We start from the raw sequence: 288,358 nt of genomic DNA, 5'->3' as shown, positions 1-288,358 counted from the left end.
GTTGACTTTTACGTTTTCTTTTACTGCTGCTGTGTTGCGGAGTTGTCATAATAAACATCATTGACTTTTATCCAAGTTGTCGTGGTCACGCCTTCGGGCAGTTAATATTCATGTTACTTACATGTCCAGGGGTCTGATACAACCTCCCAGGTTCCGGTACATCTCAGCCCCTACAACTGAGGCTGCCTCCCGTCAGCTCAGGCCCTCAGTTGTGACACAGTCAGAGTGGGTTTCTGGCTTTCGGGGAAAGGGGGCCCATGTGCAAACATGGGTCCCCTTTCAGTGCGTGGCTCGGCTTGATTGAAGGGGTCCCCACTCCCCCAGGGTACCCCGGCCAGGGGTGACTAGTTGGATTTTTGATGCCACGGCCGCAGGGCACTATATAAAAGTGACCCCCGGCTGTGGCATTATCTGTCCAGCTAGTGGAGCCCGGTGCTGGTTTTAAAAATACGAGGGACCCCTACTCTTTTTGTCCCCCGTATTTTTGGAACCAGGACCAGGCGCAGAGCCCGATGCTGGTTGCTTAAATATGGGGGAACCCATGTCATTTTTTTCCCCATATTTCTGCAACCAGGATCGGCTCAAAGAGCCCGAGGCTGGTTATGCTTAGGAGGGGGGACCCCACGCAATTTTTTTTTAAGTTTTACAGTGTTTATTTAAAAAAAATGAACCCCAGCACGGATCACACAGATCCGGCCGAGATTCATTGTGATAAAGTCGGCAGTGTTTTGCTAATCACTGCCGTAAAAAACGGGAAAAAAACACGAATGACATCGCCATCGGAACAAATGAAAAATCCGAATACGACAGCTTAGTAAATTAGGCGTAATAAATTCAAAAAGTTGCAGTTTTACACTTTCGATGTCATTCGTGATTGAACTTTGACCTGAAACGGGAAAATACGAATCTTAGTAAATTTACCCCAGTGTCTTTCATATATTATTACAGCCTCTCATTATATTCAGGAGGCGGCATCTGATGCAGGTGTCCTGGCGGCCAAGTCATCTACTACGTCCATTCTGGCTCGCCGGATTCTCTGGTTGCGGCCCTGGTCTGCAGATCTGGAGTCTAAAAAGACCTTGGAGGTGATCCCTTTTAAGGGAAACATTCTTTTTGGGGAAGATCTCAACAAGATTGTTGCTGACTTGGCATCAGCTAAGACTGCATGTCTTCCTAGTACTTCTCCTTCGGCTCCGAAGGCTAAGAGTACTTCCTTTCGTTCCTTTTGACCTCCAGGTAAAGAAGAGGGTCAGGCGTACCTGAAACAGGCTTGCACTTCCAAAACCTCTAAGCCCAAACCTAAACGTGCCTGGGCTGCCCATCAGCCTGCTTCCAAAACAGCCAAGCCTGCTGCATGACGGGGCGGGCCTCCCCCTGAAGGATCCCAGGGTGGGAGGCTGACTTCTACGGTTTGCTCAGGCTTGGTTACAGACCACTTTGGATGCCTGGGGAAGGGAAGTCGTCACTCACGGATACGCCATCTCTTTCAAGAAACGTCCCCCTCGCCAGTTTTGCTCAACAAACATCCCTTCGGATTAGGTAAAAGCAAAAACTCTCCATTTGGTGGTACAATCTCTCCTGGATACAGGAGTGATAGTGCCGGTGCCTCTGGCTCAGAGAGGCAGGGGGCTACTATTCCACGTTGTTCCAAGTCCCGAAACCGAATGGGTCCTCTCGGCTCATTCTCAACTTCAAGTCTTTGAACAAATTTGTGAAAGTTTCCAAATTCCGTATGGAAACACTTCGCTCTATTGTTCTGGCTTTGGAGCCCAAGGACTATATGGTATCCCTGGACATACAGGATGCTTACCTGCATATACCTATTGCAGTGTCGCATCGGCAATACCTGCGGTTTGCTTTTGGCAACCTACATTTTCAATTCCAGGCCTTACCTTTCGGTCTGATCATAGCTCCAAGAATTTTCACCAAAGTCATGGCGGTCATGACGGCTCTGCTCCGCCGTCAGGGCATCAGGATCCTGCTGTATCTGGACAACTTGTTGATCCTGGCGAACTCTCCAGAGGTTGTCCTCTGTCATCTGGAACTGACGGTCCAATTCCTGCAAGCCCACGGGTGGCTCATCAACTGGAAGAAATCATCCTTGGTCCCTGCTCAGAGCATGGTGCACCTGGGAGCGGTATTGGACACCCACAACCAACGGTTGTTTTTGACTCCGGAGAATGTCCTGAAACTTCAGTACAAGATAAGATGCTTCCTCTCTCGCCCACGTGTGTCGGTACACTCAGCGATGCAAGTACTAGGCCTCATGGTGTTGGCTTTTGACATGGTAGAGCACGTTCAATTTCATTCCCGCCCTCTGCAGCGGTTGATATTCTCCAAGTGGGACGGCCTGCCTCACCGGATCAGGACTCGCATGATCTCCTTGAATCCGGAGGTCCGCTTGTGACTGAGGTGGTGGCTACAGGACCAGCAACTGAGCAGGGGTTTCCCCTTCTGGATCTCCAACTGGGTCCTTCTGACAACAGATGCCAGTCTGCAGGGCTGGGGAGCGGTGTTGGAGCAACAATCTCTTTAGGGTGAATATCTCCTCCCGATAAACATTCTGGAATTGAGGGCAGTGTTCAATGCATTGACACTAGCCCTGCCCCTAGTACAGAACAGGCCTGTTCAAGTACAGTTGGACAACGCCACGACAGTGGCGTACATAAATCATCAAGGCAGCACTCGAAGCCGCATGGCAGTGATGGAAGTGTCAAAAATCCTTTGTTGGGCGGAATGCCATCTGCCAGCCATATCGGCAGTGTTCATTCCGGGAGTCCTCAACTGGGAAGTGGACTTCCTCAGTCGCCAGGTCGTACACACTGGAGAGTGGAGCCTTCATCCAGAAGTCTTTCAACTCCTAGTGGACAAGTGGGACCTACCAGACGTAGACCTGATGGCGTCTTGACACAATCACAAGGTTCTGGTCTTCAGAGCAAGGACAAGGGATCCTCAAGCAGCGTTCGTGGACGCACTGGCAATTCCATGGAACTTTCAGCTGCCGTACGTGTTTCCTCCGGTGTCACTTCTGCCCAGGGTGATAAGGAAGTTCAAGCAAGAAGGAGGAATACTACTTCTAATCGCTCCAGCGTGGCCCAGACGGCATTGGTTCTCAGACCTGCAGGGTCTCTCGATAGAGTGTCCTCTTCCACTTCCACAGTGCCCAGACCTCCTAGTTCAGGGCCCTTGTGTCTACCAGGATTTGGCCCAGCTGGCTTTGACGGCGTGGCTTTTGAAGCTTCCGTACTGAGGGCCAAAGGATTTTCTGAGGCAGTTGTTCAAACTATGTTGAAGGCCCGTAAACAGGCGTCTGCTCAGATTATAGGGTCTGGAATTCTTACTTCGCCAGGTGTGCGACTAACCATTATGACGCATATAAGTTCAGTACTGCCAAGCTTTTGGATTTCCTGCAACAGGGCCTGGACTAAGACCTTCGTTTAGCCTCCTTCAAGGTTCATATTTGTGCCTTGTCGATATGGTTTCAGAGAAAAATTGTGACTCTGCCTGATGTTCATACATTCACTCAGGGTGGTTTACGGATTCAGCCTCCCTCTGTAGCTCCTTGGGATTTGTCGGTTGTTCTGGATGCCTTACAAGAGTCTCCGTTTGAACCTCTTGAGTCTGTGGACCTTAAGTGGCTTACTCTTAAGGTCTTGTTCTTGCTGGCTATTGCCTCTGCTAGACAGGTTTCAGACTTGGGTGCCTTGTCCTGTAGGTCTCCCTTTCTGATTTTTCACCGTGACCAGGCGGTTCTTAGAACTCGTCTTGGTTATTTGCCTAAGGTGGTGTCGTCTTTCCACCTTAACCAGGAAATTGTGGTTCCAGCATTTACCTCTCCAGGTTTTTCCTCCAAAGAGCGGTCTTTGGATGTGGTACGGGCTCTCCATATTTGTGTGAAGAGAATAGCTTCTCTTAGGAGATCTGATTCCCTCTTTGTCCTTTTTGGTTTTCACAAACATGGCTGGCCTGCTAATAAGCAGACCTTTGCCAGATGGATTCGAATGGTGATTGCACATGCTTATGTACAGGCTGGTCTTCCAGCTCCTGCTACCATCAAAGCCCAGTCTACTCGGTCTGTTGGACCTTCTTGGGCAGCCCGACGTGGTGCGACCCTTGAACAATTGTGCAAGGTGGCTACATGGTCCTCAGTGAACATGTTCATAAGGTTCTATGCCTTCGATACTTCCGCCTCCGAGGATGCCTCCTTTGGACGCCGGCTTCTTGTGCCCGCTACAGTGCATCCCCTCCCATGAGGAACTGCTTTAGGACATCCCTGATGTTATTCCCTGTGGAACCCCAGTGTACCCCACTGCAGAAAAGGAGATTTATGGTAAGAACTTACCTTTGTTAAATCTCTTTCTGCGAGGTACACTGGGTTCCATAGGGCGCCCACCCTGACGCACTTAGCTTCTTTGGGTTTGAATGGTATTAGCCGCTGGTACCTTCTCTTGTCGCGAGAATGTGGTTTATGTGGCTACTAACGATTGTCGTCTCTTTTACCTACTACTGCATTGGATTGGTTAACAAAACTGAGCTCCTGTGCATGGAGGCGGGGTTATAGAGGAGGCAGCGCTGTGCATCTTGGGAACAGTCAAAGCTTTTAGCCTGTTGGTGCCTCGGATCAAGATCCAACTCTACACCCCAATGTTATTCCCTGTGGAACCCAGTGTTCTTCACAGAAAGAGATTTAACAAAGGTAAGTTTTTACCATAAATCTCCTTTTTTGCCTTCTGAGAAGGGTTAGTAGTGGGGAGAAAAGCTGTCTTAGCAGCTGCCAGTTCAGACACAATTTTATTCAGGTCTTCCCCAAACAAAATGTCCCCAGTGAAGGGGAGGACTTCCAGAATGTGGCATGCCAGGACAGATGTAGCAGACGCCTTGGCCGCCAATACTCCTGCCTCAGAAGACACTTCTTGAATGTAATAAGAAGCAGTGGCAATATGAGACAGGTATTGTCTGGCATTGTCGGAAATATCCTCAGGTAGCTCCTCCTCTAGCCCCTGAACCCACGCCTCAATACCTTTTGCGGCCCAAGAGGCAGATATAGTGGGTCTATGAACAGTGGGAGTAAATAGATTTCAGGCATCCCTAAATGCGCTTATCTGTCTGTTCCTTCGGTGAGGTGACATTGGTGACAGGAAGAGTGGCTTACACCACAAGTCGGATGACATGAGAGTCCACTGGAGGTGGAGTCTCCCATTTGGTACATAAGGGAGAGGATAGCGAGCTAAACCCCTGGGTTAGACCAGGGTTCCCGTCTGATGTCCACTAAATGATCAGAATGGGGTGAAACTGTTTTAACCACTTTCAGTTTTCTTAGCCACTGTAGTGGAATCCTCATCCGTGGATGAGGAGAATATGCTTGAGAGCCATTATCAAGGCAGGGACATCTACCATTAATGGAGCTTCCTCATCTGCAACACAGGAGTCAGTGTCAAGTAGAACTGTATGCTCCCCCTCCTCATCAGAAGAAATGTCAGAGAGGTTAGTAGATTGAGAAGGAGGAAGCAGCCCGCTTAGAGGAAACGGGGACACGTGAGTGACCCGAGGTTGATTTCTGTCTAACCAGAGACTGATTTAGCGGCTGCAGTTGGTTAGACAAATTTTCCGCCCAAGGCGGGTTTACCATAGGGACAATTTGTCGAGGTAATGCCACAGGCGGCCCCATAGGGGGTGCAAGGCGCTCCACCAGAGTACCCAGCAGGGTAGTAAATGCTGCCCATGGTGGCTCCTGACTAAGTGCAGGGGCTGTGGTCTGACTAGGAGGTGCATGACAAGCAGTACAGAGACTATCATGTAATGCTTTCTCCTCTGATAAATCCGCGGAGCATGCTCTGCATGTTGCAGGAGCTTCCGCAGATTTGCTGCCCTTTTTGTTAGACATTGCACAATGTAAACAAGTGGTCTTACACAGTACGATATATAGCCAGACAATAACAATAATCTGTGGAGTGAAACAGATAAGGTATAGCGTGACTGTGACACAGATGTACAGTAATATGCTTATATATGAATAAACACTGTTGTTTTTGTTTCAAAAACTGTACAGGAAATGGGAAAACTGAATACACCGGTAAGGTATGGGTGAGGTGGGCTATCTTTTAGGGTATGTACCGAACATCGGCGCTATCTTGAAATCGGACATCTTGAATCTGTCAGTTTTTTCAAATGGAAAGGGGGTTGTGTAACACATCAAACAACATCAGAATTTGCTGAAAAGTGTATTGCTTTAAACCAATTTGAAATAGCAGTTATGGTTCAAAAGTTACAACACTTTTTTTGTTGCAAGTAACTGAAGATGGTTTTGACAAAAGAGGAGAGAATTGAGGTCATTTTGATGTCTGGAGAACGAAGTTTCCATGTCATAGCTGCAGATTTTAACAACTGGCACCCAGAAAGACCTCTAATTTCACATAACACGGTCAGGTGCCCAATTTCCAAATTCCGAGAAACTGGGACTGTGGCTGACAAGTTCTACTGACGAGACAATCTCAACAATGGTTTTGGCATCTTTTGTGCAGCACATGACGTGTGTCAGCAGAATCACATGAATTCTCTTCTCTTTCTTCAAAGCCATCTTCAGTTACCACTATGGGGGGTATCCAATTAGCAGAGAACAAACATCGGGTGCAAAAAAATTTTATGTCACGCCCCCCCCCCCCCCCTTTTGGCTGATGTTTTGTCCATATTTTCTTTACAAGCTATCCAATTTGGTCACCTGTGGAAAAAAAAAAATCTCCCGAAAACACACAGGTTCACACTTGTGTGTTTTTGTAAAAACAGACCAGTTTTGGGATGTAAACAGGCTGTTTCCGGGGATTTGGTTTCGCCTGCCTGTGGGAGGTGAAAAAAATCCCCTATAAGCCGATGAGACAAGTATTGCTGAGGCAAATTATCACTTGTGAAGGATGAAAAAACTGACATAATAAGAATTATACAGTGCTAACAATTCTGATCTTATCACTAGAAATGTAAGCCTGTTTTATTGAGCTTGATGTATTAGCTATTGGCACACCTTTGTTTGAAAGTCAGAGAGTTTTCAATCAATGGGGACATTTTCATTTTGTGTATTGTAGCTCCCATCTATAGCCCAGGAGCTATTCAATTGTTTTGCAGGTACGGGTGCACTGTAAAGTAGTGCATCTGGCACTTAGGACCTAATTCATATTTGTATGCTAACCCGATGGTTTGCATACAAATACGGTTTGTGGTTTTTGCCCAGGCACAAGATTCATTCTGCGCATGTGCAAAACCTGTCTTGCAATATCGCTTGCAGCCCCTGTCAGCTGCAGCATGATTGACATTTGAGACATTTGAGAAGCAGAGCGAGGGCAGCACCTTTCTTCAAAACGGTGCATGTCACAGCGTTTTGAAGGTGTGATGGGTCCAGGATCTGCGTTGTTAGATCATGACTTCCCAGACCCCAGTGTTCGGGGGGGTTGGTTCGTGTGACCACCGGTCACCATACCGACACAGCGGGCTCGCTGTGCTCACTACGCTGCGGACTTGGATTCTATTCCCACGCAATGGGTGTTGTGGACACCCACGAGTGGGAATAGTCCCTGTTAGTCAGCATGTCGACTGTCGGGATTGTGAGGGGGTGGGATCCCGTTGTCACCGGTATTGTAATTCTACGGCCAGCCAGAGTAAGCTTCAGCTTATGCAGGCCTTCCAGTAATAATAATAATAATAATAATTTTATTTATATAGCGCTCTTTCTCCAACAGGACTCAAGGCGCTTTACAGACATCAAAAACAATGCACATGATACAGAGGAGTAATACAACAATTGACAAGCAACAGACATAAAAGAAAACCTTAAGCCCACAGAAAGCATAACGCAGGATTGGTGCAGGCATTTTGGGTAATAACTTCCAAGGGTTGTGTATTCCACCCTCACAAGGTACCAGGTGCAGCAGCCATCTTAGGCGCTCGGCGTAGGATTACCCAGGGTGGGATAGTCCACCCCTAGAAGTGATGACACAAAATGGGGGTGATTTCAGAGTCCTACAGTTCAGAGTAGGGTTCCATCAAAACCATCAGGCCTATGTATTTTTCATCCCATCCACAAGTGTACCATATGGGGCAGCCATGTTGGGCGCACTTTGGAGGTTACACTGTGGGAGGTGAGCCATACAAGGGCCAAGGTCATATATGGGAAAACTGATGCTTATGTAGTAGTATGATGTACCCTGCATGTAGGGCACAATGGAAAGGTGTGCAATCAGTGGAGGTAAACATTACAGGAAAAACACATGGTGGGGTGGAAGCGAGCAATGGAGGAAAAAAATAATAATAGCAGGTAACTAGTGGCAGAGTAGGATTGGGCTAACATTTTGATCAGATCTTACTAGTACGGGTGGGTAGGAGAATGTGGGGGGCATACTCAATACTCAGAAGCAATGGGGATGTCCCTGCTGAACCTGGTCCTGTGCCCCACAGTTCCCTGTTCATCTTGGGGGTTAGGCCCGGGGGCAGGCTTGATGTTCTCAGCCAGAGAGGTGCTAAGCCTGGTCTTGGTGTTCTCATGTTTGATGCGAGGAGAGGCCACAAAGTTCCAGCGTTTTGTGGTTGTGATGCAGTCCTTCTGTTATCTTGTTAGTTTGTTTGCCTTCTGTTTTCCTTCGGTTAAACACAGGTATAACACTGCTGTTTTGAGCTGCCACTTTATAACTAGCCACTTCATAAAATAGCCACTGCAGCGTCCTAATAGGCCTGGCGTCCTATGCTTTACTGACTAAATAGGTCTACAAACATATGTCCTGATTACAACCCCCTCCCCCACACAGCAACCCTCCCACCAAAAGGTGTTAATCAGCTAACAAATGTGAGGTTTGAAAACCCCAGTCAATCACTATAAGTTTTTGCACACTACAGATATTAAACCACTTAAAACAATTTTATAAACATACAATGTAATGTGCAATGTTCTGCAAATAATTACCAGCAAGATTTTTACTAAGAGAGTAGCAATGTTCTGCAAATAATTACCAGCAAGATTTTTACTAAGAGAGTAGCAATGTTCTGCAAATAATTACCTGTTGACAAGAAGGAGAGACAGGAGTCAATTTTGAATATCAGTTGAAGATGTAACTAATGAAACACAGGTATAACACTGCTGTTTTGAGCTGCCACTTTATAACTAGCCACTTCATAAAATAGCCACTGCAGCGTCCTAATAGGCCTGGCGTCCTATGCTTTACTGACTAAATAGGTCTACAAACATATGTCCTGATTACAACCCCCTCCCCCACACAGCAACCCTCCCACCAAAAGGTGTTAATCAGCTAACAAATGTGAGGTTTGAAAACCCCAGTCAATCACTATAAGTTTTTGCACACTACAGATATTAAACCACTTAAAACAATTTTATAAACATACAATGTAATGTGCAATGTTCTGCAAATAATTACCAGCAAGATTTTTACTAAGAGAGTAGCAATGTTCTGCAAATAATTACCAGCAAGATTTTTACTAAGAGAGTAGCAATGTTCTGCAAATAATTACCTGTTGACAAGAAGGAGAGACAGGAGTCAATTTTGAATATCAGTTGAAGATGTAACTAATGAAACACAGGTATAACACTGCTGTTTTGAGCTGCCACTTTATAACTAGCCACTTCATAAAATAGCCACTGCAGCGTCCTAATAGGCCTGGCGTCCTATGCTTTACTGACTAAATAGGTCTACAAACATATGTCCTGATTACAACCCCCTCCCCCACACAGCAACCCTCCCACCAAAAGGTGTTAATCAGCTAACAAATGTGAGGTTTGAAAACCCCAGTCAATCACTATAAGTTTTTGCACACTACAGATATTAAACCACTTAAAACAATTTTATAAACATACAATGTAATGTGCAATGTTCTGCAAATAATTACCAGCAAGATTTTTACTAAGAGAGTAGCAATGTTCTGCAAATAATTACCAGCAAGATTTTTACTAAGAGAGTAGCAATGTTCTGCAAATAATTACCTGTTGACAAGAAGGAGAGACAGGAGTCAATTTTGAATATCAGTTGAAGATGTAACTAATGAAACACAGGTATAACACTGCTGTTTTGAGCTGCCACTTTATAACTAGCCACTTCATAAAATAGCCACTGCAGCGTCCTAATAGGCCTGGCGTCCTATGCTTTACTGACTAAATAGGTCTACAAACATATGTCCTGATTACAACCCCCTCCCCCACACAGCAACCCTCCCACCAAAAGGTGTTAATCAGCTAACAAATGTGAGGTTTGAAAACCCCAGTCAATCACTATAAGTTTTTGCACACTACAGATATTAAACCACTTAAAACAATTTTATAAACATACAATGTAATGTGCAATGTTCTGCAAATAATTACCAGCAAGATTTTTACTAAGAGAGTAGCAATGTTCTGCAAATAATTACCAGCAAGATTTTTACTAAGAGAGTAGCAATGTTCTGCAAATAATTACCTGTTGACAAGAAGGAGAGACAGGAGTCAATTTTGAATATCAGTTGAAGATGTAACTAATGAAACACAGGTATAACACTGCTGTTTTGAGCTGCCACTTTATAACTAGCCACTTCATAAAATAGCCACTGCAGCGTCCTAATAGGCCTGGCGTCCTATGCTTTACTGACTAAATAGGTCTACAAACATATGTCCTGATTACAACCCCCTCCCCCACACAGCAACCCTCCCACCAAAAGGTGTTAATCAGCTAACAAATGTGAGGTTTGAAAACCCCAGTCAATCACTATAAGTTTTTGCACACTACAGATATTAAACCACTTAAAACAATTTTATAAACATACAATGTAATGTGCAATGTTCTGCAAATAATTACCAGCAAGATTTTTACTAAGAGAGTAGCAATGTTCTGCAAATAATTACCAGCAAGATTTTTACTAAGAGAGTAGCAATGTTCTGCAAATAATTACCTGTTGACAAGAAGGAGAGACAGGAGTCAATTTTGAATATCAGTTGAAGATGTAACTAATGAAACACAGGTATAACACTGCTGTTTTGAGCTGCCACTTTATAACTAGCCACTTCATAAAATAGCCACTGCAGCGTCCTAATAGGCCTGGCGTCCTATGCTTTACTGACTAAATAGGTCTACAAACATATGTCCTGATTACAACCCCCTCCCCCACACAGCAACCCTCCCACCAAAAGGTGTTAATCAGCTAACAAATGTGAGGTTTGAAAACCCCAGTCAATCACTATAAGTTTTTGCACACTACAGATATTAAACCACTTAAAACAATTTTATAAACATACAATGTAATGTGCAATGTTCTGCAAATAATTACCAGCAAGATTTTTACTAAGAGAGTAGCAATGTTCTGCAAATAATTACCAGCAAGATTTTTACTAAGAGAGTAGCAATGTTCTGCAAATAATTACCTGTTGACAAGAAGGAGAGACAGGAGTCAATTTTGAATATCAGTTGAAGATGTAACTAATGAAACACAGGTATAACACTGCTGTTTTGAGCTGCCACTTTATAACTAGCCACTTCATAAAATAGCCACTGCAGCGTCCTAATAGGCCTGGCGTCCTATGCTTTACTGACTAAATAGGTCTACAAACATATGTCCTGATTACAACCCCCTCCCCCACACAGCAACCCTCCCACCAAAAGGTGTTAATCAGCTAACAAATGTGAGGTTTGAAAACCCCAGTCAATCACTATAAGTTTTTGCACACTACAGATATTAAACCACTTAAAACAATTTTATAAACATACAATGTAATGTGCAATGTTCTGCAAATAATTACCAGCAAGATTTTTACTAAGAGAGTAGCAATGTTCTGCAAATAATTACCAGCAAGATTTTTACTAAGAGAGTAGCAATGTTCTGCAAATAATTACCTGTTGACAAGAAGGAGAGACAGGAGTCAATTTTGAATATCAGTTGAAGATGTAACTAATGAAACACAGGTATAACACTGCTGTTTTGAGCTGCCACTTTATAACTAGCCACTTCATAAAATAGCCACTGCAGCGTCCTAATAGGCCTGGCGTCCTATGCTTTACTGACTAAATAGGTCTACAAACATATGTCCTGATTACAACCCCCTCCCCCACACAGCAACCCTCCCACCAAAAGGTGTTAATCAGCTAACAAATGTGAGGTTTGAAAACCCCAGTCAATCACTATAAGTTTTTGCACACTACAGATATTAAACCACTTAAAACAATTTTATAAACATACAATGTAATGTGCAATGTTCTGCAAATAATTACCAGCAAGATTTTTACTAAGAGAGTAGCAATGTTCTGCAAATAATTACCAGCAAGATTTTTACTAAGAGAGTAGCAATGTTCTGCAAATAATTACCTGTTGACAAGAAGGAGAGACAGGAGTCAATTTTGAATATCAGTTGAAGATGTAACTAATGAAACACAGGTATAACACTGCTGTTTTGAGCTGCCACTTTATAACTAGCCACTTCATAAAATAGCCACTGCAGCGTCCTAATAGGCCTGGCGTCCTATGCTTTACTGACTAAATAGGTCTACAAACATATGTCCTGATTACAACCCCCTCCCCCACACAGCAACCCTCCCACCAAAAGGTGTTAATCAGCTAACAAATGTGAGGTTTGAAAACCCCAGTCAATCACTATAAGTTTTTGCACACTACAGATATTAAACCACTTAAAACAATTTTATAAACATACAATGTAATGTGCAATGTTCTGCCAATAATTACCAGCAAGATTTTTACTAAGAGAGTAGCAATGTTCTGCAAATAATTACCAGCAAGATTTTTACTAAGAGAGTAGCAATGTTCTGCAAATAATTACCTGTTGACAAGAAGGAGAGACAGGAGTCAATTTTGAATATCAGTTGAAGATGTAACTAATGAAACACAGGTATAACACTGCTGTTTTGAGCTGCCACTTTATAACTAGCCACTTCATAAAATAGCCACTGCAGCGTCCTAATAGGCCTGGCGTCCTATGCTTTACTGACTAAATAGGTCTACAAACATATGTCCTGATTACAACCCCCTCCCCCACACAGCAACCCTCCCACCAAAAGGTGTTAATCAGCTAACAAATGTGAGGTTTGAAAACCCCAGTCAATCACTATAAGTTTTTGCACACTACAGATATTAAACCACTTAAAACAATTTTATAAACATACAATGTAATGTGCAATGTTCTGCAAATAATTACCAGCAAGATTTTTACTAAGAGAGTAGCAATGTTCTGCAAATAATTACCAGCAAGATTTTTACTAAGAGAGTAGCAATGTTCTGCAAATAATTACCTGTTGACAAGAAGGAGAGACAGGAGTCAATTTTGAATATCAGTTGAAGATGTAACTAATGAAACACAGGTATAACACTGCTGTTTTGAGCTGCCACTTTATAACTAGCCACTTCATAAAATAGCCACTGCAGCGTCCTAATAGGCCTGGCGTCCTATGCTTTACTGACTAAATAGGTCTACAAACATATGTCCTGATTACAACCCCCTCCCCCACACAGCAACCCTCCCACCAAAAGGTGTTAATCAGCTAACAAATGTGAGGTTTGAAAACCCCAGTCAATCACTATAAGTTTTTGCACACTACAGATATTAAACCACTTAAAACAATTTTATAAACATACAATGTAATGTGCAATGTTCTGCAAATAATTACCAGCAAGATTTTTACTAAGAGAGTAGCAATGTTCTGCAAATAATTACCAGCAAGATTTTTACTAAGAGAGTAGCAATGTTCTGCAAATAATTACCTGTTGACAAGAAGGAGAGACAGGAGTCAATTTTGAATATCAGTTGAAGATGTAACTAATGAAACACAGGTATAACACTGCTGTTTTGAGCTGCCACTTTATAACTAGCCACTTCATAAAATAGCCACTGCAGCGTCCTAATAGGCCTGGCGTCCTATGCTTTACTGACTAAATAGGTCTACAAACATATGTCCTGATTACAACCCCCTCCCCCACACAGCAACCCTCCCACCAAAAGGTGTTAATCAGCTAACAAATGTGAGGTTTGAAAACCCCAGTCAATCACTATAAGTTTTTGCACACTACAGATATTAAACCACTTAAAACAATTTTATAAACATACAATGTAATGTGCAATGTTCTGCAAATAATTACCAGCAAGATTTTTACTAAGAGAGTAGCAATGTTCTGCAAATAATTACCAGCAAGATTTTTACTAAGAGAGTAGCAATGTTCTGCAAATAATTACCTGTTGACAAGAAGGAGAGACAGGAGTCAATTTTGAATATCAGTTGAAGATGTAACTAATGAAACACAGGTATAACACTGCTGTTTTGAGCTGCCACTTTATAACTAGCCACTTCATAAAATAGCCACTGCAGCGTCCTAATAGGCCTGGCGTCCTATGCTTTACTGACTAAATAGGTCTACAAACATATGTCCTGATTACAACCCCCTCCCCCACACAGCAACCCTCCCACCAAAAGGTGTTAATCAGCTAACAAATGTGAGGTTTGAAAACCCCAGTCAATCACTATAAGTTTTTGCACACTACAGATATTAAACCACTTAAAACAATTTTATAAACATACAATGTAATGTGCAATGTTCTGCAAATAATTACCAGCAAGATTTTTACTAAGAGAGTAGCAATGTTCTGCAAATAATTACCAGCAAGATTTTTACTAAGAGAGTAGCAATGTTCTGCAAATAATTACCTGTTGACAAGAAGGAGAGACAGGAGTCAATTTTGAATATCAGTTGAAGATGTAACTAATGAAACACAGGTATAACACTGCTGTTTTGAGCTGCCACTTTATAACTAGCCACTTCATAAAATAGCCACTGCAGCGTCCTAATAGGCCTGGCGTCCTATGCTTTACTGACTAAATAGGTCTACAAACATATGTCCTGATTACAACCCCCTCCCCCACACAGCAACCCTCCCACCAAAAGGTGTTAATCAGCTAACAAATGTGAGGTTTGAAAACCCCAGTCAATCACTATAAGTTTTTGCACACTACAGATATTAAACCACTTAAAACAATTTTATAAACATACAATGTAATGTGCAATGTTCTGCAAATAATTACCAGCAAGATTTTTACTAAGAGAGTAGCAATGTTCTGCAAATAATTACCAGCAAGATTTTTACTAAGAGAGTAGCAATGTTCTGCAAATAATTACCTGTTGACAAGAAGGAGAGACAGGAGTCAATTTTGAATATCAGTTGAAGATGTAACTAATGAAACACAGGTATAACACTGCTGTTTTGAGCTGCCACTTTATAACTAGCCACTTCATAAAATAGCCACTGCAGCGTCCTAATAGGCCTGGCGTCCTATGCTTTACTGACTAAATAGGTCTACAAACATATGTCCTGATTACAACCCCCTCCCCCACACAGCAACCCTCCCACCAAAAGGTGTTAATCAGCTAACAAATGTGAGGTTTGAAAACCCCAGTCAATCACTATAAGTTTTTGCACACTACAGATATTAAACCACTTAAAACAATTTTATAAACATACAATGTAATGTGCAATGTTCTGCAAATAATTACCAGCAAGATTTTTACTAAGAGAGTAGCAATGTTCTGCAAATAATTACCAGCAAGATTTTTACTAAGAGAGTAGCAATGTTCTGCAAATAATTACCTGTTGACAAGAAGGAGAGACAGGAGTCAATTTTGAATATCAGTTGAAGATGTAACTAATGAAACACAGGTATAACACTGCTGTTTTGAGCTGCCACTTTATAACTAGCCACTTCATAAAATAGCCACTGCAGCGTCCTAATAGGCCTGGCGTCCTATGCTTTACTGACTAAATAGGTCTACAAACATATGTCCTGATTACAACCCCCTCCCCCACACAGCAACCCTCCCACCAAAAGGTGTTAATCAGCTAACAAATGTGAGGTTTGAAAACCCCAGTCAATCACTATAAGTTTTTGCACACTACAGATATTAAACCACTTAAAACAATTTTATAAACATACAATGTAATGTGCAATGTTCTGCAAATAATTACCAGCAAGATTTTTACTAAGAGAGTAGCAATGTTCTGCAAATAATTACCAGCAAGATTTTTACTAAGAGAGTAGCAATGTTCTGCAAATAATTACCTGTTGACAAGAAGGAGAGACAGGAGTCAATTTTGAATATCAGTTGAAGATGTAACTAATGAAACACAGGTATAACACTGCTGTTTTGAGCTGCCACTTTATAACTAGCCACTTCATAAAATAGCCACTGCAGCGTCCTAATAGGCCTGGCGTCCTATGCTTTACTGACTAAATAGGTCTACAAACATATGTCCTGATTACAACCCCCTCCCCCACACAGCAACCCTCCCACCAAAAGGTGTTAATCAGCTAACAAATGTGAGGTTTGAAAACCCCAGTCAATCACTATAAGTTTTTGCACACTACAGATATTAAACCACTTAAAACAATTTTATAAACATACAATGTAATGTGCAATGTTCTGCAAATAATTACCAGCAAGATTTTTACTAAGAGAGTAGCAATGTTCTGCAAATAATTACCAGCAAGATTTTTACTAAGAGAGTAGCAATGTTCTGCAAATAATTACCTGTTGACAAGAAGGAGAGACAGGAGTCAATTTTGAATATCAGTTGAAGATGTAACTAATGAAACACAGGTATAACACTGCTGTTTTGAGCTGCCACTTTATAACTAGCCACTTCATAAAATAGCCACTGCAGCGTCCTAATAGGCCTGGCGTCCTATGCTTTACTGACTAAATAGGTCTACAAACATATGTCCTGATTACAACCCCCTCCCCCACACAGCAACCCTCCCACCAAAAGGTGTTAATCAGCTAACAAATGTGAGGTTTGAAAACCCCAGTCAATCACTATAAGTTTTTGCACACTACAGATATTAAACCACTTAAAACAATTTTATAAACATACAATGTAATGTGCAATGTTCTGCAAATAATTACCAGCAAGATTTTTACTAAGAGAGTAGCAATGTTCTGCAAATAATTACCAGCAAGATTTTTACTAAGAGAGTAGCAATGTTCTGCAAATAATTACCTGTTGACAAGAAGGAGAGACAGGAGTCAATTTTGAATATCAGTTGAAGATGTAACTAATGAAACACAGGTATAACACTGCTGTTTTGAGCTGCCACTTTATAACTAGCCACTTCATAAAATAGCCACTGCAGCGTCCTAATAGGCCTGGCGTCCTATGCTTTACTGACTAAATAGGTCTACAAACATATGTCCTGATTACAACCCCCTCCCCCACACAGCAACCCTCCCACCAAAAGGTGTTAATCAGCTAACAAATGTGAGGTTTGAAAACCCCAGTCAATCACTATAAGTTTTTGCACACTACAGATATTAAACCACTTAAAACAATTTTATAAACATACAATGTAATGTGCAATGTTCTGCAAATAATTACCAGCAAGATTTTTACTAAGAGAGTAGCAATGTTCTGCAAATAATTACCAGCAAGATTTTTACTAAGAGAGTAGCAATGTTCTGCAAATAATTACCTGTTGACAAGAAGGAGAGACAGGAGTCAATTTTGAATATCAGTTGAAGATGTAACTAATGAAACACAGGTATAACACTGCTGTTTTGAGCTGCCACTTTATAACTAGCCACTTCATAAAATAGCCACTGCAGCGTCCTAATAGGCCTGGCGTCCTATGCTTTACTGACTAAATAGGTCTACAAACATATGTCCTGATTACAACCCCCTCCCCCACACAGCAACCCTCCCACCAAAAGGTGTTAATCAGCTAACAAATGTGAGGTTTGAAAACCCCAGTCAATCACTATAAGTTTTTGCACACTACAGATATTAAACCACTTAAAACAATTTTATAAACATACAATGTAATGTGCAATGTTCTGCAAATAATTACCAGCAAGATTTTTACTAAGAGAGTAGCAATGTTCTGCAAATAATTACCAGCAAGATTTTTACTAAGAGAGTAGCAATGTTCTGCAAATAATTACCTGTTGACAAGAAGGAGAGACAGGAGTCAATTTTGAATATCAGTTGAAGATGTAACTAATGAAACACAGGTATAACACTGCTGTTTTGAGCTGCCACTTTATAACTAGCCACTTCATAAAATAGCCACTGCAGCGTCCTAATAGGCCTGGCGTCCTATGCTTTACTGACTAAATAGGTCTACAAACATATGTCCTGATTACAACCCCCTCCCCCACACAGCAACCCTCCCACCAAAAGGTGTTAATCAGCTAACAAATGTGAGGTTTGAAAACCCCAGTCAATCACTATAAGTTTTTGCACACTACAGATATTAAACCACTTAAAACAATTTTATAAACATACAATGTAATGTGCAATGTTCTGCAAATAATTACCAGCAAGATTTTTACTAAGAGAGTAGCAATGTTCTGCAAATAATTACCAGCAAGATTTTTACTAAGAGAGTAGCAATGTTCTGCAAATAATTACCTGTTGACAAGAAGGAGAGACAGGAGTCAATTTTGAATATCAGTTGAAGATGTAACTAATGAAACACAGGTATAACACTGCTGTTTTGAGCTGCCACTTTATAACTAGCCACTTCATAAAATAGCCACTGCAGCGTCCTAATAGGCCTGGCGTCCTATGCTTTACTGACTAAATAGGTCTACAAACATATGTCCTGATTACAACCCCCTCCCCCACACAGCAACCCTCCCACCAAAAGGTGTTAATCAGCTAACAAATGTGAGGTTTGAAAACCCCAGTCAATCACTATAAGTTTTTGCACACTACAGATATTAAACCACTTAAAACAATTTTATAAACATACAATGTAATGTGCAATGTTCTGCAAATAATTACCAGCAAGATTTTTACTAAGAGAGTAGCAATGTTCTGCAAATAATTACCAGCAAGATTTTTACTAAGAGAGTAGCAATGTTCTGCAAATAATTACCTGTTGACAAGAAGGAGAGACAGGAGTCAATTTTGAATATCAGTTGAAGATGTAACTAATGAAACACAGGTATAACACTGCTGTTTTGAGCTGCCACTTTATAACTAGCCACTTCATAAAATAGCCACTGCAGCGTCCTAATAGGCCTGGCGTCCTATGCTTTACTGACTAAATAGGTCTACAAACATATGTCCTGATTACAACCCCCTCCCCCACACAGCAACCCTCCCACCAAAAGGTGTTAATCAGCTAACAAATGTGAGGTTTGAAAACCCCAGTCAATCACTATAAGTTTTTGCACACTACAGATATTAAACCACTTAAAACAATTTTATAAACATACAATGTAATGTGCAATGTTCTGCAAATAATTACCAGCAAGATTTTTACTAAGAGAGTAGCAATGTTCTGCAAATAATTACCAGCAAGATTTTTACTAAGAGAGTAGCAATGTTCTGCAAATAATTACCTGTTGACAAGAAGGAGACACAGGAGTCAATTTTGAATATCAGTTGAAGATGTAACTAATGAAACACAGGTATAACACTGCTGTTTTGAGCTGCCACTTTATAACTAGCCACTTCATAAAATAGCCACTGCAGCGTCCTAATAGGCCTGGCGTCCTATGCTTTACTGACTAAATAGGTCTACAAACATATGTCCTGATTACAACCCCCTCCCCCACACAGCAACCCTCCCACCAAAAGGTGTTAATCAGCTAACAAATGTGAGGTTTGAAAACCCCAGTCAATCACTATAAGTTTTTGCACACTACAGATATTAAACCACTTAAAACAATTTTATAAACATACAATGTAATGTGCAATGCTCTGCAAATAATTACCAGCAAGATTTTTACTAAGAGAGTAGCAATGTTCTGCAAATAATTACCAGCAAGATTTTTACTAAGAGAGTAGCAATGTTCTGCAAATAATTACCTGTTGACAAGAAGGAGAGACAGGAGTCAATTTTGAATATCAGTTGAAGATGTAACTAATGAAACACAGGTATAACACTGCTGTTTTGAGCTGCCACTTTATAACTAGCCACTTCATAAAATAGCCACTGCAGCGTCCTAATAGGCCTGGCGTCCTATGCTTTACTGACTAAATAGGTCTACAAACATATGTCCTGATTACAACCCCCTCCCCCACACAGCAACCCTCCCACCAAAAGGTGTTAATCAGCTAACAAATGTGAGGTTTGAAAACCCCAGTCAATCACTATAAGTTTTTGCACACTACAGATATTAAACCACTTAAAACAATTTTATAAACATACAATGTAATGTGCAATGTTCTGCAAATAATTACCAGCAAGATTTTTACTAAGAGAGTAGCAATGTTCTGCAAATAATTACCAGCAAGATTTTTACTAAGAGAGTAGCAATGATCTGCAAATAATTACCTGTTGACAAGAAGGAGAGACAGGAGTCAATTTTGAATATCAGTTGAAGATGTAACTAATGAAACACAGGTATAACACTGCTGTTTTGAGCTGCCACTTTATAACTAGCCACTTCATAAAATAGCCACTGCAGCGTCCTAATAGGCCTGGCGTCCTATGCTTTACTGACTAAATAGGTCTACAAACATATGTCCTGATTACAACCCCCTCCCCCACACAGCAACCCTCCCACCAAAAGGTGTTAATCAGCTAACAAATGTGAGGTTTGAAAACCCCAGTCAATCACTATAAGTTTTTGCACACTACAGATATTAAACCACTTAAAACAATTTTATAAACATACAATGTAATGTGCAATGTTCTGCAAATAATTACCAGCAAGATTTTTACTAAGAGAGTAGCAATGTTCTGCAAATAATTACCAGCAAGATTTTTACTAAGAGAGTAGCAATGTTCTGCAAATAATTACCTGTTGACAAGAAGGAGAGACAGGAGTCAATTTTGAATATCAGTTGAAGATGTAACTAATGAAACACAGGTATAACACTGCTGTTTTGAGCTGCCACTTTATAACTAGCCACTTCATAAAATAGCCACTGCAGCGTCCTAATAGGCCTGGCGTCCTATGCTTTACTGACTAAATAGGTCTACAAACATATGTCCTGATTACAACCCCCTCCCCCACACAGCAACCCTCCCACCAAAAGGTGTTAATCAGCTAACAAATGTGAGGTTTGAAAACCCCAGTCAATCACTATAAGTTTTTGCACACTACAGATATTAAACCACTTAAAACAATTTTATAAACATACAATGTAATGTGCAATGTTCTGCAAATAATTACCAGCAAGATTTTTACTAAGAGAGTAGCAATGTTCTGCAAATAATTACCAGCAAGATTTTTACTAAGAGAGTAGCAATGTTCTGCAAATAATTACCTGTTGACAAGAAGGAGAGACAGGAGTCAATTTTGAATATCAGTTGAAGATGTAACTAATGAAACACAGGTATAACACTGCTGTTTTGAGCTGCCACTTTATAACTAGCCACTTCATAAAATAGCCACTGCAGCGTCCTAATAGGCCTGGCGTCCTATGCTTTACTGACTAAATAGGTCTACAAACATATGTCCTGATTACAACCCCCTCCCCCACACAGCAACCCTCCCACCAAAAGGTGTTAATCAGCTAACAAATGTGAGGTTTGAAAACCCCAGTCAATCACTATAAGTTTTTGCACACTACAGATATTAAACCACTTAAAACAATTTTATAAACATACAATGTAATGTGCAATGTTCTGCAAATAATTACCAGCAAGATTTTTACTAAGAGAGTAGCAATGTTCTGCAAATAATTACCAGCAAGATTTTTACTAAGAGAGTAGCAATGTTCTGCAAATAATTACCTGTTGACAAGAAGGAGAGACAGGAGTCAATTTTGAATATCAGTTGAAGATGTAACTAATGAAACACAGGTATAACACTGCTGTTTTGAGCTGCCACTTTATAACTAGCCACTTCATAAAATAGCCACTGCAGCGTCCTAATAGGCCTGGCGTCCTATGCTTTACTGACTAAATAGGTCTACAAACATATGTCCTGATTACAACCCCCTCCCCCACACAGCAACCCTCCCACCAAAAGGTGTTAATCAGCTAACAAATGTGAGGTTTGAAAACCCCAGTCAATCACTATAAGTTTTTGCACACTACAGATATTAAACCACTTAAAACAATTTTATAAACATACAATGTAATGTGCAATGTTCTGCAAATAATTACCAGCAAGATTTTTACTAAGAGAGTAGCAATGTTCTGCAAATAATTACCAGCAAGATTTTTACTAAGAGAGTAGCAATGTTCTGCAAATAATTACCTGTTGACAAGAAGGAGAGACAGCAGTCAATTTTGAATATCAGTTGAAGATGTAACTAATGAAACACAGGTATAACACTGCTGTTTTGAGCTGCCACTTTATAACTAGCCACTTCATAAAATAGCCACTGCAGCGTCCTAATAGGCCTGGCGTCCTATGCTTTACTGACTAAATAGGTCTACAAACATATGTCCTGATTACAACCCCCTCCCCCACACAGCAACCCTCCCACCAAAAGGTGTTAATCAGCTAACAAATGTGAGGTTTGAAAACCCCAGTCAATCACTATAAGTTTTTGCACACTACAGATATTAAACCACTTAAAACAATTTTATAAACATACAATGTAATGTGCAATGTTCTGCAAATAATTACCAGCAAGATTTTTACTAAGAGAGTAGCAATGTTCTGCAAATAATTACCAGCAAGATTTTTACTAAGAGAGTAGCAATGTTCTGCAAATAATTACCTGTTGACAAGAAGGAGAGACAGGAGTCAATTTTGAATATCAGTTGAAGATGTAACTAATGAAACACAGGTATAACACTGCTGTTTTGAGCTGCCACTTTATAACTAGCCACTTCATAAAATAGCCACTGCAGCGTCCTAATAGGCCTGGCGTCCTATGCTTTACTGACTAAATAGGTCTACAAACATATGTCCTGATTACAACCCCCTCCCCCACACAGCAACCTCCCACCAAAAGGTGTTAATCAGCTAACAAATGTGAGGTTTGAAAACCCCAGTCAATCACTATAAGTTTTTGCACACTACAGATATTAAACCACTTAAAACAATTTTATAAACATACAATGTAATGTGCAATGTTCTGCAAATAATTACCAGCAAGATTTTTACTAAGAGAGTAGCAATGTTCTGCAAATAATTACCAGCAAGATTTTTACTAAGAGAGTAGCAATGTTCTGCAAATAATTACCTGTTGACAAGAAGGAGAGACAGGAGTCAATTTTGAATATCAGTTGAAGATGTAACTAATGAAACACAGGTATAACACTGCTGTTTTGAGCTGCCACTTTATAACTAGCCACTTCATAAAATAGCCACTGCAGCGTCCTAATAGGCCTGGCGTCCTATGCTTTACTGACTAAATAGGTCTACAAACATATGTCCTGATTACAACCCCCTCCCCCACACAGCAACCCTCCCACCAAAAGGTGTTAATCAGCTAACAAATGTGAGGTTTGAAAACCCCAGTCAATCACTATAAGTTTTTGCACACTACAGATATTAAACCACTTAAAACAATTTTATAAACATACAATGTAATGTGCAATGTTCTGCAAATAATTACCAGCAAGATTTTTACTAAGAGAGTAGCAATGTTCTGCAAATAATTACCAGCAAGATTTTTACTAAGAGAGTAGCAATGTTCTGCAAATAATTACCTGTTGACAAGAAGGAGAGACAGGAGTCAATTTTGAATATCAGTTGAAGATGTAACTAATGAAACACAGGTATAACACTGCTGTTTTGAGCTGCCACTTTATAACTAGCCACTTCATAAAATAGCCACTGCAGCGTCCTAATAGGCCTGGCGTCCTATGCTTTACTGACTAAATAGGTCTACAAACATATGTCCTGATTACAACCCCCTCCCCCACACAGCAACCCTCCCACCAAAAGGTGTTAATCAGCTAACAAATGTGAGGTTTGAAAACCCCAGTCAATCACTATAAGTTTTTGCACACTACAGATATTAAACCACTTAAAACAATTTTATAAACATACAATGTAATGTGCAATGTTCTGCAAATAATTACCAGCAAGATTTTTACTAAGAGAGTAGCAATGTTCTGCAAATAATTACCAGCAAGATTTTTACTAAGAGAGTAGCAATGTTCTGCAAATAATTACCTGTTGACAAGAAGGAGAGACAGGAGTCAATTTTGAATATCAGTTGAAGATGTAACTAATGAAACACAGGTATAACACTGCTGTTTTGAGCTGCCACTTTATAACTAGCCACTTCATAAAATAGCCACTGCAGCGTCCTAATAGGCCTGGCGTCCTATGCTTTACTGACTAAATAGGTCTACAAACATATGTCCTGATTACAACCCCCTCCCCCACACAGCAACCCTCCCACCAAAAGGTGTTAATCAGCTAACAAATGTGAGGTTTGAAAACCCCAGTCAATCACTATAAGTTTTTGCACACTACAGATATTAAACCACTTAAAACAATTTTATAAACATACAATGTAATGTGCAATGTTCTGCAAATAATTACCAGCAAGATTTTTACTAAGAGAGTAGCAATGTTCTGCAAATAATTACCAGCAAGATTTTTACTAAGAGAGTAGCAATGTTCTGCAAATAATTACCTGTTGACAAGAAGGAGAGACAGGAGTCAATTTTGAATATCAGTTGAAGATGTAACTAATGAAACACAGGTATAACACTGCTGTTTTGAGCTGCCACTTTATAACTAGCCACTTCATAAAATAGCCACTGCAGCGTCCTAATAGGCCTGGCGTCCTATGCTTTACTGACTAAATAGGTCTACAAACATATGTCCTGATTACAACCCCCGCCCCCACACAGCAACCCTCCCACCAAAAGGTGTTAATCAGCTAACAAATGTGAGGTTTGAAAACCCCAGTCAATCACTATAAGTTTTTGCACACTACAGATATTAAACCACTTAAAACAATTTTATAAACATACAATGTAATGTGCAATGTTCTGCAAATAATTACCAGCAAGATTTTTACTAAGAGAGTAGCAATGTTCTGCAAATAATTACCAGCAAGATTTTTACTAAGAGAGTAGCAATGTTCTGCAAATAATTACCTGTTGACAAGAAGGAGAGACCGGAGTCAATTTTGAATATCAGTTGAAGATGTAACTAATGAAACACAGGTATAACACTGCTGTTTTGAGCTGCCACTTTATAACTAGCCACTTCATAAAATAGCCACTGCAGCGTCCTAATAGGCCTGGCGTCCTATGCTTTACTGACTAAATAGGTCTACAAACATATGTCCTGATTACAACCCCCTCCCCCACACAGCAACCCTCCCACCAAAAGGTGTTAATCAGCTAACAAATGTGAGGTTTGAAAACCCCAGTCAATCACTATAAGTTTTTGCACACTACAGATATTAAACCACTTAAAACAATTTTATAAACATACAATGTAATGTGCAATGTTCTGCAAATAATTACCAGCAAGATTTTTACTAAGAGAGTAGCAATGTTCTGCAAATAATTACCAGCAAGATTTTTACTAAGAGAGTAGCAATGTTCTGCAAATAATTACCTGTTGACAAGAAGGAGAGACAGGAGTCAATTTTGAATATCAGTTGAAGATGTAACTAATGAAACACAGGTATAACACTGCTGTTTTGAGCTGCCACTTTATAACTAGCCACTTCATAAAATAGCCACTGCAGCGTCCTAATAGGCCTGGCGTCCTATGCTTTACTGACTAAATAGGTCTACAAACATATGTCCTGATTACAACCCCCTCCCCCACACAGCAACCCTCCCACCAAAAGGTGTTAATCAGCTAACAAATGTGAGGTTTGAAAACCCCAGTCAATCACTATAAGTTTTTGCACACTACAGATATTAAACCACTTAAAACAATTTTATAAACATACAATGTAATGTGCAATGTTCTGCAAATAATTACCAGCAAGATTTTTACTAAGAGAGTAGCAATGTTCTGCAAATAATTACCAGCAAGATTTTTACTAAGAGAGTAGCAATGTTCTGCAAATAATTACCTGTTGACAAGAAGGAGAGACCGGAGTCAATTTTGAATATCAGTTGAAGATGTAACTAATGAAACACAGGTATAACACTGCTGTTTTGAGCTGCCACTTTATAACTAGCCACTTCATAAAATAGCCACTGCAGCGTCCTAATAGGCCTGGCGTCCTATGCTTTACTGACTAAATAGGTCTACAAACATATGTCCTGATTACAACCCCCTCCCCCACACAGCAACCCTCCCACCAAAAGGTGTTAATCAGCTAACAAATGTGAGGTTTGAAAACCCCAGTCAATCACTATAAGTTTTTGCACACTACAGATATTAAACCACTTAAAACAATTTTATAAACATACAATGTAATGTGCAATGTTCTGCAAATAATTACCAGCAAGATTTTTACTAAGAGAGTAGCAATGTTCTGCAAATAATTACCAGCAAGATTTTTACTAAGAGAGTAGCAATGTTCTGCAAATAATTACCTGTTGACAAGAAGGAGAGACAGGAGTCAATTTTGAATATCAGTTGAAGATGTAACTAATGAAACACAGGTATAACACTGCTGTTTTGAGCTGCCACTTTATAACTAGCCACTTCATAAAATAGCCACTGCAGCGTCCTAATAGGCCTGGCGTCCTATGCTTTACTGACTAAATAGGTCTACAAACATATGTCCTGATTACAACCCCCTCCCCCACACAGCAACCCTCCCACCAAAAGGTGTTAATCAGCTAACAAATGTGAGGTTTGAAAACCCCAGTCAATCACTATAAGTTTTTGCACACTACAGATATTAAACCACTTAAAACAATTTTATAAACATACAATGTAATGTGCAATGTTCTGCAAATAATTACCAGCAAGATTTTTACTAAGAGAGTAGCAATGTTCTGCAAATAATTACCAGCAAGATTTTTACTAAGAGAGTAGCAATGTTCTGCAAATAATTACCTGTTGACAAGAAGGAGAGACAGGAGTCAATTTTGAATATCAGTTGAAGATGTAACTAATGAAACACAGGTATAACACTGCTGTTTTGAGCTGCCACTTTATAACTAGCCACTTCATAAAATAGCCACTGCAGCGTCCTAATAGGCCTGGCGTCCTATGCTTTACTGACTAAATAGGTCTACAAACATATGTCCTGATTACAACCCCCTCCCCCACACAGCAACCCTCCCACCAAAAGGTGTTAATCAGCTAACAAATGTGAGGTTTGAAAACCCCAGTCAATCACTATAAGTTTTTGCACACTACAGATATTAAACCACTTAAAACAATTTTATAAACATACAATGTAATGTGCAATGTTCTGCAAATAATTACCAGCAAGATTTTTACTAAGAGAGTAGCAATGTTCTGCAAATAATTACCAGCAAGATTTTTACTAAGAGAGTAGCAATGTTCTGCAAATAATTACCTGTTGACAAGAAGGAGAGACAGGAGTCAATTTTGAATATCAGTTGAAGATGTAACTAATGAAACACAGGTATAACACTGCTGTTTTGAGCTGCCACTTTATAACTAGCCACTTCATAAAATAGCCACTGCAGCGTCCTAATAGGCCTGGCGTCCTATGCTTTACTGACTAAATAGGTCTACAAACATATGTCCTGATTACAACCCCCTCCCCCACACAGCAACCCTCCCACCAAAAGGTGTTAATCAGCTAACAAATGTGAGGTTTGAAAACCCCAGTCAATCACTATAAGTTTTTGCACACTACAGATATTAAACCACTTAAAACAATTTTATAAACATACAATGTAATGTGCAATGTTCTGCAAATAATTACCAGCAAGATTTTTACTAAGAGAGTAGCAATGTTCTGCAAATAATTACCAGCAAGATTTTTACTAAGAGAGTAGCAATGTTCTGCAAATAATTACCTGTTGACAAGAAGGAGAGACCGGAGTCAATTTTGAATATCAGTTGAAGATGTAACTAATGAAACACAGGTATAACACTGCTGTTTTGAGCTGCCACTTTATAACTAGCCACTTCATAAAATAGCCACTGCAGCGTCCTAATAGGCCTGGCGTCCTATGCTTTACTGACTAAATAGGTCTACAAACATATGTCCTGATTACAACCCCCTCCCCCACACAGCAACCCTCCCACCAAAAGGTGTTAATCAGCTAACAAATGTGAGGTTTGAAAACCCCAGTCAATCACTATAAGTTTTTGCACACTACAGATATTAAACCACTTAAAACAATTTTATAAACATACAATGTAATGTGCAATGTTCTGCAAATAATTACCAGCAAGATTTTTACTAAGAGAGTAGCAATGTTCTGCAAATAATTACCAGCAAGATTTTTACTAAGAGAGTAGCAATGTTCTGCAAATAATTACCTGTTGACAAGAAGGAGAGACAGGAGTCAATTTTGAATATCAGTTGAAGATGTAACTAATGAAACACAGGTATAACACTGCTGTTTTGAGCTGCCACTTTATAACTAGCCACTTCATAAAATAGCCACTGCAGCGTCCTAATAGGCCTGGCGTCCTATGCTTTACTGACTAAATAGGTCTACAAACATATGTCCTGATTACAACCCCCTCCCCCACACAGCAACCCTCCCACCAAAAGGTGTTAATCAGCTAACAAATGTGAGGTTTGAAAACCCCAGTCAATCACTATAAGTTTTTGCACACTACAGATATTAAACCACTTAAAACAATTTTATAAACATACAATGTAATGTGCAATGTTCTGCAAATAATTACCAGCAAGATTTTTACTAAGAGAGTAGCAATGTTCTGCAAATAATTACCAGCAAGATTTTTACTAAGAGAGTAGCAATGTTCTGCAAATAATTACCTGTTGACAAGAAGGAGAGACAGGAGTCAATTTTGAATATCAGTTGAAGATGTAACTAATGAAACACAGGTATAACACTGCTGTTTTGAGCTGCCACTTTATAACTAGCCACTTCATAAAATAGCCACTGCAGCGTCCTAATAGGCCTGGCGTCCTATGCTTTACTGACTAAATAGGTCTACAAACATATGTCCTGATTACAACCCCCTCCCCCACACAGCAACCCTCCCACCAAAAGGTGTTAATCAGCTAACAAATGTGAGGTTTGAAAACCCCAGTCAATCACTATAAGTTTTTGCACACTACAGATATTAAACCACTTAAAACAATTTTATAAACATACAATGTAATGTGCAATGTTCTGCAAATAATTACCAGCAAGATTTTTACTAAGAGAGTAGCAATGTTCTGCAAATAATTACCAGCAAGATTTTTACTAAGAGAGTAGCAATGTTCTGCAAATAATTACCTGTTGACAAGAAGGAGAGACAGGAGTCAATTTTGAATATCAGTTGAAGATGTAACTAATGAAACACAGGTATAACACTGCTGTTTTGAGCTGCCACTTTATAACTAGCCACTTCATAAAATAGCCACTGCAGCGTCCTAATAGGCCTGGCGTCCTATGCTTTACTGACTAAATAGGTCTACAAACATATGTCCTGATTACAACCCCCTCCCCCACACAGCAACCCTCCCACCAAAAGGTGTTAATCAGCTAACAAATGTGAGGTTTGAAAACCCCAGTCAATCACTATAAGTTTTTGCACACTACAGATATTAAACCACTTAAAACAATTTTATAAACATACAATGTAATGTGCAATGTTCTGCAAATAATTACCAGCAAGATTTTTACTAAGAGAGTAGCAATGTTCTGCAAATAATTACCAGCAAGATTTTTACTAAGAGAGTAGCAATGTTCTGCAAATAATTACCTGTTGACAAGAAGGAGAGACAGGAGTCAATTTTGAATATCAGTTGAAGATGTAACTAATGAAACACAGGTATAACACTGCTGTTTTGAGCTGCCACTTTATAACTAGCCACTTCATAAAATAGCCACTGCAGCGTCCTAATAGGCCTGGCGTCCTATGCTTTACTGACTAAATAGGTCTACAAACATATGTCCTGATTACAACCCCCGCCCCCACACAGCAACCCTCCCACCAAAAGGTGTTAATCAGCTAACAAATGTGAGGTTTGAAAACCCCAGTCAATCACTATAAGTTTTTGCACACTACAGATATTAAACCACTTAAAACAATTTTATAAACATACAATGTAATGTGCAATGTTCTGCAAATAATTACCAGCAAGATTTTTACTAAGAGAGTAGCAATGTTCTGCAAATAATTACCAGCAAGATTTTTACTAAGAGAGTAGCAATGTTCTGCAAATAATTACCTGTTGACAAGAAGGAGAGACCGGAGTCAATTTTGAATATCAGTTGAAGATGTAACTAATGAAACACAGGTATAACACTGCTGTTTTGAGCTGCCACTTTATAACTAGCCACTTCATAAAATAGCCACTGCAGCGTCCTAATAGGCCTGGCGTCCTATGCTTTACTGACTAAATAGGTCTACAAACATATGTCCTGATTACAACCCCCTCCCCCACACAGCAACCCTCCCACCAAAAGGTGTTAATCAGCTAACAAATGTGAGGTTTGAAAACCCCAGTCAATCACTATAAGTTTTTGCACACTACAGATATTAAACCACTTAAAACAATTTTATAAACATACAATGTAATGTGCAATGTTCTGCAAATAATTACCAGCAAGATTTTTACTAAGAGAGTAGCAATGTTCTGCAAATAATTACCAGCAAGATTTTTACTAAGAGAGTAGCAATGTTCTGCAAATAATTACCTGTTGACAAGAAGGAGAGACAGGAGTCAATTTTGAATATCAGTTGAAGATGTAACTAATGAAACACAGGTATAACACTGCTGTTTTGAGCTGCCACTTTATAACTAGCCACTTCATAAAATAGCCACTGCAGCGTCCTAATAGGCCTGGCGTCCTATGCTTTACTGACTAAATAGGTCTACAAACATATGTCCTGATTACAACCCCCTCCCCCACACAGCAACCCTCCCACCAAAAGGTGTTAATCAGCTAACAAATGTGAGGTTTGAAAACCCCAGTCAATCACTATAAGTTTTTGCACACTACAGATATTAAACCACTTAAAACAATTTTATAAACATACAATGTAATGTGCAATGTTCTGCAAATAATTACCAGCAAGATTTTTACTAAGAGAGTAGCAATGTTCTGCAAATAATTACCAGCAAGATTTTTACTAAGAGAGTAGCAATGTTCTGCAAATAATTACCTGTTGACAAGAAGGAGAGACCGGAGTCAATTTTGAATATCAGTTGAAGATGTAACTAATGAAACACAGGTATAACACTGCTGTTTTGAGCTGCCACTTTATAACTAGCCACTTCATAAAATAGCCACTGCAGCGTCCTAATAGGCCTGGCGTCCTATGCTTTACTGACTAAATAGGTCTACAAACATATGTCCTGATTACAACCCCCTCCCCCACACAGCAACCCTCCCACCAAAAGGTGTTAATCAGCTAACAAATGTGAGGTTTGAAAACCCCAGTCAATCACTATAAGTTTTTGCACACTACAGATATTAAACCACTTAAAACAATTTTATAAACATACAATGTAATGTGCAATGTTCTGCAAATAATTACCAGCAAGATTTTTACTAAGAGAGTAGCAATGTTCTGCAAATAATTACCAGCAAGATTTTTACTAAGAGAGTAGCAATGTTCTGCAAATAATTACCTGTTGACAAGAAGGAGAGACAGGAGTCAATTTTGAATATCAGTTGAAGATGTAACTAATGAAACACAGGTATAACACTGCTGTTTTGAGCTGCCACTTTATAACTAGCCACTTCATAAAATAGCCACTGCAGCGTCCTAATAGGCCTGGCGTCCTATGCTTTACTGACTAAATAGGTCTACAAACATATGTCCTGATTACAACCCCCTCCCCCACACAGCAACCCTCCCACCAAAAGGTGTTAATCAGCTAACAAATGTGAGGTTTGAAAACCCCAGTCAATCACTATAAGTTTTTGCACACTACAGATATTAAACCACTTAAAACAATTTTATAAACATACAATGTAATGTGCAATGTTCTGCAAATAATTACCAGCAAGATTTTTACTAAGAGAGTAGCAATGTTCTGCAAATAATTACCAGCAAGATTTTTACTAAGAGAGTAGCAATGTTCTGCAAATAATTACCTGTTGACAAGAAGGAGAGACAGGAGTCAATTTTGAATATCAGTTGAAGATGTAACTAATGAAACACAGGTATAACACTGCTGTTTTGAGCTGCCACTTTATAACTAGCCACTTCATAAAATAGCCACTGCAGCGTCCTAATAGGCCTGGCGTCCTATGCTTTACTGACTAAATAGGTCTACAAACATATGTCCTGATTACAACCCCCTCCCCCACACAGCAACCCTCCCACCAAAAGGTGTTAATCAGCTAACAAATGTGAGGTTTGAAAACCCCAGTCAATCACTATAAGTTTTTGCACACTACAGATATTAAACCACTTAAAACAATTTTATAAACATACAATGTAATGTGCAATGTTCTGCAAATAATTACCAGCAAGATTTTTACTAAGAGAGTAGCAATGTTCTGCAAATAATTACCAGCAAGATTTTTACTAAGAGAGTAGCAATGTTCTGCAAATAATTACCTGTTGACAAGAAGGAGAGACCGGAGTCAATTTTGAATATCAGTTGAAGATGTAACTAATGAAACACAGGTATAACACTGCTGTTTTGAGCTGCCACTTTATAACTAGCCACTTCATAAAATAGCCACTGCAGCGTCCTAATAGGCCTGGCGTCCTATGCTTTACTGACTAAATAGGTCTACAAACATATGTCCTGATTACAACCCCCTCCCCCACACAGCAACCCTCCCACCAAAAGGTGTTAATCAGCTAACAAATGTGAGGTTTGAAAACCCCAGTCAATCACTATAAGTTTTTGCACACTACAGATATTAAACCACTTAAAACAATTTTATAAACATACAATGTAATGTGCAATGTTCTGCAAATAATTACCAGCAAGATTTTTACTAAGAGAGTAGCAATGTTCTGCAAATAATTACCAGCAAGATTTTTACTAAGAGAGTAGCAATGTTCTGCAAATAATTACCTGTTGACAAGAAGGAGAGACAGGAGTCAATTTTGAATATCAGTTGAAGATGTAACTAATGAAACACAGGTATAACACTGCTGTTTTGAGCTGCCACTTTATAACTAGCCACTTCATAAAATAGCCACTGCAGCGTCCTAATAGGCCTGGCGTCCTATGCTTTACTGACTAAATAGGTCTACAAACATATGTCCTGATTACAACCCCCTCCCCCACACAGCAACCCTCCCACCAAAAGGTGTTAATCAGCTAACAAATGTGAGGTTTGAAAACCCCAGTCAATCACTATAAGTTTTTGCACACTACAGATATTAAACCACTTAAAACAATTTTATAAACATACAATGTAATGTGCAATGTTCTGCAAATAATTACCAGCAAGATTTTTACTAAGAGAGTAGCAATGTTCTGCAAATAATTACCAGCAAGATTTTTACTAAGAGAGTAGCAATGTTCTGCAAATAATTACCTGTTGACAAGAAGGAGAGACAGGAGTCAATTTTGAATATCAGTTGAAGATGTAACTAATGAAACACAGGTATAACACTGCTGTTTTGAGCTGCCACTTTATAACTAGCCACTTCATAAAATAGCCACTGCAGCGTCCTAATAGGCCTGGCGTCCTATGCTTTACTGACTAAATAGGTCTACAAACATATGTCCTGATTACAACCCCCTCCCCCACACAGCAACCCTCCCACCAAAAGGTGTTAATCAGCTAACAAATGTGAGGTTTGAAAACCCCAGTCAATCACTATAAGTTTTTGCACACTACAGATATTAAACCACTTAAAACAATTTTATAAACATACAATGTAATGTGCAATGTTCTGCAAATAATTACCAGCAAGATTTTTACTAAGAGAGTAGCAATGTTCTGCAAATAATTACCAGCAAGATTTTTACTAAGAGAGTAGCAATGTTCTGCAAATAATTACCTGTTGACAAGAAGGAGAGACAGGAGTCAATTTTGAATATCAGTTGAAGATGTAACTAATGAAACACAGGTATAACACTGCTGTTTTGAGCTGCCACTTTATAACTAGCCACTTCATAAAATAGCCACTGCAGCGTCCTAATAGGCCTGGCGTCCTATGCTTTACTGACTAAATAGGTCTACAAACATATGTCCTGATTACAACCCCCTCCCCCACACAGCAACCCTCCCACCAAAAGGTGTTAATCAGCTAACAAATGTGAGGTTTGAAAACCCCAGTCAATCACTATAAGTTTTTGCACACTACAGATATTAAACCACTTAAAACAATTTTATAAACATACAATGTAATGTGCAATGTTCTGCAAATAATTACCAGCAAGATTTTTACTAAGAGAGTAGCAATGTTCTGCAAATAATTACCAGCAAGATTTTTACTAAGAGAGTAGCAATGTTCTGCAAATAATTACCTGTTGACAAGAAGGAGAGACCGGAGTCAATTTTGAATATCAGTTGAAGATGTAACTAATGAAACACAGGTATAACACTGCTGTTTTGAGCTGCCACTTTATAACTAGCCACTTCATAAAATAGCCACTGCAGCGTCCTAATAGGCCTGGCGTCCTATGCTTTACTGACTAAATAGGTCTACAAACATATGTCCTGATTACAACCCCCTCCCCCACACAGCAACCCTCCCACCAAAAGGTGTTAATCAGCTAACAAATGTGAGGTTTGAAAACCCCAGTCAATCACTATAAGTTTTTGCACACTACAGATATTAAACCACTTAAAACAATTTTATAAACATACAATGTAATGTGCAATGTTCTGCAAATAATTACCAGCAAGATTTTTACTAAGAGAGTAGCAATGTTCTGCAAATAATTACCAGCAAGATTTTTACTAAGAGAGTAGCAATGTTCTGCAAATAATTACCTGTTGACAAGAAGGAGAGACAGGAGTCAATTTTGAATATCAGTTGAAGATGTAACTAATGAAACACAGGTATAACACTGCTGTTTTGAGCTGCCACTTTATAACTAGCCACTTCATAAAATAGCCACTGCAGCGTCCTAATAGGCCTGGCGTCCTATGCTTTACTGACTAAATAGGTCTACAAACATATGTCTTGATTACAACCCCCTCCCCCACACAGCAACCCTCCCACCAAAAGGTGTTAATCAGCTAACAAATGTGAGGTTTGAAAACCCCAGTCAATCACTATAAGTTTTTGCACACTACAGATATTAAACCACTTAAAACAATTTTATAAACATACAATGTAATGTGCAATGTTCTGCAAATAATTACCAGCAAGATTTTTACTAAGAGAGTAGCAATGTTCTGCAAATAATTACCAGCAAGATTTTTACTAAGAGAGTAGCAATGTTCTGCAAATAATTACCTGTTGACAAGAAGGAGAGACCGGAGTCAATTTTGAATATCAGTTGAAGATGTAACTAATGAAACACAGGTATAACACTGCTGTTTTGAGCTGCCACTTTATAACTAGCCACTTCATAAAATAGCCACTGCAGCGTCCTAATAGGCCTGGCGTCCTATGCTTTACTGACTAAATAGGTCTACAAACATATGTCCTGATTACAACCCCCTCCCCCACACAGCAACCCTCCCACCAAAAGGTGTTAATCAGCTAACAAATGTGAGGTTTGAAAACCCCAGTCAATCACTATAAGTTTTTGCACACTACAGATATTAAACCACTTAAAACAATTTTATAAACATACAATGTAATGTGCAATGTTCTGCAAATAATTACCAGCAAGATTTTTACTAAGAGAGTAGCAATGTTCTGCAAATAATTACCAGCAAGATTTTTACTAAGAGAGTAGCAATGTTCTGCAAATAATTACCTGTTGACAAGAAGGAGAGACAGGAGTCAATTTTGAATATCAGTTGAAGATGTAACTAATGAAACACAGGTATAACACTGCTGTTTTGAGCTGCCACTTTATAACTAGCCACTTCATAAAATAGCCACTGCAGCGTCCTAATAGGCCTGGCGTCCTATGCTTTACTGACTAAATAGGTCTACAAACATATGTCCTGATTACAACCCCCTCCCCCACACAGCAACCCTCCCACCAAAAGGTGTTAATCAGCTAACAAATGTGAGGTTTGAAAACCCCAGTCAATCACTATAAGTTTTTGCACACTACAGATATTAAACCACTTAAAACAATTTTATAAACATACAATGTAATGTGCAATGTTCTGCAAATAATTACCAGCAAGATTTTTACTAAGAGAGTAGCAATGTTCTGCAAATAATTACCAGCAAGATTTTTACTAAGAGAGTAGCAATGTTCTGCAAATAATTACCTGTTGACAAGAAGGAGAGACAGGAGTCAATTTTGAATATCAGTTGAAGATGTAACTAATGAAACACAGGTATAACACTGCTGTTTTGAGCTGCCACTTTATAACTAGCCACTTCATAAAATAGCCACTGCAGCGTCCTAATAGGCCTGGCGTCCTATGCTTTACTGACTAAATAGGTCTACAAACATATGTCCTGATTACAACCCCCTCCCCCACACAGCAACCCTCCCACCAAAAGGTGTTAATCAGCTAACAAATGTGAGGTTTGAAAACCCCAGTCAATCACTATAAGTTTTTGCACACTACAGATATTAAACCACTTAAAACAATTTTATAAACATACAATGTAATGTGCAATGTTCTGCAAATAATTACCAGCAAGATTTTTACTAAGAGAGTAGCAATGTTCTGCAAATAATTACCAGCAAGATTTTTACTAAGAGAGTAGCAATGTTCTGCAAATAATTACCTGTTGACAAGAAGGAGAGACAGGAGTCAATTTTGAATATCCGTTGAAGATGTAACTAATGAAACACAGGTATAACACTGCTGTTTTGAGCTGCCACTTTATAACTAGCCACTTCATAAAATAGCCACTGCAGCGTCCTAATAGGCCTGGCGTCCTATGCTTTACTGACTAAATAGGTCTACAAACATATGTCCTGATTACAACCCCCTCCCCCACACAGCAACCCTCCCACCAAAAGGTGTTAATCAGCTAACAAATGTGAGGTTTGAAAACCCCAGTCAATCACTATAAGTTTTTGCACACTACAGATATTAAACCACTTAAAACAATTTTATAAACATACAATGTAATGTGCAATGTTCTGCAAATAATTACCAGCAAGATTTTTACTAAGAGAGTAGCAATGTTCTGCAAATAATTACCAGCAAGATTTTTACTAAGAGAGTAGCAATGTTCTGCAAATAATTACCTGTTGACAAGAAGGAGAGACAGGAGTCAATTTTGAATATCAGTTGAAGATGTAACTAATGAAACACAGGTATAACACTGCTGTTTTGAGCTGCCACTTTATAACTAGCCACTTCATAAAATAGCCACTGCAGCGTCCTAATAGGCCTGGCGTCCTATGCTTTACTGACTAAATAGGTCTACAAACATATGTCCTGATTACAACCCCCTCCCCCACACAGCAACCCTCCCACCAAAAGGTGTTAATCAGCAAACAAATGTGAGGTTTGAAAACCCCAGTCAATCACTATAAGTTTTTGCACACTACAGATATTAAACCACTTAAAACAATTTTATAAACATACAATGTAATGTGCAATGTTCTGCAAATAATTACCAGCAAGATTTTTACTAAGAGAGTAGCAATGTTCTGCAAATAATTACCAGCAAGATTTTTACTAAGAGAGTAGCAATGTTCTGCAAATAATTACCTGTTGACAAGAAGGAGAGACCGGAGTCAATTTTGAATATCAGTTGAAGATGTAACTAATGAAACACAGGTATAACACTGCTGTTTTGAGCTGCCACTTTATAACTAGCCACTTCATAAAATAGCCACTGCAGCGTCCTAATAGGCCTGGCGTCCTATGCTTTACTGACTAAATAGGTCTACAAACATATGTCCTGATTACAACCCCCTCCCCCACACAGCAACCCTCCCACCAAAAGGTGTTAATCAGCTAACAAATGTGAGGTTTGAAAACCCCAGTCAATCACTATAAGTTTTTGCACACTACAGATATTAAACCACTTAAAACAATTTTATAAACATACAATGTAATGTGCAATGTTCTGCAAATAATTACCAGCAAGATTTTTACTAAGAGAGTAGCAATGTTCTGCAAATAATTACCAGCAAGATTTTTACTAAGAGAGTAGCAATGTTCTGCAAATAATTACCTGTTGACAAGAAGGAGAGACAGGAGTCAATTTTGAATATCAGTTGAAGATGTAACTAATGAAACACAGGTATAACACTGCTGTTTTGAGCTGCCACTTTATAACTAGCCACTTCATAAAATAGCCACTGCAGCGTCCTAATAGGCCTGGCGTCCTATGCTTTACTGACTAAATAGGTCTACAAACATATGTCCTGATTACAACCCCCTCCCCCACACAGCAACCCTCCCACCAAAAGGTGTTAATCAGCTAACAAATGTGAGGTTTGAAAACCCCAGTCAATCACTATAAGTTTTTGCACACTACAGATATTAAACCACTTAAAACAATTTTATAAACATACAATGTAATGTGCAATGTTCTGCAAATAATTACCAGCAAGATTTTTACTAAGAGAGTAGCAATGTTCTGCAAATAATTACCAGCAAGATTTTTACTAAGAGAGTAGCAATGTTCTGCAAATAATTACCTGTTGACAAGAAGGAGAGACAGGAGTCAATTTTGAATATCAGTTGAAGATGTAACTAATGAAACACAGGTATAACACTGCTGTTTTGAGCTGCCACTTTATAACTAGCCACTTCATAAAATAGCCACTGCAGCGTCCTAATAGGCCTGGCGTCCTATGCTTTACTGACTAAATAGGTCTACAAACATATGTCCTGATTACAACCCCCTCCCCCACACAGCAACCCTCCCACCAAAAGGTGTTAATCAGCTAACAAATGTGAGGTTTGAAAACCCCAGTCAATCACTATAAGTTTTTGCACACTACAGATATTAAACCACTTAAAACAATTTTATAAACATACAATGTAATGTGCAATGTTCTGCAAATAATTACCAGCAAGATTTTTACTAAGAGAGTAGCAATGTTCTGCAAATAATTACCAGCAAGATTTTTACTAAGAGAGTAGCAATGTTCTGCAAATAATTACCTGTTGACAAGAAGGAGAGACCGGAGTCAATTTTGAATATCAGTTGAAGATGTAACTAATGAAACACAGGTATAACACTGCTGTTTTGAGCTGCCACTTTATAACTAGCCACTTCATAAAATAGCCACTGCAGCGTCCTAATAGGCCTGGCGTCCTATGCTTTACTGACTAAATAGGTCTACAAACATATGTCCTGATTACAACCCCCTCCCCCACACAGCAACCCTCCCACCAAAAGGTGTTAATCAGCTAACAAATGTGAGGTTTGAAAACCCCAGTCAATCACTATAAGTTTTTGCACACTACAGATATTAAACCACTTAAAACAATTTTATAAACATACAATGTAATGTGCAATGTTCTGCAAATAATTACCAGCAAGATTTTTACTAAGAGAGTAGCAATGTTCTGCAAATAATTACCAGCAAGATTTTTACTAAGAGAGTAGCAATGTTCTGCAAATAATTACCTGTTGACAAGAAGGAGAGACAGGAGTCAATTTTGAATATCAGTTGAAGATGTAACTAATGAAACACAGGTATAACACTGCTGTTTTGAGCTGCCACTTTATAACTAGCCACTTCATAAAATAGCCACTGCAGCGTCCTAATAGGCCTGGCGTCCTATGCTTTACTGACTAAATAGGTCTACAAACATATGTCCTGATTACAACCCCCTCCCCCACACAGCAACCCTCCCACCAAAAGGTGTTAATCAGCTAACAAATGTGAGGTTTGAAAACCCCAGTCAATCACTATAAGTTTTTGCACACTACAGATATTAAACCACTTAAAACAATTTTATAAACATACAATGTAATGTGCAATGTTCTGCAAATAATTACCAGCAAGATTTTTACTAAGAGAGTAGCAATGTTCTGCAAATAATTACCAGCAAGATTTTTACTAAGAGAGTAGCAATGTTCTGCAAATAATTACCTGTTGACAAGAAGGAGAGACCGGAGTCAATTTTGAATATCAGTTGAAGATGTAACTAATGAAACACAGGTATAACACTGCTGTTTTGAGCTGCCACTTTATAACTAGCCACTTCATAAAATAGCCACTGCAGCGTCCTAATAGGCCTGGCGTCCTATGCTTTACTGACTAAATAGGTCTACAAACATATGTCCTGATTACAACCCCCTCCCCCACACAGCAACCCTCCCACCAAAAGGTGTTAATCAGCTAACAAATGTGAGGTTTGAAAACCCCAGTCAATCACTATAAGTTTTTGCACACTACAGATATTAAACCACTTAAAACAATTTTATAAACATACAATGTAATGTGCAATGTTCTGCAAATAATTACCAGCAAGATTTTTACTAAGAGAGTAGCAATGTTCTGCAAATAATTACCAGCAAGATTTTTACTAAGAGAGTAGCAATGTTCTGCAAATAATTACCTGTTGACAAGAAGGAGAGACAGGAGTCAATTTTGAATATCAGTTGAAGATGTAACTAATGAAACACAGGTATAACACTGCTGTTTTGAGCTGCCACTTTATAACTAGCCACTTCATAAAATAGCCACTGCAGCGTCCTAATAGGCCTGGCGTCCTATGCTTTACTGACTAAATAGGTCTACAAACATATGTCCTGATTACAACCCCCTCCCCCACACAGCAACCCTCCCACCAAAAGGTGTTAATCAGCTAACAAATGTGAGGTTTGAAAACCCCAGTCAATCACTATAAGTTTTTGCACACTACAGATATTAAACCACTTAAAACAATTTTATAAACATACAATGTAATGTGCAATGTTCTGCAAATAATTACCAGCAAGATTTTTACTAAGAGAGTAGCAATGTTCTGCAAATAATTACCAGCAAGATTTTTACTAAGAGAGTAGCAATGTTCTGCAAATAATTACCTGTTGACAAGAAGGAGAGACAGGAGTCAATTTTGAATATCAGTTGAAGATGTAACTAATGAAACACAGGTATAACACTGCTGTTTTGAGCTGCCACTTTATAACTAGCCACTTCATAAAATAGCCACTGCAGCGTCCTAATAGGCCTGGCGTCCTATGCTTTACTGACTAAATAGGTCTACAAACATATGTCCTGATTACAACCCCCTCCCCCACACAGCAACCCTCCCACCAAAAGGTGTTAATCAGCTAACAAATGTGAGGTTTGAAAACCCCAGTCAATCACTATAAGTTTTTGCACACTACAGATATTAAACCACTTAAAACAATTTTATAAACATACAATGTAATGTGCAATGTTCTGCAAATAATTACCAGCAAGATTTTTACTAAGAGAGTAGCAATGTTCTGCAAATAATTACCAGCAAGATTTTTACTAAGAGAGTAGCAATGTTCTGCAAATAATTACCTGTTGACAAGAAGGAGAGACAGGAGTCAATTTTGAATATCAGTTGAAGATGTAACTAATGAAACACAGGTATAACACTGCTGTTTTGAGCTGCCACTTTATAACTAGCCACTTCATAAAATAGCCACTGCAGCGTCCTAATAGGCCTGGCGTCCTATGCTTTGCTGACTAAATAGGTCTACAAACATATGTCCTGATTACAACCCCCTCCCCCACACAGCAACCCTCCCACCAAAAGGTGTTAATCAGCTAACAAATGTGAGGTTTGAAAACCCCAGTCAATCACTATAAGTTTTTGCACACTACAGATATTAAACCACTTAAAACAATTTTATAAACATACAATGTAATGTGCAATGTTCTGCAAATAATTACCAGCAAGATTTTTACTAAGAGAGTAGCAATGTTCTGCAAATAATTACCAGCAAGATTTTTACTAAGAGAGTAGCAATGTTCTGCAAATAATTACCTGTTGACAAGAAGGAGAGACAGGAGTCAATTTTGAATATCAGTTGAAGATGTAACTAATGAAACACAGGTATAACACTGCTGTTTTGAGCTGCCACTTTATAACTAGCCACTTCATAAAATAGCCACTGCAGCGTCCTAATAGGCCTGGCGTCCTATCAGTACCTGTAACCATTTCGAATCGTGACACCTCCTACTGCATTAGAATTTTAACGAGATGTAATTGCACAACCGCTTTCTTGCAGCTGTGCATTTCCGTACAAACATGAAGTGGGCCCTAGCACGGAAATAGCTGCTTAATGCAGCTAATCCTGAGCATCAGGGCGCAAGAAATTGGACATTGTGGGAATTAAGGAGGCTATTCCACTGGTTGTGCAAAATAACTGAATAGCTCCTGTGCACTTTGGACGGGAGCTACGATACACACAAACAATTGAATTACTCCCAATAAATAAAACTGCACATTGTTTCTTAAGGGTATTGCTCAACTTGCCAAAACATCTCATGATTCTTATTTTTTTCAGCCATTAGTTTTACCCATTACTCTATCCACTTGGCAAAGCAATATTTAATGCCGTTTTAATTACATTAGCAAAGTAAAAAAAAAAATAAAAAAATAAGATTTTAAACCTACCGGTAAATCTATTTCTCCTAGTCCGTAGAGGATGCTGGGGACTCCGTAAGGACCATGGGATATAGACAGGCTCCGCAGGAGACATGGGCACCTAAAAATAACTTTTCCTATGGGTGTGCACTGGCTCCTCCCTCTATGCCCCTCCTCCAGACCTCAGTTAGAGAACTGTGCCCAGAGGAGATGGACAATACAAGGCAGGATTTAGCAATCCAAGGGCAAGATTCATACCAGCCCACACCAATCATACCATGTAACCTGGAACATACATAACCAGTTAACCGTATGAACAACAACAGTGACGGTCCAAGACCGACTCCAACTGTAACATAACCCTTATGTAAGCAACAACTATATACAAGTCTTGCAGAGTTTCCGCACTGGGACGGGCGCCCAGCATCCTCTACGGACTAGGAGAAATAGATTTACCGGTAGGTTTAAAATCTTATTTTCTCTGATAATGTCAGTTATTATCTTAAACAGTAAAGCTATACCTTTAAACACACCTTTACCATGGAGCTGCTGCGGTCGCTAGCTCACGCTACGTACTTTGTACGCTATTTGCGCACAGAGTCCCGTACCGTGTACGCACTCAGCGTACAAACGCCGCACTGTGGGTACAAAGCACATACAGCGTGCGCACACACAATTTATAACCTTTAAACCTTGTTAATGATATAATGCAATGATATGATTACACTTTAAACCCTTAGCAGCAAAGTACTGCAACGATGTTATACCTTAAACCTTAAGTAGCGCTGACGGTATAAAGTACCCGCAGTGCGTACACCTTAACAATACTTATAAACCTTTTACAGTTAAAATACACTTTAAACCCTTGTAGGAAAGTGAGGACACGACACCAGTTTGTAGTTGAAACCACAGGGTTCTAAGGCCACCGTGGATTATTCAAAAAGGTTAAACAGTACAAATTATACACTACAGGCTAACAAGATAAATCTAAACAGAATAGTGGCTACAGTCAATGTACATACGTGTGAATATTCGCAAGCGCTTCCCGGATCCGGTCCTCCGCTCATCAGGTAGATAGCGTTCAGAGGCTTTGATAGTGACCTGGCCTGCAGCACGCTCTTTATTCAGTAGATCAAGGCATAATACAATAGACACTGTGTGCTCTTCTTGCATTGGTTAGGGGGTGGGACATGTCCTGTGCACCGGGGACCATTGGTCAGTTCAAGAAGTGGGCGATGGCTAGGACTTGAGATGTGGTTTCTGTTGTTTACATCTGAGTTCCCGCCCCATGATCAGTTAAACCCATCACATTAATCATAAATCTGGTATTATTAATAAGATTTAATAATGTTCTTATTCCCACCAGATTAATGTTTACGTGACTGAACAATATGATCCCACACATGATAGGATTATCAATTTAAATCTTCAAGATATACATATATCCACATATTCATATATATATATATATATATATATACATATATATATATATATACATACATATGCACACACATACTCCTGCTATAACAATTTGTTAGGAATTATATATTTATTCATTTATATATATATATATATATATAACATATATATAAATGAACACCTTTATCTCCATGGGTTTTAGACTAGGAATGTTAGTATCTTAAATTCCTATCTGTCTGGTTTTGTTGTGGTTAGCTATTGTTTCTGATCTTCCAAACAGCCTCGGCTCCTGGGCATTGTTCACCCTTGTTTGTCCCTTCCTTTCAGGTGAGACAATGACAACTCAGCACTCATTGTTCTAAATAGAAACCTGGCCATCTTAGTAAACAAAGGTGTTTGCCCTCTTCATAGAATCTCAAAGCTTAGTGTAAATAAGGCCATTGTATCTCAGTCTGTGGGAGATTTAATTTATGTGTGACTGGGTTTCATTCTCGTTCCCTCCCCATTCATAATATACAGTAAATACAATTTATATCTATATTCTACTTCTGCACATAACTATACGCAGGAACATGCAATCTTTCTCTAACCAACACCAGAATGTTTCCCTTAAAATACCCTACAGCTGGATACCAAACATCACCTTATAGCCTTAGTCTGTCCCCTCTTATCTTGCAAAGGTGAATCCCTTTGTTTTGGACTTGTTGATGTGGTACAAGGGAGCTATATCTAAAATGTACACTATTTGGGTTAAATATGTAATGTTCTAATAACCCTCTATGCGTTCACAAACTCTACCGTAAACGCGCATACCACGCGCTAAGGCGCATGGCCGTGGGGAGCTATTTTACGCAAATTGTGGATATGCGCTCTCACGGCGGAATAAGTGCACGCGCAGCGGGCATGTGTGTGGGGTTAGTACATGGGGTATGCATTACAATATTTTTCGACTTTGACAGTCCGCCCTTTGGCAGTCAACAATAACTGCCACTATCTAAACATTAAACAGAAAAATATACAATTCAATAGCTTACAGATGATTGGATAAAAATATACAACACATTATCCACAAATGATTAGATGGTAGGAGGAGAGGTGTAGGTGGGAAATGTATGACCTAGTGGGATAGTAAAAGCATGTATGTATGAAATCCATGTCTGAGGGGCAGGGCCGTAACTACGTGTGTGCCAAGTGGGCTTGGCACACAGCGCAGTTGCCCTTAGGGCGCAACGGCCAGCGGCATGTAATGAGTCAAATTGACTCATTACATGCCGCCTCTGGCTGCTGTGTGTGCCGTGCGCCGCGCTGGAGGGAGAAGAGACCAGCGCCGGGCAGCGTACAAGGAGGAGGAGGGAGGGGGAGCAGGGAGCCGCAGCAGCGCTATTTGATTGGTAGTAAGCGCCACTGCAGCATCCCCCTCTCCTTCTGTATTGGCTGCTCGGCGCTGCTATGGATGCTGGGATGCGGTTCCTTCATCCCAGCATCCACAGCAGCGCCAGGCAACCAATACGGAAGTAGAGGGGGATGTTGCAGCGGCGCTTACTACCAATCAAATAGCGCTGCTGCGGCTCCAATCCCCCTCCCTCCTCCTCCTTCTCACCTCACTGCCTGCACCGAGAGGGAGATGCCAGCACGAGGAGCCTGTCAGCGGGGAGAAGGTAAGTATATCCCTCCCTCTCTCTCTCTCTCTCTCTCTCTCTCTCTCTCTCTCTCTCTCTCTCTCTCAGGGGGACACCGTCTGCCACAATGTGTAAAAAGTGGGCTTGGCTGCCGCAATGTGTAAAAAGGGGTCCTGGCTGCCGCAATGTATAAAAAGGGGGCCTGGCTGCCGCAATGTGTAAAAAGGGGGCCTGGCTGCCGCAATGTGTAAAAAGGGGTCCTGGCTGCCGCAATGTGTAAAAAGGGGGACTGGCTGCCGCAATGTGTAAAGAGGGGGCCTGGCTGCCGCAATGTGTAAAAAGGGGTCCTGGCTGCTGCAATGTGTAAAGAGGGGGCCTGGCTGCCGCAATGTGTAAAAAGGGGGCCTGGCTGCCGTAATGTGTAAAAAGGGGGCCTGGCTGCCGCAATATGTAAAAAGGGGGACTGGCTGCCGCAATGTGTAAAAAGGGGGACTGGCTGCCGCAATGTGTAAAGAGGGGGCCTGACTGCCGCAATGTGTAAAAAGGGGGACTGGCTGCCGCAATGTGTAAAAAGGGGGACTGTCTGCTGTAATGTGTAAAGAGGGGGACGCTGTCTGCTGTAATGTATAAAAGGGGCTCTACCTGGTGTAGTGGCGCTACTGTGCAGCGTAATTTGAATAATGTAGACTACTGTGCACCGTAGTATGAATTGCTATTATTTTGTGGCCATGCCCCTTCCCCGTGAAGCCAAGCCCCTGTAATTTTTTCTTACTGCCCCTATCTTACATGGGGGCGTCACTATCGTTTCTTGCACACAGCGCTAAAATGCCTAGTTACGGCACTGCTGAGGGGCATGTATCATCGTGCCGTACATGTTCTAGATAAGCTTCAAGGTATTGCGAAGTATACATTAAATCCTTCTTATCCCGTATTAAGGGTCTGTAAGTGGGCCAACAAACACTACCGAGCTCTTTTCGGCTTTTTTGTTTCAACAAATGGGGTGCATATTTAGTTGATGATACATGAAGAATGCTAATATATATATGGATATTACCTATCGACTATGTGTGACACTACCTGAAGGTTGCAGAGATGAAGATAAGACACGTATCACAAATACATTCACATAACATTTGTGCAATCGTTCTTGGGTGTTGGTTGAGGTGTATCTTTGCTGAAAGTGTTAATCAAAGTATTTTCTGGATGGATGTATTGTTCATCAAAGTCTTTTCCGAATGGATGTATTGTTCATCAAAGTCTTTTCCGAATGGATGTATTTTTGCTTGGGGGAAACCAAAGGAGAAACGGGTGAAAGAAACGGATCGTGGAATCACGTCTTATCACAACATTGTCTCTATTGATGGGTCATAAATTAAATCAGTTGTTGTAACAATGCCCCCGCTCCTTAAACTCATCACTTTGGTACCGTGCTTGCGCCGCGTTAAAACTCGAACACACCTAAATATCAAGCCAATCATTATGACAACTCCCAGGATACAAAGGAGAAACTTTCCTACACTCACGATAACATTTTGAGCCCATTCTCCTAAACCTGAGAACCAATTGCGTGGGTTCAACCATGAGACCCAGCCGGTCAGTTCATTACTCACAGCAGTAAGGGTAAGGTTGTGTCTCCTTCGGAACTCCCACTTCAACTGTAAGATATCGTCCATCTTTTGATCTATGACCTCGGTTGGGTCATCAGTGCTGTTTGTAATATACGTGCAGCACTTCACACCATACTGTGTTGCTAAAGTGATGCAGTACCGGCCCGTCACCGCTGTGATATAATTGAGGACCATCCTGTGCTGGATCAGTTCCGTTTTGTAAGCTTGCAACTCCCTCCCTGTATACCTGAAGGTGTCATCATACATCTCGGTGATATTATCTATTAGATTTGCTAGCGCATGGATATACCTATAATTTATAATTCCTCTGGCGGTACGGGTGATGTCTAACGCGAGTAGGAATTGAATTCCGGTGGATTCGTGGATCAAATCAGAGGCTGCGTGCTCTGTCCTATCTATGAGGTGTCTCTTAACGATGTGTTCATAATGAGTATGAGTATAAGGAGCTTGAGCACTGCTGTGAACGTCTTTCATCTTATCATGGGTTATGGTCATAACCTCTGGCAACACTCTTCCAATGTAACACAATCCCTCTGAGTTTGGGGCAAGCCACTTATAAGCCTTCCTCCCACATATGAAATAAGCATCATCGGGGAGAACATATGGGACAGAATATGACATTATCATATTGCAAACTTTCCAAGTGAAAAATCCTATCCCTATCTCTCTCATCTGTTCAGTACACGTATCAGGCTGTATGATATGCGCACAGTACCCTGGTGATACTTCTCCAACCCGCATGGTCTTGCTTCCTAAAGTATACCTATACCGAAAATACCTTCCACTGTTGGCTATTTGGCGTATAAGTTCAGGGTCTACGGGCATTCTGTCAGCTCTGTGTGAAAATGCCATGGTTTGGTTATTCCATGTCACTTCCCAATTTCTCGGCTTTTGGGAATTGGAAATGTTGAAACATACTAAGGACCTATCCACATGATATTGGTGGAGCTTCAGACTAGGGGGCTTAGAAATATTAAATTTCTTGTCCACCGGTCTCCCACCCCGTAATTCAAGTACCTCATCTATTGCTAAAGGATACGGTACTAGTCCTGATTTGCTCTGACCTTGAGGTACTTGTGAGCACACCCAGCATTCTGTTTGGTTTAAAACCTTACCCATTAATGAGTGATAGTCACTCAATGGATGACGGTCCATGTTGATATTAAGGCTGGACTGACATCTCTGGATGCACCCGACCTCAACTATGTTTTCACAGTTTCTACAAATACAATTTTCTTCAGCTAATAACCCTTCACAGTGCCTCCTAGTTTCATGACTACCAGATCGTTTTCTGATACTCGCCTTTGCTCGATGGATGTGTTGCTCTTGGAATTCTACAAATCCGTCCTTGCCATCGGAACCCATTCCAGATCCTTTCTCGACCTCTCTGGTACTCTCACCGAAACAGACTGTTCTCGTCAACACCAGGATCAACAGGAAAACCCGGAATGCAGTCTCTTGGGGTAAGTCCATCTTGAAGGGGGAGGAAAAGAGTGGTAATGGGAGATGGAGAAAATAATAAAAAAGGGAAAAAAAAGAAAACTGGTGCGACAACCGCCTCTGGTCTTGTTGTTCTCAGTGCTCAGGTGCCGTCTCAACCTTCCCGGAACAGACACTCCAATGATACGATGTTCTTTCCGAGTCAGCGACCTTTCTGTGGGGAGCATAAATCTTGCATTACAATGTGTTTAACTGTTGTGTATTAAATCATCCGTGGAAAGTGAAAAAGAGAGAGGAAATAATAAAAAGAAAATTTGTCAGATTTGCGTTCACCATCAGGCTGTCACACCATCATGTCTATTGGTATCTCTGCACAGTCTCCCTTCACCAGTATTTCCACTCTCCACCCTTTGTGCATGGCCAGGCACAGCGATGCTGGTGAGATATACTGGTTTTGAGCAGACCTCTGAAAAGACAGAGTAGACATAAGACGTTTGAGCTGTAATTCTGTCGGTGAACGTCAGAGATGAAGAGGAAACTTTGAAGATAAATCACAGAGTTTACCTGGCTGCTCCTGTATCTACAAGGAATGATCTACCAACTACATCAACTGTGACCTCAGGTTCACTTCCAAGGCTAGCAATCAACTTCACTGGCTGCAGACTACAGGTGCGGCCCAAAATTTTTCCTATGTGATCCCTGATCCCAATTACGTGTATCATAACTTTGATCATTTTCTTGTCTAGGGGGTCGGTATATCTTATGTGTGCTTTTATAATTACAGTTCCGTGCGTAATGTCCTTCCTTGTGGCAGTTATAACATTTTACTACATACGACTTACCATCAGGGGTCTGGGGTTTCGGCTGATGTGGCTTCGTTGTCAGGGCTTTTATACTTACTGTCATCAGCTTATCCCCCTGTGACTCCCTGTGTTTAATGATGTTCCGATCGTGCTCGATAGCGGACTCTCTCAATGCAGCCACCGAGATACCTCTCCAGCCAGGTTGAGTGGTTTGTACCCTTGTTCTCAATGCTTCTTTTAATCCGTCCATTAATACGGACACAGCTACCTCCCTATGATGTACATTTTCCTTAATGTCTTCGACCCCAGTGTATCTAGCCATTGTTAGGCGCCGGGGTCTGCTTGATGGTCTGCGCGGCCCGGCGCCTAGCAACTAGAGACGCCGTGCACGTACAGCCGCCGGCTCCCTAGCAACGCTAGACGCCGGGCGCGCTGAGCCGCACGGACCCTAGCAACGGGGACGCCACTGGCGGACCGCGTTCCCCGTTGCTAGGCTTTAGGAAATTAAGATATTCACCTGCTCTCTGGCCGTGCAGCAAGGCAGCTGCACGGCATTTATTCTAATCAGCCTTTAGCAGCTGATTGGAGGACTCCTTGTTAAATACACTCCTAGGGCTTCTCACAGACGCCGGTAATAGCTTCCTGCATGCTGCCTTTGTTTGCTGAGAGTCTGTTTCCAGTCCTGCTGTATCCGGTCATTCCAGTCCTCAGAAGTCCGGTATTCGGGAGTTGTCATCTCATCCCAAGAGGTCGTTTGGTTCCCTGGAGTCCTGACTGATCACCGTTTTATATCCAGTGGTGTTCGTGAGTTGCGGCTCTGCCGTGTGTTGCGGATCAGCCGCTTTACCTTTTATATTTTGTGTTTGGAGCATTTGCGGAGGGTTCCGCTTCCACAAGTCCTCTCTGGTACTCGGCGGTGCCGGGTAGGAGAATTGGACAAGTGGATATTTTGGTTGTCCTTTTCCCTGGCGGTTTCTCCGCACATATTATAGTTTTGAGTTTGCTTAGCCCCTGGCCTGGTTGTTTAGTTAGAGGGCCTCTTGTTATCACCCTGTCTCGGGTTTCCCTTTGTCTCTCATTAAGACCGGGGGGCATCGAAGTTGGGCAGACATAATCCGCCCTTCAAACGCGGCTGCCAAGGGCTCAAGAAACCATAGTCTCGCAGGGGATTTCTGACAACACGGGTGAGACAACAGAGTTAGGGCGCCAGGGGCTATTTTCCTGTCCTGCTCCCTTCCCCAGCATTCCGTTCCAGTGCTCCGGTCCTTGCCATAAGATCTCCTCTGACCAGAGTGCTGGAATCATAACATTATTACCGGCCAGAAACTGCGGCTATGAATGATTATGTAAAGGAGAGCCTTGAGAAAGCATTTATTAGACCATCAAAATCTCCTTTAAGTGCAGGCTTCTTCTTTGTGGAGAAAAAGGATGGCTCGCTTAGACCTTGCATTGATTTTAGAGCCCTGAATAAGATCTCAGTTAAAAACACCTATCCTTTGCCGTTGATTTCTGTACTCTTTGATCAGTTACGTTCTGCTGTGATTTTTTCTAAAATTGACCTTAGAGGAGCGTACAACCTCATCCGAATTAAATCTGGAGATGAGTGGAAAACGGCCTTCAGTACTCAGTCAGGTCACTACGAATACCTGGTGATGCCGTTCGGCCTGTCCAATGCTCCGGCAGTTTTTCAAGACCTCATTAACGATGTGCTCCGTGACTTCCTAGGGAAATTCGTGGTCGTTTACTTAGACGACATCCTGATTTTTTCTGAATCAATGGAACAACATGTTACCCAGGTGCGTCTGGTTCTTCAAAAGTTACGTGAGAATCATTTATATGCCAAGCTGGAGAAGTGTGAGTTTCATGTCACGGAAGTATCTTTTTTAGGGTACATAATTTCCCCTCAGGGATTTTCCATGGAACCAAAGAAACTCCAGGCCATCCTTAGTTGGGCGCAACCCACCAATTTAAAAGCAATTCAGCGCTTTTTAGGGTTTGCGAATTATTATAGGAGGTTCATTCATTCTTTTTCTGACCTGGTTGCTCCCATTGTAGCTCTGACAAAGAAAGGAGCGGATCCTACCAACTGGTCGCGTGAAGCTGAGTTGTCCTTCCGGGCCTTGAAACAAGCCTTTGTCTCGGCTCCAGTCCTCAGACATCCTAATCCGGAATTGCCCTTTGTGGTGGAGGTTGATGCCTCGGAGGTTGGAGTGGGGGCTATCCTTTCTCAAAAGGATCCGGAGTCTCTGGAGTTACATCCTTGTGCCTTTATGTCCAGGAAATTCTCCTCCGCTGAATCCAACTATGACGTTGGTAATCGGGAGTTACTGGCGGTAAAGTGGGCTTTCGAGGAGTGGAGGCATTGGCTGGAGGGAGCAAAACATACTATTTCGGTATTAACTGACCATAAGAACCTGCAATACATTGAATCGGCTAAGCGGCTTAATGCCCGGCAGGCACGTTGGGCATTATTTTTTACGCGTTTCAAATTTATAATCACTTTCAGGCCTGGTTCCAAGAATACTAAGGCTGATGCCCTGTCACGTAGCTTTCTTCCGGTTCACAATAACAATCCTGTTACCCCCATACTTCCATCTTCGGTCATCTGGGCGGGCCTCACACAAGATTTATTTACCCAGTTAAAACAGCTTCAACACCAAGCTCCTAGAATTACTCCTGCTGGTCGTCTTTACGTCCCTGAGTTTTTGAGAGCTACTGTTTTAACGGAATTCCATGGATTTTGTGGTTGACCTTCCCCTTTCAGCTGGATTCCGAGTCATATGGGTGGTAGTGGACCGTTTTAGTAAAATGGCTCATTTTATTGCTCTTCCCCGATTGCCTTCTGCCCAAGGGTTGGCAGTTTTGTTTCTCCGCCATGTATTCAGGCTTCATGGGTTGCCTACTGATATTGTTTCTGATCGGGGTCCACATTTCATTGCACAATTCTGGAAATGTTTTTGTGCCTCATTGAAGATGAAATTGTCGTTAACATCCGGTTACCACCCACAATCCAACGGGCAAACCGAACGAGTTAACCAATCATTGAAACAATATTTGCGCTTGTATTCAGCCAAACTCCAGAATGATTGGTCCGAGTTTCTTCCGTTGGCTGAATTTGCTTACAATAATTCTTGTCATTCCTCCACTAAAGAGTCTCCATTCTTTTCAGTTTTTGGTTTTCACCCCAGAGCTAATTCTTTTTTTCATCATTCCTCAGTCTCCTCGCTTACCTTAACCTCCCATCTCAGAGCCATTTGGAAAAAGGTGCACCTTGCTCTCAGAAAAGCGGCCTTTCGAGAGAAGAAATTTTCTGACAGGCTCCGACGTCCTTGCACTTTTAAGGTGGGAGATATGGTGTGGTTGTCTACTCGCAACATCAGGCTTCGACAATCCTCGGCTAGACTGGGACCCAAATTTATTGGGCCATTTCTTATTATTAAAAGAGTCAACCCAGTTGCCTTTCGGTTACGTTTACCAAGATCTCTCAGGATTGGAAATACGTTTCATTGTTCCCTGTTGAAACAATACGTTTCTTCCAGTAGATTTCCTCGAAAGATCTCTCAGGGTAGATCTCCAGTGGATGTACACGGACAACAGGAGTTCTTAGTAGAGAAGGTTCTCGATTCCAAATTGTCCCGGGATCGGCTGTATTTTCTGGTTCACTGGAAAGGCTATGGTCCGGAGGAAAGGTCTTGGGTCCTGGATAAGGATCTTCATGCCCCGAGGCTCAAGAGGGCATTTTTTTGGGAATTTCCTCAGAAACCTGGCTTTAGGGGTTCCTTGACCCCTCCTCAAGGGGGGGGGGGTACTGTTAGGCGCCGGGGTCCGCTTGATGGTCTGCGCGGCCCGGCGCCTAGCAACTAGAGACGCCGTGCACGTACAGCCGCCGGCTCCCTAGCAACGCTAGACGCCGGGCGCGCTGAGCCGCACGGACCCTAGCAACAGGGACGCCACTGGCGGACCGCGTTCCCCGTTGCTAGGCTTTAGGAAATTAAGATATTCACCTGCTCTCTGGCCGTGCAGCAAGGCAGCTGCACGGCATTTATTCTAATCAGCCTTTAGCAGCTGATTGGAGGACTCCTTGTTAAATACACTCCCAGGGCTTCTCACAGACGCCGGTAATAGCTTCCTGCATGCTGCCTTTGTTTGCTGAGAGTCTGTTTCCAGTCCTGCTGTATCCGGTCATTCCAGTCCTCAGAAGTCCGGTATTCGGGAGTTGTCATCTCATCCCAAGAGGTCGTTTGGTTCCCTGGAGTCCTGACTGATCACCGTTTTATATCCAGTGGTGTTCGTGAGTTGCGGCTCTGCCGTGTGTTGCGGCTCAGCCGCTTTACCTTTTATATTTTGTGTTTGGAGCATTTGCGGAGGGTTCCGCTTCCACAAGTCCTCTCTGGTACTCGGCGGTGCCGGGTAGGAGAATTGGACAAGTGGATATTTTGGTTGTCCTTTTCCCTGGCGGTTTCTCCGCACATATTATAGTTTTGAGTTTGCTTAGCCCCTGGCCTGGTTGTTTAGTTAGAGGGCCTCTTGTTATCACCCTGTCTCGGGTTTCCCTTTGTCTCTCATTAAGACCGGGGGGCATCGAAGTTGGGCAGACATAATCCGCCCTTCAAACGCGGCTGCCAAGGGCTCAAGAAACCATAGTCTCGCAGGGGATTTCTGACAACACGGGTGAGACAACAGAGTGAGGGCGCCAGGGGCTATTTTCCTGTCCTGCTCCCTTCCCCAGCATTCCGTTCCAGTGCTCTGGTCCTTGCCATAAGATCTCCTCTGACCAGAGTGCTGGAATCATAACAGCCATTTCCTGCAGTGCTCGATGGAAATATTCAGATGCAGTTTCACCTTCTCTTTGTCTGATGGAAAAGATTTTATTCCACCTGACAACAGTAGGGAAATATACTCTTAATTGCAGGTTGATTTGTCGCACATTCTCCTGAGTGTACTCATCAGTGAGAGGTACTTCTTCGTCTAATTTACAATCAGAAATGAATTTCACAGGGTCAATATTGGAGGGCAAACATGCCCGTAGCACTGTCCGCCAATCTTTGTTTGTGGGTTCGGTGGCGTTACCTAATTCTCTGATAAACCTCTGACATGCGGCTAGATCCTTTCTGGGATCGGGAAATTCAGACATAATTGTCCTCAATTCTGGCGGGACCAAGGACAATGCATAGCAATGTTCCTGACGGGAGTGACTCCCTGAGCGTCAGTCTTCCCATTGGGGACTGCGATCACCCTGACAGGATTTAGTTCAATTATATCATTTTGTGTTGACTCTACAATGTGAGGTGCTATTGTCTCTGCATAATGTACAGTACCGTACTTACCTGTGGACACGACCTCACCTGTCACTCCGCTAGGGCCCTTTGCTACTGCTCTTACTGGTTGGGCCGTGCCCACTTGGGTGTCTTGTATGGTGGCTGCTAGAGAGAGTGCCGATATCGTGCTGGGCTCATCTTCTTGCTCGCAGTCCTGAGGGAAGTTTAAGATGGGATACAACTTGCACGGGTTAGCATTAATACATTTATCAAGTTCACTCTTATCATATATTAGTATGCCATTGTCTGTAGCCACTTTCTCTCCTGTAATATACGGTGGTGGTGGTCCCGTTGCTATCAGTTTCCTGCTAGGGTTGGAACCAGCTGTGTGAGCTAGTTCCCTCTGCATATCACTCTCTCGTTGCCATAAATGTAAACAGTTTAAGTGTCTGATCCTTTCTTTTCGGGATTTTAACAGACATATCCTAATCCTTAAATTCTGCAATACCTCTGGATTAAAACTGCCTACCTTAGGGAATGGTTCCCTATCTTCCGCAGTCATACGTTCCCATTCATTGCATAAAACCTCTGTGTGTGATCCATATTTCTCACACATTATGTACCTCGCCGACCCTTTGGGCAGCGGAACATCAACCTGAACGCTGGTTGAACGCCCCTTACTTGAGCAACTGGCCCCCATATTTTGCAAGTATTGCCTTCTCAGCTAACTCCTACAAAAATCCAAAATACTCACAATAAGGCAACGGTGAAAGTTTAACAAGTGCTTTCACACACTCACGCCCACGTTGGCCAATACACCTAAACACTGTCGTCAGCGCCGGTACGTACCCAACCTAGGGCCCCTGTGTAACCTTTATTCACTGGAAATATATGAGAGTGACTTACCCTAACCAGTAAATATTGGTCGTTGGAGATTTCCTGAGTGAACAGTGAAAACTCCCTTAAAATAAAAAAAAGTTACACAAATCACGCTTGCGTATGCTACACTTATTGTGAAAAACTATCACTTTGAGCTAAGTATTGCACACACGAACGCGCGGTCCAGTCACACAGCGTATAGGTAACTGTTACATATCCACTGTACGACCAATGGAATCGTTTTTCAGGCTGCGAAACCTCAGCCGGAGCGTTTCAAAACGGGCCTATATGGGTACCTCGCTAACCCCCGGGGCTGCGATATCTCTCCGCTGACCTTTTCAGGCCGCAGTATTCAGAGCTTCGCTTGACTTTGTCAGCAGTTTTCTGACTTCGCTGACCTACTGGTCTGCTGTATCTACTAACTTGCTCCTTTGTACTCTAATCAATGTTAACGTGAGCAAGCCACTCTCACACCACCAAGTGTCCACTCACCTGGTGTGGTCTCCTACGGGATCCCGAATTCCCTGGGTCCACAAAACCTTTATTGTTTGCACACTCACGCTCGTTCACTCATATACACTTTTGGTTTTTCTGTACAGAAAATTTAACTTTCATTCAGATAAAACAGCCTTAGTTCCAGAGGTAATACAGTAAAGAAGGTATTTAAACTAAATATTGGAAACTGATCAATTTGTGCTATTATCGCGTGGCTACCGTCTCGCGCCTAAACTAAAACAATGCTATTGTGTGATTTGTACTTAGTGGGCGTACTTTTACGCACGTTGCGTAAACACGCCACGTGTGTATGCCTTTACGTTGCGTACGCAGTCCCGTGTTTTGTCCGAGACACGTGTACAAAGGCCGTACGTCCGCAGTACTACAAATCCCACACTTGTATAAATGTAAGCGATATTTAACTATAATCGCTCACTTAACACTACACACAGTTTCCTCTGTATCAACCTTTACAACTAGGCCAGGCTGTGTGTGCGTCTTACACTTACTCCCTTAAATATTACTCTATATTTTAACTAAATAGCAACAAATTTTCTCAGTACAGGTCAAAATGAATCTAGTAATCAATGCTTATGGCAATAATGCGAGCAGATATGCAAAGTACAAAATACAGGTGTATGCGTGTGTTGTGTGCGCAATTGGCGCCAATCAGAAATTTCACAGATATTTAAAATAGCTTTGCGTTCTTACCTTACGGATCCCACCAGCATCCCAACAAACCCTGCAGAGCAGACGCTTATCTTATCAGCACTTGAGAAAGAGTTTACCAGAGTATCCACCAACCAAGAGAAGGCTTACATGGATACCTGTCCGCCCTTTGGTGATAGATAAAGTTGCTGTACCCTGCTAGGCTGTGGGTATGAGGAAAAACCGGACGATGCTCCCAATTGATAATGTCAGTTATTATCTTAAACAGTAAAGCTATACCTTTAAACACACCTTTACCATGGAGCTGCTGCGGTCGCTAGCTCACGCTACGTACTTCGTACGCTATTTGCACACACACAATTTATATATAACCTTTAAACCTTGTTAATGATATAATGCTGTCAAAGTCAGAAAAATATCCCCATACACGTTGCCATATTTGCACCGCACACTGGTCCGTGCTGCGCATGCGTACGCTCTCCCGTGAAGGCGCATACCCGCAATAGCGTGCACTCGCAGGCGCGGTATGCGTATTTACGGTAGAGTTTATGTAGTCGTAGCGTGCGACTCATTCGTTACATATTTTCACAATTAATGTAGTTTATAGATCATGATCCCTTTGATAGTTTCTGAAAGTTTGGTTAATATAGAAGGTCCCTGTTTAAAGTAATCCCTCTTTGTATTGTACGAAGGGTCTAACAGGAATCATACAGCAGTGTTTGGTACCCATCGGAAGAGTATTTAATTAGCAATATTCCGGTGTTGGTTTGGAGCGTATTAATCGCTCGTGCGAATAGTTATGGACATAAGAAGTTTATGTCCATTTCTATTATTTACTCATACTCAGGTATGCGGCGGGAAACTTAGTTCCCCACCCACCTGAGCTGTTTGAAATCGTCACAGCCCACCTGTATGAATCAACCTATGACCTTTTGTTGTGATACAGGGTCGAATTCCTTCATCCAATGGACAATGGGATTGTAGGGACTATGAGATTGCATTGTGTGTGGGGCATAAATAGGCAGGCCGACCACATCCAGCTCTCACTCTTCAACGGTTCTCATTGCTGAAAATCGGGTGCTGGATGTCCAGGCGCATGCGATCGTTTACCCTTGTGCGTAAGTTTCTCTCCGTAATCATTGTCTTACTGTGAGCCAATTTCTCTCATCTCTCTCCGTCTCTCTCTCTCTCTCTCTCTCTTTCCCTTCTCTTTCTCTCGTATCTCCCCTAGACTAGTATTGTATTGTATTAGATAGTATTGTATTTTGGTTAGGAAGTCTTTGTTATATTGTAGTGTATCATTTGTACTGTTATCCCCTTTTTACAAGTATACTAGATATAATACAGTTAATAGGCTTTGGACCCTAAACCAGTATCTGTGTATTTCCTATAGTGTTAAGTGTTCACTTGAGCGTCGGTGACGCTCAAGCAGCTTTGTAGTTAGTCAGGTTACACAAGGTTGCACTTACACCCTGTATTCACATTAAGGTATTCCGTGTATTTCATTGGTATAAGGTTTAGACATAAAGGTATAGCGTTGTGAGCGTCTGCGCCGCTGGTGATCTCCTCGTGGTCTCGAGCGTCCGCTACGCCATAGCGAATCATTACTCTAGTCATAGCCAATAACGTGTCCTGTGATCACTGGGCCGTGAGCGAACGTGACGCTTGAGCGTCTCGCCTACGGCTGAGCGATCGTTACGCAACTAGCGTACCATTACGGTACTTCTTAAGTAAACAGCGTACAGTGTTCTTAGACTTCATAAAGGGTTGTTTATACGACAAGGGAATTTAGCATTGTCAATTGGGGACTCGTCCTATCCTTCTCATATCTGCACTAGGTAGATCAGCAGACATTATCCCCCCAGCAAAGGGTGGGAGGTTGTCTCGCAGTGCTGACGGGATAAGCGTCTGCTTCGCTTAGATAAAGAGTGCTGAAGGAATCCGGGAACCGGAAGTAAGAACAAAACGCTTGTGTCTTTTAAAACTGTTTTATTTCTCTTCTGTCTTGCGTATACACGCACGCATACATTTATCTGCATTTCTTTTTCAAATTTCGTATATCACTATTCCTGTTTGCCAAGTTTTATAGTTGATAGAAAGTGCAAAAAGAGATTTGCTGTTATTTCATAGTAGAGGTAATAGTTAAAGTATAGACCAACACACGGCTTGTCTGGGAGATAAGACAGTCAGTGTGGTGTGCGGTAGATGATCAGGGATCACCTACATTGATAAAGGTAGAAATTGTGTTACGGTGGATCTTTGTTTTGCGTACACGTGTCCCTAACAAAAGACTTGCGTACGCAATCCAAACGGCAGACGCACGCAGCGTACATTACGCAACGTAGCGTCTGGTTACGCAACGTAGCTCAAGTCACGAAAAGTTGAATTAGCGCAAAGCGATAATTAGCGCAAAGGCGATAGGTAACGCACAGCGGTAAATAATGCGACGCGGTAAATAACGCAAATCTATTTTTGGAAAAATCTGAAATTTAGTTTAACAGATCCTGCTCCTAATTGGTAACACAGTTGGACTGAAGACAATTTCTGCGCAGAAATAGATATAGAAACAAAGTGTACATGTGTTGAGTGAGTGTGTTTTTATTACATAAGTTTATATAACTTAAGAGGTTGAACCAAAAGGAAAGTCGGGTACTCGTCAAGGGACACACGTGTAAGTGACATATACGGTGGCTAGGGAGGCATCCTTGGTTAAATAATATTTGAGCATTAGAGTATAGCGGACCATAAGGTAACAGACCAGGAGGTCATAAGGTAACAGACCAGGAGGTCATAAGGTAACAGACCAGGAGGTCATTAACAGACGGTAACAGACCAGGAGGTCATAAGGTAACAGGTAAAATAGACAAAGAGGTCCGCTATAAAAGTCCAGTGGCACAACCCCTGGGGGCGTTGGTGCAGAACCCATATAGGCCATAAGCTCTTGCTGAAGGAATCGCGGCCGGAAACATCGATTCCATTGATCTTTCAGTACATGACAAGTAGTGCTTATGTACTGAACGATTGGACCGCACGTAATTGTGTGCAGTAGTTAGTAATCTGACCTAATACCATTAGAGTAAAGTGGTCACAAACGCTATCTGTACATTCTGACGTGATTTGTGTAATTTTTTTTTTTTTTTAAAGGGAAGTTCCCTGGTCACTCAGGAACTATCTAACAACCCCACCTTTACTGGAAAGAGTAAGTGTCCTTCGGGTAACCCTCATATGTTCCAGTAAACAGGAGGTTCACAGGGGCCCTGGGTTGGGTACAGCAGCTCTGGTTACAGTTATTGCAGTACTGGCCAACGTGGGCGAGAAGTAAGTGGGGTACTTGGTAAACCGCCACCGCCGGCCTGCCCAGGACATCTTGGTTTGTTTGTAAGGGTTCGCTGAAAACCTTGAGATAAAGATCCAAGGAGGAATAAGCAACACCTGCAGAATTATGGGGGCCATTTGTTCAGGTAGGGGGCGATCAACCTCGGTTCGGGTTGATTCAGAGAACCGACCCGTTGGGTCGGCAAGGTACATCATGTGTGAAAAATACGGAAGTCACACAGAATCTTTATGTGATGAATGGGAGAGAATGACTGTACAAGACAGGGACAAATTCCCAAGAATAGGTAGCTTCAGTCCAGACGTGTTACAAAATTTAAGGAGGAGGATATGTCTCGTAAAATCAACAAAGAGACGAATTCAGCATCATGATTATTTACAGTTATGGCACCAGGAAGGTGAGATACAGAGAGGTTTGGCTCTGGCGGCAGGATCTGGGGCAGTCAGTAAGCTGATAGCCACAGCCCCTCCTCCACCATACATTGCAGGAGAGAGGTTGATTGCGGAGAGAAACGCACTGGGTTGTAAAACACAAACACTTAGTAACCCTGTAAATGTAAATGATGTTAACCAAGTAACTCATGCTATTATTAACCCGTGCAAGTTGTACCCTGTTTTGAACCTTCCTCAGGAGTGTGATCAAGAAGAAGATTCGGCAACAATTTCAGCTCTCTCTCTTGCGGCCACCATAGCAGAGACCACAGTAGGCACAGCAACACCCACGAGATTAGCGAAAGCCCCTAGCGGAGGGATAGGTGAGGTCGTGTCAACGGGTAAGTACGGCACCATGCACTACACTGAAACAATTGTACCACAAGTTGTAGAATCTACGCAGAATGAGGCTGTTAGAATTGCTCCTGTAAGGGTAATAGCAGTTCCCAATGGAAAAACAGATGTGTCTGGAGCCACTCCCATAAGGAACATTGCCATGTACACTCCATTTTCCCGAATGGAATTAAGAACAATAGTGTCCGAATTTCCTGACCCCAGGAAAGACTTAGTTGCTAGCCAAAAATACATCAGGGATCGAGGTAACACTGTAGAACCCAACAACAAGGATTGGCAGATACTGCTAAGAGCTTGTTTACCTTCCAATGTCGATGCAACTCAATTTTTAGTTGACTGCGCATTAGATAAAGATGTACCGCTTACAGACGTGTACAACAAGGATAATGTAAAAAGGATAAATTTACAGCTAAAAGAGTATTTCCCAGCCGTTGTTAAATGGAATAAAATATTTTCCATTAAGCAAAAGGAGTCCGAAACGGCAACAGAATATTTTCACCGGGCACTATTAGAAATGGCAAAGTACACTGGTATAGAAGACATTAAGACCAACCCAAACCATCGAGAAGTAGCAGTATCTGTACTGATGGATGGTTTGAAAGAAACATTAAAAGCTAGGGTACAGACCACACAACCATGTTGGCGAGGTCTGTCAGTGTCCACATTGAGAGAGGCTGCTATTGATCACGACAGAAACATCACTAGGCACAGGGAGTCGCAAAGTGATAAGTTGATGTCCGTAAGTATACAGGCGCTGACCACAAGGCAGCCTGCGTATGTACCACCGAATCCTGTGGGTAAGGCAAGTGTAATAACATGTTTTTCTTGTAACAGACCGGGACACTATGCACGAGACTGTAGAACAAAGAGTGTACAAAGATCTTTTCAACCCCCTAGACAACGACACGACACACGACATTGGGAGCAGGGTCCACAGAGGCGGAGTTTCGAGCCACATACAGGGGAAACAAAAAGATATCCCCCGAACAGAGATTGGCATGCCTCTGGTAGTTCCCAGCTAACCCCCTCACAAGTAGTCGCTGCCAGCGGGATTCAGGGAGGTCAGCATACCCACTAGGGGTGTGGCCATACCTGTAATCTGCAGCCAGTTAAGTTGATTGCCAGTCTTGGAAGTGAACCAGAGATTGCAATCAATGTAGCTGGTAAAACTTTAAACTTTCTTGTAGACACAGGGGCGGCCAAGTCAGTGATAAATTCGACAGTGGGCATGAGAACCACTGGTAGGACAGTTCCAGCCATGGGAGTAACAGGAGTAGTCCAGCACTACCCTGTTAGCAAACCAGCCGAGATTACAATAGGGCCTTTGCATACCAAGCATTCCTTTTTGCTGGCTGCATCGGCACCAACTAATCTCCTGGGTAGAGACTTACTATGTAAAATGGGTTGCGTCATTTATTGTACTCCTGAAGGTGTATTCTTGGACATACCTGAGAATCACGCTCAGGAGGTACGAGACATGTTAGACTCCCCATCAAAATTAATGTCACATTCCATTATGACAAATAGGAATCCATCCCAAGTAGAAGAGATGACATCTCAGATACCAGAGTCACTTTGGACAAAAGATGGACAGGACACTGGATTAATGGCAAACGTAGCTCCAGTAGTTGTACAAGTAAAAGATGGTAGGATAGCTCCAAAAATCCCACAGTATCCTCTGAAGCCAGAGGTGGAGTTAGGAGTTTTCCCAGTAATAGAACGCTTGCTGCAACAGGGCATTCTGGTAAGAACGTCCAGCACAGCCAATAGTCCCATCTTCCCTGTTAAAAAGAGTGGGGGGAGGGGTTACAGGCTAGTGCAGGATCTAAGGGGGATTAACAAAATAGTTGAGAGTCAGTTCCCCGTAGTGCCTAATCCAGCTGTCATCCTAATGCAAATTCCTCCCACTGCCAAATTTTTCACTGTTATTGACCTCTGCTCCGCTTTCTTCTCGGTACCTCTGCACCCTGACAGCCAATATTTGTTTGCATTCACATACAGAGGAGTCCAATACACGTGGACTCGGTTACCCCAAGGTTTCATAGATAGTCCAAGTATATTTTCTCAGGCTTTGCATGATTGTTTACAGTCTTTCCAACCAGAGAGTGGATCAGTATTGATACAGTATGTGGATGATTTATTACTGTGTTCAGATTCACTGGAAGCATCTCTGAAGGATACGAAGCAGCTCCTGTTTCATCTTTCAGACACAGGTCACAAGGTTTCCAAAGACAAGTTACAATTATGCCAAACTAAGGTAAAATATTTGGGACACTGTCTAACACAAGGACTGAGACACCTGACCGCTGATAGAATCCAAGCCATTAGAGACATGACACTGCCACAAACCCAGCAACAGATCAGGACGTTTTTAGGAATGTGTGGGTATTGCCGTAATTGGATCTCAGGGTTTTCCATATTGGCGTTACCTTTGCAGGAAATGGTCTCTTCAAACAAACCTGATCGGATTTCGCATACAGACGAATCCGAAACAGCATTTGAGAGACTCAAACAGTGCCTAACGCAGGCACCAGCACTAGGTATGCCAGACTATGGGAAACCCTTTGAACTATACGGAACAGAAAGTGCTGGGTGCGCAGCAGGTGTACTAACCCAAAAACACGGTGACGCCAGCAGGCCAGTCGCATACTACAGCGCCCAGCTAGACACGGTAGCGCGATCCCTCCCCACATGCTTGCGTAGCGTTGCGGCGATAGCATTGCTAGTGACAAAAAGCGAAGATGTCGTGCTAGGCCACAACCTCACAGTCCATACACCGCATGCGGTATCTGCCTTATTGAATTCTGCCCAAACCAGACACGTCTCATCAGCAAGGTTTACAAGATGGGAATTGGCATTAATGGCCCCAGTAAACATCACCATAAGGAGATGCAGTGCATTAAATCCTGCAACATTTCTCCCAGGTGTGCCTGGTCAGACACAAAGGGTGGAAGGTGAGAGTGATGGGGAAGGAGGATTTAATGCAAAGGGAGATACACATGATTGTATGGAATATTTGACCCAAAATTTTACCGCAAGGCCTGACATCAGTGACAACCCACTGGAAGATGCAGAACTCACGTTCTACACGGACGGTAGTTGTCATAGACAGTCAGACTCGGGAGACTTGTGTACTGGATACGCAGTCGTAGATGACCAAGACACCATAGAAGCGGAACCGCTAGGCCCACCTCACTCAGCCCAGGTTGCTGAACTGGTCGCCCTAACCAGAGCATGTGAATTGGCTAAGGGCAAGTCAGCCAATATCTACACCGATTCTAGATACGCCTTCGGGGTAGTACATGATTTCGGAGCGCTATGGCGTCTCAGAAATTTCATGACGGCAGCTGGTACACCAATAGCGCATGCAGCGTATATAAAAAGGCTTCTAACAGCGATACAGGAACCCGACAGAGTGGCTGTTATCAAATGTAAAGCACATACATATAGTCAAGACCCAGTGTCACTTGGTAACAGCCGAGCAGACGAAGCCGCAAAGCTTGCAGCTGCTACCCCCATACAGACAGACACCACACAACTGATGGTATTTAATACCATCAACACACAAAAGTTGTGTGAGATGCAGAATTTGTGTTCCACACAGGAAAGAGCAGTCTGGAGGGCAAAGGGATATGGCCAGGAGTCCTCAGGGCTCTGGACGGATGGACATGGTAAACCAGTGGCCCCCAGGGCATACCTTCCATGTCTGGCTGAAGCAGCTCACGGGCTGACTCATCTAGGCAAGGAGGGGATGTGCAAATTGGTAAGAGCATACTGGTGCGCCCCAGGATTCTCCTCTCATGCGAGTAAAAGAGCAATGTCATGCCTTACCTGTCTGAGAAAGAATATTGGAAAGGCAATACCTACAGAACCATCCCATATCCCACCTGCCGGCGGCCCTTTCCAGGTAATACAAATCGACTTCATTCAATTACCCCCATGTCGAAATTTGAAATATGTACTTGTTTGTATAGATGTTTTCTCGAATTGGGTCGAAGCTTTTCCAGCAGCTACAAATACCGCTATGTTTACAGCTAAGAAAATTGTGCAGGAATTTGTATGTAGATATGGTATCCCTAGAATCATTGAAAGTGATAGGGGTACCCATTTTACAGGTGATGTCTTTCAAGGAATGTGTAAGTTGATGGGAATTGATAGCAAGCTGCACACTCCGTACCGTCCACAGGCGAGTGCGAAGGTCGAAAGAGTGAACAGCACTATTAAAAATAAATTGAGTAAAGTAATGGCAGAGACAGGATTGACGTGGCCAGAAGCTTTACCCATTGTTTTGTATAGCATCAGAACCACTCCCAGGTCCCCTCTTAATCTGTCTCCTTTTGAAATCTTGTTTGGTCGACAACCGCATGTCATGATTAACCCCCAGGATGATTTGAAATGTAACAGTGAAGTAACTGTAAAGTACTTGATTAACATGAGTAAACAGTTGAGGAATCAAAATGATAATCTGAAGTTGGTGATTCCTGATTTACCAGATAGTAATTGTCATGACATTGAACCTGGGGATTATGTAATGATACGAAATTTTCTACGCTCAGGTTGTCTTATTGATAGATGGGAAGGACCATACCAGGTCTTATTGACTAGCACCACAGCATTGAAGGTGGCTGAGAGAGAGACTTGGGTCCATTCATCCCACTGCAAGAAGGTTGCTGATCCAGAGAAGTCCCGTGATAAGGAACAGACGGTAGAGGTTGTATCACTGGAGTGTCTGTTCCAGGAGGACTGAGGCGGCACCTGAGCATTGAAGACCGAAAGCAGTTGTCGACTCCCCTCTCCCTTTTATTGTTTTTCTCCACTTCCCATCCCCTCTTCCTTGAAATTTCTTTTTTCCCCCTTCTCATTCTTCTCTATTTCCTCCTCAAAGATGGACTTGCCCCAAGAGACTGTGATCCGGATTTTGATGTTAACCGTGATGTTGACCAGAGCAGTCTGTTCCGGCGAGAGTACCATAGAGGTCGAGAGAGGATCTGGAATGGGTTCCGATTATGATGATGGAGGCGTAGTTTTCCAAGATCAACCAAACCAACAAGCAAAGGCGAGTATCAGAAAACGATCCGATAGAAGAAATTGTGATGGATTGTTAGCTGAAGAAAATTGTATCTGTAGGCTCTGTGATAATCTGGTTGAAGATGGATGCATAAAGAAATGCCAATCCAGTTTTAATATCCATATGGACCGGCATCCATTGAGTGACTATCACTCTTTAGTGGGTAACGTGTTAAACCAAACAGATTGTTGGGTATGCTCTCAAGTACCTCAGGGTCATAGCAAATCAGGGCTAGTACCATTTCCTTTAACGTTAGGGGAGGTACTTGAGCTAAGTGGTGGGAGACCGGTGGACCGGAGATTTAACATCTCCAGCCCTCCTAGTTTGAAGCTCCACCAATACCATGTGGATAGGTCCCTCTTATGTTTTAATATCTCCAACCCCCGTAAGCCGGGAAATTGGGAAGTGTCATGGAGCAACCTTACCATGACCTTTTCACACAGAGCAGATAGAATGCCTACAGATACAGAGCTTGTACGCCACATAGCCAGTAGAGGAAAATCTTTCCGGTATCGATATACCTTAGGAAATAGGATTACTAGAGTTGGAGAGGTATCACCAGGATACTGTGCACATATCGTACAAACTGATACGTGCATTAAGCAGATGGAAGAATTAGGGTCAGGAGATTTCACCTGGAAGGTTTGTAACATGGTAATGTCCTTCTCCGTCCCATATGTTCTCCCCGATGACGCATATTTCATATGCGGGAGAAAGGCGTACAAGTGGCTTGCCCCAAACTCTGAAGGATTGTGTTATATTGGAAAAGTATTGCCTGAAGTGATGACTGTAACACATGACAAAATGAAAGACATACACCGTGGTGCCCAAGCTCCTTATACTCACACTCATTACGAGCACCGAGTTAAAAGACAACTGTCAGAAAGGTTAGAGCATCCGGCCTCTGATCTTATCCATGAATCCACCGGGATTCAGGTTCTGGTAGCGTTAGATTTCACTCGCACCGCTCTAGGAGTGATGAATTATAGATACATTTCCGCACTCGCCAATTTGTTAGATAATATCACTGAAATGTATGATGACACGTTTAGATACACTGGAAGAGAACTTCAAGCTTATAAAACAGAACTAGTTCAGCATAGGATGGTTCTTAATTATCTTACAGCAGTAACAGGCGGATATTGTGTTACATTGGCAACACAGTACGGCATAAAGTGTTGCACTTATATCACGAATAGCACCGAGGATCCGGTAGAGGTCATAGACCAAAAGATGGACGATATTCTGCAATTAAAGTGGGAATTTCGTCGAAAACACAATCTCACCCTTGCTGCTGTAGGTAATGAGCTGACTGGTTGGGTGTCATGGTTGAACCCGCGAAATTGGTTCTCCGGTTTAGGAGACTGGGCTCAAGGAGTCATAATGGATGTTGGAAAGTTTCTACTATGTATCTTGGGTGTCGTTATATCGATTGGATTGATATTTAGATGCGGGCAGGCTTTAATGAGGTGCAAACAAAGTACAAAAGTGATGAGCTTGAGGAGTGGGGAAGCCGTAATTAACCTGGATTTGATTTATGACCCAATAATAGAAACCAGAATGTGATGAAAATGCGATTATACGGTCCGTTTCTTTCACCTGTTTTTCTGCTTTTCTCCAAGATACAAAGACCCCCTTGGACGAGGAAGTTGACGAGACGCTATACAGACAACAGACAAGCACCAAAGATGAAGTTTTGACCACTTGAGAAATGGACACTTGATGAACTTTGCCATGGATCCCCAGTTTCCCTAGTACATTTAAACTCACGCTAGCCCAACATTTTTTTGTAAATCCGATGGCTCTGACAAAGCTATTTGCTCATGCCCAAGGAGCAATACAGCGCAAAGAAGACGACTCTCAACAGATACCGAACACAACTTCGACGACAGATGTACATTTCCCTGACATAGAATATCATTGCATTTTCCATAAGTGTTCTTTATCTTCATCTCTACAACCCTCAGGTAATGACACACATAGACGATAGGGAATACAGGCACAGATATCAGCAACCACATACCTCCCCCATTCATGTATCATCAACTAAAATGTGCTCCCCATTTTGTTCAAAATCCGAAAAGAGCTCGGTAAAGTTTGACAGCCCATCCACAGACCTGTACCACAGGATAAGAAGGAATTCAAATGTATACTTCGCAATACCTCGAAGCTTGATTTACAACACGTACGGCACGATGATACATGACCCTCCAAACATGGACTCATACACACATGCTTCTGCTATCACACTAGGTCATACCCTCTTCACACCTACTCCTCTCTCCTCCCTCACCCAACCATGGAAATGAATTAACCCCTGACATATATTTTTCTCCTTTTGAAATGTTTTAGAAGGTGGCAGTTATTATTGACTGCCAAAGGGTGGACTGTCAAAGTCAGAAAAATATCCCCATACACGTTGCCATATTTGCACCGCACACTGGTCCGTGCTGCGCATGCGTACGCTCTCCCGTGAAGGCGCATACCCGCAATAGCGTGCACTCGCAGGCGCGGTATGCGTATTTACGGTAGAGTTTATGTAGTCGTAGCGTGCGACTCATTCGTTACATATTTTCACAATTAATGTAGTTTATAGATCATGATCCCTTTGATAGTTTCTGAAAGTTTGGTTAATATAGAAGGTCCCTGTTTAAAGTAATCCCTCTTTGTATTGTACGAAGGGTCTAACAGGAATCATACAGCAGTGTTTGGTACCCATCGGAAGAGTATTTAATTAGCAATATTCCGGTGTTGGTTTGGAGCGTATTAATCGCTCGTGCGAATAGTTATGGACATAAGAAGTTTATGTCCATTTCTATTATTTACTCATACTCAGGTATGCGGCGGGAAACTTAGTTCCCCACCCACCTGAGCTGTTTGAAATCGTCACAGCCCACCTGTATGAATCAACCTATGACCTTTTGTTGTGATACAGGGTCGAATTCCTTCATCCAATGGACAATGGGATTGTAGGGACTATGAGATTGCATTGTGTGTGGGGCATAAATAGGCAGGCCGACCACATCCAGCTCTCACTCTTCAACGGTTCTCATTGCTGAAAATCGGGTGCTGGATGTCCAGGCGCATGCGATCGTTTACCCTTGTGCGTAAGTTTCTCTCCGTAATCATTGTCTTACTGTGAGCCAATTTCTCTCATCTCTCTCCGTCTCTCTCTCTCTCTCTCTCTCTCTTTCCCTTCTCTTTCTCTCGTATCTCCCCTAGACTAGTATTGTATTGTATTAGATAGTATTGTATTTTGGTTAGGAAGTCTTTGTTATATTGTAGTGTATCATTTGTACTGTTATCCCCTTTTTACAAGTATACTAGATATAATACAGTTAATAGGCTTTGGACCCTAAACCAGTATCTGTGTATTTCCTATAGTGTTAAGTGTTCACTTGAGCGTCGGTGACGCTCAAGCAGCTTTGTAGTTAGTCAGGTTACACAAGGTTGCACTTACACCCTGTATTCACATTAAGGTATTCCGTGTATTTCATTGGTATAAGGTTTAGACATAAAGGTATAGCGTTGTGAGCGTCTGCGCCGCTGGTGATCTCCTCGTGGTCTCGAGCGTCCGCTACGCCATAGCGAATCATTACTCTAGTCATAGCCAATAACGTGTCCTGTGATCACTGGGCCGTGAGCGAACGTGACGCTTGAGCGTCTCGCCTACGGCTGAGCGATCGTTACGCAACTAGCGTACCATTACGGTACTTCTTAAGTAAACAGCGTACAGTGTTCTTAGACTTCATAAAGGGTTGTTTATACGACAAGGGAATTTAGCATTGTCAATGCAATGATATGATTACACTTTAAACCCTTAGCAGCAAAGTACTGCAACGATGTTATACCTTAAACCTTAAGTAGCACTGACGGTATAAAGTACCCGCAGTGCGTACACCTTAACAATACTTATAAACCTTTTACAGTTAAAATACACTTTAAACCCTTGCAGGAAAGTGAGGACACGACACCAGTTTGTAGTTGAAACCACAGGGTTCTAAGGCCACCGTGGATTATTCAAAAAGGTTAAACAGTACAAATTATACACTACAGGCTAACAAGATAAATCTAAACAGAATAATGGCTACAGTCAATGTACATACGTGTGAATAATCGCAAGCGCTTCCCGGATCCGGTCCTCCACTCATCAGGTGGATAGCGTTCAGAGTCTTTGATAGTGACCTGGCCTGCAGCTCGCTCTTTATTCAGTAGATCAAGGCATAATACAATAGACACTGTGTGCTCTTCTTCCATTGGTTAGGGGGTGGGACATGTCCTGTGCACCGGGGACCATTGGTCAGTTCAAGAAGTGGGCGATGGCTAGGACTTGAGATGTGGTTTCTGTTGTTTACATCTGAGTTCCCGCCCCATGATCAGTTAAACCCATCATATTAATCATAAATCTGGTATTATTAATAACTTAATGAGGTAAGATTTAATAATGTTCTTATTCCCACCAGATTAATGTTTACATGACTCTGAACAATATGATCCCACACATGATAGGATTATCTATTTCAATCTTCAAGATATACATATATCCACATATTCATATATATATATATATATATATATACATACGCACACGCATACTCCTGCTATTACAATTTGTTAGGAATTATATATGTATTCATTTATATATATATATATATATATATATATAAACGAACACCTTTATCTCCATGGGTTTTAGACTAGGAATGTTAGTATCTTAAATTCCTATCTGTCTGGTTTTGTTGTGGTTAGCTATTGTTTCTGATCTTCCAAACAGCCTCGGCTCCTGGGCATTGTTCACCCTTGTTTGTCCCTTCCTTTCAGGTGAGACAATGACAACTCAGCACTCATTGTTCTAAATAGAAACCTGGCCATCTTAGTAAACAAAGGTGTTTGCCCTCTTCATAGAATCTCAAAGCTTAGTGTAAATAAGGCCATTGTATCTCAGTCTGTGGGAGATTTAATTTATGTGTGACTGGGTTTCATTCTCGTTCCCTCCCCATTCATAATATACAGTAAATACAATTTATATCTATATTCTACTTCTGCACATAACTATACGCAGGAACATGCGATCTTTCTCTAACCAACACCAGAATGTTTCCCTTAAAATACCCTACAGCTGGATACCAAACATCACCTTATAGCCTTAGTCTGTCCCCTCTTATCCTGCAAAGGTGAATCCCTTTGTTCTGGACTTGTTGATGTGGTACAAGGGAGCTATATCTAAAATGTACACTATTTGGGTTAAATATGTAATGTTCTAATAACCCTCTACGCGTTCACAAACTCTACCATAAACGCGCATATCACGCGCTAAGGCGCATGGCCGCGGGGAGCTACTTTACGCAAATTGCGGATATGCGCCCTCACGGCGGAATAAGTGCACACGCAGCGGGCATGTGTGTGGGGTTAGTACATGGGGTATGCATTACAATATTTTTCGACTTTGACATCTCTTACGTCCTAGAGGATGCTGGGGACTCCGTAAGGACCATGGGGTGTATACCAAAGCTCCCAATCGGGCGGGAGAGTGCGAATGATTCTGCAGCACCGACTAAGGAAAAGCTAGGTCCTCATCAGCCAGGGTATCAAACTTGTAGAATTTAGCAAAGGTGTTTGACCCCGACCAAGTCGCCGCACGACAAAGCTGTAATGCCGAGACGCCTCGGGCAGCCGCCCGAGAAGAGCCCACCTTCCTATTGGAATGGGCCTTAACCGAATTTGGAACCGGCAATCCAGCCGTAGAATGAGCCTGCTGAATCGTATTACAGATCCAGCGAGCAATAGTCTGCTTCGAAGCAGGTGCGCCAATCTTATTAGCAGCATACAGGACAAACAGTGCTTCTGCTTTCCTAAGTCTAGCCGTTCTGGCTACATAAATCTTCAAAGCCCTGACTACGTCCAGGGACCTGGAATCCTCCAAGTCACTCGGAGCCACAGGCACCACGATAGGTTGGTTCAGATGGAATGAAGAAACCACCTTAGGCAAAAATTGAGGGCGTGTCCTCAATTCCGCTCTATCCACATGAAAAATCAAGTAGGGGCTCTTGTGAGACAAGGCCGCCAATTCTGACACTCGCCTTGCCGATGCCAAGGCCAACAACATGACCACCTTCCAGGTAAGAAATTTCAACTCAACCTTGTTAAGTGGTTCAAACCAGCGTGATTTTAGGAACTGCAACACCACGTTCAGGTCCCACGGTGCCACTGGAAGCACATAAGGAGGCTGGATGTGCAGCACTCCCTTTACAAACGTCTGGACTTCTGGAAGAGAAGCCAATTCCTTCTGAAAGAAAATCGAAAGGGCCGAAATTTGTACCTTAACAGAACCTAATTTCAGTCCCATATTCACTCCTGTCTGCAGGAAGTGGATAAAACGCCCCAGATGAAAATCTTCCGTAGGCGCGTTCTTGCTTACACACCAAGACACATACTTTCGCCAGATACGGTGATAATGTTTCACCGTCACCTCCTTCCTAGCCTTTATTAAAGTAGGGATGACCTCCTCCGGAATCCCCTTCTCCGCGAGGATTCGGCGTTCAACCGCCATGCCGTCAAACGTAACCGCGGTAAGTCTTGGAATATACAGGGCCCCTGTTGCAACAGGTCCTCCCTCAGAGGGAGAGGCCAGGGATCTCCTGTGAGCATCTCTTGAAGATCTGAGTACCAGGCCCTTCGAGGCCACTCTGGAACAACGAGTATTGTCTGTACTCTTCTTCGCCTTATGATCCTCAACACTTTTGTGATGAGAGGAAGAGGAGGAAACACGTAGACCGAGTGGAACACCCACGGCGTTACCATGGCGTCTACTGCTACTGCCTGAGGGTCCCGAGACCTGGCACAATACCTCTGAAGCTTTTTGTTGAGGCGTGACGCCATCATGTCTTTTTGAGGAATTCCCCAAAGACGTGTTATGTCTGCAAAGACTTCTTGATGAAGTCCCCACTCTCCTGGATGGAGATCGTGTCTGCTGAGGAAGTCTGCTTCCCAGTTGTCCACTCCCGGAATGAAGACAGCCGACAGAGCGCTTACGTGATTTTCCGCCCAGCGAAGAATCCTTGTGGCTTCCGCCATCGCGACTCTGCTTCTTGTCCCGCCTTGGCGGTTCACATGAGCCACTGCTGTGAAATGGTCTGATTGAATCAGAACTGGTAGGTTTCGAAGAAGACTCTCGACTTGTCGAAGGCCGTTGTATATGGCCCTGAGTTCCAACACATTGATGTGTAGACAGGACTCCTGGTTTGACCACAGTCCCTGAAAATGTCTTCCTTGGGTGACTGCTCCTCACCCTCGGAGGCTCGCGTCCGTGGTTACCAGGATCCAGTCCAGAATTCCGAACCTGCGACCCTCCAGCAGGTGAGCACTTTGCAGCCACCATAGGAGAGACACCCTGGCCCCTGGGGACAGAGTTATTTTCCGATGTAAGTGCAGATGTGACCCGGACCATTTGTCCAAAAGGTCCCATTGAAACGTCCTCGCATGGAACCTGCCGAAGGGGATGGCCTCGTAGGCCGCCACCATTTTTCCCAGAACTCGAGTGCATTGATGAACTGACACCCTTTTCGGTTTTAGCAGGTCTCTGACCATGTTCTGGATATCCTGGGCTTTTTCCAACGGGAGAAAAACCTTCATTTGTTCCGTATCCAGTATCATACCTAAGAACGTTAGTCGAGTTGTCGGAATCAACTGTGACTTCGGTAGATTCAGAATCCAACCGTGTTGCTGGAGCACTCTCAGAGAGAGCGTTACACTGCTCAGCAATTTCTCTCTTGATCTCGCCTTTATCAGGAGATCGTCCAAGTATGGGATAATTGTGACTCCATGCTTGCGCAGGACCACCATCATTTCCGCCATTATCTTGGTGAAAATCCTTGGGGTCGTGGAAAGCCCAAACTGCAACGTCTGAAATTGGTAATGACACTCCTGTACAGCGAATCTCAGGTACTCCTGATGGGAGGGATATATGGGGACATGAAGGTACGCATCCTTTATGTCCAGTGACACCATAAACTCCCCCTCCTCCATACTGGCTATAATCGCCCTGAGCGATTCCATCTTGAATTTGAATCTTTTCATGTACAGGTTTAGGGATTTTAGATTCAAAATAGGTCTTACCGAACCGTCCGGTTTCGGGACCACAAAGAGGGTTGAGTAGTAGTCTCTTCCCTGCTGGTTCAAGGGAACCCTGATAATTACTTGCTGTAGACACAGTGTTTGGATTGCAGCTAACACTACATTCCGATCTGGTGTAGAAGCTGGTAATGCCGACTTGAAAAATTGGCGCGGGGGCACCTCCTCGAATTCCAGTTTGTAACCCCGGGAAACTATTTCCAACACCCAAGGATTCAGGTCTGAGCTGACCCAGGCCTGGCTGAAAAGTCGAAGACGTGCCCTCACCGGTGCGGAGTCCCGCAGGGGAGCCCCAGCGTCATGCCGAGGATTTTGTAGTAGCCGGGGAGGACTTTTGTTCCTGGGCACCGGCCGAAGCGGGTGCTCTTTTCCCTCTAGCCTTACCTCTGGCAAGGAAGGAGGACCCCCGACCTCTTCTGGACTTTTGCGACTGAAAAGGACTGCATCTGATACGGTGGTATTTTCTTTTGCTGTTGGGGAATAAATGGTAAAAAATTTGATTTACCTGCGGTAGCTGTGGAAACCAGGTCCGTCAGCCCATCCCCTAACAATACGTCTCCCTTATAGGGTAGGACTTCCATATGCTTTTTTGAATCCGCATCACCCGTCCATTGGCGAGTCCATAAGGATCGTCTCGCTGAGATAGACATGGCATTGGCTCTGGAAGCTAGCAATCCAATATCCCTTTGAGCATCTCTCATAAATAAGACTGCATCTTTTATATGGGCTAGAATTAACAATACAGTATCTCTATCTATGGTACCAAATTCAGCCGTTAGATCATCTGTTCATGCTGAAATTGCGCTACATACCCATCCCGACGCAATTGTCGGTCTTAGCACAGCTCCAGTATGCGAATAAATAGACTTTAAAGTAGTCTCCTGCCTGCGATCCGCAGGATCCTTGAGGGTCGCTGTGTCTGGAGACGGTAGCGCCACTTTCTTGGACAGGCGCATTAAGGCCTTGTCCACAGTGGGAGGTGATTCCCAACGCACCCTGTCCTGTTTAGGGAAGGGGTATGCCATATAAATTCTTTTGGGGATCTGCGGTCTCTTTTCCGGAGTCTCCCAAGCCTTTTCAAAGAACTCATTTAGTTCATGAGATGTGGGAAAATTTATAATCTGTTTCTTTCCCTTAAACATGTGTACCCTCGTGTCTGGAACAGAGGGTTCATCAGCAATATGCAACACATCCCTTATTGCCACAATCATACACTGAATGCTTTTTGTCACCTTAGGGTGCAATTTTACTTCATCATAGTCGACACTGGAATCAGAGTCCGTGTCGGTAGTAGTGTCCATAATTTGTGCCAAGGGATGAGACCCCGAGGATTGACCCCCTGATGCCTCCCCTGATTCAGCCTTATCAAGCCTCTTATGTAAAGAAGCCACACTTGCATTCAACATATGCCACATGTCCATCCATTCCTGAGTCGGCACAACCGACGGGGACACACCACTCATTTGCTCCACCTCCTCCTTGGAGAAGCCTTCCGCCTCAGACATGTCGACACGCACGTACCGACACCCCACACACACAGGGATATACCTATCAGGGGACAAATCCCCAACCAGGCCCTTTGGAGAGACAGAGAGAGAGTATGCCAGCACACACCCAGCGCTCAAATAACACTGGAAAAACAAAATGACCAGATAGCGCTTTTTTATATACTATCCAAATTCCCACTCACTGCGTTACCAATGTGCCCCCCTGTGGCCGGAGAGGCTCCAGCCACGAGGCAAATGGCCGCCGCGGCACTGAAGGGGTTAACCCCTAGTGCCCGGCGCCATTTTAAAGGACAAAGGGCGCTTGGCGCCAGATTTAAAAATGCTGTGGGCGCTAGGCGCCATGTTTATAAAATGTACAAAAACTGTTTAAAAGTATATTTCAATGTGCCGTGGTCCCGGACCCCTCCGGAGACCATGGCAGTGAGGACAGCCCCCGGCGCGCTCAGCAGTGTATGCGCGCCGGGGGAGAGGGAGCCGCTGACCGCCGGAGTCCGGGAGCTCCGCTCCCGGCAGCGGTCAGTGTAGCCCCGGGCGCACTGGAGTGTGCGCGCCGGGGAGAAGGGAGAGCCGCCGCTGGGGGCCGGGAGCCCTGCTCCCGGCGCCTCAGCCCAGCACGGGTGGCCAGCCGCAGCAGCCGGGACGGACGTCTCGGGCTGCTGGGCAGCGAGGGGGGTGCACCGCAGCCCCGGCTCCCCGCCGGACGCTGCGGCGAGGCTACAAGACAGGCGCCGCTCACGGGGGACCGGGCTAGCCGGCTCCCTAGTGGCGTGGGTGCAGTTAGGCTGCCGAGCAGGCTGATGAGCACTGGGGTCCGGGAGCTACGCTCCCGGCGCCTCAGCGCTACAACAGAGGCAGAGTCATGGCGGCCGGGACAAGTGTCCCGGGCCGCCGGGCTTCAGTACAGGGGGGTGCGCCGCTGCGTGCGGCGAGGCCACTGAGTAGTGCCACACTGGGGGGACAGGGAGAGCCAGCTCCCTGGACCCCAGTGGCAGGCAGGCAGGCTGGAGGGTGGGGGAAGCCAGCCCCATACCTCCAGCACTGAGAGAGCCTGAGCAGCCAGGCTGCAGGGCTAGGGGAGCCAGAACAGACAGGGTCCTAGCAGCCAGGCTGCAGGACTAGGACAGTATTCCACAAACCAGACATTGTGTCAAATAATAGAAAGTACAGTGTGTTGTAAGGCACTGCAGTGCCTAGGTATGTGGAGCCTGTGCAGGCTCAGAGTGTATTTAAATGTATAAACATGTACAGTGTGATTTAAATGTAATGTATTTAAAGGTAAATTGCACTTACTTGATTGTGTGTCCCAGGAGGGGGGAATCCATGGCTGTGCAGGCTGATGGATTCTCCCAGACCTTTTCCCCAAAAACGGAATGCTTTCCCATCCAGCCTCACATTTCCAAGGGGCACAGGGAGAAAGAGAAGCAGCTCAGCTATGAAACAAGCTGAGTGGTTTCTTGGAGCTCCATGGAGATCACCCGTAGTGGCCTCGAGACCTGGACCGGGGAGCCAGGCTGCCCAGCTCTGGAGCCCAAATCCAGGCTGCAGCCAGTGGGCTAGGTCCCGGGCAGGTTTCTGGAAGTCAGTTTAGAAGGGAAAACTTTCCCCCAGCCAGACTGAACGGCACCGGGGAGTATCCTGATTCTCCAAGGTGGGAGAGTCAAAGGAGACCGACCACTCCCCACTGTCCATAAGGGACAATGTTAGATGTGCATGTGACCAAGGCATGCACAGCTCATGGGTAAACATTGATTGGTTGTGCACCGCAGGGCGGGCTTACCCCCTGTGGTAAGGGGTCTTGGAGAGGGATAAAAGGAGGGCAGTTGGCCCATAGGAGTGTGTATTATTCCATCTTATTCTGCTGAAAACATCTGATTGTATGCTGTTACCCCTAGCAATAGGGAGGAGCCTTTTTAAAGGTTATTTGAGCAATAAACATCTTTGCCTCAAGAAGACTGCTTCATCTTGTGACCAACAGGGTTAGGCCAAACCTAGCCCCGTCCTCCGGCTGTCCAGGGAAGTACCTAGCGTCTCCAAGCTCCGCCTTCCGCCAGCTACCGGTAGAGGCCTAGCAAGTGGCTAGTGGGGATTCGTCAGCACCACACAGGGGTGGTAAGGCAGTGCGTCGGCACATACAGAGCAGAACCGTGGTTCCAAACGCCACGGCAGGTTAGGAGTTTGGTGGTGGCAGCGAGAACCCGCCCACAGCGTAGTGGGTGGAGTCAGTAACAGGCGGTTACTGACGGTAAGCGGGAATCCCCTATGTGGTCAGGCCTCGTGCGGCTTGACCTTCCATTCTGTGCGCAGCCAACGGGACGCGAAAGCGGCGAGTGCTTTCGTACGGTACCGTCCTGTCACAGAAATTGGTGGCATAGTGGTGGGATATTCCCAGGCGACTTTTCATCACCCGATTGGAGAAGCCGAGTTACTCAGGAGAGGAGTAACTGCAGCGCAGGAGAACGCACAAAATGGCGGATTTCAGCGGAATGTCCAAGGAGGATCTGGAGATCGTATGCCAGGGGAAGGGTGTGGAAATCCCTTTCAACGCGTCCAGGAGCGTCATGCAGGCGGCGCTCAGGAGCTGGGAGGAGTCTCATCAGGTGGAGGTGGAAAACACTGACGGCGTCAGCATCGCAGAGGACGACCCAACAGTGGACCTTCGCACAGAACCGGTGAGAACCACAAGCCCCGCCCTCTCTCCCAGCAGCTATGTTTCCCAGCAATCCCTAGCAGGGCCAGGATCCCAACATCCCGGGGGGGGGGGGGGGGGGGGGCGGCCCGGATACCCTAGCAGATCGGCTAGCGGAATTGGGGGAAAGGGCAACGAAGCAAGAGCGCTTGATCATCATCCAGATGTGGCGTGATGAGCGGGCACCACAGGCTGTGGTACCCCGGGAGCCGTTGGCAGCTGTTGTACACAGATCAGGACGAGTTCAGTTTGCCAAGTTTGCAGACAGTGATGGGGACATTGATGGACATTTACAAGTTTTTGAAAGGACTTGTAAACTACACGATTTACCCAAGTCGGAGTGGGTGAGACACCTTGTACCCACTCTGCATGGAGAGGCCTTGGAGGCCTATCGAGGAGTGGCCACGGAGGACTGTGGGAACTACGACGAAGTCGCGAAGGCCCTCCTCCAGCGATTCTTCATCACTCCAGAGTCTTACAGGAAGAAGTTCAGAGACTTGCCCAAGAATCCTAGCAGCACCCATGAGCAGTTCGCCACCCAGCTGCGGCAGTACGTGGTGAAGTGGGTGAAGGATTCGGAAGCCACTACATAGGACGCACTGATCGACCTGATCTGCAGGGAGCAGTTCTACCGCAGGTGCGCCCCAGAAGTGAAGGAGTGGGTGCTAGATCGGGAGCCACCCAGCTTAAAGATGGCTGCCCAGTTAGCAGACAAGTATGTGGCAATTCGGCCACAGGGGCAGAAGCGCCCAGCCAGCAGCCAGCTCCAAAAGACTGCACCACCAAGGGGACCCCCCTCTTCAGCTCATCAACCCCAAAGACAAGCATCTTCCAACCCGGGTGCTCTTGGCCAGCAACCGCACCGCAGCGTCCCTGCAACTGATCAGAGATCATCGGTGCCACGACTGGAGAAGAAGTGCTACGGCTGTGGGAAAATCGGACATCTGAGGATGAACTGTCCTGCATCCCAAGCACCCCAGACTCGTGCCCCAAATCCGAGTGCTGGAGCCCGGCTCGCTTGTTTGACGAGAGGAGATGAGCCTACAGAGACTGTTCCCCCTCCAGTCAGTCCGATGGAGTGTGGCGAGAGACAGGTGCACTCTGCGGAGAGAGTCACCTGCATGGCCAAACAGCCCCTACACAACAAGTGGAGGCACCTGCAGCCAGTCCACGTGGGACCCCTGCAGGGAGAAGGCCTAAGAGAATCTGGGGCCTCAATCACTGTGGTGAGCCCCCACCTTATAGATCCTGCTGCAGTATTGCAGGGTCGCACTGCCACGGTCACCCTGGCAGAAGGAACAGAGAAAGCGGTTCCCATGGCAAGAGTCTACCTGGACTGGGGAGCTGGACCAGAGTTGCGAGAAGTTGCCGTCATGGATGGTCTCCCAACTGATGTGGTCCTAGGAAATGATCTGGGTGGTGGGATCGTCACTACGTTTGTTGGCGCCATTCCCCGGAGTCAAGTTCCAAAACCACCGTTGACATCAGCTACTCCAGCACAGCCAACCACAGCATCAACCAGCCCAGAGGAAAAGATTACAGCGGCTAGATCAGCACATCGACCCCGCATGCCTTTTGCCTCTGGTATGCCTACGTCCCCTAGCAACGCAGAGGATGTCGGTTCCAGCTCGTTTGATCCTGTGGGGGTGCCCAATGATGCTCCTGACCCAAGTGGTTTGCCAACTCCGGCAGTGAGTATGAGAAACCACACTGATTTTTCCATGACTGACCCCTACCAGACTGACCCTAGTAGTCCCCACCTAGATCCCCCTGTAGAGTGTCCCAATTTAGGAGAGATTGAGGGCCGCAGGCAGGAGTTTAGGGAGGCTCAACTCTCTGACCCATCCCTGATAGGCATGAGGCACCACTCTGGCAGCGGCCTTGACAATGTTGGGGCGTGAAGTATGACCTGGCGGGAAGGGTTAAGGTACAGGGTAGCCAGGAAAGTGGGAGGGGATAGACCAGATAGGGAATGTGTCCAACTGGTCCCCCCAGGGAACTTTCCTGCGTAACCGGTGTCGGTTGCCAGCGAAACCCCTTTGGACAGTAACCCGGAGACAGACCGAACCCTGAAGTGCCTGACACAGAGCTTACTCTGGTCTGGAATGTCGGATGACGCCCAGACCAACTGTAAGGCTGGTGCCATGCGTTGGCAGCCGGGGCACTCCAGCGGTTGTGTTGTCTCTGGGCCTCTGCCCATAGGAGAACCCTTGCAGCAAGATGCTGTGGACATAGCAGGTCCCTTGCCTGTGCACAGTAGATCGGGGAAGACACGCAGCCTCCCTGTAGTGGATGCCACACAGGATCCAGAGGCTGGTGGTCTGGCCGCCATCACTGTGGCACAGGTAGCGGACGAGGAGGGAAGAGTAGGCCTAGGTGACAGGGTAGGTTTCCCGAGTCATAGGTCGACAGAAGAGGATTGGAGGGCAGGTCTGACAGTTAGGGCAGACAGTTGCCAGATAGGTATGACGGAGGTGCAGTGCCTGGGGCACCATGTGGGAGGAGACAGGGGTAGGCCCAAACCAGAGGGGGTGGAGGCAACCAGAGGCTGTCCCCGACCCACATCACCCAGACAGGTACTGACCTTAGAACCTGTAAGGCCCTACGGACATGTTGTCATTGACTTTAGTCCTGTAGTGAACCCCTTGAAAGAGATGGCTAGGAAGGGCATTCCCAAGTCAGTGGACTTTGCACCCGCTTGCGAGTTGGCATTCCAGTCATTGAAGGAGGCTCGGGTACCCGCTCCAGAGCTGATGGCGCACATTCTTGACCAGGACTGTGCGTTACGAACTATTGCGCCACTGCACGGACTGGGAGCAGTACCGAGCCAGAAAGAGCCATATGGGCAGGAGCACCCTGTGGACTGGTTGAGCAGTATACTGCTATTGTGGGAGGTGGGGTATGCCACAATTGGGACACCGTGGGTGGCACTTGTTTGTAACCGGCCCCCCACCGTGGTGACTTACCACCTACCTGTTAGGTGGCTGCAACCTACCTTGGGGGAATTGGACAGACTTTTGTGGTGGAGCCTTGAACTTGGACTTCAGGTGGACTATTTGAACATTGTGCACCCACGAAGAGAGGCCCACTACACTATGGATGAACTGTCTAGGCCAGAGCCTACAACCCCCAGGTAGCGTCCCCTTCACCCCAACGGACTGCGGGACCAGGACCCAAATCGTTGGGACATGGGTCCCTGGTTGACCCGCTTGAATGGGGGGGGGAGGAGTGTGGCCGGAGAGGCTCCAGCCACGAGGCAAATGGCCGCCGCGGCACTGAAGGGGTTAACCCCTAGTGCCCGGCGCCATTTTAAAGACAAAGGGCGCTTGGCGCCAGATTTAAAAATGCTGTGGGCGCTAGGCGCCATGTTTATAAAATGTACAAAAACTGTTTAAAAGTATATTTCAATGTGCCGTGGTCCCGGACCCCTCCGGAGACCACGGCAGTGAGGACAGCCCCCGGCGCGCTCAGCAGTGTATGCGCGCCGGGGGAGAGGGAGCCGCTGACCGCCGGAGTCCGGGAGCTCCGCTCCCGGCAGCGGTCAGTGTAGCCCCGGGCGCACTGGAGTGTGCGCGCCGGGGAGAAGGGAGAGCCGCCGCTGGGGTCGGGAGCTCTGCTCCCGGCGCCTCAGCCCAGCACGGGTGGCCAGCCGCAGCAGCCGGGACGGACGTCCCGGGCTGCTGGGCAGCGAGGGGGGTGCGCCACAGCCCCGGCTCCCCGCCGGACGCTGCGGCGAGGCTACAAGACAGGCGCCGCTCAAGGGGGACCGGGCTAGCCGGCTCCCTAGCGGCGTGGGTGCAGTTAGGCTGCCGAGCAGGCTGATGAGCACTGGGGTCCGGGAGCTACGCTCCCGGCGCCTCAGCGCTACAACAGAGCCAGAGTCACGGCGGCCGGGACAAGTGTCCCGGGCCGCCGGGCTTCAGTACAGGGGGGTGCGCCGCTGCGTGCGGCGAGGCCACTGAGTAGTGCCACACTGGGGGGACAGGGAGAGCCAGCTCCCTGGACCCCAGTGGCAGGCAGGCAGGCTGGAGGGTGGGGGAAGCCAGCCCCATACCTCCAGCTCTGAGAGAGCCCTAGCAGCCAGGTTGCAGGGCTAGGGGAGCCAGAACAGGCAGGGTCCTAGCAGCCAGGCTGCAGGACTAGGACAGTATTCCACAAACCAGACATTGGGGTAAATTTACTAACATTCGTATTTTCCCGTTTCAGGTCAAAGTTCAATCACGAATGACATCGAAAGTGTAAAACTGCAACTTTTTGAATTTGTTACGACGGATTTACTAAGCTGCCGTATTCGGGTTTTTCTTTTGCTCCGATGTCGATGTCATTCGTGTTTTTTTTAATATTTTTACGGCAGTGATTAGCAAAACACTGCCGACTTTTTTACAATTAATCTCGGCCGGATCTGTGTGATCCGTGCTGGGGTTCATTTTTTTTTTTATTTTTTTTAAATTAAACACTGTAAAATCCAAAAAAAAAATTGCTTGGGGTCCCCCCTCCTAAGCATAACCAGCCTCGGGCTCTTTGAGCCGATCCTGGTTGCAGAAATATGGGGACAAAATTGACAGGGGTTCCCCCATATTTAAGCAACCAGCATCGGGCTCTGCGCCTGGTCCTGGTTCCAAAAATACGGGGGACAAAAAGAGTAGGGGTCCCCCGTATTTTTAAAACCAGCACCGGGCTCCACTAGCTGGACAGATAATGCCACAGCCGGGGGTCACTTTGATATAGTGCCCTGCGGCCGTGGCATCAAAAATCCAACTAGTCACCCCTGGCCGGGGTACCCTGGGGGAGTGGGGACCCCTTCAATCAAGGGGCCCCCCCCCAGCCACCCAAGGGCCAGGGGTGAAGCCCGAGGCTGTCCCCCCCCATCCAATGGGCTGCGGATGGGGAGGCTGATAGCCTTTTGTGATAATGAAAAGATATTGTTTTTAGTAGCAGTATTACAAGGCCCAGCAAGCCTCCCCCGCATGCTGGTACTTGGAGAACCACAAGTACCAGCATGCGACGGAAAAACGGGCCCGCTGGTACCTGTAGTACTACTACTAAAAAAATACCCAAAAAAAGACAAGACACACACACTGTGAAAGTAAAGATTTATTACATACATGCACACAAACATACATACATACTTACCTTATGTTCACACGCAGGTTGGTCCTCTTCTCCAGTAGAATCCAAGGGGTACCTGTTGAATAAATTCTACTCACCAGATCGCGGGTCCCAGGGTCCTCGGGGCATCCATTTGTAATCCACGTACTTGCATAAAATAACAAAACGGAAAGCCGAGCCACGAACTGAAAGGGGCCCCATGTTTTCACATGGGACTCCTTTCCCCGAATGCCAGAAACCCACTCTGACTGATGTCTAAGTGGGTTTCTTCAGCCAATCAGGTAGCGCCACGTTGTAGCACCCTCCTGATCGGCTGTGTGCTCCTGTACTGTCTGACAGGCGGCACACGGCAGTGTTACAATGTAGCGCCTATGCGCTCCATTGTAACCAATGGTGGGAACTTTCTGCCCTGCGGTTGACCTAAAGTGACGTCACCGCTGAGCAGAAAGTTCACACCATTGGTTACAATGGAGCGCATAGGCGCTACATTGTAACACTGCCGTGTGCCGCCTGTCAGACAGTACAGGAGCACACAGCCGATCAGGAGGGTGCTACAACGTGGCGCTACCTGATTGGCTGAAGAAACCCACTTAGACATCAGTCAGAGTGGGTTTCTGGCATTCGGGGAAAGGAGTCCCATGTGAAAACATGGGGCCCCTTTCAGTTCGTGGCTCGGCTTTCCGTTTTGTTATTTTATGCAAGTACGTGGATTACAAATGGATGCCCCGAGGACCCTGGGACCCGCGATCTGGTGAGTAGAATTTATTCAACAGGTACCCCTTGGATTCTACTGGAGAAGAGGACCGACCTGCGTGTGAACATAAGGTAAGTATGTATGTATGTTTGTGTGCATGTATGTAATAAATCTTTACTTTCACGGTGTGTGTGTCTTGTCTTTTTTTGGGTATTTTTTTAGTAGTAGTACTACAGGTACCAGCGGGCCCGTTTTTCCGTCGCATGCTGGTACTTGTGGTTCTCCAAGTACCAGCATGCGGGGGAGGCTTGCTGGGCCTTGTAGTACTGCTACTAAAAACAATATCTTTTCATTATCACAAAAGGCTATCAGCCTCCCCATCCGCAGCCCATTGGATGGGGGGGGACAGCCTCGGGCTTCACCCCTGGCCCTTGGGTGGCTGGGGGGGGGGACCCCTTGATTGAAGGGGTCCCCACTCCCCCAGGGTACCCCGGCCAGGGGTGACTAGTTGGATTTTTGATGCCACGGCCGCAGGGCACTATATCAAAGTGACCCCCGGCTGTGGCATTATCTGTCCAGCTAGTGGAGCCCGGTGCTGGTTTTAGAATACGGGGGACCCCTACTCTTTTTGTCCCCTGTATTTTTGGAACCAGGACCAGGCGCAGAGCCCGATGCTGGTTGCTTAAATATGGGGGAACCCCTGTCAATTTTTTCCCCATATTTCTGCAACCAGGATCGGCTCAAAGAGCCCGAGGCTGGTTATGCTTAGGAGGGGGGACCCCACGCAATTTTTATAAAGTAAATAACCACTTTCCCACCCCTTCCCACTGATATACATGCACGGATCTCATGGATCCCTGCATGCCTATACAATCACGGATTAAAAAAGCAGGTCTGTTTTTTTTTAGCACTTTTTTACGAGTTGTAATTTTTCACGGCAGTGTTTGTTTGTTTTTTGCTTTGCACTTCTTAGTAAATTACCGAGATTCATACTTAAACAGCCGCGTTTTGACCGATGGTGTATTCATTCGTAATTTTTTTCTTGGACTTGCAAAAAATTACGAATGCCCTCATCACTGCCGTGATTATTGCTTAGTAAATTACCGAGATGACACTTTGATGAAAAAACGGCATCTCGGTCAAAATCGGGACCTTAGTAAATTTACCCCATTGTGTAAAATAATAGAAAGTACAGTGTGTTGTAAGGCACTGCAGTGCCTAGGTATGTGGAGCCTGTGCAGGCTCAGAGTGTATTTAAATGTATAAACATGTACAGTGTGATTTAAATGTAATGTATTTAAAGGTAAATTGCACTTACTTGATTGTGTGTCCTAGGAGGGGGGAATCCATGGCTGTGCAGGCTGATGGATTCTCCCAGACCTTTTCCCCAAAAACGGAATGCTTTCCCATCCAGCCTCACATTTCCAAGGGGCACAGGGAGAAAGAGAAGCAGCTCAGCTATGAAACAAGCTGAGTGGTTTCTTGGAGCTCCATGGAGATCACCCGTAGTGGCCTCGAGACCTGGACCGGGGAGCCAGGCTGCCCAGCTCTGGAGCCCAAATCCAGGCTGCAGCCAGTGGGCTAGGTCCCGGGCAGGTTTCTGGAAGTCAGTTTAGGAGGGAAAACTTTCCCCCAGCCAGACTGAACGGCACCGGGGAGTATCCTGATTCTCCAAGGTGGGAGAGTCAAAGGAGACCGACCACTCCCCACTGTCCATAAGGGACAATGTTAGATGTGCATGTGACCAAGGCATGCACAGCTCATGGGTAAACATTGATTGGTTGTGCACCACAGGGCGGGCTTACCCCCTGTGGTAAGGGGTCTTGGAGAGGGATAAAAGGAGGGCAGTTGGCCCATAGGAGTGTGTATTATTCCATCTTATTCTGCTGAAAACATCTGATTGTATGCTGTTACCCCTAGCAATAGGGAGGAGCCTTTTTAAAGGTTATTTGAGCAATAAACATCTTTGCCTCAAGAAGACTGCTTCATCTTGTGACCAACAGGGTTAGGCCAAACCTAGCCCCGTCCTCCGGCTGTCCAGGGAAGTACCTAGCGTCTCCAAGCTCCGCCTTCCGCCAGCTACCGGTAGAGGCCTAGCAAGTGGCTAGTGGGGATTCGTCAGCACCACACAGGGGTGGTAAGGCAGTGCGTCGGCACATACAGAGCAGAACCGTGGTTCCAAACGCCACGGCAGGTTAGGAGTTTGGTGGTGGCAGCGAGAACCCGCCCACAGCGCAGTGGGTGGAGTCAGTAACAGGCGGTTACTGACGGTAAGCGGGAATCCCCTATGTGGTCAGGCCTCGTGCGGCTTGACCTTCCATTCTGTGCGCAGCCAACGGGACGCGAAAGCGGCGAGTGCTTTCGTACGGTACCGTCCTGTCACACCCCCCCTCCTCTTTTTCCAGCCTGTGAAGTGTTCAGCAGGGGCGAGACCGGGGAGCCAGCGTTCTCATGCAGCTTCTGTGGAGAAAATGGCGCTGGTTAGTGCTGAGGATCAAGCTCCGCCCCCCCAACGGCGGGCTTCGGTCCCAGTGCAATTGTAATAAAATGGCGGGGGATCTGTGATTTACTGCCTCCGCAGCCTAATCATACTCTATTGTGCCCAAAATTGAGGATTATTGCTGCCCAGGGCGCCCCCCCCCCTGCGCCCTGCACCCATCAGTGCTGCCTCTGTGTGTTGTGTCTGGGAGCAGAAGACTTCAGATCTTCGTGAGGTAAGGTGCGCAGCGGTACGCCTGAGATGTCTTCTATCTTCTCATACTCACCCGGCTTCTATCTTCCGGCATCTGTGAGGAGGACGGCGGCGCGGCTCCGGGACGAACCCCAGGGTGAGACCTGTGTTCCGACTCCCTCTGGAGCTAATGGTGTCCAGTAGCCTAAGAAGCAGAGCCTATCAGTTAAGTAGGTCTGCTTCTCTCCCCTCAGTCCCACGATGCAGGGAGCCTGTTGCCAACAGGACTCCCTGAAAATAAAAACCCTAACAAAATTATTTTTCTACAGAAAACTCAGGAGAGCTCTCTGCAGTGTACCCTTTCTCCTCTGGGCAAAGAATCTCACTGAGGTCTGGAGGAGGGGCATAGAGGGAGGAGCCAGTGCACACCCATAGGAAAAGTTATTTTTAGGTGCCCATGTCTCCTGCAGAGCCCGTCTATACCCCATGGTCTTTACGGAGTCCCCAGCATCCTCTAGGACGTAAGAGAAATCTACTTATAATTAATATTTAATTACATAGCACAGACATATTCCACTACGCTGTGTGTAATCAATGCAAAATCATGAGTTTTTAGAGTCTTATAAGTAACGTCAGTGAATTCACTTTTATACTGATTATTTTTTCATTAATTTGTACATTTTTCGGTGTACCAGCTGGCTACATAAGGTCAGAAAAATAATGCACATAGTTTCTTTATTAAGCTAAACTCAGGTGCTGGTTTATTATTTACAACATGGTGAATGAATGACAGCAATTGTGGATAGCTACAGTTTATGGTACGCTAGCACAGTAGTCAACATGTCAAAATAATTTACAGGATCACTGTGTTGCTATGAAGGTACCGAATGTAAGCAATTTATACTGAGACTGAAAATGACATATTCTGTGCCCTGAAATATTCTTCAAGAGTAACCTAGTGCCAATTGCATCCGGGATACGGTCATTAGGTCAACCACTATTGGTCGGCATGCATTAGGTCAACATGGTCAATAGGTCAACATGTACTAGGTTGACATGGAAAAAGATAGACATGATTTTTTTTTTTTTTTTTTTTTTTTTACTTTTTCATACTTTATGATCCAAGGTGGACTACAATTGGGAACGGTAACCTGTGATAAGTGCAGCGAGGCCCCTTGCCCGATCGCTCGCTATGCGAGGGGACACGGTGCACTAATTGGGGCTCCCCGTCACTTTACGAAGAAAACTAAACCAAAAACTGTAAAAAAAAAAAACTCATGTCAACCTTTTCCATGTTGGGCTAGTACATGACCTATTGACCTACTGCATGTCATCCTAAGTGTGGTCGACTTAATGACCCATAGCCTTGCATCCAATAGCCAGAATAAATTGTTCTGTACAGTTTTGAAGCAAAAAAATCTGCAAAATGTCAGATTAAGCAGTGTGGCTTTCTAGGCTGATAGGGTCACAGTCACTTGCTATAATATCCCATTAATCAGGGACACACAATGAATTACACAGGTTATCTGACAAACACCAGGTGAAATGCAGAGTGTAAGCCATATGTGCCCCTGCTAGACTGCTGCGTGTCACTGTGAGGCCGGGCACAGCGCTGTATGTGAGGGAAATGAGTGGCCAGTGACAGCAGCACGGCCAGTGACAGGCTCAGCACCAGCAGCCGCCGCCGTCATGTGACTACGAAGCCGAAGTACAGAATTTCCGGAAATGACGTCACATCAGCGAGTCGCATGATGTGGCAAAATTGAAAAAAAAAAAAAAAAAAAAAAAAAACAGGGGGAGAAGGAACCCGGATGCTGTGCATAAACACCCACAGCGCCTACCACCGAGCCTGCGGCTTCCCCTATGACTAGGCCATATATCACCTCATAGCCTAGCGCCTAGAACACTGCTGTTGCTAGTGATAAGCCGTGGGCCAAATCTAGTCTCGGTCCCCTATAGTTGTATATCCTTCCGCCGGGCGTTGGGGGTACGAGAGGGAGGGCGGAGGACCGGTGGTATTCGTGCGCGCGGAGGGGGCGGGGCGCAGAGTGAGGGTGAAGCTGTCGTTCCGGATTGCAGAGGCAGCTTCCCCGTTTCCGCCATTGCGGCTCCTGCCCGAGAGACAGCCCCATCAGCCGGAAGACGCGCAGCCACAGACAGGCGGCACAGCCAGGAGAGCGATCCATCTGTCCACCGTCCCCTGAGCGAGAGAGAGGCCACACACCGGGTAGAAGGGCGAGAGAGACGGCAGCAGTTACCGCCATGGCTCAGATACTTCCCATTCGCTTCCAGGAGCACCTGCAGGTACCGGGGCACAGGCCGCCTATACGCTATTGGGGAGGGCAATCCGTGCCGCCGGAGAGGCTGGCTGTCTGCTACAATGTGTCACTGTGTCTCCCCTGTGCCGGGCAAGAGCAGAAGGCCGGGAGAATGAATTAACCTCGTACCCGTTCTTCATTCATCACCTGTCCCTCTCCTCATCACTCCCCTCCGCACATACTTATCACCCTGTACCCCCTCCGGGCAGAGCAGCCATGTCCCCGGGTTGTGTACCGGGAGCTGTGCCCTACTTCAGCTACTAAAGTCCTGGTGACAGTTGAATAAAATCTGGTGTAAGGGGCAATCTGGTCCCTGCTAGAGGTTACTGAGTAACCTTGACCTCTGCATGGTATCTCGCTCTGTCTGGCCTCTGCTGTATAAAATCATTTTTATTCATTGAGATTGTGGCACTGTATTCCCTATGTGCTGTCTGCAGGCCTGAAACCCTTCCATCGCTTAGGTCATAAACCGAAGGCGGAAGAAATCCTTGCGTGTTACTAAGTAGGTGTATACAGCAGGTGTATGGGAGAATTCATGCATGGACAACAGGGAGTGTCACTGTGACAGGCATTGTGCAATTTAGGTGCAGTGACGAATGAATGAGCATATACCATGTAGAAAAGGGCAAAGATCTTTTCTAGCTAGGTAATCGTACATATGGATGTTTGAGCTACTTTGGCAGTGGTTCACTTTAAATTAAATAATCAATAATAGCTGCTGTTGTATGTACTAGTATATTGACTTCACTTTTTGAAAAGTATTTTACTGTATTACCGCATTATAAATAACTTTAAGTAAATGCAGTGTTAGCAGTAGCTCTAGCAAACACACATTTCAGATGCAGCAACATTCACCAGTGCAGTGTAATTGGGTACTTTTGTCATATGTTTGAGCGCATCATTTTGATCTTCCTGGAAAGCATCTTCAGGTACATTTGCTTTGAATGCTATATCTGACTTTTTAAAGCAAAATCCCTCTCCAACTAAAGAGGAAAAAAAACCTTCAGGTTGTCTTCCAAAAGTGTGTACGTAATTGGCGTTATTGAATTGCTTTTGATTAGGAACATGTTTTTGTTAAGTGTTTTAATTGTCCATGTGTAACCTATTTTGACATGAATGTTGATGGAATAAACTAAATTACCAGACTGTCCCCAGCATCTTACAGTATTGGAATGATGAGGAGCACAGTGGTCCTTAGTACTGTGTGAAAGGTGTATTTCCAGCGGATGCTAGTAGTTTAGGCGGCCTGCTTCTGAGTTGGACGCAATGTTGCATGCACTTGAGCAATGTTGTTTTTTTCCATACTGCTCATGCGTCCATGCGTACAGTCTCAGTTGTGATTGAGATGCATGGTCTAATAGGCCCTACACACTGGGCGATATTACTGAAAGATATGAGCGATCTCGTTCATTAATGAACGAGATACCGTTCATATCTTTCAGTGTGTTGGCAGCAACGATGTACGATGCGCGGCCCCGTCGCTTGTGCTTGCAGGCCATTATGGACGATCTCGACCATATTTGCCTACACTGCTATGGTGACGGGGGTGGGGGAGTGAAGAAACTTAACTCCCCCCTTCACTGCCCCCCGCCGCCAGGTCGGCCGTATCTGGCGTCGGGCAGCTCGGTGGCGGATCGCATAGTGTGAAGGGCCCTTGAGAAATGTCTTGAAAATGTATTGACCGTTCCACAAGCTTGTTCACTGAAGTTGTAAACCTAGACACAACGCTCACATTTGAGGCCATACTCTGCTGGAGAATCTGCACCTAGCATGGGCCTGGCGCACCTTTCATTGGTGCGACTGATGGTGGCATCTAAAAATGCTCCAAGTATGATTGCAGCGTCTAAAGACGCTGAAGTGGCGTCTGTCCTAGCAGACGCATGGATGATCACCAGTGAAGGACTTGTTGAACAATACAGGCCAAAGACACACATATGGACACTGCAACATCCGACTCAGAATGAGGCCCCATGGTGTCATTGAAGGTTCAGATCTCCAAATCCTTACCTCACTGGTCATTGGGTGTTTTCATGTAATTTTAAAGTACAGTCCCACACAAGTATGTAACTTTGAGTCTACATTTTATTTTTCATTCTTTGTAAAACAGATTAGTTATAGCAGCTTATAGGAGAGATACTTGGGAGGTACAAAAATGTGACTTTCGAATCATGACAGATCAGTACTTTTTATTTTTTTGCTTAACTGCTGTCTGACTATCCCATATTGCATCTACATTCTGCTTAACACAAGGCCATCGTTCAACAGGGTGTTCCTAATATTTAGCAGTATCCAGGACAATCATGATTGCTGACCACCTCTGGTTCCATCCATGGCACAGGGAAGCTTATAGATTCAGGTCCTGGTTGCACGATCAGCAAAATACTGTGCTCAATGTGAGCGATTTCTCCCCAAACTTCTGCTTTGGGGTTGCTATGGAAACCCTTTGGCATCACCAGGGATTTCCTCAATGAAGAGCTAACCTGATCGAGGACACTCTTGCGTCCCAGAAAGAAAAGCTCACTATTACAAGTGTTCTTACAGTGATTTGCTGAAGGTGACACCTGAAAGATCTTACTGCTCTCGTTAAAGAAAAAACTCGAAAATCAAAGCACTGCTATTGAGATGGAGGAGATTAAGTTAATCTGTTAAAGTGGAAAACCACTAGTTTAAGCCAATCAGTCTGTGCTCTCTGCAGTGGTGATGTTATCCTGTTATGTTTTCGTACTTTAGCTCTGCAGGTTTTAATAATTACTATTTTAAAAAATAAAATTGATGTAATATTATAATCTTGAAAGGATGCCCCTTATAGCATTTAACAGCGTGAAGGCTATATCATTAAGACTTCCTGGATGTGCTAGGGTATTCAGGCTATAAGTCTGCATGGGTGTGGGAATGTGCACATTGCCTAACAGTTTTTATTCTTCTGAAAGTGACTCATTAAGCCTCAAGTAAGAGTAGTATGTTTGGTACTTTTACTCATGACCTCCTATTTGTGGCCAAAATGTAGTAATTAGTTTCACTTGTTAATTACTGAACAGGACAATTTAAGTATTTTGTCAGAGGTTTATTTTGGTTAAATGAATTACTGTAGTTGCAATGTTGTAGATGTGTCGTTGAAATGGGGTGGGAATGCACCTAACAGCGGCACATCATGACCGGATCATTTCTCATTTTGCCTCTTCTACATAGGAGTACGCATTAAAATGAGCAGTAAGTAACGGCAGTATGTGTGGTCTCACGTCGCAACCTAGCATCGGATTTGTAAAGTATATTCGTTTAAACATTCTGCCAGAATGCGTATTTTATATGCATCAGGTTTTGATCAAAAACTGTTGGTGGCACTGTTCATTTGCTGTCCATGGATGCTTGCCTTAATAAGCCTTCTAGCTACTAGGTTTGCCTGGCTCCTTAGTTTCTGCATTAGTTTGTTCCTGTAGTTTGTAACCCCTCTTCCTGTAATTTCTATAGAAATAAAAATTTTCTATTAAAAAAAAAATACACATTTTTTTTTTTTTTTTAAGTAATGATCATTAATATGTAACCTCTCTACCTCAAAAGCTATCAATGGACTAACACTCTTAACTGCGCTGTTAAATATCACTTGCTTATTACTTTATATTGAAACACGTGACATTGCTAAAGTAGGTTGTTGCAAGTGAGCAAGATAACTTGTACTCAAAAGAGAAAAGTTAATATTTCTCTAACGTCCTAGTGGATGCTGGGAACTCCGTAAGGACCATGGGGAATAGCGGGCTCCGAAGGAGGCTGGGCACTCTAGAAAGATCTTAGACTACCTGGTGTGCACTGGCTCCTCCCACTATGACCCTCCTCCAAGCCTCAGTTAGATTTCGTGCCCGGCCGAGGTTGGATGTACACTAGGGGCTCTCCTGAGCTCTTAGAAAGTTATAGTCTTAGAATTTGTTATTTTCAGTGAGACCTGCTGGCAACAGGCTCACTGCAGCGAGGGACTAAGGGGAGAAGAAGCGAACTCGCCTGCTTGCAGCCGGATTGGGCTTCTTAGGCTACTGGACACCATTAGCTCCAGAGGGATCGACCGCAGGCCCAGCCTTGATGTTCGGTCCCGGAGCCGCGCCGCCGTCCCCCTTACAGAGCCAGAAGCAAGAAGATGGTCCGGAAAATCGGCGGCATGAAGACTCTGTCTTCACCAAGGTAGCGCACAGCACTGCAGCTGTGCGCCATTGCTCCTCTCACACACTTCACACTCCGGTCACTGAGGGTGCAGGGCGCTGGGGGGGGTGCCCTGAGGCAGCAATAAAAACACCTTGGCTGGCTAAAATACCTCAATATATGGCCCCAGGGGCTATATATGAGGTAAATACCCCTGCCAGAATTCCATAAAAAACGGGAGAATAGGCCGCGAAAAAGGGGCGGAGCCTATCTCCTCAGCACACTGGCGCCATTTTTCCCTCACAGCTCGGCTGGAGGGAAGCTCCCTGGCTCTTCCCTGCAATTCTACAGTACAGTAAGAGGGAAAAGAGAGGGGGGGCATTAAAATTGGCACTGTATACAGTATATTATATAAAAGCTATTAGGGACATAACTCAGTTAGTCCCTGTATATATATAGCGCTCTGGTGTGTGCTGGCATACTCTTACTCTGTCCCCCCAAAGGGCTTTTGTGGGTCCTGTCCTCGTTTAGAGCATTCCCTGTGTGTCTGCGGTGTGTCGGTACGGCTGTGTCGACATGTTGAATGAGGAGGCTTATATGGTGACAGAACAGAGGCCGATATATGTGATGTCGCCCCCTGTGGGGCCGACACCAGAGTGGATGGATAGGTGAAAGGTATTAACCGACAGTGTCAACTCCTTACATAAAAGGGTGGATGACGTAACAGCTGTGGGACAGCCGGCTTCGCAGCCCGCGCTTGCCCAGGCGTCTCAAAGGCCATCAGGGGCTCAAAAACGCCCGCACTCTCAGATGGCAGACACAGATGTCGACACGGAGTCTGACTCCAGTGTCGACAAGGTGGAGACATATACACAATCCACTAGGAACATCCGTGACGTGATCCCGGCAATAAAAAATGTGTTATACATTTCTGACTTTAACCCAAGCACCTCTAAAAATGGGTTTTAGGTTTGGGGAGAAAAAACAGGCAGTGTTTTGTTCCCCCATCAGATGAATAAATGAAGTGTGTGAAAGCGTGGGTTCCCCCGTTAAGAAACTGGTAATTTATAAAAAGTTACTGATGGCGTACCCTTTCCCGCCAGGTGGATAAGTTACGCTGGGAGATATCCCCTAGGGTGGATAAGGCGCTCACACGTTTGTCAAAAAAGGTGGCACTGCCGTCTTAGGATACGGCCACTTTAATAGGTACCTGTTGATAAAAAACAGGAGGCTATCCTGAAGTCTGTATTTACACACTCAGGTACTAGACTGAGACCTGCAGATAGTGCTGCTGCAGCGTGGTCGGTGACCCTGTCAAACAGGGATACTAGTTGGAAAACATAAAAACATATTAAAGACGTCGTCTTATATATGGGGGATGCACAGAGGGATATTTTGCCGGCTGGCATCCAAAATAAATGTAATGTCCATTCTGTCAGGAGGGTATTAGAGACCTGTCACTGGACAGGTGATGCTGACTTAAAAAGCGCATAGAGAGCCTTATAAGGGTGAGGAATTATTTGGGGATGGTCTCTGGGACCTCGTATCCACAGCAACTGCTGGGAAGAAATAATTTTACCTCAGGTTTCCTCACAGACAAAGGTACAGTCCTTTCGGCTTCAGAAAAGCAAGCTGGTCAAATGGCGCTTCCTTTCTGTACAGAGACAAGGGTAGAGGGAAAAAAGCTGCACCAGTCAGCCTGTTCCCAGAATCAAGATTCTTCCCCCGCCTCCTGTGAGGCCACACCATGACGCGGGTGCTCCACAGGTGTAGCCAGGTACGGTGGGGGGCCATCTCAAAAATTTCAGCAATTAGTGGGCTCGCTCACAGGTGGATCCCTGTTTCTTTCAAGTAGTATTTCAGGGGTACAAGCTGGAATTCGAGATGTCTCCCCCCAGCCGTTTCCTAAAATATACCTTGCTGACAACTCCCTCAGGCAGGGAGGCTGTGCTAGAGGCAATTAATAAGCGGTATTCCCAGCAGGTAATACTCAAGGTGCCCCTACTTCAACAAGGACAGGGTTACTATTCCACACGGGTTGGGGTACCGAAACCGCATGGTTCGGTGTGACCCATTTTATATTTAAAATCCTTGAACACAAAAATTCAAGTTCAAGATGGAATCGCTCAGGGCGGTTATTCCAAGCCTGGACGAGGGGGATTACATGGTATCCTGGGACATCAAGGATGCTTACCTGCATGTCCCCATTTACCATCCTCGCCAGGAGTACCTCAGATTTGTGGTACAGGATTTCCATTACCAAGTCCAGACACTGCCGTTTGGACTGTACATGGCACCGAGGGTGTTTTATCAAGGTAATGGCCGAAATGTTGATACTCCTTCAAAAAAAAAAAAGGGAGTTGTAATTATCCCGTACTTGGACAATCTCGTTATAAGGGCGAGGTCCAAGGAGCAGTTGGTAGTCGGAGTAGCACTATTTTGGAAAGTGCTACAACAGCATGGTTGGATTCTAAACAGTCCAAAGTCACAGCTGGTTCCTATGACACGTCTACTGTTCCTGGGGATGGTTCTGGACATAAACCAGAAATAGTGTTTCTCCCGGAGGAGAAAGCCAAGGAGTTGTCATCTCTAGTCAGAGACCTCCTGAAGCCAAAATAGGTAGCGGTGCATCATTGCACGCGAGTCCTGGGAAAAATGGTAGCTTCCTACGAAGCAATCCCATTAGGCAGGTTCCATACAAGAACTTTTCAGAGGGACCTGTTGGACAAGTGGTCCGGATCGCATCTTCCGATGCATAGGCTGATAACCCTGTCTCCAAGGACCAGGGTATCTCTACGGTGGTGGCTGCAGAGTGCCCATCTTCGAGAGGGCCGCAGGTTCGGCATACAGGACTAGGTCCTAGTGACCATGGATTCCAGCCTTTGAGGCTGGGAGGCAGTCACACAGGGAAGAAATTTCCAGGGACTTTGGTCAAGTCAGGTTATTTCCCTACACATAAATATTCTGGACCTGAGGGCCATTTACAATGCCCTGAGGCCGGCAAGGCCTCTGCTTCAAAACCAGCCGGTACTGATCCAATCAGACAACATCACGGCAGTCGCCCATGTAAACCAACAGGGCGGCACAAGAAGCAGGATGGCGATGGCAGAAGCCACAAGGATTCTCCGATAGGCGGAAAATCATGTGTTAGCACTGTCAGCAGTGTTCATTCCCGGAGTGGACAACTGGGAAGCAGATCTTCTCAACAGACACGACCTCCACCCGGGAGAATGGGGACTTCCTCCAGAAGTCTTCCAATAGGATTGTACACCATTGGGAAAGGCCACAGGTGGACATGATGGCGTCCCGCCTCAACAAAAAGCTATAAAAGATATTGCACCGGGTCAAGGGACCCTCAGGCGATAGCTATGGACGCTCTGGTAACACCGTGGGTGTACCAGTCGGTTTATGTGTTCTCCCCTCTGCCTCTCATACCAAAGGTACTGAGAATAATAAGAAGGCGAGGAGTAAGAACGATACTCGTGGATGGCCAAGAAGAGCTTGGTACCCAGAACTTCAAGAAGGGCCCCAACAGAGGAATTTCAACTAGGTCGATTTCTGCATTTCCTGCAAGCAGGAGTGACTATGGGCCTTAAATTGGGTTCCATTAAGGTACAGATCTCGGCTCTGTCGATTTTCTTTCAAAAAGAACTAGCTTCAGTACCTGAAGTTCAGACATTTATAAAAGGAGTGCTGCAGAGTCAGCCCCCGTTTGTGCCTCCTGTGGCACCTTGGGATCTCAACGTGGTGTTGAGTTTCTTAAAATCACATTGGTTTGAACCACTAAAAACCGTGGATCTGAAATATCTCACGTGGAAGGTGGTTATGTTATTGGCCTTGGCTTCTGCCAGGCGAGTATCAAAGTTGGCGGCTTTGTCTTGTAAAAGCCCTTATTTGATTTTCCATATGGATAGGGCAGAATTGAGGACTCGTCCCCAGTTTCTCCCAAAGGTGGTGTCAGCGTTTCACCTGAACCAGCCTATTGTGGTGCCTAGGCTACTAGGGACTTGGAGGACTCCAAGTTGCTAGACGTTGTCAGGGCACTGAAAATATATGTTTCCAGAACGGCTAGAGTCAGAAAATCTGACTCGCTGTTTATCCTATATGCACCTAACAAGCTGGGTGCTCCTGCTTCTAAGCAGACTATTGCTCGTTGGATTTGTAGTACAATTCAGCTTGCACATACTGTGGCAGGCCTGCCACAGCCAAAATCTGTCAATGCCCATTCCACAAGGAAGGTGGGCTCATCTTGGGCGGCTGCCCGAGAGGTCTCGGCTTTACAATTTTGCCGAGCAGCTACTTGGTCAGGGGCAAACACGTTTGCAAAAATTCTACAAATTTGATACCCTGGCTGAGGAGGACCTGGAGTTCTCTCATTCAGTGCTGCAGAGTCATCCGCACTCTCCCGCCCGTTTGGGAGCTTTGGTATAATCCCCATGGTCCTTACGGAGTTCCCAGCATCCACTAGGACGTTAGAGAAAATAAGAATTTACTCACCGGTAATTCTATTTCTCGTAGTCCGTAGTGGATGCTGGGCGCCCATCCCAAGTGCGGTTTATCTGCAATACTTGTACATAGTTATGGTTAACTAAATCGGGTTATTGTTGAGCCATCTGTTGAGAGGCTCTATTGTTTCATACTGTTAACTGTGTTTCATATCACGAGTTGTACGGTGTGATTGGTGTGGCTGGTATGAGTCTTACCCGGGATTCAAAATCCTTCCTTATTGTGTACGCTCGTCCGGGCACAGTACCTAACTGAGGCTTGGAGGAGGGTCATAGTGGGAGGAGCCAGTGCACACCAGGTAGTCTAAGATCTTTCTAGAGTGCCCAGCCTCCTTCGGAGCCCGCTATTCCCCATGGTCCTTACGGAGTTCCCAGCATCCACTACGGACTACGAGAAATAGAATTACCGGTGAGTAAATTCTTATTTTTTCTATGTGTAGAAATAAAATAGCTTTTCTATTAGGGTGTGCGCGCACATGGTGAGGTATTTTCTTTCGATTTTGACTATATAGTCAAAATCGCAAGACAAGTTAGTGCAGATCGCAAGGTGAAAGTCACCTTGCGATCCCGATGCGCAGTCCCGCCAGGTCAGCATCGCAAGAATAGATAGACTGTGCAGGCAAGTCAATCCTTGCTAGATCGGTTTACTGTCCAGTTAATCTCACGTCAATGACATCTCACATAAGCCAAAATCTCACAATAAGACAAAATCGTAAGCACACATAGGTGTCGATTCAATTCGGCAACAGTTGAATAGCGCCGGGAGTTTGCTCCCGGCGCTATTCAATACAGCGACGACTGACCCTCAATTGTCGGGAATTCTTCTCTCATCCCCGGGGGATGAGAGAAGAAACCTGACAAAAGTGCTGCCGCGAGGCTGATTCTGTCGGGAATCAGCATCGCCGCGGGTAGTTAAGTCGGAGAATGCCCGTTCTCCCAACAAAACTACCTGTTAAGTCGGCGAGAACGGGCCATCGCCGACTTAACTGGAGCTGAATTGAATAGCGTCGGGAGCTAATTCCCGGCGCTATTCAACTGTTGCCGAATTGAATCAACCCCATAGTCCATATTTCAAGAAAAGTTAGACAAAATCGGTGGTGCTGGGCTCCGGGGAGTGCAAGGGAAATCGCAAGTGAAAATCGGGCATAGCAAGGATCTCACCGTAAAGGTTGTCACTAATATTTTACACTGAATAAACAAATGCTATCTTAATGAAATCGTACGTTAAATTATTTGTTGTTCCATGATTTCAGCTACAGCCATCTGTTGACTTAAGTGAGCTTTAGTTTCCATGTTCCTTTTAAGATTACTGAAAGAGCTCTGCAAAATAGCTATACTATTCGGAGCAAGCCTTTTAGCGCTCATTTATTTTGAGTAAATAGATAACTCATGAAAGCCAAAGTACTTTAGATGTGTTGCCATGCTCTTTTTAATACATTATCCTAGTGCAATCTATTATTCTGGTAGGTCATGTGTTGGAAATACATTGTACCACATTCTAGAAACTTTATTACATAGTATAGTAACATTGTTGTGGTTTTGAACACATAAGATACTATCCATTTTTTTTGGTTTAGTTTTCATTCATTTGTTAGTGGCTGATAACCAATATAATAGTAAATAGCTGTGAGCAGTTCTGCAGGATAGCACCATAGGATGTTTATATATTCGGCACATATACTGCATTCTCTGGAATAATAAAGATCTTACTTTTGAAATCTGGCTGTTCCAGTTTGTAGCAATTATCCTCATGTATCAAATTAGTTTTTCCGTATAGATTTTAACAATCCATGGGAACTGAGCTGTTTACACTTATGAACCGATCCTATGAAACCATCTTTCAAGGTGGAATTAATATGACCTTAAACAAAAAGGTTTTATCCAGTACATATCCTGTAGGTTGTATTATTCTTTGATTATTAAATACTAGAATCAATTTTGCTGATAGTTTCACTTTATTCCTTTTAATAAATATAATATTGCTACATTCACTGCAGAGGTACAGCAAGGCAGTTTGTCCTCTCCATCTTACCACTTAACCACTCCTCTCTCAGCTGACATATTCACCGTCTTGTGTATTAGATAACAACAGTGAGTGTCTTGTGGAGGGGTTGAGAATTTTCAAAATGGAAAGTCTTGTACATCCTCAATCAGTAAAGTGAACCAATAGGATGCATCAAAGTATCAGTGAAATGTATTCTCAGCGGGCTTACTACTTATTAAAAAAATTATTAAAATACCCCTATTTTTCCAAGATGAAAAAGCTTATCAGTAGGTGTTAAATGTGAGCCTGAGCAGGGTTTCCTAATGCCTGTTCATGGGGATCTCTAAAGGACCCCCTACACACCTAGCAACTTGCCGCCGAGCTGCCCGACGGGTGACCCGGCTGTGGGTGGGGAGTGAAGTTTCTTCACTACCCCTGTCACCCGGCTCCATAGCACTTCAAGATAATATGGTCGAGATTGTCCATATTGGCCTGCATGTTTGCCGGCACCAGCAATGAACGAGCGCGGGGCCGCTCATCGTTGATGCCTACACACTGAAAGATATGAAATGGTATCTTCATTAATGAACAAGATCGTTCATATCTTTCACTGGTATGGACCAGTGTGTAGGGCCCATAACTGTGCATTTTATTTCCAGGTCTCCTCACAGAATCCCAAAGCCCAGATATATTAAGCCTTAAAAAGTGATAGTGAAGATGGATTATGGTGTAAATGTATAACCCTGCGATATGGGGGAGAAGCGGTATCAGCGCACGTTATGTGCGCTATACCACTTCTCCCGCATGTATGATGGCTGCGGTGTGGGCACAGTCTGTCCATATCGGCGCTGTTATCTAACAGACAGGGAGACACAGCGCGTCAGTTCTGAGCTAATGCACTGTGTGCTCGGAGGACATCTCCGAAGGGGGGGAGCGAAAGCTTTGGCAGACAAGTTGTTAATACATCTTGTTGATGATGAGGCGAAGCAGGAAGTGCCGCTATTATACATTTACCTAAAAGTGTGATAAATTATTAGCCAACCAGCTCCTGTCATTTTTCAAACCTAGGGGCATATGTATTAAGCCTGGAGAAGTGATAAAGCAGTGATAAGTGGAAGGTGATAACGAACCAGCCAATCATCTCCTAACTGTCATTTTTCAAACCTTAATGATTGGCTGGTGCGTTATCACCTTACACTTAACACTGTTTTTATAACTTCTTTATAATTTTTCCATGCTTAATACATCTGCCCCATAGCCTGTTACATGGCAGTTAGAAGCTGATTGGCTGGTCATTTATCACTCTTTATCCATCTCCACTTTCTCTTGTTAAGGCTTAATTCATTTGGGCCAGAATCACAAATGAAATAATTAGCACCTCTTATGGATCTTTTGAAATGTCAACCAGTAATGAATACACCTATTCTCTAGCAAGGAGACCTAGAAAACATTAACTGTTAGATTTCCCTTGAGAAATGCTGCCTAATGCTGGGTTGATACTAGAAAGATGTATTGTTAATTTGAGCGACAAATTCTATATCTATAGTGCATCATCGTTCACAGACATATCAGATTGGCCCTGCAGCACAGTCGATGCTGCTGTATCTTGCAGATATATTGGCACGTCTGGCCATGTGTAAGGCCGACCTTATCATATGCCAGCAGCAGGAGCTGCCAACAATAACTTCACTTCTGGGCTGGCAAATTATATGCCTTCCCAGTTGTGATGTATGGCCCGACATATTATGCAGCCAACTTGTAAGTGTATGCTTAAAAAATAGTCTGCTCTGTTGGTTAGACACTACGTCGACATATTTGCCATCATTAGTTCAATGGGGCAGATGTATTAACCTGGAGAAGGCATAAGGAAGTGATAAACCAGTGATATGTGCAAGGTGATAAAGGCAGCAGCCAATCAGATCCCAACTGTTAATTTAAATATTGGAGCTGATTGGCTGGTGGGTTTATCACCTAGCACATATCACTGGTTTATAACTTCCTTATGCCTTCTCCAGGTTAATACATCTGCCCCAATATGCTGGATTCTTCACAGCATATACAGTTGGCTCCATATATATTTAGACTCTGACACAGTTATCCTAATTTTCGCTCTGTAAGCCACTACAACTAATTTGAAATTAAACAATGGAGGTGAAACAGAAGTGCAGACTTTCAGCTTTAATTTGAGGGGTTGAAAAAAAATATTGCATGAAACTTTTAGGAATTGCAATCATTTTTATTCCATCCCCTGTTTTCAGGGGCTCCAATGTAAACATAATCCTAAATAAAATGTTGATTTTTAATACTTTGTTGAGAACCCTTTACAGGCAGTGACTGCCTGAACTCTGGAATCCATAGACATCACTAATACCCCTTTTACACTCGCAGAAAAATCCCGGGATATTGCACGTGAACGCGCATCATCCCGGGATTTTTCTCAGTGTGAATAGGTACAGGGTCCATTTCCCGGGACGAGCATCCCGGGATTTCATCCCAGGTCTCGACCAAGGTTGAACCCGGGACCGTCCCGGGAAGCTGGCAGTGTAAACGGGTACACCGGGTCAAGGCGACCCGGCACCCGTTCTCTTCATAGGAGGAGGCGGTGCTTGGAGAAGATTATCTCCAAGCACCGCCTCTGGGAGACTCAGCGGTGACGTCACTGACCCAGCAATATGCCGGGTCAGCCCGCTAATGTGAAAGGGTCATTCCCGGGAATGTGTCCCGGCAAATATACCGGGACACATTCCCGGGAATGAACTTCACTGCGAGTGTAAAAGGGGTATGAATGATGGTTTCCTCCTTTTTATTATGCTTTGCTAGGCCTTTACTGCAGCTGTCTTCAGTTGTTTGTGTGTTTCTGCCTTTTAGTATTGTATTCACAAGTGAAATGCGTGCTCACTCAAGTTGAGATCAAGTGATTAACTCAGCCATTGCAGAATATTTTACTTCTTTGCCTTAAAAACTGCTGGGTTGTTTTCGCAGTATGTTTTGGGTCATTTTCCACCTGTGAAGCACCATCCTATCAACTTTTCAAAATGTGACTGTATCTAAGCAGACAGTATATCTCTATACACTTCAGATTTCATCTGGCTGCTTCTGTCTTCTGTCACATCATCAATAAACGCAAGTAACCCAGTGCCATTGGAAGTCATGCAGGAACATGCCATCACACTGCCTCCACCGTCTTTTTCAGAAGATGTGGTATGCTTTGGGTCATTCCATATCTTCTCCATGTTTTTTTTTTTTTTCTTCCAGTCTTTCTGGTACAGGTTGATCAGGTTGGTCGTCGTTTCAGCTGTCCAAAGAATGCTGTCCCAGAACCAGGGTGTGGTTTTTAGAAGTTGTGTGGCTAAATCTAATCTGGCCTTTTCCATTTTTGAGGCTTATGAATTGTTTGCGCCTTGTGGTGAAAACCTCTGTATTTACTTTTGTGAAGTCTTCTCTTTATGGTAGACTTAGATAATTAGTGTTCATTCTAGCACCCTGCAGCTTTCAAAACGTGTGCAGTTCCTTTTTTCCTCCTGGGCTGTCTCTCTGCTGTGGAGCTTCTAGCACTGTCTAGTCTGCATCTCAGTGCTGAGCTACAGACCAGACTGCTAGAAGCACCAAAGCAGAGAGCGACACCCCAAGCAAAAAAGAGGAACTGCACAGGTTTTGAAAGATGCAGGATGCTAGAATGAACACTAATAATAATCCTACCTTCTGGTGAGTGTTCTTCACTTGGCTGGATGTTGTAAAGTGTATTTCCCTTACCATGGAAGGGATCATTCCACTATTGTGTTCCGTGAATGTTCAGGCCTTTATGTGTTGCCGAACTTCCCAGCATGTTCTGGTGTGTGTGTGTGTGTGGTGTGTGTGTTTTTTTTTTTTTTAATAGCAGAATGTACCAAACAGTGTTTGCCACTCCTAAGGTGCCCGCAATCTCTCTGATGGATTGTTTGTTTTGCAGCCTAAAGGTGTGTACACACGGTGAGATTCTGGCTAAACCCCGATTCTCATTGTGTGATAGGGTCTAGGTCGGTATCACAAGCCTAGATGACTGTGCTTGCGATACTATGTACGATTTTGGCTATGTGTCAGTTTTGACTATACTTTTATACTAGATAGACTGTGCAAGCAAAGTCAATTTTGACTATCTGGGCTTGCCATACCAACCTCACGGGACCACACATCGGGATCGCAAGGTGACTTTCACCTTGAGATCTGCACTAACTTTCTTTGCGATTTTGACTATATAGTCAAAATAGCAAAAAAAAAATCTCACCGTGTGTACACACCTTAAGGATGACCTGTTTCACTTGCATTAAAGGCTCATTGGCCACATGTTGTGGGTTCACACCAACCGCTTCCTAATGCAATGCCACACTTGTAATCAACTCCAGACATTTTACCTGCTTAATTGATAAAGGAATACACCAGACCTGTCCATGAAACAGCTCTTAAGTCAATTGTCCAATTACTTTTGGTCCCTTGAAAAAGAACTGTTAAATATGTCTTAGTAAACAACTAAAATAACATTGTGTCGGTGTGCAAATACATATGACATAACTGTTTGAGTTGGGTCAGTCTGAAGCGCACAGCACTCACTGTTTAGCACAATAAGCTCAAGAGTTCCAAAATGAATATCCTATCCATTGGATTTGTTCTTGAAGGGGGAAAATAATGCTTAGAATAACATTGCATTAGAAAGTGTGCCGCACCATCGCACAAAATGAAATGAGTGTTCCACCAATGTATCATGCAATTGATAGATCGAAACAAAACAAAGGAAACGCCCGTTATGAAATCACCACAAAAGTATCACTCCTGTGGTATTGCACTTACAATACAGTCACTTATATTGCAGTGTAGAAAACCGTATGGTTCGATAGTTCATTCTTTCTCTGAGCTGTTAAGCTGGATTCAGTATGGGATCCCGACTATCATAAGACTGATGCTGGGATCCCGTGGGCGAGCGCAGCGTGTCCACTTGCTTATTTATTCTCCTCAGGGGGTGGCATAGACCACCCCCGAGTGGGGATTCCGGGCCCCAGTCAGGATTCCGACCACCGGTATTCCTGACTGCCGGGATCGCGACAGCTGGGAAACTAACTGCTTCCTGTCAAGCTGTCGCTCCTGTGTTTTTGCCTTCATGAACACATCCAATGGAGAGGATATTCACATGGAACTCTTGAACATATTGTCCTGAACAGCGTTGTGTCCTTAGAACTGATCCAACTAATATAAGCTTTGTATTTGGTATTTTATTGATAAATACCTGTGGGCTGTCCAAGTGATCACTTTATATAGTGTATAATTCATCTTTCATTTTGTTAGATCCTACAGTTTTGGACCTTTTTCTGGGCTTTAGGGAGTCTCAACAAACCACTTCTTCTTTTATAACTACCTAATATATTTTGTCAGAAATTTAAATGCACTACAACTACAGAGTACAGAGAATTGAAGTTGCACAGTCGATTTATATACAGCACAAAAGACGCAGCAAAATCTCCCAACACACTTCTGTGAACCAGTAATACCCCTTTCACATTGCAGTGCCTGGTCCCACCCAGGAATTGGAAACGGGTCCTTCCGTGTGGGATCCGGCAATGGACCCTTACACACTGCCACGTCGTCCCACTGCCATTAGATGAAAGACCAATGGAAATGTAACAATCAAGAAGAACTTATTCCATAGTAACTATCCCAGAAAACTAGTGACCAGTGTTCGCATTTGTCATGGACCGCTACGTAGACAGGTGTGAGTTTAAGTGAAAAATCAATGTTGCACTTTTTGCATGCTTTAGACCACTGGTTCTCCAACTCAGTCCTCAGGACCCCACACAGTGCATGTTTTGCAGGTCCCCTCACAGAGTGGCATATTCATCATAAAAAAAAATGGTGCAATGAGAATTTTTAGTTTTCAATTCTCATTGTATTCTCACAATTTATTTAGTATTCATTAGTTTTTCAGAAAGTAACAATTTTCGAGGTCACCCAGCTAGTGCACAGGTGTATTCATTACTCAATGACCCATTTTAAAACATCAGGTGGAACTAATTATTTCACTAGTGATTCTGTGAGGAGACATGGAAAACATGTCCTGTGTGGGGTCCGACTTTGAGAACCTGTGCTTTAATTTAAACGGTTGTGTTTTGTACACCTGTGCTTCTTATAGTTTCCCCATGCTGCTTTGTGGTGTGTAGTATAATTGCAGCATGAGTCACTTGGATGTCCATTCCTTATCTATGGAGGCTTATGAATTGTCTCTGCAGGCACAAGCCACACTGCATTAACAACTTATGGACTTTGATTTCTAAGTGCAAGTGAGGTGGTCGGGTGTTTTTTTTGTGTGTTTTTTTTAGTTTCTTTTTTTTTAACTCTGGGAAATCCGTTGAACAATGGTTAACATCCTGTTGTTGGTTATTCCAGCTAAAAAAATGCAGCCTAATCAGCAGTTATGTGTCCTTCCTTGCAAAGAACCATGGTGTGTCTGAATCAGCTGATGGCTTTAAAAAAAAAAATTAAAAATTGTACCAGTCCCTGTCAGCATATTTGAAACAATTCTTGCTTGAGCTCGAATCATGATTTTTTTCTTTTCAGAAGCAACAACAGCTTTTTCATGTGTGATCTGTATATCAATATAATTTGTTTTATTTTTTATTTTTTCTGCCTTTTGTCCTCCACTGCTCTCTGACTCACTCGTGAATTAAATGGCCAAATCTCTAGGATGACAGGTGGCAGGAGTTGGCAAGAGTTCATGTTTCATTTGTGGCAGGCACCTGTATAATTAGAAATTAGCCAAAGTATTTAACCTACCATAGTTCTAAATTCAAATTCAGTGTTGGGAATCACTATTTGTGGTGTTTAAGAAAACAACAAAAAATATCACTGAATCTTTTTTTTTTTTGTTTCATTTAGGCATTGTGTAATACATAGTTCTTTACATACCATTTTGACCTCTGACATCTGATGATGCAAGTGTAGTTTGATGAAATGTAGCATTGGTTATGCTTACTGTGGCGTACATAGCAATGCTTCTGTGTTTAGTCACTATCTGCATATAATGAGAATTTTCCCTAGGGGACTGCAAGCCAATCTTGCTGGTTTCTATGAAAGTCAGTGTTGTGCCACTGCCACCACTAGGATTATTGGACTAGCAGGCCATTTACACACGTATAACTGTTGTGGGTTTCAAACCGCACAATTGTTTTATTACCATCCTGACATTTTCATAGTTTTGAAACAAAGGTTAAGATACAGAATCTTTCTCTTATGCATAATTTTAGTACTTAAAATTGGTAGATTGGACACAGGTTTCAGATTTATTTTTATTTTTTTTGCTATGGTCTTTTTGGCTCCTAGATTTTAGAAAACTTGTCAAGCCCTGCTTTACGCGATGTGCATCCGATGGAGCAATCCTTGGGGCAGATTCAATTGTTTTGGGCATCTAAAAAGCCTGTCTAAACGGGTCTTTTTCGATGGCCAAACAGTTGTCACAAGTCCAGTGGTGAGATTCAATTGTTTTTTTGGGTGCCCATTACTTCCGACGCGCCCAAAAGTACCTGGTTTAGCTACACAAACCCGACTAAAATACTGCCCGCAGCACGAACAAAAGGGACACAATTAGCACATTTTTGCTTGCAACCTCAGGAGGCTGCAAGCAGAAATGTTGGTGCCCAATGCATTTGCGACAAGAACAATTGAATTGCTGCCAGCAAGTGCCCAAATAGCAATTACATTGCCCCTAAAGAAAACCAGTACTTTAGATGTATTTCACCACTTTTTATATGGCTAAACCTGGTGCTTTTGGGCACAACAAGTGTGATAGGTAATGGGCACCTGCGAAAGGTAGCGCCCGATCGGGACATCAATTGAATTTCTCTGTCGGGCGCCCATTACTTACAGCCATGGAAAAAAAAACCATTGAGTGAACAGCCACATTCTTTTGTACCACGTAGTAGTGGATATGCTTTTGAGATGGTGAGCTGAAATGTGCAAAATGTGTTCTTTTCTTGCTGTGAGCAGTATTTTAATCGGGGCCCCGATTGGAGCAAAAATTGGATTTCTGTGACTGGTTGTGATGTTTGGCTTTAGTCTTTAAGGTGGGTACACACTGATAGATATAGGGCAGATATATCTATGGATGAATCGGGCAGTGTGCTGTGCATACACACTGCCCGGTCCGTCGGGGACTGATGTCATGAACTGGGCAGGCGTGTACACACGCCCGCCCAGTTCAGCTGTCAATCACCGCCGGCTGTCGCAGCATGTGTACGGGTGGTCGGTCAACCGCCCCCTGCACACACAGCGACGCGCCAATATATCTAGTGTTCACTCTAGGATTTTTTTAGGGCAGGGTGCTGAGCATTGAAGACGGCACATTTTGCGCACAAAGCATAGCGCATTTGCCCTTAGTTATCATATACCCATGCATACATATGACACCCAACATCTGTACTTACTGTATATGTCCAGTCTTCTTGAAAGATCGGCTGTAGCATATACATAAGTAGATAATTATAAATGTATTTTCCAGTGCTGAAGTAGTTATAATCTGTATGTGTTATAAAACAGAAAAGTTAAACAATGGGTTAAAATATATAGGAAAAAAATAAGTCTGTTCTACTAGGCAAATACTGTAAGTAGTACATGCTCACTGCTTACCCTGGTCTTTCTCTCTTTATCAGAGTGCTGTTATTTACAGTGCCTCCTCTGCCATCCAGTTGGCTAAGGATAGAAATTGTGTCACAATTTCAGAGGTGGGCAAGGAGTAGACGACAACATTGTAACATGCACTCTGACTGTTGCATTCTGTATACAAGGGGGCGATTTATGGTCCTGCAGGGTGCACTGAAAAAGGGCAGGGTGCTTTTTCACATTTCAAAAATGGGCAGGGTGCAGCACCCTGCTGAAACAGCCTAGAAGGAACCCTAATATCGGTAGATATATTGGCCGTCATCTGCGCTGCGGGGCCGATGCGATATGTCTGTGAACGACGGAGTTCAGACATATCGGCCATACACACTGGCCAACTGACCCGCGATATATCGGTCGTTCAAGAGAACGGCCGATATATCGGCCAGTGTGTACCCACCTTTAAAGGAGTTTTTCTCTTTAATTTCCTATTAATGGTGTTTTGGAGGTTCTCCTCTCGAAGACAACTTTGCTCTACTGAACAAGAGCCTGACACTTGTATAAAGTCAGAACATGGTCAGATTATTTATGCTTTGGTCTCTCTGTCAATAGACAAAGTATGTGGCCTTGCATGACCTCCTGTGGTTTGGTCTCCCTTAAACCATAGATTTTCTTGGGCAAGCTATAAAGGAGCCGATTGGTTTGAGTGAGATTATTTATTCATTTTCCGACAGCCCCATAAGAGGCAGTTTATTTTCAGCAACTTCGTTTTACACTTCAGGAGAATGTGACTCATTTTTCTGTTGTAATCTGGTATGCTGCAGGTTTATTTTAACTATAGTTAGGCCTTTTTACTGATAAGTGAATGAATGAAAAATAATGTTGAACAGACACACCCTTTCATCTAATATCATACAAGTGCAGAAGGTCTACAAGAGAATTTGTGGGTGTGATAGTTGGTAGTAAAGAAAATGCTTTTTACGTCTAGTTATAAATTAGTCTTCTGCATTTACAATCTACATTTTTTTATGTACTTTTTCCATTAACCTAAATCTAGCAAGTTAATCAGTGTTGACATGACATCCAACACACTTACTTTTCATCTTGTATACCTAATATGTAACAAATCTATAGTATTGCGCCTAAACTGGTTAATTTAATGTAACCATGTCATGTGTAGTAGTTTACACTAGAGCAGTGGTTCGCAAACTGTGTGCCGTGGCACGCTGGGGTGCCTCAGGACACTTGCAGGAGTGCCCTGGGTTGGTGGCCCAGGACCAATTCAAATTATTTATGGTCGGTGTAATAGGCAAAACAAGTGCTAGTGGCTGTCAATCATAGACTATGAGGACGAACAGAAGTGAATCCTGTCCCAAATAACAACCTATAAATACCATGGGTGAGATTCTAAACTTCTTGTTGCCGGCAGCTACTAGAATGTGCCGAACTGAGATATTCAAATGTAGCTCCGTTCAGATGCGATCGGCTGCCGGCGTCTCCATTTCATCTCGCACCTGCCGGCGGTGGCGAGCTGAAATGTGTGAAAAGTGATCCGTTTGAGCGGCCAAACAGCACTTTTCCCAATTGCGATCATTAGTTTAGTTGGGTTTAGCCGCTTTAACATAGCTAAACCGGACACCAATGGGCGCAATCAGCGCGATAGGGGTCATTAAATGAATATCGCCCATTTAATAGGATAACCAGAACATGGCTTGTAATGTAAATTTTTTTTTTTTTTTTCTCTTTCTCCTTTAGCTCCAAAATCTGGGTATTAACCCAGCTAACATCGGCTTCAGTACCCTAACCATGGAGTCTGACAAGTTCATCTGCATCAGAGAGAAGGTTGGAGAGCAAGCCCAAGTGGTAATCATTGATCTGAATGACCCTACCAATCCTATCCGTAGGCCCATATCAGCTGATAACGCAATCATGAATCCAGCAAGTAAAGTCATAGCTTTAAAAGGTATTTTTCTCATTGCGACTTGCTCTTCTTCTGCGGCTTGTAAAGACAGACTACTGATGATAACTGTATGTTGCAAACTATAGCTAATACTGCCATGTCCTATAAAGATAAATAATTGTGTATTAGCTCCTTCCACTTCTTGAGGTTTTAAATGCAATGATATGAAGCGCTTCCTGTCCCTGAAAGATAAAAAATAACAAAAATACCTAGAAGTAGAGATGCAATTATTGGATTCAATTGCTTAGTTGTTGTTTTTTTTTTTTTTTTTAAAGCTTTTAATAGTTATAAGCTTTTGAAGTATATTGTAACTTTCTGTTAACTTACCTGCATTTAGTACTATCTACGTTAAGTAGGAAGACAGCAGAGTTTAACCATGCTCTTTAGTGCCAAAATTACTCTCTTGTTTGGTTCTGCTGGATTTTTTCTGTGTATGTTCTGTGATGAACTAAACGCTTGCAGGAAAAACAGATTCTGTACTGGCTATTTAGGTATAGATCTTGCTTAAAGAGATGACAGAAGCATGATTGTAACTTTAGTTTTCATTAAAAATATAGACTGTATAAACAACAATTGGAGACCCTGCCACTATCTGTGGTGCTTGGGTTCCAGTTGTGGTTTTTAGATTAACATAAAATCTACCCTTATTCTTTTCAATGTCACTTCTTAAACCTTGTGTTCTGTATGTCTGCTTTGCCATGAACACATGCAGTGAACAGAATAGTTATTAGTTGGTTACAACTATCTAATATAGTAATTTTATATAGTTAATTGTTTTTCTTCAAAACACTTAGGGTTAGCCGTGGTAAATTACTGCGGACTAACTAATCTGCCAGAGGTTATTCAATTATAGCCTGCAGCTAACGTGGATTTCAGTTTGAGCCTGAGAAGGCTCGAACAGAAATCTGCATTAAATACCTGATCGTGAGTGTGGCTGAACATTTAACCCATAGATTGGGGAACTTTTTCCAGATTCTATGGGTTAACGCGTTAGTAAAAGGAGCAGTGATTAAATAGCCTACCAACCCTTTCCCAGCGCTACATTTAATTGAATTTGTCCCCAAGTATTTATGTAGTCATGTGTCGTCCCACATCAGCCAGTGGGGACTCTGCTCAATGGAAAATGTGCTGGTCTTAAGTCAAATGCCATTACACCATAGCAGTTTCACAGACAGAAGTTGGACAAAAATGCAATAAGCTGATACAATGATCCTTCAGGCACTTGTGTAAACTGCTGTTATGTAGTCTATTATTTTAATAGTTTTCTCCTATGGAAGGTTTTTTTTTTTTGAACACTGGCGGATGTTACCACCATGACTGCATACCCTAAAGTAGAACCAATGCCGCCCTACTGCTATTTCAACAGGGGCATAATTTTATGTTACTAGCTTGTTTTGTGAGCTGATTGTGCTCTATTTGTGTGACAATCACTATTGTCGCTCAGTTAACACAGCAAGTAACTCCATTCATATTACTATTCCGTACCATGGAGAGGTTTTAGTACCAAAGACTTCCAAAATATTTTAAGAAAAAAATGCCAATGTGTTTGTATTCACTGTTTTAGACTTTACTTGCAGTGTTATTGTTTTTTTCTTTTTTTAGTTTTTTTTTTCTTTCTTTCTGGCAGTGATTTAAAATTTGATATTTTTAATGTTGCATTATTCTTTTGTTGTTTGTCACATTTTTAATGCTTCTTGTGTGTATGCAGATGGTGAGTTATTTCAAATTAGATTATATAAGTCATTATCCTGTTTATATATAAAGCTTGTGTTTCTGTATGATTCTCTTTGTTTAATGGTACTCAACAATAAATATAGGTGTAAAAAAAGCTTTGGTTCTTCACTGAACTGATGAAGCTGTACTTTCCCTAGCTATCAGTATAAATTAATCTTCTCCACTGACTGGTTCTGAATTCCCTTTAGTTATTTGAGCTGGTCAACGAAAAATTTGGTGATTTCAGTACTGCGAGCATCATTTTGAAAACTGGAGTATTTTTCCTTCTTACGATAAAAATAGAATCAGAAACATGTAGGCTTTTTATTAGCAGGACTATGGCTTTTACAATGTCTAATTCTTAATGTTTCCCTTGTGCTTTACATTCTACCCGTATGTGCTTTACATATTGTTTGGGATATAACCATAAATAATATGGCTATTGTTCAAACACCTCTCCTCTACTTTAACTAAGGCAAAGAAATACTTGAACACTTCAGTTTTACCAGGAACTGGTGTAATAATGTTGGCAGCAAAGTTTGGTGGATCACTTGCTATTTCCCCTTTGTCAGTGTGTTAGATGTCAAATGCTAGACTAGTTAAACAATGTATTTATTCTTTTGGTTCCTTAAGGGCTCATACACATCAGCCTGAAAAAAAAAAAAAACTGTTAAAAGCATAGACACCTTTTTCATCTGTCCTCCCTTTTAACAGCGCATTTGAATCGTGTTCTCAAAGCTTCCCTGCACCTTTAGTGTACTTTAATGAGCGTTCCATGGGACCCTATTTATATGGTACGGAGCGTTACACTGCAGGTAGAGTTTAAATTGAAGCTGAGTCCTTGTCAGAACCTAAATATGTTCAGATCTATTCTGATAGAATTTCTTTTGACTGTTGGTGATAAAGTGCATTCATCAGGCTTTAAGAACACACGTTACATGCATAAAATTAATGCCTGTGTGTACAAGTCCTAAAGGCCCGAAAAAAGTTTCTTTGCTCAGTTGTGTATTACAGAGAATTCATACATTTTGTAGATTTTTTTTTAATTTTTTTTTTTAATTAACTTGGCTCTTTGTATATTATATGAGCACCTTTGTATATTATATGAGCAGTCACATGGAGTTTTGTCTCTTTCCTCTCACTCCCTTATTTTTCGGTCACCTGAGCCTGACCATGTTCCAGTTATGTCAAGGTCCCTACATTCCCACTATGTCGTGATCCTTGTGGTCTTAGAAAAGGTTAATTACATAATAATAGTGGCAGAGGGCCTATAGAAGATAAGGATATCATGGGTTACTGAAAATAGTCTCTAGGTAAGTGATTGCAAAACAGACTTACAGTATGCTAGCTAGACATAGTTTATTGCGATACCACAGCAAGTACCCCAAGCAATCATAGTGCCAGATTGAAATTGTTCAGACCTTTCTAGATTATGTTGTAGGAGGACCATTATCATGCATCTTATGGGTAGGCTTACCATACTATCCCATTAAACTGGGACACATGAATTACACAGGTTCTATGGGGGTCTGGCTTCAAGACTGCATTTCACCTGGTTTTAATCAGCCACAGAACCTGTGTAATCCATAAGCATTCTGGTTTAAAGGGATGGTATGGTAAACCTACCTATGCGGTCATTTTTCAGCCATGGTGATAGGCCTCCATTACAATGGAAATTATTTGAACTTCAGACTGCTGGTGTGTTGTCAAATTGTACATTAATCCTGTTACTTGCATGTTGGCAGTGCACTAGTCTTCCATAATATTGGCGATCATGCCAATAGCTTGGGTCTGCACAGTGTAGCTAACTAAAACTTGAGTTTCTGACAGATTATCCATCATAATTTAATGTAATAAGTTTTATCACATTCATCAATATGATATCTCCTTGAAAATCAAGTGATTTGCTAAAACTGTACCGGGATCCCAGTTCTGGTCCCAGTTGAAAGTATGTTATGTACTCAGGAATGGCAAATACAGGTTGAGTATCCCATATCCAAATATTCCGAAATACAGACTTTTTTGAGTGAGAGTGAGATAGTGAAACCTTTGTTTTCTGATGGCTCCATGTACACAAACTTTGTTTAATACACAAAGTTATTAAAAATATTGTATTAAATGACCTTCAGGCTGTGTGTATAAGGTGTATATGAAACATAAATAAATTGTGTGAATGTAGACACACTTTGTTTAATGCACAAAGTTATAAAAAATATTGGCTAAAATGACCTTCAGGCTGTGTATAAGGTGTATATGTAACATAAATGCATTCTGTGCTTAGATTTAGGTCCCATCACCATGATATCTCATTATGGTATGCAATTATTCCAAAATACGGAAAAATCCCATATCCAAAATACCTCTGGTTCCAAGCATTTTGGATAAGGGATACTCAACCTGTATAAAGCATTATATACCTTTATAAACAAACCAATGCTTTGAGACTCATGGCACAACAGCACCAAATGTTTGTTTGAGATCCTGTCCTTTTTTTCTATTCAACCCCCCCACCCCACCCCCCGAGTGCATAATTGTATTTGTTGTGATGATCTTACGGTCACTGGTGTAGTTTGCTGTGCAGTTCAGTCACAAAATGCACTTACTATGTGTTCTCAAAGGCATGTTACAGTAGGTCAATTTTGTAAAAATTAAACGGCATAGATAGAGAAAAACATGCAAACCCAAAAATCGTACTCTAATCCCAGTCAGGGAAGAAAGCTAGTTCAATGAAACCACGTAATTGGAATAGAGATTAAATCGTTATATGGAATATAATTACAGTAAAAATTTTACATCTCTAAAAGCAACCCTGCCAGCTCATTTAAATAATCATGTCCTGTAAAATAAAGCCTAATTTTCACCATAAACTCCCCTGATAGCCTTCTCTTACCATTTGATGGTGTCATCTTATGCAGGTGCAGCCATCATGGCCTGCAGATCCATGCGCTTACCCATAAAAGCAAGTGCATTTGCTCCAAAGTAGGCATGTGATGTCACAGTATACCATTTGCATTGTGGGATTGCACTTTTGCATGTTTGTAAATGGCTCTTAATGTCTTTTGTACACCTGGTTATTTAGACTTTTTTTCTGGTGTTTTTATATATGTTTATTTTGAAAATTCTGTAAGTGTTAATTGCCTTTAAAAAACAAAAACAAAACTGAAATGCACAGGTGGTTGTTTTTTTTTTTTTTGTTTTTTTTTTACAATCAACTTTGTATGTATGCTTTCTTTTTATAAGTACTGCTGAACCTGGTTATTTCCATTCCCTTTTGCAGTCTACCCAAGTTTTTTTTTCTTCACTATTTTGAAGTACTGTTACTGCATACAATACATTTTATGTGCCGCTCCAAATCCTGCAGATTTTTGAACTAACACTTATAGAACCATTTAGCATCCCCTTGGTGTATTTACCTATACTTTTTAAAATGTGCCACTGCTTTATTGTTATAGGAGACTGTCACAAGCATACAATTATATATATTGCTAAAGGAAGGTTACGTCAAGTTACTTCAGTTAAAGAAGAATTTATCTTTTCACATTTTTTTGTTTCTTTTTTTCCCATGTCTTAAAAATGTAGGGAATGCACATTTCAATCAGGCTCAACACGAAGAGTATGGCATAACTTACATCAGGATATCCAATTCATCTTTGAATAAGCACAGTTCATGTGTGTTAAAAACTTGGCGCAATTCAATTGTTTTGTTTTTAGGTGCCTGCCACTATATGGCATTCGACGGCATCAATTCAGTTGTTCTGCATTTGGACGCCATCACTGCCAGCACTGACATTTCTACTCGCAGCCTTTGCATAGAAATGTGCAAAAGGTGTCCCTTTTGGGCGCTTATAAAGTAATGGGCATCTGATAGGAGCAACTATTGAAGCACTCTGATGGGTGCCCTTTTAATAGTCCCCAGATTGTTCATATGAGGGGCACAAATAGCAGTGACTAATTAGCTTGCCGATTCCCAAGTGCCTAAGAATCCCTCAATTAATTTGCTAGAGAGATCACCTCAATTAACTATTTGAACTGATTACTGAATTCCTAAGTCACAATCCCCTAAACGGTCAGTGGATATGGAGTGTATGGGTGTGTACATACGGTGAGATAAATCTGTGAGATTTTGACTATATAGTCAAAATCTTATGAAAAGTTAGTGCACATCTCATGGTGCTAGGCAGCTTGCGATACAGATTCGATCCCGATGCGCGCTCCCATGGGGTCGGTATCGTAAGGCTAGATAGACTGTGCAGGCAAGTCAATCTAGACTATCTAGTGTACAATCTAGTACAAAGTATAGTCAAAATTGGCACTTAGTCAACATCTCAAGCACAGATAGTCAAAATCTGTACTATCTGGGCTCTGGGGGAGTTCAAGGGAAATCGCATAGTCAAAATCGAACATAGCAGGGATCTCACCGTGTGTACACACCCTATGTTAAAGACACTCCTTCTCTTTTGAGATAACTTGGTGATTTAGAAGACTCTCTCCTTTTTAGCAGCAGCTCGTTGACATCTGTTTTCATTATACTACTATCCCTACTATACATTGAGATTTAATTTTTTGAAATATGTACAGTCCACATCTAACCCAAAGCTTACATCTGAAATAGGTTGGCAATGGAAGTCTCTGTTCCACAATTGGCAAACATAATTCATCCTGCTTTGAGCTTGTCCCATTCAAATGTCCTTGGTTTCTATTTGGTTTCTACAGATTGTGCATGCCTATTCTCATAGAAGGGTTTTTTGTTTTTGTTTTTGAGGGGGGAGGGCTATGGCGGCGTAGGGTATTTTTGTAGATTTCTAATAAAGTAGGCATTGCAAACCTTAAGCATGTCCTATATGGGCATATGGTGATTTGCTTGCAACTTTATCTTGGAATATTTAAGCCGATTACAGTTAAAGATGACTTTTTTTTTTTTTTAATTAAGATTTTCGGGATACGAATAAATACAACCATGTCCTGGATCTTTTCTAATCCTTGTTCAGCCACTAATTTACATTTTAAATACACTCCCATTGTTTAGCCCAAATAGTATGTCTCACTTCTGCAGATTCATAAAGTGGTGGTATTTACACCCACCGTCTCTTTAATGGGACTGGTATGTTTCCTGACTAGGCTTTTCAGTAAACATAGTACCAAAGTTTTCCAAGTAGTTTAGCTGTTTTACAAGCCCCAGTAGACTGCTGTCAGTAGTTTAGTTAGTTAATATTTACTTTTAGATGCCAGTAAATTAGCCAATAGTGTCGCTAATGTTTTAGTCTTAGTGCTGTGTACCTGAAAGTGATTTGTAGACTTAGGGAAACGGATATGTTCATGCACCATTTAAGGGGCCCTGAGGTGGGTAATGCCAGGAACTTGTAGGAAATAGAGATTACAGAATAACTCCTGTACAGTTATTCTGGATGATTGTTATAGTATGTGTAAATTCTAACACATTCTTTAAGGGATTACTTTCTTTTTGCAATTAATTTGATCACACATTAATTATTTGTGCTATAACACGGTTATGGTTCATTAACATATAAGTTTAATTCTTCATATTCCGCTTTTTGATAAATGGTATTTGTTTTATATAGCGAAATATGTGTATAGATACATCATTCTAAAATGACTGCCATCTTTTTTAATTCCTTTTGAAGCAGTCTCTGTGGAGAATGCTCCAGCTCACTGTAAGTATAACATGTAGATGATTTAGATGTGCAATGCTGACTCTTGTGTGAGGTACACTGAACATGCTCTTTATCCATGAGCAGCAGACAAACTGGAACCTGGGGAGGTTTGTGCTATTCCAGGTACGGAGATGGGAGGGGGACTTCCAATGATCAGCACAGCTTTTATTTGCACTTCTGCTTGTTCTCATGCTTTTGTGTGTTATAAACGATAGTGTTAAAGCTTTTTTTCATTTCTCTTTCTCTTCTAAACTGCCTTTCAGATTCAGGAACTGGATGTGTGAAGTTTATTCTTAGATTGTTTTAATGGGCTAAAGCAGGGCTTTCTAACGTTTTTCTTTTTTTTCTTCTTTTCAAATAAAAATGAGAATTGAATCCTTGTGTTGACAAATTTTGGCTTTTTGTTCAGCTGCAGCTGCTTGCAGATGTGCTGTACAGTTCATAAGACTAGGTTTACAGTGAGACACAACTCTGTATTTGTATGTAACAAACCAACAATTTAGTTCATTTGAGAGCCAAACGTTTTAAGGCGTATGGCTGTTACCAGCATTGTAGCTAACTATGACAAGCAAACCCTTGCTGGGAATATTATATATTCGACACAGCTGTTGCTTAACATATTATATCACGCAGCTGGGTACTTATGGGCTATTCCACTAGACCAAGTCCTGACCAAATAGTTACAGCAACCTGTGACCTGACCTTTCAGGTCTGTGTCCTTAAACAAAATAAAATGAGAAACCAGCCCTCCAAAAAATATTTAAAAACAATGTACCGAAAAAAAAAAAAAAAAAAGTATAAAATACATACACAACCTGTGGCAAACGCACAATCCGTAACCAACGTTCCCATAATATTTATTTGCAATGCCTTTTGCTGCTTTCCATACCACCTCTACTCTAATGCACCTGGCAGGGACAGTAACTATTAGGGTAGGTACACATCGGAACTATGTGGTATCCCAACCAACGGAACGAGATGTTGGTCGGCCATATACACTGAACAATAAAGCGCATTAAATTATTCATGGCTGCATTCACCAGCATGCCGTTGGCCGCCGGGTCGTCCATCTGATGTGCTTTACTTACGATGGGACTACCTCAATGTCTGCATGCAGGCGTGCGCGATAGAGAGTACACATTAGGCCCTGTGCACGACATGTGTCCAATCCGCTGGATTAGACGACATATTGTTTGTGTACCCAGACTCCGGCATATAGCCTTTTTGCTGCTGACAGGTCTGTCACTTGTGTTTTTTGCAATAGTAGCTTTGGCTGCAGTAATCGTATCACTTAGGGATGCTATTAATATGTGCACTATATTCTGTGACCAATTTAACACTTTTTAGCAGTTATAGTGGGCCATCATCCTGAGTCGGTTCTAATACTTAAAATGATGCGTAGCACATGCACAAGGGGATTTCAAGTTGCTATTTTGACTAAAATGCGTGCCCTACTCTGTGCGCTAATAACTCTAGGGCAGGTTCGGGGTCCATTTAGCCAATCTTTCGGCAGAATTTTTTTCCATAGTCTCATTTTTTTTCCTTCAGGCACTGATTAATTGGAGTAGTGTCTCTAGTTGTATGAATATGTATGCAGTCCGTGGGTGTGATTCAATTCGAAGATAGTTGAATAGCGCTGGGAATTAGCTTCCGGGGCTAATCAATACAGCTCCCTGTGGCACACCCAAGGATGGGGTTTCTTCTCGCACCCCCGGAGGGGTGCGAGCAGAAATCCGACAGAAGTGCCACCGTGATGCTTATTTCTGCCTTTAGCACTGCGGAAGCAGTCGGAGAATGCCGGTTCTCCCGACAAAGCACCCTGTTTAGTCTGGGAAGAACAGGCATTCTCCGACTTACCACTTCGCTGTATTAAATAGCCCCGGGAGCTAATTCCCGGCGCTATTCAGCTATCTTGGAATTGAATCGTGCTCCAAGAATCAAATGGACAGTGGAACCTGATGCTTATTTAGTACATTTGTGTTACCAATATTCTTTTACATTTCTGAATTAGAGCTATAGAGCTCTATTCAGGACATTCGTTTTCACAATAAAAATGTGGAAAGGAGTGTGTTACATATTTTTAACGGAACCCAGCTATTCAGCAAAAGGTTACTGACAAGATAACGCAATTTTCTTCTCCATTCATGCCCATCTTGCTGAATATCGCACAGTAGGGATTGTTCCATTAATTTAATGTGGTTTAATGTTTTTATGCTGTTCAGCAAGCATAAAACCGTTAAACTTCCTGAAATATCTTTATAGAACTTCATTTAAGAACATTGTTAGGTAAAGAAAACCCTTCATTTTGATGAAAAATGCCGGAACAGAGGGGATTTTGTGTGACGGCCAATTGTATCCCCAGCTTCAGCGCCCCAAAGCTTCTACATCGATTGAAATGTGTATATAGGCTTTATATTAGTCATTATACATTTGTTTATGTGGTTTCTATATATATATATATATATATATATATATATATATATATATATATATATATATATATATATATAGTTCTGACATGGACCGGCACTCCCACTATTGGTGAAATAACATGCCCTGGTGCCCTCTGATATCAATAAGTAAGACAGGAGCGGTAAAACAAACAGCGGCACTCGGGGTCTTAAGCATTAAAAGTGTATTGAAATCACTTCATAGATCCCAACGTTTCGGGACACGCAGGTCCCTTTGTCCAGGTGAATAGTGTGTGTGTGTGTGTGTGTGTGTGTATAACCATATAAATGTTTACAGACAAATGTAAAGCCTACATACACATTTTATGCAATAAAATTGGGAGGCTGGAGCTTGGCATTCAACTGCCGCTCCTTGCGCTGCATACTTTAACAATGAGAATAGGAGACTATTCGCATTAAGAGAGCATGACTGAGCATGCGCAGAACCAAAAACAGAAGATTTTGTTTTTGGATTTCCGAAAACCAAGCCTTCTAATACTTTACCGGAGCAGCATGTTACCGCACCCGCTGTTCCTTCGAAGTTTTATGCTAAATAGCCATCATATAATAATTTCTCTAACGTCCTAGAGGATGCTGGGACTCCGTAAGGACCATGGGGAATAGACTGGCTCCGCAGGAGGCATGGGCACTTTAAGAAAGACTTTGGACTCTGGGTGTGCACTGGCTCCTCCCTCTATGCCCCTCCTCCAGACCCCAGTTTTAGACTGTGCCCAGAGGAGAATGGGTGCACTGCAGGGAGCTCTCCTGAGTTTCCTGCTTAGAAAGCATTTTTGTTAGGATTTTTTCTCTTTTTCAGGGAGCACTGCTGGCAACAGGCTCCCTGCATCGAGGGAGAGAGGAGCAGACCTACTTAAATGATAGGCTCTGCTTCCTCGGCTACTGGACACCATTAGCTCCAGAGGGAGTGAACACAGGTTCGTCCTGGGCGTTCACCCCAGAGCCGCGCCGCCGTTCTCCTCACAGAGCCAGAAGAAATGAAAACAGAAGATGTCTCAGGCGGCAGAAGCCTTCGGTGCTTCACTGAGGTAACGCACAGCACCGCAGCTGTGCGTCATTGCTCCCATAAACCTCACACACTCTGGTCACTGTAAGGGTGCAGGGCGCAGGGGGGGCGCCCTGGGAAGCAATAAAACACCTCTCCTATGGCAAAAGTCTATATACATGTACAGGTGGGCACTGTACATGTATATAAAAGAGCCCCTGCCATTTTTTTAGTAAGTTTGAGCGGGACAGAAGCCCGCCACCGAGGGGGCGAGGCTTCTCCCTCAGCACTCACCAGCGCCATTTTCTCTCCACAGCACCGCTGAGAGGAAGCTCCCCGGACTCTCCCCTGCTTGACGCACGGTGAAAGGGGGTTTTAAAGTAGAGGGGGGGCACATTATTGGCATTTATACATTAAGCAGCGCTACTGGGTAAACAATCTGTGTTTTTCTCCAGGGTTATATAGCGCTGGGGTGTGTGCTGGCATATTCTCTCTCTGTCTCTCCAAGGGGCCTCAGGGGGAACCTGTCTTCAGAAAAGAGATTCCATGGGTGTGTGAAGTGTGTCGGTACGTGTGTGTCGACATGTTTGACGAGGAAGGCTCACCTAAGGAGGAGGGGGAGTGCATGATGGTCAGGTCGCCGTCTGCAACGCCGACACCGGACTGGGTGGATATGTGGAATGTCTTGAATGCAAATGTAAATTTACTGCATAAACGATTAGACAAGGCTGAAGCTAGGGATCAGTCAGGTAGTCAGACCATGCCTGTCCCTGTGGCACCCGGACCTTCGGGGTCTCAAAAACGCACCATATCCCAGATCACTGACACAGATACTGACTCTAGTGTCGACTATGAGGATGCAAAATTACAGCCAAAGGTGGCGAAAGGTATTCGTTACATGATTATTGCCATTAAAGAGGTTTTGCATATCACTGAGGAACCCCCTGTCCCTGACACGAGGGTACACATGTATAAAGGGAAAAAGCCTGAGGTCACTTTTCCATCCTCATTTGAACTAAGCGACTTGTGCGAAAAGACTTGGGAATCTCCAGATAGGAGACTACAAGTTCCCAAAAGGATTCTTATGGCGTATCCCTTTCCACAAAAGGACAGGATACGATGGGAATCTTCGCCGAAGGTAGACAAGGCGCTGACACGCTTATCCAAGAAGGTGGCACTGCCTTCTCAGGATACAGCTTCCCTCAAAGATCCTGCTGATCGTAAGCAGGAGGTTACCATGAAGCACATTTACACACATTCCGGTACTATCGTTAGACCGGCTATGGCATCGGCCTGGGTGTGTAGTGCTGTCGCAGCATGGACAGATTCCTTATCTACGGAACTTGACTCCCTAGATAAGGATACCATTCTAATGACCCTAGAGCATATCAAAGATGCTGCTTTATATATGAGGTATGCTCAAAGAGACATTTGTTTACTAAGCTCCAGAATAAATGCTATGTCTATTTCTGCTAGGCGACTCCTGTGGACCCGACAGTGGACGGGGGATGCCGACTCAAAGCGGCATATGGAGTCGTTGCCTTACAATGGGGAGGAGTTGTTTGGAGGAGGCCTCTCGGACCTTGTCTCTACTGCTACGGCCGGTAAATCGAATTTCTTACCTTATGTCCCCCCGCAGCATACTAAAAAGGCACCTCATCAAATGCAGTCCTTTCGTTCCAATAAAAGCAAGAAGGTACGGGGATCGTCCTTCCTTGCCAGAGGAAAAGGCAAGGGAAAAAAGCGGCATGCAGCTAGTTCCCAGGAGCAGAAGTCCTCCCCTACATCTGCAAAGTCCACCGCATGACGCTGGGGCTTCCCGGGAGGAGTCAGCTCAAGTGGGGGCACGTCTTTGATTTTTCAGCCAGGTCTGGGTTCACTCACAGGTGGATCCCTGGGCCATAGAGATTGTTTCTCAGGGATACAGGCTGGAATTCGAAGACGTGCCTCCTCGCCGGTTTTTCGAATCGGCTCTGCCAGCTTCCCCGTCAGAGAGAGGGAGTTAGTGTTGACTGCAATTCAAAAATTGTATCTTCAACAGGTGATAGTCAAAGTTCCTCTTCTCCAGCAAGGAAAGGGGTATTACTCAACCCTGTTTGTGGTCCCGAAACCGGACGGTTCGGTCAGGCCCATTTTGAATCTAAAATCCTTGAACTTGTACTTTGAAAAAGTTCAAGATGGAATCACTCAGAGCGGTCATCGACAGCCTGGAGGGGGGGGGGGGATTGGATGGTGTCCCTGGACATAAAGGGTGCATACCTTCATGTTCCGATTTTCCCTCCTCACCAGGCGTTCCTGAGATTTGCAGTACAGGACTGTCATTACCAATTTCAGACGTTGCCGTTTGGGCTTTCTACAGCCCGAGAATTTTCACCAAGGTAATGGCGGAAATGATGGTGCTCCTGCGCAAGCAGGGTGTCACAATTATCCCATACTTGGACGATCTCCTCATAAAGGCGAGATCTCGGGAGAAGTTGCTGGACAGCGTGTCGGTGAGGATGTTACAGGGGCACGGCTGGATTCTCAATATACCGAAGTCCCAGCTAGTCCCTACAATGCGCCTGACCTTTCTGGGTCTGATTTCTAGACACAGACCAGAAAAAGGTTTTTCTTCCGATGGAAAAGGCTCAGGAGCTCATAGCCCTGGTCAGGAACCTATTAAAGCTAAAAAAGGTTTCAGTGCATCACTGCACGCGTGTCCTGGGGAAGATGGTGGCATAGTACGAGGCCATCCCCTTCGGAAGGTTCCATGCGAGGACCTTTCAATGGGATCTGCTGGACAAATGGTCCGGGTCCCATTTACAAATGCATCAGAGGATCACCCTGTCTCCCAGAGCCAGGGTATCTCTCCTGTGGTGGCTGCACAGTGCTCACCTCCTAGAAGGCCGCAGGTTCGGAATTCAGGACTGGATCCTGGTGACCACGGACGCAAGCCTCCGAGGTTGGGGAGCAGTCACACTGCGAAGAAATTTCCAAGGTCTCTGGTCGAATCTAGAGACTTGTCTCCACATCAACGTCCTGGAGTTGAGGGCCACATACAAGGCCCTACGCCAGGCGGAGGCATTGCTTCGGGACAAACCGGTTCTGATTCAGTCAGACAATGTCACAGCAGTGGCTCATGTAAACCGCCAAGGCGGCACAAGGAGCAGAGCAGCCATGGCAGAAGCGACCAGGATTCTTCGCTGGGCGGAAGGCCATGTAAGCGCCCTATCAGCTGTATTCATCCCGGGGGTGGACAGCTGGGAAGCGGACTTCCTCAGCAGGCACGACCTGCATCCGGGAGAGTGGGGACTTCATCAAGAAGTCTTCGCACAGATCGTGGGTCGGTGGGGACTGCCTCAGATAGACATGATGGCGTCCCGTCTCAACAAAAAGCTAAAGCGGTATTGCGCCAGGTCAAGAGACCCTCAGGCGGTAGCGGTGGACGCTCTAGTGACACCTTGGGTGTTCAGATCGGTCTATGTGTTCCCTCCTCTACCTCTCATACCCAAGGTGTTGAGAATAATAAGACTAAGAAGAGTAAGGACAATCCTCATTGTTCCAGATTGGCCACGAAGGACTTGGTATCCGGATCTGCAAGAGTTGCTCACAGAAGATCCGTGGCCTCTTCCTCTAAGACAGGACCTGCTGCAGCAGGGGCCCTGTCTGTTCCAAGACTTACCACGGCTGCGTTTGACGGTATGGCGGTTGAACGCCGGATCCTAGCGAAAAAAGGTATTCCGGAGGAGGTCATTCCTACCCTGATCAAGGCTAGGAAGGACGTGACATTGAAACATTATCACCGTATATGGCGAAAATGTTTCTTGGTGTGAGGCCAGGACTGCTCCTACGGAGGAGTTCCATTTGGGTCGTCTGCTTCACTTCCTGCAAACAGGAGTGACTTTGGGCCTAAAATTAGGGTCCATAAAGGTCCAAATTTCGGCCTTATCCATTTTCTTTCAAAAGGAATTGGCTTCTTTCCCTGAAGTACAGACATTCGTGAAGGGGGTGCTGCATATTCAGCCTCGTTTTGTACCTCCGGTGGCGCCGTGGGATCTTTAATGTGGTATTAAGTTTCCTCAAGTCACCTTGGTTTGAACCACTCACAAACCATTGTCGTGCCTGTGGCTACACAGGACTTGGAGGATTCAGAGTCTCTTGATGTGGTCAGGGCTTTGAAGATTTATGTGGCCAGAACAGCGAGGGTTAGGAAAACTGAAGCGCTGTTTGTTCTGTATGCAGCCAACAAAGTTGGCGCACCTGCTTCAAAGCAGACTATTGCTCGCTGGATCTGTAACACGATTCAGCAGGCGCATTCTACGGCAGGATTGCCATTGCCTAAATCGGTAAAGGCCCATTCCACTAGGAAGGTGGGCTCGTCTTGGGCGGCTGCCCGAGGGGTCTCGGCATTACAGTTGTGCCGAGCAGCTACTTGGTTGGGGTCAAACACCTTTGCAAAGTTCTATAACTTTGATACCCTGGCTGAGGAGGACCTCCTGTTTGCTCAATCGGTGCTGCAGAGTCATCCGCAATCTCCCGCCCGTTTGGGAGCTTTGGTATTAATCCCCATGGTCTTTACGGAGTCCCAGCATCCTCTAGGACGTTAGCGAAAATAAGATTTTACACTTACCGGTAAATCTATTTCTCGTAGTCCGTAGAGGATGCTGGGCGCCCGTCCCAAGTGCGGACTTCTTCTGCAAAACTTGTATATAGTTATTGCTTACATAAGGGTTATGTTATAGTTTCATCGGTTTAGACCGAGACTATGTTTGTTCATACTATTAACTGGGTAGTTATCACAAGTTATACGGTGTGATTGGTGTGGCTGGTATGAATCTTGCCCTGGGATTCCCAAAAATCCTTTCCTCGTACTGTCCATCTCCTCTGGGCACAATTTCTCTAACTGGGATCTGGAGGAGGGGCATAGAGGGAGGAGCCAGTGCACACCCAGAGTCCAAAGTCTTTCTTAATGTGCCCATGCCTCCTGCGGAGCCCGTCTATTCCCCATGGTCCTTACGGAGTCCCAGCATCCTCTACGGACTACGAGAAATAGATTTACCGGTAAGTGTAAAATCTTATTTTTTACAAATAACATTTTCGTGCCAATATTGCCCGGTTTAATGATCGGGCCAATATCGAACTTCTTCCTGAACAGAGCCTGTTGTAAGTTGGGCAGATATAATATTCAGTACATCAGCTTTGTCACATGTATTTCTATGTACAAGTTGTGAACTGTTCTTGCCAGATATACTGTAATACAGTACTTTAGTGGCCAGTAAGATGTAACTATAATACACAGAATAATTTGCAGCGTGTTCTCATTCCTGATTATTTAACAGTGCTCAGTCATCATGTGTATGATTAAATAGAAACCCAACCTCACAAAGCAGAGAAGCATTCACAGTATAGGTGTTTGTGGTTTGGGAAATTCTTCTGTTTTTTTTGTTGAAATGCTTTCCTTTTTATGAAATGCAGCCATCTTATACATGATGGGAATATACCCGTTATGTCTTACAGCTACCACGGTTTCCAGCAGGAAAATGGTTTGTATTATTAATTAAGTGGGAAAAATAAAATAATTTTAATTGCTTGTGTTTGCAGCTGGGAAAACCCTTCAGATCTTTAACATTGAAATGAAAAGTAAAATGAAAGCTCACACCATGACTGATGATGTCACCTTTTGGAAGTGGATCTCTTTGAACACTGTTGCTCTAGTAACGGACAATGCTGTCTATCATTGGAGCATGGAGGGGGAATCACAGCCAGTAAAGATGTTTGACCGACATTCCAGCTTGGCAGGGTGCCAGATTATTAATTACCGAACGGATGCAAAACAGAAGTGGTTGCTTCTAACTGGCATATCTGCCCAGGTAAGATGTGCTTGGAGATAAAATTGCCCTCTAGGTATTTTTTGGGTTTAGGTACCTCCGTCATTTCTAATATTTAATAAAAACATTGACACTGTGTATTGAAAATAGTACATATGTCTAATGTTTGTTTCTGCAAAGCGGTTGGTAAAAGGTTTGCATCGAAGAGCCACTTGCAGCAGCCAAATCCTTCATGACAGCAGCCTCTCTGCTAGGATGACTCATCTTCTGATACAGGGAGGGATGTGGGTGTTGCAACATCCACACTTATGAGCTAGCGGTTGCAAAAATGTAATCCATTTTCCTTTTATGCAGTAAGGAGAACGGACTGCCAAAGACTAAATAGGAACTGATGAAAAAGAGCAACAAAACATAATCAGTATTGCCCCAAGATACAGTGCATTATATAATATCATAAAGCACAGACCTTTGCCAGCCTGCAGAGCGGGCTACAATGTATACAGATCCCTTTCGGATTCCTCTTCGGTGTTTCACTTTATTATGAAAATATGAAAAGCTGTTCCCATTTGTACGGATTATAGATTTATACCAAATCTGTGCCTCAGTGTTTATCTGTGCCATGACAGCAAAATCTACAGTTTGATTACATCTATATAATACTGTAACCATCAGCTTAGTTTGATATTCTTTTGTAATGTGTTTTTATGACCTGCTTCAGTTGACCCCATACAATCTTTCCTCAGCAAAACCGTGTTGTTGGCGCGATGCAGCTTTACTCTGTGGATAGGAAAGTGTCTCAGCCTATTGAGGGTCATGCAGCAAGCTTTGCTCAGTTCAAAATGGAGGGAAATGCTGAAGAATCAACCTTGTTCTGTTTTGCAGTTAGAGGACAAGCTGGAGGCAAGGTAAGTTTATAAAAGTACTTATTTTTGTTCATCTTCAGTAACCTGTACAAAAATTAAATTAAAGAGTAAAGAATTTTTACTGATTTTATCAGTGTGAATTAATTGCTACTCTTTGTGCAATATTTGGAACCATTATGTTCTGTCTACTATAATTTACGTTTAGGGTACAGTTGTGTCAAAGAGTAATAAAAACAATTGAATTGTACTTCTCATAATTGCAGCAAGCTACTTCTATAATACTCTTATTGCGATTAGTGACCTAGGTTTTAGGCTGGTATCCCATAGAAAGAAATGTGACAGGAGGGGGGTGAAGGATTACAGATTAGTTATTGGGTTGCTTTCATGGGCCACTCCTGCAAGTGCTGCTCACCCACAGGTTTCCCACTATAACTGTAAGCGTTACCTGCTCACCACTTTGGTGCACCCAGCTGTAGCTGAGTAATCCCCATTTTCTCTGACGTCCTAGTGGATGCTGGGGACTCCGTCAGGACCATGGGGAATAGCGGCTCCGCAGGAGACAGGGCACAAAAGTAAAAGCTTTAGGATCAGGTGGTGTGCACTGGCTCCTCCCCCTATGACCCTCCTCCAAGCCTCAGTTAGATTTTTGTGCCCGGCCGAGAAGGGTGCAATCTAGGTGGCTCTCCTAAAGAGCTGCTTAGAGTAAAAGTTTTGTTAGGTTTTTTATTTTCAGTGAGTCCTGCTGGCAACAGGCTCACTGCAACGAGGGACTTAGGGGAGAGAAGTGAACTCACCTGCGTGCAGGATGGATTGGCTTCTTAGGCTACTGGACACCATTAGCTCCAGAGGGAGTCGGAACACAGGTCTCACCCTGGGGTTCGTCCCGGAGCCGCGCCGCCGACCCCCTTGCAGATGCCGAAAAGTGAAGAGGTCCAGAAACCGGCGGCAGAAGACTTTTCAGTCTTCATAAGGTAGCGCACAGCACTGCAGCTGTGCGCCATTGTTGTCAGCACACTTCATAGCAGCGGTCACTGAGGGTGCAGGGCGCTGGGGGGGGGCGCCCTGGGCAGCAATGATAGTACCTTATTCTGGCTAAAAATACATCACATATAGCCCCTGGGGGCTATATGGATGTATTTAACCCCTGCCAGGTCTCAGAAAAACGGGAGAAGAAGCCCGCCGAAAAGGGGGCGGGGCCTATTCTCCTCAGCACACAGCGCCATTTTCCCTCACAGAAATGCTGGTGGGAAGGCTCCCAGGCTCTCCCCTGCACTGCACTACACTACAGAAACAGGGTTAAAACAGAGAGGGGGGGCACTTATTTGGCGATATGACTATATATATTAAAATGCTATAAGGGAAAAACACTTATATAAAGGTTGTCCCTGTATAATTATAGCGTTTTTGGTGTGTGCTGGCAAACTCTCCCTCTGTCTCCCCAAAGGGCTAGTGGGGTCCTGTCCTCTATCAGAGCATTCCCTGTGTGTGTGCTGTGTGTCGGTACGTGTGTGTCGACATGTATGAGGACGATGTTGGTGAGGAGGCGGAGCAATTGCCTGTAATGGTGATGTCACTCTCTAGGGAGTCGACACCGGAATGGATGGCTTATTTAAGGAATTACGTGATAATGTCAACACGCTGCAAGGTCAGTTGACGACATGAGACGGCCGGCAAACCAATTAGTACCTGTCCAGGCGTCTCAAACACCGTCAGGGGCGTTAAAACGTCCTTTTACCTCAGTCGGTCGACACAGACACGGACACTGACTCCAGTGTCGACGGTGAAGAAACAAACGTATTTTCCTTTAGGGCCACACGTTACTTGTTAAGGGCAATGAAGGAGGTGTTACATATTTCTGATACTACAAGTACCACAAAAAAGGGTATTATGTGGAGTGTGAAAAAACTACCTGTAGTTTTTCCTGAATCAGATAAATTAAATGAAGTGTGTGATGATGCGTGGGTTTCCCCCGATAGAAAATTATTGGCGGTATACCCTTTCCCGCCAGAAGTTAGGGCGCGTTGGGAAACACCCCTTAGGGTGGATAAGGCGCTCACACGCTTATCAAAACAAGTGGCGGTACCGTCTCCAGATAGGGCCGCCCTCAAGGAGCCAGCTGATAGGAGGCTGGAAAATATCCTAAAAAGTATATACACACATACTGGTGTTATACTGCGACCAGCGATCGCCTCAGCCTGGATGTGCAGCGCTGGGGTGGCTTGGTCGGATTCCCTGACTGAAAATATTGATACCCTTGACAGGGACAGTATTTTATTGACTATAGAGCATTTAAAGGATGCATTTCTATATATGCGAGATGCACAGAGGGATATTTGCACTCTGGCGTCAAGAGTAAGTGCGATGTCCATATCTGCCAGAAGTTGTTTATGGACACGACAGTGGTCAGGTGATGCAGATTCCAAACGACACATGGAAGTATTGCCGTATAAAGGAGAAAAAGACAACGTCTTTTCAGCCTCAGTCCTTTCGTCCCCATAAGGGCAAGCGGGCAAAAGGCCAGTCATATCTGCCATGGGATAGAGGAAAGGGAAGAAGACTGCAGCAGGCAGCCCATTCCCAGAAACAGAAGCCCTCCACCGCTTCTGCCAAGTCCTCAGCATGACGCTGGGGCCGTACAAGCGGACTCGGGTGCGGTGGGGGGGGTCGTCTCAAGAGTTTCAGCACGCAGTGGGCTCACTCGCAAGTGGACCCCTGGATCCTACAAGTAGTATCCCAGGGGTACAGATTGGAAATTCGAGACGTCTCCCCCTCGCAGGTTCCTGAAGTCTGCTTTACCAACGTCTCCCTCCGACAGGGAGGCAGTAGTGGAAACAATTCACAAGCTGTATTCCCAGCAGGTGATAATCAAAGTACCCCTCCTACAACAAGGAAAGGGGTATTATTCCACACTATATTGTGGTACTGAAGCCAGACGGCTCGGTGAGACCTATTCTAAATCTGAAATAGTTGAACACTTACATACAAAGGTTCAAATCAAGATGGAGTCACTCAGAGCAGTGATAGCGAACCAGGAAGAAGGGGACTATATGGTGTTCCGGGACATCAGGGATGCTTACCTCCATGTCCCAATTTGCCCTTCTCACCAAGGGTACCTCAGGTTCGTGGTACAGAACTGTCACTATCAGTTTCAGACGCTGCCGGTTGGATTGTCCACGGCACCCCGGGTCCTTACCAAGGTAATGGCCGAAATGATGATTCTTCTTCAAAGAAAATGGACGATCTCCTGATAAGGGCAAGGTCCAGAGAACAGTTGGAGGTCGGAGTAGCACTATCTCAAGTAGTTCTACGACAGCACGGGTGGATTCTAAATATTCCAAAACCGCAGCTGTCTCCGACGACACGTCTGCTGTTCCTAGGGATGATTCTGGACACAGTCCAGAAAAAGGTGTTTCTCCCGGAGAAGAAAGCCAGGGAGTTATCCGACCTAGTCAGGAACCTCCTAAAACCAGGAAAAGTGTCAGTGCATCATTGCACAAGGGTCCTGGGAAAAATGGTGGCTTCTTACGAAGCGATTCCATTCGGTAGATTTCACGCAAGAACTTTTCAGTGGGATCTGCTGGAAAAATGGTCCGGATCGCATCTTCAGATGCATCAGCGGATAACCCTGTCTCCAAGGACAAGGGTGTTTCTTCTGCGGTGGCTGCAGAGTGCTCATCTACTAAAGGGCCGCAGATTCGGCATTCAGGACTGGGTCCTGGTGACCACGGATGCCAGCCTGAGAGGCTGGGGAGCAGTCACACAGGAAAAAAATTTCCAGGGAGTGTGATCAAGTCTGGAGACTTCTCTCCACATAAATATACTGGAGCTAAGGGCAATTTACAATGTTCTAAGCTTAGCAAGACCTCTGCTTCAAGGTCAGCCGGTATTGATCCAGTGGGACAACATCACGGCAGTCGCCCACGTAAACAGACAGGGCGGCACAAGAAGCAGGAGGGCAATGGCAGAAACTGCAAGGATTCTTCGCTGGGCGAAAAATCATGTGATAGCACTGTCAGCAGTGTTCATTCCGGGAGTGGACAACTGGGAAGCAGACTTCCTCAGCAGGCACGACCTCCACCCGGGAGAGTGGGGACTTCATCGGGAAGTATTCCACATGATTGTGAACCGTTGGGAAAGACCAAAGGTGGACATGATGGCGTCCCGCCTGAACAAAAAACTGGACAGGTATTGCGCCAGGTCAAGAGACCCTCAAGCAATATCTGTGGACGTTCTGGTAACACCGTGGGTGTACCAGTCGGTGTATGTGTTCCCTCCTCTGCTTCTCATAACCAAGGTACTGAGAATTATAAGACGTAGAGGAGTAAGAACTATACTCGTGGCTCCGGATTGGCCAAGAAGGACGTGGCACCCGGAACTTCAAGAAATGCTCACAGAGGACTCATGGCCTCTGCCGCTAAGAAGGGACTTGCTTCAGCAAGTACCAGGTCTGTTCCAAGACTTACCGCGGCTGCGTTTGACGGCATGGCGGTGGAACGCCAGATCCTAAGGGAAAAAGGCATTCCGGAAGAGGTCATTCCTACCCTGGTCAAAGCCAGGAAGGAGGTGACCGCAAAACATTATCACCACATGTGGCGAAAATATGTTGCGTGGTGTGAGGCCAGGAAGGCCCCACGAAGAAATTTCAACTCGGTCGATTCCTGCATTTCCTGCAAACAGGAGTGTCTATGGGCCTCAAATTGGGGTCCATTAAGGTTCAAATTTCGGCCCTGTCAATTTTCTTCCAGAAAGAATTGGCTTCAGTTCCTGAAGTCCAGAAGTTTGTCAAGGGAGTATTGCATATACAACCCCCTTTTTGTGCCTCCAGTGGCACTGTGGGATCTCAACGTAGTTCTGGGATTCCTCAAATCACATTTTAAACCGCTCAAATCTGTGGATTTGAAATATCTCACATGAAAAGTGACCATGCTGTTGGCCCTGGCCTCGGCCAGGCGAGTGTCAGAATTGGCGGCTTTGTCTCACAAAAGCCATATCTGATTGTCCATTCGGACAGGGCAGAGCTGCGGACTCGTCCCCAGTTTCTTCCTAAGGTGGTGTCAGCGTTTCACCTGAACCAGCTTATTGTGGTACCTGCGGCTACTAGGGACTTGGAGGACTCCAAGTTGCTAGATGTTGTCAGGGCCCTGAAAATATAGGTTTCCAGGACGGCTGGAGTCAGGAAAACTGACTCGCTGTTATCCTGTATGCACCCAACAAACTGGGTGCTCTTGCTTCTAAGCAGACGATTGCTCGTTGGATTTGTAGCACATTTCAACTTGCACATTCTGTGGCAGGCCTGCCACAGCCTAAATCTGTCAAGGCCCATTCCACAAGGAAGGTGGGCTCATCCTGGGCGGCTGCCCGAGGGGTCTCGGCATTACAACTCTGCCGAGCAGCTACGTGGTCGGGGGAGAACACGTTTGTAAAATTCTACAAATTTGATACCCTGGCTAAAGAGGACCTGGAGTTCTCTCATTCGGTGCTGCAGAGTTATCCGCACTCTCCCGCCCGTTTGGGAGCTTTGGTATAATCCCCATGGTCCTTACGGAGTCTCCAGCATCCACTAGGACGTCAGAGAAAATAAGATTTTACTTACCGATAAATCTATTTCTCGTAGTCCGTAGTGGATGCTGGGCGCCCATCCCAAGTGCGGATTGTCTGCAATACTTGTACATAGTTATTGTTACAAAAATCGGGTTATTATTGTTGTGAGCCATCTTTTCAGAGGCTCCACTGTTATCATGCTGTTAACTGGGTTCAGATCACAGGTTGTACAGTGTGATTGGTGTGGCTGGTATGAGTCTTACCCGGGATTCAAAATCCTTCCTTATTGTGTACGCTCGTCCGGGCACAGTATCCTAACTGAGGCTTGGAGGAGGGTCATAGGGGGAGGAGCCAGTGCACACCACCTGATCCTAAAGCTTTTACTTTTGTGCCCTGTCTCCTGCGGAGCCGCTATTCCCCATGGTCCTGACGGAGTCCCCAGCATCCACTACGGACTACGAGAAATAGATTTATCGGTAAGTAAAATCTTATTATTTCTTGCTAGTGGAAAATGAGGTTCCACCTGGATTATTTTGAATCGTAACAGCTGGGTAGGTGATGTTCAACCCAGGACAGCTTGGGGATGGTAAAGGGTTTGCGCTTATCTGTAGGTCACAGGATGTCAGCCGCCAAAGGCATTTTGCAACAGTAAAGCAGTATTTAGAACTGAAAAACATAGAGATGTTACATACCTCCTGAATAGCTGTGAAGAGATGTATCCATAAAAAGTCAGCTTGTATACTGTAGGATGCATTTTACATGGAGACATTTGCTGCCATTTTTATACAGACTTTGTTTTATTTTTGCAAATACATTACATGTCCAAAAGTATGCTTATTGGAGCATCACGCCCATATGTACTGGTTGGACATCTTACTCCAGAACGTTGGGCCTAAAGGAGCCTACACACTGTGCGATTCTGGCTAAATGCCGATTTTGACTTTGTGATTTCCTTTGATATTCCTGGTGCCCAGAACCACAGATATTGACTGTGCACACGTTGCAATTTTGACTATACTAGAAACTAGATTGTACATATTCTAGTCAAAATTGACCTGCCTGCACAGTCTATTTTTTCTTGCGATGCCGGGACCGCGCATCTGCATCACAAGGTGTATACAAACGGTGCGATATACACTGTTTTCTCGCACCGTGTGTTTGCCCCTTTAATATGGAGCGTGCCCCGTCCCCTCCTCCATTTGCTGCTACAACAGCATCCGGTCTTCTGGGAAGATTTTGTACTAGGTTTTGAAACCTAATGGCTATGGTGATTCGCAATAAGAGCATTACTGGTGCCTGGTACTGAAGTTTGGATGTAATGCCTGCACACAGCCAGTGTTTCATTTTATCACAAAACTGTTGAGATTTCCTTATTATTATTATTATTATTATTATTATTATTATTATTATTATTATTATTATTATTATTATTATTATTATTATTATTATTATTATTATTATTATTATTATTATTATTATTATTATTATTATTATTATTATTATTATTATTAATTTTTTTTTTTTTTTTTTTTTTTTTTTTTTGCTGGACTGCACTTTTACATGTAGGCATTGTCATATTAAAACAGGGAAGGACCCTCCACAAATTGTTGGAAGCACACAATTCTCTATAATATCGGTCTATACTTTAGCATTAGGTTTCCCTTTTACTGGGTCAAAGATGCCCAGGCTAAAAAATGAAAAGCGCCAGACCATTATTTCTCTATCGTCCTAGTGGATGCTGGGGTTCCTGAAAGGACCATGGGGAATAGCGGCTCCGCAGGAGACAGGGCACAAAAAGTAAAGCTTTAGGATCAGGTGGTGTGCACTGGCTCCTCCCCCTATGACCCTCCTCCAAGCCTCAGTTAGATTTTTGTGCCCGGCCGAGAAGGGTGCAATCTAGGTGGCTCTCCTAAAGAGCTGCTTAGAAAAGTTTAGCTTAGGTTTTTTATTTTACAGTGAGTCCTGCTGGCAACAGGATCACTGCAACGAGGGACTTAGGGGAGAAGAAGTGAACTCACCTGCGTGCAGGATGGATTGGCTACTGGACATTAGCTCCAGAGGGACGATCACAGGTACAGCCTGGATGGTCACCGGAGCCTCGCCGCCGGCCCCCTTGCAGATGCTGAAAAGAGAAGAAGGTCCAGAATCGGCGGCAGAAGACTCCTCAGTCTTCTTAAGGTAGCGCACAGCACTGCAGCTGTGCGCCATTGCTCTCAGCACACTTCACACGGCAGTCACTGAGGGTGCAGGGCGCTGGGAGGGGGGCGCCCTGGGAGGCAATGTAAACCTATTTTTTGGCAAAAAATACCTCACATATAGCCTCCGGGGGCTATATGGAGATATTTAACCCCTGCCAGAATCCGTTGAAGAGCGGGAGACGAGCCCGCCGAAAAAGGGGCGGGGCCTATCTCCTCAGCACACAGCGCCATTTTCCCTCACAGAAAGGCTGGAGGGAAGGCTCCCAGGCTCTCCCCTGCACTGCACTACAGAAACAGGGTTAAAACAGAGAGGGGGGGCACTAATTTGGCGTTAGAAATATATAAAAAGATGCTATAAGGGAGAACACTTATATAAGGTTGTCCCTATATAATTATAGCGTTTTTTGGTGTGTGCTGGCAAACTCTCCCTCTGTCTCTCCAAAGGGCTAGTGGGTCCTGTCCTCTATCAGAGCATTCCCTGTGTGTGTGCTGTGTGTCGGTACGTGTGTGTCGACATGTATGAGGACGATGTTGGGGAGGAGGCGGAGCAATTGCCTGTAATGGTGATGTCACTCTCTAGGGAGTCGACACCGGAATGGATGGCTTATTTAGGGAATTACGTGATAATGTCAACACGCTGCAAGGTCGGTTGACGACATGAGACGGCCGACAAACAATTAGTACCGGTCCAGACGTCTCAAAAACACCGTCAGGGGTTTTAAAACGCCCGTTTACCTTAGTCGGTCGACACAGACACGGACACTGAATCCAGTGTCGACGGTGAATAAACAAACGTATTCCTTATTAGGGCCACACGTCAAGGGCAATGAAGGAGGTGTTACATATTTCTGATACTACAAGTACCACAAAAGAGGGTATTATGTGGGATGTGAAAAAACTACCTGTAGTTTCTCTAACGTCCTAGTGGATGCTGGGACTCCGTCAGGACCATGGGGAATAGCGGGCTCCGCAGGAGACAGGGCACATCTAAAAAAGCTTTTAGGTCACATGGTGCGTACTGGCTCCTCCCCCTATGACCCTCCTCCAAGCCTCAGTTAGGTTTTTGTGCCCGTCCGAGAGGGTGCAATCTAGGTGGCTCTCCTAAAGAGCTGTTTAGAAAAGTTTTTTTTTAGGTTTCAATCTCAGTGATTCCTGCTGGCAACAGGATCACTGCATCGAGGGACTTAGGGGAGAGATTTCCAACTCACCTGCGTGCAGGATGGATTGGAGTCTTAGGCTACTGGACACTTAGCTCCAGAGGGAGTCGGAACACAGGTCAGCCTGGGGTTCGTCCCGGAGCCGCGCCGCCGATCCCCCTTACAGACGCTGAAGAGACGGCAGAACGGAGGTCCGGAAAGCAGGCGGCAGAAGACTCCTCAGTCTTCTTGAAGGTAGCGCACAGCACGGCAGCTGTGCGCCATTGTTGTCACACGGCTCACTGACTCAGTCACGGAGGGTGCAGGGCGCTGCTGGGGGCGCCCTGGGCAGCAATATAATTACCTTTAGTGGCAAAATAAATACATCACATATAGCCATTAAGGCTATATGTATGTATTTTAACCCAGGCCAGTTTCTTAAAAACCGGGGAAAAGCCCGCCGAAAAAGGGGCGGAGCTTATTCTCCTCAGCACTCAGCGCCATTTTCCTGCTCAGCTCCGCTGGTGAGGAAGGCTCCCAGGTCTCTCCCCTGCACTGCACTACAGAAACAGGGTAACAAAGAGAAGGGGGGCATAAATTGGCGATATTTATATATTAAGAGCGCATATATAGTAAACAACACCTTCTAGGGTTGTTTATATACATTTATAGCGCTTTTGGTGTGTGCTGGCAAACTCTCCCTCTGTCTCCCCAAAGGGCTAGGGGGTCCTGTCTTCGATTAGAGCATTCCCTGTGTGGCTGCTGTGTGTCGGTACGTGTGTGTCGACATGTATGAGGACGATGTTGGTGTGGAGGCAGAGCAATTGCCGATGATGGTAATGTCACCCCCTAGGGAGTCGACACCGGAATGGATGGCTTTAGTTATGGAATTACGTGATAATGTCAGCACATTACAAAAGTCAGTTGACGAAATAAGACGCCCGGCAAACCAGTTAGTACCGGTTCAGGCGTCTCAGACACCGTCAGGGGCTGTAAAACGTCCTTTACCTCAGTCAGTCGACACGGGTACCGACACAGATGAATCTAGTGTCGACGGTGAAGAAACAAACGTATTTTCCAATAGGGCCACACGTTATATGATCACGGCAATGAAGGAGGCTTTGCAGATCTCTGATACTGCTGGTACCTCAAAAAGGGGTATTATGTGGGGGGTGAAAAAACTACCTGTATTTTTTCCAGAATCAGAGGAATTGAATGACGTGTGTGATGAAGCGTGGGTTAACCCCGATAGAAAACTGCTAATTTCCAAGAAGTTATTGGCATTATACCCTTTCCCACCAGAGGTTAGGGCGCGCTGGGAAACACCCCCTAGGGTGGATAAGGCGCTCACACGTTTATCAAAGCAAGTGGCGTTGCCGTCTCCTGATACGGCCGCCCTCAAGGATCCAGCAGATAGGAGGCTGGAAACTACACTGAAGAGTATATACACACATACTGGTGTTATACTGCGACCGGCAATAGCCTCAGCCTGGATGTGCAGTGCTGGGGTAGTGTGGTTGGATTCTCTGACTGAAAATATTGATACCCTGGATAGGGACAGTATTTTATTGACTCTAGAGCAATTAAAGGATGCTTTCCTTTATATGCGAGATGCTCAGAGGGATGTTTGTACTCTAGCATCAAGAGTAAGCGCGATGTCCATATCTGCCAGAAGAAGTTTATGGACGCGACAGTGGTCAGGTGATGCGGATTCCAAGAGGCATATGGAAGTATTGCCATATAAAGGAGAGGAATTGTTTGGGGTCGGTCTTTCGGACCTGGTGGCCACGGCAACTGCCGGCAAATCCACTTTTTTACCTCAGACCCCCTCCCAACAGAAAAAGACACCGTCTTTTCAGCCGCAGTCCTTTCGCTCCTATAAAAAGCGACCAAAAGGACAGTCTTATCTGCCGCGAGGCAGAGGAAAGGGTAAGAAAGGGCAGCAAGCAGCCCCTGCCCAGGAACAGAAGCCCGCCCCGGCTTCTACAAAGCCATCAGCATGACGCTGGGGCTTTACAAGCGGACTCGGGAACGGTGGGGGGTCGACTCAAGATTTTCAGCAATCAATGGGTTCACTCACAAGTGGACCCGTGGGTCCTGCAGATAGTATCTCAGGGTTACATGCTGGAGTTCGAAAGGTCTCCCCCTCGCCGGTTCCTAAAGGCTGCTTTACCAACGTCTCCCTCAGAAAGGACGTCGGTTTTGGAAGCCATTCACAAGCTGTATTCTCAGCAGGTGATAGTCAAGGTACCCCTCCTACAACAGGGAAAGGGGTATTATTCCACACTATTTGTGGTACCGAAACCGGACGGTTCGGTAAGGCCTATTCTAAATCTGAAATCCTTGAACCTGTACATAAAGAAATTCAAGTTCAAGATGGAGTCACTCAGAGCAGTGATAGCGAATCTGGAAGAAGGAGACTTCATGGTGTCCTTGGACATAAAAGATGCTTATCTACATGTCCCGATTTACCCCTCACACCAAGGGTATCTCAGGTTCGTGATACAAGACTGTCATTATCAGTTTCAAACGCTGCCGTTTGGGTTGTCCACGGCCCCTCGGGTCTTTACCAAGGTAATGACCGAAATGATGGTTCTTCTACGAAGAAAAGGCGTATTAATTATCCCTTACTTGGACGATCTCCTGATAAGGGCAAAGTCCAGAGAACAGCTGGAAGTCGGTGTAGCGCTAACACAAGTAGTGCTTCAGCAACACAGGTGGATTCTAAATCTTCCAAAATCTCAATTGACCCCGACAACACATCTGCTGTTCCTGGGCATGATTCTGGACACGGTTCAGAAAAAGGTATTTCTCCCGGAAGAGAAAGCAAGGGAGTTATCCGAACTTGTCAAGAACCTCCTAAAACCAGGAACTGTGTCAGTACATCAATGCACAAGAGTCCTGGGAAAGATGGTGGCTTCGTACGAAGCGATTCCATTCGGCAGATTCCATGCACGAACATTTCAGTGGGATCTGCTGGACAAATGGTCCGGATCGCATCTGCACATGCATCAGCGGATAACACTGTCACCGAGAACAAGGTTGTCTCTCCTGTGGTGGTTGCAGACTGCCCATCTGTTAGTGGGCCGCAGATTCGGCATACAGGACTGGGTCCTGGTGACTACGGATTCCAGCCTACGAGGTTGGGGAGCAGTCACAAAGGGAAGAAACTTCCAGGGCGTGTGGTCAAACCTGGAGACGTCTCTTCACATAAATATACTGGAGCTAAGAGCGATCTACAATGCTCTAAGCCTGGCAAAATCGCTGCTTCAGGGTCAGCCGGTGTTGATCCAGTCCGACAACATCACGGCAGTCGCCCACGTAAACCGACAAGGCGGCACGAGAAGCAGGAGTGCAATGGCAGAAGCTGCAAGGATTCTGCGCTGGGCGGAGAATCATGTCGTAGCACTGTCAGCAGTGTTCATCCCGGGAGTGGACAACTGGGAAGCAGATTTCCTCAGCAGACACGACCTTCACCCGGGAGAGTGGGGACTTCATCCAGAAGTTTTCCACATGATTGTGAACCGTTGGGAAAAACCAAAGGTGGACATGATGGCGTCTCGCCTCAACAAAAAATTGGACAGGTATTGCGCCAGGTCAAGAGACCCTCAGGCAATAGCTGTGGACGCTCTGGTAACACCGTGGGTGTACCAGTCAGTGTATGTGTTCCCTCCTCTGCCTCTCATACCAAAGGTACTGAGAATTATACGGAAAAGAGGAGTAAGAACAATACTGGTAGCTCCGGACTGGCCAAGAAGAACTTGGTATCCGGAACTTCAAGAGATGCTCACGGAGGATCCGTGGCCTCTACCTCTAAGAAGGGATCTGCTTCAGCAGGGACCTTGTATGTTCCAAGACTTACCGCGGCTGCGTTTGACGGCATGGCGGTTGAACGCCGGATTCTAAAAGAGAAGGGCATTCCTGAGGAAGTTATTCCTACTTTAATTAAAGCCAGGAAAGAAGTGACCGCACAACATTATCACCGCATTTGGAGAAAATATGTTGCGTGGTGTGAGGCCAAGAAGGCTCCAACGGAAGAATTTCAATTGGGTCGATTCTTACATTTCCTGCAAGCAGGATTGTCTATGGGCCTCAAATTGGGGTCCATTAAAGTTCAAATTTCGGCCTTATCAATTTTCTTCCAGAAGGAATTGGCGTCAGTGCCTGAAGTACAAACTTTTGTCAAAGGTGTACTACATATACAACCCCCAATAGTGCCTCCAGTGGCACCGTGGGATTTGAACGTGGTTCTAAATTTTCTCAAATCTCATTGGTTTGAGCCTTTAAAATCGGTAGATTTAAAATACCTTACATGGAAGGTAACCATGCTGTTGGCCCTGGCTTCAGCCAGGAGAGTTTCGGAGTTGGCAGCTTTGTCATACAAAAGCCCATATCTGATATTCCATTCGGACAGGGCAGAATTGAGGACACGTCCTCAATTTCTCCCTAAGGTGGTTTCGGCATTTCACTTGAACCAGCCTATTGTGGTGCCTGCGGCTACTAGCGACTTGGAGGACTCCAAGTTACTGGACGTTGTCAGAGCATTAAAAATATATATTTCAAGGACAGCTGGAGTCAGAAAATCTGACTCGTTGTTTACATTGTATGCACCCAACAAGTTGGGTGCTCCTGCGTCTAAACAGACGATTGCACGTTGGATATGTAGTACAATCCAACTTGCACATTCTGTGGCAGGCCTGCCACAGCCTAAATCTGTAAAGGCCCATTCCACAAGGAAAGTGGGCTCATCCTGGGCGGCTGCCCGAGGAGTCTCGGCATTACAACTTTGCCGAGCAGCTACGTGGTCAGGGGAGAACACGTTTGTAAAATTTTACAAATTTGATACTCTGGCTAAAGAGGACCTGGAGTTCTCTCATTCGGTGCTGCAGAGTCATCCGCACTCTCCCGCCCGTTTGGGAGCTTTGGTATAATCCCCATGGTCCTGACGGAGTCCCAGCATCCACTAGGACGTTAGAGTAAATAAGAATTTACTTACCGATAATTCTATTTCTCATAGTCCGTAGTGGATGCTGGGCGCCCATCCCAAGTGCGGATTGTCTGCAATGCTTGTACATAGTTATTGTTACAAAAATCGGGTTATTACTGTTGTTGTGAGCCATCTGTTCAGAGGCTACTTCGTTTGTGTTATCATACTGTTAACTGGGTTCAGATCACAAGTTGTACGGTGTGATTGGTGTGGCTGGTATGAGTCTTACCCGGGATTCAAGATCCTTCCTTATTGTGTACGCTCGTCCGGGCACAGTACCTAACTGAGGCTTGGAGGAGGGTCATAGGGGGAGGAGCCAGTACGCACCATGTGACCTAAAAGCTTTTTTAGATGTGCCCTGTCTCCTGCGGAGCCCGCTATTCCCCATGGTCCTGACGGAGTCCCAGCATCCACTACGGACTATGAGAAATAGAATTATCGGTAAGTAAATTCTTATTTTTTCCTGAATCAGATAAATTAAATGAAGTGTTTGATGATGCGTGGGTTCCCCCCGATAGAAAATTATTGGCGGTATACCCTTTCCCGCCAGAAGTTAGGGCGCGTTGGGAAACACCCCTTAGGGTGGATAAGGCGCTCACACGCTTATCAAAACAAGTGGCGGTACCGTCTATAGATAGGGCCGTCCTCAAGGAGCCAGCTGACAGGAGGCTGGAAAATATCATATAAAAGTATATACACACATACTGGTGTTATACTGCGACCAGCGATCGCCTCAGCCTGGATGTGCAGAGCTGGGGTGGCTTGGTCGGATTCCCTGACTAAAAATATTGATACCCTTGACAGGGACAGTATTTTATTGACTATAGAGCATTTAAAGGATGCATTTCTATATATGCGAGATGCACAGAGGGATATTTGCACTCTGGCATCAAGAGTAAGTGCGATGTCCATATCTGCCAGAAGATGTTTATGGACACGACAGTGGTCAGGTGATGCAGATTCCAAACGGCACAAAGGTGTATTGCCGTATAAAGGAAGAGGAGTTATTTGGGGTCGGTCCATCGGACCTGGTGGCCACGGCAACTGCTGGAAAATCCACCGTTTTTACCCTAAGTCACATCTCTGCAGAAAAAGACTCCGTCTTTTCAGCCTCAGTCCTTTCGTCCCTATAAGAGTCATATTTGCCCAGGGATAGAGGAAAGGGAAGAAGACTGCAGCAGGCAGCCCATTCCCAGGAACAGAAGCCTTCCACCGCTTCTGCCAAGCTCTCAGCATGACGCTGGGACCGTACAGGACCCCTGGATCCTACAAGTAGTATCCCAGGGGTACAGATTGGAATGTCGAAACGTTTCCCCCTCGCAGGCTCCTGAAGTCTGCTTTACCAAGATATCCCTCCGACAAGGAGGCAGTATGGGAAAAAATTCACAAGCTGTATTCCCAGCAGGTGATAATCAAATTACCCCTCCTACAACAAGGAAAGGGGTATTATTCCACACTATATTGTGGTACTGAAGCCAGAAGGCTAGGTGAGACCTATTCTAAATCTAAAAAAAAAAAAAAAATTTGAACACTTACAAAGGTTCAAATCAAGATGGAGTCACTCAGAGCAGTGATAACGAACCAGGAAGAAGGGGACTATATAGTGTCCCAGGACATCAGGGATGCTTACCTCCATGTCCCAAAATTGCCCTTCTCACTAAGGGTACCTCAGGTTCGTGGTATAGAACTGTCACTGTCAGTTTCAGACGCTGCCGTTTGGATTGTCCACGGCACCCCGGGTCTTTACCAAGGTAATGGCCGAAATGATGATTCTTCTTCGAAGAAAAGGCGTCTTAATTACCCCTTACTTGGACGATCTCCTGATAAGGGCAAAGTCCAGGGAACAGTTGGAGGTCGGAGTAGCACTATCTCGGATACTGCTACAACAGCACGGATGGATTCTAAATATTCCAAAATCGCAGCTGATCCTGACGACACGTCTGCTGTGCCTAGGGATGATTCTGGACACAGTCCAGAAAAAGGTGTTTCTCCCGGAAGAGAAAGCCAGGGAGTTATCCGAGCTAGTCAAGAACCTCCTAAAACCAGGAAAAGTGTCAGTGCATCATTGCACAAGGGTCCTGGTAAAAATGGTGGCTTCCTACGAAGAAATTCCATTCGGCAGATTTCACGCAAGAACTTTTCAGTGGGATCTGCTGGACAAATGGTCCGGATCGCATCTTCACATGCATCAGCGGATAACCCTATATCCAAGGACAAGGGTGTCTCTCCTGTGGTGGTTACAGAGTGCTCATCTTCTAGAGGGCCGCAGATTCGGCATTCAGGATTGGATGCCGGTGACCACGGATGCCAGCCCGAGAGGCTGGGGAGCAGTCACACAAGGAAAAAATTTCCTGGGAGTGTGATCAAGTCTGGAGACTTTTCTCCACATAAATATATTGGAGCCAAGGGTAAATTTATAATGCTCTAAGCTTAGCAAGACCTCTGCTTCAAGGTCAGCCGGTATTGATCCAGTGGGAAAAACATCACGGCAGTCGCCCACGTAAACAGACAGGGCGGCACAAGAAGCAGGAGGGCAATGGCAAAAACTGCAAGGACTTTTCGCTGGGCGGAAAATCATGTGATAGCACTGTCAGCAGTGTTTCATTCCGGGAGTGGAAACTGGGAAGCAGACTTCCTCAGCAGGCACGACCTCCACCCGGGAGAGTGGAAACTTCATCGGGAAGTTTTTCCACATGATTGTGAACCGTTGGGAAATACCAAAGGTGGACATGATGGCGTCCCGTCTGAACAAAAAACGGGACAGGTATTGCGCCAGGTCAAGAGACCCTCAGGCAATAGCTGTGGACGTTCTGGTAACACCGTGGGTGTACCAGTCGGTGTATGGGTTCCCTCCTCTGCTTCTCATACCTAAGGTACTGAGAATTATAAGACGTAGAGGAGTAAGAACCATACTCATGGCTCCGGATTGGCCAAGAAGGACTTGGTACCTGGAACTTCAAGAGATGCTCACAGAGGACTTATGGCCTCTGCCGCTAAGAAGGGACTTGCTTCAGCAAGTACCATGTCTGTTCCAAGACTTACCGCAGCTGCGTTTGACGGCATGGCGGTGGAACGCCGGATCCTAAGGGAAAAAGGCATTCCGGAAGAGGTCATTCCTACCCTGGTCAAAGCCAGGAAGGAGGTGACCGCACAACATTATCACCACATGTGGCGGAAATATGTTGCGTGGTGTGAGGCCAGGAAGGCCCCACGAAGAAATTTCAACTCGGTCGATTCCTGCATTTCCTGCAAACAGGAGTGTCTATGGGCCTCAAATTGGGGCCCATTAAGGTTCAAATTTCGGCCCTGTCGATTTTCTTCCAGAAAGAATTGGCTTCAGTTCCTGAAGTCCAGAAGTTTGTCAAGGGAGTATTGCATATACAACCCCCTTTTGTGCCTCCAGTGGCACTGTGGGATCTCAACGTAGTTCTGGGATTCCTCAAATCACATTGGTTTAAAACCAGTCAAATCTGTGGATTTGAAGCATCTCACATGAAAAGTGACCATGCTCTTGGCTCTGGCCTGGGCCAGGCGAGTGTCAAATTGGTGGGTTTTTTCTCAAAAAAGCCCATATCTATTTGTCCATTCGGACAGGGCAGAGCTGCGGACTCGTCCCCAGTTCTCTCCCTAAGGTGGTGTCAGTGTTTCTCCTGAACCAGCTTATTGTGGTGCCTTGCGCCTACTAGGGACTTGGAGGACTCCAAGTTGCTGGATGTTGTCAGGGCCCTGAAAGTATAGGTTCCAGGACGGCTGGAGTCAGGAAAACTGACTTGCTGTTATCCTGTATGCACCCAACAAACTGGGTGCTCTTGCTTCTAAGCAGACTATTGCTAGTTGGATGTGTAATACAATTCAGCTTGCACATTCTGTGGCAGGCCTGCCACAGCCAAAATATGTAAATGCCCATTCCACAAGGAAGGTGGGCTCATCTTGGGCGGCTGCCCGAGGGGTCTCGGCTTTACAACTTTTCCGAGCGGCTATTTAGTCAGGGGCAAACACGTTTGTAAAATCCTACAAATTTGATACCCTGGCTAAGGAGGACCTGGAGTTCTCTCATTCGGTGCTGCAGAGTCATCCGCACTCTCCCGCCCGTTTGGGAGCTTTGGTATAATCCCCATGGTCCTTTCAGGAACCCCAGCATCCACTAGGACGATAGAGAAAATAAGAATTTACTTACCGATAATTCTATTTCTCGGAGTCCGTAGTGGATGCTGGGCGCCCATCCCAAGTGCGGATTATCTGCATTACTTGTACATAGTTACAAAAATCGGGTTATTATTGTTGTGAGCCATCTTTTCAGAGGCTCCGCTGTTATCATACTGTTAACTGGGTTCAGATCACAGGTTGTACAGTGTGATTGGTGTGGCTGGTATGAGTCTTACCCGGGATTCAAAATCCTTCCTTATTGTGTACGCTCGTCCGGGCACAGTATCCTAACTGAGGCTTGGAGGAGGGTCATAGGGGGAGGAGCCAGTGCACACCACCTGATCCTAAAGCTTTACTTTTTGTGCCCTGTCTCCTGCGGAGCCGCTATTCCCCATGGTCCTTTCAGGAACCCCAGCATCCACTACGGACTCCGAGAAATAGAATTATCGGTAAGTAAATTCTTATTTTCAGTTTCCTGATATTTACTGAGAGCAGATATGTAGGTTAGACTGCCCAACAGTCGAGTGTGATTCTTCACTCTGTAGTCCAGTTTTTTAGAATATTTGTGGCTTTGATGAAAATGGGTCTGACCATCATTATATAATTGAATCCATGCCTAATTTGTACATTAGTATGGGCAATTAGCAGTCCATCAAATATTATGCAGAATAACACAATATAAATAAAGCTTATAAAGAATGGCCCGTCTGTGCTCACCCTCCACAGAAATCAAAGGTTAGTTCTAAATTCAGGAGTTAATTTTTTATGTATATTACGGTTTGTATTGTTTTAAAGCAGAATGTTGGTACTTTTTCAGTGTTAAGATATATTCTGTACAATCCAACTTCAACGTATTTATATATTTACTGCTATTGACGTTATAGGTAAAAGAGGACAGATCAAGTTGCAGTCTACAATAGTTAGAATAAAGCTCACTCCAGCCTCTAGCTTTAATAAAGGAAAGGCAGAGATAATTACTGAACATCCCTCCTATTATGTCTTCTAAGCTAAACCCCATTTGACAAAAACACTAAGGTTTTATATGGGGTTATCAGTTGGGCGCCTATTTACACAGTTGTCCTAATGTAAACCTTTCTATAGCATTATGTATACATATTAGGTCATGCCTCTCATGATCTTTTCCAAAATGTAATAACGGAGGATAGTATGTTCTCCATCCATTATGACCAGTACTCTAAGATGATGTATGTGGCATATGTAAAGTTTATAAACAATCCACAGCTCTTGGTACCATCACAGTAAAGCTACGGGGGAAAAAATGATCATTATTATATCTGTGTATTGATTGTTTCTGTGTATGTGTAGTTGATCAGATTTTATTTATACTTTCTATGCTTTCTAGCTGCATATAATTGAAGTTGGAACGCCACCCACTGGGAACCAGCCTTTCCCAAAAAAAGCTGTTGATGTCTTCTTTCCACCCGAAGCCCAGAATGACTTTCCTGTAGCAATGCAGGTACTGTATGTTCTTTTGTGATCTTAGTAGGTAAAATATTATAAAGTAGGTGGTCATTCAACATTTTAAATGTTTTACTTAGTGTAATACATGAAAAGATTAAATCAAACCTGTCACTATACAAGACAATATCTAAGCAGATAACACCTACTGAAACACATACTTCCACAACTGTATAGTTTACTTTGTACGCACCCTTTCTCATGTCTCCATGATGTCAGCCATTTTGTTGACCACTGTGAATGAATCTAAGAAACCGAGTGAGCTGTCCATGTTTAGGCAGTCACACACTTGGGGGTCAATCCAATTACTTGTGAAGGGTGCAATGTGCTATTGCTGCATCATTTCAACTCCAGCGACTGCACCTGATCTTGCACCATTCGCAGGCTGAAATCTGCCCCAGTTAGCACAAAATTGCTCAGACCTCTATGGGGTGTGGTGAGTACTTTTGTGTAAATTCCGTCCAAAGTAAAGTAGGATTGAGTCTGCTAATGTAAGTTTGTTTTATGAAACTAGAAGACTTTGCACAAATGTGCACACCTGATAATTTGCTAATTCCACTACAAATGCCTATTCGCCTTTACTCACTGTGAGGGTGTGCAAATTTTTCTACTAAATGCGATCTAGGAGAAGTACATAAACTGAACTTCCTGGACCCCAAAAAAGGGACCGTTTCGTTAGTAGGCCTAAGCAAAGTACTGTACGCTTTAAAAAGGTGTCATGGCTGATTTTCACATTGCTTACATTTAAATGTAAAAAACTTACAAACTTCATTTGATTACAAAGAAATTAAACCATGCAATAAAATATGTAGGAAAAAGTGCTTTTGGGGTAATTTGTGGCATCTTTACCAAGAAAAAATAAATTATAAATATCAATTATTTTTCGTTGAAATTAATACTTTTACATAAATTTAGAGAACATCATCAAGCGAAAAATTTTTCATACCTCCTAAGGGTACGGCCACACATAGCGGCCAAGCGGGACCCGCTTGCCCGGAAGGAGAGTGCACATGGAGGCGCCCACACATGTACGGCAGTTATGACGTGAACACATTTCAATGTATGTGTTCACAAAGTGTGTTACATTGAAATCCTGTGTCACTGGCCGGATCCCGTTCTGCGGCGTCCCACAGGACAGAATCCGTGTGAACACAGAACCCCCCCTCCCGGCCAAGCGGACCCGCTTGGCCGCTATATGTTGCCCAGACCTAACATGACCCCTCCGGGAAGGGGTCAAAATGCTCTGCTTATTAGAGTCCTCCTTAATTTATGATTGCCATCACCTGTTCTGAACATGTAAACTGATAAGAAAGGTGTTTCACCACAGGTGAAGGCAAACATACATTAAGAGGGAAGACCAGCAGCAGAGCATTTTGTCCCTCCTGGAAAGGGTCATGTTGGGAGGTATGGATGAGTAATTTCAGATGAATTTTCTTATTTTATCTTTTTATCCTCAAAAATGACATGTAATTATTGGCCCAAGCCAGCTAATTGAAAACTTCCAAGTGTCTAATTAGTCCAAGGAGTTCTGAAGCAAGTTTTGGTGTTTTTAGCTTTTAAAATAAAGTGTTTCCCTACCTTTTCACACCCTCGGGGTGCGCACAGAAAACGCAAATTTGCTCTGAAGAAGCAATGCGAGTTAGGAATTGGATTGCAAGTCGTCATGCAAATTTTCTGAGAAAACTTTAACTCACAACTTGCGCAAGGCAACTTTCACCTAATTGGATTGACCACAAAGTCTGTTCCTGAGAGGAGTTTTGTTTTTATTGGCTCGTCCGTGATCATGTGAGAGATTATACATGCCAAATACTAATTTATTTACCATACCAAGGAATGTTCCTAATACAGGTTGAGTATCCCTTATCCAAAATGCTTGGGACCAGAGGTATTTTGGATATGGGATTTTTCCGTATTTTGGAATAATTGCATACCATAATGAGATATCATGGTGATGGGACCTAAATCTAAGCACAGAATGCATTTATGTTTTATATGCACCTTATACACACAGCTTGAAGGTAATTTTAGCCAATATTTTTTATAACTTTGTGCATTAAACAAAGTGTCTACATTCACACAATTCATTTATGTTTCATATACACCTTATATACACAGTCTGAAGGTCATTTAATACAATATTTTTAATAACTGTGTGTATTAAACAAAGTTTGTGTACATTGAGCCATCAGAAAACAAAAGTTTCACTATCTCACTCTCGCTCAAAATAGTCCGTATTTCGGAATATTCCGTATATCGGATATTTGGATATGGGATACTCAACCTGTAATGGTGTGTCCAGACCTGTACTTTACAATTAGGGTTTTACTTGTCGTATTAATGTTATGGTTCGGAATGGCATGCCAGCTATTCTTGAATGACTATTGCTGATGATGATGATCCATATGACACTTTGGTCTTTTATTTATTTTCATTATTATTTATTTAAGCAGCATGCCATAAATATGTCATTGTCGACGGTACCTGCAGTCGCATAACAGGCCAGTCAGAAGGGTTGCTCATTCAACATTCACACATTCACGTGCACCGATGCAACGGCTGCACAGCATGGCCGGCCTCATATATGTTCGTGAGCTATTTTGTCTGGTCGTAGCCGCTGTACACACCTGCCGATGCACTAGCGATATATTGTTTATCGGATGTATGAATAATATAGTACGCACGCACGTATGTGTGTACCCAGCCTTATTGTTGAGTATTGACTAAATACATCATAGCCACCTGGTGATGCTTCTTGCAATGACAAATTTGCAGCTGTGGCTTAAATGTTAACATAAGGCTAACAATAAATGTGAATAGGTTTTATACGTATTATATATTTTAATTTCTCTAGCATCCGTAAGGGATATTGGGGACAGATTAGTACGAAGGGGTATAGACTGGTCCAAAGAAGCCAGTGCACTTTAAATTTCTTCAACTGGGTGTACTGGCTCCTCCCCTCTATGCCTCCTCCTACAGGTCCGTTTAGAAAAAAGTGCCCTCAGGAGAGGATGCACACTCTGCTAGCTCCAGCGTTTTTTATTTTTTTTATACAATTTCTTTTAAACTTTTATTTCTTTCAGTACGCTGTTTGGGCAACAGCATACCTGCGCCGTGGGAGTTAGGGGGGGTGACTGTCACCGGCCTCTTGAGGTGCAGAGGCGCTTCCCCGCTGCAGGACCACTTCCGTAGCATGCCGCACACCCCTAACGCTGCCTGAAGGTGATCATCGGTGGTGAGTACACACCGGGGACCCCGCTAGGGGGGTTCCACCGGTTCACTGTGCGGCAGAAGCGCAGATGAGGCGTATGGGTCCCTCTTGGGGGAGGACCCGCTGTAGCCCGTGCGTGAGACTGGCTAAATATTCTTGTTTTAAGCATTTGTGATGCTACAAACACATAGGGAAACATGGCCAGTATAAATATTACACAGTAGCTCCGGAGCCATTACGGGGAACAGAGCTACATCAGAGCGGGCTCAGTGGCATTTTGGTGCATTCCTCTGCATAAGCAGCAGCCTCCTCATACAGCTCCTCTAACGGTCACACGCTGGATCACTGGTACCGGGTGTAGAGAGGGAGAGACACTATATTGTGCACAAATATCATTCCTCTGAGGGAATTTTCATAACAGTCTCACTGTTGGTTATGTATACGTAAATTGCTGACAGCCTCACTGGGGCTCCACAGCGTTGGGTGCGTTGGTGTCCTCTCTCCTGTGTCTTCTCTCACATGCAATAAGGCAGGCTTGTATTGTATTTCAGGCTGTTGTATGTGTATTGTACCTGTTTTTCTTCTTCACAATGGTAACACAAGTTATGCAGTGTATGTAATGCCAGATTCTCCCCTAGCTCAACTGGCTCAATATCATGTGAGCAGTGTAGTCAGTCATCACAAAATGCTGATAACGATGTGGGGGAGAGTCAAGAGACGACCTGGCTGGGGGCTATCAAAACTATGATGTCTGTTAGGTCATCCCAATAAAACTCAGGAACTGCAACAAGCAGTGGCAAATCTAGCTGCTAAACATCCCCCCCCCCCCTGTCTACTGCAGGTGCACAGAAATGTGCTTTACTTGCACTACTGTCAGATACTGATGATGATATACAGGATGATGTGGATCCCATAAGTGGGGATGCCATACCAACACAGGGTATTGAACCCCTCATATTGGCTATTCGAGATGTGTTAAGGCTCCCCCCTGGAGGATGCTAATAATCAGCAGTCCTTTTTCCTCCCACAAGACAAAATGACAGTCACATTTCCTGACTCCAAGGAATGGGATTATTTATTTAAAATAGCCTGGAAAATCCAGATAAAAAATATCAGGTGTCCAAGCGGTATTTGAATACCTTTCCCCTTTGCACCTGATGGCAGGAAATTCTGGGAAGAATCTCCAGCAGTAGACGTCTGTCTCTCGCATTTTTAAAAAGGCGGTACTTCCTGCTACGGGCTCCTTTACGGTAAAGGACCCGGCAGATAGGAGAATTGAGACCACTCTGAAATCTATCTACACTGCTGCAGGTGTAGCTCAAAGACCGGTCTTTGCAGGTTGCTGGATGACACATGCAATTCATTCCTGGGCTACTCAAATTCAGGAAGGTCTCTGGTGATATGACCCTAGTTACTACTGTAACTTTCCTAAAACACATTCAGGACACGGCAAGAGTCCTCTGTGACTACCTTAAAGAGTGGCAATATTAATGCTAGGACCACGGCTATGGCTATGGCTGTGTCTGCGCGCAGAGCCATATGGTTGCGTCAGTGGATTGCTGATGCTGACTCCAAACATAATGTGGAATCTCTTCCCTTCACAGGTGAATGGCTTTTTGGAGGTGAATTGGACGCATGGATTTCCAAAGCTACTGCTGGGCAATCCACGGTACTCCGCCTGCTAGACGTAGATACCCGGGACCATCTACTCTGTCCTTTCGGTACTCCAGATTTCGATCTAGGGCCAGGGGGGCCTCAAACGCAGCTAGAGGCTCCAGTTCTGCTTCCACAAAGACTTCAGCATGACGGTGCCCACTCACCCCGAGGGGATCTCGGGGTGGGAGCTAGGTTACGTCACTACAGCCACATCTGGGACGTTTCCTGCCAAGATGCTTGGGTAAGGGACCTTATCTCTCGGGGTTACAAGCTGGAGTTTGATGGTGCTCCTTCCCAACGATTTTTCAAATCGGGCTTACCGGCTTTGGAAAATATGCGTGGTACGCTACTACTGGCCATAAACAAGTTGGTCCAGTCCCAGGTCATTGTTCCAGTACCCCTACAACAACGAGGACAGGGTTACTACTCCAGTCTATTCGTAGTACCAAAACCAGACTAGTCTGTGAGACCCATTCTGAATCTGAAGTCCTTGAATCCTTTACCTGAAGGTTTTCAAATTCAAGACGGAATCTTTGAGAGCAGTGATCGCAGGCTTTGACCAACAGGAATGCCTAGTGTCCCTGGATATCAAGGACGCTTACCTCCATATCCCAATTTGGTCTCCTCATCAGGCCTATCTGTGGTTCGCCCTACTGAACGATCACTACCAGTTTCAGGCATTACCCTTCGGCCTGTCTACAGCTACGAGGGTGTTCACGAAGGTGATAGCGAAAATGTTTCAGCTCAGGGTCCGGGGGTCAACGTAATTCCATACCTGGACGTTCTCCTGATAAAAGCGAGTTCCAGGGAGCTTCTATCGCTCCATATAGATCGCACGATCAACGTCTGTCTCACCACGGGTGGATCCTCAATCTACAGAAGTCCCACCTGGAACAGTCTCGGCGGCTCCTGTTTCTGGGGATGCTCCTGGATACGGTAGCACAGAAAGTGTTCCTCCCAGAGGAAAAAGTGAGAACACTTCATGGTTCGCATGGTGCTCCGACCTGCTCGAGTATCCATTCATCTTTGCCTAAAATTGTTGGGAAAGATGGTGGCCTTGTACGAGGCGATACAGTTCGGAAAGTTTTCATGCCAGATCGTTCCAATTGGATATCCTGAACAAGTTGTCTGGCTACCATCTTCAGATGCACCGGATGATTCGGCTGTCGCCCCAAGCCACGATTTCTCCTCCTGTGGTGGCTACAGTCTTCCAACCTGCAGGAAGGTCGACGCTTTGGGATTCAGGATTGGATCCTCCTCACGACGGATGAGAGTCTGAGAGGATGGGGAGCTGTCACCCGGGGGGCGCAGTTCCAGGGCAGGTGGTCTGCCCAAGAGGCCCTCCTTCCCATCAACATCTTGGAACTTCGGGCCATCTACAATGCTCTGATTCAGGCCTCCCCTCTACTCAGGGATTGGGTGATCCAGGTCCAGTCGGACAATGCCACGGCTGTGGCGTACATCAATCGACAAGGCGGGACAAAAAGCAAAGCCTGCATGCGAGAAGTGTCAAGAATACTTTTCTGGGCAGAAAGAAATGCAAGAGCACTGTCCGCAATCTTCATTCCGAGGGTGGACAACTGGAAAGTGGACTTCCTCAGTCGCCACTATCTCCACCCAGGGGAGTGGGGACTACACCCTCAGGTGTTTCAACAGATTGACAGGTGGGGCTGACCACAGATTGACGTGATGGCCTCTCGCCTCAAAAAGTAGCTTTGTTGCTTTTTTGCTCGCGAACCAGAGACCCTCAGGCGAGTGCAGTGGATGCGCTGACAACGCCTTGGCTTTACCGGCTGGTCTACCTATTTCCTCCGATTCCGTTGATCCCCAACGTACTCAAGAGGATCAGGCATCAAGGAGTGCAGGCAATCTTGATTGCCCCGGATTGGCCGCGAAGAGCGTGGTACACGGCTCTTCTGGACATGTCCGTAGAGGACAATTGGCCTCTGCTGCGAAGAAGAGCTCTTCTTCAGCAAGGACCGTACGTCTAACCGGACTTACGGCGGCTTCGTTTGACTGCATGGAAGTTGAGTGGAACATCCTAGCTCACAAAGTGCTTTCCAGTAAGGTCATTGCCACTATGGTGCAAGCCAGAAAACCTGTGGCGTCAAAACACTATCATCATATCTGCGAGGAATGCACATGTCCATCTGCGGAATTCCACTTGGGGAGATTCCTTAGTTTCCTGCAGACGGGAGTGGATAAAGGTTTACGTCTTGGATCAGTTAAGGTCCAGATTTCAGCTCTTTCCATCTAATTCCAGAAGAAGTTGGCTCTCCTGCCAGAAGTTCAGACCTTCTTGCAAGGGGTGCTTCACATACAACCTCCGTTTGTGCCGCCTACGGCACCTTGGAATTTGGATGTGGTGTTAAACTTTGTACAGTCCTCCTGGTTTGAACCTCTGATGACGGTAGAAGACAAGTACCTCACGTGGAAGACTGTGATGTTTCTGGCCCTGGCTTCTGCTAGACGTGTCTCAGAATTAGGGGCCTTATCGTGTAAAAGTCCCTACTTGGTCTTTTACGAGAACAGAGCGGAGCTCAGGACTAGACAGCAGTTCCTGACGAATGTAGTCTCCGCGTTTCACTTGAATCAACCTATTGTGATCCCGTCCACTTCTGGCACTTCTGCCCCTTCGGAGGCATTGGATGCAGTGCGAGCCTTGAAAATCTATGTCAAGAGGACGGCTCGGATCAGAAAGACGAATTCCTTGTTGATGCTGTATGAATTGCAGAAGAAGGGTTGCCGTCCATTGCTCGTTTGATTTGGCTTGCTATCTAACAGGCGTTACCTGTTCCACAGTCTCTGAAATCCCACTCTACGAGATCAGTGGGATCTTCCTGGGTGGCTGCCCGTGGAGTCTCTGCCCTACAACTGTCCCGAACTGCTACCTGGTCGGGGAAGAACACCTTTGAAGTTTTACAAATTTGATACCCTGGCCAAAGAGGATACCCAGTTTTGGCAGGCGGTGCTGCAGATGTATCTGCACGTTCCTGCCCGTTCTGGAAGCTTTGGGACATCCCCTTCGTACTAATGTGTCCCCAATATCCCTTATGGATGCTAGAGAAAATAGGATTTTAAATACCAACTGGTAAATCCTTTTCTCTTACGTCCTAGAGGATGCTGGGGACTCCGTAAGGACCATGGGGTATAGATGGGCTTCGCAGGAGATAAAGCACCTAAAAAGAACTTTGACTATGGGTGTGCACTGGCTCCTCACTCTATGCCCCTCCTCCAGACCTCAGTTAGATCTTGTGCCCAGAGGAGAATGGATGCACTGCAGAGAGCTCTCCAGAGTTTTCTGTTGAAGAAGAATTTTGTTAGGTTTTTTATTTTCAGGGAGTCCTGTTGGCAACAGGCTCCCTGCATCGTGGGAGAGAGAAGCAGAGCTGGCTTGTCAAGTTGGGCACTGCTTCTAAGGCTACTGGACACCATTAGCTCCAGAGGGAGTCTGAACACAGGTCTCACCTGAAGTTCATCCCGGAGCCGCGCCGCCGTCCTCCTCACAGATGCCGACTAGGCAGCAGAAGACATCAGATCTTCATGAGGTAAGGCACGCAGCGGTAAGCTGCGCGCCATTGCTCCCAGTCACACACACACAGAGCAGCACTGAAGGGTGCAGGGCGCAGGGGGGGGCGCCCTGGGCAGCAATAAACTTCACATTTGGGCAAATACAGATTGATTAGGCTGCGGAGGCAGTAAATCTATGATCCCCCGCCATTTTTATTGAAAAATCACTGGGACCGAAGCCCGCCGTCGGGTGGGCGGGGCTTGATCCTCAGCACTAACCAGCGCCATTGTCTCCACAGAAGCTGCATGAGGAAAACGCTGGCTCCCTGGTCTCTCCCCTGCTGAACTTCACAGGCTGGAAAAAAGAGGAGGGGGGCACATTAGAGACGCAGTGGGTGGGAATTGGCATATTATATATAGAAAAGCGCTATCTGGACATATTTCTTCCAGTGTTTTTAAGCGCTGGTGTGTGGTGGCATACTCTCTCTCTGCCTCTCCTTAGGGCCTGGTTGGGGTTTTGTCCCCTTATAGGTTAATCCCTGTGTGTGTGGGGTGTCGGTACGTGTGTGTCGACATGTCTGAGGCGGAAGGCTTCTCCAAGGAGGAGGTGGAGCAAATGAGTGGTGTGTCCCCGTCGGTTGTGCCGACTCCAGATTGGATGGACATGTGGCATATGTTGAATGCAAGTGTGGCATCTTTACATAAAAGGCTGGATAAGGCTGAATTAGGGGGGACATCAGGGGGTCAATCCTCGGATTGGACCGACTCACAGGGCCCGTCGGGGTCTCAAAAGCGTCCCTTAACACGACACTACTACCGACACGGATTCTGATTCCAGTGTCGACTATGACGAAGTAAAATTGCACCCTAGGGTGACTAAAACCATTCAGTGTATGATTGTGGCATTAAGGGATGTGTTGCATATTGGGGATGAACCCTCGGTCCCCGACACAAGGGTACACATGTTTAAGGAAAAGAAACAGATTATTAACTTTCCCACATCTCATGAATTGAATGATTTCTTTGGAAAAGCTTGGGAGACTCCGGATAAGAGACCGCAGATCCCCAAAAGAATTTATATGGCATACCCCTTCCCTAAGCAGGACAGGGAGATTTGGGAATCACCCCCCCCCCCCCCCCCCCCACTGTGGACAAGGGCCTGACGCGCTTGTCCAAGAAAGTGGCGCTATCGTCTCCTGACACAGCAGCCCTTAAGGACCCTGCAGATCGCAGGCAAGAAACTACCTTAAAGTGTATTTATTCTCATACGGGTGCTGTGTTAAGACCGACAATTGCGTCGGCATGGGTGTGTAGCGCAATTGCAGCTTGGACAGATGAGCTGACAGATCAAATATGGATAAGGATACTATATTCCTAACTCTAGCCCATATTAAAGACGCAGTCTTATTTATGAGGGATGCTCAAAGGGACATTGGATTGCTAGCTTCTAGGGCCAATACCATGTCTGTCTCAGCGAGAAGATCCTTATGGACTCGCCAATGGACGGGTGATGCGGATTCCATAAAACATATGGAAGTACTACCCTATAAGGGTGATGTATTGTTTGGGGATGGGCTGACGGACCTGGTTTCCACAGCTACAGCAGGTAAATCAAATTTTTTACCATATATTCCCCAACAGCAAAAGAAAGTAACACCCTATCGGATGCAGTCCTTTCGGTCGCACAAGTCCAAAAGAGGTCGGGGATCCTCTTTCCTCGCCAGAGGTAAGGGCAGAGGCAAGAGAGCACCTGCTTCGGCAGGTGCCCAGGAACGCAAGTCCTCCCCGGCTGCTCCAAAACCCACAGCATGACGCTGGCCGCACCGGTGGGGGCACGTCTTCGACTTTTCAGTCAGGTCTGGGTCAGTTCGGACCTGAATCCCTGGGTGTTGGAAATAGTTTCCCAGGGTTACAAATTGGAATTCGAGGAGGTGACCCCGCACCGATTTTTCAAATATGCCCTACCAGCTTCCACATTGGAAAGGGATATAGTGTTAGCTGCAATTCAAACGCTGTGTATACAGCAAGTGATAATCAAGGTACCCCTGCACCAGCAGGGAAGAGGTTACTACTCAACCCTATTTGTGGTCCCGAAACCGGACGATTCGGTCAGACCTATTTTGAATCTGAAATCCCTAAACCTGTACATAAAAAGATTCAAATTCAAAATGGAATCTCTCAGAGCGATAATAGCCAACATGGAGGAGGGGGAGTTTATGGTGTCTCTGGACATAAAGGATGCGTACCTTCATGTCCCCATATATGCCCCCCATCAGGAATACCTGAGATTCGCTGTACAGGATTGTCATTACCAATTTCAGACGTTGCCGTTTGGACTCTCCACGGCCCTGAGGATTTTCACCAAGATAATGGCGGAAATGATGGTGGTCCTGCGCAAGCATGGAGTCACAATTATCCCATACTTGGACGATCTCCTGATAAAAGCGAGATCAAGGGAGAAATTGCTGAGCAGTGGGGCGCTCTCTCTGAGAGTGCTCCAGCAACACTGTTGGATTCTAAATCTACCAAAGTCACAGTTGATTCCGACAACTCTACTACCGTTCCTAGGTATGATACTGGATACGGAACAAATGAAGGTCTTACTCCCAATAGAGAGAGCCCAAGACATCCAGAACATGGTCAGAGACCAGCTAAAACCGAAAAGGGTGTCAGTTCACCAATGCACTCGAGTTCTGGGGAAAATGGTGGCGGCCTACGAGGCCATTCCCTTCGGAAGGTTCCATGCAAGGACTTTTCAATGGGACCTTCTGGACAAGTGGTCCGGGTCCCATCTGCACTTACATCGGAAAATAACTCTGTCCCGAGGGACCAGAGTGTCCCTCCTGTGGTGGTTGCAAAGTGCTCACCTCCTGGAGGGTCGCAGGTTCGGAATTCAGGATTGGATCCTGTCTACACATCAATGTGTTGGAACTCAGGGCCATTTACAACGGCCTTCGACAAGCGGAGAGTTTTCTTCGAAACCTACCGGTTCTGATTCAATCAGACAATGTCACAGCAGTGGCTCATGTGAACCGCCAAGGCGGGACAAGAAGCAGAGTTGCGATGGCGGAAGCCACAAGGATTCTTCGCTGGGCGGAAAATCATGTACGCGCTCTGTCGGCTGTCTTCATTCCTGGAGTGGACAACTGGGAAGCAGACTTCCTCAGCAGACACGATCTCCATCCAGGAGAGTGGGGACTTCATCAAGAAGTCTTTGCAGACGTAACACGTCTTTGGGGAACTCCTCAAATAGACATGATGGCGTCACGCCTCAACAAAAAACTTCGGAGGTATTGCGCCAGGTCTCGGGACCCTCAGGCAGTAGCAGTAGACGCTCTGGTAACACCGTGGGTATTCAAATCGGTCTACGTGTTTCCTCCTCTTCCTCTCCTGTTGAGGATCCTGTTGAGGATCATAAGACGAAGAAGAGTACAGACGATACTCGTTGTCCCAGACTGGCCTCGAAGGGCCTGGTACTCTGATCTACAAGAGATGCTCACAGGAGATCCCTGGCCTCTTCCTCTGAGGGAAGACCTGTTGCAGCAGGGGCCCTGTGTATTTCAAGACTTAACGCGGTTACGTTTGACGGCATGGCGGTTGAACGCCGAATCCTAGCGAAAAAGGGGATTCCGGAAGAGGTCATCCCTACTTTAATAAAGGCTAGGAAGGAGGTGACGATAAAACATTATCACCGTATCTGGCGAAAGTATGTGTCTTGGTGTGAGACCAAGAATGCACCTACGAAAGATTTTCATCTGGGTCGTCTTCTCCACTTCCTACAGACAGGAGTGGATACGGGCCTGAAATTAGGCTCTGTTAAGGTACAGATTTCGGCCCTCTCAATTTTCTTTCAGAAGGAATTGGCTTCTCTTCCAGAAGTCCAGACGTTTGTAAAGGGAGTGCTGCACATCCAGCCCCCTTTTGTGCCTCCAGTGGCACCATGGGACCTGAACATGGTGTTGCAGTTCCTAAAATCACACTGGTTTGAACCGCTTAACAAGGTTGAGTTTAAATTTCTTACCTGGAAGGTGGTCATGTTGTTGGCCTTAGCATCAGCAAGGTGAGTGTCAGAATTGGCGGCTTTGTCACACAAGAGCCCCTACTTAATTTTTCATGTGGATCGAGCTGAATTGAGGACACGTCTGCAATTTTTGCCTAAAGTGGTTTCTTCGTTCCATATGAATCAACCTATTGTGGTGCCTGTGGCTACAAGTGACCTGGAGGATTCCAGATCCCTGGACGTAGTCGGGGCCTTAAAAATGTATGTAGCCAGGACGGCTAGAATTGGGAAAACAGAGGCTCTGTTTGTCCTGTATGCGGCCAATAAGATTGGCGCTCCTGCTTCTAAGCAGACTATTGCTCGCTGGATCTGTAATACGATTCAGCAGGCTCACTCTACGGCTGGATTGCCGGTACCAAATTCGGTTAAGGCCCATTCCACTAGTAAGGTGGGCTCTTCTTGGGCGGCTGCCCGAGGCGTCTCGGCATTACAACTTTGCAGAGCGGCGACTTGGTCGGGGTCAAACACTTTTGCTAAATTCTACAAGTTTGATATCCTGGCTGATGAGGACCTAGCGTTTGCTCAGTCGGTGCTGCAGAGTCATACGCACTCTCCCGCCCGATTGGATGCTTTGGTATAAACCCCATGGTCCTTACGGAGTCCCCAGCATCCTCTAGGACGTAAGAGAAAATAAGATTTTAAACCTACCGGTAAATCTATTTCTCCTAGTCCGTAGAGGATGCTGGGCGTCCCAGTGCGGAAACTCTGCAAGACCTGTATATAGTTGTTGCTTACATAAGGGTTATGTTACAGTTGACATCGGTCTTGGACCGTTACTGTCGTTTGTTCATACTGTTAACTGGTTATGTATGTTCCAGGTTACATGGTATGATTGGTGTGGGCTGGTATGAATCTTGCCCTTGGATTGCTAAATCCTGCCTTGTATTGTCCATCTCCTCTGGGCACAGTTCTCTAACTGAGGTCTGGAGGAGTGGCATAGAGGGAGGAGCCAGTGCACACCCATAGTCAAAGTTCTTTTTAGGTGCCCTATCTCCTGCGGAGCCCGTCTATACCCCATGGTCCTTACGGAGTCCCCAGCATCCTCTACGGACTAGGAGAAATAGATTTACCGGTAGGTTTAAAATCTTATTTTCTCATAATCCATAAGGGTTATTGGGTGCCCGCCTCTGTGCTGCGACTTTCTGCAGGTTCTCTGTTGGGCGTTACCTGTTCAGCTGTTAATGTTGGCAGCTGTTGCTGGCCCGGTTAGGTTTTGGTGTGCTCGTGTGTAAATGTCACCACACTTATTGTTATGTTTCTTCTCTCAAGTATGTCATTCTCTTTTGGGCACTTTTTTTTTTTACCTATAACTGACCTGTAGGAGGAGGCATAGAGGGGAGGAGCCAGTACATCCAGTTGAAGAAATTTAAAGTGCATTGGCTCTTTTGGACTTGACTATACCCCTTCGTACTAATCTGTCCCCAATATCCCTTATGGACTACGAGAAAAGAATTTACCGGTAGGTACTTAAAATCCTATTTCCTTACAGATCAGTGGGAAACATGATGTTGTTTTCTTGATTACAAAATATGGATACATTCACCTCTACGACCTTGAAACTGGCACCTGCATCTATATGAACAGGATCAGTGGAGAGACCATATTTGTCACTGCACCTCATGAAGCCACAGCAGGAATAATTGGCGTGAACAGAAAAGGACAGGTAATACTGCTACAGCCAATGATATTGTCGGTTGCCAATGGCGAGAGCTTTTTATACAGTATATTTTTTATTTGCATCCCCGTATCCATTAAAATGTATATTCTCATTCTTTTGCTTGTGATTTACTATTTACTTGTGTTTCTTTGAAAGCTAGTTTAATTTATGTAGCCCAACCCCTCTAATACTATTGTATGGACAAAGTCTCACACGTGGGTTGCATTGGAACAGCAGTAGTTCCCTACCTCGGTACTCCATTCACACTAATGGTCCACGTTTTAAAGATAGCTATTTTTGAGCTCTGGTGGCTTAATTAGTATCTCGGTTATTTTGATGTAATCATCTGTGCTCAAGTATGGATGTCCCCAAAGCCTGATCTGTTTGTGCGCCTTGAGGACCGAGGTTAGGAAACATTGTACTACAGCGTTCCAGTCCATTGTTTTAAAGTTCTAGTAACACTATTGGGCCTCCTTCGGCTGCTATTTATAGTTTAGTCTATTGTTATTTAATAGTAGGGATATATTAGGCAACCCAGATGATTATTGGTAATGACTAGATTTCTGTTATGTTAGCAATGGCATTTATTTACTTTTAATATTTTTTTTTATGCTTAGGTTCTTTCGGTTTGTGTAGAAGAGGAAAATATAATACCATACATCACAAACGTTCTGCAGAACCCTGATCTAGCTCTGCGCATGGCTGTCCGTAATAACCTTGCAGGAGCTGAAGAACTGTTTGCCCGCAAATTTAATGCTTTATTCGCACAGGGGAATTATTCTGAAGCAGCGAAGGTGGCTGCAAATGCACCTAAGGTAAGACCTTGTTCAATGAAACTGCTGTATAGAAAAAAAGATGCAAAAATTGAATTGAATGAGCTTTCAAAGGTCACGCTTGTTGAATGGTTTCTTGCTGTAGACACTAGTGTAGATGAACTGACATTTCTTTCTTGGCTAACCATTTCTAATTAATATGGAAATATTAGAAAGTGTACCAGATTAGTCCTGCAATCTGTATTGCCGTACTGCTCTAGGATAACCTGTGAGACATACATTTACTAATTTATGTCATGAGAACTGGTTAGTGGTAAGTGGGGTACTTGATAGGGGTGGAAAAGAATTGGACGAATAACTGAGCACTACTGATAATGAGTTCAATAAACTGGGCAAGTCTGACTTCTTATGTGATGTGGAGACTTTGAATTTATGGTTAGAAATAAAAGTATTTGGATATTGTTGCTGTGAGAGGGCACAGGCATGGTGGGTTTTTGTTGGTAAGTGGTTGAACTTTGCATGTTTAGGGTATACAAAGTCCATGCATGCATTAAAAGAGGAGAAGCCCCTATGCACTCATCTGACGTGGGGAGGCAAATGGATGTTATTTGTCAAAGAAGTTGAAGGTTTGGTTAGGACAGGGCATCTGCACTTTTAAATTTATTCCCATCCTGCAATGGCAAAATGGTTTGCCCTGGTGCAACACCAAATAATATTATGTTTGTTCAACTCATTCATGTGGAGATATTAAACAATCCTTGTATGCTACGTGTGGTAAAAAACAAACAAACAAGTTAAACACATTTTCTGCAGCAGGTTACATTGGTTTCCAGAGGAAAAACATTGGTGTGTAGAGTGGATCTTGATCCAGAGGCACCAACAGGCTAAAGCTTTAGCTGTCCCAGGATGCATTGGGGCCTCCTCTATAACCCGGCCTCCAGACACTGAGAGCTGAGTTTCAAGTTGGTGCCTGCAGCAGTAGGTCCCCTAAAAGGAGGGCTGCACTGGGCAGTCCTGAAAAGCTTTTCTGAAACCAGATTTCTTAATCTCTGGCTGGGCTGTCAGCGCTGTATGTCAGAGTGACATTCATCGCTGCATCTCCATCACCTCCCAAGCGGTGTGTGTATGTATATGTATGTGTATATATATATATATATATATGTGTGTGTGTGTGTGTGTGTATATATATATATATGTATATATGTATGTATGTATGTATGTATGTATGTATGTATGTATATATTACACTGCTCAAAAAAATAAAGGGAATACTAAAATAACACATCCTATATCTGAATGAATGGAATATTCTTATTAAATACTTTGTTCTTTACATAGTTGAATGTGCTGACAAAATCACACAAAAATGATCAATGGAAATCAAATTTATTAACCCATGGAGGTCTAATGCAAGACATTTGCAGGGCTCTGGCAGTGTTCCTCCTGTTCCTCCTTGCACAAAGGCGGAGGTAGCGGTCCTGCTGCTGGGTTGTTGCCCTCCTACGGCCTCCTCCACATCTCCTAATGTACTGGCCTGTCTCCCTGTAGCGCCTTCATGCTCTGGACACTACGCTGACAGACACAGCAAACCTTCTTGCCACAGCTTGCATTGATGTGCCATCCTGGATGAGCTGCACTACCTGAGCCACTTGTGTGGGTTGTAGGGAGGTCATACAGGCATGTGGAGGCCACACACACTACTGAGCCTCATTTTGACTTGTTTTAAGGACATTACATCAAAGTTGGATCAGCCTGTAGTGTGTTTTTCCACTTTAATATTGAGGGTGACTCCAAATCCAGACCTCCATGGGTTAATAAATTTGATTTCCAGTGTATTGGCAGCCAAGAAGTCGACCACGTCTGTACTGGCTTGCCGCATACTGTGGTTGAGGTCATGGAAAGTGGACCTAGACTCCAAAAAGACCTTGGAGGTACTCCCCTTCAATGGAGACATTTTGTTTGGGGAAGACCTAAATAAAATAGTCTGAATTAGCAGCCGCTAAGACTGCTTTTCTCCCCACTACTAATCCTTCTGCACAGTAGGCAAAAGCAAAGGGTCAGGCATACCCGAGACAATCTCGTGTTCCCAAAATCACCAAGCCCAAGGCAAAACAATCTTGGGCAGCCCGTCGGCGTTGCTTCAAAACATGACAAGCCTGCTGCATGACTGGGCGGGGCTCCCCCTGGGTGATCTCAGGGTGGGAGGATGACTTCTACGGTTCGCCCAGGTCTGGTTAAAGACCACTTTAGACACATGGGTACTGGAAGATGTCTCTCTCAAGGGTATGGTGTCTCCTTCAAGAGACGTCCCCCGCGCCAGTTCTGCACTACGGCCCTCCTTTCGGATCTGTTAAAGGTGCAAGCTCTACAAACTATTTGGGAGTTCTCCTGAGTACAGGAGTGGTTGTTCTGGTACCTCAGTCCCAGAGAGGCAGAGGTTACTACTCGACCCTGTTTCTGGTCCCGAAACCCAATGGGTCCTTCCAACCTATACTCTACCTTAATTCTCTGAGCAAGTTTGTGAGTGTGTCCAGGTTTTGTATGGAAACACTGCGCTCAATTGTGCTGGCTTTGGGACCTGGAGACTCTATGGTATCCCTGGATATACAGGATGCATATTCATATTGCCATTTCACATCAGCAGTTACTAACTACAAATTCCAATGCCACTTGGACTGACTACGGCTCCTCTGATCTTTACCAAGGTCATGGCCGTGATGATGGCCCATCTCTGTCGCCAGGGAGTCAGAATCCTGCCATACTTGGACTGATTCTGGCAAATTCCCACAAAGTCCTTCTCGGTCATCTTCAAATGAGTGTGACCTTCCTGCAAGGCCATGGGTGGCTAATCAATTCCAAGAAGTCCTCGTTGGTCCCAGCTCTGAGCATGGTGCACCTAGGGGCACTCTTGAACACGCACAGTCAATGACTGTTTCTGTCTCCAGACAAAGTCCTGAAGCTTCAGGACAGGATAAGATGCTTCCTTTGTTGCCCCAGAGTGTCAATACACTAGGCAATGCAAGTGCTTGGCCTGAGAGTACGCTCCTTTTAATTCCCGCCCACTACAACGGTTAATCCTTTCCAAGTGGGACGGCCTGCTTCATCGGATCAGATCTCAAATGATATCTTTGACTCCGGAGGTTCGTCTGTCGCTGACCTGTTGGCTCCAGGACCAGCAATTGAGCGGGGGCTGTCCCTTCTGGATCCTGCTGACTACGGGCGCCAGTCTTAGGGGATGGGGAGCGGTGTTGGAGCAACACTTTTCAAAGTCGTTGGACCAAGGAGGAATCACTCCTTCCAATAAATATTGTGGAGCTGAGTGTATTGAACACTGCCCTATCTCTTGCCTTGCCTTGCCCTGCCTCTGGTACGGAACAGGCCTGTTCAAGTACGGTCAGACAACGCCACCACGGTGGCATGCATAAACCATCAAGGCGGCACTTGAAGCTGCGTGGCAATGATGGAAGTGTAAAAACTCCTTTGTTGGGCAGAACGCCATCTGCCAGCCATATCGGCAGTGTTCATTCCAGGCATCCTGAACTGGGAAGCGGACTTCCTCAGTCGCCAGGATGTTCTCTCCATAGAGTGGAGTCTTCATTCAGAAGTCTTTCAACCCCTAGTGGACAGGTGGGGCCTACTGGACGTAGACCTCATGGCGTCTCGACACAATCGCAAGGTTTTGGTCTTCGGATCTCTGACCAGGGATCCTCAAGCAGCATTCGTAGAGGCACTGGCGGTTCCATGGAACTTTCGGCTGCCCTACGTGTTCCCTCCAGTGTTACTCCTGCCCAGGGTCCTACGGAAGTTCAAACAAGGAGGAGGAATACTACTTCTAGTCGCTCCAGCTTGGCCCAGACGGCATTGGTTCTCAGACCTACAGGATCTGTTGACAGGCCATCTTCTACTTCCTCAGCAACAAGACCTCTTCGTACAGGAGCCTTGTCTCTACCCAGACCTGGCCAGACTGGCTTTGACGGCGTGGCTCTTGAAGCATCACTCCTGAGGGCCAAAGGATTTTCTGAGGCAGTTATTCGAACTATGTTGAAGGGCCACAAACCGGCCTCTGCCCAGATTTAATACACTGGAATTCTTATTTCTCCTTCATCCACTAGGGGCCACTGGAGTGTAGTTACAATGGGGAGATAGTAGGTGGTATTGGTAGCTGGCACTTTAAAAATTCTCACACTGTGGCTAGCTCCTCCCCTACTATCTCCCCTCCAAGCCAGTCTTAGTTAAGTGCCCGAGGTAGCTGGTTCACTTGGGTTTAGCTGAAGAATTTTCTTCTTTTTTCTTTATTATTTTATTTTTCTTACACACAGTGGTGAGTGAAGTATACTTTATTTGTGGTGGCTATGTATGTTTTTAGAGCAATCTGTTTATTGTTGTACAACCCACTCCAGAAGGGCTCTCTGGGGCTGTAATGTACTTTATTGTATCCTTACCTGTCCTCCTCATGGAGAAACAGACAGGATGATTGGGGGAGGCTGAGTATGTGTTTATACAACCCTGACTGAAAAACGGGTGTGTGTCATTCTGATAACCCTCTGCTCCCCCAGCTCCCCGCACCCCCCGCACAGATCCCCACTCAGCGCGACTCACAGAGCCGGCACAGGGATCCCGCTCGAGCGCAAAGCAATGTTTAAATTTGGCGCCTTGTACGGAGGGGGCGGAGCTAAGTCCCGCTCTGTAGAGCGAGCTCAGCGCTCCCTGCTCCCAGGCGGCGACTCGCGCTCTGTTCAGCGCAACACTCCCCGGCGGCGGCTAGCAGATACAGGGCTCTACTAGCGCTGTATAGCGGGCTCAGCGCTCCCCGGCGGTGACTCGCAGGCCCAGCGGAGGGTACAGCTCGCTTCCCGCTTAGTTTTGCAATAAGGCGCCATAGCCGGGGGGCGGAGCTAACTCCTGCTCTGTACAGCGGGCTCAGCATTCTCCGCTCCCCGGCCACTGTTATAGTGTAATAGGCATTTATGTGAGTTTAATGCACATGGTGCTGGGGAGAATGTGATATAGTCAGAGTGGCTCAGCACTAATCCAGTTATCCACTATATAGATTTTATCGCATAGCCCAGAGGAGTTTCACTCTGGCGGCCATTTCCTCCCTGCACAGACCTGGCTTCATATTTGCAGTGTCTCCTATAGCCCAGTGGGCTAATCTTGCATACTCAGAGACAAATACAAATAAAGTCCCAGGTATATTAACAGTTAACCCGCTTTACTCAGTGGGCTCCCAGGTCTCCCCATCGCTAGGCAACAGCTCTGGGATTTGTAACTTTTCGATACTTCAGGCTGCTGAAATATAGATACATTCCTCCTGCAGTAGAGTCCTCTACCCAGCATTTTCCTACTTGCAAATCAGGGAACCTGCTCTATTACAGTAGCTGGGACTCAGCTCAATAATAATTAAAAGGATCTACTGTGCAGTATTTATTTACCTACGGTGTGTGTGTATATATACATATATAGTTATGTTTGTGCATGTATATATATAGATATATATATTTAGGTGCGTGTAGGTATGTATATAGATAAATCCATAAAATACCAGATATAGGGGATAAAAGCCTACGGCCACACCACCCTGAACACGCCCGATCTCGTCTGATCTCGGACACTAAGCAGGGTCAGGCCCGGTTAGTACTTGGATGGGAGACCGCCTGGGAACACCAGGTGCTGTAGGCTACTTCCGCAATGTTTTCTAATAACAACATCTTGCACATAACATTTTCCCCCATCTTTCTCACAGGCTGGTCACCATTTTGAAAAGCCAGCGGAACCTCAGAGAAACATCTGGTGCACCTTAATTAGCGGTACACTAAATACAGGGCGGGGTGTTGCCTTCCCTTTATTATTCCTTCTTGTCACTAGTTACTAATGCTATTTGTAATTGTGGAATGCGTGTAAGGCATCAGACAAATAGCGCTGCGGCTCAGTACGCTAGTAGCGGGTATCTGAACAGGGGTTTGAATCCAAACAAAACTTTAAGGAGAACTCCTATAGCCTAGGGCTAAGACTCCTGTCCCACAGCGCAGCGTTGCTGGTTCAGGTCTCCGCTGCTCCAGAAAGTTTATTTTAATCGTATCGGTCACTACACATTATAGTGCAGACCTTACGTAGGGCTCTGTTTATTTAACCCACCTTTTCTCCTTTCGTTTGTCTCTCCTGGGATAGTCGAAGAATTCCCTCTGAGGTGTGAGGTATGCGGCGGAGCCATCTGCTTCGCCCTCCACGCACCTGCACACCCCTGTTTGATCAATGATGCAGGTAATGTCACTATTATCCAGACAATAGCTCATCAGGTAAGCCCTTGGACTTTGGTTTCCAAGGTCACAGGATCAAATCACAGCGGGACCAAACACACCTTTCCAAAAATAAACTTTGCTAACATTCCATGCATTACTGATGTCTGTTTTCTGTGGATCTGAACCAGTGTCTCAGAATATACAGGTACATAATACAGCAGTTCATCTGATACTGCAGGTAAAGGAGGAGGACACGTCAAGTCCATCAGGGTTCCACGCCATTGACGAAAATGACAGCGACTGGTTCAGTTTCGGATGAGCTGGGCAGGCTCCGGTAGGCGGCCGACAGACACCCGAATACACAATATCAGGTATCAAACAAGGTTTGTTTTCCTATCTTTTCCCCGCAGATGGCAGGAGATGGTATCAGAACCTCTCTAAGGTATACACCTCGGTGTATCGCCGGTCCATCAAGCCGCCGTTTTCCTGAGGCAACCTTGCTCAGGGATCCATCGACATATGCGGCAGCATGGTTCTACCGTATCCGGAGCAGGTAGGTTGGGGAACAATTGTCCTCTAGGTTACAGGATGCTTCGCATCAGGATCAATTGATACTTTGATACAGGTCAGAATCACGATTCTGCTTTATGTTCCTTGGAGGTCTCCATGTCTACAGACTCGGACCCTGCATCTTCGCTTGGGCTGTCTTAACCCGACGACCTCTGGGGCTGCGACAGTGACAAGTAAACATGAAATCCTACGGGGCAGATGGTTCTGGGGAAGGAACTTTCTGCAGGATTTCTTGAACCAATGGAGGTAGGTCCACTTTGATTTCTCCTACTACTGCCCCAGCTCCAAGACAGACCTTTACTGGTCTTCCCTTTAGATTTTTTCGTGCCCTTTCAGGTTTTTGACTCCACACGGGTGATATCTTCGTCGCCAGGGGTTCTCAGGGTAAAAAGGCTGAAGCAGAGGTTCAACATCCTCAGTCCAGTCTGATTTTATGTCATCCTATACACCCATTACACCTGCAGGGTCCCAGGGTAGGCGCAGGTCGATGGGAGAAGGCTTGGGCGGTTACAACCGTCTCAGGAGTCCCTCGGCATGGGTCGGCTGATTTACGATGACAAGAGAGTCATACTGCAGGCTGCGCTCCATAGGTTTCTAACCGCAAAGGGTGTTGATCCCTGTTTTACACATATCATTTGAATTAGGACAGTTCTCAGGCCTTTGTTTTCTTTTCACGTTCCGAAGCCAAGTGGCTCGGACAGGCCTATTCTGGCCTTACAATCCTTTTAGTCTGTGATTGCTAGTTTAAACAAGAAAGGGAGTTTTACGTGTCCCTTGTCTTCAGAGATGCCTGTTTACTGATTTCCGTTGGACAGGCTTTTCTCAGATTCCCCCTTAACAGGATTCTCATTTTCACTGTAAGTCCTTTACTCTTCTCTCTTCCGCTCCCACAGAGTTTAGGAAGATAACAGAATAACTCTTTTTCAAGGGCAGTGGGTGACGTTGGTTCCCTAATGGGACAATTTACTGCTACTATCCCACTCTGTACATTAGGTGGCTTCTGAATATCCGGAGGATCCACGAGCTTCTGATTCGACACAGATCCAATTTATGCTCCGCATAGACGTTTCTCAACACGGTCCGTCAGAGGTTTTTTTCATTCCTCGGCACCAGAGACTCTATTTCTTCAGTCAAGTTGCGACGTAATGAGTGGTCGCCTCCATTCCTCTCGGAACGTGGGACAACAATCTTGTTTCCAGATCAAGCCACCAGGTCAGACTCCTGGGTGAGGGAACATGCCCCGGAGTTTTGTCAGCTGGTCCGCTGTGGGCGGAGATTTCGGATCGACCTCAGGGCGTTCTGACTGACTCTTTAACCCTTTATTACTCTCGGACGGCAGTAGCCGTGGAGGCCCTCAGGGCTCCGGGGAGTTTTCTGGTTATTCTATCCTGCCTCCTTTTCTATTTCTACTTCATGTTCAGTAACACAGGAGGGGATTATGCGTGCTAGTCCTCTCGGTGGCGCTGGTTGGGCCACGCATGACTTGAAGATACAGATACGCCTGTTGTCAGTAGAGGAGCCTTGGCTCCTACCTCGACTGGACTGTCTACTTCAACAGGCTCCTTTTTTTTTTTCTCCTTGTTCAATTTTACACTGGTTTCGGTTACCCGTGTGACTGTTCACGAGACCTCAGAAGGGAGGAGTTCCCTAGTTCGGTTAGGCCTACTGGGCTCCGATTTCAGAAGTCTATTACCTCTTCTCGCTTTTGCCACTTTGGGAAAACTTTATGGAACATAATGAAGATAAAAGGGGGTTTTTCCCCCTTCTTCCAGTTACCATTCATCTTTGGTTTCTCTGGGAGGTTTTTTGCTCCGCTGCGCTTCAAACCACACTGACCGGAATTTTAGGTCTCTGCCTTTTTCGCTTTTCTTCCAAATGAGATTAGCCTAGCGGCCGTAAGTTCGGCCTCTTGTTCAGGGAGTACTCTATTGGCAACTCCCCGGGCTCGGCTTCGGCCTCAGCGGTCGTTTCTTCCAGAGGGGAGGTCCATTTTTCATATAAATCTGACACTAGTGGTTTTCAATCCTCTCTGAATGTTGTCAGGGCTCGTCAACTCTCTCTACAGAGGTCTCAGGCTATTCGATGAAGTGTTTTTTCTTCTTTGCTCTGGACGATGCTCCCGTACTAAATAGCCGGGGCCCCAGCATATGCTGGACAGTTGGATACATCTGATCATCAGACAGTCTTCTTGGCGGTTACTAGGGAACCTCCGTTTTCCAATTCAGCGCGCTTTACGCGCATTGTAAGACCTTCGTGGGCAGCCGCCCGCGGGGTCTCCATGAATATTTTGTCGGGCGGCTACTTGGTCAAACCGACATTCGTTTTGTCAAATTCTACAAGTTTGACACTTTTACGGCCTCTGCATCACTGTTTGGCCGAGCAGTTTTTACAGGACTCTCAGCGCTTTCCCACCCGTTTTTTGGGAGCTCTGGGACGTCCCCATTGTAACTACACTCCAGTGGCCCCTAGTGGATGAAGGAGAAATCAGGATTTTGGTACTTACCGATAAATCCCTTTCTCCGATTCCACAGGGGCCACTGGACGCCCGCCCAGCGCTGTTTCTCCTGATTTTTGTTTGATTAACGATTGCAGATCACCATATGACTGCTTGTTGGGTTCAGGCTAGCCTGGTTTTTTGTCAGGTTCTGTTCCAGGTTTAGTTTGTGTTCGCCTGGTTTACAGGGCGTCGTTAACCTCCTCTACCTTACGGTTTGTTTATTACAGCTCTCCTCGGGCACAGTTTAACGTAGACTGGCTTGGAGGGGAGATAGTAGGGGAGGAGCTAGCCACAGTGTGAGAATTTTTAAAGTGCCAGCTACCAATACCACCTACTATCTCCCCATTGTAACTACACTCCAGTGGCCCCTGTGGAATCGGAGAAAGGGATTTATCGGTAAGTACCAAAATCCTGATTTCACTTGGTGTGCTGATAAGAATTACGTTGCCTATAGATTCAGAACTTCCAGAATTCTGGCGTTTCTGCAAAGATGCCTGTACTAAGGCCTTAGTATGGCCTTCCTGAAGGTTCACATATCTGCCTAGTCGGTATGGTTTCAGAGAAAAATTGCGTCTATACCTGATGTTCATACTTTCACTCAGGGTGTCCTGCAGATCCAGCCTCCCTATGTTACTCCTGTGGCTCCATGGGATTTGTCTGTTGTATTGCATGCCCTGCTCAAGTCTCTATTTGAACCTCTTGAATCGGTGGACCTTAAATGGCTCACGGCCAAGGTCCTGTTCTTGCTGGCTATTGCCTCTGCCGGACAACGGTCTGACTTAGGTGCTTTGTCCTGTCGTCCACCCTTTCTGATATTTCACAGTGACCGGGCGGTTCTACGAACTTGACCAGGTTATTTACCTAAGTTGGTGTCAGCTTTTCACCTTAACCAAGAGATTGTGGTTCCGGCATTTGTCTCTTCGGACTAGTCTCCAAAAGAACGTTCTTTGGATGTGGTTAGTGCTCTCCGTATCTATGTGGAGAGAGGACTGCCTCTATCAGGAGGTCAGATACCCTTTTTGTCCTGTTTTGGTTTCCACAAACGTGGCTGGCCTGCGAATAAGCAAACCTTGTCCAGATGGATTAGAATGGTGGTTGCACAAGCTGATGCGCAGGCTGGACTGCCAGCTCCTGCTGCTATTAAAGCCCATTTTACTCTCTGTTGGACAGTCTTGGGTGGCCTGACGTGGCGTGTCCGCAGAACAATTGTGCAAGGCGGCTATGTGGTCCTCTGTGAACACGTTTCGTAGGTTCTATGACTTTGATACCTTCGCCTCCCAGGATTCTTCCTTTGGATGCCGGATTCTCACATCCGCTAAGGCGCATCCCCTCCCTTGAGGAACTGCTTTAGGACATCCCCGATTTGTTTTCCCTGTGGAAAACAATATATCCTGCTGCAGAAAAGTAGAGTTATGGTAGGCTTACCATTGTTAACTCTTTCTGCGAGGTACATTGGGTTCCACAGGGCGCCCACCCTGACGCACCTAACTTCTTGGGGTTGTATGGCATTAGCCGCTGGTACCTTCTCCTGTGTGAAAATGTGGTTCTATGTGACTAACTTCTGCTTTCTCTCTTGCCTCACCCCTGCATTGGACTTAACAAAACTGATCTCTCAGTGCCTGGAGACTGGGTTATAGAGGAGGCCCCAATGCATCCTGGGACAGCTAAAACTTTAGCCTGTTGGTGCCTCTGCACCAAGATCCACTCTAAACCCCTATGTTTTTCCTCTGAAAACCAATGTAACCTGCTGCAGAAGAGTGTAACTTTTCAGATGTCTGGTCAACAAAGGCCATCTCATAGAAATTCACCACACTTATCAAACTAATCATATGTAATCTGATGTAAACGGAGGATGCCTACTTTTTTGGAGTAAATGGTTGATTTTGGGATTATCTACATAAACATGGAATAATGTGGCCCGTCTAGTCTGCACTAGTCTGGCTTAGATCACAGCCTGATTCTGAATTTGAACCCTGCAGACATTGTTGCTTGCAGGTGCCACCGATAATTAACAGGACCTTGGGAATAGGATGTGAAATTGTTTCCGATTCCTGTGCTGCTGCAAGGCCAGTCTGCCTCATGAAGACTCATTAAGTGGGGTCCATAGCATGGCTGTCCAGAATAGTGACACTGCAAGATATGTCAAGACTTTTGTTCATCTGGCACTTTAGGCGATTTATGACCAAACGAAAGCTATTCAAAAATAGTCAAACCAATGTTACCCACCTCATCAGTGAGAGCGTGAAGGATTCTCTATTCTGTGTCGATTTTATAAATCTTCACACAGGCCTCACTTGATATTCTTGCTAAGAATCTTACTGTCCGCAAGTCAGCTAAAGACCAGCAAGTGTGCTTGACTACAAAACGCATGATGGAACAGGCATCCACCAGGGAGTTCATCTGTCAGATGTATAACAAACTGAAGCATCTCACACCTACAGATATTGCTCTTTGGCTGAAAAGTATAGCTGGGTCTCTCGTTGAATGCTGGCAGGACGTAGGCTTCATCACCCTGGTCAATGTAGTCTTTCTCTACGTGCTCTGCCAAGATGTAAAATTCATCAGAGCTTTCCAGTGAGTGGAAACTACAGACCTCTCCGTCAACATGTCTGTATCTTTCATATACATACATGGGCATTGAGGTCTCCTAAGTACTGGTGGCTCTTTGATATTCTAGCTGAGTTTGTACAGGTGGACATAAAAATTGCTTAGAATAGTATTGGACAAGCAATCATCATGATATAAAAAGAAGAGGCTGTCTCCCATTGGGGTTCCAGGCTCTTGTCTGACCTGGCGGAGCCGTGTCAGGCCATTGATTCTCTTTCTGGCTGCTGGAGAAATCTGATCTTTGTACTTGCCAACCAGCTGGATGGTTGTTGTCCATCTTAGAGTTTTCTCTTGTGCTGCCAGACTATAGGCGTCGTCATCTTGGCCGATATCACCTGACTAACTACTAACAGGGTCCACTGCCTTCGCACATGATGTGCTCAGCCTGTATGGCACAAGGATGACCTATTTAAACCATCTCTGGCAGTGAATTTCTTGTCCGAAAGAGACCTGCTTCTTGACAGTGTACCTGCACATCTGTTCTAGTTCTGTGTGTGCTTTATCTCCCGCTGTCTTGTTGTCCGCTCCAGACTGTGTTCCATACACAGCAATCTCCATAATCCGTTCCAGGCTTTGCGCTGTAAACGGCAAGCTCCATTATCCGTATCGGATTGTATGCTGTACACAGCAAGCTTCAACATCAGTTGCAGGCTGTGAACTATACCCGGCAAACTCTAGCATCCGCTCCGGGCCATGCGCTGTGCACAGCAAGGTCCAATACATCTACTTAATTCCAGGATGTGCCCTGTGCACCGCAAACTTCAATTCCAGACTGTGCTCTATATACAGTTTACTCAAATATCTATTCCAGGCTGGGAGCTATACTTGATGAATTCAGGTTGTGCACTGCTCCCAGCAAGACTATCACCATTGCCAGGTGGTGCGCTATATCCAGCTAATCTGTCATTATTCGGTCAGATCCCATCTATCTCTGGCTGTGCGCCAGACCCTATTAACCTGTCTCTGCAGCTTACTATACTTTCTAACACTCCTATGTCTGCCTCCTGTGGCTCTGGTGTTTTTTGTACTCGCTGTTCTGATCCAGCCTGTGATATTTGCTTTGTGTACCAGTTTATTCTTGTTGAATTAGAGACTTTGTTCCAGAGACTGATCCCGTTTTCTGAGTTCCAGGCTACAAGGCTGTTCTCCCGACTTTGCCGCATTCTGTTTCACATCCATATTTTACCAACTTGCGCGAGGAGAAGCTTCATCAAGCTACCTAGCTACAGACACTTCATTAATACAGAAGTCTGCCCTACGGTTCTTTCCTGGGTCAACAAAGCCCCAGAGACCTGACAGAGGTTTCTTGTATTTAAAATGTTTTTTTGCATTTACAAAACAATTTCTATAAAATTAGTTGTATTGTTTTGCTTGACAGGTTTCATACATGGATAGGTTTGATTTCTCACTGTTACGATACACTTGCTCAGAGAGGTTTGGTGGGATATAAAAGATAATATTTTTTAAGAGATTTGTTCCTGTATTGACAATCCCCTAGTAGATACTAGGAGATTATGAAGATTGGAATGATGCTGTAATCAAATGGAGTCTCTGTGCTACTGAAAAAAATATTTTAAGAACAGCACTTTCCAAAACTAGGCCTTCTAAGATTTCTGTATAAGGTGATTTTGTTTACACCTAGAGGTGTACTTTGATGGCCCCTATGGGTTCAATATTTAGCCAATGGATTTCTCTTGTCGATGTCACTAGCTAGAAATTCAGTCTAAGTTTAATAACATCTGGGCTAAGTGACTTGGTTCTGCGTTTTCCACACCCTATCTGGAAGTAGAATCTGTCCCTGTCCCCATTCCCTAGTCTGATTTATAGCGACAATGGGAGTATTAGATTTATATTGTCTGATGTATTTATTCTAGATTCTGATGTTTCCTGCAAGTGAATATTCTTGCCATTTCTGTAATATTTCTTACAATTTGGTCATGGCTATTACGCTTCTCTTCCTTGTGAAATCTGTCTAATAGTGCGCTTGTTATACTATTGGTTATATTTAGATTTTGTATTAAGTTTTGTTACTTTGTACTGTTACGCCATGTTAAATATCAATAAAAAGCACTTTCATTGAAAAAACAAAAACTTAACACAAAAGTTATTTAAACAGATGGCTGTAATATCAAACTGCCTAACTAGGCCTATTTTTTCTTTTTTTTTCTTTTTTTTTCTTTCTTTCTCTGTCCTACCCGACACACTATCTCAAAATTGTATTTGTTACATATGGGACAAGCCAAGTCCACCACGCTTTGTAAAGGAAACCTTGTTTTTGATGATTCAGCTCAACTTTATATTAAGCTTGTGTTATTTTTTTCATGAAAACCTATGAGAGCTATATTTTTTTATTTTATAGTCATGTCAAAACATAATAGGATGTAGAATGACTGTGTAGGTCGCAGACCGAGCAGAGTGCAATAGTAGAAATATTTGTGTCCAATAAGTAAAATATAAACAAAAAAGGGAAATATGGAAAAATCCAGAGAAGATAATTATAATGTACTTGGAGCATAGAAATGTATTTGACTGTAAAAGTAAAGGGAAAAGAAATTCAATTTAAAGAAGTGTCTTGTCCCTTGCCCCTCTCTCCCCACCACCACCACCTCATGGGAGCCCCACAATGCTGGTATTATAAGTTATATCTCCAACTCAAAATTAAATAGGAGGAACTTCTATCTTACGAGTTAAGCACCAGGAGGTGTAGTGTGAACTTTTTTTATGTTTGAGTCTTAATTTTGTGTGTCAGGATGACTTTGTAACTCAAAAGAGCTATCATTTAACTTGTCCACCTTGTTGACCGTGCCATGTATGCTACCTTCTTGCTCGATTTTTTTTTTTTTTTATGGAATGGCCGCGGAACAGATTATGATTTTCCTGTTTAGTATTGATATGTGGCTCCATGTTCTTTTTACACATTAGTTAGTGATGTACTTTACTACCCTGTTCCCGTGTTTACTGCGTTTGACTGTTAATTCATTTGTTCTAGGGTATTCTTCGTACACCAGACACAATACGTCGCTTTCAAAGTGTTCCTGCACAGCCAGGTCAGACCTCACCACTGCTGCAATACTTTGGCATTCTGTTGGATCAGGGTCAGCTAAATAAATACGAGTCTCTGGAATTATGCAGGCCTGTACTTCAACAGGGTCGCAAGCAGCTTCTAGAGAAATGGCTCAAAGAAGACAAGGTATGGCAAAGCAATATATATATTTTTTTTACTTTGTAATTGAATATGAATATCAAAATTAACAAAGGACAGAAAAGGGTTGCAGTTGTTCGATGCACTCGACACCCCAGGGCAGAAGATTCCAAAGAAAGATAACCCAACAAAAACCCTTAATTTAACATACTTTAAATCTAATGTAATAGCATGATGGTTGATTAAGGGCTATGTGCACGTTAATGTTTTCTGTTCATCAGAGCTGTTATAGCATTTGCAGAAATCCAAGATGTGATTGGCCCGCCCCCTCCCCCATGCTTAGCAATGAGATCAGAAAAAAGTGCCTGTTTTACAGCTAACTTTTGCGCTTTGTTTTACATCTGATCTCGTCGCACAATTAAAGATAGGTACACACTTGTAAAGTCATACTTCAGATATGACTTACACTTGAGATTGAAAGTCCTGATCAACTTGCAGATTTGTGCGTACACCCCTTTACAATATAAAGTGCAACCCAAAATCATCCTCTGTCAAATTGATTTGATGAACATTATGCACGCCCACAAAGGTGGTGGTGCTGCTGTTGGAGGAGCATTGGCAAAAGGGTTGGACGAAACAGTTGTTAGTCGTTCAAAGTTTGTTTGGCATTGTATCCTAATATTGCTTATGGCAAATATTAGGATTCCTAATATTCCCTAATATTTGCTTAAGGCAAATATTAGGATTCCCATAAAACCAGATCCTCAGATGCGTTTAGTTGTCTTCTGATTAAAACCGGATCGCAAGTATGTGCACACTTTTAAGATAACCCAAATGGCTCAGGAGTCTGGCTGTGTATGTCCGAATGTTTAGGTGTGTACTTTGGTTAAGGAGAACCTATTAGCATTTGTATCCCTCAAAAAGAAAAGCAAAGACTATTAAAACATAAAAAAGATCATGTTCTGTGCACTTAATCCACAAATATCCTCTTCTGCATTGTGCACACAAGTTTACACTGCTGAAAGGATTGTGGTGTCTGATGCTTCCTTTACTACTGTCTGCACAGATCTAGTTCTTGATCCATAAATAAAATATACCCTGGAAAGTGTTGATTACATGATGACCTGCTTCAGCTTGGGCAACAGGAAAGGTTTACTGTATATTTAGTAGCTATTAACGTACTAGATTTTTGTTTCCTCTAACAGCTGGAATGTTCTGAAGAACTGGGAGATCTTGTGAAGTCTGTGGACCCAACATTAGCTTTGAGTGTCTACCTGAGAGCTAATGTTCCCAACAAAGTGATCCAGTGCTTTGCAGAGACTGGGCAGGTTCAGAAGATTGTGCTGTATGCTAAGAAGGTGTGTTCCCAACCGTAGCGGGTATACAATAATTGGTTGTAGTAAGAGATGTTTCCATAGTACTATGCAGTAAGGGCTGTAGTTTCCTTTATGGGCTGACAAACGTTTACCTATTTCCACCTTTTGCCTTACTTGGTAAAGTAATTATGTTTGCTCATTTTAATTACAGAAAGAACGTGTATACTGACGAGCCTTTTCAGAGAGCAATGTCTCATCCTAGCTGTACATTATACATAGGGTTTAGGGACACTGCAACTTGATGTGCTGTGCTTGTGCTCTTCTTCTTTCATGTATCTTTGTAGTAGATAAAGTAGATGGGTGCATTTTTTTTTTTCTCCTTGGTATTAATGTGCTGTGTTCTCTACAGGTTGGCTACACCCCTGACTGGATTTTCCTGCTGAGAAATGTCATGAGAATTAACCCAGATCAAGGTCAGCAGTTTGCTCAAATGTTGGTCCAGGATGAAGAGCCACTTGCTGATATAACACAGGTAATGCAGAATAGTTAGGAGGCATTATTAGGTCATGTATGTGTTTGTGTAACGTGCTATATTGTTATTTATGCATTTTAATACCCGACAATAATGCTGTTTAATACAGTAACATAAACAGTTGATGTGGAAGATGAGTACCTTTTGGGTTCAATGGATATGGCTGTATTAATAACTACTTGCTTGGCATGGTCAACACGCCAGGCTGGGCTTTCCCTGACGTGGTCCTCATCTGATGTGACCTGTCAGAAAGCCCACTTTGCTGCTGCAGGAAGTGAACCTATTGCGAGGTCCCTCTGCTTCCTGGTCTTCACTTTCCCCCAGTGCCTGAAGTGCTGCTGATCGCTCAGCCTGACAGTCTCCCTCCCAGCGGCTGCAGACATTAGCAGCCGCTAAGGAAATGTGAAAAAGCAGCCCCTTACCTTTCCTCTGGACACCCATAGGATACAGAGAGAAGCAGGTGCCAAAAGTGAAATCGCAATGTTTCCACTAATGTTAAAGAAATTATTTAAATTTTTTGTTTTGTTGTTTATAAAATTGCATTGGATATATTTTAAATCTCTTCTTAATTCAATCATTAAAAAAAAAAACATTTCTGAGCGTTATTTGGAAAAAATATTAGCCAGTTAAGTGTTTAATAATGCTGGAAACTATAGTTCAAAGAGCCATGTTCAGATTCTTGTGACGCCACTAAAAATGCTCCAAAACGAAGTTGTAAGCTCAACTGGATAGGGAAATTGTTCATGAAAATGTATATTTACAGAGCTGCATTAACAAGCATGTATTCTGTTAGATTTTGTAATAAAAAATATTTTTTTCTTCCCTTAGATTGTTGATGTATTTATGGAGTACAACCTTATCCAGCAGTGCACTGCTTTTCTGCTGGATGCTCTGAAGAACAACCGTCCCAGTGAGGGTCCCTTGCAAACACGTCTGCTGGAGATGAACCTAATGCACGCACCACAGGCAAGGCAGCCTAACACCTGTATACTGTGTATACGTGTTTCAGTTAGTCCGATGCAGTAAAGACAAGTGTCCTTGCAGGTGGTTTGATAGCGTTTTTCCCTTTTGTGTCCTTATCCTTTAGGTTGCAGATGCTATCTTGGGAAACCAGATGTTTACACACTATGACCGTGCTCACATTGCACAGCTTTGTGAGAAGGCAGGTCTGCTTCAGAGAGCTCTAGAACACTTCACAGATCTGTATGATATTAAACGGGCAGTTGTCCATACTCATCTTCTCAATCCAGAGGTAAGACCTGCGTCCATTATAGGACCATGGAAGTTTCTTTGAACATGACCTTTAATGTCCAGGAATGAAGCTGTTTAGAATATATTTTCATAGTTAGCAACTGGTTGTAATCTGTCTCTTAGACTTTATTTATTGTTGTACATTTAGCTTTTTGTACTGCTAGACCTGCTTGCTTGCTGTGCTGGTAGCTATGTGTGTTATGATTTTTATATTTTTTTGTAAATAAAGACATGTCTGTTATTTGTGTCCAGTGCTGTGGAATACATAATGGACATCCTGTGTATAGATTATGACCAAATTTAGAGCGTTTACTATTTCGTAGGAACAGGATTTTCACTCAGTAAAGCTGGGGCCACACACCGCGTTTGGAACCGCTCCGCAGGAAGGGCGTTTTGGGGTCACACACATGCGACATCCGGCCAGTGCCTTGACTAGATTTCATCTGGAACACAGTGCGGCCACATACATTCAAATGTATGTGTTCTCCTTGAAATCCGGTCGTCCTGTCATCCGGCTCAACTACAGCATGCATGTGTGGGTGACCGGATAGGAGCCCATGTACAGGCTCCTTCCTGCAAAGCGGACACGCTAAAACGCGATGTGTGGCCCCAGCCTTAGAAGGTTAACACATTGACAGAATAGCAAATACTTGGCAAGCAGGTTAGGATTAGCAGGTAGATACATCTACTTACTATACATTACTATTTCTACCTTTTTAGTGTTGGATAAATACAAAAGTAGCACTATAAAGTACAGTTTAGGTCCCCATATACTACTGCGACTTATCTGAGGCTTCAAGTCGTATAGGATTCCCTTGAACTCCCCTGGGTGCCCTGGCCTACGATTTGGTACTTCATGTGCTATTTGCACATACGATCTAGGGCATGCGATTTATCAAGTGTCGACAAATCGCATGCGATATATCTTACTGCATTCACATTATACCTCCATTTTATCTGATGGGCTGGACTACAGGGTGCTAGAGGGTCTAGCACCAGAGATGCCAGTCAAGTGACACATGCGACAAATTGCATGCGATATATTGCAAATACTTAACACCTGATGTGCACCGTTTTTTCTTCGACTCCGATAAATCTATAGTGTAGCCCTTGCGATCTACAAGCTCCGATCCGATGAGCATGGGACCATGCATCGGATTGGATTCATATGTAATTTTTCATACGATTTCTCGGCCCGATGTGTCTGAATCAGATGAAAAGGGCCCAAATCGCACTAGTGTATGGGCACCTTTTAGAGTGTTTGAAAAAAGCAAGGGGAAACAAAAACCGTTTAATAGTATAAATAGGCGTACATTTTCCTGTTGGGCTATTTCTATGCCATATGGTTTATATGACTTTCATTAACCACAGTCTCCTGAATTAGTAGACCTATATTATTAAAGAAAAGTGGTCTCTAAGAAAATTCACAATAAATGAACTTGCCAGTACATGGACTCTTTCACTCTCACACACGCACATGAGGCTTCGTGCTGTTCCCTTTCTTTGTTATGTTCTTATGTTCTTAAATCAATGTAAGACACGCATACACACTCACACTCACTCACTCACTCACACACACTCACACACCTTCCTTTGCCATCTGCACATAATCTCATTCAGTGTGTAGGATTCAGTAAATTGTGCTTGCTATGGGTAACTTCTTCCTACGTCCCTTGAAGCCTCCCCAGGTGTGTTACTCCAACATTTTAATGTAGGTCTGCATACAGCACTTGCATGTAGCGTGCACTGTTGTTATTATAGGGTTTGTTTTTTTATTTGTGTTTTTAATTTTTTAATTTATTTATTTATTTATTTTTGATCACTCAGCCAGATAGTTCCGTTGTTTTGGCAGAGTTATTTCCTGAGTCATAGTTGCTGCTCCTTAGCATATGGTAAATAGTGAATTACATTTTATAGAGCAGTAATGGTTGCTGCTGCAGATTGATCTTTCATGGTATGTTCTCTCAAACTGGAGTAACCAATTCCTTTTGATAGGCATTTTTTTCTTTTCTTTTTGTTCTTTTTGTTCTTTTTTTTTTTTTTTTTCTGTAAATCTGCCAGAGACTGTTGTAGCAGCAAATACATTGTTATTAACCCATTTTATCCTGGTTATATGTTTTTCAGTGGCTTGTGAACTATTTTGGCTCCCTGTCTGTTGAAGACTCTCTTGAGTGCTTGCGTGCAATGCTCTCTGCAAACATCCGGCAAAACCTGCAGATATGTGTCCAAGTTGCATCCAAATACCACGAGCAGCTTTCTACACAGTCTCTCATTGAACTCTTTGAATCTTTCAAGAGTTTTGAAGGTGTGTAGCAGAAAACTCATCTCCCCTTAGTAAATTGGCTTTAGTGTGGCTGAGTTATTTGTAAGTTATTATGGATGATGTGGGCAGATAAGAGTATGGCCTGATATTTCCTGAATTTATAATTTGTAATATTGGATAGCACTTCTCTGTATCAGACAGGTGATGGACACAACAGTGAATTTGTCAATATAAGGTGAGTACGATCAATTCACTGTAAATCCAGGATAAAATTCCCTCTGAAATCCAGTTAATGGTTGTCTTGTTTATTTACTGCAGCATTGTTGAGCTTTAAAAGTAGTTGCAATACATTGTACCATAGACCAGATGCTAGGATTGATGATTATTTGAAGATATTGAGAAACCGTAATCCAAAATATTACTTGTTAAAGGTTCCATAGCTGGGAAGTGAGAAATTGCATATATAGGGTGATAATTTTTTTGCCGGCAGCTAGTAGATGAAGCCCAACGGAGCTATTCAATTGTTGCTCCATTCGAGCGTGAACGGCTTGCCGGGCGTGGCAAACTGAAATGTGCGAAAAGCGACCCATTTGAACGCTCAAATGGGACTTTTCGTGTTGCGCCAATTAGTTTGAATCCCCATGGTTTATCAAACCACTTCCACAACTTCCTTAAAAAGAGAGGCACCGGCAGGCTATGAAAGCTTACTAGCCAAAACAATAATGCCACATCATAGCAAGTCAATTCATGGGAATACGATGAAATGCAACAGCCCATTAAATTTGGTACACTCCTAAAGATTTATCCATTCTGTCTGCTGGGAACAAAAATCTGGTGATGTATGGGAGCAAATTACAATCAACCATTTGCTCCCAAACACTGGAAAGCACAAAAACAATTGATCAGATAAATTTATTAAATTAAACCGATTTAACCAATTTGTCTGAATGACCATTGTTTATTTATCCAGTGTTTGGGAGCAAATGGTTGATTGTCATTTGTCAAATAGATTACCAGATTTTTGTTCCCAGAAGTCAGATTGAACAGCTTTCTCTGTTGAAAAAACAGTGATTTGAGGCGCTTGTTTTTGTTAATAAACCTTTTATTTTATGGACAAAGCATGACATCAGGGGAATTGGCATAAATCACAAAGTATTTGAGAGAACCAAAAAAGAGGCTGTTCCATGTGATCCAATCCTGAGGCTTTGTTTTTGTTTTGCAGGGCTCTTTTATTTCTTGGGCTCCATTGTTAACTTCAGCCAGGATCCTGATGTTCATTTTAAGTATATTCAGGCAGCCTGTAAAACTGGACAGATAAAAGAGGTTGAGAGAATTTGCAGAGAGAGTAACTGCTATGATCCAGAGCGAGTGAAAAACTTCCTCAAGGTAATTGTGCTTGCCATATCTGGGATTGGATTTTAAAGGCTGCTCGTGTGTCTGTTTGTGTCCCCTGCTAATCGTGACTGTACCAAGTGTTCTCTTTAAAAAATGGATTTATGTTTATTCAAAAACTCCAGTTAGAATAAGTAAACCAAACAGAAGCAAATATTGACTTGAATTTCATCAGTTTTCCCTTTTCAGTTGCCCATTATAATAATCTCCACACTGCTAATCTCATTTTTAATGTTTTGCGTGTGGACATGAATTTAACATTTAGATTTGTGGTTATGTAGCAGGGTTTTAGAGTTATTTTTATGCAAGACATCGATTGTATTGATTCTTCAATTACCGAATATTACAATTGTAAACGCTTCCATTGTGAAAAGAGCATCTAAGTGTATAGTTCATTAAAGTCATTAAATCAATGTGGTAATCTCGGTTTTGAGTGTAGGTTTAGTTTTATGTGGAGAAGCAGAGCAGTGTGAGATATGCGATGAGAGCAGTAGATTTGGGTGCTCTCAGTGTAGTGGTAGCACTGCACGCTGAATGGGTCAATTGGTTACCCAACAGAAGAGGTGTGTAATGTCAGAAAGAGACGGCTAACAGTATTTTATGATACCCAATAAATAGGGAAAGGCTGGGATGTGCCATAGTTATAGAATTCAGATCTCACTATTCTTTTTTAGCAAACTGCACGTTTTGAAGCTTGCATATACAGCTTAGAGGAAATGCAGTTGTCAGTCGTATAGATCTCAGTCATATATCCACTTGTAATTGAATGAGTGTAACTGGGTGGCAGTCGGGTGTTTACGCTTTGGTTAAGTTTGTTTGTTTGAGCATATGCAGAGATTTGTTCAACTACACTCTTGCTCCAAGAATAGTATTGGTGCAAATGTTTCCTGCTAATGATTACTTTCACCAGCAGATAGGTGAGGATGATGCAGTCACATAAATGCATCTGATTCTGAATGCAGGTGGAAATCTGCATTTATTTCCAATTGCAGTAACTCTACTTGCTATGCAGAATCAGGCCCTATAGGCGCTAATAGAAAGTGTGATGAAAAATAACTGATACAAAAGCCAACGGAGTGAAGAAAAGTGTAATCAAACAGGTCAAAAGCAGCAGAGGTACGGGAGTATAGAGAAATGCCCCTTACACTTTGCTGTAAGTAGATCAGTAGGTCACACTTGTGAGCAGTCTCAGTGGAATGTTTGTTGTTGAATCCCGATTGTAGTGAGACGAAAGACAGTGAGATAGGTGGTTGTATACAAGTCACTCAAGTAGCTTGTAGCCAAAAGGATGAGAGAAATAGGATGGTAGTTGGTGAGAGAGAAGCTGTTTGAGGGTTTGTTTCTTTAGGTGTCGTAAGGTGAGAGTGTTGTTAAAGGGGGATGGAAAAGTGGATAAAGACCGATGGAAGAGCTGTGCATGCAGTCAGGGGAGAGGAAAAGATGTGAGGGAATCATGTAGAGTGAGCAGATTTTAAGATGAGTGCAAAACTGGTCTTTGGTTACTGAAGTAAATTAACGGAGGTGGCTTGAGAAGCATGGGAGAATGTGGGTGGAGTGTCGGGATTTGACATGAAGAAATATCTTGTCAAATTATGTTGAATTTGGTCTTTTAAGTAGATGGCAAAGTCAGGTTTGCCTAACCAGGGTTAGGTTAGGCAAGTGAAAGGGTGGTATTGGTAGATGAAAGGTTGAATTTGTAGTGGACAGAGTCTGCATATAAGGTTTTCTTCGTTGGCACTTGGCAGTGTGTGAGTGCCTTAGATGGCAGTGGATCTGTTTTGTGTGCCAGAACCTTTAAAGGCCTTATCAGCTCCTTGGTGCTGTATTGTTTGTGTTTTTCTGTATAAAGTATGCAGCTTGATCAGAGCAGGAGAGGGTTATAGTTTTAGTGAAAATGTGACGTATATCAGGTTGGGAAAATTTTGTTGTCCTTATGTGCAAGTGGAATTGGTTGCTGGAGGGAAATAAGGAAAAGTGAGACTGAAGAATAGGGTGTTTGTGGTCAGATATCAGGAAGGTCATGTCAGAGAAGTTAGAGATGGAGCAAAAGCTGGAGACTACAAAGTCAAAGCAGTAGTCACCCTGTGGGTGGGAGATGAAGTTCATGGGAAGAGGCCAGATGAGAAAGTAAGTGACAGACTCTTAATGGCAGCAGAGACGGCGTGGTTTTGAATGGGATCAAAGGATAGGAAACAAGTGAGCCAGGCAGCAAAATTATCAAGTAATTGGACTGGAACATGAAGGTGGAGAGGGGCAAATTGAAAGTAGTTACTTTGGGGGAAAGAGAGAGCAAGCAAAGGTTTTGGTTCAGAAGGTGCGGTATGGAGAAACTAGATTACCAACTTTACCACCATATCTGTTTCTGGATCTGGGAGAGTGGATCTGGAAAGGTGCCTACTTTGAAGAGAACTGCAGTGGGTGTAATATATGACGAGGTAAACAGGGTTTCTGCAAAGAGGTTAGGGGATTGTATTGCATCCGAAAACATACAAGAAAAGGAGTGAATATATTGCGGGTGAAAAGGTTGTTGCATGATAGGTCACCACCAGTCACTATATAAGATGAGGACATTCGAGGCTCATTTGTTAGTGTGTTTATGTAGGTCTGTGTGTGTAGTGGGTGCAGGCTAGTTCTGTTCCATTATGCACCAGTTTTCATCTTAAGTATAACATAAAAACCCTTGCTTTTAAAATGTCCGCCAGTCCAGAAATGTTAAACCTTTACTGAACGTAGTACCTCTGGAGCCAGTAATATAATCATTAAGATTTTAACTGGCTTTCTATCTTTTCTGGAACATTTCAGAATTGCACTAAAGTTACTTCTAGTGAAGGATCAAAAATGTAATCACACCTCTCATTTCTGTATATGTGTTGTGCTTAGTTTCCCCTAATGAGATTAAAACTGGAGGCCAGCACTAAATATGTGGATTGACATTAATTGTGCTGCTAGCCTGACCTCTCACACCTGACCTCAGAGTATACAAGACATGGAAGCAAGAGAGCAGTCTCTGGAGCTTCAGCCCCCTTATTGGATCTGTCTGGCGTAATAGTATTACATTCTAAATTTAGCTGCAATCCCCTAGAATTAACATTTTAATCAATTGCTTACATTTCATGGCCAGTTTTAGAAATAGAACCCCATGTAGTGATTTTAATGTGTTTAAATATGTCCCTGATGGAAGTTCTTGTTATTATATGTTCTTTTCCTTCTGTCTGTGGAATGAGCAGGACATGTACAAGGTAAATCTTACACGGATTTCCCACTCTGTTTTTGGTGTAATTGTGTATGTAGGATTGTCATGTGAAAAAATTATGCATATTAAGGCTTCCTTTGTTTTTATTGGAACTTGTATTCCTTACCCTAGAGTGCAGTGTGATTAGTACAGAAACTTGATGCAATGAAATCGCATACAATTATTTGTAGTCCAGAAATAAACCTCTTAAGTTGCAACGACTAGTAGCATGCATTGGTGTCGCATATTTTCTTAGCTGTATGTTGCGAAGCATCTATATTTCTCTATCGTCCTAAGTGGATGCTGGGGTTCCTGAAAGGACCATGGGGAATAGCGGCTCCGCAGGAGACAGGGCACAAAAAAGTAAAGCTTTTACCAGATCAGGTGGTGTGCACTGGCTCCTCCCCCTATGACCCTCCTCCAGACTACAGTTAGATTTTGTGCCCGAACGAGAAGGGTGCAATCTAGGTGGCTCTCCTAAAGAGCTGCTTAGAGAAAGTTTAGCTTAGGTTTTTTACTTTACAGTGAGTCCTGCTGGCAACAGGATCACTGCAACGAGGGACTTAGGGGAGAAGTAGTGAACTCACCTGCGTGCAGAGTGGATTTGCTGCTTGGCTACTGGACACTAGCTCCAGAGGGACGATCACAGGTACAGCCTGGATGGTCACCGGAGCCGCGCCGCCGGCCCCCTTGCAGACGCTGAAGAGAGAAGAGGTCCAAAATCGGCGGCTGAAGACTCCTGAGTCTTCATAAAGGTAGCGCACAGCACTGCAGCTGTGCGCCATTTTCCTCTCAGCACACTTCACACAACAGTCACTGAGGGTGCAGAGCGCTGGGGGGGGCGCTCTGAGAGGCAAATAAAAACCTTATTAGAGGCAAAAAATACCTCACATATAGCCCACAGAGGCTATATGGAGATATTTAACCCCTGCCTAACTTCAAAAATAGCGGGAGACGAGCCCGCCGAAAAAGGGGCGGGGCCTATCTCCTCAGCACACAGCGCCATTTTCTCTCACAGAAAAGCTGGAGAGAAGGCTCCCAGGCTCTCCCCTGCACTGCACTACAGAAACAGGGTTAAAACAGAGAGGGGGGGCACTGATTTTGGCGATATTGTATATATATAAAAGATGCTATAAGGGAGAAACACTTATATAAGGTTGTCCCTATATAATTATAGCGTTTTTGGTGTGTGCTGGCAGACTCTCCCTCTGTCTCCCCAAAGGGCTAGTGGGTCCTGTCCTCTGTCAGAGCATTCCCGGTGTGTGTGCTGTGTGTCGGTACGTGTGTGTCGACATGTATGAGGACGATGTTGGTGAGGAGGCGGAGAAATTGCCTGTAATGGTGATGTCACTCTCTAGGGAGTCGACACCGGAATGGATGGCTTATTTAGAGAATTACGTGAGAATGTCAACACGCTGCAAGGTCGGTTGACGACATGAGACGGCCGACAATCTATTAGGACCGGTCCAGGCGTCTCAGAAACACCGTCAGGGGTTTTTAAAAAACGCCCATTTACCTCAGTCGGTCGACACAGACACAGACACGGACACTGAATACAGTGTCGACGGTGAATAAACAAACGTATTTCTCATTAGGGCCACACGTTAAGGGCAATGAAGGAGGTGTTACGTGTTTCTGATACTACAAGTACCACAAGAAAGGGTATTATGTGGGAGTGAAAAAACTACCTGTAGTTTTTCCTGAATCAGATAAAATAAAATGAAGTGTGTGATGATGCGTAGGGTTACCCCGATAGCAAATATTGGCGTTATACCCTTTCCCGCCAGAAATTAGGGTACGTTGGGAAACACCCCTTAGGGTGATAAGGCGCTCACACGCTTATCAAGTGGCGTTACCGTCTCCAGATACGGCCGCCCTCAAGGAGCCAGCTGATAGGAAGCTGGAAAAATATCCTAAAAAGTATATACACACATACGGTGGTTATACTGCGACCAGCGATCGCCATCAGCCTGGAGATGCAGTGCTGGGTTGGCTTGGTCGGATTCCCTGACTGAAAATATTTTATTCATGTACAGCATTTAATAGGATGCATTCTATATATATGTATGTGAGATGCACAGAGGGATATTTGCTCTCTGGCATCAAGATAAGTGCGTTGTCCATATCTCCCAGAAGATGTCAGGGACACGACAGTGGTCAGGTGATACAGATCCCATACGGCAGATGGAAGTATTGCTGTATAAAGGGAAGGAGTTATTTGGGGGTCGGTCCATCGGACCTGGGGACCACAGCAACAGCTGGGAAATCCAACCTTTTTTACCCCAAGTTACATCTCAGCTAAAAAAGACACCGTCTTTTCAGCCTCAATCTTTCCTTTCCCATGAGGGCATGCAGGCAAAAGGCCAGTCATATCTGCCCAGACATAGAGGTAAGGGAAGTAGACTGCAGCAGGCAGCCCTTTCCCAGGAAAAGAAGCCCTCCACCGCGTCTGCCAAGTCCTCAGCATGACGCTGGGGCCGTGCAAGCGGACTCAAGGTGGGGGGGTAGTCTCAAGAGTCTCAGGGCGCAGTGGGATCACTCGCAAGTTGACCCCTAGATCGTACGAGTATTATCCCAGGGGTAAAGATTGGAGAGTCGAGACATCTTCTCCTCGCAGGTTCCTGAAGTCTGCTTTACCAACGGCTCCCTCCGACAGGGAGGCAGCATTGGAAACAATTCACAAGCTGTATATCCAGCAGGTGATAATCAAAGTACCCATCCTACGACAAGGAAAAGGGTATTATTTTTCCACACTATATTGTGGTACTGAAGCCAGACGGCTTGGTGACACATAGTCTAAATCTAAAATGTTTTGAACACTTACATAAAAGGTTCAAATCGAGATAAAGTCACTCAGAGCAGTGATAGCGAACCGGAAAAAAGGGGACTATATGGTGTCCCTGGACATCAAGGATTACCTCCATGTCCAAATTTTGTCCTTCTCATCAAGGGTACCTCTGGTTCGTGGTACAGAACTGTCAATATCAGTTTCAGACGATGCCGTTTGAATTATCCACGGCACCCCGGGCCTTTTTACCAAGGTAATGGCCGAAAAGATGTTTCTTCAAAGAAAAAAGGCATCTAAATTATCCCTTACTTGCACGACCTAAAAAGGGCAAGTTCCAGAGAACAGTTGGAGGTCGGAAGAGCACTATCTAAAGTAGTTCTTCGACGGCACGACTGGATTCTAAATATTCCAAGAATCGCAGCTGTTTTCCGACGATACGTCTGCTGTTCCTAGGGATGATTCTGGACACGGTTCAGAAAAAGGTTTTTCTTCCCGAGGAAAAAGCCAAGGAGTTATCCGACCTGTCAGGAACCTCCTAAAACCAGGAAAGGTGTCTGTACATCAATGCACAAGAGTCCTGGGAAAAATGGTGGCTTTTTACGAAGCAATTCCATTCGGCAGATTCCATGCAAGAATTTTCCAAAGGGATCTGTTGGACAAATGGTCAGGGTCGCATCCTCAGATGCACCTGCGAATAACCCTGTCGCCAAGGACAAGGGTATATCTTCTGTGGTGGTTGCAAAAGGCTCATCTATTGGAGGGCCGCAGATTCGGCATACAGGATTTGATCCTGGTGACCACGGACGCCAGCCTGAGAGGTTGGGGAGCAGTCACACAAGGAAGAAACTTCCAGGGGGTATGGACGAACCTGGAAAAGTCTCTTCACATAAACATTCTGGTACTAAGAGCAATCTAAAATGCTCTAAGCCAGGCGGAACCACTCCTGCAAGGAAAACCGGTGTTGATTCAGTCGGACAACATCACGGCGGTCGCCCATGTAAACAGACAGGGCGGCACAAGAAGCAGGAGTGCAATGGCAGAAGCTACCAAGATTCTTCGCTGGGCGGAGAATCACGTAATAGCACTGTCAGCAGTGTTCTTCCCGGGCGTGGACAACTGGGAAGCAGACTTCCTCAGCAGACACGATATTCACCCGGGAGAGGGGGGTCTTCATCCAGAAGTCTTCCACATGCTAGTAAACTGTTGGGAAAGACCAATGGTAGACATGATGGCGTCTCGCCTCAACAAGAAACTGGACAAGTATTGCGCCAGGTCAAGAGATCCACAGGCAATAGCTGTGGACGCACTGGTAACACCTTGGGTGTACAAATCAGTATATGTGTTTCCTCCTCTGCCTCTCATACCAAAGGTATTGAAGATTATACGGTGAGGAGGAGTAAGAACAATACTAGTGGCTCCGGATTGGCCAAGAAGGACTTGGTACCCGGAACTTCAAGAGTTGGTCACGGACGACCCGTGCCCTCTACTTCTGAGAAGGGACCTGCTACAACAGGGTCCCTGTCTCTTTCAAGACTTACCGCGGCTGCGTTTGACGGCATGGCGGTTGAACGCCAGATCCTAAAAGGGAAAGGCATTCCAGAAGAAGTCATTCCTACCTTGATTAAGGCAAGGAAGGAAGTCACCGCGAAACATTATCACCGCATTTGGCGAAAATATGTCGCGTGGTGCAAGGATCGGAGTGTTCCGACGGAGGAATTTCAACTGGGTCGTTTCCTACATTTCCTACAATCAGGATTGTCTATGGGTCTCAAATTGAGATCTATTAAGGTTCAAATTTCGGCCCTGTCAATATTCTTCCAAAAAGAATTGGCCTCAGTTCCTGAGGTACAGACTTTTGTTAAAGGAGTACTGCATATACAGCCTCCTGTGGTGCCTCCGGTGGCACCGTGGGATCTAAATGTAGTTTTAGATTTCCTCAAATCCCATTGGTTTGAACCATTGAAAAAGGTGGATTTTAAATATCTCACATGGAAAGTGACTATGTTACTGGCCCTGGCTTCCGCCAGGAGAGTATCTGAATTGGCGGCTTTATCTTATAAAAGCCCTTATCTAATCTTCCATTCGGATAGGGCAGAACTGAGGACTCGTCCGCATTTTCTCCCTAAGGTGGTATCAGCGTTTCACCTGAACCAACCTATTGTGGTGCCTGCGGCCACTGGCGACTTGGAGGACTCCAAGTTGTTGGACGTTGTCAGAGCCTTAAAAATATACATTTCAAGGACGGCTGAAGTCAGAAAATCTGACTCGCTGTTGATACTATATGCACCCAACAAGTTGGGTGCCCCTGCTTCTAAGCAGACGATTGCTCGTTGGATTTGTAACACAATTCAACTTGCTCATTCTGTGGCAGGCCTGCCACAGCCTAAATCTGTTAAGGCCCATTCCACAAGGAAGGTGGGCTCATCTTGGGCGGCTGCCCGAGGGGTCTCGGCATTACAATTCTGCCGAGCAGCTACGTGGTCGGGGGGAAAACACGTTTGTAAAATTCTACAAATTTGATACCCTGGCAAAAGAGGACTTGGAATTCTCTCATTCGGTGCTGCAGAGTCATCCGCACTCTCCCGCCCGTTTGGGAGCTTTGGTATAATCCCCATGGTCCTTTCAGGAACCCCAGCATCCACTTAGGACGATAGAGAAAATAAGAATTTACTTACCGATAATTCTATTTCTCGGAGTCCGTAGTGGATGCTGGGCGCCCATCCCAAGTGCGGATTATCTGCAATACTGTACATAGTTATTGTTAACAAATTCGGGTTATATTGTTAAGGAGCCATCTTTAAGAGGCTCTTTCTGTTATCATACTGTTAACTGGGTTTAGATCACAAGTTGTACGGTGTGATTGGTGTGGCTGGTATGAGTCTTACCCGGGATTCAAATTGCCTCCCTTATTGTGTACGCTCGTCCGGGCACAGTACCTAACTGGAGTCTGGAGGAGGGTCATAGGGGGAGGAGCCAGTGCACACCACCTGATCTGGTAAAAGCTTTACTTTTTTGTGCCCTGTCTCCTGCGGAGCCGCTATTCCCCATGGTCCTTTCAGGAACCCCAGCATCCACTACGGACTCCGAGAAATAGAATTATCGGTAAGTAAATTCTTATTTTGATATGTATGTATGTCTACAGTATGTGTGTTTTATATAAAATGACAATATGTCTTCTCACGTACTTTAGGTTTTGATAAACTAAAGCTGTATAATATTTTGACCTTGTACTAGGGTAGCTCTTGATGTTTTTCTTTTAACTTGTTTTATGCATTGTTGCAGGAAGCTAAACTTACAGACCAGCTGCCACTCATAATAGTATGTGACCGTTTTGACTTTGTACATGATCTTGTGCTGTATCTGTACAGAAACAATCTGCAGAAATATATAGAGATCTATGTACAGAAGGTACGTATGACTGTTTATCCATAAAACATTTAATATGTACCTTAAAGTATTGACAGTTGATGTACCCCCACCCCACCCCAATAAGATAAATGGATAACATGACATTTGTTTCACTTGCTGTATCACACCCCATAACATCATTTTTATATGGGGATCTTTTCATGTTAAGGGGGAAATTCAAAGTAGTTTGTACCAGTTAGAACCATTGGTTGCTCGGATCGTGTTTTGACTGCAGCGCGTGGCTATTATTTATCGCTCTTGTACACCCAATATCTCTGTGTTTAGCTGCATAAAGTGTCTAAACTATTGTGCACGCTGCCGAAATGGCAGCTTGGGCGCCCAATGGAGGGTCTTTTAGCCTATTTCTGCTCACCATCTATTTAGGTTGTTAGCAGAAATAATGGGCGCCCACTGTACTTGCACAGTCGCTTACAATTGAGTAGCTCTCGTCGGTTTAGACGGGAGCTGCAGGCACCGACTAACAATTGAATCTCCCCTTCCCCAAGTGTTTGTATTTTAATGGTTAACTTTCAGGATTTCTGGGAATTTTGTCCATTCTTGTCTGGTGATTGTAAATTTATTTGTTTTCCAAAAGGTTAATCCAAGTCGGCTACCTGTGGTTATTGGTGGTTTACTTGATGTTGATTGCTCAGAGGATGTCATCAAAAACCTCATCCTGGTGGTGAGGGGCCAGTTCTCCACTGATGAGCTTGTTGCTGAAGTCGAAAAAAGAAACCGGTAGGTATCTGGAGCTTACCTCCTTTATATTTATTTATTGCCTCATTGTTATACAGCTACTTATGGGCACTGTTAACTTTGTGTAGGTTTTAATGTATTACCACACTATGGCCAGGTACACACTATGATATCGACACAATATGTAGATTCCAGGCAAGTCAGAAAAAGCTATTGTGCGGATCGGACAGTGTGTACGGGCAATTGCGCGCTCCCACAGGTTGTATATGATATCCACTGGTTACCAGTACTGCACAGCCAATCAGATGATTTCTTATGTGATGATGTGCAGTTAATTGAAGGATTGAACATAGAACTGCACAGTCTGTACAGACCATCCCGCTGATTGTCCGTCGTTCTGTTGTATACCTGGCCTAAGTCATGTGTTGTATTTATTTATATACATGGCTGAACAGAGTGAAACTCTTTAAGTTGGGAAAATTGACAAGTATTCTTCGGTGCAAGCTGGGGGACACTGAAACATGGGGCTGTAGATCGGGACAACAGGAGCTGGCACTTTTAATTAAACTACTCTGTACCTTTAAGCTTAAACTCGCTCCACCACCACCCCTTCAACCCACAGCATGCCAGTGTACTTTAAGTGCCTATGGCATTCGGCACAATTTGGGGAATGCTGCAGCTAGTATGTTTTTTGCTCTATACCACCTTTTAAGCTACACAGGCATCAGATTTTCTCCCCTGCAGCCATGGTGTTCGCCCATGTTGTAAAAGTACCTGTGGTGTTAAACTTTTTATCAGTAGGGTTCCATTAATTTTATGGTTCACACTGTGTGCATAGAGTAAGAGGTCTTTATTTGCAGGAACTTACCATGTATTTGACATGTTGGCAGTGGGGGACCTTGTGCACAGTTTGACGGGCGTTGAGGGGGTGCTGCGTCTGCTATGATGGAGCTGTTGTTGGTTCACGCTCTCGGCTGATCGGTATCAGAATTTATGATGCTAGTTGTGCTTCAGTGGGCGGATCAGACTAGGGCAGTGTCTGTGCCAATTCCCTCGACGCACAGGTGCCTCCTTTTAGGAGGGAGAGGGCTCGGGCGGTTTCTGAGGTGTACTACTTTGAGTTTTGAGGAGGTGTCTTTTTACTAAGAATTACATCCTCTACTCAAGGCATTGCAGACCTTAAGATGGTGTTCCCTGGACTGATTATATCTGGTTGCCCTAGCAGAGACCCCATTGTAGCATTGGTGCAAACGGGTTGCCGTTTTCCCTTCAGATTTCTCCAGTTTGGTTGTAGAATACTGGAATCCTGAACAAATCCCCTCTTGCGCTAGAAATGATATGGTATGGCTCAAAGTTCAATAAAAACAAAATGATAATTTCATAAATTCTATATTTTTTAATACATAAAAAATAGATATATATATATATATATATATATTACAAATAATCTAATCGACCGGTCAAAAAAATCACTAACAATATATTTTAATATATATAGAGGAGGTGGATCTAGGTAAACTCTGTGCACAGAGAAGTATAATTTTTAAAAATAAAACTCAGTCCATATATTGGAATAAAAAATCAAATACCAGCTGTGATTTGAGCCCATGTAGTAAATAACATCTTTGTAAGTTGCTTTGTACTGGAATTCCTCAATATGCTGCCACTCAGCAAAGAGAGATGATATTGTGCAGAATAACCGCTCCACACTGGAGCCTTACGTGTGGCTTGCACCTGTTGTTACAGCACGGGGGAGTTCAATGACAGACGAGGCGGTCTCGGGCTGCGGGAACGGCGTCTGCACTGGCGCCTGCTGTACTAAATGTTTACCCGACTTCCAAGCTCTATGAGTCCACACCTCCAAGTGCCGTCTGCAGACACCACAGTCACGTTTTTTCTCCTCCCGATCTCCGTTTGCCCACGGACGATACCGCTGGATGATAGAGTAATTAAGGGTGCAAAAAAGGCTGGTACAAGGGTCCAATAGTCTGCTTCAGAATACTGGAATCCGCCAGATAGGGAGTTTTCTGTTCCCTGCTAATTTGCTACGCATTGTCCCCTTCCTGCGAACCGGGTGCCTAAGTTGGACTGGTCTCACAGGGTGGAGCACCAGGTGCCATACGTAGCTAAGCGCAGTGCTCATCTGGTTCAGAGCACCATGAAAGTTATCTTGGGTCTCTCTTTGTACGGTTTGGAGGCGGTTATACATCCTTTCCTGGCCTTGACATGGGTAGCTTGACATCTTCTAGGTTGATTATTTCAGAGATTAGTTGCAGGACTTGGCAGTACAGGCCCGGTGCACGGCGGACTATGTTTGTGAGACCATGTAGGATGGAGCTCCAGTGACGTCCAGAGTCTTGCAGCTTGGAGGGTTCTTTGGTCCCGCACATGGGGTGTGGTTTTGGGACACCAAGCCTTCCATATAGGAGCTTCCTTTCGCTGGGGGTGTTCTTTTTGGGCTCACTTTGGATGCTATTATTTCCCAGGCTTCTGCTGTTTCTTCTGGTGGCAGATACAAACCAGTGGGGACTGTGTTTCTGGGTGTTTCGCTCTTCCTTTCACAGGGGTTGTCAAGAGAGGTCAGTCTGCCATAGGCAGGTTTTTCACCGACAGGGGATCGTCACCACAAGACAGATTCACTGCTGCCTGTAGATACTCTGAAGCGAAGGCTCCAGAGAAGCCTAGCGTCTGATGGATTCTTTCCCTACCCAGTCATGTCGCGGGTCGGCGGGCGCGTGCTCCAGTTCAGAGACTGGTGGGTGGTGTTGTTGTAAGATACCTGAGTGCTGCCCATAATTTCCAGAGGTCGCGTCATCTGCCTCTGAGTTACTCCACTATGACTATTTCTTCGCCAGCACTACTCTATTGAGTAGCATTCGTCCTGGCTAACAAATCCCTGTTTTTGGAAGGGTTATTGATCCGGTCTGGGGCTGCAGTGGAAACTGGGGTTTTACTCCAACCTACTCCAGAATCTTTGCTCCTTACATAAGACTTGGGGTGGATCAATTATCTGATGGGGATACCTTTAATTGATCGGTAGTCCATGGCATGGAGGCCAACAACTTTTGGCCGTGCTCAGTGTCAGGGACGTTTTACCTTTCCGTTCCTGTTTGAGCTGGTCATCATTTTCTACTTCAGTTCACTTGATTTTGCTCGTTAGCCATTCCATAAACTGCCATTCCATTTGGCCACAGTCCTGCACGTTTTAATGAATCTTTGGGCGGCAATGGTGAGCCTCCATCTTGCGGAAGGACAGTGTTCCGGTCATACATTCTTACATCAATTTGCTTGTGTAGGCTGATTTCAGCTCCATAGTTACGTATGTACTTTAGTATCATGGCTGGTTTCTGGATTTCTCCTTCATCCACTAGGAGACGCTGCAGATCTTAGATAGCTGGGGTGTGAAGGTTGTAGATCGGAGGTAGCACAATGTAATACAAAAAATTATGCACATCTGGCTCCTCTCCCCTCCCATCCCTCCAGTTTGAAAAATTGTGCTGGATGTAGCAGCACAGGAAAGGAGCTCCATGAGAGATTTTTTTTTATTTTATTTTTTCCCCCTGAAAGTTATCTGTATGCCGATACAACCTATTGAAAGGAGGGTGAAGGCTTCCAGAACTGTATTAACAGTTCCAGTGAGACTAATATCCCGTTGGAAGGGATCAGCATCTCACACAGAAGATCTAAGAGAAGTACATAGCAGTGAGTAATTTGGGCAGCTTTCCCCTCCTAGTAGCGCTTGTGCTTATTCTCCAACTGAGGGGGGAGCGGGGGCAGCATCTATTAGTTATGCTGAGAGGAAGCGTGTACGGGGACCCGGCGGCGCATGCAGACAGGGCTTTGCAGCGGCTTTCAGCCTGCGGATGGACCGCACACTAGGTTAGACGCTCTGCTGGCAGGGGGGAGAGCGTACAACAGGCAGTAAGAGCTCTCCCAGAAGACAAGTGTGAGCCGTGGAGGAGAGCCACGCTGGGGGCATACATTCGCAGGTCTCACAACGGGCGCGCTGAGGGTTAGGAGCTAGGAGGCAGGGGTAGTCGGGTAACTCCGCACTGTAAGGGCTGCAGTGTGCATAAAAGTTGTCAGTTGCAGCCATTTTTTTTTTTACTAGTCTGGCGCACATTTAGTGCGAGCAGTCCTCTCAAGGGGGAAGTCTTCTTATTCTCTGTCAGAGGCCACAAGTGGAATTGCAGCCATAACATAAGCAGAGGCTCATATACAGTGATTAGGATACTGGCTAAGTTTAGAGAGATTTATAGTTGTTCTGCTTCACAAGATCTTTCTGAAATAAAGTGATTTATAAGGTTTTATATATTTTTTTCTTCTAAAGGACATTTCTGACAGGTCCTGTGAAGGAGGAGCAACATAATTTCTCAACCCGGGCAACTTAGGCTGTTCTAACAGTTTTTAGTGTGGGGGTTGTAAACGTCAGACTGGTTAAATTATTTATTTTTTTATTTTTGTTACATTCTAATTTTTAATATTATTCCAGCTGTGTGGCTCCACATTTTTCATTGCTCCTATCCTTATGGTCCTCCTCCTCCTACTCTAATAGGGTGAAAGTACTGCTGATTCGTGTCGGTGTGAGTTTTTAACATGTCTTAAGCACCAACCAAGACCACAAAAACTTGCTATGCATGTTCAAAATGTGGTAAAAAGAGCACTAACGTTGGAAGCTTCGGGGTGTGCGACACATGTTTGGGAATGGATGCTCAACCTGGGAGCAGTAGTCCGTCTGGGTCATGGGAAAATGCCCTGGCAGATATTTCTAAGGAAATGGTGGAATCCCGCAAGCAACATTTAGAATGGGCTGCAGATTTTTCAAAAACTATGGAGGAATTCTTAATTAGAATTATTCCGCCCGCACAGGTAGAAAAGAATGTGCTTAAAGCAATAGAGACCCCTCCCTCTCCTGTATCAAGAGTCGGAGGAGGGTCTCATAGAGGATGAGGGGGAGTCGGAGACGATAGTTGATGCCAGTGCTCAGGAAGAAGATGCTGAGGTCAAGTGGTTAGAATCCATTATCGAAGTGGTTTAACAGGTCCTTGACTTCAAGGAAGAGGAGGTTAAGGAACCTGAGGTATTTGATCTATTTGAGTCTCAGAAACCGCAGACAGCAGTTTTTCCGATTCCTCAGACTCTCCAAGTTCAAATGGGAGAAGCATGGAAGCAGCCAGATAGACATTTCCAGATTCACAAAAAGTTCACGGCTAATTACACACTGCCAAAGAGTCATGACTAAGTGGGAGTTCCTCCGATTGTGGACGCCTCCCTGGCTAGACTGTCAAAGAAAACAATCTTACCGATTCCAAACGTGACTACCCTAAAAGATGTATCAGATCGTAAGTTGGATACGGCACTAAAATCCATCTTTGTGCCTGCAGGAGCATCAGAGACCTATGATGATCACTGCTTGGGTAAGTAAGGCTATTGTAGCATGGGCTGGTTAGATTGTTCAGGCAGTGGAAGAGGATAACAATCATGAAGAGAGAGTTCGACTAGCGGATCATATCCAGAAGTTGGCCACATACATTTTCCAGGCTACAAAAGATCCTAGCAGATAGCGTCACCTATCTCGGGGTCTGCTATATCGGCCAGAAGGATTCTGTGGCTCAGAGAATGGCAAGTGGACTCAGATTCCAAGAAGGCAGTGGAGAGGCGATCCCCTTTGTAGGGGAGACTTGATTTGGTCTGGAATTAGACAAGTGGATTTCACAAGCAGCAGCGGGAAAGTCTACTTTTCTGCCTACCACTTATCATAGAATTACACCACCAGTCAGAAGAAATCACTCTGATCCGGTGTTCAGCTCATTTAGGTCACAATCCTTTCGAGCTAGAGGGAGAGGTCTTGGTGGTCAACCTCGTGAAAACAGAGGCAGAGGCCATGCCCAGTCCACACCTTGAAGACAGGACTCAAAACATTCTGCCAAGACCTTGGCATGACGGTCTCCCAGCTTACCTTGGGTCTCCTATGGTGGGCGCACGGTTGGAAAGGTTTCAGGACACCTGGGCCGAAACCTCACCAGAAGTCTGGATCAACAATATTATTTCCCAGGGATACAGAATAGAATTTCTGAAGCAGCCTCAGTATCTGTTCTTTACGACAGTCCTTCCTCTGTGCCCTCCAAAGAGCGAGGGCATTAGACACGGCTATTCAAAAGTTACTTCAGACGGAAGTAATTATGCCCGTCCCGACTTCTCAAAGAGGAACGGGATTTCTCTTACGTCCTAGAGGATGCTGGGGACTCCGTAAGGACCATGGGGTATAGACGGGCTCCACAGGAGACATGGGCACTATAAAGAACTTTAGAATGGGTGTGCACTGGCTCCTCCCTCTATGCCCCTCCTCCAGACCTCGGTTAGATCCTGTGCCCAGAGTAGACTGGGTGCATTACAGGGGAGCTCTCCTGAGTTTCTCTGAAAAATAATTGTTAGGTTTTTAATTTTCAGGGAGCACTGCTGGCAACAGGCTCCCTGCGTCGTGGGACTGAGGAGAGAGAAGCAGACTTACTTAAATGATAGGCTCTGCTTCTTAGGCTACTGGACACCATTAGCTCCAGAGGGAGTCGGAACGCAGGTCTCACCGCCGCCGTTCGTCCCGGAGCCGCGCCGCCGTCCTCCTCGCAGAGCCGGAAGATAGAAGCCGGGTGAGTATACGAAGAAAGAAGACTTCAAAGGCGGCTGAAGACTTCAGATCTTCTATGAGGTAACCAGCGCCGTTTTCTTCCACAGCACACTGCAGAAGCTGGCTCCCCGGACTCTCCCCTGCTGAACACGGTGACCGAGGGCAAAAAAGAGGGGGGAGGGCACTTGTAAGGCGCAGTGAGTGTATAGATTTATATATGATTATATAAAAGCGCTGTTTATCTGGGAATTTTGTTTCCAGTGTTATTGGCGCTGGGTGTGTGCTGACATACTCTCTCTCTGTCTCTCCAAAGGGCCTTATTGGGGGAACTCTATCTATCTATCTATCTATCTATCTATCTATCTATCTATCTCTCTCGATATATATATATATATATTCTATATCCATCCATCCCTGTGTGTGGGGGGGGTGTCGGTACGCCTGTGTCGGCATGTCTGAGGCGGAAGGCTCTTCTAGAGAGGAGGTGGAGCAGATGATTGTGGTGTCTCCGTCGGCAACGCCGACACCTGATTGGTTGGACATGTGGAATGTTTTAAATGCAAATGTGACCTTGTTACATAAGAGATTGGACAAAGCAGAGTCCAGGGATAATACGGGGAGTCAATCAATGGCGTTGACGGTGTCACAGGGCCCTTCAGGGTCTCAAAAACGTCCCCTATCCCAAATAGCAGACACTGATACCGACACGGATTCTGACTCCAGTGTCGACTACGATGATGCAAGGCTACACCCAAGGATGGCCAAAAGTATTCATTATATAATTATTGCAATAAAAGATGTTTTGCATATTACAGATGACCCCTCTGTCCCTGACACGAGGGTACACATGTTTAAGGAAAAGAAACCTGAGGTAACATTTCCCCCATCTCATGAGCTGAATGCGTTACTTGAAAAAGCTTGGGAAACTCCAGACAAAAAACTGCAGATTGCCAAAAGAGTTCTTATGGCGTATCCTTTCCCGGCACAGGACAGGGTACGTTGGGAATCCTCGCCCATGGTGGACAAAACTTTGACGCGCTTATCCAAAAAGGTGGCGATACCGTCCCCAGACACGGCAGCTCTTAAAGATCCTGCTGATCGCAGACAGGAAACGACCTTAAAAATAGGATTTTGGTACTTACCAGGTAAATCCTTTTCTTTGAATCCATAGGGGGCACTGGAGTACTCTTGGGATATGGACGGCTTCCGCAGGAAACAGGGCACTGAATATTTAAATTTAGAACTCTCCACCCCTCCATATCCCAGAGTACCTCAGTGTTTTTTACTGAGCCGAACAGGAACTATAGAGAGGTTGACAATGGAGAATTACCTATAACATGACGGACAACAACAAAGTTGACACATAACGTTACTGACAACTAAACAGTTGACACCATAACGGATAGAACTTTATAATTTGAACCAGTCGGTGAAAATGTGTTACCATAAGATCCCCTGAGCTTACTACAAACCAGGTAAAACTGCTCTGGGTGGGCGTCCAGTGCCCCCTATGGATTCAAAGAAAAGGATTTACCTGGTAAGTACCAAAATCCTATTTTCTTTTTCATCCACTAGGGGTCACTGGAGTACTCTTGGGACGTACCAAAGTTTCCCTTGTGGGCGGGAGAGCTGTTTGGCACCTGTAACACTATGCGGCCAAAGCTAGATGCTGATGCCGCAAACGTATCAAACTTGTAACAGCGCACAAACGTGTGCACTGAGGACCATGTAGCCGCACGGCAAAGCTGATGCCCATGAAGCTCCCACAGAACATGTGGAATGAGCTGTTACTGATGTAGGCGTCTGTAACCTAGCATGAAGGTAAGCCTGACGTATAGTCAGTTTTATCCATCCGGATAAGGTCTGCTTAGAAGCTGGCCAACCTATCTTGGCAGCATCATAGAGAACAAACAACGTATCCGTTTTCCGAACTGTAGACGTTCGGAATACATAAACGCGGAATGCGCGTACCACATCCAGAGTTCCAGAATGTCTGGGTAACACAGGAACTACTATTGGTTGATTGATGTAAAAAGATGACACTACCCTTTGGTAAAAAAACGGGATTCGGCCGAAGTTCCACTCTGTCATCATGAAACCCCAAATACGGTGGCTTGCATGACAAGGCACCCAAATCTGAAACACGCCTTGCCGAAGCTAAGGCTAGAAGAAAAATTGTTTTCCAAGTGAGAAACTTTATATCCACTTGCTGTAAGGGTTCAAAATATGAAGACTATAAGAAATCTAAAACCAGATTCAAGTCCCATGGCGCTGTAGGTGGAATGAATGGAGGCTGTACTCTGAGGACACCTTGCAGAAAGGTGTGTATAGACGGCAATAGAGCCAATCTTCTTTGAAAGTAAATTGACAAAGCAGATACCTGCACCTTTTAGTGTAGATAAACGCAGTGCTCCATCTAACCCCGTTTGTAGAAATAACAAAAGACGGGATAACTTGAAAGATGATGTCGGAAACTTCCGAGTTTCACACCAACCTATTTTGGCACGCCAAATTCTGTAACTGGCTTCCTAGCTCGTAACATGGTTGGTATAACCGATTCTGGAATGCCCGCTCTTCTAAAGAGGGCGGTCTCAACAGCCACCCCGTCAAACGCAGCCGCGCTAAATCGGGGTAAAGGAACGGACCCTGTTGTAACAAGTCCGGACGTAGTGGGAGCGGCCAAGGATCGTCTGCGAGTAGTCCGCGGAGATCCGAGAACCAAGCTCTCCGGAGCCAATGAGGCGCCACTAGTATGACTGTGACGGACTCTTTTGATCCGTTTTAGCAACAGAGGGAGCAGCGGAAACGGTGGAAACAGATACACGAGGCTGTGCGGCCACGCGATTGTGAGAGCATCCACCGCCACTGCCTTTGGATCTCTCGTTCTGGACACATACTGGGGCGTTTGGTGATTGTGGCGAGATGCCATCAGGTCCACTTGAGGGTAACCCCACCTCTGGACCAACATGTGAAACATTTCTGGATTTAATGCCCATTCTCCTGGATGAAAACCCCGACTGCTGAGACAATCCGCCTCCCAGTTGTCCACTCCCGGAACGAACACTGCCGACAATATCACCTGGTGGTATTCTGGCCAATTGAGGATTCAAGCTACTTCCCGCATTGCCATGCGGCTTCTCGTTCCTCCTTGTTTGTTGATGTATGCGACTGCCGTTGCGTTGTCTGACTGCACTTGGACAGTCTGAGATCGAAGCATGTGTACTGCTTGTCGTAGTGCATTGTAAATTGCGCAGAGTTCCAGAACATTTATAGACAGCAATCTTTTGTGATCCGCCCAGAGACCCTGGAGCTGACAATTTTGAACTACAGCTCCCCAACCTCTGAGACTCGCGTCCGTCGTTAGAATTATCCAATTCCAGCCGCCGCCTGCGGTTAAATTGTGTAACTTGAGCCACCAGAGTAGAGACACCCTTGCCCTTGGCGACAACCGCACCCTGTGGTGAATCTGCAGATGCGAGGCCGACCACTGTGCGAGCACATCCAGTTGAAATGGACGTGAGTGAAATCTTCTGAACTGAAGCGCTTCGAAAGCTGCCACCATTGTGCCTAATAGGCGAATACATAAATGTACCGAGACTGTGCGTGGCTTGAGCACTAATTGTACCAGATGGCGAATAATCTGTACTTTCTGTTGTGGTAGGTAAATTCTTTGATTGACCGTATCGAGAATCATACCTAGGAATTGAAGTCGTGGAGACGGAATTAGATGTGATTTCTTGAAGTTGACACACCAACCGTGGTGAACAAGTACATTGTACGTTAGCAGCGCATGTTGGAGGAGCATCTGTTGAGACGGAGCTTTTATGAGCAGATCGTCTAAGTACGGAACGATTGTCACTCCCAGGGATCTGAGATGAGCTATCATCACAGACATCACTTTGGTGAATACCTGAGGCGCTGACGAGAGGCCAAACGGTAGAGCCTGAAACTGGTAATGGTTGTGGCGTATTGCAAAACGCAAGAACTTCTGATGAGGTGACCAAATCGGAATGTGTAAGCACGCATCCTTGAGATCTAGCGCAATCATGCATTCTTGTGGCTCTAAATCTGCAATTACTGACCGCAGAGATTCCATCTTTAATCTGTAGTAAGTGACTTACTGATTGAGACTCTGACGGAGCCATCCGGCTTCGGTACCACAAACAGACTGGAATAATAATAACCCTGACCTTGTTGGTGTACCAGGCCTGGAATTAAAACTGCTGAATCCAGCAGAGACTGAATGGCAATTTGCCGAACCGCCTTCTCGTCGTCCGACAGAGGCAGGCCTGTCTTTAAAAAAAGCGCAGTGGCGGGAGACAGCTTTCGTTTAACACTAAATTGCGGATACATCCATCATTGGATGTCTGGAATCCCGGCAAATGTAACGTCTGAAGGCGCGCTCCCATGATTGGAAATCCGAGATGGCCAGGCCCCCCCGTGGCCTGAGAAATGCATTTGTCCAATTTAGGACCAAACAACTTCTGGCCACCGTATTCTTTGGACCTCTGACTCCGCTTGCCAAGAACGCAGCCAGAGTACTTGTCGTGCTGTAACTAGCGACGATGAAAAGCGAGAAGTGAGCTGACAGCCGGCAGCAGAAGCTGTACATAGATACTGAGCAGCTTCTCAGATTTGATTAGCGATAAGTATAACGTGATCGTCATGTAGAGCAGACTTGAGTTCTGTTATCCATACAAATAGCGCCTTAGTGACCCAAATGCCCTTCTATCTTACGTCTGAAGGGTCTTTATAAGGTTTGACACAGACGAATCCACCAATGGCGGATTCTCCAATGTAGATGTCACTGTGTGGAAACGGGTAAGTAGACTTTAATCTGTGAGGTATAGAACCGGTTATTCGGTTCTTTCGTGTTTCTACTAACATCTTATGAAGATATTCCTAAATAAGAACTCCATTGGAGATCTCTGTCGTTTTGTAAATACGACTTTATTATATGTGAGAGGCTCCTTAGTCCCTGTAAACTTCAGAGACTGACGCACTGGCCTGATGAGATTATAAATGTCTGGGCTGTCAAAAGCTTCACTATCTGACTGCTGGTCTAATTTGCCCTCCTCACCCTTATTTAGTGCCGTGAGGTCTGGCATAGAATTGTTAGACTGCAACATAGCAGAAACGGGTAAATTACATTTATCCCTTGTACCCAAAGTGAAGTTGGACCTTTGCAAAGGTTGAGACTCCTCCGTTAGATCTGGCGGTCTCACCCGAGACTCCGATCTTGCCGCTCGTCGAGCGGCGGCCAATTCTAATTGCAACCCAGCCATTACATTTGCTTAACATAGGATCTGGGAATGAAACCGGCTTCCGGAGTGGAAACCTACAAAACATACTGTACAAGTGTAGATTCATGTACAGACATTGCAGTAAAACTTCTTTTTAGTCTTTGCTGGTGCCTTACTCATTATGCAGACAGACAACACAATAGACAAAGACAGACACTTTCACGACTCAGTAAAATTGTTACTTAAGGTGTGTAATATACATATATATATATATGGCCGAAGTGCAGTTCACAAGGCCAGCCTATATAAAACCTGAACCAAAAATACCCACTAACACCCCTGCGCCTCCGGTGGAGTAGAGATGTAGGACAGGAACGTTCTGGAATTACAAACAGGAAGAAACAGGAAGCATGGTTAAAATGGCCCCCATGCCATCCTTACAGTGATATGCCTCCTGACTGCAGTTTAATATAGGCTCAATAGTCTATTAATATAACCTATGGTGCATATGAAATCTGGCAGCCTGTCATGCAGCCTATTCTTCCCATATAAGTTTTCTCCCTTGCAGCAGCGCTGTGATCAGACTTGTTCCCTGTAGCGCTGTGTCTCAGCGGGGAGCGTTGCCGGGAAGCTGACCTTGGTGTCATTGCAGGGAGGCGGGGGACGCTTATGAAGAGAGCGGCCGAGTGAATGGAGTTCGGCTGGCTGGAGCGGCGCGTAGCGGCTTCCGGCGGCGCTAGTGTGAGCGCTGAGCTGCGGCGGTTCTCCCCCTCTTAGCGCTGGTACTTTGATGTACGTACAGGGCGGACAGAGCGCCTGGGGCGGGCGGGCGGGCTGTATCAGCGGCGGGTGCGGGCGGCGGTTATAACACGGACCCCACACAGCGGGGCGGCAGCGTGTGCTGACCGCCCCGTTCCCCCCCAGCATACCTTGTCTCCTTGTAGGGAGGGCTGCGACGGGGCTTCTTTCTGTAAGCTCCGTCCAGCTCTTGCAGCAGGCAGTGAGCTGCGTGTGGCTGTGAGGGTGCTCTTTGTGAGGACCGACACGCCATGCGATGCTTCATGCAGCGGCACTATCCCGGACCCATGTTTTTAGTAGAAACTGGGAAGGGATGTGTTTAAGTGGTAATAAAAAAGTAAAAATTAAAAATTAAAATCAAAAAATATTCAAAGAAAAGTGTGGATCCCCACACAAGCCTCTGTTAGTGCATGAGCACAGAAAAAACACTGAGGTACTCTGGGATATGGAGGGGTGGAGAGTTCTAAATTTAAATATTCAGTGCCCTGTTTCCTGCGGAAGCCGTCCTTATCCCAAGAGTACTCCAGTGACCCCTAGTGGATGAAAAAGAAATCAATTTATACACATACTGGTGCATTACTCAGACCGGCTATAGCATCGGCTTGGGTCTGTAGCGCGGTAGCAGCTTGGACAGATACCTTGTCAGCTGATCTTGATACCCTAGATAGGGATACCATTTTGTTGACCTTGGGTCACATCAAGGACGCAGTCTTATATATGAGAGACGCTCAGAGAGACGTCGGACTACTAGGGTCAAGAGCCAACGCGATCACTGTGGACCCGCCAATGGACGGGTGATGCCGACTCAAAGAGGCATATGGGAGTTTTACCTTACAAGGGTGAGGTTTTATTTGGGGAAGGTCTCGCGGACCTAGTTTCCACAGCTACCGCGGGTAAATCTACCTTTTTGCCTTATGTTCCCTCACAGCAAAAGAAGACTCCTCAGTATCAGATGCAATCCTTTCGGTCGCTTAAGTCCAGAAGAGGTCGGGGCTCTTTCTTCCTCGCCAGAAGTAAGGGTAGAGGGAAAAGTGCCTGCTTCGGCCAGTTCCCATGAACAGAAGTCCTCCCCGGCTTCTACTAAATCCACCGCATGATGCTGGGGCTCCACTGAGGGAGGCCGCACTAGTGGGGGCACGTCTTCGACTCTTCAGCCACGTCTGGGTTCAGTCGGACGTGGATCCTTGGGCGATCGAAATTGTATCCCAGGGCTACAAGCTGGAATTCGAAGACGTGCCTCCTCGTCGATTCTTCAAATCGGCTTTACCAGCTTCTCCCCAAGAGAGGGAGATAATTTTAGCTGCAATTCAAAAGCTGTGTCAACAGCAAGTGATCATCAAGGTTCCCCTAACACAACAGGGGAAAGGGTACTATTCAACCCTATTTGTGGTCCCGAAACCGGATGGCTCAGTCAGACCCATTCTAAATCTAAAATCCCTGAACCTGTTCTTAAAAAGGTTCAAGATTGAATCGCTCAGGGCAGTCATCTCCAGCCTGGAAGGAGGGGATTTTATGGTGTCATTGGACATAAAGGATGCATACCTTCACGTCCCCATATATCCTCCTCATCAGGCATACCTGAGATTCGCTGTACAGGACTGTCATTACCAGTTTCAGACGTTGTCGTTTGGGCTTTCCACGGCCCCGAGGGTGTTCACCATGGTTATGGCGGAAATGATGGTGCTCCTACACAGGCAAGGAGTCACAATTACCACGTACTTGGACGATCTCCTGATAAAAGCGAGATCAAAGGAACAGTTGCAGAAAAGCGTGTCGCTCTCCCTGGGAGTGCTACAGCAACATGGGATGGATTCTAAATCTACCAAAGTCGCAGTTGGTCCCAACGACTCGGCTGTCTTTCTTAGGCATGATTCTGGACACAGAACAAAATAGGTTTTTTCTCCTGAGGGAAAAAGCCCAGAAACTCCAGAACATGGTAAGAGACTTGTTGAAACCGAAAAGTGTCGGTCCATCAGTGCACTCGAGTACTGGGGAAAATGGTGGCGACCTACGAGGCCATCCCCCTTCGCCAGGTTTCATGCGAGGACTTTTCAGTGGGACCTTCTGGACAAGTGGTCCGGGTCACACCTTCAAATACATCCGAAAATAACACATCCGAAAATAACTCTGTCCCCCAGGGCCAGGGTGTCTCTCCTGTGGTGACTCCAGAGTGCTCACCTTCTAGAGGGTCGCATGTTCGGCATTCAAGACTGGGTTCTGATGACTACGGACGCGGGCCTCCGAGATTGGGGAGCAGTCACACAAGGAAGGAATTTCCAGGGACTGTGGTCAAGCCAGGAGGCTTGTCTGCACATCAACATACTGGAATTGAAGGCCATATACAACGGCCTACGACAAGCGGAGAATATTCTTCGCGACCTACCGGTTCTGATTCAATCAGACAACGTCACAGCCCCGTGGCTCATGTAAACCGCCAAGGCGGGACAAGGAGCAGAGTGGCAATGGCAGAAGCCACCAGGATTCTGCGCTGGGCAGAAAATCACGTAAGCGCTCTGTCAGCGGGGGTGTAGTATGGCTGACCGGCGGTATCCTGGATACCACCTGTCAGCGGTATTCATTCCGGGAGTGGACAACTGGGAAGCAGACTTCCTCAGCAGACACGATCTCCATACAGGAGAGTATGGACTTCATCAAGAAGTTTTTGCAGAGATAACAAGTCTTTGGGGACTTCCTCAAATAGACATGATGGCGTCACGCCTCAACAAGAAACTTCGGAGGTATTGTGCCAGGTCAAGGGACCCTCAGGCAGTAGCGGTGGACGCTCTCGTGACACCATGGGTGTTTCAGTCGGTCTATGTGTTCCCTCCTCTTCCTCTCTCATCTCAAAGATACTGAGAATCATAAGGCAAAGAAGAGTGCAGACAATACTCATTGTCCCAGATTGGCCTCGAAGGGCCTGGTATTCAGATCATCAGGAGCTGCTCACAGAAGATCCATGGCCTCTTCCTCTCAGGGAGGACCGGTTACAGCAGGGGCCCTGCGTGTTCCAAGACTTACCGCGGTTACGTTTGATGGCATGGTGATTGAACGCCAAATCCTAGCTGGGAAGGGTATTCCGGAGGAAGTCATCCCTACTCTGATAAAAGCTAGGAAGGAGGTGACGGCGAAACATTATCACCGTATCTGGAGGAAGTATGTTTCTTGGTGTGAAGCCAAGAATGCTCCTACGGAAGACTTCCACTTGGGCCGGTTTCTCCACTTTCTACAGACTGGAGTGGATATGGGCCTAAAGTTGGGCTCCATTAAGGTACAGATTTCAGCCCTTTCTATATTCTTCCAGAAAGAATTGGCTTCTCTCCCTTAAGTCCAGACTTTTGTAAAGGGAGTGCTGCACATTCATCCTCCTTTTGTGCCCCCAGTGGCACCATGGGACCTTAACGTGGTGTTACAATTCCTAAAATCTCGCTGGTTTGAACCTCTTCAAACTGTTGAGTTAAAATTTCTCACTTGGAAGGTGTTCATGTTGTTGGCCTTGGCATCTGCAAGGCGGGTGTCCGAATTGGCGGCCTTGTCTCATAAGAGCCCCTATCTCATTTTCCATGTGGATAGAGCAGAGTTGAGGACTCGTCCTCAATTTTTGCCTAAGGTGGTGTCATCGTTTCATATGAACCAACCTATTGTGGTGCCTGTGGCTACGGGAGATTTGGAGGATTCCAAATCCCTTGATGTAGTCAGGGCCTTAAAAATTTACGTAGCCAGGACGGCTCAAATTAGGAAAACAGAAGCTCTGTTTGTCCTGTATGCAGCCAACAAGGTTGGCGCTCCTGCTTCTAAGCAGACTATTGCTCGCTGGATCTGCAAGACTATTCAGCAGGCTCATTCTACGGCTGGATTGCCGGTACCAAATTCGGTAAAGGCCCATTCCACTAGGAAGGTGGGCTCTTCTTGGGCGGCTGCCCGAGGCGTCTCGGCTTTACAGCTTTGCCGAGCAGCTACTTGGTCGGGTTCAAACACTTTTGCTAAATTCTACAAGTTTGATACCCTGGCTGATGAGGACCTCATGTTTGCTCAATCGGTGCTGCAGAGTCATTTGCACTCTCCCGCTTGGTTTGGAGCTTTGGTATAATCCCCATGGTCCTTACGGAGTCCCCAGCATCCTCTAGGACGTAAGAGAAAATAAGATTTTAAACCTACCGGTAAATCTTTTTCTCCTAGTCCGTAGAGGATGCTGGGCGCCTGTCCCAGTGCGGACATATTTCTGCGTGACTTGTTTATAGTTCTTGCTTACATAAGGGTTATGTTACAGTTAAGTTCAGTCGCTGACTGATACTGTTTGTTCATACTGTTAAATGGTTGCGTATATTCCAGGTTATACGGTGTGGATGGTGTGGGCTGGTATGAATCTTGCCCTTAGGTTACCAAAATCCTTTCCTCGTACTGTCCGTCTCCTTTGGGCACAGTTTTTCTAACTGAGGTCTGGAGGAGGGGCATAGAGGGAGGAGCCAGTGCACATCCATTCTAAAGTTCTTTATAGTGCCCATGTCTCCTGCGGAGCCCGTCTATACCACATGGTCCTTACGGAGTCCCCAGCATCCTCTACGGACTAGGAGAAAAAGATTTACCGGTAGGTTTAAAATCTTATTTTTATTCAAATGTTTTTGTAATGCCAAACCGGATGGGTCTGTCGGGCCGATCCTCAATTTAAAGGTGTTAAGTCAGTTCCTGACTGTTTACAGATTGAAGATAGAATAAATCCAATCAGTTATTGCGGGACTGGAGTAACGGGAGTTCATGGTGTCCATGGACATAAAGGACGTCTACCTCCATGTCCCAATTTGGACCCCGCACCAAGCCTATTTACGGTTTGCAGTGGGCTAGTCTCATTACCAGTTCAGTGCTCTACCGTTTGGCCTATCATCAGCCCCGAGAGTCTTCATAAAGATCATGGCAGTCATGGTAGCGAAACTGAGATTGTTAGGGGTAACGATAATACCGTATCTGGACGACCTTGTTACGTAAGGCTCCCTCTCAGGACCGGTTGATCTGGGATGCTCAGACCACTCATCAGTTTCCGATTCGGCACAGCTGGATCGTGAGTTTCAAAAAAATCCAATTTGCAACCAACGAAGAGGATTCAATTCCTGGGGCTTGTCTTGGACCCAATACAACTGAAAGTGTTTCTCCCAGAGGACAAGATTCGAGACATCAAGGAAATGGTACATCAGGTTCTAAAGAACCAGACGGTCTCTCTGCATCTTTGTGTACGGCTGCTAGGAAAAATGGTAGCATCCTTCGAAGAAATCCAATACGGCAAACTACATTACAGAGCCTTTCAGCTGAATCTGATTGCTCAGGGGGCAGGTATGCATTTACTCCTTCACCGACGGATTTGCTTGCCGCCCAAAGCCAGGACCTTCTTAATTTGGTGTTCGGTCGACGGTAATCTAGAAGTGGGAAAGAGGTTTGGAATCTGGGATTGGAAGATTTTGACAACAGATGCCAGTCTCAAAGGATGGGGAGCAGTGCTGGACAACCATCAGTTTCAGGGGAGATGGTCACCGCAGGAGAGCAGTCTTCCAATAAATGTTCTGGAACGAAGAGCTATTTACAATGCACTTCTTCTGGCTGAGGACCTAGTAAGGGCTCAGCATGTGAGAGTGCAGTTGGATAATGTGACGGCAACAGCATACATAAACTGTCAGGGAGGAACAAGAAGCATCATGGCTTTAAAGGAGGCCACAAAGATTCTGTCTTGGTCAGAAAAGCACAACATAATCCTGTCGGCAGTCTTCATTCCAGGAGTGGAAAATTGGGAAGCAAACTACCTCAGTCGTCAAGATATGCATCCAGGGGAGTGGTGTCTACACCCACAGGTATTCAACGCAGTGGTGAGAAGGTGGGGTCTACTGCAGATAGACCTGATGGCCTCTCGGAACAACCATGCCATAACTGTTCCATGGAACTTCCATCTGGCATATCTCTTTGCCCCCAGTTCTGATGTTACCTTTGTTCTCGAGCGGGTCAATGCTCAACGGGTACTGGTGATCCTAGTGGCCCCGGACTGGTAGTGCAGGCCCTGGTTTGCCAGCGTTCTCAAACTGTCGGTAGGTCCCGGGTGGCGTCTTCAACTACGGTCAGTTCTGCTGCTTTAGGGACTGCTTCTGCAGAAAGACCTTTCACAGTTTGCTTTACCAGCCTGGTTTTTGAGGCCAGTCTCTGGAAGACTAAGGGTTCTTCTTTGGTGGTCTGTACTGTGTTTCTGTCCTAGAAACCGGTTTCATCCTACACTTGCCACAGGGTTTTGAGGAGCTACAGCTTATGGTGTGAGTAGCGTAGTTTACATACTTCCAAGATTTACTTTCCTAGTTTATTGGCCTTCCTTCAGGGTGGTTAAGAGGCCGGTGTACGCCTTTGTTGTTTTTAAAGTGCAGCATTCATTTCTGTCCCTTTTTATTTCGATGGACATCTGGCCCTTCTCCTGGAAATTCTGACCTTTTTACAAGCCGAGTTGTTGGTCCAACAATCATTTTGGCTGCCAGTAGCTCTGTGGAATCTTAACCTGATCGTCTGTTCTAAAGCAGTCTTCCTTTTGTGCCTTTGGAATTTGGAGGCCTTTAAGTTTGTTACTTGGAAGCTGGTCTTCCTTATGGCCCTTGGCTGGGTTTGTTTCAGAATTGGATGTTTTGTCTTGTAGGCCATTCTCATCTTACATGACGTTAGGGCGGTACTCTATATGGTTTTCCACTTGAAATGGGAAATTGTATTTCCTGTATTTCATCTATCTGCGACTTCCTGGGGTGTTCTGGCTCTGTTTAAACATAGTCCGAGCCCTGCGGATCTACTTGGGCGAACCTTACTCCATCCGTAGCACAGATTCTCTACTTGTTCTTTACAATGCATAGACAGATGGTTGGCCTACTCCTAACCAGCCAATTGTGAGTTGGAGCCGTTCTCTCCTCACTTAGGCTTGTTCTAGTTTGGGGCAACTGGCACCAGACTGGTTGTCGGCGCATTTTACTAGGACTGTGGTGACCCTTTAATATTCAATCCTTCTCTCTGAATCTGGCTGGGGGACACTGTGTTCCCTCACTCATGCTCATGGCTGGATTGTCTGCGTCACTACTGTTCTCTGTTGAAGTCCATTGTGAAGCTTAGTAGAATTCGGTAAATTTACATTTACCACTACTTCCCCTTGCGTCTAACTGCTGCAGAATTTATATGCAGACATATTGGATGACTGTGTCATTAGGCGGTTGTAGGTATGTAATCACGGGTAAGTGGTGATCAAATGCAACTGAAGATGTGTAAATTAGTGCCGGTTTCAAGCTTCTGTAGCAGGTTGAATCAAAAAAAGCCCCAAAGCCCAACTCATGCCTAGAGCAACTATATATGGAAACTGGAAGAGTTTAAGTTCACCAGTTTTGATACATTTTGGATGAACTCTTATAAAACCTATGTTAAGTAAACCAAAACAGTAATTGAAATATTGTAATGTCTTTGTAGTGCACACTTTGTTGGACATATTACTCCATTACACAAAGCAGTCTTGCAATATCGAATGGTCATTTTATTCCTTTTATTGCAACTATAGGTTAAAATTGCTTCTGCCGTGGTTGGAATCCAGGATCCATGAGGGCTGTGAGGAGCCAGCCACTCACAATGCTTTGGCTAAGATTTATATCGACAGCAATAATAATCCAGAAAGATTCCTTCGTGAGAACCCATACTATGACAGTCGTGTTGTTGGAAAGTATTGTGAAAAGAGAGATCCCCATCTGGCATGTGTGGCATATGAGCGTGGACAGTGTGACCTGGAACTAATCAGTGTAGGTCTCTAAAACCTGAGCTCTGTGTATATGCTTATGCATTTCTATATTTTGAGTTCAAATAAATCTCATAATCTTTTTTCTGAAGTGTTACATGGATCAAGAATGATGGCATTTATAGATCTATTTAATACCTAAGCCTATGGGCTGTATTCAATAACTGTCGGAAGCTGCCGTCTTGTCGGAAAGACTGCAGCTTCCGACAGAAATAGGTCGGAAGGGGTTCCGACCTATACAATAGGGGCTGATTTTTTCCGACAAGTCGGGAATTCCCGACTTGTCGTAAAACACGTGGATTGGCGGAATAGCCGCCGATCCACGTGATTCTGTCGGAAATGGGGCCAAATCCGACAGGTTTTGGGCCCCCTTTCCGACAAACTCAATCCGACTTGAAAACAAGTCAGATTGAGGTGAGGAGACAAGCGGTGCTGCGGGCCGCGGGGGTAGCAGAGATCGGCAGCCGGCGGACGGAGCTGGCTGCGGGGAGGACATGGCGGCGGGGGTAGGCGCAGACATTTCCCCCTCCCCCACAGCCAGCTTTCCCCACCGGCCTCCGATCTCTGCTTAACCCCGCGGCCCAGCTTACCCCCGCCACCATCTGCACTCCTGGCCGCTACTGTCAGCGCAGCCGCTGACAGCAGCGGCTGTTCATTGAATAGGGCTTGTTGGATCCATTCCGACAACAGCATGTTGGAATGGATCTGACTGTTATTGAATATACCCCTATGTATAGTATGTGTACTTGATGCAATGGTAAAAAAAAAAAATATTTGTTTTTTTCAGTATTTGCGTAATTATTCTGAAATTTAAATCTATATATATATTTTCTCTCTCTTCAGGTTTGCAATGAAAACTCGCTTTTCAAAAGCCTATCGAGGTATTTGGTACGCCGTAAAGATCCAGAATTGTGGGCCAGTGTATTGTTAGAAAGCAACCCATACAGAAGGCCACTGATTGATCAGGTTATGCTCTGCTCAATATTACCTTTTATGGAGAAGGCAACAAAAGTTTGTACTTTGCACTGTTAATCGTGACTTTCCCAAATGAAGGAATGTACTATTTCTTTTCTTGTCAGGTTGTCCAAACAGCTCTTTCTGAAACCCAAGACCCAGAGGAGGTGTCTGTCACTGTGAAAGCCTTCATGACAGCAGACCTTCCGAATGAGCTCATTGAGCTCTTAGAGAAGATTGTCTTGGACAACTCTGTCTTCAGTGAACACAGGTATATCCTATTGTGCCACATTTTGAGTAAGCTGTCATAACAAACAAATGGCCGGTGAGAAATTTCTTTGCTGTTCAGTACAAACTATAATTTTTATTGCAATATTTTCAGTGTACTTAACATTTTTCAATAGTAATTTCAAAAGAAAATCAGAGTGGATTGAAACCATGATTATATTAATGAGGAAATATCATGTGTTTAAGATCGAGCTATAGCTGCGGAAGCTGCCAAAAGTTTAAGAAGATGTGATGAGTAGTGTGTATTATTAAACTGGCACAGTTTTAGATAGATAGATAGATCTATCTATCTATCTATCTATCTCTCATAAATGGAAAAACACTAAACTGTTACTTGTATAGTTGCTGACATAAAGCATGCAAAAACAATGTTGGCGAAAACCGGGCAGAGAATTGAGTATGCGCCAGACCATTTCACAGAGCAGAAAAACAAAATCTCAGTATGTTGGAAGCATGAATATAAAATAATAGAATGAAAAGGGAACACGAAAATAGTGGCATAATGGAAACATAAAAAAAAAAAAAACCTCAATCTTGGCCAAATAAACAGTTTGACCTCTGCTGGTGGCAGTTCTAGAAGAGTAGATTGTACATCTGATCGAACTACAGTTGCACATCAAATGCCAAAAATCAAATAGTGGGAGTGGTAACATCAATATGGGCTAAAATCTCAGTATGTATGGTCACTATAGTGATAGAAAATAGTTTTCCTAGAGGGTAGTTTTTAAGAAGTATGAGTTTAAGAAGGGAAGGGGATACCAAAATAGAGTAACTTCCAAACTAGGCACGCAGAGCATGACTGAGCTGGAGTTATCTATAAATGGTTGTATGAGAAACTCCGATTGCAGGTGTTCAAAGGAATGAAATACACAGTTGTGAAACAGGTGACCAACTGTACAGACACAATAAAAAAAGCCAAAAATTCTTCACTGATCATGCTAAGCTCAGAAAAACGAACAATAATCCATAGCAGAACATCAGGGCCCATACACCACAAATCCCCCTCCCCCCAACAAGTCTTGTGCATAGCACCAAACCGGCGAGACTTGATGTAGTAAGGCCACCAGAAAATTTGGATCTACAGAGAGTAGGAAGTGCTATCCAAGGCCCTTTCTCCCCCTGTATCAAAGAAGAAAGGACAGAATATATTAGATTCTGGCCAATTATTCAGTGGTCCAGAGGAAAAAATAAATCCTTAATAACCTGCACAAAATGCCCCAGGGATTTGCAATAATCAGCCAGGAGCATATCATCTGCATAGATAGCTATTGTGTCAACAATGTGGCCAACCCAAAAGCCCTAGATACCAGGATCCTTATGGATGAGACATGTCGGGCTTAATAGCCGATTGAATAGTGAATGGGAGAAAGGGCAGCCTTGGTGAGTACCATGTCCTAGTTTAAAAAGAGTAATTACAGGGGCTATTATTCGACCGGCTATGGAGGCTGCCTGGGTGGCTAAAGCCATTGAGATCTGGGCAGAGGCCCTCGAGGAAAGTCTTCCCTCTGATGTTACCTGGGGCCAGCTGTCCCACATCTCGCATATCAGAGAAGCACCCTCCTACTTAGGTGACGCTGCTTTGGATACTGGTCTCCTGGCTTCCAAGGTATCTGCTACCTTAGTGGTAGCCCACCACATAATCTGGCTACACTCATGGAAAGCTGACATGGACTCTAAGAAGGCCCACTGTCTCACACTGGGGAGATCCTGTTTGGCGCAGAATTGGACAACATTGTGGCTACTCTGCAGCCTCTGAAACTACTGTCCCACCCTCAGCATCTACCCCGAGCACTCGTACATCTTCCTTTCGATCATTTCACCCCAGGGCAAAGCTAAAGGACAGTTCTTCCCTCGTCAGTCTGCTTACACGAGACCTGGCCAACCTGTGGCTCTCCATCTGTTGTAAAACTACAAGTTCCATCATGCCTTGCCACAGTTTTGCTACTAGGGAATGCTCAAACTGTGGCAGGGCATGCTGGGATTTGTAGTTTCACAACTTCTGGAGAGCCACAGGTTGGCCAGGCCTGGCTTACACGAAGGCCTCCAAGCCTGGGCTACCAGACATCCAGCTTCTTCCAGCTCCCTCTCCCACCCCCAGTGTTTGTTATATCCATCAGACCCGAGCAAACCCATTCAGTCCCTACTGCACATGGAGGTAGTAATCCCTATCCTTTCGTCACAGTGAGGGATGGATTTTTATTCTACCCTTTTCTTGGTTCAGAAACCCAATGGGTCTCATCGGCCAATCCTCAATCTCAAATCCCTGATCAGGTTTATCAGAGTGTCTAGATTTTGTATGGAAACCCTCAGCTGTGTTGTCCTAGCTATGGAGCCCTGGGGACTTTATGGTGTCTTTGGGCATTCAGGACGCTTACCTACATGTGCCTATAGTGTCCTCTCATTAGCTGTTTCTAGGGGTTGCTGTCCTCCAGCAACATTTACAATTTCAGGCACTGCTCTTTGGTCTTTCTAGGGTATTTACCAAAATCATGGCAGTGATGGCGGACCAGCTTCATAGCTTCATTGTCAGGGGTTCAGAACACTCCCATACCTGGATGACCTGCTGATTCTGGCACACTGTCCGGAGGCCCTTCACTGCCATCTTCAGCTGACCATTGCCTTCCTGCAAACACACTGGCTAATCAACTGGAAAAAGTCATCCCTGATTCCTTTGCAAAGGATGTTACATCTGGGGGCTCTCCTGGATTCTCAGATACAGAGAAATTTTCTACTAGCAGTCAAGATTTCCGCACTACAACGAGTGTGCAAATTACATCAAAGCCACAGAGTGTTGGTCCACTTAGCAATGCAAGTCTTGGAGTCCATGGTCTCCACCTTCAACATCGCGGAGTATGCCCAGTTCCACTCCAGACCCCTGCAACACCTGATCCTGTCCAGACAGAATGGACAGTCGCATCTGATCAGGTCCCAGACGATAGTCCTCTCTCTGGAGGTTCTACTGTCCCTGTGCTAGTGGCTACAGATGTCTCACTTGGACAAGGGTCGACTCTTCTGGATCCAGGATTGGGTACTCCTTGCCACGGATGCCATTCTCCATGAATGGGGTGGTGACCGGCCAACACTCCTTTCAGATAAATTGGACTACCACCAAGAGTTGCTTGCCAATCCAACAGAGCGCACACTTAGGCACAGACTATTCTTCAAGGGAGACCGGTCCAGGTCCAGTCTGTCCACCACCAACCACTGTGGGTAGCCTACCTCAATCATCAGGGAGGCTCTCGCAGTCTGTTGGCAATGCAGAAAGTGGCTCACATTATCAGATAGGTCGAACGCCAGCTCCTGGCCATCTTTGCGGTGTTCATCCCAGTTATCCTCAACTGAGCAACAGAATTCTTCAGCCGTCACGACATGCGCACTGATGAGAGTGCTCTACGCCCAGAGGTCTTCCAGCTTCTGGTGGACAGTTGGGGCGTGCTGGACATGGACCTCATGGCCTCACGACACAACCACAATGTTCTCGTGTACGGGTCTATAACGAGATATTGAAGCAGCCTTCGTGGACACCCTAGCAGTAAAGTGGACCTTCCGTCTGCTGTACCTCTTCCCTCCAGTCTCCCACCTTCCTCGAATACTTCACAAATTCAAGCAAGTCTGACCTAGCCCGTCTGTCTTTGACTGTGTGGCTCTTGAGTCATCCCTTCTAAAGGTCCAAAGGTTTCTCTTGCTCTGTGGTTCAGACCATGCTCAGAGCACGGAAGCCGGCCTCAGCCAGTATCTATTACCGTGTGTGCCATACATACTTCCAGTGGTGCGCTGCAAGATGCTATAACCCTTTTTGGTTTTTAGACTTTCCCAATTCCGTTCCTTTCTTCAAGCTGGATTGGATCTTGAACTCCATCTGGCCTCTGAAAGTGCACATCTCTGCTCTGTCAGTCTGGTTCCAGCACAGAATTGCTCTACTGCCTGATGTTTGCATCTTTCTTCAGGGTGTTCTTTGTGTTCAACCTCCCTTTGTCCCTTCATTGGCTTTATGGGTTGTCAGTGGCACTTCAGGAGCCCCCTTTTGAACCCCTGTAATCAATGGACCTCAAATTGCTGAAGTGGTACCAGCCTTCCAATCTCCAGACCTCTTGGCGGTGGAGGCCTCCTTAGACATGGTCTGTGCCCTTCGGATTTACGTAGATTGTACCAGCTCCGTCAGGAGATAAGATTTCCTCTTTAGCCTCCACGGATTCCACAAGAGGGGCTGGCCAGCTAACAGACTCTGGCCAGATGTGACTATCTCACAGTCTCACACGCAGGCTGACCTTCCTGTGCTGGATACAGTGTCTGCTCATTCTACTTGCTCTGTGGGTCCTTTTGTGGGCAGTTCGCTGTGGTACGTCTGCAGAACAACTGTGCAAGGCGACCATGTGGTCTTATGTCAACACTTTTCTTAGGTTCAATGCCTCTGATACATTTGCCTCTCACGGTTCTTCATTTGGACGCAGGATTCTCCACAACCTGGCTGTGGTGCTGCTCTCCTATCTCCTATCCAACTGCCTATTTCACAGTCATTCCTTTCAAATCTGGCCAGAGTTACAAGAAGGTCTACCTGGTTTGTCTCAATGGTTCTTAATCTTGGGACCAAAGCAAAACAGCATCCCAGTATTGGGTCTCCCAGAGGCTTACTCACTTGCCCTATCTGTTTACCTCTCGGCACTCTTAGCACTGCTATGCTTCAATTGCTATTCACATAATGCTGCCTGGTTCACACTTATTCCCACTAGATCACAGGTTCTCAAACTTGGTCCTCAGGACCCCACACGGTTCATGTTTTGCATGTCACCTGTAGATTTTTTAAATGTGACACTTGGGGATAGACAGTGCAGCTGCTGTGTGACATGGAAAACGTGAACCGTGTGGGGTCCTGAGGACTGAGTTTGAGAACCACTGCACTAGATCATTTGGGTTGACAATTATTGAACTGAAACTTTTTAAAAATACCTATTACAGGTTAACCGTTTTTTATATGGTTTTATATAGCTACACTGTACTGATGATACAGTGGCTGCATAATAGCACATAGACTATAGGGGAAGGTAAGGCTGCCACAGGTGTCCCAAATGCTAAATGGCAGTAAAATCTGTTTTGGATGATCTAATTGAATCTGACCTTTTTGTTTAAGATCCTTTAGAATTCCATAAATTTGTTTCATTTTCTGTATTATGCATCTTAGCTAGGGACTCCTTTTTCTTATTATGTGGTTTCCTTTCCTCTCATTGCTGTATATTAACCAGTCTTGCTTATTTCAGATATTTTTTCCTATAATTTGCTGGTTCTGTTTCTCAACCTGTTATATATTTAATGTAAAATAAGTTACCTTTCTATTGAAGATCGAACCACATTTCTTAATTGTTTTTAGAGCTTTCCTGAAGTGAATCCTTTTATTCATGTGGAGTTGATTGTGGCAGATGTGACTGGAAATCTGATTTGCTGTGTTTTTATTCTATGGAAAGTATACATGCAGACCTATCCCGCCATACGGGATGCTGGCTGTCACTATGCTGACAGTGGCATCCCGGTAGTGAGTCCCCTCGTGAACTCACTGCGCTCGCCACATGTTCTATTCCCACTCACTTGGTGGCATGGACCCACCAACCGAATGGGAATACCAGACGGGTGTCAAGATTCCGTTTGTTGGTAAATGCTGGTTGTCGAATTTCGGCATTGGTCTACTGGATGCTGGGATCCTGACACTAGCGCTTGGGCCAGATAGCCTGAAGAATTTTGGATATAGTTTTAGTCATTTATTTATTTTATTTTTAGCTTTAAAAATACTTTACATTTTTTTTTTCAGTTTAGTAAGCTGTGAGTTAGCTGGTATAAAGTACTGTTTTATGGTGTATATTGTCACCATCAAACAACTTATTGGTTCTTTGTAAATTATGAGCTTCTATCAGTTTTAACCAGCTTGTTTCCTACTCAGAAACCTCCAGAACCTGCTGATCTTGACAGCTATTAAAGCTGATCGCACCAGAGTAATGGAATACATCAACCGTTTAGATAACTATGATGCCCCTGATATTGCAAACATTGCCATCAGTAATGAGCTATATGAGGAAGCCTTTGCCATTTTTAGGAAATTTGATGTGAACACATCTGCCATACAGGTATGACACAGCTTTTTCATTAGCGTATCATGATGCTTTGCTTTGCATTTTTATTAATATTTACTTTCACATCTTTCAGGTTTTGATTGAACACATTGGCAATTTGGACCGTGCTTATGAGTTTGCGGAGCGCTGCAATGAGCCAGCTGTTTGGAGCCAACTTGCCAAGGCTCAGCTTCAGAAAGGCATGGTCAAAGAGGCAATTGACTCCTACATTAAAGCAGATGACCCATCGTCTTTTATGGAAGTTGTTCAGGCTGCCAATGCCAGTGGTAAAGTACCACATAATGCTTCTGTGTTTATTGTAGTCAAGCATATTGCCATTTGCTTAGGTTCATAACCGAGTACTAAACACCCTCCATTACATTATAATTAATGCATGTGTTATCAGTTAATTATTTCTTACATGTTTGAGGGAAGCATAGATATGCTTTGTCATTTATAACAGTACTTTTTTACTAAGACAAGAACTGTGTATTCTATATCTGTAGATTGCTAGTGTATATGTTACTTGTCTAGTACTCTCTATTTACTGCCAACTTAGAACACACTGTAAACCATGGACTGGAACAAGTGTGGTAGTATTAAATGGTTAACAGGGTGGTGGACTGAAGGGTTCCTCATTAGTGGAAGCGCTATACATGTTTAGAGGCTCGACTGACACAGTGATTTCCTATAGGAAATTGGGAAGAATTGGTTAAATACCTGCAGATGGCCCGGAAGAAGGCAAGGGAATCCTATGTTGAAACAGAGCTGATCTTCGCTCTTGCAAAAACTAACCGCCTCACAGAACTTGAGGAATTTATTAATGGACCAAACAATGCTCATATTCAACAAGTAAGTTTCCAAGATCTCTCACTTCTGTCACATTGCCAACAGTACATGAGAATTGTTAGGACTGGTTACAAGTAGACTCATTTGTCTCATTGGGGTATATGCAATTGCGGTCGAATTCCCGAAATTGTCGAATTTTGGGATTTTTTCGCCAAAAAAAAAAAATCGTCAATGCAATTCAGTGCTTTCCGTCAAAAAAACGGACTTTCAAAATTCGACTTTTTGAAATTCGACTTTTGTCAAATTCGATTTTTCTGCAATGATACAAGTGCTGCAATTCGACCAAAGTGTATTCAATTCAAGTTTGGAAATTCGACAACAGTGCTTTTAGACAGTAAATTCGTCATTTTCAATCCGCCACACTTTGGAGGGTGAGACCAATAAAAAAAATTGAAAACATGTTTTTTTTAGTGTTTTTTTTTTTTTTTTTTTGGGAATAGCATATCTATTTATATTAGAAGGGATTAGGTACTTGGTTTGTCTTTTTTGGTTGTACAAGTATTTATATATTTTTAAAAAGATATTTTTTTTTTTTTTTAATAGCTGGAACGGTAAAATCAAGGGAAAAAAATGGCGTGGGGTCCCCCCTCCAAAGCATAACCAGCCTCGGGCTCTTCGAGCTGGTCCTGGTTCTAAAAATGCGGGGAAAAATTTGACAGGGGATCCCCCGTATTTTTAAAACCAGCACCGGGCTCTGCGCCTGGTGCTGGTGCAAAAAATACGGGGGACAAAAAGAGTAGGGGTCCCCCGTATTTTTTACACCAGCATCGGGCTCCACTAGCTGGACAGATAATGCCACAGCCAGGGGTCACTTTTATACAGTGCCCTGCGGCCGTGGCATTAAATATCCAACTAGTCACCCCTGGCCGGGGTACCCTGGGGGAGTGGGGACCCCTTCAATCAAGGGGTCCCCCCCCCCCCAGCCACCCAAGGGCCAGGGGTGAAGCCCGTGGCTGTCGTCCCCCCCCCCCCCCCCCCCCCCCCAATCCAAGGGCTGCGGATGGGAGGCTGATAGCCTTGAGAAAAATGTCAGAATATAGTTTTTCCCAGTAGTACTACAAGTCCCAGCAAGCCTCCCCCGCAAGCTGGTACTTGGAGAACCACAAGTACCAGCATGCGGGAGAAAAACTGGCCCGCTGGTACCTGTAGTAGTACTACTGGGAAAAAAATACCCAAATAAAAACAGGACACACACACCGTGACAAGTACAACTTTATTACATACTGCCGACACACACATACTTACCTATGTTGACACGCCGACTGCCACAGTCTCCGACGATCCGAGGGTACCTGTTAAAAAATTATACTCACCTTCCAGCGTCCAGAGATAAATCCACGTCCAGAGTATAATCCAGGTACTTGGCAAAATAACAAAACGCAAAAACCCGTGCCAGCGGACTGAAAAGGGTCCCATGTTGACACATGAGACCCCTTTCCCCGAATGCAGAGACCTCTACGTGACAGCTGTCACTGAAAGGTCTCTTCAGCCAATCAGCGAGTGCAACGTCCTTGCACTCTGCTGATTGGCTCTGCACGTCTGAGCTCAGACAGCGCATCGCAATGCCTCTCCATTATATTCAATGGTGGGAACTTTGCGGCTAGCGGTGGGGTCACCCGCCGGTCAGCGGCTGACCGCGGGTAACCCCCCCGCTGACGGCAAAGTTCCCACCATTGAAATAATGGAGAGAGCTGTGCGATGCGCTGTCACAGCACAGACAGCGCACAGCCAATCAGGTGAGCGCCACGTAGTAGCGCTTCCTGATTGGCTGAAGGGACCTCAGTGACAGGAGTCACGTGGGGTCCCGGCACATTCGGGGAGAGGGGTCTCATGTGTCAATATGGGACCCCTTTCAGTCCGGCATGGTTGGGTATGCGTTTTTTTTTTTTCTTTTTAACAAGTACGTGGATTATACTCTGGACGTGGATTTATCTCTGGACGCTGGAAGGTGAGTATAATTTTTTCACAGGTACCCTCGGATCGTCGGAGACTGTGGCAGTCGGCGTGTCAACATAGGTAAGTATGTGTGTCGGCAGTGTGTAATAAAGTTGTACTTGTCACGGTGTGTGTGTCCTGTTTTTATTTGGGTATTTTTTTTCCAGTAGTACTACAGGTACCAGCGGGCCCGTTTTTCTCCCGCATGCTGGTACTTGTGGTTCTCCAAGTACCAGCTTGCGGGGGAGGCTTGCTGGGACTTGTAGTACTACTGGAAAAAACAATATTCTGTCATTTTACTCACGGCTATCAGCCTCCCATCCGCAGCCCTTGGATGGGGGGGGGACAGCCTCGGGCTTCACCCCTGGCCCTTGGGTGGCTGGGGGGGGGGGGGGGGGACCCCTTGATTGAAGCCTTTGGATGGGGGGGACTGCCTCGGGCTTCACCCCTGGCCCTTGGGTGGCTGGGGGGGGGGACCCCTTGATTGAGGGGGTCCCCACTCCCCCAGGGTACCCCGGCCAGAGGTGACTAGTTGGATATTTAATGCCACGGCCGCAGGGCGCTGTATAAGAGTGACCCCCGGCTGTGGCATTATCTGTCCAGCTAGTGGAGCCCGATGCTGGTGTATAAAATACGGGGGGACCCCTACTCTTTTTGTCCCCCGTATTTTTTGCACCAGCATCTGGCGCAGAGCCCGGTGCTGGTTTTAAAAATACGGGGGATCCCATGTCAATTTTGTCCCCGCATTTTTAGAACCAGGACCAGCTCGAAGAGCCCAAAGCTGGTTATGCTTTGGAGGGGGGACCCCACGCCATTTTTTTCCGGGTTTTTACCCGTTTTTTTAATTCGCTGCAAAATCCGGCAAATCGTCCGTTTTTCGCCCGCGGGAATGTCGAATCCGTTTTTCATTGAATATGGTGAATTCCGGCAGCCACCTGCCGGAATTCACCTGTCGAATTGTGTCGAATTAAAAAACGGCGATAATTTGCCGCAATTCGCCGTGAATTGATCATATACCCCATTGTCTGCTTTCCTTCAGTGGGTAATAAATGGACTTGTGAAATAACAAAGTAGTCCGAGTAGCTTATTAGATTTAATATACCAGTAACATTAAAAGACAGGTTGTACCACAATAAAGACTTCTGACAAAAATAGCAGTTTTTACCCAGACTGGAGTGATTGTATATCATAATATCTAGCTTTATCTCACTGCAAGCTATTGTCTAGCGTTACAGGCCTATTTATACTGGTAGTGCTGTGTAATGCCTACTGGTCCAGTCTTACTACTAGTTAGACACAGCAGGATTACTAGCCAGATCAGTCACACCTAGTCAGTGGCAAAATGGTGAAGAAGAAAAAATGTATCTGTGACGTAAACCACATGGTGGCACTGAGATTAGCACGGTTGTCTTGCAACTCTGGGGTCAAAGGTTTGATTCCCTATCTGTGTGGTGTTGTAGGGTATTACGTATGTGGAGTTTGTATATTTTCTCTGTTTGTGTGGTCTTGTTTCAGGTATTTTGGTTTTCTCCCGCAGTCTTAAAGCACACTGATGGGTTAATTGGTCTCTTGTATAAATTTGTACAATCTGTTTAGATCTTTCAGTTGTCTGATCTCAGATGGTACGGCCAACTTATATCTTCAAACCATATGCTTATGCCAAATATCAGTTTTGATCAACTCCTTGCATTCTTTTTATATCGCTTTGCACACTTCAGTTGCTTTGTGCATTGCTTAAAAATATATGAGGACTTTGTTAACTTATTTACTTTTTATTAGGTTGGTGATCGCTGCTATGATGAAAAAATGTATGATGCTGCTAAGCTTCTCTACAACAATGTTTCAAATTTTGGCCGATTGGCATCAACACTGGTTCACCTGGGGGAGTATCAGGCTGCAGTCGATGGTGCACGAAAAGCGAACAGCACTCGCACGTGGAAGGAGGTGACAAGAATTGGATTTTTATACTTAGGGGATATGCCATTAGGTCTGAGTTTTTTTTTTTTTGCCTAGAAGAAAAAATTGGGCTTTTTCTTTCTAATTTTAAGGCGAATGGAAATTCTTTCTAATTTTAGGGCACCCTATTCAATAGCAGGGACGTTTTTTCAGCTAGATAAAAATTCAGGCGCGAAAAACGTGGATTTGCGAATCCACATGTTTTCTCACCTGTGCAGGCGAAAACATGGCCAGTTTTCATCAATTTTAAGGTGTTTTTTGACAATGCCTTTTCACAAAAGAAAAAGGTGAAATTTATACTAAAAACGGGTGAAAACGGCCTCAATTGGGTAGCCAGGGGGACGAAATCAATAGCTCCAAGTTTATTTTAGCTAATTGCATACCCCGTTTAGTCCCTATCTCTGTACAGAAATTCTGAAATGTGCTAACTAATGTTTATTTTTGCAAGGTGTGTTTTGCATGCGTTGATGGTAAAGAGTTTCGCCTCGCTCAGATGTGTGGCCTTCACATTGTGGTACATGCTGACGAATTGGAGGAGCTTATAAACTATTATCAGGTAAGTGACGATATGATGCCTGACCTTTATGATTTTTTGGGGGAGGGTGGTTCGTTTATTGGTTGAATGCAAAATAATGGTCTGTTTACTTCTAGGATCGTGGTTATTTTGAAGAGCTCATCACCATGCTGGAAGCGGCTCTAGGTCTGGAGCGGGCACACATGGGCATGTTCACAGAGTTGGCCATTCTGTATTCTAAATTCAAGCCACAGAAAATGAGGGAGCACTTGGAGCTGTTCTGGTCCAGAGTCAACATTCCCAAGGTGATGTATACCCTCTTGTAGATCTAGTGATAGATAAAATGTATATGGTATATAACATGGTGATTGATAGGGATCCATTATAGAGACAATAAATAAATGTGTATTCTATTTATTCAGGTGCTGAGGGCAGCAGAACAAGCTCACTTGTGGGCAGAACTCGTGTTTTTGTATGATAAGTATGAAGAATATGATAATGCCATTCTCACAATGATGAGCCACCCTACAGATGCATGGAAGGAAGGACAATTTAAAGATATCATAACAAAGGTAATGATTATTTTACATTTTATTAGCCTTAGCGTCTTACTTATCCACAGATAACTCTTCAGCCAGTAAGGTTTAATGTTATATGTACAGGCCAAACTCTGGGGAACTTCAATTTGCAGACCGCTTTGTTGCTCTCTTAACGTTAATGTATTCAAGATAGAGAATGATGGCTGCTTATATCTCTGCTGAACAGTGAGTAAGGTTAGGGCTATGGCAGGTTTTAAATTATATAAAATTACATGTGATAATTAAATATAGAATCTTATAGTGCATATTAACACTACCCACAAATGTGCAAGCTCTCCTAACCACTTCCACCGTTAGGCCCTTCCAGCTGAACCTTCACCAGCTGGTAGAGTATCCTTTGATACCCATTATTTTGGCTAAAAGGAGCTAGCATGCCCTACATTGTGGTGAAAATTTTTAAAAGCCACCTTCATGTTGAAGACTGGTTGCTAGTACACTGGCAAGTTGATTTTTGCATTTGATAAAGATCCAAATATTTGTATTTAATTTCAGACTGAAATGGGCCAAGAAATATAAAAAAAAAACATTTTTTTTCTTTTCACATGCGCTGTATGTGACTTTGAGATGCCTCTTAAATATAAAAATGTAAAGGTATTGCATAGGTTGCGACGTGATATACAGAGCTCCAGGTGCTGTGGGCTTTAGCTCCGTATCTGCAGAACTTGGTCTTTGTGTCCTGGCTTTTTGAGTCACAAACATACATTTTTTGTCTTTTGTTTATCTAAATTACATCCTATAGTACATTAAGGACAAGCTAACATTCAGGGGATGCTATCATTGCCCCTTACTTGTATATTATATTCTTCTATTGTAGGTGGCCAATGTGGAGCTGTATTACAGAGCAATACAGTTTTACTTGGAATTCAAGCCACTGTTGCTGAATGACCTCCTCATGGTGCTATCCCCAAGACTAGACCACACACGAGCTGTCAACTACTTCAGCAAGGTAACTTTACTTTCATTGTATTGCACAGGAAGATATTAAACTGAACTTTCTCGATGGCTTGTACAATATACACAGAATTAGATCTGTAATAAATAATGTATATGCATGTTTTAAGCAAGTTGATCATAGTTATCTTCTATGGGAAAAAAAAATTAAGTACCGGCTAATAATGCAATGGCAATGTTTTACCTCTGTGTTAGCCCTGGGGTTTTATTCTACCTCATTTTGATGCTACTGTTTTTATATTCAAAGGTGAAACAGCTTCCTCTGGTGAAACCATACCTTCGCTCAGTTCAGAACCATAACAACAAATCTGTGAACGAGTCTCTGAACAACCTCTTCATTACAGAGGAGGACTACCAGGTAGGACTGCTAGGACCGATGTGTACTTTCAGTGATCAAGCTGAGCAGAAACAATTGTGAGGTCCCAGGGACCCTTCACTTTATCAGATTGGGCTATTACTCCACATTTTCTGTGCCTCCTCACATTTTATAAGAGTTGAGTGCAGGCAGCGGTTAGGACAGTGATCTGGGGTCAAGTGGCAGCTTGGGCAGTGCTGGAGGCAGGTAGCAGTTGGGTTGGAGGGGGTTAAGGGCAAGCAGCAATTGGGGTAAAGTTGTAGAGGGGGATTAAGGGCAGGCAGTGCAGGTGGTAGGGAGGGGTAAAGTGCAGAAAGCAGTTGGAACAGTGCTGGGGTCAAGGATAGGGTAAGGGGCAGGCAGTGTTGGGAGTAGGGAGTGGGCATATAGCATGGGTACTATGCATTACTGTAGTACATGTCTTGCATGTCTTGCAAAGTGTGAGCAGATTCTGTCCCAGATAGACAGAGGAGAGAAGTTACATGTCTGAGCAGAACTTTCTGCAGAGTTAGGGAGAGCTGCATATCAGGAGATGCTAACCTTGGGTGCACAATAATTTGTAGGTGCTCTCTGGAGCTCACCGCTAGCTGCTCAGCCAATGTCCGGGTGCATTAGCACACGCAGGGCTAATGCCAGGTAGAGTGGTTGCAGACGCGGTGCCACGGGCTGCAGCCCTGGAAACTGCTGCTGCTGTATTGTTGTCGAGGTGCGTATTGTGTTTGCGTCCCAGTGGTCTGATCAGGCCTGCCCTCTGCTGGTACTGCACTACAAACTGGTACTGCAGCTGTGGTCCTGCTGCTTTCACTGACTTTATGTGAGGACCCACTGAATTATATTTACATAAACTCTGTGCGTTTTTATAGCTGGACAGCTACTTAGATGGAATGATGGCAAAATATTTAGTAACAAATTCATGTATTTTGTATTAAGGCACTTCGCACATCTATAGATGCATATGACAACTTTGACAATATTTCCCTCGCTCAACGTTTGGAAAAGCATGAACTGATTGAGTTCAGAAGGATTGCAGCATATCTTTTCAAGGGTAACAATCGCTGGAAACAGAGTGTGGAGCTGTGTAAGAAGGACAGACTCTATAAGGTATGTATGAAACCCCATGCTGTGATCTGCAGGCTTTTTAGTTGAATATCCTTTGGCAAGTGACCTTTTGCTCACACTGCTAGTAATAGTTTAAGACCTGTTGGTAGTCTTTTAGAGAATCTTAAGATATTTGGTTATAGCCTGCAAATGTATTTAGGGTCTCCATACCCTTGCTTTCTTTTCCTTATATCTTTAGTTTTAGTTTTTCCACTTGGAAAGATAAACAAGTAATTTCTCTGGTTAATGGGCTAATGTATAAGCATGTTCCCGTGAGATGGTCACTTTTATTTATCTATCCCTACATAGGGGGGTAATTGTCTCGCCAGGGGCTTTCCAGTTAGCCCTGAAAAGCTGGCGCGGGCTGCAGCTTATCTGCCATTTTGTTTCACCTCCCTCAGGCAGGCTAAACCAAATCCCCGAAAGCAGCCCTGTTTTCATGCAAAAGTGGGTCTGTGGCCGGCAAAAACACAGGTTTTACTGGGGTGGTATTCATGTGACCGACGGTCGGGAGACCGACGGTCACATGACCTCCTCCAGCATCCCGACACCCACTATCCCGATGGTCGGCATGCCGACCAACAGGGACAATTTCCATTCGTGGGTGTCCACGACACCCATAGAGTGGGAATAGAACCCGTGGCTGCACTCGCCCTTCCCCGCCGGGATCCCGGCGTCGGTATGCTGCCGGGATCCCGGCGTCGGTAAGCTGACCGCCGGTCAGCCATACTACACCCGTTTTACTGAACCTGTGTGTTTTCGGGAGGTTTTTTTATTTTCGGGTTATTAGTTTTTTGCTCCCGATGTTTTTTCACAGCTCATTGGATAACTCCCCATAGGGTTCACTGTAGAGTGAACTGCAAACAGGGCGCAGCAGGGGGAAATTCGACACTTCTGTGTGCACCGACGGAGGCTGGTGGGAGAGGGGGCGCGGCTTGCCTTTGTCACTCTTGGGCATGTGCCCAATACTTAAGGAAATGCTGGGCTACCCCAAAGCCTTCCAATTGCTGCAAATAGATGCAGACTGTTCCAGTGGGACAGGGCGCATTTTGTCCATTTAAAATCAGCAGGTGTGTGACACCCTTGATGAAACAGCCTAGCTTGAAGACTACTACATTTATTCATTTTGCTGGACACATCTTATGTCTAAGGCAGCCCCTAATTAGATTAAAGGAAAAACACAGAGAAGTTGCAGTCTTGAGGAGGCATTAGCAAACACAAGTGTGTTTTCTTTACCTTCCAAACACATCACAGATCTGCTCCTGTTACAGACTGCATCACCTTTTCTGCTCCATTCCTAGTTTGACGCTGTCCCCTATAAAAAGGGGACTATGACGATGATTCACTGTGTGGACTGGGGGGAGTCTTATCTATTTATCACTTACCTCTTGCTAAACGTCTTTAGACATTTTGAGGATGATTTAATTAGCGCCACAACTGCAACATTACAAATGGCGGTATTGGTAGTTTTCTACTCGCACCCCATGGAGAATACTAAAGTTAACGTTTCCTGTTCACATTTCAGAAGTTCAGTAGAGAGTTTCTGAATAAAAACATTTCAGACATTTTTTGTTTTTCTCCTTGAAGTATCGTCATTTTCATTTGTCACAAGTCCTATCTGCAAGTCTTGATTTCTCACAATTCTTACTAAAGTATTAGGCAACACAGCTAGTCTAATTTGTCAGAAATGTTTATTGATGTAAATATTACTGTAACCAGTGCGTATTGATGGTGGCTGATTATTAATTTTTTACCATTATTCTGTCTCCTAGGATGCCATGCAATACGCCTCTGAATCCAAAGACACAGAACTGGCAGAGGAATTACTGCAGTGGTTTTTGGTGGAAGGGAAGAAGGAGTGTTTTGCAGCCTGTCTCTTCACCTGCTATGACCTGCTGCGGCCAGATGTTGTCCTGGAAACAGCGTGGAGGCACAACATCATGGACTTTGCCATGCCCTACTTCATTCAAGTTATGAGGGAGTACTTAAGCAAGGTGAGAGCTGCTATATTATGTTGCATAGAAAACCGTTCACATTATGCGGGGTGGAATTGTGAAAGGTCATTGGCTATTACCACAATGGATAGCAGTGTAGAGAGAAAAATACAACAATGTGGACTAATAACATTGTGTATTGCAGACTTTGATATGACTGCCCATTATCATTCATATGTGGCCTGTTGTGCATCTGTATACTGAACTAGTACATTCACTTCACATAAACACTTGTAGCTCTCACTTACAAATTAGAAAACCTCTCTCCCATAAATGCAACCCCTCTACATACTTGTCCCACATTATTTAACCCATTATTGAACACTTTAGAGAAATTCACCTGAAAACTGACATGTCTTTATTGGCCAAATAATGCTATTTTACCCCTCCAAGTGCATAATTCTTTGAGAGGGGTTCCCCGGAGGATCTGCAGCATGTCCCTACCTGCACAGAAATGGGGAATTTCCTCTGAAAAAGCAATGCGCATTTGGAATTGGATTGCAAATGCAATTTGCGTTACTAGTTCGCTGTGTGAATGTCTCATAGGACCCAGCTCGCACCTTATTGGATTGACGCCTAAACTTCTACCTCTTGAATCATTTGTAATATACACAGTGCATTAATGTATTAATACTGATATCAGACTCACTCCTGGGTAAAAGTCCTGATTTACTTTAGAGTACATGTTGTTCTTGTATGCACTAACCGATTGTAATTTGGCAAATTAGAGTGGGCTTTGTTTGGATGTGATACCAGCCCATGTGCCTGTTAGATTTCTTATATAAGGATTCGCAAGTTATAAATGTTGGTAACAATTTTTACCAATGCAGTTAAACCGTGATGCCACACACAGCACTAAATGTACAATGTTGTCAACCAATGAGGTATCTGTTGATATGTGAACTGTAGGTAAAACGGATAAGAGCCTTTATTGGCTGAGCTTACACATAATACATGGTAGATAATTTGTTACAAAATGCAAACTCCTTTCTAGCAAACAATGACATTTATACCCTGTTTTTGTAAATGTACCCATACTTTGACAGCCCAGCAAACCTTTTAATTTTATTAGCTTTTTGTATTCGAGTTGGTATTTATTTTCACTCAAGGACAGAAGTTGTATGCTGTACTTAGCAATGTGTAATGCTTCACATTGGTGAATAATTGCTGTAACATGATCTTCCATAAACCTCATTGTGTGCATGCCTTAATTTGGTATGATGTGACAGTTTATTGCCTTTAAGAATCCTATTGGGTCATATCGCTGAGTATTGTATAAACGCTGGGGAGCAGATCTTAAATCCGTGATTTAACCAATGTGTTTGAACAACCGTTTTTGGCCATTTCCCAGTGTTTGGGAGCAAATGGTCTATTGTCATTTGCTCCCATAGAGTACCAGATTTTCATTCCACCCAGCCAGATTAGACAGCTTGTCTACCAAATAATTTTATAATGTATGCCCAGTTTTACACACCTTGCATCACACTATTTTATCCATATTGCCTCATCACTGATCTATTTGCCCCTAATTAATTAGGCTTTCCTATATTTGTTCATTAAGTAAAATATCCTCATCCTACTAGAGCAATGTAAAATCTCTTAAATCTCAAGTCCATCTCATCTAGCTTCCAATCCTTCTGCTTCTGGCATCCAGTGATGTATCACTAAGTGCAGGTGCCCTATATGTCATGCAGTTATTTCAAGTTCAGACTATAGAAATCCACCAAGCATATTACCATCTTCCATTACTGTCTTTATATATGACATCTTATTCAATGCACAATCTGCCTGTTACAATCTTAACTTCTATGCGTGACTTTTTCCTTTCAGATAGTCTCATCCTTCTGGCAATTACATAAATAAAAATAAATGACTTGGTGCATAAATGACTCCAGTGAACTTTTACATTGGATTAAATGCCCATTCAGCTGCAGTTTCTGGAAAAAAGAAATTCTCATCACCTCATGCACAAAGCAAAACATGTACATGCTGGATTAGTAAGGCACTCTATATAGATTCCAAATAACAGAAATGAATGCTGTACAGATGTGTCCACATACATCTTGCCTCTGTGCACGTTAAACAGCCCTTCTAGCCACTCCATGCCGTGATGTAACTTGGTAGTGCCGAGCGTCTTCTCATGCAACTTTTTTCTTTTAAATGCATCTTATTCGCAAAATGATGTAAATAGGACGCACAAGCAGCTTATGCTGGTTAGAATGATAAGTGGCATGCCTATATTCTCTGTGCCGGCTGTATCTGCATACAAAATGGTACGCTACAGAGTTTTCCTCGTAAACACAGTAACGTACCATTTATGCTTGTGCATCCTAGTCACATATCGATGCGAATAAGATGCATTTTTGCCAAAAAAAATACGCCCGATTCTAACGGAGCTGCACGGGACCTGTTGGTTCACTCATGCCATAAATCTCCTGCTACATGGCGTATATAGGCAAGTCTCATGCAATTGGACATTGCCTCACGTGAAGATCTTTTACATGATTGGTTCCAGCTCACCCACACCTCCAGACCCAGACAAGGTGGGGTTGGACTGCTTCCTCACACTGCACATTCACAGTTCTCACACCGGTTTCTGAACTGAAATGTTCACTTTGAATTATTTACTATCCGGGTTTTCTTTTTTTTTTATTGCTGCTGTGATCTGTTGCTCCTCTGATGCACTCCAGCTGCTTCTTGAGCATTTTTCACCCTGGTTATTTATCCTATGGCACCCCTACCATATTCTCGAGTGATTATAACATCCCAATTCAAGCTACTGTGTATAATTTCCTAGTCAAGTGACTTTTTCCTGTTATGATAGCCCACGACTTGATCTTAGTCTCCCGACTTGAACCTTCTGATTTCACTCCTTTCCCTGTCTCAGATCCCATTATTTGCTCTCTTCTCCATACTCTACCCTTGTTGCACTTAACCATGCATACTCATGCCCAAGTAAGTCTCTGTTCTAACAATTTCTAACATTCTGCAACATAATCAAACCCAGGCTTCTGCAAGCTTCTTGAGAGCATTGCCTACACTCTCAACACTTTCTTCCTCTCCTCACAGCCTATTTGTCCTACGCACTCTGCTGTTTTCATGTACTACTTTACTTGGAAAATTAATAAGATACTTAGGGTTCTGGTATCCGCTCCATAGCAATGACACACAAATGTGTCTGCCTTCTGTGGATTGATCGCCATTTGTTTTGGCTGACATTGATGTCTCTATGCCATATAATCTTTGATGTCTGTTGACCACCCCTTACCCATCAGGCTTGCTGCTTCATGTTGCTTTTTTTATTTTTTATTTTTATCTGATCTGTCCTTTGTTCCCTATGTCCAATCTGGCTTCAAATCTAATTTACCTGCACTATGAAAAAAAGGGTTTAGAATCAGAATGTTTAATAACCACAAAACTGCTTAATGTATTTCATGCACTCATATTCTCCAACTTTGACATTAAGGCTAGCAATTCATTTTGAATGTCATAGGTAGACAAATTTTTCCTTGCCAAATGTCCTCATGTTGTTGCTCATTGTCTGCTAAACATTACACTGGTTTGCCTGTTCTTCACTTTATCCAGTATAATATAATTAGGGATGCAGATCAGGAGACAGATGCCGGAATCCTGACAGCCGGGGAAATGCAGAAGGCCGGATTCCCGATAAACGCTCAGTATTACCACTCTGTTGGTGGGTCCACGCCACCAATAGAGTGTGAATAGATATGTAGCGAGCCAGCGTGGGGAGACTCTGCCGGGATTCTGCTGTTGCTATAGTTACGTCTGCCAGGATATAATATGTATCCCTATAATTCTACTTTACTTTTGTACCAAAATATCATAAAATTATATCTTTCCCCTCTGCTCAATATCTGCACCCCTTAGCCACACGTTACCTGCTTCCATTCTTTTCTTGGGCTGCACCAACTCTGGAATTTCATCACTCCTAAAACAAAGCTTTTAACTTGGCTTTAAACCTAAAAACTGTCATCTTTAGGCAGAGTTATCACATCCTTTAACCTCCCCTTGCTATTCTATCTAACTACCAGCTCACTCAAAACCAAAATTCAGGGCGGTAACCAATTGCCAGCGCTAATGTTCTAGCCGAAAAAAGGACTAAGGATTTTAGCCCGATGGTCATTTTTGAGCTATCCAATTATATCTCCTTTTTTTATTCAGGCAAAAAATTGCCAGTTTCTGGGCAAGAACACGTAGGATCCAGGATATAAGTTCCCAGACCCTTTTTTTTTTATTTTTTATGTGAAACAAGGGACTCTATGGGCTTTTATTTTGTTTGCCTCAATTACTGCCAGTGTCCGGGCTAATAGGATAGCCACAGGCGAGTCAGTAAATTACTGTTGCTAATTGGATCTTGGCCTTATTCTTTCTGACACTTCCATGTTTCTGTGTAACTGGATCTTAAATCACAGTAAGCATTTTCTTTTTCATGCACTAGGGGACACTGGAGTTCTATACAGTAGGGATGTGAAGCCTTGAACCGGAGGTGTGGCACAATCTAAAATTAGCATGGTCTGCACAGCCGGCTCCTCCCCCTTCACATCCCTCCTCCCTCAGTTTGAAACATTGTGCTGGAGGTACAGCACGTGGAGCACTGAGCTCCTGACTAAAACTTTAAAGTGTGCTGCGTCCACCTAAGAAAAGGGAGACAAGGCTGTTTAAGATTGGAAGAGACAAGAAACCTTATTGAAGGGACCTGCATCTCTTCACAGGAGATCCTCATCGACTTGGGCAAGTGAGTAACATGTTTACAAGAGCCCAAGTAGTGTTAGATTTTTTTATTATATCTTTTCCCTTTAGAAAATAGCTAAGTGGCTTAGATAGAAAAACCGCTCCATCCAGCAGCAAGGCGCAGCCAACAGCAGGGAGACAGCGCAAGGTCTCAGTCTCCCCTAGCAGCTGCGCAGATGGTCCGTGGTCACAGAGAGGCGCCGCTACGGGACCCGATAAGAGCGGTCCCGGCGCGCGCCGGCCGGCGGGGAAAAGACGCGACAGGGACAAGATCTCTGCCGCACAGCTGAGAAGACTCCCTCAGCCGCGGGAGCGCACAGAGCAGAGCGCACAGCCAGCGGCAGCGGGGACCTGTAAAATGGACCTCCAGTAAGAGATACAAGTGGGGGACACAGCTCTGTTTAGCATAGCACATAAGGTGAACCTTCCCTTCAGTGGCGCCCATTTTAATACTCAAGGGCACCAAATCTCACTTCACTATCTAGCACCCCCTGCTGGTGAAATATATCACAGTATTCAGAGGAGAGATTCTTTATGCTCATAGCTCCCCCTACTGGTAAAATAAATATATATATATATATATATATATATATATATATATATATATATATATATTAGTGATTAGAAGAAACTAATGGCTCCCCCTGCTGATATATAAAATATATATAATATATATTACGTTCTCTGAGGATCTCCTGAAAACTAATTACTGCTTATATTTTCAAAGGAATTCTGTTCCAAAGATCCTGATGAAAATACACAGAAGCAAGCGGATACCAACTCTAACATCGTAGCTGATTTAACAGTTGGGGTGTGAGGGTTGCGAGTCCGCTGGTGTTTATTTTTTTGTAATTTTTATTTAATCCTTTTATGTAAAAATATTTTGACCTGATCGTTTTATATATCAGACAGGTAATTCCAGCTGGATCCAATACCTTCGCTTCAGTCTTCTCCCAGTCTTTCTCTTCCTAGTTTAAAGGGTGAAAGCGCTGCGTGCTACCCTGGTAAAGGGTTTAAAAACAACATGTCTAAGGCAACCAAGACCTCCAAGACCTGTTATGTTTGTACGAAATGCAACAAGAAGAGCACGCGGGTTGGCAGCTCCGGGGTGTGCGACTCCTGCTTAGACAAGGACGCTCCACCTGGGAGCAGTGCTCTGGCCAAGGCATGGGAAGACAACCTTGCTAATAGAATCTCCAAGGAGATGGCAGAATCGCGCAAACAGCAATCGGAATGGGCTGCGGGATTCTCAAAGACGATGGAGGAATTTCTCATCAAGTTAACGCCGCCCGCACACGCAGAGACGAGTGTGCGCAAAGCTGTTAAAAGAACTCTTCCTATTATACCAGAATCAGAGGAGGATGACTGTTTTCTTCTTGATACGGAGGAAGGTGAGTTTATTGAACCCAACCTAGACGCCGATTTTCCAGAAGAGGACTCGGCAATTTCAGGTCTGGACTCCTTAATTGACGCGGTAAAGGAGATCCTAAGCTTTAAGGACAAGGAAATACGGGAGCCGGAAGATTTCGATTTGTTCGAATCCCAAAAGCCGCGTTCAGCAGTGTTCCCCATTCCTAAATCCCTCCAGTCTCAGATGGAGGAGGCTTGGAAACAACCTGACAAACGCTTTCAATTTCCGAAACGGTTTCAGGTAACTTATCCCCTACCTAAGGGTGTAATGGACAAGTGGGAGACTCCGCCGGTAATGGATGCTTCCCTAGGAAGGTTGTCAAAGAAGACAATCTTACCAATTCCTAACGTAACTACTTTAAAGGATGCATCAGACCGTAAAGTTGACACTGCGTTAAAGTCAATTTTTGTAGCAGCTGGTGCAGCGCAGAGACCTGCGATCATCTGTGCTTGGGTCAACAAGGCCATGGGTGCATGGTCCGGGCGTATTGTACAAGCTATTGAGGAGGAAAATAGCTTAGAAGAGATTACCCAACTGGCGGAACACATTCGAGAATCTGCTTCATACTTGTGTCAAGCTTCTAAGGATATTAGCAGAATAGCATCGCGCATATCTGCATCGGCCATATCGGCTAGAAGGATTTTATGGCTCAGAGAATGGCAAGGAGACTGACACAAAGAAAGTGGTAGAATCCATCCCCTTTGGGGGTGAAATGCTGTTCGGACCAGAATTGGACAAGTGGATTTTGCAGGCTACAGCAGGGAAGTCCACTTTTCTGCCTACTCCTTATACGAGAACCGCTCCACAATCTAGGAGAGGTTATTCGGGACCAGCATTTACGTCATTTAGATCAGTCCTTTCGAGCCCGAGTAAGGGGTTTCGGTACACAAGCACATGGGGGCAGAGGTAGAGGCCGCTCACAGGCAGCAACCAGAAAGCAGGATAAACCTGCTGACAAGACCGTGGCATGACGGCCTCCCAACTCACCTGGGGTCCCCCTTGGTGGGCGGCCGACTGGTAGGTTTTCAGGACATCTGGGCCAAAGCCTCACCAGAACTTTGGGTGAACAACTTAATATCACAGGGATATAAACTGGAATTTCAGTAGAGGCCTCACAGTCAGTTTTTTACAACAGGATTGCCTCAGTGCCCTCAAAAAGCGAGGGCACTACGGGCAGCAATTCTAAAATTGCTACAGGCAGAGGTTATTATTCCGGTTCCCGCTTCTCAGAGAGGAACGGGGTTCTATTCCAATCTTTTTGTCGTGCCAAAGCCAGACGGGACGGTCAGACCAATACTCAATTTAAAAGTTTTCAACCAGTTTTTAAGGGTCTACAAATTCAAGATGGAATCAATACAATCGGTCATTGCAGGCTTAGAACAGGGCGAGTTCATGGTATCCATGGACATAAAAGATGCATATCTGCATATTCCAATCTGGACTCCTCACCAGGCTTACTTAAGGTTTGCACTGGTGGCGGATCACTACCAATTCCGGGCCTTGCAGTTCGGTCTATCATCAGCCCCAAAAATCTTCACAAAGATCATGGCAATCATGGTTGCAGGACTGAGACTGTTGGGGGTCACGATTATACCTTATCTGGACGATTTACTGATCAAGGCACCATCTCAGAATCGACTGCTCAAGGATTTTCAGACATCCCTTCAATTTCTAATTCAACATGGATGGTTTGTCAATTACCAAAAGTCCAACCTCATACCGACTCAACGGATTCAATTCCTCGGTCTCATCTTGGACACGGTACTATTACGTGTGTTCCTACCAGAGAACAAGATCCAGGACCTACAGAGATTAGTGGCTCAGGTACTGAGGACGCAAACTGTTTCTCTGCACCTCTGTGTGCAACTTCTCGGGAAGATGGTGGCGTCGTTCGAAGCTCTCCAGTACGGCAGACTTCATTCCCGACCATTCCAAATAAACCTCATTGCTCAGGGAGCAGCCTAGCACTGGCTTCTCCATCGGAGAATCCGACTTCAACCGCAAGTACGGGTCTCCTTGATATGGTGGTCGTCACACAAGAACCTTGCAGCCGGCAAGAAATTCGGCATTTGGGATTGGAGGATCCTGACAACGGATGCCAGTCTCAGAGTTTGGGGAGCCGTCCTAGAGGACCATCAGTTTCAAGGACGGTGGACGTTACAGGAGAGCAAACTACCCATAAATATCCTCAAACTAAGAGCAGTTTACAATGCGCAGAAGACCTAGTCATGAATCAACACATCAGGATTCAGTCGGACAATGTCACGACGACGGCTTACATAAACCGTCAAGGAGGAACAAAGAGCAGTATGGCGTTAAAGGAAGCCACAAAGATCTTGTTGTGGGCAGAAAAACGAAACATTATCCTCTCGGCAGTGTTCATTCCAGGTGTAGAGAACTGGGAAGCAGATTACCTCAGTCGCCAGGACATGCATCCGGGAGAGTGGTGCCTACATCCACGGATTTTCGACATGGTTGTGAGAAGATGGGGTTTGTCTCAGGTTGACCTAATGGCGTCTCAGCTGCCCAGATATGTGTCCAGGACAAGAGAACCAGCAGCAGAAGGAGTGGGGACGCATTAACGCTTCCTTGGTGTTACATGAGGGTTTACATATTTCCACCATTCCTACTCATACCCAGGGTTCTGAAAAGGGTGAAGTGGGAACGAGTGTGGGCAATTCTAATCGCACCAGATTGGCCCCGCAGGAGTTGGTATTCAGACCTGCGGGGGTTACTTGCCGAAGATCCTTGGAGGTTACCTCAGAGAGAGGACCTGCTATCTCAGGGACCGTTCCTACACCCCGACCTGAACAGGCTGCGTTTGACGGCGTGGCTATTGAAACCCGGATCTTAAGAAACAGAGGGATTCCACGAACGGCCATTCCTACAATGATTGCCGCTAGGAAGCCGGTCACAGACGGGCACTACTACAGGATTTGGAGACGGTACATGGCTTGGTGTCAGGAACGGGGATGGAATTCAACGGACTTCCACTTATCTCGACTTCTACTTTTCCTTCAGGCCGGTCTAGAGGGAGGGCTCAGACTGGGCTCTCTGAAAGTTCAGATTTTGGCTCTCGCCATCCTTTTTCAACAACGTCTAGCATCCTTACCAGAGATTCAAACCTTTTTACAGGGGGTTCTGAGGATTCAACCCCCTTTTCGTCCTCCCACGGCACCATGGGACTTAAATTTGGTGTTAGAATATTTGAAATCACCGACTTTTGAGCCGTTGACAAGAACAGACCTGAAATATCTCTCTTGGAAGGTCATGTTATTACTTGCCTTGGCTTCGGCTAGGCGGGTTTCGGAGTTGGGAGCCTTATCCTGTAAGAGTCCTTTTTTAGTTTTTCATCATGATAGGACGGAACTCCGTACAAGAGCAGACTTCCTTCCGAAGGTGGTTTCGGGGTTTCACGTAAACCAGCCAATAGTGGTCCCATCTTTCCAGGGTCTCACAGATGGGGACGTGTCATTGGATGTTGTCCGAGCTTTACGGATATACGTACAGGTTACGTCGTCTTTCAGAAAGTCGGACCATTTCTTTGTTCTTTATGAGGGGCCAAAGAAGGGTTGGCCAGCATCTAAGCAGTCTTTGTCTAGATGGATTAGACTTGCCATTCGGCAAGCTTATGTTTCCTGTGGCAAACAGGTTCCGGTTCAGACGGGTGCTCATACTTACCCGATCAGTGGGTGCCTCTTGGGCGGCTGCCAGGGGTGCTTCCACTACTCAACTTTGCAGAGCGGCGACGTGGTCTTCAGCCCACACGTTCGCAAAATATTACAAGTTTGATACTTTTGCTTCTGGAGACTCTAAGTTCGGACGTTTAGTTTTGCAGGCCACTGACGGCACTCCCTCCCTGGTGGAAAACTTTGGGACGTCCCCTTCTGTATAGGACTCCAGTGTCCCCTAGTGGATGAAAGAGAAAAGAGGATTTTGGTACTTACCGATAAATCCATTTCTCTCAATCCTCTAGGGGACACTGGACGCCCGCCTCGGTGCTGTCAACCTGCTGTGTTCAAAGTTCTTGTTTTAAACAGTTCGTACAAACAGCGTTAGTTATTCGGTTAAGAGTTCTTGGCCGCTGTTTGATATGTTGTACGGTTCGGTTCCTCGCCATATGTTATAGTGTCATGTCCTATTCTCTCAGTCAAATTTTTCAAACTGAGGGAGGAGGGATGTGAAGGGGGAGGAGCCGGCTTTGCAGATAATGCTAATTTTAGATTGTGCCACACATCCGGTTCAAGGCTTCACACCCCTACTGTATAGGACTCCAGTGTCCCCTAGAGGATTCAGAGAAATGGATTTATCGGTAAGTACCAAAATCCTCTTTTGTCCATTTGCAGTATGTGGCATCTACCTTCATGTATTACATTTTTATTGTCCAATGTATTATAAGCTTGTGAACAGTCCCATATTACATCTGTTAATACACAATCATGTATTTGATACCTAATGTAAAGTTCCCATTTGTAGAGTACTACAGATTGAGTTGGCGCTTTATAAATAGAGGATGGTAATCCAGGCTTTTCCCCCAATAACAATATGCATATATCTCCCATCACTCATATTTATTCTTTCTTATACAGTCCACTTTTTAAAGGTATCTGTGATTGAACACCATAATTAGTACTTCAGTCAGTTTGATTTAACTATTCTCAACAATGGAAATCCTTAAAAGCTGGACAGTTAGGGTTCCTTAAAGACCGAGTTTGGAAACTGTTGACTTACCCATCAATATCACAACAGAATAAGGAGATAGAGAATTGCATATTTAGACACACATTGTTATAGATTTACAATGAAGAGTTACTTTAAGAACCATGTCATGATAGAGTGCCGGTAATATACGCTTGCTGTTCTTTGGTTAATAGAGCTTCTTCATTGAAGATCAAGTTTGAATGATTTGTTGTGAACCATCATGCCTCTAAGCAGAGATAAAACTAGAATGAAACAAATAAATATACACTCACACTCAAGTGTTGATTATAAAAATTAGAATACAAAGAAGATATTTATAACAATTTTATAGTCAAAACCCATCGGGCTCATACGAGTGTGTACATCTGGATCCTATATCTTGCCAGTGCTTCCCCATATCCCTGATGTAACTGGTATGTGTAATATATAAATAATGTATTAAAATAAATACACACACACACACACACACACACACACACACACACACACACACACACACACACACACACACACACACACACACACACACACACACACACACACACACACACACACACCTTTGCTGGGTTAAGAGGGTAGAATAATGAATCTGATGGGCTACAAATAAATCTTAAATTAAATGTGCAGCTGTTAGCTAATTAATATGAGATGGAGATTAGGGTCATTTCTAGATTAATGATCACATTACAATTTAACATTTTAAATTTAAGGTTCGTGAATTATTCTTTTGAATGTTTTTTGGGAGCTATATAAAATATATACACTTTTTGCTTCTTATGCACCCGTGCCACCTCTAACAATTGCCAAGCATTTTTTTGTATTTCATTTATTCGGAAATGAAAGTTTAATATGGAATCCTAGACACCATCAAGCACATGCTTCTGTTTTTACTTGTCACATTTCTTTTGTTTTATATTTTTATCTTTTCTAACAGTCGCAGTTTTGTTTTCTTCGCTTATTCTTCCCTTTTTTTTTTATGCTTGATGTCAAAATTTGATTTTCTAAGCTGCACCCTCTGAATTCCTTTGCAGGTTGATGCAATAAAGGAAAAGGTGAAAGTTGATTCTTGTTTTCCATCTTTAAATCTGGAAGACTAAGTCTAAAGAATCTGCATGCATTTTCCAACCCCCTTCCTTCTCTTACTACTACAATTACCACTATGCTGTTGCTATCCTTCTTTCCCAAAAAGAAAACCACTCACTAAAAGCCTCTGCTGGCCTTTATTACCAGAACTAAAATAGTTAGCACTAGGTTGGCTATAGTTTTTTTTTATTTTTTTGTGCTACTAATCGGCTAATCTATATTCAGGAAAATGTAAGGTATTGGTTCACAGTTACCAATGTAAAACTGGTCAGTAGTCTTCTAAATCTGAAGGATGGGATACATACAGTAAAGGCAACTCAGATGAGCAGTCCTGCTGTTCACCACACAAACATGCACACTTCCGGAGACGTATTAATCAGAATATAGGGCTCATCTATAGTGTAGCTGCAAGTGAAGGCTCCTACCACTATTTTTGTTAGTGTAAGTCAGAATAAGTAAATGACTGTCGGTCCAAATTTGTAGCACAGATATGAACAAACCTGACTGATACGTTCGGAAACCTTGCACATAAATTATACTCTGTGACACTAACTTCACACATTAGCTGCCATTCACTGTGCAATATATTTGGGGTGATTGTTATATAAATATAATGTTCTGCAACAGTTGATGATGTTGTTCAGAAATCTGGCTTCTATCTACATCCTTCAGATATGTCCAGTTTTGCATTGATAGCTAATATAGAACTGTGATCCAGTTCCTAATCTTTGTTTTTACTAATTTCTTACAGTAGGCAAAACAATAGTCACAGAAGTGAGTTCTCCTGCTGTTTCATTTTTTAGGGTTCAGGAATGGTGTCCGTGCCCACTGAGTATGTCCATGAATAGTAACATAATGTGTTACACAGCATCAATTATAATGAGAATTCTAGGCAAATTCAAAATGGCTTCAATAAACCTCCCTCCTCCAACTCGTAGAACTTGCAGGTCCAGTGTCATCTACCCTTGAAGTATTGGTTGCTTGTCTAGACACTAAAACCTGCAGGAGTCTGACAGAGTCATCATTAAACAGTTACTACTGCTGATCTATGTAGAGGTGTGCAACTGCTGTAGTTCTACTTGGGGGGGACGTAAAGGTTTATTGATAAAATATTTAATTTGCATGTAGTTCCCCTTTAAGTAAATTTCCCCCCATTTAAATGTCTTGTGTAAAAAGGTGGTAAGTAAAGATCACACTGTAGTCCAATCAAAAATACATTTAGTAATGTTGACGTGTCCTATCTTTGTGGCCGCATCTCACTTGTAAACTCCTTTGACACCATAGGCCCAATGCACTGCACTAAGTATATACATCAGGGGAATGTCCTTCTGTGTCTGACCAGCCAAAAAGTGTGTTTGTGTGAGAAACAAAACAGGTAATTGAACTGTAGTAGTACTGCACTATTGTGTTACAGCATGTGTATTACAGCCTGCAAGTGCATCACCATGTAAGAACAAGCATTGCTGCTGGCTGTGCCGGGAGCCTGTATGGCAATCTCCATTTTCCGAATCCACCCCTCACTTCAGTTCCGATGCCTCTTCTTTTCATGCTCACAATTTACACCTGACACGCACAATAGAATGCATGTTTTTCAAATTTAGTTTTTGTTTTTGTTTTTTTGCCTCAGCAATTTCTGCAGTCTTTGTGGAAAAGCCTTTTATTGCTATTATATGTACTTACTGAATTGGTTCTATTTGCATGGATAACACTTGTGCCTCCGGTAAAGAATAGTGATTCCCCAATAAGCAGCAATTTAAAACCTAATTTTAATGCTACTGCTTTTATTACCCTCTGTTGATCAGATTGCATCATTGCTTTACCTGCAAGTTACTCTTGTGTGGAAGAGTAACGTGTTGTGTTACCTTGGTCTAACTTCTTAGTCATTTTGTCTAAGTTTATTTGTACGCACATCCGTGTTTAGGATTTACGTAGCAGTACATACTAATATGTTCATGATCACCTAACCGTTCTTTAGGATAAAATGCAGTGTTTGGAATTGTGTTTGTTAACCTCTATTTTATTTTTTTACCTCTAATATTAAAAGCGTCTCTTGTTTTCCACAAATTGATTTCTAAAACCCCCATTATTTGCCAGACATATTTTTATTATTGCTGGTCATGCAGTTGAGCATGTTGTAATGTCTGGTGATCCTTAGCATGCAGTTGTCAGCTTACCCTTGTTCATGCATTTTTGACCATGTCTGTTAGTGTACACGTTATTTGGTTTTCTCCTGTTGGTTGGTCATTGGCATGATTACGGTTAACCTCCATATCTGTGCATCTATATCTGCATAGCAATTCTTTGCCTGCATAAGGAGTAGGATTGCACGCACATATTGTTTAGGTGGTGTCTTCCAGCCCCTTTATCATCAACGACCTTCAGTACTCACGTTGGAAAGAAATAACCATGTAAGAAGATGTGTGCTGAATTTGTGACATCCTTATCGACCTTATTACAGACCCCACAAGAGGCTTAGTGTAGTGTAGAGTATATGTTGCTCACTTCATTTCATGGATCACCGTGGAGGACATGTGAGGCATGATCAGACAGAATGAAGAATTTGGCTTTGAAATGAAATCAGGGGACATTTCATGGTACTTGTGAATTTCATTTTTGTTATAACATCATGTTTGTTTTGAGTACCCTAATATTTGTCATATAGGTTTTTTTACTGACTGAAACCAATTGTGCAGTATTTGAGAATCACTTACATGTCAGTCCAGATTTCTGACCCTTTGTAGTGGAGGAAGCTGTAATGGCAGCATACATGTCTGGAGCATATGTTACACACTGTACTCTCCCATTCGTATGTTGTGACTAGTGGAACCTTATACCTAGAACAGTAATTGGCCCGTATGTCTAATGCCTATGTGTAAATGAAGTCCAGCTTCTGGCGCATTATCGCAGATATGTGAGAATGTCATGCAGATTATAACTGAGAAACTGGCCACCCCTTTATGTAGAAGAAAGTGTATTCTGTCATATTGTTGGATTTCAACAGTTTCTAGTGTAATTGAATTAGAATGTCTACTCCTAAGCATATCCGGTGTGAGTCAGTAGGAATGCTGCCCAGTATAATCTATATTATATTTAATGAAAGGACATTGGTAAGTTTCTCAAATGTTGTGCATAATTACTTTAAATATTTGATTGCTGTTACTAAACAGGTATTTATTGCTTAATAGGTCTGCATTGTGTGGGTGGTATAATGCGTAGCCATGGTGAAAACAATACTCCTAATGAATATGAAGGCTTTTCCACTTTACAGTTGTCCTTTTATAGTACCTAGAATTGAGCATGATGATAATGGATGCTAACTTGATTTCCTGTGCTGTTTTTAAAGGTGGACAAACTTGATGCCTCAGAGTCGCTAAGAAAAGAGGAAGAACAAGCTACAGAGACGCAGCCTATTGTTTATGGTAATTTGTCATTTATGGAATTAATCAAATGATCAGACAAAGAGCCCATGAGCCAGAATTAATGGGCACCATTAGGATCCTGGTTTTCAGTAAAATCCACTAGAGTGCGCTGTGATGTGGCACTCAGGTCTTGAAATAACTCGCTTTGCTTCAGCAGTTTATTGCAATCAACATTTCAGTGGTTTACTGTCTTCAGGATTATGACCATCATAATCCTGAGCACAGTAAATCACAAACATTGATTGCAATAGCTGCTGCAGCCAAGTGAGTTATTTCAAGTGCTGCATCACTACACACACACACACGTCCTCATACATCATTGCTGCAGTCACGCCAAACAACCCCTTTCAGCACGCCAGATTTCATGACAGAAGCATCGTGCATCTTTGTTTTTGACGCACCAGGAAACTGCGCTAATTTGATATGTGACAATTGTATATCTGTGTGCGACTGAGTCTCTGATTCCAGATCCAGCTGCAAACCCATAGAGGTGAGGAGCAGCGTTAGCCTTGTTTAATGTAGGATACACACACTCAAGAAGTCAGCACACCCCGTTATATTGAAGTATGAGAAATCTATCAATGAGAGAAAAAGCATTGTATTATCTAAATCCAAAACAATGCTAAACAGTAGTTCTAACATAATAAGATGTCAGGGTGGTCCCCCTGATGCAGTGCAGTGTCCTCAGTGCTCCATAGTCATGGGCGCGTATAGATAATCTCTAGAGTTGCGCAGTTACTTGGGATTAGTTGCCTTTCTTTTTAGGAATCCCCTAAATAAGTCCAGAATGTGTTGGTCCGACAAATTACTGATATTTCTAAAACAAAAACAAAGTTTTCTGTAGTGTATTGCAAACTTGTGAACAAATGTTATTTTTAGTTTCATTTCTGTGTTTGATTGGTTATACCATGTGTAAACTAGCAGCACCTATCCAAACCCCAATACTAGGGTTAATAAGGAACTTTAAAATGAAATAACATGCCTTTTCTAGCATTTTAGCTATAGAAAAACAAGTTATTGTTATAGGAATGACACATTGGTCCAAATGTTCTCATAAGCAGTTTTGTTTGTGCTAATCGGCATTGTGTTGCTGAGCTGTTTAGTGGACTCTGCTTTTTACGTATGTTCTCACACTTCAACACAAGTAAAGGCTAACAAATCACCCACGAGTGCTATCCCAGTTACAATGCGAACATGTCCCCATCATTTAATGCTACACCAGTAGGTAACCAGACTACACATACTGTAGTGTAGTCATTAATGTTGGCTAGTGTACTCGTAAGAATTTTCAAATCGTATGTTGTTGCTAAAATGAATCCTTATTTGTTATTTATTGTATTTCCTTTAGGTCAGCCCCAGTTAATGTTGACAGCAGGACCGAGTGTTGCAGTACCTCCGCAAGCCGCATTTGGTTATAGCTACCCAACAACTGCCTATGGGCAGCCCCAGCCTGGATTTGGATATAGCATGTAAACAAAAGGGTTGTACTGTTGGAACCTGGGCTATTTTCTTACTGAAACTCCACCGTCCCTCTTCCGCCTCTGACCCATAGCAGGGCAAAGTACAGAAATTGGCTCCATATTCTTAAAACCTTTGTTTCATGAAGGACAATTTATTTTCTACAGTACATTTGGATCACACCTCCATTAATTATTTTTCTTCACATTCCATATTCTCCAAAATTACTAAAGTATATTGTTTATTTTGATGGGAATGCTTTGTTTTAAGTAGACTTTCTGCTTTTTATTTTTGTGTTTATTTTATTTTTTTATTTTTTTTCCTGAGAGCTGCTTTCAACCTCTTTAACAGTTGGGGCAGTACTTGTTTAGTATATGGTGTGGTAGCCTCTGCTATTGAAGAAGTTACTGCAGCACTCTTAACCCCTTACAGAACCTGCAATACATTGCAAAAAATAAAATATATGGTGTAGAGACACTGGCAGTGAAGGGGTTACAGATGCTAACAGTCTATTGTGAAGAATCTGATTTGCACTCTGTAGTGTTAGAAAACTTAATATTGACTCTCTCAAAATTGATGTATGTAAGCAGCTTATGTACTGTCTTATCTAAATGCATATAAATCTACTTGTATATTCTGAAGAAAAAAAGAAAATGTTTCTATTTCCACATGCAAGACTGCCGATGACAAAAGAACACTAATCTACATATTCTATATACCACTTCTGTTGTACAACTATTAATTTTAGCAACATACAAGACAACTTTTGTGTAAAAGAAAAAACTTCAGTCACGTAAGGGAAAATTCATTTGCGCATATAGATAATGCTAGTGTGTATCTCACTCCATGATGAACAGATGGCCCTATGTCGTGCTGTATCCAGTGCTTTTTATTTGTGGGACCTTTTCATTCAGGAACAAAGAAGGCACCATGATTCCAGTCTGTGTACTCCCTGTATTCTCCTGCTCCCTGAGGTTTGTGTATGTTGGATATTGTGGTGTTCTTAGGTCACTGTATTGAGTGTACAGAGGAGAGAATTGAAGTAACAACAATTAAATAAAATGCTGTTCAGTTTTCTTTGTGCAATTTGAGATGACAGATTTAAAAAAACAAAAAAGCAAATGAAATAAAAATACTCAACTGTGGACAGATTATACAATATGAGTTGAAGTTTTTTTTTTTTGTTTTTTTTTTTTAAGTCTTTTAAATGAACCTACAAGTTAGCATTCTTTATTGAAGCGCAAGTGTAAAACGTTTTTCATTATGCTCTGACGGATGCTCTAGCTCCATCCATAGTTTGGCTGACACTATACAGAAATGAGCTGAAAACATTACATGCCATATATTACATGTGCTGGCATCACAGGAGGGTGAAGCTATGCTTGGCCTAGTGATCAATGAGCTATATATTACAAGTATTATTACTGACTTTGTTTTCTACAGGTACCATTTCAGCATAAACCAAACCATGCCTTAAACTTGATAATGTCTTGATCATCTGATTATCCTAATGGAGGACACTGGGGTGTCGTGGTGGATTTAGAAGTACAGGTACTTCAAACAAATCTTGTATGCAGTTCCTCACCACTATACTCTATGCCTGGTTGCTCTGCGGGGGTGTTTTTTTATTTATTTATTTCTCTAACGTCCTAAGTGGATGCTGGGGACTCCGTAAGGACCATGGGGAATAGCGGCTCCGCAGGAGACTGGGCACATCTAAAGAAAGCTTTAGGACTATCTGGTGTGCACTGGCTCCTCCCCCTATGACCCTCCTCCAAGCCTCAGTTAGATCTCTGTGCCCGAACGAGAAGGGTGCACACTAGGGGCTCTCCTGAGCTTCTTAGTGAAAGTTTTAGTTTAGGTTTTTTATTTTCAGTGAGACCTGCTGGCAACAGGCTCACTGCATCGAGGGACTAAGGGGAGAAGAAGCGAACTCACCTGCGTGCAGAGTGGATTGGGCTTCTTAGGCTACTGGACATTAGCTCCAGAGGGACGATCACAGGCCCAGCTTGGATGGGTCCCAGAGCCGCGCCGCCGGCCCCCTTACAGAGCCAGAAGGCAGAAGAGGTCCGGAAAATCGGCGGCAGAAGACGTCCTGTCTTCAACAAGGTAGCGCACAGCACTGCAGCTGTGCGCCATTGCTCTCAGCACACTTCACACTCCGGTCACTGAGGGTGCAGGGCGCTGGGGGGGGGTGCCCTGAGACGCAATAAAAAACACCTTGGATGGCAAAAAAATGCATCACATATAGCTCCTGGGCTATATGGATGCATTTAACCCCTGCCAGAATACACAGAAAAACGGGAAGATAGGCTCCGCCCCCTTATCGGCGGCCTTATCTCCTCAGCACACTGGCGCCATTTTCCCTCACAGCTCCGTTGGAGGGAAGCTCCCTGGCTCTCCCCTGCAGTCACTACACTACAGAAAGGGTTAAAAAAGAGAGGGGGGCACTAATTAGACGCAGTATTAACTATACAGCAGCTATAAGGGGAAAAACACTTATATAAGGTTATCCCTGTATATATGTATATATATATATATATATATATATATATATATATATATATATATATATATATATATATATAGCGCTCTGGTGTGTGCTGGCAAACTCTCCCTCTGTCTCCCCAAAGGGCTAGTGGGGTCCTGTCCTCTATCAGAGCATTCCCTGTGTGTGTGCTGTATGTCGGTACTTTTGTGTCGACATGTATGAGGAGAAAAATGATGTGGAGACGGAGCAGATTGCATGTAATAGTGATGTCACCCCCTAGGGGGTCGACACCTGAGTGGATGAACTGTTGGAAGAAATTACGTGACAGTGTCAGCTCTGTATAAAAGACAGTGGTTGACATGAGACAGCCGGCTACTCAGCTTGTGCCTGTCCAGACGTCTCATAGGCCGTCAGGGGCTATAAAGCGCCCGTTACCTCAGATGGCAGATATAGACGCCGACACGGATACTGACTCCAGTGTCGACGGTGAAGAGACAAATGTGACTTCCAGTAGGGCCACACGTTACATGATTGAGGCAATGAAAAATGTTTTACACATTTCTGATAATACGAGTACCACCAAAAAAGGGGTATTATGTTCGGTGAGGAAAAACTACCTGTAGTTTTCATGAATCTGAGAAATTAAATGAGGTGTGTGATGATGCGTGGGTTTCCCCCGATAACAACTGATAATTTCTAAAATGTTATTGGCATTATATCCTTTCCCGCCAGAGGTTAGGGTGCGTTGGGAAACACCCCCTAGGGTGGATAAACGCTCACACGCTTGTAAGGGCTCTAACCTCTCCTGAGATGGCCGCCCTTAAGGATCCTGCTGATAGAAAGCAGGAGGGTATCCTAAAATGTATTTACACACATACTGGTGTTATACTGCGACCAGCAATCGCCTCAGCCTGGATGTGCAGTGCTGGGTCGGCGTGGTCGGATTCCCTGACTGAAAATATTGATACCCTAGATAGGGACAGTATATTTTTGCCTATAGAGCATTTGAAAGATGCATTTCTATATATGCGTGATGCACAGCGGAATATTTGCCGACTGGCATCAAGTCTAAGTGCGTTGTCCATTTCTACCAGTAGAGGGTTATGGACACGTCAGTGGTCAGGTGATGCGTATTCCAAATGGCATTTGGAAGTATTGCCTTATTAAGGGGAGGAGTTATTTGGGGTCGGTCTTTTAGACCTGGTGGCCACGGCAACAGCTGGGAAATCCACGTTTGTACCCCAGGTCGCCTCTCAACATGAGAAGACGCCGTATTATCAGGCGCAGTCTTTTCGTGGACAAGCGGGCAAAAGGTTCCTCATTTCTGCCCCGTGACAGAGGGAGAGGAAAAAGGCTGCAGAAATCAGCCAGTTCCCAGGAACAGAAACCCTCTCCCGCCTCTGCCAAGCCCTCAGTATACGCTGGGGCTTTACAAGCAGAATCAGGCACGGTGGGGGGCCAGTCTCAATGAATTTCAGCGCGCAGTGGGCTCACTCGCAAGTAGACCCCTGGATCCTTCAGGTGATATCTCAGGGGTACAAATTAGAATTCGAGACGTCTCCCCCTCGCCGTTTCCTAAAGTCGGCTTTACCGATGTCTCCTTCTGACATGGAGACAGTTTTGGAAGCCATTCACAAGCTGTATTCCCAGCAGGTGATAATCAAGATACCCCTCCTGCAACAGGGAACGGGGTATTATTCCACACTGTGGTGGTACCGAAGCCGGACGGCTCGGTGAGACCGATTCTAAATCTAAAATCTTTGAACACTTACATACAGAGGTTCAAATTCAAGATTGAGTCACTCAGAGCAGTGATTGCGAACCTGGAAGAAGGGGACTACATGATGTCTCGGGACATCAAGGATGCTTACCTTCATGTCAAAATTTACCCTTCTCACCAAGGGTACCTCAGGTTTATGGAACAGAACTGTCACTATCAGTTCAGACGCTGCCGTATGGATGGTCCACGGCACCCCGGGTCTTTACCAAGGTAATGGCCGAAATGATGATATTCCTTCGAAGGAAGGGAATTTTAGTTATCCCTTACTTGGACAATTCCCTGATAAGGGTAAGATCCAGGGAACAGTTGGAGGTCGGTGTAGCACTATCTCAGGTAGTGTTGCGGCAGCACGATTGGATTCTCAATATTCCAAAATCGCAGCTGGTTCCGACAACTTGTCTTCTGTTCCTAGGGATGATCCTGGACACAGTCCAGAAAAAGGTGTTTCTCCCGGAGGAGAAAGCCAGGGAGTTATCCGAGCTAGTCAGGAACCTCCTAAAACCGAGCCAAGTCTCAGTGCATCAATGCACAAGGGTTCTGGGTAAAATGGTGGCTTCCTACGAAGCAATCCCATTCGGCTGATTCCACGCAAGAACTTTCCAGTGGGACCTGCTGGACAAATGGTCCGGGTCGCATCTTCAGATGCATCAGCGGATAACCCTGTCACCAAGGACAAGGGTGTCCCTCCTGTGGTGGTTGCAGAGTGCTCATCTTCTAGAGGGCCGCAGATTCGGCATTCAGGACTGGGTCCTGGTGACCACGGATGCCAGCCTGCGAGGCTGGGGAGCAGTCACACAGGGAAGGAATATCCAGGGCTTATGGTCAAGCCTGGAGACATCACTTCACATAAATATCCTGAAGCTAAGGGCCATTTACAATGCTCTAAGCTTAGCAAGACCTCTGCTTCAAGGTCAGCCGGTGTTGATCCAGTCGGACAACATCACGGCAGTCACCCACGTAAACAGACAAGGTGGCACAAGAAGCAGGAGGGCAATGGCAGAAGCTGCAAGGATTCTTCGCTGGGCGGAAAATCATGTGATAGCACTGTCGGCAGTATTCATTCCGGGAGTGGACAACTGGGAAGCAGACTTCCTCAGCACGACCTCCACCCGGGAGAGTGGGGACTTCACCCAGAAGTCTTCCACATGATTATAAACCGTTGGGAAAAACTCGACAGGTATTGTGCCAGGTCCAGGGACCCTCAGGCAATAGCTGTAGACGCTCTGGTAACACCGTGGGTGTACCAGTCAGGGTATGTGTTCCCTCCTCTGCCTCTCATACCCAAGGTACTGAGATTGATAAGATGGAGAGGAGTAAGCACTATATTCGTGGCTCCGGATTGGCCAAGAAGGACTTGGTAACCGGAACTTCAAGAGATGCTCACGGAGGATCCGTGGCCTCTACCTCTAAGAAGGGACCTGCTCCAGCAAGGACCCTGTCTGTTCCAAGACTTACCGCGGCTGCGTTTGACGGCATGGCGGTTGAACGCCGGATCCTGAAGGAAAAAAGGCATTCCGGATGAAGTCATCCCTATCCTGATCAAAGCCAGGAAGGATGTAACCGCAAAAACATTATCACCGCAATTGGCGAAAATATGTTGCGTGGTGCGAGGCCAGTAAGGCCCGACGGAGGAAATTTAACTGGGTCGATTCCTACATTTCCTGCAAACAGGAGTGTCTATGGGCCTGAAATTAGGGTCCATTAAGGTTCAAATTTCGGCCCTGTCAATTTTCTTCCAAAAAGAACTAGCTTCAGTCCCTGAAGTTCAGACGTTTGTAAAAGGGGTACTGCATATACAGCCTCCTTTTGTGCCTCCAGTGGCACTTTGGGATCTCAATGTAGTTTTGGGTTCCAAAAGTCACATTGGTTTGAACCACTTAAATCTGTGGAGTTAAAATATCTCACATGGAAAGTGGTCATGCTGTTGGCCCTGGCCTGGGCCAGGCGCGTGTCAGAATTGGCGGCTTTATCCTAAAAAAAAGCCCTTATCTGATTTTCCATTTGGACAGGGCGGAATTGAGGACTCGTCCTAAGTTTCTCCCTAAGGTGGTTTCAGCGTTTCACCTGAACCAACCTATTTGTGGTGCCTGCGGCTACTAGGGACTTGGAGGACTCCAAGTTGCTATACGTTGTCAGGGCCCTGAAAATATGTTTCCAGGACGGCTGGAGTCAGGAAATCTGACTCGCTGTTTATCCTGTATGCACCCAACAAGCTGGGTGCTCCTGCTTCTAAGCAGGCTATTGCTCGTTGGATTTGTAGTACAATTCAGCTTGCACATTCTGTGGCAGGCCTGCCACAGCCAAAAATCTGTAAATGCCCACTCCACAAGGAAGGTGGGCTCATCTTGGGCGGCTGCCCGAGGGGTCTCGGCTTTACAACTTTGCCGAGCAGCTACTTGGTCAGGAGCAAATACGTTTGTAAAATTCTACAAAATTGATATCCTGGCTGAGGAGGACCTGGAGTTCTCTCATTTGGTGCTGCAGAGTCATCCGCATTCTCCCGCCCGTTTGGGAGCTTTGGTATAATCCCCATGGTCCTTACGGAGTCCCCAGCATCCACTTAGGACGTTAGAGAAAATAAGAATTTACTTACCGATAATTCTATTTCTCATAGTCCGTAGTGGATGCTGGGCGCCCATCCCAAGTGCGGATTGTCTGCAATACTGGTACATAGTTATTGTTACCAAAAAATCGGGTTATTGCTGTAGTGAGCCATCTTTTCTAGAGGCTCCTCTGTTATCATGCTGTTAACTGGGTTCAGATCACAAGTTGTACGGTGTGATTGGTGTGGCTGGTATGAGTCTTACCCGGGATTCAAAATCCTTATTGTGTACGCTCGTCCGGGCACAGTATCCTAACTGAGGCTTGGAGGAGGGTCATAGGGGGAGGAGCCAGTGCACACCAGATAGTCCTAAAGCTTTCTTTAGATGTGCCCAGTCTCCTGCGGAGCCGCTATTCCCCATGGTCCTTACGGAGTCCCCAGCATCCACTACGGACTATGAGAAATAGAATTATCGGTAAGTAAATTCTTATTTTTTTACATTGAAATTTCAGTACACACTGCACAAAGAAATATATTGTAGCTTTGAGCCTCAATTTAAAGTCTCGGCATGTATAGGAATAATATTGTAGGCCAAGGCCAGTTAAGAGATCTGGGCTTTAGACAACCTCCACAAATTTGTGGTAACTGTTCTGTGCTCTGTTTTTGTCATTCTCTTTTAATTACCAGACAATAACTACTAAGGGGACACATACAAAAGAGGAGTCCTTTCTTTCAAATAAGTATGCACCAACATGTGTTCAGTCCAGCATTGGGAAGATAGGATGCAGTGTGTACCCTCCCCCTCATTTATGGAAACAATTCATGTTTCTGTAGCGTAGGGTGTTCTTGCCTGGCATGTTTTGGAAGTGTGTTTCCTATCTTACAATGTGTGGGTGTGCTTACGTGTCCTGATGTCCTTAATGGAGTGATAAACATGCCCTACCTACCATACATGGTAAGTGTATGAGAGACAATTATACATATATATTACCAAAGGTACCCAACATATGCTGGTCACCTCAGCTCTACCTTGTACCTTGCGCCTCTTATCTGCAGCTCCACACCCTGCTCTACTGTCCCATACCTGCCCTCTTCCTGCCTTAACTCGTACTGTCCCAACTCCCTAGCATTGCGAATTGTTGGAAGTACGACCTTGTCTCCAAGTGTACATGCATGCTATAGTGAGGACAGACCTTTGCTGTGTGTGTGCGTGCGCAAAGGCCCCCAACCCACCAGCACCACCAATCCGTCAACTGGATCTGGCGATCTGTCCGTGGGTTGGGTAAATTAAGCATGTTAAAAATGCCTGATTCCTCAATCTCTGTAAGGATCAGGTTTTCTTTTTCATCCACTAAGGGTCACTGGAGTACTCTTGGGATATGGACGGTGCATTAGCAGGGATAGGCACATTTAAATATTTAAATATGTAACCCTCCTACTACCTCTATACTCCCAAGTACCCCTGTGTTTTTTATGTGCCTTATAGGATAGCACATACTGGATTCAGCTTCCAGATATTTTTTTTCATTTTTACTTTTTCACCACAGCCCTTCCCAGCTTATTAAGAAGTGTGGGTCCGGGTCTGTGTGTGCTGCTATGAGCAGAACAGGCTTGTCGGTGCTCAATCAGAGGAGCCCCGCAATAGACCTAAATCAGCTTCAGCTGATTCAGCCTAAGGCTGCAGGAGCTGGACGACGCTTGCATGTAGAAGCCCCGTCTGAGCCTCCACTTACTTTCTAACACAAGGTACCGTTTTCTATGATGCCAGCCACCAGGTGACCTTTCTCTGAAGGATGGGAACTTTGTCCAGCCACGGTCAGCCACGCTGCAGCTGCTGGATGCCTGCTGCTCCCCCCGCTCCCAGTATAACTAAGCTCAGCAGCCGCGCACAGATCATAGGTCGCTCCCGCTGGCCGCTATAATTCACTCACAAGCCGCAGCGTCAGGGAGGCTGAGGGGGAAGACGGCCGCGGACAGATCAAATGTGCTGCCGCTGCCCGCTGTTAGTTCCTCACGCTGCTGCGGCTCTCCTCTCCCTGCGCATCAGACAGTTCACTGTTTCTGCGGTCAGTCAGTTCCACTCCCGGCATCGCTGAGTAGGGGGGCAGATGGCAGGTTCTAATAGCCGGGGGGAAGGGGGGGGCTTACACCTGTGGCTTATTGGGCACAAGTGCTGGTGATGTCCCTAGTACAAGGAATGTATATAAAATGTTACTTTATACAGTTATATCTGTAATGTATATATGCAAAACTATACTGCTGTATAATTAGCCACATGGCTGGGGGCCATTTTAGCAGCAACTTCCTGGTTCTTCCAGGAATTTCAGGTAGCCTACAACACTCGGCCACTGGAGGGTGCAGGGGTGTTACAAATTCTGTAAAGCACATCTTTAAGTGTGTCAGCTGCAGTGCTCTTCTAGTTTATACACTAATAAGCAGCTTGTCGACCATGTCTGTGCGAGTTTTAACTAATGGAATCCACGTGCACAGTGTGAATACCAGTACGCCTACGGACATCTACCCTGATCCTTTTTGTGGACGTAGTAAGGCGGCTACATCTAACTCTAGATTAACACAGTCTGAGCTGCTAGAGTAAGCGCATGATATGTCAAGGACTTTGCGAGAATTACCAAGGCCCAGGTCTTGCTCAGTTCCTAACAGTAGCCATCATTGGTCGCATGTTATCAGTTTCGGCTGTGTTGCAATCTGACTATCAATGCCAGACCTTATATATCAGGGGGAACAAGGCCAGGGGTCAAATAGTGAGGTTATTCGTAGCCCAGCCTTTCACAGGCCAGCGCAAGGTTTTGCATTTTTACAGACACTAAGGAACCTATTTCAAATGATGGAGTTGATTGGCTAAAACACAGCAAGCATCCGTGTGTGTGGGGGGGGGGGGGGGGGGGGGGTTCTTTATGCTAATTCTCTTATTAAGCCATTCTCTATACCAGAGTATATGATAATTAAGTGGGAGAATACAGCAACAGTGCATTCTTCGGTGTCAAAACTTTCCAATAGGTTAACCATTCAGTCCCAGCTACAACTACGCTTAATGACCCATCAGAGCGTATATTCAAGCTATACTAAAGTCAATGTATAGACTGCAGTTGGGGTTTCGGTTAATGACGTTATAGTTGCATAGGCAACATAGTTGGTAACCGGATATTGCTTACAACAGTTTCTACTTGCTAATTACATCTGTAGATCTGCTGAGTATTACGCATGGCTGCAATAGATGTCAGCCAGGTTGGTTCTCTGTTTTCAGCATCAATCATTGTGGTTGACAGACACTTTGCCTACATTCTTCACAGGTGGAGGCAGAATCAAAACTAGAAATCGAAACATTTCCTTACACTGGCAATATATTATTTACTCCTAAATTAGTATCATTTAGGCTACGGCTTGAAAGTCTGTTTTCCAGCCATTGCCCACCAGTTCCTACAAGTAAACAAGATTCAAAATGTGCTGATCTGATTGGATAGGCGGGTGTCCCTTTCCGCCCTCAATCTTCTCTAAATGATGCCTGTTGTAGAGACCATCAGAGTCCCATCGTAGAAGAAAAAGTACTAGAGAGGTACAGATCTTCAACAAGCGCATCCAAAGTGCCACTGCAAGTAGCAGCATGCCCTGTTACGCTAGACCAACGTTCAAATCTTTTAGACCTCAGTCCTTGCGAGGCTATGCTACAACAAGCCGTGGTACAGAACGTGGTTGTCAATAAACCACTAACCGTCGTTCGGTCACAAAGGTTGCTGCCAGTCAGTGGCATGGCAACCTTTCAACTGTCTCGGATCTTTTGTGGAATCTTCAGACGTTTCACTTGACGTGATTTTGGACATCCACAGATCTGTGGATCCACAAATTAGTGTTCAAAACATTACAACATAGAGTTCCATTGTCTGCCACCTTTGCGGTGGGTTTTTAAGACAAAATCCAAAGCAAGCCTGCCTGTGTCAGAAGGCACAAAGGGCAGTTCTGTAGACCGCAATTCAGTCTCTCGTAGATTTAAGGTTATTACAATCTTTATGTAGTACCACAGCCGGACGGCTCGGTCATAACCATTTCTCTGATGTCCTAGTGGATGCTGGGGACTCCGTAAGGACCATGGGGAATAGCGGGCTCCGCAGGAGACTGGGCACTCTAAAGAAAGATTCAGTACTATCTGGTGTGCACTGGCTCCTCCCTCAATGCCCCTCCTCCAGACCTCAGTTATAGAATCTGTGCCCGGACAGAGCTGGGTGCTTTTAGTGAGCTCTCCTGAGCTTGCTAATAAGAAAGTATTTTAGTTAGGTTTTTTATTTTCAGAGAGCTTCTGCTGGCAACAGACTCTCTGCTACGAGGGACGGAGGGGAGAGAAGCAAACCTACTAACTGCGGCTAGGTTGCGCTTCTTAGGCTACTGGACACCATTAGCTCCAGAGGGATCGAACACAGGACCTGACCTTGTCGTCCGTTCCCGGAGCCGCGCCGCCGTTCCCCTCGCAGAGCCAGAAGACAGAAGCCGGCAGAAGCGGAGAAGACATCGAAATCGGCGGCAGAAGACTCCAGTCTTCACATGAGGTAGCGCACAGCACTGCAGCTGTGCGCCATTGTGCCCACACTAACCCACACACTCCGGTCACTGTAGGGTGCAGGGCGTAGGGGGGGGCGCCCTGGGCAGCAATTGTTACCTCCTGGCGAATGCTGCATATAGACAGTGGCACACTGTTATATGTATGAGCCCCCGCCATTTATTTTACAAGAAATCGCGGGACAGAAGCCTGCCGCTGAGGGGGCGGGGCCTTCTTCCTCAGCACTCACCAGTGCCATTTTCCTTCCACAGCTCCGCTGAGAGGAAGCTCCCCAGGCTCTCCCCTGCAGAATCACGGTAGAAGGGTACAAAAGAGGGGATTCGGTCTGAAGATCGACAGTGTCTAGGTCGACCACTATAGGTCGACAGTCACTAGGTCGACATGGATGGAAGGTCGACAGGGTTTCTAGGTCAACAGGTCTAAAGGTCGACATGAGTTTTTCACATTTTTTTTTTTGGATTTTTTCATACTTAACGATCCACGTGGACTACTATTGGAACGGTAAAGTGTGCCAAGCGGTAGCGGAGCGAAGGCACCATGCCCGAAGCATGGCGAGCGAAGCGGTGCACTAATTTGGGATCCCGGTCACTTTACGAAGAAAACGACACCAAAAAAAAATAAAAATCCTCATGTCGACCTTTAGACCTGTCCACCTAGCACATGTCGACCTAGAAACCCTGTCGACCTTCCATCCATGTCGACCTAGTGACTGTCGACCTAAACATTGTCGATAAAACGAACCACACCCAAAAAAGAGAGGGGGGGCACATAAAATTAGGCGCAAAAATCATAATACAGCAGCTACTGGGTAAACACTAAATTACTTGTAATCCCTGGGTTATATAGCGCTGGGGTGTGTGCTGGCAAACTCTCTCTCTGTCTCTCCAAAAGGCCTTGTGGGGGTCCTGTCCTCATTTAGAGCTTCCCCTGTGTGTGTGGTGTGTCGGTACGCGTGTGTCGACATGTTTGACGAAGAGGACTATGTGGAGGCAGAGCAAGTGCAGTTGATTGACGTGACGGTGCCGACACCTGATTGGATGGATATGTGGAAGGTGATAAATGATAATGTAAACTCCTTACATAAAAGGTTGGATAAAGCTGATATCTCGGACCAGTCAGGGTCTCAACCCATGCCTGATCATACAGCGCAGAGGCCCTCAGGGTCTCAAAAGCGCCCACTATCCAAAATGGTTGACACAGATGTCGACACGGATTCTGACTCCAGTGTCGATGACGCAAAATTGCAACCAAAAATTACAAAAGCTATACGTTACATGATTATAGCGATGAAGGATGTTTTACACGGGTTTACTACGGCTGGCCGGCGGTCGGGCTCCCGGCGACCAGCATCCCGGCGCCGGGAGCCCGACCGCCGGCTTACCGACAGCTTGGCGAGCGCAAATGAGCCCCTTGCGGGCTCGCTGCGCTCGCCACGCTACGGGCGCCACACTATTTTATTCTCCCTCTATGGGGGTCGTGGACCCCCACGAGGGAAAATAATTGTTGGTATTCCGGCTGTCGGGCTCCCGGCGCCGGTATACTGAGCGCCGGGAGCCCGACCGCCGGCAAACAGAAGACCACCCGTTTTACACATATCAGAGGTAAACCCTGTCCCTGACAAGAGGGTTTATATGTATGGGGAGAAAAAGCAAGAGGTGACTTTTCCCCCTTCACATGAGTTAAATGAGTTATGTGAAAGAGCGTGGGATTCCCCAGATAAGAAAGTCCTGATTTCCAAAGGGTTACTTATGGCGTACCCTTTCCCGCCAGAGGACAGGGTGCTCTGGGAATCCTCCCCTAGGGTAGATAAAGCTCTGACACGCTTATTTAAGAAGGTGGCCCTGCCGTCGCAGGATACGGCCACCCTAAAGGATCCTGCAGATAGAAAGCAGGAAAGTATCCTGAAATCTGTTTATACACATTCAGGGACTCTACTGAGGACGGCAATTGCGTCGGCGTGGATGTGTAGTGCTGTAGCAGCGTGGACAGATAATCTATCTGAGGAAATGGATACCTTAGACAGGGATACCATTATGCTGACCCTGGGGCATATAAAAGACACCGTCCTATATATGAGGGATGCCCAGAGGGACATTTGCCTACTGGGCTCTGGAATTAATGCAATGTCAATTTCTGCCAGGAGGGTCCTGTGGACTCGGCAGTGGACAGGTGATGCCGATTCCAAAAAACACAGGAGATGTTACCTTACAAGGGTGAGGAATTGTTTGGGGACGGTCTCTCGGACCTGGTTTCCACAGCTACTGCTGGGAAGTCAAACTTTTTGCCAAATATTCCCTCACAACCGAAGAAAGCACCGTATTACCAAATGCAGTCCTTTCGCGCATAAAGAAGCAAGAAGGTCAGAGGTGCTTCCTTTCTTGCTAGAGGCAGGGGTGGAGGAAAAAAGCTGCACCTTACAGCTAGTTCCCAGGAACAGAAGTCCTCCCCGGCTTCCACTAAAGCCACCGCATGACACTGGGGCGGTGGGAGCGCGTCTCCGATATTTCAGCCAACAGTGGGTTCGCTCACTGGTGGATCCCTGGGCTATACAGATTGTGTCTCAGGGATACAAGCTGGAATTCGAGGTGATGCCCCCTCAACGTTACCTAAAATCGGCCCTGCCAGCTTCCCCCATAGAAAGGGAAGTAGTGGTAGCGGCAATTCACAAGCTATTTCTCCAGCAGGTGGTGGTAAAGGTTCCCCTTCCTCAACAGGGGAAGGGATACTATTCCACAATGTTTGTGGTACCGAAACTGGACGGTTCGGTTAGACCTATATTAAATTTAAAGTCCCTGAACATTTATCTGAAAAGATTCAAGTTCAAAATGGAATCGCTCAGAGCGGTCATTGCAAGCCTGGAAGAGGGGGATATTATGGTGTCTCTGGACATCAAGGATGCTTACTTGCATGTCCCCATTTATCCGCCTCATCAGGAGTACCTCAGATTTGTGGTACAGGACTGTCATTACCAATTCCAGACGTTGCCGTTTGGTCTGTCCACGGCACCGAGAATATTTACCAAGGTAATGGCAGAAATGATGGTGATCCTGAGAAAGCAAGGAGTCACAGTTATCCCATACTTGGACGATCTCCTCATAAAGGCGAGGTCGAGGGAGCAGTTGCAGATCAGCGTAGCGCACTCACAGGAAGTGTTGCAACAGCACGGCTGGATTCTGAATATCCCAAAGTCGCAGCTGATTCCTACGACGCGTCTGCACTTTCTGGGCATGATTCTGGACACAGACCAGAAGAAGGTGTTTCTCCCGACGGAGCAGGGACGTGCAGTCAGGGGAGGCAGCGCCTCCCCTGTCATTAATGATTAAAATAATACAAAGAAGATACTTATGACATATTCTGTGTCCTAAGTATCTGCTTTGGCCTTTATATTATTTTAATTATTTTTACCTTTCTCTATCGTCCTAGTGGATGCTGGGGTTCCTGAAAGGACCATGGGGAATAGCGGCTCCGCAGGAGACAGGGCACAAAAAGTAAAGCTTTAGGATCAGGTGGTGTGCACTGGCTCCTCCCCCTATGACCCTCCTCCAAGCCAGTTAGATTTTTGTGCCCGGCCGAGAAGGGTGCAATCTAGGTGGCTCTCCTAAAGAGCTGCTTAGGAAAGTTTAGCTTAGGTTTTTTATTTTACAGTGAGTCCTGCTGGCAACAGGATCACTGCAACGAGGGACTTAGGGGAGAAGAAGTGAACTCACCTGCGTGCAGGATGGATTGGCTTCTTGGCTACTGGACATCAGCTCCAGAGGGACGATCACAGGTACAGCCTGGATGGTCACCGGAGCCTTGCCGCCGGCCCCCTTGCAGATGCTGAAGTAAGAAGAGGTCCAGAATCGGCGGCAGAAGACTCCTCAGTCTTCTAAAGGTAGCGCACAGCACTGCAGCTGTGCGCCATTTTCCTCTCAGCACACTTCACACGGCAGTCACTGAGGGTGCAGGGCGCTGGGAGGGGGGCGCCCTGGGAGGCAAATGAATACCTATTTTGGCTAAAAATACCTCACATATAGCCTCCGGAGGCTATATGGAGATATTTAACCCCTGCCAGAATCCGTTAAGAGCGGGAGACGAGGCCGCCGAAAAAGGGGCGGGGCCTATCTCCTCAGCACACAGCGCCATTTTCCCTCACAGAAAGGCTGGAGGGAAGGCTCCCAGGCTCTCCCCTGCACTGCACTACAGAAACAGGGTTAAAACAGAGAGGGGGGGCACTAATTTGGCGATATGCTTATATATATATTAAGATGCTATAAGGGAAAACACTTATATAAGGTTGTCCCTATATAATTATAGCGTTTTTGGTGTGTGCTGGCAAACTCTCCCTCTGTCTCTCCAAAGGGCTAGTGGGTCCTGTCCTCTATCAGAGCATTCCCTGTGTGTGTGCTGTGTGTCGGTACGTGTGTGTCGACAGGTAGGAGGACGATGTTGGTGAGGAGGCGGAGCAATTGCCTGTAATGGTGATGTCACTCTCTAGGGAGTCGACACCGGAATGGATGGCTTATTTAGGAAATTACGTGATAATGTCAACACGCTGCAAGGTCGGTTGACGACATGAGACGGCCGACAAACAATTAGTACGGTCCAGACGTCTCAAAAACACCGTCAAGGGTTTTAAAACGCCCGTTTACTTTAGTCGGTCGACACAGACACAGACAGGGACACTGAATCCAGTGTCGACGGTGAATAAACAAACGTATTCCTTATTAGGGCCACACGTTAAAGGCAATGAAGGAGGTGTTACGTATTTCTGATACTACAAGTACCACAAAAGAGGGTATTATGTGGGATGTGAAAAAACTACCATAGTTTTTCCTGAATCAGATAAATTAAATAAAGTGTGTGATGATGCGTGGGTTCCCCCCGATAGAAAATTATGGGCGGTATACCCTTTCCCGCCAGATGGGAAACACCCTTTAAGGTGGATAAGGCGCTCACACGCTTATCAAAAAAAGTGGCGGTACCGTCTATAGATAGGGCCGTCCTCAAGGACCAGCTGACAAGGCTGGAAAATATAATAAAAAGTATATACACACATACTGGTGTTATACTGCGGCCAGCGATCGCCTCAGCCTGGATGTGCAGAGCTAGGGTGGCTTGGTCGGATTCCCTGACTAAAAATATTGATACCCTTGACAGGGACAGTATTTTATTGACTATAGAGCATTTCTATATATGCGAGATGCACAGAGGGATATTTGCACTCTGGCATCATGAATAAACGCGATGTCCATAACTGCCAGAAGATGTTATGGACACGACAGTGGTCAGGTGATGCAGATTCCAAACGGCACAGTATGGCCGTATACAGGAAGAGGACTTGTTTGGGGTCGGTCCATCGGACCTGGTGGTCACGGCAACTGCTGGAAAATCCACCGTTTTTTACCCTAAGTCACATCTCTGCAGAAAAAGACACCGTCTTTTCAGCCTCAGTCCTCTCGTCCCTATAAGAACATATCTGCCCAGGGATAGAGGAAAGGGAAGAAGACTGCAGCAGGCAGCCCATTCCCAGGAACAGAAGCGTTCCACCGCGTCTGACAAGTTCTCAGCATGGCGCTGAGACCGTACAGGACCCCTGGATCCTACAAGTAGTATCCCGGGGGTACAGATGGGAATGTCGAGACGTTTCCCCTTCGCAGGCTCCTGAAGTCTGCTTTACCAAGTCTCCCTCCGACAAGGAGGTAGTATGGGAAAAAATTCACAAGCTGTATTCCCAGCAGGTGATAATTAAATTACCCCTCCTACTACAGAAAAGGGGTATTATTCCACACTATATTGTGGTACTGAAGCCAGAAGGCTAGGTGAGACTTATTCTAAAAAAATTTTTTTTTTTTGAACACTTACAAAGGTTCAAATTAAGATGAAGTCACTCAGAGCAGTGATAACGAACCAGGAATAAGGGGACTATATAGTGTCCCGGGACATCAGGGATGCTTACCTCTATGTCCCAAATTTGCCCTTCTCACTAAGGGTACCTCAGGTTCGTGGTGCAGAACTGTCACTATCAGTTTCAGACGCTGCCGTTTGGATTGTCCACGGCACCCTGGGGTCTTTACCAAGGTAATGGCCGAATTGATGATTCTTCTTCGAAGAAAAGGCGTCTTAATTATCCCTTACTTGGACGATCTCCTGATAGGGGCATAGTCCAGGGAACAGTTGGAGGTCGGAGTAGCACTATCTCGGATACTGCTACAATCAGCACGGGTGGATTCTAAATATTCCAAAATCGCAGCTGATCCCGACGACACGTCTGCTGTGCCTAGGGATGATTCTGGACACAGTCCAGAAAAAGGTGTTTCTCCCGGAAGAGAAAGCCAGGGAGTTATCCGAGCAAGTCAGGAACCTCCTAAAAACAGTGCATCATTGCACAAGGGTCCTGGTAAAAATGGTGGCTTCCTACGAAGCAATTCCATTCGGCAGATTTCACGTAAGAACTTTTCAGTGGGATCTGCTGGACAAATGGTCCGGATCGCATCTTCAGATGCATCAGCGGATAACCCAATATCCAAGGACAAGGGTGTCTCTCCTGTGGTGGTTATAGAGTGCTCATCTTCTAGAGGGCAGCAGATTCGGCATTCAGGATTGGATGCTGGTAACCACGGAGCCCAGCCTGAGAGGCTGGGGAGCAGTCACACAAGGAAAAAATTTCCAGGGAGTGTGATCAAGTATGGAGACTTTTCTCCACATAAATATACTGGAGCTAAGGGTAAATTTATAATGCTCTAAGCTTAGCAAGACCTCTGCTTCAAGGTCAGCCGGTATTGATCCAGTGGGAAAAACATCACGGCAGTCGCCCACGTAAACAGACAGGGCGACACAAGAAGCAGGAGGGCAATGGCAGAAACTGCAAGGACTTTTCGCTGGGCGGAAAATCATGTGATAACACTGTCAGCAGTTTTTCATCCCGGGAATGGAAACTGGGAAGCAGACTTCCTCAGCACGACCTCCACCCGGAAGAGTGGAAACTTCATTGAGAAGTTTTTTCCACATGATTGTAAACCGTTGGGAAATACCAAAGGTGGACATGATGGCGTCCCGTCTGAACAAAAAACGGGACAGGTATTGCGCCAGGTCAAGAGACCCTCAGGCAATAGATGTGGACGTTCTGGTAACACCGTGGGTGTACCAGTCGGTGTATGTGTTCCCTCCTCTGCTTCTCATACCTAAGGTGCTGAGAATTATAAGACGTAGAGGAGTAAGAACTATACTCATGGCTCCGGATTGGCCAAGAAAGACTTGGTACCCGGAACTTCAAGAGATGCTTACAGAGGTCTTATGGCCTCTGCCGCTAAGAAGGGACTTGCTTCAGCAAGTACCATGTCTGTTCCAAGACTTACCGCAGCTACGTTTGTCGGCATGGCGATGGAAAGCCGGATCCTAAGGGAAAAAAGGCATTCCGGAAGAGGTCATTCCTACCCTGGTCAAAGCCAGAAAGGAGGTGACCGCACAACATTATCACCACGTGTGGCGAAAATATGTTGCGTGGTGTGAGGCCAGGAAGGCCCCACAAAGAAATTTCAACTCGGTCGTTTCCTGCATTTCCTGCAAACAGGAGTGTCTATGGGCCTCAAATTGGGGTCCATTAAGGTTCAAATTCGGCCCTGTAAATTTTCTTCCAGAAAGAATTGGTTTCAGTTCCTGAAGTCCAGAAGTTTGTCAAGGGAGTATTGCATATACAAACCCCTTTTTTTGTGCCTCCAGTGGCACTGTGGGATCTCAACGTAGTTCTGGGATTCCTCAAATCACATTGGTTTAAAACCAGTCAAATATGTGGATTTGAAGCATATCACATAAAAAGTGACCATGCTCTTGGCCCTGGCCTGGACCAGGCGTGTGTCAAATTGGTGGTTTTTTCTCAAAAAAGCCCATATCTGTTTGTCCATTCGGACAGGGCAGAGCTGCGGACTCGTCCCCAGTTCTCTCCCTAAGGTGGTGTCAGTGTTTCACCTGAACCAGCTTATTGTGGTGCCTTGCACCTACTAGGGACTTGGAGGACTCCAAGTTGCTAGGAGTTGTCAGGGCCCTGAAAATATGTTCCAGGACAGCTGGAGTCAGAAAATCTGACTCGCTGTTTATACTGTATGCACCCGACAAGTTGGGTGCGCCTGCTTCTAAGCAGGCGATTGCTCGTTGGATTTGTAACACAATTCAACTTGCACATTCTGAGGCAGGCCTGCCACAGTCTAAATCGGTTAAGGCCCATTCCACAAGGAAGGTGGGCTCATCTTGGGCGGCTGCCCGAGAGGTCTCGGCATTACAACTCTGCCGAGCAGCTACGTGGTCAGGGGAGAACACGTTTGTAAAATTCTACAAATTTGATATCCTGGCAAAAGAGGACCTGGAGTTCTCTCATTCGGTGCTGCAGAGTCATCCGCACTCTCCCGCCCGTTTGGGAGCTTTGGTATAATCCCCATGGTCCTTTCAGGAACCCCAGCATCCACTAGGACGATAGAGAAAATAAGAATTTACTTACCGATAATTCTATTTCTCGGAGTCCGTAGTGGATGCTGGGCGCCCATCCCAAGTGCGGATTATCTGCAATACTTGTACATAGTTACAAAAATCGGGTTATTATTGTTGTGAGCCATCTTTTTAGAGGCTCCGCTGTTATCATACTGTTAACTGGGTTTAGATCACAAGTTGTACGGTGTGATTGGTGTGGCTGGTATGAGTCTTACCCGGGATTCAAAATTCCTCCCTTATTGTGTACGCTCGTCCGGGCACAGTACCTAACTGGCTTGGAGGAGGGTCATAGGGGGAGGAGCCAGTGCACACCACCTGATCCTAAAGCTTTACTTTTTGTGCCCTGTCTCCTGCGGAGCCGCTATTCCCCATGGTCCTTTCAGGAACCCCAGCATCCACTACGGACTCCGAGAAATAGAATTATCGGTAAGTAAATTCTTATTTTTTCAAAACACGTTTAAATAGTGTTTTGGAGGCACCGTTCTCAGTGCTTCCCGGTATCAATTGTAAAAGAGCGGAAGCGGGGGGCGGGGTCAAACATCGGGCAGTAAAAGCCCATTCAAAAAATCACACAAAGCGGCACTAGTACAAGTGCCTCTTTGACAGGGGCGTGCTTTCAGCCAATATGAAAGCATGCCCCTGTCACTGAGGAAGATGTGATTGGGCAGTGGAGGCTGGGGGTTGGTTACATCAAGGCAGGTGTCCACCCTGTCATCTTTTTTATCATTTCATATTTACAATACTATATGGCACATGGCCGTCCCTGTCTGCCCACCCGCCCTCCGGCCGCCAGCCCATTCCGCCCCATAATTTTCAAAGTGTATTAAACAGTTGATTGCTGCTGCTGCGCTGACAGGTACACAGCAGCAGCATGCACGAGCACGGAGGCTGAAGAGCTCCGCCTCCTTGCGTTGTGCTCGGAGGTGAGAGAGCTTCCCGGATCCGGCTGTGAACTGGCGGCAGCCTGGACTATCTCCCTGCGCAACGTGCGGTGGATGGTGTGCGGTAATGCGGACCAGCTGAGACTTGACGGGTGAGCGGGGAGGGGGCTGGCTGTGCCTATGCCACTGACAGTCAGCCTCTTATGACAGCGGGGAGGCAGCGCGCGGGGGGGAGAATGGTGGAGGGTGGTGGCTGCCTGTGTAGTTTGAGGCATCCCCCGTGACTTGGGGTGGGAAGCTGTCTGTGCTGCTGGGACACCCCCTGTGATGGAAGGGGGGGGTGGGGGGGGGGTTGTTTTAGGAGCCTTGCTGTACCCTGTCACCCAGTACCTCCATCACCCACTATCTATATCCCTGTCGCCCTAATCATGTCACCCGCTTTCTCCCTGACCATGTCACCCACTACCTCCATCACCCACTATCTCCCTGTCACCCCTGCGTCGCCAGTCACCCACTATCTTCTGTCTCCCCTGCGTCGCCAGTCACCCACTGTCTCCCTGTCACCCCTGCATTGCCTGTCACCCACTATCTCCCTGTCACCCCTGCGTCACCAGTCACCCACTATCTCTCTGTCACCCCTGCATTGCCTGTCACCCACTATCTCCCTGTCTCCCCTGCGTCGCCAGTCACCCACTATCTCCCTGTCACTCTGCGTTGCCCGTCACCCTCTATCTCCCTGTCACCCCTGCATCACCTGTCACCCCCTATCTCCCTGTCACCCCTGCGTCACCAGTCACCCACTATCTCCCTGTCACCCCTGCATTGCCTGTCACCCACTATCTCCGTCTCCCCTGCGTCGCCAGTCACCCACTATCTCCCTGTCTCCCCTGCGTCGCCAGTCACCCACTATCTCCCTGCCACCCCTGCGATGCCCGTCACCCACTATCTCCCTGCCACCCCTGCGTTGCCCGTCACCCACTATCTCCCTGTCACCCCTGCGTTGCCCGTCACCCACTATCTCCCTGTCACCCCTGCGTTGCCCGTCACCCACTATCTCCCTGTCACCCCTGCGTTGCCCGTCACCCACTATCTCCCTGTCACCCCTGCGTTGCCAGTCACCCACTATCTCCCTGCCACCCCTGAGTCGCCAGTCACCCACTATCTCCCTGCCACCCATGCGTTGCCAGTCACCCACTATCTCCCTGCCACCCATGCGTCGCCAGTCACCCACTATCTCCCTGCCACCCCTGCGTCACCCGTCACCCACTATTTCTCTGTCACCCCTGCGTCGCCCGTCACCCACTATTTCTCTGTCACCCCTGCGTCGCCCGTCACCCACTATCTGTCACCCCTGCGTCGCCCGTCACCCACTATCTCTGTCACCCCTGCGTCGCCAGTCACCCACTATCTCCCTGCCACCCTTGCATCGCCAGTCACCCACTATCTCCCTGCCACCCCTGCGTCGCCAGTCACCCACTATCTCCCTGCCACCCCTGCGTCGCCAGTCACCCACTATCTCCGGGCCTAGGGCATCAAAATAGTTGGTGCTGGCTCTGCCCAGTCCCGTACCTTGCGCCCACCTCCACCTCACTTTCACTGCCCGTCCCTGGCCTACTCTGCCAGACTCCGCTGCCAGTAACTAAAATCATGAGCTGCAGCTGTCACCTAGTGCAGTACGGCCAGAGGGGGGAGGAAAGCCCATGATCCCCGCTCCTCCCCTCTTTTCACACTCTACCTCCAACCCGGTATTCCTGGCTGCAATTTCCACCGGCGATCCCTGGAGTTAACATCAAAGGAGGAGCCACGCTGCAGTTCTAGGCCCTGGACCATAGTAATATAAGTGTCACTCACTGCCTGTCCCCATCACCCTTTCCTTCTCTCTGTCACACTCTCACCCACTGCTACTGTTACGCTTTCCCTGGCATCCCCCACTGCTGTCGCCCTCTACCTGGCGTCACCGTCTCCCTGTCACCCTTATACAGGACTTCCATTAACTTAATATTGCTGCATCCATAGCGATATTAAGTTCATGGAAGCCCTGTACAACAACATTGCATTCATGTCCTTCCACTCCCTCCCCAGTCCGAAAGACTAGTTTGTTTTTTTATTTGATAAAATTTACAATATATTAGCCACCTGCTCATCACAAGTTTGATGAGCAGGCTGGCTGCAGGCATTGGCGGCGGCAGCAGCAGCAGCATCGGACTGATATGCGAATTAGTGGCGGGGGGCCGGGTCAGTTTATGGTGGGTGCTTTTGTAAGCCATTGGTGGGAGTGGTGGCCATTAGTGGTGGGGGTAGCGTCCATCACGGATGGTGGCAGTAGTAGACATCGGCTCAGGGGCAGTAGTGGGCATTGACTCGGAGGCGGTAGGGATCATCGGCGGGACTCGGCGGACATTATGGCTGCAGTGCCTCACCAGCCACTGACCTCACCGCATGCCACTGGTATTCATATTTATATATATATATATATATATATATATATATATATACACACACACACACACACACACACACACACACACCACCCCCCCCCCCCCCCCCCCCACTCCCCCACCCCCCTTAGGAAGCAACACAGATTGACAATCAATTTCACATGCTGTTGTGCAAATGGAATAGACAACAGGTGGGAATTATAGGTAACTAGCAAGAAACCCCCAATAAAGGAGTTGTTCTGCAGGTGGTGACCATAGACCACTTCTCAGCTCCTATGCTTTCTGGCTGATGTTTTGGTCACTTTTGAAAGCTGGCGGTGCTTTCACTCTAGTGGTAGCATGAGACAGAGTCTACAACCCACACAAGTGGTTCAGGTAGTGCAGCTCATCCAGGATGGCACATCAATGCGAGCTGTGGTAAGAAGGTTTGCTGTGTCTGTCAGCGTAGTGTCCAGAGCATGGAGGCGCTACCAGGAGACAGGCCAGTACATCAAGAGATGTGGAGGAGGCCATAGGAGGGCAACAACCCAGCAGCAGGACCGCTACCTCCGCCTTTGTGCAAGGAGGAACAGGAGGAGCACTGCCAGAGCCCTGCAAAATGACCTCCAACAAGCCACAAATGTGCATGTGTCTACTCAAACGATCTGAAACAGACTCCATGAGGGTGGTATGAGGGCCCGACATCCACAGGTGGAGGTTGTGCTTACAGCCCACCACCATGCAGGACGTTTGGCATTTGCCAGAGAACGCCAAGATTGGCAAATTCACCACTGGCGCCCTGTGCTCTTCACAGATGAAAGCAGGTTCTCACTGAGCACATGTGACAGACATGACAGAGTCTGGAGATGCCAAGGATAACGTTCTGCTGCCTCCAACATCCTCCAGCATGACCGGTTTGGCAGTGGGTCAGTAATGGTGTGGGGTAGCATTTCTTTGGGGGGCCGCACAGCCCTCCATGTGCTCGCCAGAGATAGCCTGACTGCCATTAGGTACCGATATGAGATCCTCAGACCCCTTGTGAGACCATATGCTGGTGCGGTTGGCCCTGGGTTCCTCCTAATGCAAGACAATGCTAGACCTCATGTGGCTGGAGTGTGCCAGCAGTTCCTGCAAGACGAAGGCATTGATGCTATGGACTGGACCGCCCGTTCCCCAGACCTGAATCCAATTGAGCACATCTGGGACATCATGTCTCGCTTAATCTACCAACGCCATGTTGCACCACAGACTGTCCAGGAGTTGGCGGATGCTTTAGTCCAGGTCTGGGAGGAGATCCCTCAGGAGACCATCCGCCACCTCATCAGGAGCATGCCCAGGTGTTGTAGGGAGGTCATACAGGCACGTGGAGGCCACACACACTACTGAGCCTCATTTTGACTTGTTTTAAGGACATTACATCAAAGTTGGATCAGCCTGTAGTGTGTTTTTCCACTTTCATTTTGAGTGTGACTCAAAATCCAGACCTCCATGGGTTAATAAATTTGATTTCCATTGATAATTTTTGTGTGATTTTGTTGTCAATGCCAGGGCTGGTGCAAGGTCTCCCTGCACCCTAGGCAAGGCTTCATCCTAGCGCCCCCTAACCTGTAAACCCCCCTTCGCCACCACGACCACCACCTCAAGGAGGGGAGAAGCAGGTGGCCACTAAATGGGCTGTGGTGAAATGCATCATTATACATATACAGAGAAAAGGGACAACACTCAGATTTCTAAAGTGCACCAGTATTTTTAATGCTGGCATCCTGTCTGCCGTGATGCCAAGTATATCCCTTTGATTGTATGTGTGTGTATATATATATATATATATATATGCAGAAATACACGTTTGTATGCTCCATATTGTGTTCCATCTCCCCATCTATAAGTTCATTACTGACCTGCCACCCCCTCCTCTGTTTGTGCTGTATTGTGCCCCAGTACCTGAGTTTTCCCTATTATGCTGTTACAAGTGCTATCCACCCACCGGGCTGTAGGATCTGTACTTTCTGTGCTCTAATGGAAACCCTCACAGGTTAATTACCTTAAGTTGTTTTCTTGTTTTTTTTTTACTCGTCATCAGCAGGAGTCCTCATACAGGCAGCAGCATTCCAGTGACGCTTCGGGTACAGACATGTAGTCAGGTGCTGCTTGCTGCTGGAGAGTTGGGATCCAGGGGCCTGGAGGAGATGCATATGAGGGGTGGCCGTGCAGGGGCAAACGCAGGATTTAGTAAGGGGGGTTTCCACGTGTAGTGTGTGCATATATATATATATATATATATATATATATATATATATAGTTGCCCGGTGCTTTCCGATGTAAATTTAAAGTAGATTGCAATGACGATGGCACTCAAGGTCGTACAAGAAACGTCATATTAAATGTTTCTACGGTTTGGTTTTATTAAAATATCTTCAAAGTGAATGTATGTAAAAATATGTAAATTTAGCACTTAAAACTACGTTTCTTTTATGACTGTGAGTGCAGCTGCCATTGCAATCTAATATATATATATATATATATATATATATATATCCATTAGGTCCACACTCACTGCTGCAATCCACAACATGGGCGGTGCTCCATAAAGGGCTCTCAAGAAGTCCAAAATATATCCAGAGAAAGTACAGGCACTCACCACTTCCTTAATGATGAAGAGATTTATTGCAACTCACAGGTGTATCTCACATAGAGACGATCAACAGCATGTCAGCAAAAAATGTCGACGTTTCGGCTCCATCTGAGCCTTTTTCAAGACGGGTAAGATCACAACATAACACACACCAAACCCCGGATCACCTATATAGCAGAGGCATATCACAAACCCCGCCCATCAATCAACCAACAGGAAGTGGCTAATCTTGAGTATACATAAAGGCCATCCTCTGTGTCATAACACCAGATTAGCACGCTGAATATGCACATACATAAATCTGTTATAGTCCAACAAAGCGGCTAATTGCCGCGATGCCGGAAGTAACGTGCGTTCCATTACCCGTGGAACGCACTCGTCAGATGCGGATGTTGCCCATAATGCCGGAAGCGGTATGCGTTCCACTGCCATGGAGCGCAACCATGTGACCGCGCTACTATGGTTAGTTTAGTTGCTTAGTAACGGCTGGCAGCCGTCCTACGCAGCCCGATGTTCCGGTCACATGGTTGCGCTCATCACGGCCACCACAGGATAAAAAAAAAAAAGTCCTCATTTTACACATTACAGCAGGCAAGTGTCCCTATTTTACACAGCACGGTAGGCAAGTGTCCCCATTTTACACATTGCGGCAGGCACGTGCCCCCATTTTACACATTAATGCAGGAAAGTGTCCCCATTTTACACATTGCGGTAGGCACGTGTACCCATTTTACACAGTACAACAGGCAAGTGTCCCCATTTTACACATTGCGGCAGGAAAGTGTCCCCATTTTACAAGAAAAAATAAATAAATAAAAAGTATACTTACCATCCCCGTTCCTGATCCAGACCGCTGCAGACCCCATCCGCCGGCGCTCTTCTCCTCTCTTCAATCTATGGGAGAGACGTTATTACGTCTCTCCCATAGAACAGCATAGACACTAGAGGTCAATTATGACCCCTAGTGTCTGTGCCACTATGCTGTGCGGTGCGCGATGACGTCATCGCGCATCGCACAGCAAAGGTCCTCTACATGAAGGGAAACTAGACCGTAGCGTCTAGTTTCCCTTCATGGAGAGGACCTTTGCTGTGCGGTGCGCGATGACGCGATGATTGAGATACTGTGTCCCCGGTACGAAATACCATCTAGGTTCCATTTCTCTAGGCAGGCGATACCGAAAATGTACACAGACCTCAAAAAAAGAGTCACCAGTGTCCTAAAAAATGCAGTTGTACCCAATGTCCACTTAACCACGGACATGTGGACAAGTGGAGCAGGGCAGACTCAGGACTATATGACTGTGACAGCCCACTGGGTAGATGTATTGCCTCCCGCAGCAAGAACAGCAGCGGCGGCACCAGTAGCAGCATCTCGCAAACGCCAACTCGTTCCTAGGCAGGCTACGCTTTGTATCACCACTTTCCAGAAGAGGCACACAGCTGACAACCTCTTACGGAAACTGAGGAACATCATCGCAGAATGGCTTACCCCAAATGGACTCTCCTGGGGATTTGTGACATCGGACAACGCCAGCAATATTGTGCGTGCATTACATCTGGGCAAATTCCAGCACGTCCCATGTTTTGCACATACATTGAATTTGGTGGTGCAGAATTATTTAAAAAACGACAGGGGCGTGCAAGAGATGCTGTCGGTGGCCCGAAGAATTGCGGGCCACTTTCGGCATTCAGCCACCGCGTGCTGAAGACTGGAGCACCAGCAAACACTCCTGAACCTGCCCTGCCATCATCTGAAGCAAGAGGTGGTAACAAGGTGGAATTCAACCCTCTATATGCTTCAGAGGATGGAGGAGCAGCAAAAGGCCATTCAAGCCTATACATCTGCCTACGATATAGGCAAAGGAGGGGGAATGCACCTGACTCAAGCGCAGTGGAGAATGATTTCAATGTTGTGCAAGGTTCTGCAACCCTTTGAACTTGCCACACGTGAAGTCAGTTCAGACACTGCCAGCCTGAGTCAGGTCATTCCCCTCATCAGGCTTTTGCAGAAGAAGCTGGAGACATTGAAGGAGGAGCTAAAACAGAGCGATTCCGCTAGGCATGTGGGACTTGTGGATGGAGCCCTTAATTCGCTTAACCAGGATTCACGGGTGGTCAATCTGTTGAAATCAGAGCACTACATTTTGGCCACCGTGCTCGATCCTAGATTTAAAACCTACGTTGTATCTCTCTTTCCGGCAGACACAAGTCTGCAGAGGTTCAAAGACCTGCTGGTGAGAAAATTGTCAAGTCAAGCGGAACGTGACCCGTCAACAGTTGCTCCTTCACATTCTCCCGCAACTGGGGGTGCGAGGAAAAGGCTAAGAATTCCGAGCCCACCCGCTGGCGGTGATGCAGGGCAGTCTGGAGCGAGTGCTGACATCTGGTCCGGACTGAAGGACCTACCAACGATTACTGACATGTCGTCTACTGTCACTGCATATGATTCTCTCACCATTGAAAGAATGGTGGAGGATTATATGAGTGACCGCATCCAAGTAGGCACGTCAGACAGTCCGTACGTATACTGGCAGGAAAAAGAGGCAATTTGGAGGCCCTTGCAGAAACTGGCTTTATTTTACCTAAGTTGCCGACCCTCCAGTGTGTACTCCGAAAGAGTGTTTAGTGCAGCCGCTCACCTTGTCAGCAATCGGCGTACAAGGTTACTTCCAGAAAATGTGGAGAAGATGATGTTCATCAAAATGAATTATAATCAATTCCTCCGTGGAGACATTCACCAGCAATTGCCTCCAGAAAGTACACAGGGACCTGAGATGATGGATTCCAGTGGGGACGAATTAATAATCTGTGAGGAGGGGGATGTACACAGTGAAAGGGGTGAGGAATCGGACGATGAGGAGGAGGTGGACATCTTGCCTCTGTAGAGCCAGTTTGTGCAAGGAGAGATTGATTGCTTCTTTTTTGGTGGGGGCCCAAACCAACCAGTCATTTCAGTCACAGTTGTGTGGCAGACCCTGTCGCTGAAATGATGGGTTTGTTAAAGTGTGCATGTCCTGTTTATACAACATAAGGGTGGGTGGGAGGGCCCAAGGACAATTCCATCTTGCACCTCTTTTTTTCTTTCATTTTTCTTTGCATCATGTGCTGTTTGGGGACTATTTTTTTGAAGTGCCATCCTGCCTGACACTGCATTGCCACTCCTAGATGGGCCAGGTGTTTGTGTTGGCCACTTGTGTCGCTTAGCTTAGCCATCCAGCGACCTTGGTGCACCTCTTTTTTCTCTAACGTCCTAAGTGGATGCTGGGGACTCCGTAAGGACCATGGGGAATAGCGGCTCCGCAAGAGACTGGGCACATCTAAAGAAAGCTTTAGGACTATCTGGTGTGCACTGGCTCCTCCCCCTATGACCCTCCTCCAAGCCCCAGTTAGATCTCTGTGCCCGAACGAGAAGGTTGCACACTAGGGGCTCTCCTGAGCTTCTTAGTGAAAGTTTTAGATTAGGTTTTTTATTTTCAGTGAGACCTGCTGGCAACAGGCTCACTGCATCGAGGGACTAAGGGGAGAAGAAGCAAACTCACCTGCGTGCAGAGTGGATTGGGCTTCTTAGGCTACTGGACATTAGCTCCAGAGGGACGATCACAGGCCCAGCTTGGATGGGTCCCAGAGCCGCGCCGCCGGCCCCCTTACAGAGCCAGAAGACAGAAGAGGTCCGGAAAATCGGCGGCAGAAGACGTCCTGTCTTCAACAAGGTAGCGCACAGCACTGCAGCTGTGCGCCATTGCTCTCAGCACACTTCACACTTCGGTCACTGAGGGTGCAGGGCGCTGGGGGGGGGCGCCCTGAGACGCAATAAAAACACCTTGGATGGCAAAAAAATGCATCACATATAGCTCCTGGGCTATATGGATGCATTTAACCCCTGCCAGAATCCATAAAAAAGCAGGAGAAAAGTCCGCGAAAAAGGGGCGGAGCCTATCTCCTCAGCACACTGGCGCCATTTTCCCTCACAGGTCCGTTGGAGGGAAGCTCCCTGTCTCTCCCCTGCAGTCACTACACTACAGAAAGGGTTAAAAAAAGAGAGGGGGGCACTAATTAGGCGCAGTATTAACTATACAGCAGCTATAAGGGGAAAAACACTTATATAAGGTTATCCCTGTATATATATATAGCGCTCTGGTGTGTGCTGGCAAACTCTCCCTCTGTCTCCCCAAAGGGCTAGTGGGGTCCTGTCCTCTATCAGAGCATTCCCTGTGTGTGTGCTGTATGTCGGTACTTTTGTGTCGACATGTATGAGGAGAAAAATGATGTGGAGACGGAGCAGATTGCCTGTAATAGTGATGTCACCCCCTAGGGGGTCGACACCTGAGTGGATGAACTGTTGGAAGGAATTACGTGACAGTGTCAGCTCTGTATAAAAGACAGTGGTTGACATGAGACAGCCGGCTACTCAGCTTGTGCCTGTCCAGACGTCTCATAGGCCGTCAGGGGCTCTAAAGCGCCCGTTACCTCAGATGGCAGATATAGACGCCGACACGGATACTGACTCCAGTGTCGACGGTGAAGAGACGTATGTGACTTCCAGTAGGGCCACACGTTACATGATTGAGGCAATGAAAAATGTTTTACACATTTCTGATAATACGAGTACCACCAAAAAAGCGGTATTATGTTCGGTGAGGAAAAACTACCTGTAGTTTTCCTGAATCTGAGAAATTAAATGAGGTGTGTGATGATGCGTGGGTTTCCCCCGATAACAACGGATAATTTCTAAAATGTTATTGGCATTATATCCTTTCCCGCCAGAGGTTAGGGTGCGTTGGGAAACACCCCCTAGGGGGGATAAAGCGCTCACACGCTTGTAAGGGCTCTACCTTCGCCTGGGATGGCCGCCCTTAAGGATCCTGCTGATAGAAAGCAGGAGGGTATCCTAAAAGGTATTTACACACATACTGGTGTTATACTGCGACCAGCAATCGCCTCAGCCTGGATGTGCAGTGCTGGGTTGGCGTGGTCGGATTCCCTGACTGAAAATATTGATACCCTAGATAGGGACAGTATATTTTTGCCTATAGAGCATTTAAAAGATGCATTTTTATATATGCGTGATGCACAGCGGAATATTTGCCGACTGGCATCAAGTCTAAGCGCGTTGTCCATTTCTACCAGTAGAGGGTTATGGACACGTCAGTGGTCAGGTGATGCGTATTCCAAACGGCATTTGGAAGTATTGCTTTATTAAGGGAGGAGTTATTTGGGGTCGGTCTTTCAGACCTGGTGGCCACGGCAACAGCTGGGAATTCCACGTTTGTACCCCAGGTCGCCTCTCAACATGAGAAGACGCCGTATTATCAGGCGCAGTCTTTTCGTGGACAAGCGGGCAAAAGGTTCCTCATTTCTGCCCCGTGACAGAGGGAGAGGAAAAAGGCTGCAGAAATCAGCCAGTTCCCAGGAACAGAAACCCTCTCCCGCCTCTGCCAAGCCCTCCGTATACGCTGGGGCTTTACAAGCAGAATCAGGCACGGTGGGGGGGCCCGTCTCAATGAATTTCAGCGCGCAGTGGGCTCACTCGCAAGTAGACCCCTGGATCCTTCAGGTGATATCTCAGGGGTACAAATTAGAATTCGAGACGTCTCCCCCTCGCCGTTTCCTAAAGTCGGCTTTACCGATGTCTCCTTCTGACAGGGAGACAGTTTTGGAAGCCATTCACAAGCTGTATTCCCAGCAGGTGATAATCAAGATACCCCTCCTGCAACAGGGAACGGGGTATTATTCCACACTGTTGTGGTACCGAAGCCGGACGGCTCGGTGAGACCGATTCTAAATCTAAAATCTTTGAACACTTACGTACAGAGGTTCAAATTCAAGATTGAGTCACTCAGAGCAGTGATTGCGAACCTGGAAGAAGGGGACTACATGATGTCTCGGGACATCAAGGATGCTTACCTTCATGTCAAAATTTACCCTTCTCACCAAGGGTACCTCAGGTTTATGGTACAGAACTGTCACTATCAGTTCAGACGCTGCCGTATGGATGGTACACGGCACCCCGGGTCTTTACCAAGGTAAGGGCCGAAATGATGATATTCCTTCGAAGGAAGTGAATTTTAGTTATCCCTTCCTTGGACAATTCCCTGATAAGGGTAAGATCCAGGGAACAGTTGGAGGTCGGTGTAGCACTATCTCAGGTAGTGTTGCGGCAGCACGATTGGATTCTCAATATTCCAAAATCGCACCTGGTTCCGACGACGTGTCTTCTGTTCCTAGGGATGACCCTGGACACAGTCCAGAAAAAGGTGTTTCTCCCGGAGGAGAAAGCCAGGGAGTTATCCGAGCTAGTCAGGAACCTCCTAAAACCGAGCCAAGTCTCAGTGCATCAATGCACAAGGGTTCTGGGTAAAATGGTGGCTTCCTACGAAGCAATCCCATTCGGCAGATTCCACGCAAGAACTTTCCAGTGGGACCTGCTGGACAAATGGTCCGGATCGCATCTTCAGATGCATCAGCGGATAACCCTGTCACCAAGGACAAGGGTGTCCCTCCTGTGGTGGTTGCAGAGTGCTCATCTTCTAGAGGGCCGCAGATTAGGCATTCAGGACTGGGTCCTGGTGACCACGGATGCCAGCCTGCGAGGCTGGGGAGCAGTCACACAGGGAAGGAATATCCAGGGCTTATGGTCAAGCCTGGAGACATCACTTCACATAAATATCCTGAAGCTAAGGGACATTTACAATGCTCTAAGCTTAGCAAGACCTCTGCTTCAAGGTCAGCCGGTGTTGATCCAGTCGGACAACATCACGGCAGTCACCCACGTAAACAGACAGGGTGGCACAAGAAGCAGGAGGGCAATGGCAGAAGCTGCAAGGATTCTTCGCTGGGCGGAAAATCATGTGATAGCACTGTCAGCAGTATTCATTCCGGGAGTGGACAACTGGGAAGCAGACTTCCTCAGCACGACCTCCACCCGGGAGAGTGGGGACTTCACCCAGAAGTCTTCCACATGATTAAAAACTCGACAGGTATTGCGCCAGGTCCAGGGACCCTCAGGCAATAAGCTGTAGACGCTCTGGTAACACCGTGGGTGTACCAGTCAGGGTATGTGTTCCCTCCTCTGCCTCTCATACCCAAGGTACTGAGATTGATAAGATGGAGAGGAGTAAGCACTATATTCGTGGTTCCGGATTGGCCAAGAAGGACTTGGTAACCGGAACTTCAAGAGATGCTCACGGAGGATCCGTGGCCTCTACCTCTATGAAGGGACCTGCTCCAGCAAGGACCCTGTCTGTTCCAAGACTTACCGCGGCTGCGTTTGACGGCATGGCGGTTGAACGCCGGATCCTGAAGGAAAAAAGGCATTCCGGATGAAGTCATCCCTATCCTGATCAAAGCCAGGAAGGATGTAACCGCAAAAACATTATCACCGCAATTGGCGTAAATATGTTGCGTGGTGCGAGGCCAGTAAGGCCCGACGGAGAAAATTCAACTGGGTCGATTCCTACATTTCCTGCAAACAGGAGTGTCTATGGGCCTGAAATTGGGGTCCATTAAGGTTCAAATTTCGGCCCTGTCAATTTTCTTCCAAAAAGAACTAGCTTCAGTCCCTAAAGTTCAGACGTTGTATAAGGGGTACTGCATATACAGCCTCCTTTTGTGCCTCCAGTGGCACTTTGGGATCTCAATGTAGTTTTGGGTTCCAAAAGTCACATTGGTTTGAACCACTTAAATCTGTGGAGTTAAATTATCTCACATGGAAAGTGGTCATGCTGTTGGCCCTGGCCTGGGCCAGGCGCGTGTCAGAATTGGCGGCTTTATCCTGAAAAAGCCCTTATCTGATTTTCCATTCGGACAGGGCGGAATTGAGGACTCGTCCTCAGTTTCTCCCCAAGGTGGTTTCAGCGTCTCACCTGAACCAACCTATTGGTGGTGCCTGCGGCTACTAGGGACTTGGAGGCCTCCAAGTTGCTAGACGTTGTCAGTGCCCTGAAAATATATGTTTCCAGGACGGCTGGAGTCAGGAAATCTGACTCGCTGTTTATCCTGTGTGCACCCAACAAGCTGGGTGCTCCTGCTTCTAAGCAGACTATTGCTCGTTGGATTTGTAGTACAATTCAGCTTGCACATTCTGTGGCAGGCCTGCCACAGCCAAAAATCTGTAAATGTCCACTCCACAAGGAAGGTGGGCTCATCTTGGGCGGCTGCCCGAGGGGTCTCGGCTTTACAACTTTGCCGAGCAGCTACTTGGTCAGGAGCAAATACGTTTGTAAAATTCTACAAAATTGATATCCTGGCTGAGGAGGACCTGGAGTTTTCTCATTTGGTGCTGCAGAGTCATCCGCACTCTCCCGCCCGTTTGGGAGCTTTGGTATAATCCCCATGGTCCTTACGGAGTCCCCAGCATCCACTTAGGACGTTAGAGAAAATAAGAATTTACTTTCTGATAATTCTATTTCTCATAGTCCGTAGTGGATGCTGGGCGCCCATCCCAAGTGCGGATTGTCTGCAATACTTGTACATAGTTATTGTTACAAAAATCGGGTTATTATTGTTGTGAGCCATCTTTCAGAGGCTCCTCTGTTATCATGCTGTTAACTGGGTTCAGATCACAGGTTATACGGTGTGATTGGTGTGGCTGGTATGAGTCTTACCCGGGATTCAAAATCCTTCCTTATTGTGTACGCTCGTCCGGGCACAGTATCCTAACTGAGGCTTGGAGGAGGGTCATAGGGGGAGGAGCCAGTGCACACCAGATAGTCCTAAAGCTTTCTTTAGATGTGCCCAGTCTCTTGCGGAGCCGCTATTCCCCATGGTCCTTACGGAGTCCCCAGCATCCACTACGGACTATGAGAAATAGAATTATCAGAAAGTAAATTCTTATTTTTCTTTGCATCATGTGCTGTTTGGGGACTATTTTTTAAATAGACCATCCTGTCTGACACTGCAGTGCCACTCCTAGATGGGCCAGGTGTTTGTGTCGGCCACTTGGGTCGCTTAGCTTAGTCATCCAACGACCTCGGTGCAAATATTAGGACTAAAAATAATATTGTGAGGTGTTCAGAATAGACTGGAAATGAGTGGAAATTATGGTTATTAAGGTTAATAATACTATGGGATCAAAATGACCCCCAAATTCTATGATTTAAGCTGTTTTTGAGGTTTTTTTGTAAAAAACACCCGAATCCAAAACACACCCGAATCCGACAAAAAATTTTCAGGGAGGTTTTGCCAAAACACGTCCGAATCCAAAACACGGCCGCGGAACCAAAACCAAAACACAAAACCCGAAAAATGTCCGGTGCACATCACTAGAAAAAACACGGTAATTTACTAAACTACCGTGTTTTTCCAAATAGAATTTACCAATGTCGATGTAATTTGTATTGCCAGCAGTGTATTACAGGAGTGAATAGTAAAACACTGCCAGAGTTTACACAATAATGCCCGGTTGGATCAATGAGATCTGTGCAGGGCTTCACTGTGTACAGTATTTAAAAAGTTAAAAGTAAAAAAAAAATTGCGTTGGGTTCCCCTCCTATGTATAACCAGCCTCAGGCTCTTTGAGCAGGTCCTGGCTGTTTAAATACAGGGGAAAAAATGCATAGGGTTCCCCCGTATTTAGACAATCAGCACCGGGCTCTTGGTCCGGTCCTGGTTCCAAAAATATGGGGGACAGAAGATGTAGGGGTCCCCTGTATTTTTAAAACCAGCACCGGGCTCCACTAGCCAGAGAGGTAATGCCACAGCCGGGAAACACATTTATACTGGTCCCTGTGGCCATGGCATTACCCCTCCAACTAGTCACCACTGGCCGGGATTCCCTTGGGGAGTGGGGACCCCTTAAATCAAGGGTTCACCCCCCTCACCCAGACACCCAAGGGCCAGGAGTGAAGCCTGAGGCTGTCCCCCCCCCCCCCCCATCCCTGGCCGGCTGATAGTCTTTCAAAGTTACAAAAAAAGAATATTGTCTTTTGCTGTGGAACTACAAGTCCCAGCAAGCCTCCCCCACATGCTGGTACTTTGAAAACCACAAGTACCAGCATACGAGGAAATAATGGACCCGCTGGTACCTGTAGTTCCACAACAAAAGAAATTCCCAAATAAAAACACAACTCACACACCGTGAAAGTAAAAATTTATTTAAACACACTTACACACTCACACATACTTACCTACATCCCATGCCGCCAATCACGTCCCCTTGTCCAGTAGAATCCAATAGGGATACCTGTAATAAAATAAAGTAAAAATACTCACAAATTATCTGATGGAGTTCGTCCCAGTACTGTCAGGTTCGGGGGTTGTGGGATGGCTGCACAGTGGGATGGCGCTGAGTGTGTCCCTGTAGCCGGGCAGTGCAGAATAGTGTTTAATATTACATCCTCCATACACAGCGCAGGCACTCTGATCACCCCCCCTCCCTCCACACACAGACAGTGCAGGCACGCCCCCTCCACACATAGGAAGTGCAGGCACCCCCCCTCCCTCCACATGCAGACAGTGCAGGCCCAACTCCTCCCCACCCTCCACATGCAGACAGTGTAGCCCCCCTCCACATGTACACAGTGCAGGCACTATGGAGCAGATAGGCTGTGCAGCATCACGGCCAGAGAGGACAGGAGGCACATCTGTACATAGCCATTAACCATGCCGCTCACCCCCCGGACCTGACACTATGTGCACCCCTCTGACCTGACAGCAAATGCGCCGCCGCCCCCCCCTTCCCCTCCTGACCTGACACTATGGGGTATATTTACTAAAATTCGTATTTTCCCGACTGAGGTTAAAGTTCAATCACGAATGACATCGAAAGTGTAAAGTTGCAACTTTTTGAATTTATTACGACTAATTTACTAAGCTGTCGTATTCTGCATTTTCGTATTTACCGATGTCGATGTCATTCGTTTTTTTTGCAGTGTTTTACATGAGTGGCTTGTAAAACACTGCCGACTTTAATACAATGAATCTCGGCCGGATCTGAGAGATCCGTGCTGGGCTTTATTGTGCACCTTTATTAAAATAGAAATCAGTGTTAAAATCAATAAAAAAAATTGCGTGGGGTCCCCCCTCCTAAGCAAAACCAGCCTCGGGCTCTTTGAGCCGGTCCTGGTTGAAAAAATATGGGGGAAAAAAATGTCAGGGGTTCCCCCATATTTAAACAACCAGCACCGGGCTCTGCGCCTGGTCCTGGTTCCAAAAATACGGGGGACAAAAAGCGTAGGAGTCCCCCGTATTTCTGAAACCAGCACCGGGCTCCACTAGCCAGATACATAATGCCACAGCCGGGGGACACTTTTATCTAGGTCCCTGCGGCCCTGGCATTACATAACCAACTAGTCACCCCTGGCCGGGGTACCCTGGAGGAGTGGGGACCCCTTCAATCAAGGGGTCCCCCCCCTCCAGCCACCCAAGGGCCAGGGGTGAAGCCCGAGGCTGTCCCCCCCATCCAAGGGCTGCGGATGGGGGGCTGATAGCCTTTTCGTCAAAAAATTTATATTGTTTTTAGTAGCAGTACTACAAGTCCCAGCAAGCCTCCCCCACAAGCTGGTACTTGGAGAACCACAAGTACCAGCATGCGGTGGAAAACCGGGCCCGCTGGTACCTGTAGTACTACTACTAAAAAAATACCCCAATAAAAACAGGAGACACACACCTTGAAAGTAAAAGTTTAATACATACATCCACACCTCCATATACACATACTTACCTATGTTCACACGAGGGTCGGTCCTCTTCTCCATGTAGAATCCATGGGGTACTTGTTGAAAAAAATAAGATTTTACTCACCGGTAAATCTATTTCTCGTAGTCCGTAGTGGATGCTGGGCCTCCGTAAGGACCATTGGGAATAGCGGCTCCGCAGGAGACTGGGCACAACTAAGAAAGCTTTAGGACTAACGTGTGCACTGGCTCCTCCCACTATGACCCTCCTCCAGACCTCAGTTAGGACACTGTGCCCGGAAGAGCTGACACAATTTGGAAGGATTTTGAATCCCGGGTAAGACTCATACCAGCCACACCAATCACACCGTATAACTTGTGATATTATACCCAGTTAACAGTATGAACATAACAGAGCCTCTCAACAGATGGCTCAACAATAACCCTTTAGGTAACAATAACTATATACAAGCATTGCAGACAGTCCGCACTTGGGACGGGCGCCCAGCATCCACTACGGACTACGAGAAATAGATTTACTGGTAAAATCTTATTTTCTCTAACGTCCTAAGTGGATGCTGGGACTCCGTAAGGACCATGGGGATTATACCAAAGCTCCCAAACGGGCGGGAGAGTGCGGATGACTCTGCAGCACCGAATGAGAGAACTCAAGGTCCTCCTCAGCCAGGGTATCAAATTTGTAGAATTTTGCAAACGTGTTTGCCCCTGACCAAGTAGCAGCTCGGCAAAGTTGTAAAGCCGAGACCCCTCGGGCAGCCGCCCAAGAAGAGCCCACCTTCCTCGTGGAATGGGCTTTTACAGATTTAGGCTGCGGCAGGCCAGCCGCAGAATGCGCAAGCTGAATTGTGCTACAAATCCAGCGAGCAATAGTCTGCTTCGAAGCAGGAGCACCCAGTTTGTTGGGTGCATACAGGATAAATAGCGAGTCAGTCTTCCTATAAATTTTCAAGGCCCTGACTACGTCCAGTAACTTGGAGTCCTCCAAGTCCCTAGTAGCCGCAGGCACAACAATAGGTTGGTTCAAGTGAAAAGCTGGTACCACCTTAGGGAGAAAATGGGGACGAGTCCTCAATTCTGCCCTATCCATATGGAAAATCAGATAAGGGCTTTTACATGACAAAGCCGCCAATTCTGATACACGCCTGGCCGAAGCCAAGGCCAACAACATGACCACTTTCCACGTGAGATACTTCAAATCCACGGTCTTAAGTGGCTCAAACCAATGTGACTTTAGGAAATCCAACACCACGTTGAGATCCCAAGGTGCCACCGGAGGCACAAAAGGGGGCTGAATATGCAGCACTCCCTTAACAAAAGTTTGAACTTCAGGTAGTGAAGCCAGTTCTTTCTGGAAGAAAATCGAAAGAGCCGAAATCTGGACCTTAATGGAACCCAATTTTAGGCCCATAGTCACCCCTGACTGTAGAAAGTGCAGGAAACGACCCAGCTGAAATTCTTCCGTTGGGGCCTTCCTGGCCTCACACCACGCAACATATTTTCGCCATATGCTGTGATAATGGTTTGCGGTTACTTCTTTCCTAGCTTTAATCAGCGTAGGAATGACTTCCTCCGGAATGCCCTTTTCCTTCAGGATCCGGCGTTCAACCGCCATGCCGTCAAACGCAGCCGCGGTAAGTCTTGGAACAGACAGGGCCCCTGCTGCAGCAGGTCCTGTCTGTGCGGCAGAGGCCATGGGTCCTCTGACATCATTTCTTGAAGTTCCGGGTACCAAGCTCTTCTTGGCCAATCCGGAACAATGAGTATAGTTCTTACTCCTCTTCTCCTTATTATCCTCAGTACCTTTGGTATGAGAGGAAGAGGAGGGAACACATAAACCGACCGGTACACCCACGGTGTCACTAGAGCGTTCACAGCTATCGCCTGCGGGTCTCTTGACCTGGCGCAATACTTTTCTAGCTTTTTGTTTAGGCGGGACGCCAGCATGTCCACCTGTGGCCTTTCCCAATGGTTTACAATCATTTGGAAGACTTCTGGATGAAGTCCCCACTCTCCCGGGTGGAGGTCGTGCCTGCTGAGGAAGTCTGCTTCCCAGTTGTCCACTCCCGGAATGAACACTGCTGACAGTGCTAACACGTGATTTTCCGCCCATCGGA

At 45.0% G+C, this 288,358-nt stretch overlaps 2 protein-coding genes and 1 non-coding gene across 4 annotated transcripts in view; all 3 read left to right on the top strand.

Moving 5' to 3' along the window:
• The first annotated feature begins 88,458 nt into the window (after window positions 1-88,458).
• On the top strand, window positions 88,459-249,994 carry CLTC (clathrin heavy chain). Of its 2 annotated transcripts, XM_063954050.1 has the most exons (33): window positions 88,459-88,972; window positions 109,975-110,182; window positions 126,598-126,866; window positions 127,568-127,729; window positions 147,059-147,172; window positions 161,098-161,271; window positions 161,883-162,080; window positions 176,941-177,141; window positions 178,299-178,451; window positions 178,819-178,941; window positions 179,770-179,907; window positions 180,029-180,193; window positions 182,317-182,497; window positions 183,678-183,841; window positions 193,150-193,275; window positions 193,871-194,013; window positions 214,190-214,424; window positions 215,264-215,386; window positions 215,500-215,645; window positions 221,592-221,775; window positions 221,855-222,047; window positions 222,455-222,612; window positions 226,324-226,488; window positions 226,949-227,056; window positions 227,152-227,319; window positions 227,437-227,586; window positions 228,428-228,559; window positions 228,812-228,922; window positions 229,850-230,020; window positions 231,790-232,011; window positions 243,907-243,927; window positions 247,302-247,377; window positions 248,726-249,994. In XM_063954050.1, the coding sequence occupies exons 1-33, from the start codon at window positions 88,931-88,933 to the stop codon at window positions 248,848-248,850; spliced, it is 5,049 nt and encodes a 1,682-aa protein (XP_063810120.1). In that variant the 5' UTR covers window positions 88,459-88,930; the 3' UTR covers window positions 248,851-249,994. The 2 variants fall into 2 exon arrangements, with proteins under 2 accessions (XP_063810120.1, XP_063810121.1); XM_063954051.1 differs by lacking the exon at window positions 243,907-243,927.
• Window positions 167,599-167,717, top strand: LOC135052677 (5S ribosomal RNA). The gene has a single exon (XR_010242235.1). It is a non-coding gene; the product is annotated as a 5S ribosomal RNA (ribosomal RNA).
• A 7,379-nt stretch (window positions 249,995-257,373) lies between the features above and the next one.
• Window positions 257,374-288,358, top strand: part of VMP1 (vacuole membrane protein 1) — a 361,547-nt gene continuing 330,562 nt past the window's right edge. The window contains exon 1 of the mRNA XM_063954047.1: window positions 257,374-257,394. The gene's annotated coding sequence lies outside the window, so the exon portion shown is untranslated. The remainder of the gene's footprint in view (window positions 257,395-288,358) is intronic.

Source organism: Pseudophryne corroboree, chromosome 2 (assembly GCF_028390025.1).
Source record: "Pseudophryne corroboree isolate aPseCor3 chromosome 2, aPseCor3.hap2, whole genome shotgun sequence".
Lineage (NCBI taxonomy): Eukaryota > Metazoa > Chordata > Amphibia > Anura > Myobatrachidae > Pseudophryne > Pseudophryne corroboree.
Note: the sequence above shows the minus strand (reverse complement) of the source record. Positions and strands in the feature narration are given on the sequence as shown.

What these genes read in the sequence shown, in the direction of transcription:
- CLTC (XM_063954050.1), top strand. Translation starts at nt 88,931, where the DNA reads ATGGCTCAGATACTTCCCATTCGCTTCCAGGAGCACCTGCAG. An exon ending in GTGACCTGGAACTAATCAGT is followed by an intron (nt 214,425 to 215,263) that starts GTAGGTCTCTAA and finishes CTCTCTCTTCAG; the next exon opens with GTTTGCAATGAAAACTCGCT. An exon ending in TCAGGCTGCCAATGCCAGTG is followed by an intron (nt 222,048 to 222,454) that starts GTAAAGTACCAC and finishes GATTTCCTATAG; the next exon opens with GAAATTGGGAAGAATTGGTT.